This window comes from Phyllostomus hastatus, unplaced genomic scaffold (genome assembly GCF_019186645.2).
Source record: "Phyllostomus hastatus isolate PE091 unplaced genomic scaffold, TTU_PhHast_1.1 phas_contig_159, whole genome shotgun sequence".
NCBI classification, from domain to species: Eukaryota; Metazoa; Chordata; class Mammalia; order Chiroptera; family Phyllostomidae; genus Phyllostomus; species Phyllostomus hastatus.
The window spans coordinates 5,358,174-5,619,515 of NW_025333640.1; the positions used below are offsets into that span (position 1 = coordinate 5,358,174).

A 261,342-nucleotide genomic window follows, 5' to 3' on the forward strand; every position below is an offset into this window, starting at 1 on the left:
GTACTGTGATTGTCCACAAGGAGAGGCTAAGCGGGGAAAAAGTGGGAGAGACTGTTCTAGTACTTTCTGTACCTTTGGAATTGACTGCCATGTGAATAGATTATCTAATCAAACAATACAAAAAAAATCCGAGACAGGATCTTGCTTGTCTTTTTGTGTGTGTTGCTGGTCTGTACACATAACTCTGAACCCTATTTTCCTCGATTACAACATAACCATGTTCCCATGTCATTGAAATTTTTCATAAACATAATTTTCATGTACACATCCTTGTTAAAAATCTCAAGAAATCTGGGTACTTCCAATACAGTTAACTTAGATTTCTCAATTGCCTTTGGGATTCTTCATTAATGTGAATCATAACATCAACATTCAGAACCTCCCACTTTCCAAAGAATTAGCCAACATGTAGAAAGTCTATGTTTAGGTACATGGCATTTGCACCAAAAAATTACCTCATTTTAATCCCCCAACAGCCTGAGGTAGAAATCATAATCCTCAGTTTAGATGAGAGAGCAGAGGTTCAAAAAGTATAGGCAGCTCGTAAATAATACAGTTGGTATTTGGGACCAGGAATCCGGATTTCAGGTTCTGATGCTGCCAGTCCTGTGGGATTGTCAGGGACAGCTTCCTGACCCCCAGCACACACACTCACTTACCACAGGGCTGCAGAAACCAACCTTCATGAAGCAACATATTTCGTCGTCCTTATGTAAGAGAGATAGAAAAACAAGAACAGCTTTCAAGCGACTGAATAACTGATGCTGACGGCGTTTGCAAGTGATTTTTTATAGACGCCACGCTACTTATGTCTGAAAGCAAACCTGGCAGGTGGTTAGATGTACACGATTGAGAGCAAAAACAAGATATAGAAAACCACGACGCCTGAGGTTTGGTCATGGCGCCAGAATCTGGAAGCATAAACGGCAAGCGCAAAGCGCAGAAGGCAGGGAAGGTCTAAATACCTGATGTTCAAAACGACAAAACACAATCAAATGAGTATTTTCCATCATTTCATGATCACACAACTCCATTTGAGAATCATGAGAAAGCAACAGAGAGGGCTACAAAGACTACCCTCCTCCAACATCTGGCATTGAAGCGCAGCGCTATGGAGCTTGCGAGGCCCAATAAGGTCCCGCGATTCCTCACCGCTCCTGCAAGCGCCAACACGCAGATAAAAAGCGAATAGCATAATATGTATCGGGGACTTGGTAGACGTGTCCTTGTTTCGAGGAATGAACTCCAGGGCATAAAAGTGAGAAGAGTGGCTACAGGTGAAGCAATATAACTATAGGATACAGATATTTGAACTGCAAAATATTATTAAAAATCCCACACAGATGCTTGTGCTTAAAGTACAAGATAGTTAAATTAAACTGAGTGAGATGGAGGGAAAGATGAGGCTAAACACCTTCCTGGCACATTTCAAATACCCAAGACAGAACACGCTTCAAACAGTAGACTGAGGTGAGTACCGCTTATTATAATAGTAATAAACCTGTGAAGCAAAAACAGAGAGTTTGGGAGAGAGGGAAGGTTTGGTAAGGTCTTTGTTAACAGTTATGAGGAGACAGATGGGGAGAAACAGATGAGCACACACATAAGCAACAACCTGTCCTCCGCCACCCTATCCAAACGCTGCCTCTGTTTGTTTCTTACTCATCACCGCAACAGCAGCAATGAAAGAAATGTACAAGAGGGTCTGAATATATAAACAGCAGAAGAAAAAGTAAACAAACTAGGCATCGTCAAAATTTAAAACTTTTGTGCTTCAAAGGGCATCGTTGAGAAAGAGAAAAGACAACACACAGACTAACAGAAAATTTTTGTAAATCGTGTATCTGATACGGGACTTGTATCTAGAATGTATAAAGAACTTGTACAACTCGATAACTAAAAATACAAATAACCTAATTAAAATGGGTAAAGGATCTGGAGTCATTTCTCCTGAAAAGGCATGCAAGTGGCAAACAGGCCCATGAAAAGATGCCGAGTATCATTAGGCATCAGGGAAATGCAAATTGAAACCACAATGAGATTACAGTCCCCTCCCCCACCAGCACGGCTAAGTTGAAAGACATGCAATAACAAGTGTTAACAAGGATACTGGCGCAGTGAAATCCTCATACAAGGCTGGTAAGAATATAAAGTGGGGCGGCCACGTTGGAAAACAGACCGGCAGTCCCTCCAACAGTTAAACAGTCACCACACAATCCAGCCAATCTATTCCTAGGTATATGCCCAAGAGAATGGAAAACATGTCCACACCTAAGTTCAGAGCAGCGTTTTCATAATGGCCAAAAAAGTGGGAACAATCCACATGCCCACCAACCGAATGGATAAATACAAACTAGTCTATGCACACAACAGAATATTACCCAGTAATAAAAAGGAATAAAGCTGAATACATGCTACAACATGAACTTTTGCTTACGAGAACACTAAAAGGGAAATGTAAAAAAAAAAGGTGGGTTTTATCCCAAATATTTTTATTTTTTTGTAAAAAGGGGTCTAGGCTATGCAAATTATTCTGTAAAAAAAAAACAACCTCTTCCAACATCTAAGGTGGAAATATAAAACACTTTAAGAAGTTCATTGTAACTAACAAAATAACTTCTGGTCAAGATAACTATGTAAGAATTACATTAGAAGGGCTAGATAAGTACTTGATTTGAGAGCGTGCCCACCGGCCACGGGCGGGTTTGGTATCAAAGTGTGCTGAGCTGTTCTGAGTGCCTGTCAAGGGGCCCACTCACCAACATCCTCCCACTGCCGACCTGGTTGCCTCCACTCAGTGGCATGTCCTACCAAGTCCCTCCGGGGCCCCTACCAAAGTATGCACCATGTTTATAACCAATTTACAGTTTTTAAAAAATCATTTGTTTAAAATGTTCGTTTCTGTGAACCGGGGGTACAGGCAGGAGAAAGGACTTGAATCCTTGGTCAGGATCGTGCCTCCCCCAACGAGAATGTTGCTACTATAGAAAAATATCTCCTTTTACAACGCCGTCCCCAGGACACGGGGATTCGAGCATTAAAAACCACCTGGAGGTGTGCGTGAGGTAAAAAGGTAGAGGTCCAACTCTGGCGGGCATGGCCGAGGGAGAAGAAATTGGGATAAAAACGCAAAAGGCAGCAGAGCACGCATAAGCAGCCGGAGGCTGGCTAAGACCCACCTCCCTCGCTTCTCATGCCCCGCCCCCAACAATACCCTCTTCCCTCCCTTCCCAGGCCTGTGTGACAGAGCCCGGGGGTGGAGGGGGGGGGATGGGGGGGTTTCCTCCAGAGCAGCTACAGAAGCGCATCGCCTTCCAGTCCTGCTGTGTCACTTACAGATGAAGAAACTGAGGACCAGACAGGAAACCAGTCTAAACCATGGTTTTAAAATTGTGTTTTTTAAGCACTCTGAAACCCTCTGTTCAGAGGAAATCACCCAAAAAGTGTCGAGAGATAAATCAGAGTTGATCTGATGGGCAGCCTTGCCTTGAGCGACCCCAGGGAAGCTCTGTGAGGCAGCTTTAAAATACTGGTAAAAAGCGACAGATAAGCCAGGCCCTGGTCCTGCCCCTCAGCCACAGCCGCGGCCCTGCGCTAACTGTACTCCCGTTTTCTGTATTCTCGATACTGAAACGCGGAGCTCACCGGTCACGGGGCTGCCCCTCCCGGTGCTGGCTGAACTATCCGGTCCTATACCTGTCCACCCTGTACGTGCCTCACCTGCTCCTTCCTCTGAAAACCACAGCAGTCCCCCGCCTGTGCTCTCCCCTCACCCGCTCTGCCTCCCAGGAGACCTGGTGCTTCCCTGTGTGTGCCCCCCACTCCCATCCCCAAATCGCAGGGCCCCTCTTGGGAACTCTAAGTAACACACTCTTTTCAACAGCAGTGTTCTCCTGGTCTGTTGGCCTCACCACAGCTGAATAATAATAAAACCTACATTTAAAAATTTTAAAACAGGTCTACTCTAGAGGCAAACATCACCCCAGAAATAGGGATGTCAAGGTTCAGAAAATTCACATCTCGCCACGACTCTGGGGAGAGCCTGGCCAGCAAGCCGTGGAGGATAAAGACCAAGAATGAGGAGGGAGACGTGGGGCCCGGAGCCATGGAGAGGGATCCGAGGCAGGAGCAAGATCCCGGCAAGAAAGCAGGAGGTAACGGTGCCCAAGCGAGGGGCTGTAGGAAGAGGGGCCGAAAGAAAGCAGGACCGCGGCATACACCTGGGCAGCCTCTGGCGGGCTCAGCCATCCAGCTCCTCCTTGACGGTGATGCGCAGGGGGCAGATGCGCATAGGTTTGGGGGGCCCGTCCCCCCGTGTGCCCCCCAGGTAGAAGTAGGGCCGCACCTCCCCAAAGCGGGCATGGAAGGTGTAGAGGTGGTTGTGGCGCTCAGCATCGTAGAAGGACAGCTCGCCCTCCTCACACTCCAGCTCCACACGCAGGCGACGCGGGATGGAGGGGACCAGCGGTGACGTGGTCGGGTCTGAGGTCACGCAGTGGTCACCCTCCACCCCCTGCGTGCGGCACAAGTACCAGAAGCCGGAGCGAGTGTCCTGGTAGCAGCTGTGGGAGTGGCCCCCGGTGCCGGTATCCTGGCGCATGCGCGCCACGCCCACCCGCCAGCTGGGCAGCGTCCCCAGGTCCACCTCCCAGGCGTGGGAGCCCTGGGAGAAGGTGCGTGAACCCAGCAGGCAGGGTGCTGAGGAGAAGCGCTCCGGGTTCTCCACCTGCACTCGGTAGCCGTGGTTGGTGACACTGGTGAGGTCATCGGACACGGACAGCCAGCCGGCCGCGGTGTTGGGATCAAAGCTGAAGGGCACTGAGAGTAGAGAGGAAGAGCAGGGTGAAATCAGAGAACCTCCCCTCCGGCCCTTCTGCCCCACCAGCTGAGGCCCGTCCCCCGGACTGACCAATGGTGTCCCACGTGGCCCCAGTCCAGGGAGGGAGCTGCCTTGGGCTGAGGGGCAGTGCTATGGTTTGAAATGTGCTTCGCCAAGAAAGGTATTTGGGAGCCCTAACCCCCAGTACCTCCGATGGCCTTATTTGTTTCAGATGTCATTAGACTGGAACAGAGTGGGGCCGTAAAGCAAAGGCTTGTCCTTACAGAAAGAGAAGCAACACAGTGAGGGGAGAAGGCCACGCAGCCACAGAGGTGGAGCCACCAGGGCTGCAGCCCGAACCACAGATGGTCTGTGGACACCAGGAGTTAGGAAGAGACAAAGAAGGATCTTCCCCTGCAGCATTCAGAGGGTGCACGGCCCCGCTGACACCTGGATTTTGGACTTCCAGCTTCTGGCAGTGTGAGAATCAATTTCTGTCATTCTGAGGCATCTGGTTTGCAGTCTTTGGTTATGACAGCCAGAGGAAGCTAGCAGAGTTAGGGAGCCTGATGCTCACACAACTCCTGTGCCCTCTCAGAAACGCATGTGACATTCCCCGGGTCACTGACATTTCCCCCAGTGAAATCATGAGTCTGTCAGTTTGGGCAGCTACAAAAAGAGTACCACAGGATGGGTGGCCTAAACAACAGTTTATTTCTCCCAGTTCTGGAGGCTGAAGTCCAAGATCAGAGTACCCCCACGGCCAGGTGCTGGTGAGGGTCCTCTTTATGGTTTACAGATGGCTACTTTTTTGCTGTGTCCTCACAAAATGGAGAGAGAGGAAGCCAGCTCTCATGTCTCTTTTCACGAGTTTGAACTCTCATCAGAGGGCCCCACCCTTATGATCTCATCTGATCTGAATCACTTCCCAAAGGCCCTGCCTCCAAACACCATCGCTCTGAAGGTTAGGACTTCAACACAAGAATTTGGTGGTGGTTGAGGGGAGACAAATGTTCAGCCCACTGCACCCGGCACAGTGATCCGTGGGCTGGAGCCCCCTCGAGGGAGGCAGTCCTGAACTGAGGAGGTCTCTCACTGTGGACACGATACCGTTGTGAACAGAGAGGACGGTGGGTTTCTTTTTCTGAAGCAGTGGCTAAGTGTCAGGACTCAAAGAGGAAGGAGTTCTGCTGGGAGGGGTCTGAGCAGCGGGGCAAGGAGTAGAGGAGGGGCAGGGCACTGGGGCCTCTCTGAACGAGGCTGGTTCTCTGTCCTGCATGAAGTGCCCCCCCCCACCCCGCATGACCTGTGTCACCTGCCCACACCCCCACTCACCAGATTCAACAGACATAACCATCTTCCTCCAGACGCGGTACTGTAGGGAGTCCAGGTACTTGCAGATGTCGATGAGCATGCCGGGCTGTATGGGTTCTGGCTCCATGGTGCAGAAGAGGCTGGGGAAGGAGAACTGGGCCTAGTGGGCAGGGCCAGGGCCATGCATCCTGGGCCTACCCAGATCAACTGAATTGAACAAACAATAGGACTGCTTCACGTGTCACAGGCCTAACTTCCCCACCACCCACCCAGGACAAACCCAGACAGGGCTCTGATGGAGGATGAGCCAGGAGACAATGGGCAGCTCATACCGCTTCAGGATTCAGTCCGAGGGCTCCCCCTGCCCAAGCTGAGATACATATACGTAGGACTTTCTCAGGGATGAATCCTCAAGGATGGGTCCCATCCTTGCGGGTAGAGATCACACTTACACATCTGCTCATAGGATGTCTGAGTTGAAAGGGACCTTTAAAGGTCCTCTAGCCCTGGCTGGTATAGCTCAGTGGATTGAGTGCGGGCCTGCAAACTAAAGGGTTGCTGGTTCAATTCCCAATCAGGGCACATGCCTGGGTTGCAGGCCAGTTCCCCAGTTGGGGGCACGTGAGAGGCAACCATACATTGATGTTTCTCTCCCTCTCTTTCTCCTTCCCTTTCCCTCTCTCTAAAAAATAAATAAAATCTTAAAAAAAAAAATAAAGGTCCTCTAGTCCAACAGTATGAAGATGACATTGGCCTTTGCTTGCACACCTACAGTGACAGGGAACTCACTATTGCCCAAAGCACTCTCTTCCATCTTTGTACAGCTCTGACTGCGACACAGGTCTTCCTTACCCATCCCTGTGTACAACCATCAACACAAACCAGCATGTGTCCCAAGGCTCTAAGAAGGTGGGGATGACCAAGAAACAAGCTTACATGTTGGGGTGACCTGCTGGGAACTGTGAGCCACATGCAGGATGGCTCTCTCTCTCCCCACCCTCAGGGAAGATGGGAACACCCCACGCTCAGGAAAACACTGTACCAGTGGGATACCTGGAAAGAGGACCTCTCTGCATCGGCCAGTCCCCACTGCTCCCTCTGTATTACACCCAGCTGGCTTTTTACCTGCCTGGCCCTGGAGCCACTGGACTTTGCACCCCTGGTATTTCTGCCTGCTCTTTCCCTCCCCTACATCAGCCTTGGCAACTTACCGGCGTTTTCGGCTCTTGTGTTTCTGAAAGAGAAAAAATCAGACAAAAAAGACACAGAGAAAACGTGTAAGTTTCTGACCTCAGAAGGAGCCACACAGCCCGTGTGAAGATGGCTGTGCCCCCCCCTCCATTAACCACAGATTCAATGCAATTTCTGTCAAAATTCCAGCTGGACTGCTTGGAGAAACTGCTAAGCTTATCCTAAAATTCATCTGTAAGTTCAAGGGCTCCAGAATAGCCAAAACAATCTTGGAAAAGAACAAAGTTGGTGGCTCACCATCCTCCCTATTTTAAAGATTATTAAAAGCAACAGTAAACAAGTCAGCACGGTACTAGCATTAAAGACAGACGTAGGGGTCAGAGGACGTGCAGAGTCTAGAAGCAAACCCGCACGTTTACTGGCGATCGGTTATTATGAAGGTGCCGAGACTGCTGGGTAGAAGGAGAACGGTCTGTAACAACGGCGCTGGGGCAATTGGGCGCCCACATGTGAAGGCACCAGGGTGGGTTCCTACCTTGCACCACATACAAAAACTAACTCCGAAAGGGTCAAAGACTTCCATGTAGAGAGAAAACTCTAAGACTCACGCCCTGAATTAGGCTATGGTTTCTTAGATACGACACCAAAAGGACACACAAGCAGCAAACATAGGTAAGTAGCACTTCGTCAAAATGAAAAACATTTGTGCTTCAAAGGATGCCATCAAGAAACCGAAAAAATGACTCAGAAAGGAAGAAGATATTTATAAATCACTTAGCTAATCAAGGTCTAGTATCCATAATATATAAAAAAATCTTACCATTCAACAAAAAAGGACAGGCAGCCCAATTTTTAATACGGCTAAAGGACTTGAATGTACATTTCTCCAAAGAAGTTACACAAACAGCCAACAACTACATAAAAAAAGATGCTCAGCATCACCAGCCATCAGGGAAATGCAAATCAAAACCCTAAGAGATACAATTTCACACCCGTTATGATGGCTATAATCAAAAAGACGTAAGTGTTGGCAAGGATGAGGAGACTCTGCGATCCTCACACACTGCTAGTGGGAACGCGAAATGCTGCAGTCTCCTGGAAGACAGCCTGGTAGTTCCTAAGGAACTCTGCTCTGATTAAAATCTTTTCAACCTCTTGACCCAAGCAGAAGATGTGGTCTGTGAGCTCCTCCAACCCAGTATCTGGAAGCTGCAGAAAGACTGGGTTGCTTGGGGCTGCTGGTCTCTGGCTGCCCACTGGTTCCTGAATGTCCAGCCTCGGTCACTGAATGAAGATAACGAGCTCCTCACCATGAGAAAAGAAACATCATCTTCCTTCATTTCCATCTGCAGCCGCTCGGTCTCGTGCATCAGAGTCTTTGTGTTTTCCCTGAGCTGCTTCATCTTCTCCTCTGCCAGAAGCTGCTTCTGCCTGGTCTCCTCGGCGACGGCATCCAGGATGGCCTGCTCCTCCACTCTTAAGAACTCTCGAAGCTTATCGAACTCCTGCCGGATCCGCTTTTCTAGCCAGGCAGACTTCTCCTGCAGCAGAGTGGGAAGGAGGCGCAGAGGGTCAGGCATGGAGGGAATCTCAGCCATCGCCTACCCCAGTGGCTCTCAGGTTTTTAGCAAAGGAGCTCTACTTTCAAAAGAAATCAGTTGTAGAACCCAAATGGATAAAATAAAATGCAGCTTTGTTAGCACAATTTACCAGTTTAAATTTCAAAATCAGTCAAACAGCATAATGAAGTTGTTTCGATTTTTTAAAAGTTGAAATTGCTGCTTATACATGACCAATCTAGCCTTGTAGCCTCCTCCACATACAATATTCTGTATCCTGTTTACGCTGCATGACAGCAAAAGAAATCCTGAATCACGAAAAGAATCATTGCAAACAGTGACTATTTTTAAAAAATTATCTGCCTTCCAATCTTAGGACTTAAAATTTGTTTGATCAAGAGGCTTACCAAAAGAGGAGTAGGAGTATTTATTTTAAAACAGAATCATTAATAACATGCATACTCTTAATCCTAGCTACAAAAAGCTTTAAAAAAGTTAAAACTATAAATATACTAAAAGAAAAAGCAGAAAAATATCTCTCCTCTTGCAATGAGAAAGACCTTTCTTACTATGCGATTGAGAAGCCTCAAAGAAAGAACTGAAGTAACTGAATACATATAAAAATAAGAAGTTTTGTATGGCAGGAGACCACTAATACAGGTAAATACATATTTATGGAAATATACAAATTGTATATTTCATGATGACTATCGGAAAAACACCTCGAAATGTGTGCTCCAGTAATGGCAGGTTAGGAACACACACCTCTGGACTGAAAATTCAATGTATGTTTATGGCGCTGACAATATGATGATAAAATGATTCACTGACCAAGTGAAAATGCCTAAAAAAGTGAAAATGATTCACTGAAAAAGAAATGACAAAACTAGGAAGAATATCTCCGACATACATATATATGTGAATATATATAAGAACATATTTTTCTTAATATGCAAGGTGCTCTTATGGTGCACAAGGAGAAAAGATAAATATACCAAGAACAAATGACTGAATTGGCATTCCCGGAAGAAACGTAAATGGTTATTACACTTGTGAAAGGCTGTTCAAACTTACTAATAATCTGAGAAATGCAAATGAGCAGAGATGGCACTGTTGAAATATCAAGCTAAAAAGATTGATATTTGTAGGGTGGGAGGGAGAGTGAAATCTGGGGTGATTCTTGTCACCCAGGAAGATAGAAAACAGCAGGCAGGAAAAACCAGCCAGAAGACTTAGCTCGCTGAAGGGACAGAAAGGCCAGTGTGGCCGAAACAGAGAGTGCAGCCCAGCCTGGGAGGAGATGAAGGTGAGGGTGGGCAGGGGTTGGGTGAGGGCCTCGGAGGCCATGGTGAGGGATCGGGATTGCATTGTGTCTCATGGGAGTCGCCGGACAGTTTTAAGCAGAGAAGTGACATAATGGATGCATTTTTCTAGAAGAGCAGTCTACTCCGTGGAGACAGGGTTGCAGAATGAGGAAGCACGGGGAGGAAGCACGGGGCCCAGGTAGCAGGGCAGGTGAGAAGAGATAGTGACCTGGGGACGAGACTGCTGATGGAGTGGACATGGGGAGTGAGCGGGAAAGAGGAATAACTAATGACCCCCGGTCATCACTGGCTTGAGCACTCAGGTAGATGGAGAAGTGTGGCACTTAAGTTAGTCTGAAACCATAGTGCAGATGGTGAAGGTGGTTTTTTAAAAACATCCTCACTCAAGGATACGTTCATTGATTTTAGAGGGTGGGGGGAAAGAGAGACAAACATCAATCGGTTGCTTCCCCCATGTGCCCGGGCCGGGACCAAACCCCCAGCCTAGGTACATATGCACTCTGACTGGGATAAAACCCACAACCTTTAGGTGAACAGGACAATGTTCTAACCAACTGAGCCACCCGGCCAGGGTGCAGGTGGCTTTTAAAGCCACTTTTGTGGCTGCTGGCATGACCATGCCCAGGTATTCAAAGAAGCCCTGGCATGACAGCCACAATCAGTGTTCAAGAGCATGGCTATGCCAGACCCTCAGACTGGGGAAGGCTGACTCTGCATCCATAGCCTCGGCCAGGGCCAACCCACCCTCACCTACCCTCCAGATGGCCCTATGTGGCCCTGGTCTTCAGCCCAGCCTGAGCACTCACTTACCTGATTGTGCTTGGCAATGGCCTGGTAGGAGTGCTGTATGACCAAGGAAGCCTTGGCTTTCTCCCGAAGCGAGTGCTCCATGTTCCTGCACTTGGCCTGATGGGAGGAATGAGAGGGAGGCAAGAAGGCAGGTGAGGGGTGGAGGCCAGGCAGGGAGGACAACACATTTACAACTGGAGTTCCACTTCCACAAGGAAGTTCCACTCAAGCACAATTACTGAGCCCAGTCCATTCACAGACAGCAAGGAACAGCAGGAAGTATAGCCCTGACTTTGAACCTGACCTCTACAGCATAAAGGGCCCTCAGATATCCTCTAACCCAACACTGTCGTTTTATTCCCACTACAGACAGGGAGAGAGGGCTGAGGAGGTCCAGGGGCCTAGTCCCTCTCAAGCTGGTCACAGTGCAGAAAAGAGGGACTGCACCCCGCTCAGGCCTAAAGCCGGTCCAGGCTCGGCCATGCATCCTGAACCGTGCATAGAACTGTAAAGACGATGTGCCCACAGGCTCCCTTGCAGCCTTCTAACCTGGACTGGCCTGCAATCACTAACCAACAGGACTGACCACAGGGTTCACCCACTTATTCCCATGCGCCCTTATCTAAACCACACGTCTCCCCGCATCCTGACATTCTCATTTTGCTTGGATCATGTGAAATACTTTAGTCAGCAAATTCAAATACCTTTTTGTTTAACAGTTTTTGTTTTTTAAACTTTAACCACTGCTCTAATCTCTTTGGACTCCTTGAAGAACTGGGACTAGTTTTTTTTTTTTTAAGATTTTATTTATTTACTTTTAGACAGGGAGCAAGGGAGGGAGAAAGTGAGGGAGAGAAACATCAGTGTGTGAGAGATACATCAATCTGTTGCCTCTCACACATCCCCAACACCCCACAAGGGAACCTGGCCCACAACCTATGTGCCCTGACTGGGAATAGAACTGGCAACTTTTTGGTTCACAGGGCAGCACTCAATCCACTGAGCCATACCAGCCAGGGCAGGACTAGTTTTATATCGAATTCCCACCTTTTGTATCTAAGGCCTAGCATTTTCTCTGTCTTTACCTATTTCTCACTACATTCTGAGAAAGCTTTTCGAGTGCTTTTCTTTGGAAAAATAATTAAAAAATCACAATTCTAATAACAATAATTACAAATGACTACCATTTATTGAGCTTTTATTATTTGCCAGGGACTGCACTAATTACTTTACAGATTATATCACTTAATCATCACATTATCCCTATTAGGTCAAGAAATATTATTAGCCTCATTTTACAGATGAAAACAACTGAAGCACAGAAGCGGGAAGTGACAAGCCCAAGGGCACATAGCTACTATGTGGCAGAATAAGAACCTGGTAGGCAGCCTCTAAGACAGCCCCCTGTGATCCCTCACTCCTGTGAGACAAGGTCGTCGTTTTAAGCTGCCCCTTACTTTATTTATAGCTACTGGCACTCTAGGCATTGGGAGGTTGAGAAAGTGATCCAGAAAGAGCCAGATGTCCAGGGCCAGAAGCCTCCCCGTAGCTACACAACACACGGGCCAGCTGGGGAAGCCGGTGACTACATGGGGGATCTCAAGGCTCCGTACCACGGCCAGGCCTTGGGCTCCTGCATCTCTAACCTGAGTGTGCCGAGCTCCAGGTTTCCTGAGTTTCCTCCACACGTGTGCTTCTCAAAGAGGCAAGGGCCACACCCTACTGGCAGAAAGGGTGCGTGGCCTAAGAAGTGGGTGGGGCTATCTTGAGAACCTCGCGTAAACTCGGTTTGTACACTGTGTACATTCTCTGTTCTCCCATCTCAGGCCCCCTGGGAGGTTTTGATGACAAAGGTAGCCTCCATAGGTTACAGAATCATCCAGGTGGGGGCCCCGAGGCGACACCATCAAGCTGGCCGCAGGAAGAAGGGAGGGACTGAGCGTACTCAGCTCTGGCACGTTGGAGTGGCAGGAATAGCGGGCTCAAGGGTGCTGGGTTCCAGTGCTGACTCGGCCACCACGTGCGCGCTGGACTACCTCCCTCACACATTCGCGCTTACCCGAAAATCTTGGGCAGTGTCCTTCACTGTCTGCACGCGGTGTCCCTGGTGCCGGGGGTCGGCCTGGCACGAGCAGCACAGTAGCTCCTTGTCATCGATGCAGAATAGGTTGAACTGGCCGCGGTGTAGGCGGCAGAGGCGTGGGAAGCGGTGGCCCTTCCAGCGCGGGCCTTCGGCCTCTTCGCGCAGCAGCTTTTCCACCAGGTTGTTGAGGGTGTGGTTGGTGCGCAGGTCGGCGGAGGCCGCGCGGTCCTTGCATACGGGGCAGGAAGGCGACACCTGAGCCTCCCAGCAGCTGGTCACGCACTCGCGGCAGAAGTTGTGGCCGCATCGCAGAGTCACAGCATCGCGGAACGGGTCGTAGCAGACCGCGCACAGCAGTTCCTCCTTGAAGGAGCGGAAAGGCCCGGGGGACACGGCAGGGCCCGGCTCCATGGCAACTACAGACCGCAACTTTCGCTTTCCCCACTTCCACCCACCTCGGGTCTCCACAGACCCCTGGGTGAGCTGCACTCAGCCCCTTTCCCTCGGAGATCTGAACGACAGCGGCGCTGACCAATCGTGTGGAGCGTGCTTCAGGCTCCGCCTCACTTCCGGTCTGCGCGGGGGGAAAACCCCGGAAGAGCGAGGCTGTGCTGGTCGGCTCTTCTGTCCCCGCCCACCTGACGGGCTGTCTGGATTTAGGGAGGAAGAAACTCTACTGCCAAACCGTAGGGCTTCCGTGTCACTGGAAAGGTACTTCCGATTTGAAATGGGAAATGAAGACTAGGGCCCCCTTCCTTAACCAATCCCCTAAATGTCAGGCCCGCGAGGTAGGAAAAGCGAGAGCTCCCCACTTCTTGGGTCCGAAATAGAGTGAGTCTGAAAGCGCGGTTCGTGTTTTCACCACTTAGGATTTATAGTGCCCTTTCAAAGATCTGTGGCCACTCTTGCATTAGTTGTTTACTTAATTTTGGCCAGTCTTATCCTCTGGGGTAGGGAGGAAACAGGTGAAGGAAGACGCCATTCTTGTTTCCTGATTCAGTATGTGGGCAAGTCACAACCTTTCAAAATCTATTTCCGTGTGTATAAAGGGACGCTATTATCTCGTCTCTCCATGAGTCGTGAGGATTAAAGTGAAATAAGTATGGAAAGTGCTCATGACATTAGGCAGGCGCTCATTAAAACAGAGTCGGGACTTCTCCAAAGTTAGCCCTGGGAACTAGGATCCATTCTTGTACTGCAGGCCCGAACCTCCCCAACTCCCTATTTCTGCCCCCTTGATTTCTGATCACTTTACAGCCTTCAGAGGTAGGAGTCCTTTCTCCTGATTTGGTATGAAACGCTTGCATTCCTGGTTTCCGTTGGAAGACGATTTCCACACGTCTCATGTTTCTGTATGGAGTGGAGACATCCAGTACCTTTTCTGGGCTGTCTTTCCAAGGCCGTTTCTATGGTAAATAGCCTTGGAAGGCAAAAATAATGTCTCCAGAAAAAAGTCTGGCGATCTCACAACTATGAAATACCAGGTTCCTTCAGCTTCAGGCCTTTTGAGTCCTCCTGTAGTGCAACCTCCTGTGGCCTTCATCTCATGGGCTTGTGGGAATTAAGGCGCAGGAAACTGGCCCAAATGATGATCTGACTACTGCTGTTGCTGTTGGGAATAAACTGTCCTTTGTCTCTGGCCTTGGAGTCTCATCTGCCAGAACTCATAAAACTGGCAGGCTAATTCAGTTTGCAAGTAGGCTGAAATGTCCTACCTTTTATAGTTCTTGACAATTTTCTTCCAAACTTTTCCTCAGAATAATCCTTTCTCCACAATGCTGAGGGGATGAATACCATTAATTTTTTTTGCCTTCTGCAGTGTTTCTTAACATGATTCATGGCTCCCCTGCTTGGAGCTTAACCATTGGGGTTCCTGAGAGATTCCATATGAATTTTAGGATGGATTTTTTTTCTATTTATGCATTAAATACTGTTGGGGTTGCATTAAATCTGTAGATCATTTTGGGTAGTCCTGACATCTTAACAATATTGTCTTCTAATTCATGAACACAGGATAGCTTTCCATTTATTTGCATCCTATTAACTTCTTTCAGTAATGTTTTATAGTTTTCAGTCTACAAGTCTTACATGTCTTTGGTTAAGTGCATTCCTAAGTATTTTATTATTTTTTGATACTACTGTAAATGCAGTTCCTAATTGCCTTTTTGGATAGTCATCTACTTTTTCTTAAAAAAAAAGAGAGAAAGGAAGGAAGGAAGAAAGAAAGGCCTGGTCACATTGTTATATTAAGCTTCCCCTCCTGCATGCCAGGAGACTTTGGAGCTGAAGAGCAGTTGCTTCCTGTAGGCGGGATGTCTGTTTTCCAGTCTCTGTACCGCTAGCCTTCCTCACATTCCCTGCTTTGCTTCTGCAGGCACGTGGGTTTTGGACCCCTTGTTCCGATGTCCCCAGTGAGGGCCACACACTGCTGCGATTCATTGAGAAGCTAGGGTGGTAAGATACTCTGGTACAGACAAGGCAACTTAGCAACTTGAAAAAAGTGAAATCGAAGCTGATTTCCCATGTTCCTGAAATTTATCTAGAACCACCCAATTATTTTATTGCAAACATCTGAATAAAGTTTTCCTGAAATGTGTGCTTTTTTTCTCTCTCTAAAATACAGGATGCGGAACATAATTTAAAGTTTTCTTCACGGTGTTCAAAACAGGCAGTGATTACTGTGCTGCGCTGAGTGATAAAGGGGTATGCTCGGGAGGGAGTGAAGCATGGAGGACTGTCTGTTCCGTGTGTATAGATACCTGCAGATGCCTGAGATTGGAGGGTTCTTGCATTTGCTAGGGCATTTTTTTGTTTCTTTTTAGGAGTTTCCTCTTGTACTCACAATGATGCCTGTAGCAATTTACTCTCACTTCCTAGCTGATGCTTTCAGCACAGTGTGGTCTGGGAGCAGAGAGCCACATTAGTTAGAATTGCATAGTTCAACAATGGCAAGAAAAGGTTCACACAGTCAATCCATTGCTTTAGAGCTTAGTCACAGGCTGCAGGAACCCGGTGAGCTCACTCAGGTGGGAGTAAGGGACTGAAAGCCAGGAAGGCTGTAGTCGCAGCAGCGTGGAGCTGACTCGGAATGGGCAAGGCAGCAGGGCAGGCCCTGTGTCCGTGGAGGCAGCCCACGGGAGCGCGCTGCAGGCCTGACAGCAGAGTCCGGGGCTGTAGAGACGCCTGGCTTCAGGGGCGCGGAGGCTCTGCCGGTGGTGCTGTAGTGGAAAAATAAAAACATTCTTTGGCCTTCTCCATCTGTCCTCCCCCTTGAGTACCCAAATTAATTTCTCAAAAGATTGAATACAATTTTATTTTTCCCAAGAAAATTCACTTTGGATTATGTCTAGGAATTATTTTTTTCTCTCTGGAAAGATTTTCTTTGTCGTAACTTTTTTTTTCTCCCTCTATGAACAGTTTTAAAGACAGTATTGGAGACACAGTGTAATTAACCTCCATATACCTATCATTCAGCTCACATCAGTTATCAGCTTTGCTATTTTTGTTTCAGTGCTCCTCTCCACATGGGCTGGGGGTCGTGGAGTATTTTAAAATAGTGATTATTTTTATTTCCGGGATGCATTTTTTTACAATAAAATAATAGGATAGAATACCTTCCATCTTTTATCAGCCATGAGCCATAGCACCAGCAAGGAAATTTAGAAGTATTATTTCCAGTCCTTCCAACAACCCTGTAAGGTAAATTATTCCCATTTTATAGATGAGGAAATTGAGGTTCTGTCTTAATTTGTGTATGAAAGAAAACGGGCCAGATGGTGGCACATTAGTTAGGGTGCGTGCAGTCTAGGCTATGGTAACAAAAAAGGCCAAAATACAATAGCCCGAATAACCTAAGCATGTCTTTTTCATGTACAGGTTCACCCAGGTCCAGACTGTTTCAAGGACAGGCTCGGTGGTTTGGTGGCAACAGAAACCTGGACTTCGTCTCACCATGTTCAGCTCTTCTCAGCAGCACAGATCATGATGGCTGCTCCGGTCCCCGCCATCAGCTGGCGTGGAACAGGGAACAGCAGAGTGTGTGCCTGTTCCCCTGAAGGGCACCATCCTGAAGTTGCACAAGCCACTTCTCACCAACTGTTGCCCAGAACTTAACCACATGGTTACACCCGTAAGGAACACTGGGAAATGTAGTCTTTATTTTGGGCAGCCTAAGCCCAACAAAAAACCAGGGATTCTATTACAAGGGAAGGAAGGGGGACAACCAGGAGTGCTTTCATAGATGGAATAAAGGGTTTTTTGAAGTCAAGTGTATGGTTTTGAGTGCTTCATTTTGACTTCAACTGTGGTCCATTTAGTAAACCTAGTAGTACCTGATTAAATTAGACATGGATATCCTTTGGTGATGAAGGACTTCAATTATTTAGTTCTGTGCTCATAAGATTGTTTTTAGTTCCTTTGTTGTATTTAGAACACTTATAACCATACTATTCTTTAAAAATGAAATTTACTTTAATAGTAAATTTATATTATGTGATTTAATTCTATTATCCAGAATGGAAAGACCCCAATTATATACCATCACAGCACTGCCAATGATGGTTTTAGATTCAGCTCTACTCTTTAACACCTAGCTGGGCTGCAGATAAATTATTTACCTTCTTCAAGTCTCCTTTTCCTTTCTACAAAACAGAAAAACTCTTACAACCTCAGTTGTGCAGACTAACTAGATGCTAGATGGAAGTTCTTGGCTCACAGTGAACACTCAACAAATGATGTCCATGTAACAGATACATATGTGGTGTCTCCTCACAGTCCTGTTCTACTTAATTCCTATGATTTCTAAAAGTAATAATTACAGCATTTTCATACCCATCACTTACCCTAGTGATAGATCTCACTTGTACCCTGTGAAATACCTAGAGCCACTAATACTTATGCTTCTACTTTTCCTGCTTAGGAAATACAAACTCAGAGCGATGGATTTGCTTGGCCAAGGTCATGTCTTCTCTCTTAATTGGATCCTGCTAGTGCATTTAACCTGCTCCACTAGCTACCATGTTAAACCAATGACAAAACAGCCCTCTTTTGGCCCACAATGCCCTCCTCCACCACCTATTTCTTGATTCCCCTTTCAGCTAAACTTTTCAACAGTAGTTGGCACATACTGCCTCTACGTCTTCACTTCCGTTTTGCTCATCAACCCACCCGATTTGACTTAGGCCTCTTCATTGAATTCGCTTCTGGCAAGAGCCTGACCTTCAGGTCTCTGCTTCCTCTTACTCCGGCCCCAGACAATCTCATCCATTCCTGTGGTTTCAGATGCCCTCCCAAAAGTTCATCACCCAGTCAGGCCAGTTTTCTGAGCTCCAGTCCTAATTACTCTTGAAGTGAAAGTGGAGGACAGGGTAGCAGAGCCCTTTTCACAAGAGTCTGGTTGTAAGACAAAGTGAACCAGAGAGGCTACAGGGTGAGAGAATGGCGAGTAGGAAAGGTGCTGGGAAGGATCCCCAGGGCTTGGGAGTGAATGGCTATGAGGTAATGAAGGAGGAGAGACAGTCAAAGGTGACTCTAAGATTTTAGCGTTTGGCGTTTGGGGGTGATGTTGACACTCTCAGGGAAGACTGGGATCTAGCAGTACTGTGGACAGTCAAAGACCTGAATGAGGGGTAAAGGTGAAGCATTTAAATGGAAAAGTCAGTATTTTTTCCTACTGTTTCCTCTGCCTGCTGAATCACCCACACATTTCCCTCCACCTCCAGCCAGGCCTGCACAGAAGCACCGTCTCTGCTTGGACACAGCCAGAAGCAGACTGAAAGAAAATAGTTTCGCTTCTCCACTGGGGTATAGCACTATCCCAACCCACAATGAGCCATCGATAGAAAATTTTTAGAGCACCTACGTGGATTTCTAGGCTCCTGTAGGCATTTCTAACAACTAAACCTATGATTCTACTAGCCTAGGAGCTAAGTTTTGGAGCTTCAAAAAATCTCTGAAGAATTCAACAACCTCTGAAAATTTTGAATTATTTGATAACTTTTCTTTCTGGAATCGGGGCCTAACGAGGTTGTAGTTCATGGACTTGGCCACATGGAGGCAGTACACACACACACCTTTTCTTAAGCCAGTATGGCTTCATTGTGCACTTAGTTCCAACCATCACCACCCTAGCATAGACCCTGCACACTTCACGTAGGTGTCTAACCCTCACACCACTAGCACTTCCTCACCTCATTCCATGCACAGGAATACAAAGGGGACACTCACTTTCTGAAGCCATCTGACAACTTCCTTGCAGTGTGGTCAGTTAGCCACCTGTCCCACACTTTCCCTGCTTTCTCCAGTTTACTCTGACTTGCCCTGTCTCACCAAGCCCTGGCCAAGATCCTCCTGGACACCCACTTGGCCACCTTCTGAATGCTGTGTGGTCACCAGCATTACTCCCAAGGTTCCAAGTGAGTGCTGGGACCACGATGGATGGGTGAAAAAGGACAGTTGTGGCCATGAGCTCCCATCAGATGGTTTGTAAGTTACCTCTTTGGGACAGGTAGGCCCCAGGCTCAGTGACGCTGATTTTCAGTAGACCTGGGGTGGCCCCTAGGTATCTGCGCTTTAAAAGCTACAGGAATTCCACTGATCATACTTTGGGAAACATAGACTTTCTGGCTTGGTGGCCAGATGTATTAGCTAAGTCTCCATTTTCTTTGCGGAAAATGGGGAGAATTAAATAAAATTGTGTAATCTGGGTGCTTCCTTAGAACAGTGGTTGGCATTTAGACATTCTCACCAAATACTGATGTTTCCTGCTGTTCTTCTGGGGGAGCTGTGCAGCTGGGCTTGGAGATGGGGGTCAGGACGTGTCACGGGGTCAGGACGTGTCATGGGGGCAGTTGTGTATTGCTGGGCTGTCACATGTGGCTGCGCCACTGCAGGAGTTGCCGTCCTCAGGGCCGGCCTTCCGAAGAGCGTCCTCCAGCCGTGTGAGGTCCCAGTCCTTCACAGGACACAGAGTGAAGACGTTTGGGTGGGGACCCTGGAGAGGAGCTTTAAGGATGTGGGGCACACTGAGCACACACTGAGTTTTTGACCTTACACTAAGCCCAGGTCACCTCTTTCTATTCGGGACAAAGTCTGGAATCTTGTTAGCAACACGGGGAAGAGGTCGCTCAGTGCCCTTGGGTGACTGCCTTGAATCTTACTGCCCTACTGGCCTGAGTCAAGAGTTGAAGCAGCTTCTTCACTTGGGCAATGAAAAGGGAAAGGCTGGTAGCTTCTGTGAGCATTCTGGTGCCACCCTCTGGTCCTGCCCTACCACAGTACAGGGACCTGGCCTGAGTTCTGCTAAGCCCCTGGTAATAGTCACCTGATAACCGGTGCCCTGAAAAGGGGCTAGCACTTTAGGACATGGAGAAACAGGTGCTGAGAGTATAGGAGGCAGGTACAGTCTCTGGCTCTGACACATGTCTGGAGGCTAGAGAGGAAATGGCAACCTCTGAGTGTGCCCTGCAAAAGTCTGCAGGTGGAGTGGAAGGAGGAGGGAGGAGTGGTAGGGATATGGGGGCACATGCCCCGAGAGGGCACATGGCAGCAGACGGCGTCTGAGGTGGGTGAGCACGTGCAGCTCAGGGAATGAAGGCGGCGTCTATTTCAGAGTTTATGGTAAGAGGCTGGAGCAGGCACACTCAGCACCACAGACAACACACCCCACCCTTTAAGGAAGTGGGGAGGAGAGCAGTAGGGGTGTGGTTAACTAGGAGGAGGAGAGGGGAAAACACAAACCTCTTACTCAGCGGAGGCCTCCGGAGCCTCCGGAGCCCCATACCTGCCACAGCCCTGACGGACTCACCTGCACCTCCTCAGCCCCGCCTCACCTGGCCGCGCAGAGAGCCACCGCTGGAGCCGGCGCTTCCCTCCGCGTGAGTCCTCTGCCGCGATTGGGGCTGAGCACCAGCGAGAAGTTGGCTGGACAGGTGGAAGGGGTGGAGGTGGGTGCTTTGGAAATGTGAGTACCTAGACGGGACCGAGTTCCTGGTAAAGCAGCCTGGGACCCAGCAGGCGGAGCTGCGAGTACGCTGTCCTCCGGGCTTGCTAATCTTCCGCAGGGGGAGAAGGAGTCTTTTTCGGAGTTAATTTGAGACTAAAAGGTGTTTCTCCCTCATTTTCATCTTAACATACTCGGAGGGGGGACTGGGGGCCAGGACGAGAAGGCACGGAAAGGCGATCAGCCTCTAAAGGTGAGGTCAGAGAGCCTCACGCAGGGCTTTTCAGAATCCTGCCTTTGAGCAGCTCCCTGCGCCCGCCTTCTCCCCTTTCCCCATGCCCTCGGACCCCCACCCTGGTCAGGCTCCCATGCGCACCTCGCTGCACTTGTATCCACTTCTTCCTCTCTGAGAGGGCATCTTCCCAATCAAGCCCACACTGGGAGCAAGCAGGAGTCTGCAAGGGGGAAGAGGCAGAGCTCCGGGGTGTGTGTGTGTGTGTGTGTGTGTGTGTGTGTGTGTGTGTTTTGTGGGGGCTAAAGTTACCACCAACCACCGCGCTGGTTCTTTGTGAAACTACCTCCTGGATGCCACTAAAGGGTTAAGTTCTGTGCTGCCTTCTCCTGTCAGGCTGTGCGTGGGCAAAGCCTCGGGTGGGTGAGCAGGGAACATATGGGTGATGTTCTGAGCCCACCGAGCCCCACCACCTGCCCTAACCCTCCGCCATCTGACACTGGCATCTCCTCACACCAACTTGGAGCTCAATCCAGTTAGACTCTTCTCAAAGGGTCAGGGGGCAAGGAGAGCAGAAGTTGGGACACGGTGGGGGCATTTACAGGAGGGTTTGTAACTCAGAGGAGGAAGAGCTGAGCTTTCTGCTGACCTGCAGCGGGACTTGAGCCAACAGGGGCAGTTGGTTGGCCTGATCAGCTAGGGGACATGAGGAGGCCCCTCTGTGCCACCGTGGCTGTCCTCACCTGAGTCCTGGCCAAGAAATGCTGCTGTGGACCTAAGCCTAGCCTTTCACAGTCCCTCTAGGGGAGGGAGAAGAGCAGGCAGAAATGAAAAAGTAAGACAAGATGGAAGGGAGGAAGGAAGTAGTCGCATTTAAGAGACTAAGCTCTGGCAGGACGTTCTGCCTGCATTCATTCATTCATTCATTCATTCGATAAGCATTTACCGACTTCCTACTTGAGGCCAGGCTGGGTGGGGAGAGACAGCAATGCAGGTGACCCAGCCCCTGCTCCCTAGAGCAATGTAGTAGATGCCGAGGGTCTGGATAGGAAGGGGCAGGGTGCTAACTAACCCAGTGCTGGAGGATTGTGGGGGCAGAGGGTCAGGGATGCACCCCAGGAAGGCTTCCTGGCAAAAAGTGATGCTAAGTGGAGACCTAAAGGATCCATAGGAATTAGCCAGGGAGGGGGAAGAGGGGAGGAGAGCGGGCATGGAGCACAGCGAATGCTGAGACAGTAGGCCAGAAGCAGCATGACGCATCAGAGGAAACTGAAAGCAGCTCAGAGTGTTCAGCACATGGAGGGTGCAGGGGCGAGGTGAAGCAGGAGAGGTAAGTGGAGACAGCTCCAGAACGGCCTGCTCAGGCTGCCATGGCAACTCGGCTTGGAGCAACACTTGGGACCTGGAGCCAGGCCTGAGACTTCCCAGAATGCCTCCCACTCTAGGGTGGGCTGCCAGATTTAGCAAATAAAAATACAGGATACTCAGATTTGAATTTCTGGTAAGCAATGAATATTTTTCAGCTATAAGTATGTCCCATGCAGTATTTGGGGGTATACTTATATTTAGCTATCATTCATTGTTTATCTGACACTCAAGTTGAACTGGGTGACGGGTGTTTTATCAGGTGACTCTTCTCTAGAAGAACGATGGGAAGGGAAGGGTGGGTGGTGCCCAGGGGCCAGTAGAAGAGTTTCAGGAGAGATTCACCTTGTAATCAGTGTTCCTGGATTCCAGGCTGGGACTTCACTGACTGACAACGTTATTTCTTAAAAACAAAAACAAACAAACAAGAAATAATATAATAATTCCTCGGTCAGCTCGTTTATCTCCACAGCTGAAGGAGGATGGTACCCTCAGAAAGAAATTGGGCTTTGGGTTGGACCTGGGCTCGAATCCCAGCCTGGCCACTTGCCTGCTGTGAGGCTTCACAGAAGCCACTTAGCTTCTCTGAGCCCAGAATCTTGTCTCTGAAATGAGGACAAGACTCCTTGTCTGTTGGGTTTGTTGGGAGGATCGGTGATAATGTATGTAAATTGCCTAGTGAGTACAAAAGAAAGAGTTGTGATATTAATTTCTGTAACACCTTCTCGAGGCCACCAGAGTAGCAACCGCGAAGTGCTCAGGGCTCATGTATTTCCATTTCCATTTATGGAGCACTCAGAGGTCCCAGGGGGAACAGGTGAAGGGGGGTCTTGCTTCCCTTGAGAGAGCAGGTTAGCTCCTGTGCAGAGAGGGAGAGTCAGAATCATTTTTTCAGCTTTGCTCTTCCCTTCCCAGAGGACCGACAGGCTTCATGGGGAGGAGATGTCCAGCCCTCCCGCTGGAGGGCAGTGGGTGGGGGGAGAGGAAGTAGCTTGAAGGAGAATTAACTGAAGGGAAATGTGAATGAATGAACTGAAAGAGAGAACCCACAGAAAAACCAAGCCTGCCACAGAAAACACAGTGCATGACACAGATGAATGCTCCTTAAAGTTTGGCTGGCATCCTTCCATTTTTATAATGAGTGCTTTATTAGAAGAATAGACTCAGGGGTCTGTAAGTGAAGCAGGGTGCCCTGGGAACCATGGTTGGACGTCAGTTGGGGGCATTTCTAGAACCACAGTTGGGGCTTCCTGAAAGGGAACCAGAAGGGAGTTAAGAATTGGTAAGAGAAAGAGGAAGTGGAAAGTGTGTTTCTCTTGTGGGAACTGCTGGGTTAGAAATGGTCCCTCTTTCCAGTGGCTAAATCTTCCCATCCCCCTGCCCAGTGATAAGCCCTTTGTCACCCGTTCTTGAGAGCAGCATTTGCCAAATGGTGTTCGGTAGAAGCTCTGTGCCATGAGGTAGTTCTTGTGCTCCATTGGTGAAATGTCCGGATGCGCCCTCTGGGAGATTTGTCATCTGTGTTTGCACTGTCAAGGTCATGGCAAGTCCTGCAGAAAAGATGCCTGTATCACTGGGCTTACTGGTGTTCCCTAAATCTGACTGTACAGCCCGTGCAGGGGCATGAGGGGGACACCTGGTCTGTACTAAGGACAATAGTGTTCCCTGCACAGTGACTGTCGGGCAGTTCTGGGACCAAGCCTGTCTTTCAGGGGTCATCACTCATCCTGTCCTTCTAGCCAGAATGGACCCAGACCTGGCGGGGTCCCACTTACAGAAGATCCTGAGAGACTGAGCACTTGAGTGCCAGGGTGCCAGCCTCACACCTGCCCCACGAACACAGACTCCTCCCCCGTCAGCCTTAATCTTCCTACTGCAACTTACACCCCTTCCCATTAGTCAGAAGACCCAGGAAAAGATGCCCCTTGGCCCATAGCCCTCCTTGGTGGGGGCAGTAGCTCCGTGTGTCCTGAATTCTGCTGAGGCAAGGATGGTTGATAGAAGCAGAGGAAGAGGCATACCTGGGGTGGACCCCAAGTCACAGGCCTCTGCCTCTAGTGTTCCCCTGCCTAGGGGTTGTGGGCTGATGAATGGTGCTCTGAGGGGGCCACCCAGGGGTGGCTGGAGCACAGTTATGTACCTGCTGGTGTGCTCATGGCTGAAAGGATGGGAACAAAGAGGAGTTCTTTTTTTTAAAGATATTATTTATTTATTTGTAGAGAGAGGGGAAGGGAGGGAGAAAGAGAGGGAGAGAAACATCAATGTGCAAGAGATACTGTACATTGATCGGTTGCCTCTCACATGCCCCCACCTGGGCACCCAGCCTGCAACCCAGGCATGTGCCCCAGCTGGGAATCGAACCGGAAATTGAACTTTGGTTTGCAGGCCGGTGCTCAGTCTACTGAGCCACACCAGCCAGGGCTGAAGAGGAGTTCTTGTTGGCCTGGTGACCGAGAGTTTCCCTGAGGCCCTGCCTCAGTTCTGCGGTAAAGGGGGAGAGCAAGGAGAGGGGCAGCCGTCTCTGCAGCACGAACATGGCTGGTGGTTGGGTGGTCAAGTCATCTGGGTTCCAACTCCAGCTCTGCACTCAGTGTGCGACCCTAGGCAAGTCCCTGAGCCCTGTCTTCCTTGACTGCAAGACAAAGATGATAACAGGGCTTCATGCGAGGGTACAGTGGGACTGTACGCCGGGAGTCAGATGTAAAATATGAGTAGCCTCAAAAGCATGGGCAGGCACTTCACAGAACCAACAGGAGCCATCGCTCTGGGTGGGGTCAGCGAGACCCCCGGGTCGGGGCATGGGGGCTGGAGGAGTCAGGCAGCCAGGGGCTGGGTGGCAGACATGTACCCCCCCTGTAGCCTATTTCAGTATTTGAACCTCCCAGATTGCCACATGCACCAGCTTAAAAATAGCCTCGTCTGTACCTAAAACATCCAGTCCTCTAACAGGCAGCACACAGTAGGCCTTCATTCTGTTTTTAACTCATGGTTAGTCTGAGCTGATGGGGAAACACTGCCCCCCCCACCCCCCCCCAGGACAGAGGCCGGTTTCCGAGGGGCAGGTGTCCTGAGAGTGCCGTCTGGTGGACATGTGTTGCGTGGACAACAGTCTTTGTTTCTTGCTCCCTCCCTGCCCCTCAGTTCACTGTGTTTGCTGAGCAGCCGGCCTGCTCAGCTCTCAGCTCTTCAGCCAGCACAGAGACTTCTCCGGCTGCCCATCAGACACGGGACTCCAAGTGGTCGTGTGAGGCGCGGAGGGAGCGATGGGCAGGAGAAAATGGTGGCTTCCCCCTCCAGGGTTCTCAGCAGAGCTGAGCTGTGCGAGGGGGTGGGGGCAGCTTTTTGAGTCACTCTGCTATTTCTCAAGGCATAAATTATTACTCACGATGACAGTTTGATTAAGAGAGTGCACTGGAAACTGTGTGTTCCCATGCACTTTTTACCTAGACTCGTGGTTGGAGAGCTAGGATTGCAGGGTTTTATCTTCGAGGGCCCCGCAGGCACACTGTGAGCAGGCTGCAGGCTGCAGGAGGGGATGGTCCCCTGGTGTTCCGGGTCTCCCCCAGTTCCCACCTTCTCCCAGCGCTAAGGCTCCCGCTGCTCTTACGAGGCAGCCAGTCAACGTGATTGGAACTAAGACCAGCGACGGCCACGACCCATGGAAGGGTGAGCCTTCCCCTTTTCTGTCTTGGCTACAGTTCACTAACATTTTCCTCCTCGCCAATCCCCTGCTTCCCTTTTATGTTCTGAAATCCCTGGAGAGGGGATTCAGAGGGGTGCACCTGGCCCGGGATTTAGAACTTGGGGCTGGCTTCAGTTCTTGTCTTATGCACTAGTCTTCCTTTCAGTGGGGGCACTTCTCCCAGCAGCTCTTGAGGGTGGGCACCAGGACCGCTGTCCTGCTTCTTCCAGCCCCTTCTTTCTCTGAGGGTCTTGCACCAGACTCCCAGACTCGCCCAGCTGTTGCGATCCCACCGTGTCGCAGGTAGGCCCCTGAGGCTCCTCGAAGACCTGCTGGGAATTCTGCCCTGAGTTTGGGCTTTGCTCTTCTGGGTGGTTCCCTTTTCCAGCCGATCCTTCCTCTGGTCCTGGCCACTGGAAACATCACCTCTTTTCCTGGTTTCTAAATTAATGCAGTTTGTCCCTCCCTAACCTCAGGCGTGTCTCTTTGTTCTCCCGGAGCGTTTGGAGCCAGGGCCTGGCTGCTCTCCCTGCAGCTCAAGTTCACACTCTCCCCACCCCCAGTTCCTGCTCTAAGCAGGTTGCAGATGATCCACAGGTACAGCTAAAAGTGCTCCTACCAGTCATGGTCCCGGTCCCCGGCCCCCAGCGCAAGGCAGGCAGCATCCCTGCTTGCTCAGGCGGTGGTCAGCCTGGGCGGTGGGGGGCGATCTGGAGTCGGGGGATAGGCCCCTCGGTTACAGTCTGCCCTTTGCTGGCTGGGTGCCTTTGGGTGAGTCTCTTCACTCTCCCACGCCTCACTTTTCTCACTTGAAAATAAAGAAATGGTGCGGCATCCCTCAAAGGGGCACTGAGAGACATTTTGCCTCGTGTGAAAATGCCCTGTAAACTCCCACCGGGCATGGTCCCTGGAGAGAGAAGGCATTTGGGGCCAGAAAGGGGTGGGTCCGAGTCTTTGCTCTCACTCTCTACCACGGTGGCATTACCAAGTCGTGTGATTCATCTGAGTCGTGATTCTCCTCTTTGTAGCTTGTGCTGGGCATTTGTTTACTAGTTCTTCGCCTCTTCACCCCCGTCATGCTCTTATTTCCCCACATTTGAAGGACTGTATCTGTCCTCAATGAGTTTATAGTCTGGTAGGGGAGGTCATACGTAAAGATGAATAGCTGTCAGACAAGACGGAGACTTATGATGACATAAGAGAGGTACTTATAAAGTGCAATGAGGTGTGAGGGTGGAGAGATTACTTCTGTCTGGGTAATCTAGGAGTGCTTCCTGCAGGAAGTGACATTTGGAAGAGCTCTGGAAGGTTGGGTAGGGTATGGCCATAGAAATTTGGGATGGTGGTTGTGTCAAAGAAGAGTGTAAATAATAATAGAAGCATGTGAGTGGGAAGTCCTTGTTCCCATGACTCATTTTGGGTGGGGCCAAGGGTACTGAAGGACAATGAAGATAAGGTGTAAGGGCAGAAAGGAAGATAAAGCTTGACTGTGGCAGCTGAAGAGTTTTGACATCACTCCGCAGGCCAAGGGGAGCTGTTGAACTTCACTGAGAAGACTTCAGGGAGCTGTCAAGATACTGTCTTGGGTGAGGAGAACTTGACTGGATTTGGGCAGCAGTGTGTAAAGTAGATCAGAATGAAGAGAGCTTGCAAGGGAAGCAGGTAGGCCATTATCATGAACAGTTTAGGTCTTAGGAGGCTGAATGAATTGTGGAATTCAGGATCATTTGGAGGTCCTGGAGAGGATCTGCCGGTCACTCGGAGCCTCTACGTCCTCTGGGTTGAAGTCGGTCCTTAGATGAATGTAAAAGACGTAGGGTATGAGAGCATCACGTTGTCTAGGCTATGTGCGTAATTTTCCATTCTCCTTCCTTTCGTGTTCTGGAATCACAGATAAGTCTTTTCCCTCAGACCTCGTCCTGCTGGGTACATGCTAAGTGTCAGCCTGTGTAGAGGGCTAATGGAGGTCTCTTCCAGAATCGAGGAGGAACACGCACTTGGATCGGCCCCCACCCACCCTCATCAGTTCAGACCACTCCTGGGCTCCACCTCTAGCCTCACCCTCCTCCCTTGCTGCAGCCTTCCACTTGCAAGAGTCTGCAAGACACTGCCACTCAAGTAACCCATCTGAAACACAGCGTGTCGGGAACTGAATTCATCATTTTCTCACACCAAACCATCTTTTCCTTTTGGAGTTCTTCCCTGTGTTCATGCCTTCGCTGTTCTCTTAGGTCCTCGGGTCAAAAACCTTGGAGTCGTCTTCCCCTTCTCTTCTTCTCTGCTTTTCTCCATTCCTGTCTTCCCCCTCACTGATGGGTCCTACAGATTCTACGTGCCTCTCATTCCTTCCTTCCCTTTTCCCTGGCCAAGCCTGTTACCTAATACCACCCAACATTACCCAAGAGCCCCTCCCCTTCCCAGCTCTAGCTCCCACAGTACCTCTGGGCGAACACAAACCCCTTAGGTTTACTGCCTGGTGCCCTCCCTAATGCAGCCTTGTCTCCCCTGCTCACCTGATTTCTCCCCATACTCTCCCCATCTGCTCTCTGGTCCCCATGAAACCTTTGCTCAAGTCCCGTGTCCTGCCCAGAACGCCTGCCCCAGCCTGACGCCCTTGGCTCAGCTCCAGACCTGGGAAACCTCCTGCAGTCTCTGGGCTTGGGCTTTGGGGTGTGAAATTCCTCAGGGCAAGGAGGTGCTTTTCCCTTGAATCTCCTTCCACACTCCCTCAGATTCCAAGAATAGGAGTTCCATCTCCCTCTTTGTCTACACACTCATGCCTGATTCGCCTGCACCGGATGTGATCTTCGTCACTGCCGGTGCTGGGTGACACGACAGCCAGTGACCAGCATAGGGACCACACTCTCCCTCGAGATCGGGATGCATTCCCTGCGGCTCCGGAAGGTGGAGGTTTCCCAGAGCCCCGAGAGGGAGGCAGTGTGTAGAGCGGGGGCTTGATGATCCCTCTGCTAAACTCCTCCGTGTCTCTCTAACCCATCACACCCCTGCCTTCCCTTCTCCCTCATCCTCCAGCTTATCGAGCCCGTCTAGGCCAGGATAAATGACAAAACAAAGAAAAGAGTAGGAAAAAAGACAGGGCGCCTTTGTAGAGGGTGAACTCGCTGTCGAGGTCCCAGAGAGAGATGTGCCGGGCAGAAGCTGGCAGTTTCAGTAATCTGGACTTTGACCTTTAGGAATTGCATGTGGAGCTTTCTGGGTTTTGTGTTCCGAAGCTCTGAAGATACTTAGTCCACATTGACTCTTTCGTCTCCAGCGGGTGGTCCTCTGTTGTCCCCAGAGTGCCTCTTTGTTTACTTGTCTGTGCAGAAAAATCCTTCCCACACCTGTTTGTCCAACACTTAGCCACCCACCTGTGTTCACTCCCAGAAAAAGGTGTGAGGGACAGAGAGGGCACTGCCCTGCAACAGGGAGTCCTGGGGAGTCCTGGGGATCCCTGGGTCTGGTCGCCGGAGGCTCTGTCACTGTCCCACCACATGACCTTGACTGAGTCACCCGGGTAAGCCTGGTCAAGCCTCAGGGTTTTCCTTTGCACATACGGCAAGGGGGGAGGGGAGATGGACTTGTGAACAAGTGGAGAGTTTTCTTCCAAAAGGATGTTGGGGGAAAGCCCAGTAAATAAACCGGGTCACAGAAGGTCCTCCCAGGGTTGGTGTGGGCAGGGCAGTGCCTGCCAGACACTGGAACCTTGCCTGTGGCAGTCCCTGGGCCCCCATCATCCTGGCTCTTTCTCAGGTCTCCAGTCATGAGGTCGTCATTGCTTATGTGTGACAGGGGCTCGAGGGTGGGTCAGGATTCAAGTGAGTTCAGCAAAGAATGATCTCAGGGGAGGAATCCCGCCTGGGCCACGGCAGGTGCATGTACTGGGGCCAGGGGCGGTGCACACATGCACGCTCGGAGAAGAGATGCCCAGCGTGCACCTGGCAGCCGGTGCAGGTGTCCCTGGGAGGGAAGTCCAGGGCGGCTTCCTCCTCTGAGCGCCACACATGCAGAACGACGCACGAGGCTTTACCATTTTTACACACTTTTCATAGTAGTCGCCCCAGGCTCGTCTCATTCCCATTCAGAAGCACTAGAACTCGGTGGTGCAAGCTCCACCGAGGCCAGAACCCTCTCGGCACTGGGGGTCAAGGTCATGACTCCAGGCCGCAGCCAGCACCCAGCACACAGTAGGCATGCGATGAGCACAGCCAGTGCCTCCCGGGAGGAGGGTTGTTGAAAAAAGTGACTGTGTGAATGTTTCACGGTGATGTTTAACACTTTGTTTTGGTGACACACGTTTTAAATAACAGACTATATAAAATGATACATCAAATTAAAAATTACGGCGTTCTCCAACCCTCCCCGTGGGTACAACGTCCAGACGCTTCTCTCACGCCTCTGACGTCACTGTCCTCCGCCTCCCAGAGCCTCTCTTTGACTCGGCCGCCTGCGTTCTGCCCACGTCCTTGTCCCGAGCAGAGCTGGCTGTTTCTCGTTAGGCCAGAAGGTGCTCGTTCAGTTAATGAATGAATGAATTAAAGTGTAGTCAGCATACACTCTTACATCGATTATGTTCATTTCAGGTGTACAATATAGCGATTCAGCATTTTTATACCTTACAATGGGATCACCCCACCAATGTTTTTTTAATAATGGCTTTTTTTGAGATATAATTCACATACTATAAAATTCATCCTTAAAAATGTACAGTTTGGTGAATTCACAGAGTTGTGCAACCATCACCGCTGTGTCTTTGAAGAACGTTTCATCACCCCCGGGAGAAACCATTAGCGGTCACTCCTCACTCTCCCCTCCCCTCGGTTCCTGGCAACCACTGATCTACTTTAAATAGGATTTGCCTATTCGGGACATTTCGTATTAACGGAATTGTGCAACGTCGTGACCTTTTGTGACTAGTTTCTTTCACTTTGCATAATGTTTTCAAGGTTCACTCATGCCGTAGCCTGTATTAGCCTATCATTCCTTTTTTATTGCCAAATAATATTCCATCGTGTGGCTGTGTAACATGTTGTTTATCCATTTATTTGTTGATGACGATTTGAGTTGTTTCTACTTTTTGACCATCATAAATAATGTTGCTGTGAGCACTGGTGTACAGGTTTTGGTGTGGACATATGTTTTCATTCCTCTTAGTTTTATACCTTGGAGTAGAATTGTGGGGCCGTGTGATAACTCCATGTTTCATGTTCTGAGTAATTGCTGAGCTGCTTTCCACAGCAGCGGAGCCATGCTACACTCCCGCTACCAACGCGTGGCGGTTCCAGTTTCTCCCCGTTCTCACCGACACCTTGTCATTGTCTGTAATTTTGATTATGGCCATTCTAGTGGGCACGGAGTGGTATCTCATTGTGGTTTTAACTTGCATGTCCCTTATGACTGATGACGTTGAGCATGTTCCCATGTACTTACTGGCCACTTGTATGTCTGCCGTGGAGAAATGTCTAATCAAATCCTTTAGAAGGTATTTCTTTTAGATATCCACAGTATACCACTTAGTATATTGCTTTTTTTAAAAAAGATTTTAGTTATTTATTTTTAGAGAGGGAAGGGAGAGAGAAAGAGAGAGAGAGAGAGAGAAACATCAATGTGCGGTTGCTGGGGGCTGTGGCCTGCAACCCAGGCATGTGGCCTGACCTGCGACACTTTGGTTCGCAGCCCGTGCTCAATCCACTGAGCTATGCCAGCCAGGGCTAGTATATTGCTTTTAAATGATCTTTTAAATATTTGTTTATAATGAAATTCAGTACTTGTACCTTTGAGGCTAGACCCCCAAGGGAAGTCACTAACCCTGCATTAGAGCCCCGTGCTGAACACCCGACCGCTCCACCCCGTGACCTTTGTCGGCATCCGAGACTTGCATTGACCGAGGTGGTGTCAGGTTAATTAGTATTTTTCCACAAACAGTGCATTTTGGTTCAAAACAGAGAAATTGAGAAAGAATTCTGTCAGGGCTAGAGTATAAACTTCCTCTTTACTGACAGATAATTTGGGGGAGGCGGAGAGCTTTACCTTACATTTAAACATGTATGGTACTTAGAGATGGGTGGTGGATGGACAGATGGACAGACGACTTTCGGCGTGAATGGATGAGCGGAGGAAGGAGGGAATGCAAGCCGGCAAGCCAGCCCACCAGGCAACCACACGAACCCGACTCTCCTTATTCCCTCTCGATTCCTACCCGGAAAACCAGCATTGGTCTTTGGCTTACACTCTACGGAATCGTATTTAAAATTGTGTAGAAAACAGGTTTGCAGTCACAAGTTAGAAACGAAACACTGTATTTTCTGTTGTCTGGAATATCTTCATCATCTTCTTTTGAAAGGGGAGACCCTGCGTCGGCCCAGTTTCCTGCAGGTGACCAGAACGCCCGATGACCGAGTAGCAGGACTGCAGGACTGACTCAGGGGTCCCGTTGCTGGAGCAGGGCCTTCAGGGCTGTGACATGATGCCAGGATTCTCTTAGGGTTCGCCTTGTTCAGGCCCCGGGTCCACTGCTGCCCTTCCACCGGCCGGAGGGCGTCAGGGCTGCTGGTGCCTCCCTCCACGGCCTTTACCTTCTCCCTCCTCTGCGGCGGGGCCGTCTCATCCTTCTCCAAACCACGCTCACTTGCGGTTCACCAGCGAGTCCCACACACTGCCCCGTCCAGCCTCCCCCTTCGGTCTTCTCTTCAGAAGACACATGCAACCTGGAGAATAGGACTCTGGATTCTGGGGTAGAGTGAGGAAAGAAGAGAGAAAGAACAGCAAGTAAAGGGGCAAAAACGGAAGCTGTGGCCAGACATATGAAGTGACAGGGACCTGGGTGAAAGCTGCAGGCACAGACTCTGGAGGGGGAATATGTGACAGTTGCTATTGCTCTCTGGAGAGACCTCCATGGCAGCGACAGAAGGACAGGCCCCTGTGGCACTTACTCTGCAGTGTGTGTGGTTGGAACTGAGGGCAGGGGGCAAGGGGCAGGGGAAGCACATGGGGACACGGCCGGGACCCCTTCCTTTACCAACGGTGGCCTGTGCAGAAATCAGGGGTTCAGGTCTGTGTGTGCCAGACAAGCCTCTGGGTCTGTTCCACAGGCTTTGGGTCCGTTCCTAGATGGGATCCCAGGGGTGGGGACTGCTAGCCTTTCCTTCTGGGCCACAGCAAGACTGAGTCTAAACTGTCCCCCCAAATGGGGGTTTCCCTTGGTTTTCACACCTCTGCCAGGACGGAGAGTGCCCAGTCTTCCTCCTTGCAGTCCTGCTTCTTTTTTTGAGGACGTGGGCTCAGTGGCTCTGATGTGGTGAGCCCGAGACCCCTCCCAGGTCCCTGTTCCTCAGCACCTGCTGTGGGCCAGGTGCGTGCCAGGCTCGGGGAGACACATGTGAACGAGAGACCGTCCTGTTCGAAGTCCTGAGCAGCGCGAGCAGTCCCAGGGGAACCAGCCGTGTTGTGGGAGGGTGGGCACATGCCACAGGCAGGGCGGCACCCTCACCTGGGGGAGGCTCCAAGGGCTTGACAAACGAGGTGCTCCCGGGAAGGGTTTTGAAGAATGGATAGGAGTGCACCAGGAGGATAAAGGGCAGGAGATGCTCTTCCAAGGGCAGAGCACAGCGTGTTTAAAGATAAGGAGAGCATGGCCTGTTTGGGAAGCTGTGAACCGCTCAGGGAGCTGAATCCCGCAGGACCGAGGAGTCGCCCTTGGTCATGGTCTCTCGGCCTTGGACGTTATTTTCTAACAACAGGAACCTATAGGACGTATAAGATAATCACATACATAGGCTATATCGCTATGGGAGTTTTTAACAAGGTAGAGAGTCAGATTTGTATTTTGGAAAAGAAGACTCTGGCCCCAGGTCCGAGCAGCTCTGGGGCCAAACACAGAGAAGGCTCTGGACTGGAGACTCGGAGACAGGTATTTCTGGGGCTCGGACAAAGGCTGCCATGTCTGTGGCCTGGAGTTCTGCTGTCGGCTTGGGTGTCTCCGCTACCCACGCTGCTGGCTGGCCAGAGAGGACGGCGGCAAGGGCTGGCCCACAGGGCTGGCTCGGGAGAGGAACCAGCTTGCTGCCTTCTTCCCCTTCGCGTCTGTGAGCAGAGGGGAGTGGGGCAGAGAGAACAGAGCCGGGCTTGTCCAGATGAGCCCGGATCCAGTGGGGAAGTGCCGCGGGTGGGATGGTACAGCCTCTACAGGAACTGGGAATCTGCGAAGACGTCACCTGCTGCAGAGCGAGGGGTGGACAGATAGTGAATGTTTGCCCAACACTAGGGATAGAGTGTTCTGCCGGAGCTGCGGAGCACATGGGATGCCCGGGACCGGAAGGCTCTGGTGGAGGGAAAGGGACGGGGCGTGGGACAGAGGCTACCGTGCCGCCTTCCACACCATTCCTGCCAGGGCTCTCGGCTGTACCAGCTGTTTGGGCCAGGCACACGCTGCCTGGAGATGAAATTATTTTTCACAAGTGCATGCCTTGGTAAACAGAGCGGCGGAAGGCAGGGACCTTGTCTCGTGCCCCTTTGCCTCCCAGACGTTTTCTAGCAAATGTCAGGATGTGAACCTTGTACTCAGCCAACATTTGTTGGGATCTGAGCTTTTAGGGAAACGAGCTGAGGAGGAAGTGCAATTTAGCGCTGGTCTCGGACACCTGTGGAAGTGAGGGGTGTCAGAGGGACTTACAGGAAAACGAGACACACACAGTTTCATCAGCTGCTAAAAAAGACCTGGGAGCAGGGGGCTTCCCAGTCTCAGGACGAGCGCACTTGGGGGACATTCTGAGTGGGAGCAGCCTGGGCCTTCCAGTGTAGCACAGAGTGGAGCTTCTCGAAGGTCAATGCCATCAGTCACTGGGAGGGCATTTGACAGCACAGACTGCCAGCTCCAACTGTAGGGTCTCTGCTGCATTTTGTCTGGGCGGGGGCCTGGGAACCTACATTTCTGGCAGTCCTGCAGGTGAGGTGAATTCTGCTGGCCCGGAGCCACATGCTGAGAACCACTGGTGCGGAGCCAGCTCTGTCACTCAGGGGCAAGTGCTTAGAACACCCTGGACGCACCCCCACTTCTGCAGTCAGACCCAGGCAACCACGTCTTCCTTTTTTGGTTTTGCTTTTCTTTCTTTCTTTCTTTCTTTCTTTCTTTCTTTCTTTCTTTCTTTCTTTCTTTCTTTCTTTCTTTCTTTCTTTCTTTCTTTCTTCCTTCCTTCCTTCCTTCCTTTCTTTCTTTCTTTTTAGAGAGAGGGTTAGGGAGGGAGAAAGAGAGTGAGAGGGAGAGAAACACTGATGTGTGAGAGATACATCAATTGGTTGCCTCTTGCACACTCCCAACTGGGGACCTAGCCCACAACCCAGGCACATGCCCTGACTGGGAATTGAACCGGCGCCCTTTCAGTTCACTCACTCCACTGAGCCATACCAACCAGGGGTGCTTTGTTTTGTTCCTAACACTCCAAACATGGTTTTGATGCCCACCCTGGTTGGAACACACAGCTAGCTCCATGGACTCTGCCATTGAGCCCCACCTTTCATCTGCCCAAGGCTCCTGAGGGCTTGGTGGACCTTCCCTGCTCTGGCCTTTGTCCGTGGTCTTCTGTCCACCAGGAATGCCTCTCCGGGGCTTCCTGAGTTCCCACCTCTCAGGCCCCTCCAGGCCTGAGCCTTAGCGCCAACTTCGCGTGCCCTCAGTCTCTCTTCCTCCCTCATCCTCTCTGTTTCTTCAACCCCCTTCCTGGCCCTGACAGGACTTTCCCTCTGCCTTATGTTATTGCTGCTCATATGTGTGCCTCTGTCTTAGTCTGTGTGGGCTGCCATAACAAAACACCATCGAGCACGTGGTTAAACAAAAGACATTGATTTCTTGCAGCTTGGCAGCTGGAAGTCAGACCAGGGCGCAGCACGGTCAGTCTCTGGTGCAGGCTGTCTTCTCAGCTCATGGGCCTTGGCCTTCTTGCTGCGTCCTCTCCTGACCTTTCCTCGGTGTGCGCGCCAAGTCGAGAGAGAGAGAGAGAGAGAGAGAGAGAGAGAGAGAGAGAGAGAATGCGAGAGAATGCTCTGGTCATTCTTCCTTTTCTTACAGGGACACTCAATCTATCGGGTCAGGGCCCACACCACCTCCAGGTACAGTCATGGTGGTTAGGGCTGCAACATTTGGGTCTTGGAGGGATAAAAATGTTCCGTCCAGAGTGCTGTCCCTCCCAGTGAGACTGTGACTCTTGGTGGTCACCGTCATGGTGCCTGTGTCTGCCCTCAGTGGCTATGGTGGGAGTTGGTCCATCAGTGTCTGCTTAATCACTGAGAAGGTTTGAAAAACAGATCAAAACAAGCCAAGGCCTGTTTGTTTACTTTGGCCCTTACTGGCCCTTAGTTCTCGAAATGTATCCGCAAAGGCCAAGGAGATGCACAAGAAGGGGCTGGCTGTGCTCCGTCTGTGAGGTGGCGTGGCTGCGTGCCAGAGCTGTCAGTGGGCTCGTCAGCTTTGAATATACTGTGATTACTAATCTGTATCAGTCAGGGAACTACCACCCCCAGATCTGTATTAAGAATGTTTTCCTCAGGCAAAAAGCGAGGCCGTTGGCATCCAAGTCCGCCTCGGGAATCTCATTTTATGACAGATCCTTCTCTTTTTTTGCTCCTTCCTGCACTTCCCCCAGATCTGTACCTTCTGATTCTCAGTCTCTCCAGATAGCCAAGCCCTCGTTCTGCCCTCTTCAACACTTGAATAACTTCCAAACTTGGTGCCTTTCCTGAAGACTGTCTTTTAGTTCTTACTGTTTTGCCTTGTTCCTCTCCAATGAAACCTCCGAGGTTCCCCAGGCTCGTGGTATCCTCTGGCCTGAGGACCCTCACGAATGCTAGAAGCCCAAGAGGCCCAGACACATTTTTGGGAACTACTGCCCTTTGCTGCCTATTTACAATGGTTTAATGACAAGGTCACCCTGGGGGAGACTCACAGAATGTGCCTTGAACTGGTCATAGCTTATTTTCTCCACCAGTCTCTACCTTATTCATGAACCTTGTCCCTTGCCTTCTGGCCTTTTCCCTATTTTTTCTTTTTCTCCTATTTGTCCAAGTCTCCTGGCTAAAGGAAAAAGAATAGAAACATGCCCTATGTTTGGAAAAAAGACCCCGAGACTAAGTTCTTGACCCCCTCCTTAATTCCTTAGGCAAATGGCAAGCTTACTTCTTGGTATGCGTCCCCCCACTCCATACCCTCCCTCTCCCGCCCCGCCCCTCCCAGCACAAGCTTGGGCCTGATATTATTGATCCTTTAAACATGGAGCAATCCCATCTCCCAGTGGAGTCAAGGGAACATCTGCCTTCAAGCAAACAACTCACAATCCATCAGCAGGTAGCGTTCATAACGGTTGGGAGCAAGCCCTCACACTCAAGGTGTGGCTCCTCGCTTCCTGGAGATGTGGCTTCAAGTGCATTCTTAACCACCCCCCCGCCCCCCGCCAGCCCTCAGCTTTCCTACAGCCAAATGGCGATAACAGTAGTGCTTTCCTTAGAGAGATAGTGCAAAGATTAAAAAGAGGTTATATATTTATGCGCATAAAGCACTTAGCATTGGTACATTGCACATAAGTACTCAATACATTTAACAATTATTTTAATCAATGGCACACACTGTTAGAACATAGTCACTGATATGTCCCCTGCCCCCTGCCCCTTGTCTGTCACACTTGGCAGACACCTCGGCCCCGCAGGCTGTGGCAGCCCAAGGTCTTGCCCCAGGCTCTCGCCAGTTCTAGACTCACTTCCTTGTGCCCTGGCCACCTCTGTGCTATGAGATATTGTTTGGTCTCATCACCCCAAGGCACAGAACTCAGACCATTCACCCGTGACCCAAGAAGTCCAAACCCACAAGACGTGTGATGTTGTGGTTTCACTGAAGAACTGGAGGGAGGAGGAAGAGTGTCATCGAGAGGTTCAGGTCCGGCGGCTTTCATCTCTTTTTCTGCCCCCCTTCCCCTCCTCCTTCCTTTGCTTCTCCTGAGCAATGAACACGGGATACCTGCCCGGCCTCCCTGAGCCTCATCTAACTGCTGTGATTTAGCGGAGCGTTATCTTAGGCATCTGGGCTGCTATCACCAAACACTGAGGCCTGGGTAGCTGATAAACAACCTTTCTTTTTCACAGCTGTGGAGGCTGGACGGTCCAAGATCGAGGCCCTGGCAGACTCCTTGTCTGGGGGGACCTGCTTTCTGGTCCATAGACAGTCTTCTCACTGTGTCCTCGCCCGGTGGAAAGGGGGAGGAGTCTCTCTGGAGCCTCCTTTAGAAGCACACAAGTCCTATCACAGGGCTCCCCCTCATGACCTAGCCACCTCCCAAAGGCCTTACCTCCTAATACCATCCAGGTGGGGGTTAGGATTTCCACATGGGAATTCGAGGGGAATCCAGCTATTCAATCCATAGCAGGTATGTGTCTGAACACATACAGTTTTCTTCCTTCAGGAATTCTGTTACCCTCTCCTAAGGAAATAGAAACATCACCATCTTTTATTCATGTTTAAACAAAGATGCTACGCCCTTGGGGCAGGACAGCCTATGTGGACGCCGGGGCGAGCCCGAGTGGCGAGCGGGGAGGTGGAGGTGAGGGCTCGGAGGACACTGCCTGTGGGAGCGGACGCCCGCCCCCCAGCAGAGGCGCGCCTAGCCAGGGCTGGGTTCTGTACAGCTTGGGGAGGAAGCGGTTGCCTTCCCCAGACTGCAGATCTGACTTTCTGGCAATGGGACTTTGTAACCCATCAAAACTGTAAGAAGTAGACAAATTATATTACACAGGGTTGATTCAGGCATGAAAAATAAATAAGACCTATGACAGGGTCGACACGTACGGGAAGATGACTCAGGGGAAAATGTACATGCGCTGCCACGGAGGAGACCAGGAGCTCATCGCCCTGGGGGCCATGGTGAGGCTCTGGGCTGTGGCAGAAGTTTGGGGAGCAGGAGAGGAGGCTCATGCCACCGGCTGCAAGCGACTGGCCTTTTGGACCTGTCGTTCCCAAAGGTGTCCGCACTCCTCGTTTCTCGAAATGGTGTTCACGTCTCACACCTTTGTCAGAAGAGCTGTTTCTTCTACCCAAGTGCTCCTCAATGTCTCTGGCTTCCTCATTCTTTCTATTCTCCCCTTGAAACCCTCCTCAGCTTTTGGCTGCACCTCTGCCTTCCTGATCTCCTCTGGCCTGTAGTCAGAATGACTGGCCCTGTTCTTACTGTGTTCGCAGCACGTGGCCTTAGGTGGCAATGGACACTTTCTCCTTTGGACTCTCGGGAGCTGTGTAAGGCCGTCTCACCTACCCTCAAATCCACTCCCAGCCCTATCTGGTGGCTTAGGCAGTGTCTGGCATACAATAAATTCTCCACGTATCATTTTTTAAATCTTTGCCAGAGGACATGCTTATTGGAGAGAAAGTGGGGGGGGAGAGAGAGAGAGAGGGAGAGAGAGAGAGAGAGAGAGAGAGGGAGAGAGAGAGAGAGAGGGAGACATCAATGTGAGACAGAGACTTTGATTGCTTGCCTCTCATACATGCCCCCAACGGGATCGAACCTGCAACCTTTTGGTGTGTGGGATGATGCTCCAACCAACTGAGTCACTGGCCAGGGCTCCACGTATCTTTTAAAAATCCATTCACTGTGATTCCGAAGTTATGGAGAACCTCATTCACCTACAAGTCTGGTCACTCCAGACAATGGTATTTATTACAGGCAGTTGCCCCCTTGGAATTTCCATTTTCCCCTAGTGGATGAGGAAGAAAAAGCTCAAGAAAGGGGTTCTGTGAATCCTTACTTGTACTCTGTTCTCATAGAACTACTTGCTTTCTGCTCGCCATGCTGCTGTGACTAATGGGGAAAGTGATGGAGAATTTTCTTCAATCACAGAAAAGTGGAGCATCTTAAAGGGCCAGAAATGCTCCCCCCAGCCCCAGAACAAGAATTATTGGGGGAAGGAGTGAATAGACTGCAAAGTCAGCCAGTCTAAACTCCATCCCTTGGAGAAAGGTCTTCTTTCTTTTGAGCACCTGTGGAAAATGCCTCTCCAGAGAGCTCATCATTGTGGGAAAAGTCTTATTGCTGGGAGGTTCTTATTTCCACAGGGCTGAACCCTCTAAAACACACCTGCTGGAGCAGGAATGGCCCTCTGCGGCAGCCCGGAATGCTGGCCGGTCCTCTGGATGACAGCCCTCAAAGAGAGGGGCCACCCTCCATTAATCTCTGATCCAGACCTAACATGAAGAGTGATCTCCCACCCCTTCCTTATGTGATGTGGTTTTTGGATGCCCTGCCTTTCTGGCCCTCCACTTCTGCATACATCATTTGTCACCATCTTAAAATGTCACGGCCAGCAATGCACATAACACTCCACAAGAAACGAGACCTCTTAGCTGGTGGTTCCCAGACCGCATCACTGGGGGCTTCAGTCTTTCCCCTCTCCAATGGGCCTTCTGTTTGGAAATACTCTGCTAATTAATCTTGCTAAGTAAAACCCATCTCCAAATCCCATTGTGCTGGAATTCTTCAGCTGGGCTTTCACAGCCCCGGGTTCCTCTGCAGTTGGTGTCTGGTTTGCTCTTCCAGCCTCGTTCCTTATCATTCTTGTGTTGGTCAGCACAGGCTGCTGTAACAAATAGCACCAACTGGGTGGCTTAAACCAAAGACATCTTTTCCTCATGATTCTGGAGACTGGAAGTCCAAGGTTAGGGTGTCAGCAAGGTCGGTTTCTTCTGAGGCCTGTGTCTCTGGCTTGTAGATGGCTGACTTCTCCCTGTGTCTTCACATGGTCTCCCATCTGTTCATGTCCTTGTCCTGGACCACATTTTCTCTTCTTATAGGGATATTGGTCGTATTAGATTAGGGACCACCCTAATAACCTTATTCTACCTTAGTTATCTCATTCAAGTTCCTATCTCCAAACACAGTCACATTCTGCAGTACTGGAGGTTAGGACTTTAACACAGGAATTTGGGAGGACACAATTCTGCCCGTAACATTCTCTACCTTACCTTTGTCCAGTTAAGCTGATTTTACCTTGTCTTCTTAGAACATAGCCTTTATTTTTAGTTCCTTTGCCTCTGTTTCTCTGCCTCTTGCCCTGCTGCACCTACTTCTCCTTCTAGGCCAGTCTTCCAAGAAGCTTTCATGCCAAGTGGTTGTCCAGCCTGTTTAGACCCACAAAGATGGAGAATTCCCTTCCCCCTGAACCAGCCCATTCTGCTGGCTCAGACAGCATTCCATTCTAGCAACATAGACCCAGAAAGGCCTCGCGTTTCACAAACCAAAGGTGCTCTTCTTTCCAATTCAGATAAAATGATCTCTCAATTAAAAAAAAATCTCCAGATAAAATGAGAGCTGAGCAGCATGGGGGAAATAAATCTGAAATATCCCAGAAATTGAAAACTAGTGAAGCTAGATGCCTGGAACCTGTTTATTCTGAGATACTGTTCTTGGCGGGCAGTCTTGCCCAGAACCTGGTCCTCTTTCTATGTTGTGAGCACCCAAACGTTTCTTAATTGGTTCTCTGCACTTCAGGAGTATTGCCATCCACATTCCCTCTGCAGGACAGGGCTCTCCTAAACTTGACCTGCCAAGATCCCTCAGTCAAAACAAAAGCAACGAAGCCTACTTTTCTCTCTACTCAACTCTGCAGTTCCACCCCAGCATGCATGCACTCCAACACACACACACACACACCCCTCTTAGAGCTTCAGCCTTGTATATCATCTTAATGCTGTTGCTTAGCAACCAGTAAGGGAAGTGTGATAGCACCTCCTAGCACTGTCCATGGAACACAGCAGACAATACAAACAGTTCCCTGGCTTCTCTCTGCAACTAGAGGGAGGTAGCTGTCAGAGGTGGCCAGCATTATGCTCCAGAGATACTGGCTCATCATCCAGGGGGCCCAAATTGGTTGTTGCTTTGCTTTTACTTGGCATTGGGTAATGTCTTTGTGGGGGTGGCTGGGTAGGTGGTTCTTGAAGGACCGGATCTCTCTTCTTGCACTTGTTCTCAGGATGCCTGTGATGCAGAAGGGCAGCTTGCAGAATCCTCTCTGCTCCCACGCAGCCTTGCCCTGCACCAAGCCCGTGTCCCACCAGCCACTGCGTTTCCTGCAGTCTTTTCCATTTGGAGGTTGTACCGCAATGCTCTGGCACCGCTCTGCCCTAGCCCCCTTCTTGCAGCCCTCTGTGCTTCGGTCCCTGGTTCCTCTGTCTTTGGATGCTTCTCCACACTGCCGAACATCCCCCAGCTCCTCAGACCACCCATGTCCCCCCCCCCATCTCTGTCCCTTACATTCCTTACATCCCAGCCTCAGACCACCGGGCTGGATGCCACACAGGTGGCATCTGAGGCCCACCTGCTCTCTGTTGGTGTCCCGATGAGGGAATTCCCAGATGTTGTCTAGCATGAAACAGTCGAGAAGACTAGAGAGTCTAGAATCTGAAAACATATATTTCAATTTTAGGTTCCTTTTTTTCTTTTGTCTTGACTATATGATTTAGGTCAAGTTTTTCTAACTTCTCTAAATCTTTGTTTTCAAAGGGGATGGGAGTATTTACCTCACTAAGCTATTATGACAATTATATAAACTAACAAATAGAAAGAACCCAGCAAAACACACAGCACACAGCTGGAGATCTCCAGTCCCTTTCTGTCCTTCCACCTCTACTTCCTTATTCTTCCTTTGGCACCTGCCCTTCCTTAAGCAAAAACTAGTCTTCTGGTTGGCAGAGGCAGTGACATGTCATGACAAGACACTGGGCCGGGAGGCAGAGGGTCAGCTCGAGGTCTACCCTTTAGTACCTCTGGCCTTGGGTCCTGCACTCAACAGCCCCGAGGTTCCTTTTGCTCACCTGTGAAATGGGACTAAGAACGCCTGACTTGTCTAAGGCACAGAGTTGCTGTAAGGCTCAAAAAAGATAATAATGTCTGTTAATGTCTTTTACACATGTCAAGGTCTTTTACAAATTTAGAGATAAGAGTTCTCTTGGACAAACCGGGTCCCATCCCCCCACTTGTAAAATGAGAGAATGGGAGGCGCACGTGTCTCGAGCGCCCGGAAGCTCTCTCACTGCAGCACACTGAGAGGCGACAGCCACCAGCCCTCCAGAGGCCTCGGCGGACAGAACTGAATCCTCCTTCAGAGACACAGCATTTGTCTTGTGGCTGTGAGAATCATTTGCATCGATCTCTCCACTCCCTAACTCCTCGGGTCCTGTGAGCAAGATGGCTGGTTATCACACAGTCAAAACCGCACCCAGAAACGTTCTGGAGGCTTCTTATAGTTCTGGCTTGGGAATGCACATGGCCCTGTCCTTTCAATGAGGAAGATGAGTGAGTCCGAACATGCCCACGGGGTGACAGAGGTACCAGGGAAGCAACCACTGGTGTAGGTGTGTGAAGTTTGTGTCTCGGTCCTTCCTCGGTGGTGATGTGCTTAGTAGTGGCCTGAAAAAGAGCTGAATTTGCAAATACTTGAAACAAGAGATGGTAACATATATAACATCAGTGGTTTACAGTAATTAAGTAAAGTAGGACCAACAAATAGAATTTGGATATTATTGAAGTCTTGAAGATGGGGAGGCTGGCCAAGGATGAACAAACATTCCAGAGACATTTGCATTCTCTTCGGTGAGATTTCCTCCAGGCAGTTGTAGAGTCTCTTCATAAAGAGGACCCCAGCAGGAAAGACCGGTGATGCCAGCCGTCCTTGAAGCTCTGGCTTGGTTTAGAAGGAGGGCGCAGCTTCCCTCAGGGGCGGTGCTGCCACCCACCCTCTAGTCCCATGACGTCAGGGGGAAGCTGAAAAGAGCCTTCTGTTAAAAAGTTGGGAACTCCTGCTGTACAGTAAGGTTGTAAGAGGTCAGATATAATACAAGTGTCAATGGTTAACCACGGTACCACTAACTCCTTAGAAATATGGTTGTTTGGTGAGGGAGCAGTGGAGAGACAGATGTGGTCTATGCTATGACTGGGTCCATGGAATAATGATCAGAATTAGAGAAAGTTAAATTGGAAAGGTCCTTGGAGATCACCAAGTCCAACCCTTTTTGTAACAAATAAAAAAATGATTGCCAATGTGTTAACAGTGGCCAGTTGGGAGTTTTGGAAATGTGGGTGATTGTTATTTTGTAGGTCGTTTCTTTTACTTTTTAAATAAAAATACAAAAGTGAGAAAACAGGGAAGTGACTTGCCTAAGGCCCTGTAGCAACGTGGGGGCAGCACCTGGCCCCCAAATCTGCTGACTCTTATTCATGGTCTCAAGGGGAAGGGGGTAGGGGGGTCTGTCTGAGACTAGAACGGCCCTTCTAAGAAGATCTTTTACCATAAGACTGTAATCATGCTGTCCATTAGTCTTCCCCGTTTAAAATTTAACTGTAAATTATCCATATCTTAAAATTTCCGGGATAATTTTTATAAACCTTTTCTTCTGAATAAAACACAGGCTTATTTTACAGGAAAAGTTAAAAATAAAACATCAGTTGTAAGCAAATCTCTCAGCCCACACCTGGTTCTGAGGGTTAGAACCGCCCGCCGAGGGATGATGTGGAAATGGAACCCGTGTTTGGTTTCCTTATCCCACATCCCACGTGGCCCATCACTTCAGGAAAGAGGAACATGGCTAACGGGGCGGGCGGAATGCCGTGAGTGCCGTCCCCCGCACAGCTCCTGTCTACAGCTTTTGTTCTGTGGTCTTGTCCATAAATATGACTCAGTCTGCTGTTTGGGCTCCGCCTTCCCTGTGCTCTGCTGTGCCCACCACAGGCGACGCAGGGGGCCCACGGGTCGAGCTGCCTTGCAGCTCCCCAGCTGACCAGACTCCCTTCTGCTGGTCTGAGCCCTGAGATCCTGCACCCTTCCCCGCTTTCAAAGCACCGGTTAATATAGGATGGTGTCACCCCCACCATCCCATTTAAAAAAAAAGTGCTGTGCACTTATCTTGACAAACTGCCAAAGTGCTTTTGTCACCCACCTACTCACCTATAAAATTTGTAGTCTTCAGCATATGCTCGATAGCCAGAAGGCCAAGTAAAGGTCAAAATGTGTTCCTGTGCACAAGGCAAACAAAAGACAGGAAAGCCTCCCAATCACCTCTCTTCTTGTAAATGCCTGTTAGAGCAAGAACATGATATGCTCAGTGTGGCTAGAGGATGGGTCACCTGGGCCAGCCCACACTTGTGAACTTGTTGTGGCTGGAAGCGTCAAGGTAGGAATTTCAATTGATTTGCAGGCACTTTATTTTGAACTTAGGGGAACAGTAAAATGTCTCAGCATTTTCTATAACAAAAATAACAAAAAGCATTCAATAAGAAGCATGGGGTCTCCTTTTCCTAAGCCACTGAGGCCACAGTCACTTCAAGGAGAGAGAGGTCGCGCCCTGCCTGTGCCTGGGGTTGCTGATCTAGGCTCAGGATTAAAGGGGATTTAATGCCAAAATATTTCTGTAGCAGCCACTGTGCAAGAGGCCCAGAAGGTCTACAGCACACATTTGCCGTGAGCATGAATGGGGCCGTGCTCTATCCGATGCCTGAGAAAAAGGCAGAGGGGTTACTGTGTCAAGCTCAGGGAGTCACCCTGAGTTTGGGGGATGCCGTGCTCTGTCTAAGAAGGTTCTGCTGTTTGCCAGGACATCTTGGGTGGAGTGGCCATTGCTTGCCCATCTGTGGTAGGATTTCTCTCCTTCCTTCCACTTTCTTCTCATGGGATAGGAAGGGCCCATCTTGGCCTAATTTTACTCGGTGACTTCTGAGTATGAGGAAGCAAAGTCCCTGATGCATTTGTTCACAGGTGAGTTCTCTCTCTCTCTCTCTCTCACACACACACACACACACTCACACTTTGGACACCACAACACACCCCCATCCTACCCTTAGTGGCAGATCATACTAAGACCAGCTTTGAAACCAATGAGGCACATTAGTGGTTGGGTTGTTCTAGGCAGATGCTGCTTTGGGGGTGTGCTCTCCCACGGTCCAGCTGCTCCAGGAGGAGTAGCCTGGGAATGCCAACTCATTTAGCTTGTCAGTCACTGCGATCTGACCAAGGGTGACTTTGGAAGACTTTCCCCAAGAACAGGAGAAATACAACATCAGCAGATACAAGCCTGCTCCTGAGGATGAAGTGAGAAAAGGAAGGCACCACACCCCTGTTACTGTCATAGTCAGTACTCTTAGAGTTGCAGGTGACAGGAACCCCAAAGAGGGGGTTTGCTGGCTACAAACTCAAACTAAAGGAAGATTCGGGAAGCAGCTGAACTCAGGGATCCCTGCAGCTAGAAGCTTAGACTCGGCCAAGTGTCTCTGTGTGTAATCCCTTTGCCTCTTTGGTCCTCTCTGCATGTTGGCTTCATTCTTTTAGGACAGCTTTTGTAAAAGGTGGGAGGCATAGCTGCTAATGGCATTCAGGCTCTCATCCACAGCCTTCTCAACCACAGGAAAGAGCTTTCCCGTAAGCTAAAGTTTTAAAATGCCAAAAAAGAACTGTGATTGGTTTAGCTAAGATCATGTGTCCAGGTTGGACCAATCCTCCTGGCCAGGAGGGTGGGGAGCCATGTTTGCCCTAGTTTGAGTAATGCCTCACATCCTGTGGTCCAGACTACAGGGAAGAGGTAGGAGAGAGGGTCTACCTTGATGGCAGCCTCCTTGAGAACTAGCCAGTTGCCATGGGAGGAGGAATACTTCCCTGCAAAGACTGTGAGTGAAATTTCTGTGAAGGGGGAAGACGTGTTGCAGGCAGACAAAACAACTGTGGTCCCCAGCAATAAATTTGCAAGCTTTGGCAATGTAGCAGTTTGTGATCTGTGGTGAGCAGATATGTGAATCTGCTGGGAGGGCAGTTAAATTTGAGAAACGGTAACATCTAAAGTGCTTGGGAATTGGTGATGTATAATTGTGTTATGGCTAGAACCTAAATGAAACTTTGCAGAAAGAACAGGCAGCAAGCTCATGATTTATATGTCAATAAATCATTTACATACTGCTAGACGGTTTGACAATATATAAAAGAGATAACTGAGCTTGCCTTCCTGGTCGGGTTGGCCTATTTATAAGATTTAACAGACCAAGTCACATGTTTACAGGTTGTTCTTTCTTTCCTGGGCTTGAACGCAATGTCAATATTAGGGACAGTCTTCCCACAGCATCATCCCTGGTTTTTTATTGTACTGTATGTATCTGAAATTGAAAAACGACCTTGCCCTTCCATCTTGAGTGACTGGTGTTCTTAGAGTAAATGGCTATTTTTCATTCTGCCTCTTAACTCTTCAGACTGTACTTTACTCTTGTTCAAAGGGAGTCTTAATGTTTTAATACGGGTGGGTACAGAATAATGGCCTTCCACAGAAATCTGTGTCTCATCCAAAAACCTGTGAATATGTTAATTTATATGGCAAAAGAGACTTTGCAGGTGTGATTAAATTAAGAAAATTTGGAATTGGGGAGATTATCCTGGATTATTGGGGTGGACCTAATGTTATCACAAGGTCCTTGTAAGAATGAGACAGGAGGGTCAGAGCAGGTGAGGGCAGAAGGAAATGTGACAATGGAAGCAGAAGTTAGACAGAAAGAACCAGTTGAAGATGTTACTCTGTTGTATTTGAAGATGGGGGAAGGGACCATGAGCCAAGGAATACAGTTTCTAGAGGGCTGAAAAAAGCAAAGAAAAAGATTCTCCCCTAGAGCCTCCAGAAAGAACATGACCTTGATGGCACCTTAATTTTGGGACTTCTGACCCCCCAAACTGTAAGACAAATTTGCATTGTTTTAAGCTGTGAAGTTTGTGGTAATTTGGTACAGCAACAGTAGAAAACTAATACAACTACCTTTCTGGAAAGCAACTTGGCAACATATTCTATAAGATGTAAGAGTTTATGCTTCCAACTCAGTCATTCTACTTCTTGGACTCTCTCCCAATGAAACAATCAGATATGCAGAAATGTACCTCTTATCTATTAAGAGATTCATGACAATATTATTTATAATAACAAAACCCTGGAACCACCTGAAGACCCTACCGGTGGTCTTATCTTTATTTCAGGCACAACATTGTTCAAGTAAGAAAACATGGCCCACTGGATCATGGCCATCCTCCTTTAAGATGTTGCTTCGAGGGTGTGTTGTAATCATACGTGGGGATGGCCTGTGCTAGAAAATGACCATGATGACAGTATTGCTGTTAATCTACTGATTCGACAAATACTGAGACCTGTGCTGGTGGGGGGTGGTATACAGGGACCATGGACACACGAGATTATGGGAGCTGTAGGATCCTGGCCAGAGGGATGGTTATCAACAGAAAGTCTACTCAGGAAAGGTGACATTCCCCTTAAAACCTGAAGGATCAGCAGGAATGAGCTGCAAGGGAAAAGCCAGCTCATAGACTGCAGTCATTTCCCCATGCTATGCATGCACAGCACCTGAAAGTGTACTGCTCATCAGGAATTCAGAAGGTTCTGCAGTGTGAAGCAGAGCTAGTTTCCTTTTTGTTAAAGAGCTACAGAAAAAAGCTGGGAACAACCTAGATAACTTTCAGTGTGTGACTGGTATAGCCATGATATGAAATACTACTCAGCAATAAAAAAGAATGGACTATTGATACATGCAGTAACCTGGATAGATCTCAAGGGCATTATGTGTTGTGAAAACAAGTCAATCTCAAAAGGTTTCATACTGTATGATTCCATTTCTGTAACATTCTTAAAAGGAAAAAACTACAGAGATAGAGAATAAATTAGTATAGCCATGCATTGCTTAACAATGGGATATGTTCTAAGAACTGTGTTGTTAGGAAGTTTTGTTGTACGAACATCATAGAATGCACTTAAAAAAAAACACGTGGGTGGCATAGCCTACTACACACCTAGGCTATATGGTATAGCCTATTGCTCTTAGGTTACAAGCCTATATAGCATGTTAGTATACAAAACAACATAAGATTAAATCAAGCACAAGATAAATTGGTGCAACCAACAGTAAACATGAGATGTATGAGGCTGCTGCAGGTGTAATACTGTTATAAAACTCATTTTTATAAGTAGAAAGAGTATACTCTGACTTCCAGTCAAGATGGAGGCATAGGTAGATATGCTTCCCCTCTTTGCACAACACAAAAAGGAATTACAGCTAAATCTCAAAACAAATAACACCCAGACTGTCAGAAAATTGAACTGTATGGAAGTCTGACAACCAAGGATTTAAAGAAGTCACATTCATCTAGATGGGTAGGAGGGGCAGAGATGGAGACAAGGTGGAGAGGCAAGGAGGTGTGGCGTGGGGTGGTGAGGCAACGGTGGCAGTGGAACGTGCATGGGGAGTCCCTCATTCACATGTGGTGGATAAAAATCTGGCAGGATACCTTGGGAGTGAGTGATCCCAGCCCCAGGCCAGACTGCATAGTCCAGTATTCCAGTACCAGGAAAATGAATCTCCATAATTCTGGCTGTAAAAATCAGTGGGGGTTGGAGCAGTGGGAAAACACTGCCAGATTTTCAGAAAACTTCACTTAAAGGGCCCACATAGTCTTAAAACATACGCATACCCACCTATTCTGGGATTTAACACCAGGGCAACAGCTGGAAGGGTGCCAGTCACATACGGGGAGTGGGTGAAGTGGCTGGAAATGGGGTGAGTGCCAGGCAAACCCCAGAAGCCAGGCAGTAGCACAGTCCCCTCTCCGAGTCCTCCCCACACACAGAGCCACAAAGCCATGAAGTGGGTTGCCCTACCCTGGTGATTACCTAACGCTCCACCCCACATGGTTTACTGGTGCCTTTTACAGGGAGCCAAAGCAACTCTACCTAATACACAGAAACAAACACAGGGAGGCTGCCAAATTAAGGAGACAGAGAAATATGGCCCAAATGACAGAACAGGACAAAAACCCAGAAAAAGAACTAAATGAAACAGAGATAGCCAACCTATCAGATGCAGAGTTCAAAACATTGGTGATCAGGATACTGAAAGAACTCATGGAGTATGGCAACAACATGAAGGAAGAGATGAAGGTTAACACTGAGTGAAATAAAGAAAAATCTACAGGGTACCAAGAGTGAAGGCAAGGAATCCAGGATTCAAAACAACGATTTGGAACATAAGGAAGAAATAAACATTCAACCAGAACAGAAAGAAGAAATAAGAATTCAAAAAAATAAGGATAGTATGAGAAGACACTGGGACATCTCCAAATGTACCAACATCCAAATCATAGGGATGCCACAAGGGGAAGAGCAAGAGCCAGAAATTGAAAACTTATTTGAAAAAGCAATGAAAAAAATTTGGCAAAGGAAATAGACATACAAATCCAGAAAGCACAGAGAGTCCCAAATAAATTGGATCCAAAAAGGACCACACCAAGACATATCATAATAAAAATGCCAAAGGTTAAAGATAAAAAGAGGATTTTTAAAAAAGATTTTATTTGTGTATTTTTTAGAGAGGGGGGGAAGGGAAGGAGAAAGAGAGGAAGAGAAACATCAGTGTGTGGTTGCTCCTCATGTGCCCCCAACTGGAGACCTGGCCTGCAACCCTGGCATGTGTCCTGACTGGGAATTGAACTGGCAACCCTTTGGTTTGTAGGCCTGTGCTCAATCCACTGAGCTACATCAGCCAGGGCGATAAAGAGAGAATCTAAAAAACAGCAAGAGAAAAGCAGAGAGTTACATATAAAGGAGTTCCCATAAGACTACTGCTGATTTCTCAAAAGAAACTTCGCAGGCAAGAAGGGACTGGGAAAAAGTATTCAAGGTGATGAAAAGCAAGGACCTCAGCCTAGATTACTGTATCCAGCAAAGCTTTCATTTAGAATGGAAGGGCAGATGAAATGCTTCCCAGACAAAGCAAAGATAAAGGTGTTCATCATCACGAAGACATTATCACATGAAATGTTAAAGGGACTTATTTAAGAAAAAGAAGAAGATCAAAACTATGAACATTAAAAGGACAACAAATTCACAACTATCAACAACTGAATCTAAAAAAACAAACTAAGCAGAACAGGAACAGAATCACAGAAATGGAGATCACATGGAGGGTTATCAGCTGGGAGGGGTAGGGGAAAGAATGGGGAGAAAGGTGCAGGGATTAAGAAGCATAATTGGGAGGTAGAAAATAGACAGGGGCATGTTAAGAACAGTATAGGAAATAGGGAAGCCAAAGAACTTATAAGCATGACTCATAGACATGAACTAAGGGGTGGGGGGATTGCTGGAGAGAAGGAGGGTACTGAGTGGACGGGGGCTAAGGGAGTAAATTGGGATAAATGTAATAGCATAATCCATAAAATATATAAAAAACCATAATTGGCAGGTACAAAATAGACAGGGGGATGTTGAGAATAGTATAGGAAACGGAGAAGCCAAAAAACGTACATGGATCACCCATGGACGTGAGCTAAGGTGGGGATTGCTGGAGAGAAGCGGGTACTGGGCAGAGAAGAGCGAAGGGGATAAACTGAGACAACTGTAATAACATAATCAATAAAATATACTTAAAAAAGGAAAGAATACACTTTGAAATAAGAATAAAAATAGTACAGTAAACACATAAACCTGTGATATAGTCATTAGTCATCCTTATCAAATATTAGGCACTGTACATAATCGTGTGTGCTACCCTTTCATACAGTCGTAGAAAAGGGCAGAGTAGTAGGTGTTTTACACCAGCATTGCCATAAACAGGTGAGGAATGCGTCGCTCTACGCTGCTAGAAGGCTATGCCATCCCTACGTGGTAGAGCCTTTTTAGCCCCACTGTAGTCTTATGGGATCACTACCACATGTGTGGTCCGTCGTTGACTGGACCATTGTTATGTGGCTTGGGGCTATAGTTGCAGAAAAGGGGGAGGCAAGTGTGGCTGTAAAGAGGTAACACAGGGCAGTTCTTTCATGGTGGTAGAGCAGTTCTGTATCTTGACTCTGAAGTAGTTACGAAATCATGTAGATGGGATAAAATTGCATTGAAACACACACAAGTTCATGTTAAAAATTGTGAAAATGGAATTAGAACTGTTGTCTCATCACAGTATTGTATCAATGTCAGTTTCCTGGGTTTGCTATTAAACTACAAGATGTCACTGTTTAGGGGGGAGGTGGGTCAGGGTACACAAGACTCTCTGTCCTAGTTTTGCAATTTCCTGTGAATCTATAATGATTTCAAAATAAGCTTTCTGGTTTTTGAAATTTGAACTCCGAACTCTGAAACCACTGGTGGTGGGTTCAGTCACCGACAGCACAAGTTCATTGAATCGATCCAAGGATTGGATTATCTCAAGAGCCCTGGTCTCAGGAGAAGTTTAAACTTTTATACTGGGCCAGTGGTTCATGTAAAACACAAAACAAAAAAAAATTTTTAATCCCAAGAATTAACTAACACCCAAAGTGCTGCCTTGACTCATGAGACCCATCAGCTCTTGACGTCATCCAGACTCGCATCTGGAGCTCCACTGTGGAGTCTTTCTGGACATGTGTTAGGTTTCGTGAAAACTTTGTTTAAATGTAAACCTCACACCACGCTGTCAGTTTTTGTCCTGATAAAACTATAGAGATTCATGAAAAACTAAATAGCCGCAGACTAAAATTTCTCTGCTTGGTGACACTTCTTCTGTCCCCAAGAATTTCTGCACCTGTCAGATAGTTCCAGGTCCATCTCAATTGGTGTTGACATACCTCATGGTCCCCCCATCATTTCCAGGCTCTGCTCATGGCCACATGAGACAGAAAGGGAATGCCAGCAACTGACAGCAGAGGATTCCTTCCCAAATCTGTGGGGCACTAGGCGCCCTCGTGCCTGCCCTCCCCTCAACAGCCATCGGGAGCACCGTGTCCCAGCCACCCACCTGTGAGGAGGTGGGCTGTGTTTGTGAGACATCCTGGACGTGCTGTGAGAGCCCCGCTTTCTTCTCCCTCCTTGACCAACGCTGGATGAGGGACCGGAAATAGCCTGTAAACGGGCTACAGGGAGGACCAGCCTTTGTTGAAGGGGAGATTTGAGTGAAGTGAAGAGACAGAGAGCGAGGAGGTGCTCTGGCATAATGGCAAACACACAGGCTTGAAGTATTATCTGAATTCGTTCATTTATTCAAGCAGGTGCCTTTCTTTAGGCTGCTGCTGCAGAAAAACTATAGACTGGGCAGCTTAAACAACAGTTCTGGAGGCTGGGAAGTCCAAGACGAAGACACTGGGAGGTTTGGTGTCTGATAAGGACCCGCATCCTGGTTCATAGACAGTTTTCTTTTTTCTGTGTCCTCGCTTGGTGGAAGGGGCTCAGGGTGGTTAAACCCAGTGGTGGGGGTGGCAGTGGCAGGATTTCCCCCGGCATGATGCCCTAAAATGCTGCGAACTGCCCCCAAATAATGCCATGTATGCTATAAAAAAAAGGATGTGAGAAACTTGTCTATAGAACATTGCACCTGGTATATTTTGACTAGCAGGATGGAGAAAAAAACAAGCCAGAACTGTATTTCTTTTGCCTTCTGGGTCTAGAGTTGGGGATTTCTTCTCCTTCCAGATGATAACCAGGAAAAAGAGCCCTCAATTATTTTCTAAATAAAATGTTTTGGTCATTCAAATAGCTGGCGGGGTGATGAAGGGAAGGGTGGGGAAGATTTGGTTTCTTAAAGGAAAGACCCCTGGGCAGGGAGAGCCACGGCCCAGCTCTCCCTCCGACTCCCTGGTGGGAGCATGGGTCAGGGGCACATGGGAGCCAGGCCCCTTCTATGTAAAATTAGGAGGACCCTTCTTCCTCTGGTAGCCCAGATGGTCTCCAGGGGAGACGGGGTACAGCTGAGGCCCCAGCCGCCCTGCATTTCCAGGGTTCCCAATGAGCAGCGGTTCCTTGGGCCTCAAGACCCAGGTTCTCTGGGCTTTAGAGCAGCTTTCCTGCCCACCTCCCCACCCCCACTTCCCGTCACTGATAACCTGGGGGATCCAACATGCTCTATCAGGAACGTTTCTCATCCTCAAATCCATCTGAGCAGACAGCTCTGCCCAGTTGTGCCAAGAACACACAACCTCTGTGTCCCGGAGCGGTGAGCTGAGTGTGTGCCTCCTTGGTGTTTACTAACCTGCCTGGGCTGGGCCGGTGGGAAGGGAAGGCCCAGGTCTCCCTTTGGAACTTCCTTTTATGGACACAGACTGCTGACCAATCGCTGGCAGGTCTGCTCTAATCCAGGTCTGGCCTAGAGCCTCCCATCGTTTTGCTGACCCAGTCTGTGACCCTGGAGGCAGGGCCAATAGAGTTGTAAAGTCGGTGAAAAGTTAGCGCCTGTGGCACTGCCAGGAGCCAGCATTGCCCAGGGCCTGGGCCCTCCTCCCCTTTCCCCACCCTTTTCTGGGACGATGTGTTCTCTCTTTTTCACTTCCTGGGCGTGACTCACCCAGGGGCTCCCTCTCAGCATGGCAGGTATGTGTCATTTCCTTGTGCTGGTGAGACGAGACTTTCAGTCTTTCAGTGTTCCTCCTTCCCGGGACCGACTCGGTCTGGTGGAAAGGGATGAAGGGGTTGGCCCCGGAGGCCACAGCATAACAGGTCCTGGTGAAGATTTATTATTGGGGTGAATTCATCCCCTGTGGGAGGCTTTCTGTGTGTTCCCGGAGGGGTGTTTGGGAGACACAGGAGGCTGGGACAGCCTGTCTCATCCTGTTTCCTGCCACCCCTGTCTCTGTCCCCAGCCCCACTGCCATCCCCCGAACTGCTCCACTTTCCCCTTACCTATGCTCCACCCCAACTCTTCCGGGGTCCTTTGGCTTTGCGGGAAGCCCCTTGGTAGTGCTCCCAGACAGAGGCCTGGCCCTGAGAGGGCCCGTCTTTCCAGGTCCAGTCGCTAGTGTGTGGGTTCTCAACTTCGCATAGGAAAGATTTCACTACACCAGGCCAGGTGACTGTGAGGGTACATGTATTTATGTACTTATTTTAAGATTTCATTTCTTGATTTTTAGAGAGAAGGGAAGGGAGGGAGAAACAGAGGACGAGAACAAACCGTTGATGTGTGAGAGATACATGGACTGACTGCCTCTTACACACCCCCAACCGGGGACCTGGCCCACAACACAGGCATGTGCCCTGACTGGGAGTCAAACCAGGAACCTTTTGGTGCACAGGCCAGGGCAAGGTGCATTTATTAAAGCGGGGACGGTAAAACAAGGAAGGGCGTAGCATGGAGGAAGCAACGGGAGAGCCCGGGCTGGGCCGCCTCAGCTCACTGGGCGGTCAGAGAGGAGAGGGTCTTGGGGACAGGTTCAGGGGATCAACCTGGGACGAGCTGCCAGCCGCCCACTGCCTTAGAGTTTAGGAGACACATGTGCTCCTGGGGGAAGAAGTGGGGGAAGAAGAAGTGAAAGGAAATGCATCTGGCTGCTCCCCAGAGGGCTGGGGAGGGCTGATTGTGGCTGGGTCCTTTGTCTCGAGGCTTTTCTCTCCCCCTTGCAGGTGGTAATCTTAGGGGAAGTCTTGGGGAGGGTTCCAGTAGAACATTCATTAGTTTTCCAGAAGTGATCTGTTAGGGTCACAGTATCCACTGATTGGTCAGTGGCAGGGCAGGGAGTCTCTGGTCATGGCAGTTGGTCTTGGCTGGCCTGCCTTGTTTTGCTGCTTTTCTGGGCCTGGAGCTGAAGTACACCTGAGGCCTAGATGGTCTCTGCATGGAGGAAAGGCCAGGGGAGGAGAGGTTACCCTGGGGGTGAGGTCCTCATTTTCCTAGCCTTACCCCCTGCCAGGCACTGGGCCCTCTGCCCCGGCGACCATCTGCCCCTGGCTGTGGATTGCTCTGCCATGGTGTTCAGCTACCTTATCAGTTTCCTTATTTCACTTCCCAAGGAATTTCCTAGCTTCTCTCTATCCTGTCTCAGTAGCATCCTGACCCTCACTGGCGAGGCTAGTGGGGGTGATACTGAGTCCTGTGATTGGGCAGGAGGGACCCAGCATCACAAGTCCATCACTAGCCATGTCCATCCCAGGCTGACCTGGTTAGTGCTTCTCTGTCAGACCGGGATGAGAGAGAATCAGCGTGCAGGCAAAGAACCATTCCCATGTGAAATTGATAACCACTGGGTGGAAATGAGGTTCATTTAGTAAGAGCTGGTATTGTCAAAACTGCTTTGCCAGCATTGTCTCGGAGAGACCCGCGTGGCCCGAGTCGGCTGGGAATTCTTACGATACTGGCGCCTGAGTCAGGGCTTCTGAGGACAGCAGCCATCGCGCTCCCCTCACGGTGGGAAAAGGGAAAAAGCGCAGGTGTCCCACGGGGCCTGGGAAAACCTCCCTGTCGGGGCAGGGACTAGAGAAGAGCCAGCACATCCTGTTGGTACTCCTCTGGTCCCGGGCCTGGTTCTGAGGGCCCCGATTTGAGCTTGTGGGAAAGAGCTTCCTGGGAGTGTTCCTCTGGGGAGGTGAAGGATCTGAAGAATGAGTTTTGTGAGGCTGTTTGAAGGACACAAGGCAGTTTAGACTGGAGAAGCTGGAGGAGCAGGTGAGCTGTTTTCTGTACAGAAACGTTGTTAGGTGGACGTGAAATGAGTTCTGCGCTGTGTATGGCAGACCCAGGAAGTGACAGAAAAGTGTAATCGGGCTGAATATAAATATAACAAGGCTTTCTTATCCTTAGAGGTCTGAGCAATGGAACAGGCTGCTAACATTTTGAGGTAGTGAGGCCCTTATCATGAGAAGGATCCAAGCAGCAGGTGGCCAGGAGGGAACTCCTGCACCAGGCTGGAGTTTGGACTGCACGAACTCTTACATCTCTTCCCACTCTAAGCCTCTGTGAGGAGTCTCTGATTCGGCTCCAGCGCTGCCCTTCCCTCCCACTCCACAAGGCTCCCGCAGCCTATCTCCGCCTCTCTCGTTGCAGGCCTCCTTCCTTGAGCAAGCCAGAGACACCCGGTCTGGCCTCTGCCAGTGCCTGGGCTGGGGCTCTGTGACGGCTCTTGGCAGAAGTCCCAGGAGGGTCTGCCACATGCAGAGCTGGTACAGTCCCTAAGCGTTTCTGGGGCATGTTTCTGTGAATTCTTACTGGTCATCTCAGCCACCCCAGTCCTGTGGGTCAAGATTACTCTGCCAAGTGCTGCAGATGAGGAAGTAAGGAAATACCCAGGCCACTGCGGGGCTAAGATTAGACCCGGACTCTGCCCTCCAGTTCCCGGCGCCGTTTGTGGAGTGCCTGGGGGTGTGTCTGTGCGCTCTGTGTACAGCCTCGAGCGGAATCCTAGTGCAGCTCTGAAACAGCTGTACTATTGCCCCATTTTACAGAGGAGGAGACCAAGGCTCCGAGGCATTGGAACTATGCCTGGGACACCGTTAGTAAGGGATGCAGCTATGCTGTTAGCTCCTCCACTGGAGCTGCAAGGGACAGTTCCGAACACGCAGGAAGGGGGGCCTGGGCAGCTGCAGAATGTACACCAGGGGACTGACTGGCCGTGGCCATTGAATTTCATACTCCCAGGTGAGTGGTGGCCTGCTTCATATGTTCCAGGTCCTGTGCTAAGTGCAACTGGGGAACAACGTGTGTAAAGTACTGTTCCTAGCTTGCGAGAATCCTGTAGTCCAAACCACTGAGCCTAACATGTTTACAATAAACATGATGTGCCTAATACAGAGCAAGAGTTGATCTTATTAAAGGATGGGAAGGAAAGCTTTATGATAGAGAGGGGAACTAGAAGTGGACTTTGTAAAAAGCCTTAGACAGGCAGACATACAGGGGCATGGGGCTGGGAGACATCATGTTCAGTTCAGGGGACCAAATGGAATTGGGCCCCTGAATTCTTGAGTTATTATCAGGCAAGCCTGCTTGGCTCTCCCACTTTCCTCTACCCATCCATGGATGGCCCCAGTCCCAAACACGACTTTCCAGCCCACCTTCTCATCCTCTGACTTAATGAATGGCCTCACCGTGGTCCCACATGCTGGAGAAGGTTGTAGATGACTTGGGCTCCTCCTCCAACTGGGTACAAATTCCTGAGGATTCTAGAAACCTTCCTGTATCCGTCCCTTATTGCTGCCCCCATTTGGGGTGAGACTAATTCTTCTTGCTTAAATGAATGCATTGACCACGAAATTGCTGCCCCAAATCAACAGTATCTTAGGCATGGCTGTTGGGTAGAGCCACCTTCATAAAGAAGCCTTGGCACTTTGAATCTGAAACCAGAAAAGACACTGGAGCTCATGCTACCTGTCACTTGCCAAAGCCAGTAAACAGAGATGGGGATTGAATCTTTACAGGCACTTTATTCAGATGGCCGGTTATCTGAGAAGACTGCAGGTTCACACCCTAAAACAAACCATCTTACATTTTCTTTCCGGGCCAATGTTTTTATAGCAGGGAATAAGCAAGGTGTGGTGAGGCATTTTGAAATTCAGGGAAAATTAGATTTAAAAACTGCTGTATTCTCGCCCTGGGCAGTTAGCTGTTCCCAGGGGCGGGTGGTCATCTGTCTCTCCCTGGAACACAACCAGCCTCCACTTGCCCCTAGGCGTATCTTTAGCAGGGCCCCAGGGGGTCGGCTGTCTCTGCCAGGAGCCAGGATGGGCCTTATCTGTAGGTTCTGAAACAAAAGGTTTAACATATGCATTACTTACTAAGCTTATAACTATTTACCTTAAACTGAAAATGTTCAACTCTTGAGCCCCCTACCAAATCCTTATCACGCCTTCGCTTTTCTGCTGTCTTGTCCACATTCATTCTGAGCTTTGCTGACAACTTTCCACATCCACCTCCTTTGTTTACAGTCCTACTACCCTTGAAGGCCCAGCCTGGAGGCTGCCCTGCCCAATCAGGTGACGTCAACCCCTTTCTGTTTGGTTGCTTCCCGGGTACAATTTGATTTGTGGACACATCTGTCTGCCCAGCTTGGTTTTAAGTTCCTGCATCACACGTTGCCTCCTTGGTATTCTCTCTCCTGTCCGCCCACTTGGTGGGGGCTTAGTGACCTTGTTGAGTTGATTCTAATCGTAGCCCCGGGCTGAGGGAGGGCAGGAGGGACCCTGGGGAAGCTGCTGCACAGACACAGAACTTACCGGTGGCACAAAGCAGTGCAGCGTGTGCTTTCTGTGGGAAAAGAAACAATGTAGCAAGACCAGGGGCCTGCCAAAGCCCTGGTGTCTCTCCTCCAACTCCTGACCTCTCTGCTTTACCGATAAGTTTTCTCTCCTTGACCAAATTTTACTGAGGCTCCCCTGAGCCCTCTTCTCGACCAGGCCTCACCCTTTGCCTGCCATCCTTGGTCTGACAAGCTCAGTTCAGCAAGAATCCCCTTACCCTTGACACCTAGCCTAGTTCCTCCTAGTGATTTCCAACCACTGATTCCCTCGCCTTGCCCATGGGCTATAAACTCCCAGCTGCCCCTGCTGTGCCTGGAAACGCCTTCAAGACTCTCCCTTATTGCAGTAGTTTTGGATACAGTCTGCTTTGCGCATTGAACTCCATCTCGCACCATTTTCCTTTGTGCCTGTGTGTGCACACACACACATTCTTAACACAGCACGATTAACAAACTCCCTGGGTTCTCTTGGGCTGTCTTATGCTCTCTCCTGTGCTCAGAAAAGCTTCGGGGAAAGGATATTCAGGTATGGGAAGGAGAAAGCCGTCTGTCACACCTGTCCACGCCACCCCTGCCAGCGAGGGGCTGGTCGCTCGCGCCAGGGCCTGTGCGTGCCTGCAGGCCGTGCCCTGCTCTGCAGCCTTTCAGCTCTGTGTCCACAAGGCTGTGGAAAGAACCACTTGGGCTGTGGGCTGGGAGGTGGGGGGAGGAGGGGAGCCAGCAGGGTGGGAGTGGAAAGAGCACCCAAGGGTGTCTCCCTTCCAGGCTCTTCTCTGCTCCCATCCCTTGGAAAGGCCTGTTCTAACCTTGGTTCCCACAGATTTCTCTGTCATTAGAGGCGGTTCTCGGCATATCTATTTTGGAGCTGCAGCTGGTTGCTTCTCAGAATAAACAGAGCTGTGATATTGGGATAAAAGAAGAAAGACATATTATCTCCTCTCCATGCCCTCCCTCTTCCCAATGTTTTCCAACCTCCATGTCTCTCTTTTTAAGGGCCTTGCCCTTGGACCCCTTCCACCTCACCCCTGCCTTGTAGCTTTTCTTCTACCCTCTTATAATCAGTCCCAGGCTCCCCTCCCAGGCGTGAGGGCCCTGCGATGGCCAGGCCCTTGCTAGGCGTGGGGCTCCAGGGCTTGTGTAGAACTCAACGTCTAGTTATACAGGAGTTCATATATTCAAGGTTTAAGCCAAAGGATCTAAGAGCTGGTCCAGCCCTTCACGCTTAGATGAAGCAGCTGAGGTCCCCACTGGGGGCGTGCGGTACTCAGGGTCTCAGAGCTCCTGGGGGTTAAGGTAGGAGCAGTGACACCCTGACCATGAAGTTGTCCTCATACTTTTCTGTGTCGTTATCAGAACAGCTGTGTGTTCCTGAGATTGAAATGGGAGCTTGCCGCTGCAGGGACAGGAAGGGAAGTCTGACTGTTGTTTGGGACACCACAGATGTGAGGGCACTCTGTGAATTTGTGGACTGACATGGCTTCCATGAGGGACGAAGGCCGTCGGGATACTTTCTAGAGGTTGGAGGGTCTGGTCAGCAAGGAGAGAAGGAAGAGGCTTGTGTGTGTGGCCACACTCAAGACCAAGTTTCTCATCGCCCCCCATCGTGCATTCCACCTGAAGTGGGTCTGACGGCGCACCCCTGGCTGTACAAGCCTCTTACTACCTGCTCTGGTCTAGCGGGAGCCCTTCCTTCACTGCCTTTGTCCTTTCCCTCTCCTGCCTCTTCCCTGTGCTTGCTGCATTTTCCCTTTCGCGAGCTCTCCTTGACTCCCCACACCGCCAGCCCCGTATCTGCAGCCTGCAGCGCAGCCTGGCCCACATGGGGTCACAGAGACAGAAGAGAAAAGGGGGCAAGCCAAGGCCGCTGCAGTGGGTTTCCTTTCTTGCTTTTGTTTCATTTTTAAAAGATGAAACTGTGGTTAAGCTCTCATATTAGTCCTGGGAAACTTCAGTGGACCACCAGTAGTGGAGCTTCTGCTGAGCCGGGCTGAGCTGTGAAGGGCCTGCACCCGGAGCACCCCCACTGGCTGAGAGAGTTGTAGGTGTGAATGTCAAGGTCAGGCACTGGAGACAGCCTGGCTCTTCCACGCACCCTGGGAGGGGGCAGAGGGTCAGGAATGTGGGTTTTGAATTCAAATGAACTTGAGATTGTGTCTCAGCTCTATTATTTCTTAGCCCCGTGACCTTGGGCTGGTTATTTAAGTGTATTTGGGATTCTATTTCCTCATCTGTAATAGGGAAGTATTAACAGTATCTATTTTGAAGAACAGTCCATTCTTTAATTCTATGCATAATTAATTGAGCATTTTCTCCTAACCAAGCCCTGGCCCAGGTGTGACCCCACATGGTGGCGGGAAGGCCCAGCCAGTGCCTGTCCTTATGACACTCCTGTGTTCTGACAAGGGAACAGAACCCTGACTTAACGCCATGATGATGCACAAAAGTGCTTGATAAGTTGTAATTGTCATTATGTTCAACATCAAAAATGTGGTATAAATAGTCAGGTGGAGCACCAGAACATGTGCTTCCACTCTATAAAATGTTTAGTTTCTTCTTTAGATTTATAGCTCCTTTTCGGTTAAAGAGAGCATATTTGTCAAGGTTTCCCAGAGAAACAGAACCAATAGGATATAGATGCATATGTCTTATGCATATGCATATAAATATGCATATACAGCCTAAATATATGATACATATATATGATGCATATATATATATATGTGTATATGTACAAGGACATTTATTATAAGGAGTTGGCTCACATGGTAATGGAGGCTGGCGGTTCCCAGGATCGGCGGTAGGCCAGCCGGAGACCCAGAGGAGGTGAGGGCATGGTTCCCGGATGAAGGCTGGCAGGCTTGGGACTCGAGCTTGACAGGCAGGACAAAGCCAGTGTCTTACTTCAAAGGCCATTGGTCAGGAAGAATTCTTTCTTATTCCAGAGAAGGCCCTCCTTTTTGTTCTATTGGGCCTTCACCTGATTGGATGAGGCCCACCCACATGGGGAAAGGCAATCTGCTTCACTCAGTCTACCCATTCAAACCAAAACACCTTTACGGAAACACCTTTACCCCAAAACACCTTACGGAAACACCCAGAAGAAGCTCTGACTGACTATCTGGGCACCCTGTGGTCCAGGCAAGTTGGCATGTACACTTAACGAGCACAGGGCCCGGCAGTTGGAGGATGCTGTGGCTGAGAAAGCCCTGGGGGAAGAGCTGAGTGCCCATCCTGCCCTGAAGGGGAGGGGACCCCTGGCTGAGGTCAGGACGAGGTTCAGCCTAGCAGTCCTGGGGCTCAGTCCAATCCAAAGATTTGTTTTCATTAGTTTACATTGTTTTATAAGTTTGTGCCAACACTTAAAAATCTAAGAGTTCACACTAAAATCTGAATTTCTCACTTCTCATGAAAAATCTGAAGCAGTGGTCACGTGGAGGTCAGGAGCCAGGCTGGCTGTCCTGTTGGCTTAGCCTGCAGCACCCGAGCCCGACGCACCGCACTCCTGCTCGGTGCCACTCCCCTGCTTCTGGAGAGCAGACCTGAGCATCAGGCCCCCCCGCCCCCCGTCCCAGGGGGGAGTGTGTCCACTGCAAGCTGTGTTTCTCTGGCGAGAGTGGGGTGGGGGCAGTGTGAGGCTGTGTTCAAAGCACACACCCATGATCTTGCCCCTGGGACACTACAAGCTTCTCTGACAAGTTTCTGCTAACGTACCCCCCAGGATCGCAGACCTTCTGGGGCTCTTTGACGGGGAGGGGCTTTAAGCAGGGGTGAAGAGCTCTGTCTCCTCCACCTAAGGAACAGCCAAGCCATCCAGCAGACTTAGTCTTGCACAAGTGGCTGGGGGAGGACCAGCAGCTTCTCTCTGCTTATTGTGTTCTGTACGTTTGTGCCAACATTTAAAAATGAGAGGCTTCACATTCAAAATCTCATGAAATACTAGAAGCGGTTGCATGGAGACCAGGCATCTTTCCAGGTCAGGGTGCCTTTTCTTTTCTTTCAGTCTTGACCTTCAGACATGAGTGTTGAGATGGAAACTTCTGGAACCACAGAATCATGAAAATCACGATGTACAGTGAGGCACAGTGAAGGAAGTGGGGGTGTTTAGACAGGAGAAGAAACACCTCTTGGGGCACCAAGAGCTGCAGGTTTGAACCCATTGTGAAAGTCCCCAGTGGGCAGGAGTCCAACGGGGGACTAGTAGCTGTGAAAAGGCAGGTCTCTGGCGAGCATGATGCAGACTTTTCCAGCAATGCCAGTGCCTCAGAAATAGAAAGGCCTGGTGCATAAGTCAGTAGGGCCCCATGGCTGGGAGGCAGTGGGGGCTAGAGAGGGGGTTTGAAGATTGGGTGGAAGGTAGGCTGGATCAGGAGTTCCAAACCTTTGTCATGTGAGGTACACACAGACAACGAAAATACAGGTAGGCTGGAGGGGATCTGAACCCCCAAAGGGGTTGCCCACAGTTCCAGAGGTTCAGGCCTTGGCAGGCCTGTGTGAGGGGGCCCAGAATGTATCTTAAGCAGATATGGTAAGACATGCAGACTCGGAGATGACTCTCATGAAGGAAGCAGTTTGTGCTCACAGGTCCCTGGAAACAGGAGGCACAGGACACTATGCGGGGCCCTGTGGGGACACACCTGGTCAGTCAGGAGGCAGAGGGAGCGAGGGAGGAATGTGGGCAAGAGTCTTTAGTGTGGTTTTCTTGGGAAGGAACTGGTGAGGCAGGGTTCACAGGTTTAGGATAGACTAGTTGGGATCATTTTGGTGGGTCAGGGGGCACAGGGTCTGTCCCCAGTTGTCTGGTACCTGGTGGCCTTGGGGTGATCAGGCAGGAGAATGGTGGCCTCCAAGTGTAAGAGCAGGTAAAGGAGGTGGGGTGGGAGTGAGGGTGGGGGTGTGAGCTCTGGATTGGCTGGTTCTTACATGAAAGGCACCCTCTCAACAACTGGCTAGCCCTGGGAGGAATAGTCCAGAGTCAGCATGGCTCCAGAGGCCAAAGAAGCAAGTACAGAAGAAATTAGAAAACATGGTTATTACAAGGTCCTGCCCACATGCCTGAGGGTTGAGATCTGTTTCTCCACACGCTACACCCAGCATTGTCTACACCTCCTTCTGGCCCTGAGGTGCTGTAACCAGATAGCACATTCAAGCCGGAAGTGGCCCGAGGGTCCAGACTCACTCCCTCTTTGTCAGAGAGGAAGCTGGCCCCAGAGAGGTGAACTGACTGGGTCAATAGCTCAGAGTAAGGTTCAGAGCAGGACCTGGAACCCAGCGCGCTCTCGGTCATTTGTGCAGTTGGAAGGGACTGGAGGTAGCGTGCATGGGGTCTTCATCCATGCGAGTTCACTGTAGGGTTACCTGACCTAGGAAAGGCCTCTACCTGCTGCCTCCAGGGTTCCCAGGACAGTAGGAAGACTGGGGTTAAAAGTGCTGTCCCTGCCAGAACATCTCTCCCGGCTCCCCCTGCTCTGCTCTACACATGCAAGGGAGACTTAGAGCCCAGGTCTTAGAGCTCCACGCAGCCTGGGACGAGAAGACCTGATGCAGGGCCCAGCTCTGCCCAGCACCGCCCAGCACCATGTGTCTGGCTCGGACAGCCCATTTCCCTCCCTGGCATCAGCCTTGCCAGCTGAGACCCAGTCTTCCCCAACTTGCCGTATGTCATCCTTCCTATTAAAACAACCATTCCTGTCCCTTTGCCCCACCTGCTCATTCTGATCAACAGTCTCAGGGTAGGCCGGCCACCCATCCCGGCCTTCGCCTGAGGGGTCTCCACAAGACTGGAAACCACCAGAGCGGATCACCTGGGAAACCCACTTCGAGACTAAACACACATTGTTCAGGTCCTCTGGGCTGGTCCACCTGGGTAATTCATTAGCACCTCACTGCCGAGGCCGTGGAGGAAGGACTAGAGAGCCAAAATGACTAACTTCTTAAGGTGACAGCTACTGGGGAGGGAATGGGTGGAGACCAGAACCCCGTACCCCTGCCCGTGGCAGTCTGGCCGCAGATTGGGGGGCTGGAACAGCGGACATTTATGTCTCACTGTTTTAGAGGCTGGAAGTCAAAGACCAAGGTGTCAGCAGGGGTGGCTTCTTCTGAGGCCTCTTTTTGCCTCCAGAGGGCTGCCTTCTTGTTATCCTCACGTGATCTTTTCTCTGCTTGCAGCTGCTGTCCTGGGGTGTCCAAGTAGCCTCTTCTCATGAAGACACCAGTCAGATTGGGTCAGGACCCACCCTAACGGCCTCATTTTACCTTTAATCACCACTTTAAAGGCCGGTCTCTAGATGCAGTCCCATTATGAGGTGCTGGGGGTCAGGGCGTCAGCACTGGCAGTCTGCAACCCTGCCTCCTGGGCTGTGTTCCTCCCTCTGCTCTGCCTGCCTCTTCCGTGGTTGCCTCTCCCTCCCCCAGTTATGCACTTAGCGCTGCTCCGACCTGAGTGAGCCCAGGGCACATACTAAGTGTATCATGTCCATCCACGTCTGGCTCAGCATTTGTTCCTATGGCCGGTTTGTTCCCAGAAGGGCTGTGGGCTGCCGCGGAAAGCAGGGAAGCCTGTGTTCCGGATTCTTTATTCCCCTGACCTGGCGCACAGCCATGCTCAGTTAGGCTCTTGACAAATGATGGCGATGTGATGGCGATGTTGACAGCCCAGAATAGAACCCGTGAGTGGGAGGTTAGTCTGCTCAGCTGGTGCTGTGGGACCAAGGGGGTTGTGGTTGCCACCTCAGCTCAAGGATGAGCAGGGACCACAGTTTGGACTGAGCACTGAGCAGGAGCCAACACTGTGACTACAAGGCCATGGGAGAAGGTCCAGGGGTGTGAGACCTTCAGGGTCCACATGCAGCTCTAAAATCCTAAGAACCGAAGTCTAGACCCAGAGAACTGAGAACTTCAGGCCAGGCTCTGGTCAGACAAGCCGGGCAGGCCCTAGAGGCTTGACCGCCAGCCACGCCCCCACCCCCAGTCTGCTGCTGGGAGGCTGCATGGCCCCTGGAGGTGTCTGCATCACTGATGTCTGGGTAGCTCATCCAAAATGATTTCTATGGGCTTCTTGAGTTGACGTTAAAGTGTGTAGGAGTGGCTGGTGGTCCTGGCATGGAATGATCTGTGCATTTCTGAGCCAGTGTCCCCTCCCCTATAAAGGGCCAGCGACGCCTCCAGAGAGAGGAGGAAGGAGAAGGGACCAGCACTTTGGGAGCTTGCTGCTTGTTACAGCATGCGTAGTAGGAGAGTGTGTCTGCTTTAGACCCCTGTCACCACGTGGGCTCCACTTCTGGGAAGGTGAGCACAGTGGCTCAGGCTGGGGGATGCCTCTCCCAATAGGCCAGTTCCCGGTGTGCAGGGGGAGGTAAAGACCAGGGAGGTGTTGGATGCAGGTGCAGAAGGTTCCAGAAGACAGAGGACTCCTCTGTTTGACTCTGTAGCTGGCTGGCATCACAGTTAGTCCATACAGGTCACGGGGACGCCAGCATGTACTGGGGGATTTGCTCTGGGCCAGCCAGGCCTCCTGACGAGGATTCAGGTCCTTTAGCTCTGTGGTTACGCGCCATCAAAGGGGCCGCTCTCTCTGTTCCCCACAGTGAAGATGTCTGCTTTGATGACTCTGACCCCGGTGTTCTCATCCGTAAAACAAAGGAAGTAAAAACAGATAATTTATAAGTCCCCTCACCTCCGGTTCTCACCACCTGTATCTTAGCTGTTATATTTTCTCACTTGTCAATATGCTACATCCTTTTTGTTTCCTTCCTATCTACTTCCTGTCCTCTTTTTTTTTCTCTCGCAGCCCTCACATCTCGCTCAAGGACCCAGGGTCTCTCATTGGGGCTTATGATTTTAGCTCCCAGAATTTTAAATCCAAGAGGGCACTTTGAGAAGCATCTACCCTGGTCCAGTGGCTTAAATCTGAAATTTAGGGTCACTGAAAGGTGTTCTGGGGGGTTCTGCAAACCCTGAAGCTTTTTCAGCCAAACATGAAGAATTAAACCACCCCAGGAAGCAGGCGATCACTTTGAACAGCTGGGAGGGAATATCCATGCTTAAGACTTTGTTGCACACCCATTCCTCTCACCTAATTCCTTACTTTTTCCACGAGAAAACTGAGGTCTGGACAGGTGAGGTGGCGTGGCCCAGTTAGCTGAGTATCTTTCTGGCATTGAATTTGGATGTGCTTCAAAAGCAAATTCTCAGTCCATGGAAGGAGAGGAGCCGTCGACCCGGTTCCTCTGGGGGCTCTCGGAGACCTGGACGTGGGGGCAGCCCCCCTCGCCGCCCTCTCACCCGCTTCTGCTGGCCCGGCCCGCTCACCCCATGTGGCTGCTCTGCTGCGGCAGCGGGCATTCTGGGTTCTGCTGTGCTCTCTCCCCCTCGGGCCTGTCTGCGGTGAAGCTGTGGAGAAATGGGTTGCTGTTAGTTTTTTTCAGACTTCCTGTGTGCTTCAGAAACCTCAATGAAAGAAGAGCTCAAGTAAAAAGGGCCAAGGACCATTATGCCAAACATAGACTTCTGTCCGACATGGGGGAAGCTGAATTCATGATTTTTATAGAACTAAAGCCCAGGGCTCTGATACCACGCCCCCGCCCCTCCCCCCCACCCCAGTCTGGCTCCTGGGGAATATAATGCTTGGGGTTGGAAGTAGGTAGCGGGGGTCTGGTCATTCTCAGACTTGGGTCGAATGTACCTATAGAGATGGCCAAAGTGGTTCTTGAGAAGTATTTATCGTTGAAACCAAACCCATGAAAAGGAAAACTTAATTGCCTCTCTACTACAACTGTTAGAATGTTCTGTGCCTCTTCTGCATATGACCCAGTTGTAACCATGGGAGCATATTTGTGTAGCAAAATGTATGTAATCTTTAGAGTTTTTATATGACTTTAATTGCATGTGCCTAAGTAGTCTCCTTATCGATTACCTTTTAGGACTGACAGGAATTAATTATTGGGGGAGTTTTTTACCTGGGTGAGAAGGACAGAATTATGCAGAAACATTATGCTTCTTTTCCTCTCTCCCTCCCTCCCTCCTTTCCTTCCTGCCATTTTCTTTCTTTCTTTTTTTTTTTTGCATGCACATTGCTGAGCTGTCTGCCCACAACCTCTCATTCTTGGGGCCTCCTACTCAAACTGGGGCCCCTAAGGATGAGTCTTTTCCTGGCCTAGTCTGGCCGCCTGGCCCTGAGTTTGTGTGCCTGACCTTGGGTCCGTGAGACCTTTCTCTTCCATAGCCCTTTTCAAAGAATAACTAATTTTGCTACTTTCTGGGCTCTGGAAATTTTGGGTTGGGTTTTCTCAATTGTATTGGTTTTTGTTTTTCTGACCAGGGAAGCTTGAGTAGTGGTTGGGAAAGTTGAGGGAGAAGGGCCCTGAGCGGGGGACTTTCTCGACACTGCACCCGGGGTTGCCCGACCTCGGAACTACCTTGGCTGGTGTTGTAAACAACCAGAGTTCCCCCCAATTTTCTGATTTTCCCTCTGAAAAACTGAAACCACCTGTTTCTTCTCTATTTCCCCATAATGGGCTTGGGTAACATCAGCAAATGAAAACAGAAACCACGACTGTGCTATGAAGTCAGAGATTCAAAGATACCCAGGAAGGTCCTGACTTTAAAAATGGAAATTCACGGACAAAGGTCACTCCGCCAAGTGTTTGTCAGTCACCACGCTGGGGGTGGGGGGCCTGGGTTCCCGCTCAGAGTCCTCACACTTCGGTGCCTCTGAAGCCCAGTACTCCCCAGTGAGACGACGGCTCACCCAGCTGTTCTCCGCCGTCCCTGCGTGTGTGTCAGAATTGCCTGGCTGTTATTTAAAAATACAGATGGCTGCGCCTCCACTCCTGAGGTCTCCATTCATGAGGGCGGGACTAAGGCTTGAGATATGGCCACATACATATGTATGTAGTGTTAAAAAATTATTCAGACACGTTAAAACAAAACAAAACAGTAAAGCAGATGTTATTGGCAGGACTACCACAAGGGGGTTTTTCAGTAGGGCAGGGATGCCGGACTCATTTTCACCGGGGGCCACAGCAGCTTCGCGGTTGCCTTCAAAGGGCCGAATGTAATTTCAGTTCCTTAACAGTTAAGGAGTGGTTACATTTATACAGTCCTAAAATTATTTCGGCCCTTTGAAGGCAACCTCGAGGCTGATGTGGGCCCCAGTGAAAATGAGTCTGGTACCCCTGCTAGGGGAAAGAAATAGAACTAAAACAGGGAAAGTGGGGGTTTACAGCCACGGAGCAGGGTGGGGTGAGTGGATGAAAAATTACTGAGACAGTAGGGTGATCCTTTGCAAAATTGGCCTAACCAGATTCTTGCTGAAGGCAGGCCAAAGTGATCAAATATTCCCTGGGGATGGGGCTGGTGTGTGTGTGTGTGTGTGTGTGTGTGTGTGTGTGTGTGGGAAGTTTGCTCAGATAGCGCGTGTACTTAGCCATAGAAAGTGGGGAATTCTGGCTGCACCCACTGAGCAGGATTCTTCCTGATCGGGACTCTACAAGGACGGAGATGGAAACTGAGATTTGGGGCTAGTCCAGCAGAGAATTCAGAGAAGTCTGAAATTTGGTCAAGGAGAGAATCTTTGTCAGTATCTCTGTGGACACGTGTGTGCCGCCAGGGTGTGCAAGCCACAGGACCAAGTGCTATTGGAGGAGATGTTCCAGGTCCAGCAGTCCGCTCTTCTCTCCATGAGAATCCAGAGCCCAGGGGCCATTACCCTGGGGTGTCTATGGGCCAAGGCTGCCTTTCTCGGGCAGTCCCAGGCTCCAGATTACTGCAGGGTGTAGCGGTCAAGACCACACCTGGAGCCCCTTTGACTTTGTTTGAATCATGGGTCTGCTCTCTACTTGCTGTGTGACCTGTGGGAAGTCTCTTTACTCGGCCTCAGCTGTCGCATCGGTGAGGTGGGTGGTAACAGTACCTACCTGGGAGGTTTGTTACTAGAATTAAATGGGCCCATTGTGCATGAGAAGTGCTGACCCGGGACTGCACTTCTGGGGCTGGGCTGGGGAAGAGCTCTGTGTTAAATGCTGTGAGCTCTCAGAGGTGAGCCCTCAGACAGGCATGCAGGGTGAGAGGAAGGAGGGGGACAAGTGCTCAGGGTCTCAGAGATAGAGTGGGAGTCAAGTTGCAGTGGGGCAAAGGCCCCGCCCCCCCGCAAGTACTGCCAGTCCATCCGTTCTCTGGGAAGAGGGTCTAGAGTCGGGATAGCGTTCTGTAGTCCCAGGGTTCTCTTGGCAGATTCCACTGCGATGTCTTTCTGTCCTATTCACTATAATCCTGATTTTGGGTAGGATTCAGAAATCAAAGTTTCAGGATCATATTGGCTCTCTAGTCTGGCTTTGGGGTAAGAAAACTGGCTAGTCTCTGGGCTACGTGGAGAACCCAGAAAGTAAGACTATGTCTGAGGAGGAGCTGGAGGGAGACAACAGAAAGAGAGCAGGCTTCTATCCTTGTGAAAACCACTTATTTTTAAAATGTATACAAGAATAACTGATAATAGTAAGAGAACTTAAGATCTCTTAATTGCATGTAATTCTAAATATAGAAGCATTTTTACATAGTTATAATGACTATGTTAACTCCATTCTCCTTTAACATTTTTATATAACATTTTCATGTATTATCACTACTCATATTGTTATCAGAGTTTATTGTCATCGATATTGCTTAGTATGGTTCCTGAGCGTTTTGTTTTCATTTCACTATTTAATTTTAAATAATACAGCTGTGAACATCTCTGTGCCCCACCCATGCCCACCCGTTTAGATAGGTGGGGGTGTCTCCCAAAGTGGGGTGACCTGGTCAACACATGTGAGTTGTCATATATTTGAGAAGCTTGGTCTTCGGAGAGCCGGTTCTGACTCAACTGGCCATTGTACCGGTTTCATTTCAAGCCCATAAACAAAAAATTTTATTACTTTTATCTCAGCCTCTTGGCTTGTTTCATAGGTTTGTACCGCTACCTCAAAGTGGTTTCCCGTAGCATTTTTAATTGCTGAGGATCTTTCCACCTATTTTTAATTTTTCCCATCTTTTTACACACAGGTGACACCCTGTTTGCTCGATGGGGCGTCTAAAGTGCTGTTTTATCCAATTCACATGAAAACGAAACTGATTGCTGCAGTGTGCAGATGGGGACATCACCATGTTTAACGGTTTCAATGTCTGTTTACATAAAGCAAATTCGTAGTATGTGCTGGCTTTGCAAAGAGCAGCAGATTGGGGTTTGGCAGGTGGAGACGCTTGTTCTTGAGGAGACGCTTGTTTAGTTGTTCTCGGGGTGGTAGCAGACGAGGGGGCCACAGCTGCACGTCAGTCGTGGGTTTGTACTTTCTGGCTGAAAAAAAATCTACTTGAGTACATTTTTTATTCCCATTTCCCATGTTTATTAAGTGCATCATAAAAGATAACTAAAATTCTATGTTGCCATCATTCTTATGCATAGTAATCAATCAGAAGGCCAGTGCTCCTTTCAGCGCTGCAGGGCTGGAAGCTGCTGAGCTTATTACGTGTAAGTTTCTGTTCCAGCGGACTGCGGGGGGCCACGGCAGGAAAGCCGTGTTCCGAGCATCCCTGCTTGGCACAGAAATAACCTCGACGTGTGAACTCAAAGCCCAGGGTGCTTGGGGGCTCGCTGGTAGACTGGCTCTGCTGGGCTCCGAGGGGAAATCTGAGATCTTGACCTGCCTCCGCCACTTAACAAAGGTGACCCTAGGCAAGCTGCTCGGTCACTTTTCCTTATCCTCCGAATGGGACTATGTCTGCCTTGAAGACATCAGCAAGGCAGCAAGTGGGCCAACGTTCCAGAAAGAGAGGCAGAGCGTGCAGTCTGCAAGCATAGAGACCCTCTCCCCTCCCGTCTGTTGCACTTCTTTTAAACTTTGATTTGGACGAAGAGGTTGGGTCCATCTTTTGCGTGGCAGCCCTACGACCTTTTACGGCCGGTGTGGTCACATCTGTGCAGAGCCCCTCGGGAAAGCACCGTCCTCATTTTGAAGATGTGCTGGCAACCCTGACACTGCATGAACTTCGGTGGCCATATCACGGGACGAACTCTGAGTTCACAGTTAGCCTAAGCCCCGTTGTTTTAAAATGCCCGTGTCATTGCTAAGCCACATCTTCCTCATCCCAGTCTGGGGAAGAATTTTTGTTTTAATCTATATGAAGAACTTCACATTTATCCTACTTCACAAGCTGGGTTTCGTAACACTCGGCTTGTCTCGCCAGCCTGTGTGGACTTAGGGAGTTCTTTGTGGTCTGCAGTGAAAGTCACAGTCCCTCCTAATCCTGCGCTCAGCTTGGCGCTTCTTGTCTGATAACCACAAACTCCTTAATGCCTAATTAAAAGGTGTGAACAAGGGCCAATTAAAACAACAGCCAGTCCTCGGCCAACTATGGACATTTGATCAGCGGCCATGGGGAGAAACCATTTGACCAGTTGTGAATTCACCTCCTTGTCATCTGGCTTCTCACTAACCTCTTAGGAAAATGGGGAAGAACCCTGTCAAATGCCCAAATGAAGCGTTGATTCATCATGATGCCAATTTCCCTGCTCGCCAGCCGGCTCTGTAATTCACACAGAGAAGGGAGTGAGACTCACCGGTGTTGAAGGCTAGGGGAGAAAGAAAAGTTTGAGACCATGACTCCAAGTGAAGAGGTTGGAGAACGGTTCAGTTTGGGGTTAAAGATGACAAACCGTGTGGTTTTAGACCACGACTTCAAGTGGAGAAGTTGGAGAATGATTTAGTTTGGGGTTAAAGATGACATAGAGTGTGGTTTTGAGAATGACAACCATTCGGAGATTGGAGAGTAACAGAAGATCCTCGGAGGGAGGCACATGTCTTCGATTCTCTAGTGCACCTTGTATCTCGCGGCCTTCAAGTGCTGAGTGGTGCTGCTGCTGCGGGGACCAGGTGACATCGAGGTCAGAGGCAGGCTTGAGGCAAGCGACTCTGACGTCTGTCCCCTGCCCCAGGGTCTCTCACTGTTCAGGCAGTGGTATGCTGGAACCAGCTCCCACAGACCCGGCTGCGCCCATTTCTGCCCGAGCCTCTTGCAGTGAGGTCAACTTGAAATTAGCGATCACGGAAGCACTTACTGCAGAGCTATTGGCAAATGCTACAAACCAGGTCACAGTTGCTCTGGGTTGTCGTGGGACACATCCTGGCCTCCCTAGAATTGCTCCTGCTGCCTCCTCGCTCGGGCTTGTGCTTCTGCCTATGGCCAGAATTGTGTGTGTGTGTGTTTTTTTTAAGTGAAAAGCTGCTTCTCCACAGGGTAAAGTTCAAATTCTTTAGCATGTTGTTCCCATCTCGTCTCATTTCCCAACAGCCCTGTACTACCCTTGTCGGCAGCCTTACATCAAGTCATGTGGTTTCCCCATCTCGCTGGGTTGCCTGTTCCTGGGTTCCCAGGGCTCCTGCAAGTTCCCTTCTGAGCTCCTTTGGCACCGAGCTTAGATCCCTATCAGCCCATGTTGTATTCAGGCTGTTTTGTTTTCCTCTTCTTCCTCTTTACTGGGTCATGGGCCTCTGGTGGGCAGGGACCCTCTTCTGTTTATCTCCGTATGGTCGGAGTCCGGCATGTCCCCCACCACCCAGACATAGAGGGCAGGGCGAGGGGGGCATGGAGGAAAGCGGGAAGGTGGAAAGAGGGGAAGAGGAGAAGAAAAGCAAGAAAAGAGGGAAGAAAGGAGAGAAGGAGGGAGGGAGGATGGAGAGGGGGAAAGAGGAAGGAGGAAGGGAAGGGAGGGGGAGTGACTGAGGGAGGGAGAAAGAAGAAAGGGAAAGAACAGACCAGCCAAAGTCTCTCTGGAACTGGCAAATAAGGAGGAAGGTAAGCGACTGTTCTGGAGGATTGGAGCGATGGTGGAGACCAGAGGTCACACAGGATGTAAGAAAAGTCTGCCCAACTGCGGGGATGACATTTCTTGAACTAGTGAGGAGAACCGAGGCTCCGGGAACAAAGGTGGATGAGTGATGCATCCCCATTTCTCCCCTCCGGCCCCGGGAAGCCAGCCCAGGTCAGCTGACCTCTGGGCTGGCAGGTGCTGGCGAGAGAACGATCCCGAGTGGGCAATGCCTGAGAGGGGTGGTGGGCTGCTCGAGCCTCACTAAATGTTTTAGAATGACATTGAATTATAGTTGGTAATAATTGCCATTTTCCTGGTTCCTTCCTTTGGAAGGTAATGGGGAGGGGTGCTTGGAAAGGATGGGAGGGATTAGCCAAATGATAAATTGGGCGGGTCAGGAACAGGGAGGATGCTAGTCTGGTGGGAACTGAGGACCAAAAGGCCTTGGGCTGGGGAAGGCATGCTGTGTAGAGCCATTAGGGCTCAGCTTGCCCAGAAATGCAGGCCTGGCTCCCTGAGACTGCAAGGTCACTGCCAAGGAGTTAAGTGGCTGTTCTCAGCAGGCCTTTGCAGAGGAAAGGCAAGTGTTCCCCATTTTGTTGATGTGGAAACAGCAAGAGGAAGTGACTCAGAAATGGAGTGGAAATAAAGTGTGTCTTGTGACATTCTGGCTTCTGTGAGATCCAGAGGGCTGGTGTTCTGAAGGTGCTGTGAGGCTTCCTTCCACACATCTGTGGTGTGCTCGGGGCAGACAACGGCCCGAGATGTGGGCAGCGAGGAGGAGGCAGAGGTGGGCAGGTGGATGGGGGGGCGGGCGTTGTTGGAGAGGCAGCTTCAGAGAACTCGAGACAGAAGGGGCTGCCGCGACCACCCGATCCTGGGCTTGCCAGGCTAGTTTAATTTTTTACAAGTGAGAACTAGTGTGGGTCTCTGATGCTTTCTTCTGCCAAGTTACAGGCATTTAAAAAATACACGTGCCAGGGAGTTGCCATAAGTAATCTTTGATTCTCCAGAAATTTCTGTAGAATGGATAATGTTAGCCTCAGACCTCAAGAGAGGAAACCCAGACCTTGGGAGGTGACCTGGTCCAGAGGACATAACCAGTAAGTGGCAGGACGTTCACTCCTGGAAACAATGCGTTTTTAGCCTCAGCTCCCAGTGTCTGCTTTCATGTCTGGTTCCCCAAGAGGCCACGCTTCGCCGCCAATTTCCGTAGACTATTGTTGTCATTTCATTGGTGAACGAACATTGGAAGCACCTCAAAATGTGGAAGACATAATGTCAGAATGAAAGACTGCCCTGAAGCTGGAATACATTGAGCTTTATGGTAAATTCTCAACAATGTGCTTATTTTCTCCATTTTGCCATGGGCATGGATAACGTCATCCAAGGCCATCACCCACCTACCTGCTGCTGTTTGGGAACTCTGACACCTCTGGCCTCATGTCTCAAGGCACCAGAGCCAGTCAGTGGCAGAGCTGGGCACTAACTCCAAAGCACGGTGGCAGGATAGCCATGGCACCAGCCGTCTGGTCTTTGGCAGTTAACAAAGACTCTTGGGAAACCTGATGTGGGAGCAGATGCTGAGAGTCCCGAGGATAAAATACATTGTCTTGAGGATTGAAAGTTATGCCCTAAGCCCTGGCTGACATAGCTCAGTGGATTGAGCACGGGCTGGGAACCAAAGTGTCCCAGGTTCGATTCCCAGCCAGGGTACATTCCTGGGTTGCAGGCCAGAAACCCCAGCAACCGCACATTGATGTTTCTCTCTCTCTCTCTCTCCCTTCCTTTCCCTCCCTTCCCTCTCTAAAAATAAATAAATAAAATCTTTAAAAAAAAAAAAAGAAAGTTATGCCCTAGATTTAAGGGAGAATGAGAAGGGTACAGTTAGTCATGGAGGTGGCGCGATGTCATGGGAGAAGGTGCACGCACATCTGACTCATCGGACCTGGGTTTGAAACTTGTGTCCTCAGGGCTGCGGTGCCATACCAGGCTGGAGCGTTACTTAGGAAGGACCTCAGAGTTGGTGGTGTGATTGGGACAGCCACCTTGCTAGGCCTCAGTGTCCTCTCTTCCAGTCTGAGGCTGACATTCTCAACCCTACAGAACTTCCTTAGAGACCGAGAGATTGCTCACATACACTCCTGGGCACGAAGAATGCGTTCAGTGAGATGTAATGTGACCCCACAATGTCTTCAAGGGCAAGGTTGTGCTTTTCTGGGATATTGACCCCTGTAACCCTGATAGGACATCTTCCCACGCCAGGAACACAGCCCCGGGTACGGTGACAAACCAGAGACTCTGAAGGGGCTTAAATTCTGCTTCAGTTCCCCCTCCTTCAGGCAGGTGATTGTCTTACCGTTCAGGAAGAGTGTCATTTAATTTTCTTCCTGAAAACTTTGGAGATTGTGCAGCCTTTCTTAGTATGCATTGCAGATTTGGGCCAAGATGTTCTCATGGCCAATCAAAACTTTTCCTGTTTTAATTTGCGCCCATTTCCTTGTGTTTGTTATTCTTTGACTTGGACTTAGGCAGATCTGGGGGCTGGGAGGCAAGCTGGGGCCCACGGTGGCTCAGAGCCAGGGTTCTTGCTGCTGCGGCGGACGCACTCTCTGGCACCGTTCACGGGGTCCAGGACAGGCCAGGACGCAGGGAGCAGGGATTGCCGGGCTGGGGGTCCAGGTCTGGCCTGGAGAAAGGGGCTGGGCTTTTGGCTCACAGCTTGAGAGTCAGAGGATTTGTGATCACATGACTAAGTCCTTGCTTGGGAAGGGGTTATGCTCTCTAAGCCAGGAGGACTTCAGGATTCTTCACGGGCTGGGAATACTCAGTGCCGGGACCAGACCAATTTCTTTCTTCCTTTGTGCCGGTCTCAGTGGTATCAAGAGATGCTGCTTTCTTCAAAGAAAGATAGGAAAGTGGGAAAAACTTTGAATTTGGATTCAAATCTGCTTTGGGATCCAAGTTTGCTATTCAAGAAGTGAGAATCCTGGACCAGATGGCCTAAACTTTCTCGAGTATGTTTTCTCATCCGTACATGGGCATAATCATCCCCCCCATCTCCCAGGATTGTGGTGCAAAAAAACGTGTGTTTGTTTTAAGGCTTTAAAATCGTAATTATTTTGGAAATAAATAGCTCAAGGTGACTGTTGCACGGAACTGAAGGCAGAGAGAGGAGCTTGCATCAGGCTGCAGGTGAAGGTAGATTTGGGGGGACAGAAATGACTTGGCTAAAATATTTCAGGGGGGCCCTGGTGACCACCGTGAACGATGGTGCCCGGAGCAAGGGTCAGGGCACACTGATGAGTGTGAGAAAGCAGCGTCCTTCCGGCACGTCGGCGAAGGCCAGCATGCGTCACTCGGGGCGGGCCGTGCTCGGCCCGATGTACAACATGAGCATTTCTCCTCGGTCAGGAGGGGTCGGGGCTGACTCCTGAGTGGGCCGTACACTGTGCGGGCTGAGCAGGGGTCAACTCTCATGCTGTGGTTTCTCAGCATTACATTTTTTTTCTCAATAATTTTTTTAAAGAATAGTTGTAGGGTCACAACAAAATTGAAAGGAAGGTCCAGAGATTTCCTACATACCCCTTGCCCCCTCACCCCGCACAGCGTCCCCCACTGTTGACATCCCCCACCAGAGCGGGACATTTGTTACACCATGTTGACACACCACAGCCACCTGAAGTCCATTGTTTAGAGTTGTACTCTCGGTGTCATGCATTTATTTGTCCAAACTCACAGGACGTACAACCCTAATATAAACTATGGACTTGGGGTGATTTTGACGTGTCAGAGTAGGTAGGTCCACGGTGTAACAAATGTTCCACTCTGGTGGGGGATGTCAGCAGTATCATTCAGACTACGTTCATTGCCCCCCAAACCTCTGTGCTTCCCCTAGTCGTTCCTCCTCCCTCCAAACCCTGGCAACCACCTGGCCTTTTTATTGTCTCTGAAGTTTTGCCTTTTCCAGAATGTCGTGTGGTTAGAATCAGAGAGTACCTCGCCTTTCAGATTGGCTTCTTTTACTTAGTGATACACATTTAAGGTTCTTCCACATCTTTTCATGGCTTACCAGAGCATATTTCTTAGCAATGAGTGCTATTCCATTGTCTGGCTGCACCACAGTTTATTTATCTACCCACCTACTGAAGGGCATCTCGGTTGCCTCTAAGTTTTGGCAATTGTTATGAATAAAGCTGCTGTAATGTCCATCTGCAGATTTCTGTGTAGACACAAGTATTCCACTCCTCTGGGTAAATACCAAGAAGCATGACTGCTGGGCTGTATGCTAAGAACATCTTTAGTTTTGTAGGAAACCGCACTGCTGTCTTTCAGAGTTGGCACCAGCAATGAATGAGAGTTCCCGTTGCTCCGCATCCTTATTACACATGTGTATTTGTCTTCCTGGTCCCTCAAGTTGAGAAAAGGGCTGCATTTCACTGCACCATTGGCTGTAGCTGCACAGGTTTAAAAACACTGTGGGAGTCTAATCCCTTTCTACCCCCTCCCTACCTGAGACTCTGCCCTGGCCTCTGTCCCACATCACGGGTTCTTTCTGATCTCCTGCTCTACCTCCGCTCCTGCACTCTGCCTTTCCGAAAGGGTTCATCTCCCTCACTCTTGTTTTCAGGAAATGATGCACATGATGTGTGCAAACAGGGCTTCTTAGACAACACCAGCCAGATCTCTTGAATTTTACTGACGTCTTATTTCTATGCAACTATTCTCCTTCACACTCTTCCCTGGTGTCTCAGGGAGTCCCTGGAGGGGTCTCCCATTGGCTCATTGCATTAGCACTGTTTGGTTGAAAAGATTACCTGGGCTAGGAGGACATATCCCAGATGGCAGCCCCCCACCGCCTTCATTCTGAATGCCCAGAAGCTGTGTGGTATAACCTGCAGACGCGAATATAATGTTCTTCTTTCCAGCTCTGAGTTCGAGTTCCCGCCAGCCAATATGGCAGCCCTAACTCTGCCCCGGTTTCCACATGGCCTTTGGAGTGCAGGCCCTCTGGCTTCCCTTAGTAGGAATTGGTCCCTGGGCATAGACACCGTCTGCCACTTCATTTTCTTCCTCCCCCAGATACCTGTTTTGCAAAACTGTTTCATGAAGGCCCTTCCTGGAAACTAGTCTGTACAAACAGAAGCTGGGATGGTGGGGCCCCTGGCTCAGCAGATTCAGCAAATCCCGAATCTGTGTGTGTTGGTTACTTCTTTGTGTGTCTACTGTGCCGGGTTATCCCTATAAAGATAAACCGTGGAGCGAGGAGTGCACACTCTTCAGGGGCAGGACGCCTTTCCCTCATTTTCACATCAGGTAGCAGATCTGTCACTGTTCCCCCTGGCAGCCCCTCGGGCCTGGTCATTTCTGTATCTTCCCGTTTTCTTCTCCGCGCTCGCATCTGCGTCTTCGTGCCTGAGGACGTTCTCTGGCTCCCGAGTCTACTCTGTCCTTGTGCAGAACTGGCCAAAAGGCTGGGGACGATGGCTGTGAGAAATGGAATAGAAATGCCCAGGCCCCTTCCTCCCTGGGGGGAGTGGCTCGCCCTGTGGAATTACCGCGCAGTTGCCCAGGTGCCGATAACTGAATCAGTAACTCTCCTTTGGCCGTTGTCCCCTCCCTGTCACACACCCCCTACTCCTGCAGTGGCTTTCCTCTCAGGCCACTTCCCCTTGAGTCCCGTTGAGGGTCTGGGGAAGTGTAAGTACATGTCTTTTACATGGCGGAGTACTGGCACACAGGACATGTGTTGAGAAAGACATTTGTTGAGAAATGATGGATACTTCTACAGTGTTCATATTAGTCTCCAAAACAAAACAGACTGGAGGTTCTTTTCTCCATTTGTCTTGTCCCAAATTTTGGCTGCCCTGTGGACTAAGGCCGCTGTTTGGCCCAGTGTCTGGCTGTCCCCAATGGAAGGGACATGCCCTACTCCTTTCCTCATCCTCATGGCCCCCTTTTTGTGTCTCCTAATACACATGGCTTTTCCCCCCTGAAGGAACGACCCTTCGAAGCTAGTGACTGAGTGTGTGTGCATCTTCCGTTCTCGCACCCAGCAAAGTGTGAATGAACGAACACAGACTTTGCTTCTGCTTCTAAAGTATTTGACTCTGCATTTGTATTTTAACAATCCTAACTGTCTTTTTGCCCCTAACGTCTGGTCTAGGGATATCCCCTTAAGTGTCCCCCAGGCTTTTGTTAGAAGGGAGATATCTTTCTGTAAGTATGGGTTCAGAATGGGAGCGAAGCTTGGTCTAGAGCAGTGGTTCCCAGCCCAGGCTTATGTTAGAAAAATCCTTGGAAATTTAAAAATGCCAATGCCAGGCCTCCCTGCAGACCAACTCAGTGGTGATCTCTGAGCACAGGGCCTGGATCCAGGCTTTTTTAAAACCCACCCAGGGGATCTTAATGCAGAGCTGAGGTCGACATCATCGGGAACCATCATCGGACTGGGGAACTATCGCTTCCTTCGGGCCCTCCTGCTGGGGATGCGGGTGGGTGGAGGGAGTACACTCAGCAGTGTCATGTTGGATCGCAAGGACCAGTTTTGCTGAGATTCAGGGTGAACTAAATATTCCTAGGGGGTCTTATCATCCGTATAAGCGTCAACCAAACTGTCATCAGGCCTGGGTGGGTGGGTCTTCTAGGGGCCCTGCCCAGCCCCCTTCGTCCCAGCAGAAAAGCTTCCCAAACTGGGCAGCTAGAGTGATGTTCCTCTTGAATTCTCCTGCATGCAGTGAATGATGTGCTGTGTGATGAGTTTCCGTGGACGGAGGCGTCCTGCCTGGAAGCTTTGGGTTGGCGGCTTCGGGTGGGGGCTTACACAGCCAGCAGCTATGATAGCCTGGCCCCTTCTCCCCCAACTTGGGCCCTTTCCTGCCTTCTCCCTCCAGGCCACCCTGTTTTCAGTTCTGTTTCTTCTTGGTTTTTCCTCTGTGTCCCTGCTTCTCTCCTGCTATTTTCCACTGTCCTGTTTGCTTTTTCTGCTCAGCTGTGCCTTGGAAGCATGCTGTGGCCGCCTCCTCTCACAGCTTCGTTTGCAGAGTGTGGGCCCCTTGCCTGGGAGCCAGTGTGGGAGGAGAAAAGGAATGGAGAGAGGGGACTTGTGGAGGAGAGCGCTTACAGCCTGGGAGTTGGAGGTCTGGGTTTCATACCTGGATGTTTATGCAAACTGATCCTTTGTGCTTCAGCTTCCGCTAGTCAAAAAATCCCAGTGCCTTTAAGAGAGGTTTCTGGGAATGGGAGAATGTGTTGTCTGCGTGGGTCTCAGCTCGGTGCGTGCTGTCCCAGGGGGAGGGGGTGAGGCATGTGGGCTTTCACGGACTCGCGTCAGGGCTGTCCCTCTGCTGTCTCTGCAGGACTGCGATGCGCTGGCCCTAGCTGCCGTCTGAGAGGATGTCTGGGGTGTCCGAGCCCCTGAGCCGAGTGAAGGTGGGCACGTTAGGTCGGCCGGAAGGCCCCCCTGAGCCCATGGTGGTGCCAGTAGACGTGGAAAAGGAAGACGTGCGGATCCTCAAGGTCTGCTTCTATGGCAACAGCTTCAACCCTGGGAAGAACTTCAAACTGGTTAAATGCACTGTGCAGACCGAGATCCGGGTGAGTGTGGCAGGTGGTGCCTGCTCCGTGTGTCTGTCTGTTTCTCCCTCTCCTTCCTGGGCGGCCGAGTGGCTCTCCTTCAGCCTAGCAGGCTCCCCTGGAGCCACCCCTGGGCCGGGGGCACTAATGGAGAAGTTCTCAGCTTGCAGAGCCAGGCCTACTCTCAAAGAGTCTGCAACCCACTTCGCTAGTGGCCTGGGGGACAGATTGTATAGCTTTCGTTAGAACCCCAGACCATTTGCTTGGTCTTTGATTCAACTCATTTCCACTTCTTAAATATATGTGACATTTAAGTCTCTGTAAGAGTTGTAAGAGCTCCCACTCTCAAAGAGTTTACACCCTGGTGGCATTGGAATTAGAGAGCTACACAAGTGATGAAATTGAAAATGGAGCAAAAATGGTATAAGACACGTGCTGGGTGCGCAGACATGGGAGTTGGTGGGGGTGTTTAGAGGATGGTAATGCACTAGAGACACCCTAGAGCAGGCGCATGGTTGGCAGGCCCTTTCCGAGGGCCCAATACATCAATACATTGGCTCATTCCTACCCAGGGTCATAGAATCTGTTTTGCAAGTCCAGGTACCCACCACCGTCAGGATACCTATGCACCAGGAAGCCAGTTCAGCTTAGCCAAATATATAAGACCTTGTCATCAGAAATAGAGTTACAATGCAGTGATTGACTTAAGTGCCTATGTTTATTGAGCAATTACTGTGTACAGCCCGGATCAATTCCTCTAGATACATTATCTCACTGCATTTTCCCAGCAGGCCCATGAGGTTAGGTAACCGTGACCACGTCCCCTTTTACTGCCCTTTCTATTCCTTTGTAATGACGCAAATGAAAGCCAAACTGGTTCTCAAAATGTTGCGTGGGGATGGTAATTTGGACAGCAGAAAAGCAGGGGACTTTTGGGAATACTAACCGGGTCTGAGAAAGCTGGGTGAAGTAGTGCCAGTCCTCTCATTACCACTCCTCCCCATCCTAAAAGTCAGTATCGCCCAAACTCAGTGAGTGTCTCTCCTGGTCGGTGCTGGCAGCACCCTCTGCACATCTGTCTTCCTGTCTGCCTTCCATCCATTACAGCACGCACTATGCTTCAGCACACCGGAGTAATTGATTAGGTCACTGCCTGGAGAGTTATCACAATTGATTATGGTTTGGTTACTCCCTCTGTTTCCTGTAACTGATTTGATTGGGGCCTTATTTGCTCATCTCATGGTCCCGGAAATGTAGGTACAATCGTGTACTTAGACTAAGCCCCGGGTACCTTCTTCCAGGAGGGTCTTTTCATCTCTTTAACCCTCTGCTTCTGGAGTCTTCCTTTGGGTGTATCATCTTTACAGATAGCTGATGCCATCCATTGTGGGTTTAGCTGGTGTAACTTTCAGAGGTTAACCTGACTTCCAAGTTTGGGGGCACCTCCCTGCCTTTTTGCTGAAAACCAGAGAGCGCCTGGATGGCCTGGATCAGGGTGTGTTCTGTGGAGTCAGTGAAAAGGGACCTGGAGGACAGGCCAATCTGAAGCAGCCACTCTGAGGGGAGCAGAGGGCTTTCCATGCGGAGGGGCAGCGAGAACAAAGGCAGGGAGGCTGCTCAGCGGTGAGTGGTTTGGTTGGGCTGCAGTGTGGCTTACATTAGAAAAGTGCCTACAGTAGAGATCAGAAGGGGAAGGTGACAGCAGGTAAGGGAGGGCCCAGAACACCAGGCTGAGGAGTTTGGACCTGTTCAGGTGTATGGTTTGTAAGCCGGGGAGAGGCTTTCCTGGAGCTGTCTGATGTCTTGCTGGGTGTTTAAGGGGAACAAACACAACAGGCTCCAGCAAGGGCAATGAGGCCCAAGTCTAAGAAGAATGGCCAGCACCCAAGGTGTTATCTGGAGGGGTATGAGAACAGAGATGGAGAACGAAGAAAGATGTGATGGCCTTCTAGGAATTTATGTCCAAGCCTTCTGGGTTTTCCTGTTTCTAATCCTTCAGGCAAAGATCACCTGTTTATTGCCAATAGCCATGGTTTTAAAGCCAACTAGACCTTGAGCCAAATACTGCTTTCTACCTGTAGGTTATATGGCCTTATAGACCTAATACCTAACCATCCTGGCTTCAGCCTCCTCATTGGGTATCATGCCCATAGGTAGCCTATTGTAAGGATTAGAGATGATAGATGAGAAGTGGCTACATATAGCAGGAGCTCAATCTTTGGAAGCTATTGATTGTATAGGTATTAGATTGTTACCCCGCTCAGGAATCTCCACGGTTTTCTAATTACTCATAGAATAAAGTTCAAATTGTCTTTTCTTAATGTTTACCCATGCATTCATCATATTTTCAAATAGAGAAGTAAGATGATCAGATTTGTGTTTTGAAGCAGTACATAGTATCCTGCAAGATGTTAAGAGGTGTTTCATGGAGAAGGGGTTTTATGGTCAAGAAGTTTGAGAAATGCCTGGGTAGTTGATTCCGAACAGATTTCTTTGCAACAGGACTTATCAGAACCTTCAATGTGCGGCTATACATTGCGGGTCACTAAGAGCAGGGCCCCAAAGGGGATGTTTTCTTACACAATCCACTTCTTAATTGCCTAAGAAACCCTTCTTTGAAAGTTGGACTACTAGTTCTATGGAAAATCATTTAGGGATCCCTAAACTCTGACAGCAGTGCAAAAAGGGAAGGAGAGAGGAAAGGCTAGCAAGTGGGAGATGGATGAGGAAGCTGTGGCCGAAATGCTGGTGGGAAATGATGAGGACCTGAACTAAGGGAGCAAAGACAAGTCGTCAATAGATCTGAATGCATCCGAGGAGGCAGAATCAACAGAATTGATGATTAACTAGATACGGGGAGGGAGAGAGGTAGGGGACAGGATGACTCAAACTTTTGCTTGGACAGTTGAATGGGTGTTGATACCATTCATTAACCTAACACCAGAGAAAGAAGGGGACTTCTGAGATTTCAGCTGTCCACATATCGTGTTTATGAAACAGCCCCGTGGAGGGAAGTGGGCCTGGAGTTCAGGAGGGAGAAGGGACCCAGACCTGAGGATTTTGGAGTCATTGTGCAATGCACACCATGTGAACGGATAGAATCATCCACAGAGAATGAGTGGAGCCAGTGAAAAGAATTAGGAAATCTTGGGAAACCAACTTCTGAGGGGCTGGTAGAGAAAGAAGAACAAATGAAGGAAAAAGATGAATCATCCAGAGAAAGATCAAAAGAAACAAAAGAACAGGCAGAGGAGACAATGGAAGAAGATACTTTGAGGAAAGAGAGGTAGCAGTGTCACAAAGATCAAGTCAGATAAGGCTAAAGATAGATTTACTGGTTTCAGCCACAGGTAACATGATGACTCTTTGATGGAAAGTCTCAGTGGGGAGACGGGGGTAAAGGCACCCTGCAGGTGGTCAGAGAGTGGGGCCAGTGAGCACGGGCAGCATTTCAGAGAGATTACGATCAGGGGGGCAGGGAAGAGAAGGCGAGAGAAACGGTGTCACCAGCAGAAGGAAAAGCATATGAGAAGGTCGTGAAGTGGAAATGCACAGGACAGGTTTGAGGCTAACGAATGGCCAAGGGTAGCTATTTAGACCACATTAACAATTTTGGATATTACCTGCTCTCTTGTGGGAAGTTACTGATTTAGTTGAAGCACAGCAATGACCTGAGATTGGAGGAAATAGACTGGGGACAGGGTGACTCAAACTTTGAGGAAGGCAAGAATGAGTGTGGGGAGGTGTTAGGTGGCTATTGAAGTAATCCAGAAGACAGGTGATGGTATCTTAGATTAGGGTTGTAGTCATGGTGATGATAGTGTTGACGGTAATGATGGTGGTAGTGATAATGACATTTGTGATGGTGCTGATGGTGATGGTGGTGATAATGAAGGTGGTGGGAATGGTGATGGTGCTGATGGTGATGGTGGTGGTGATGATGACAGTGATGATGGTGGGGATGGAGGCTGCTGCTGCTGATGATAGTGATGAGGATGGTGGTGACGATGATGGTGATGCTGCTGCTGCTGAAGGCCAAGGTGGTAGGCTGATGATAGCAGCTAGCACTTTTGAAAGCACAGCATATGCATTATCCTACTGACTTCTCAAAAGAACCCTATGAAGCACATAGTGTTACCGTCTCCACTCTGTGTATAAGGAAGTAAGGTCTAGAGGAGTTAAGCAAATTGCTAGTAAGTGGCAGAGCCTATTTGCAAACCCAGTCAATCCACCTCCGGAGCCTGCACTCTTAACCACCATGGTGTGTGGAGAGAAGTAATTATAACGCGAAGAATTTAGGAGATGGAAATGAAAGGTTCTGCTGAAGGACGGGAGGTGCAGGAGCAGGGAAGAAGGAGGTGTCGAGACCGGCAGCCCTGCCTCAGGTGGACAGGGTCCCACTCCCTAAAATGGAGAACACATGAGGAGAAGCTAACTGGGGAGTGTGGAGGTCGCAGTCCAGTTTTGAGCCTGTCAAGGGCAATTGAGAGGTTCTGACGTTTTCATGTGAAAATGCTGGGTAGACTGTTTGAGACACGGTTCTAGAGGAGAGACCTGGGCTGGACACAGATGTTTGAGTGCTGTTGGCCTCCGAGTGGCAGTGGGAGCTGTGGCAGTGGGAGCCGTGGCAGTGGGTGAGATCATTAATGAAAGAGCCCCGAATGGGTTCATCATCTACTCCACAAATGTTTGTTGCGTGCTCCAGGTACCTGCACCGTGCTTGCTGTGGCCTGGGAAATACCATCACACCTCAAAACTCAGACGTCCTCCCTGCGTTCATGGAGCTTCCAGGCCAAGGGTGAACCTGGCACTGACTCACACTAATGAATGAAACTTTACAAGTGGAGGCAGGTACCCTGGCAGGAAGAAAGAGGTTCTGTGAGAGTACAGTACAAAAGATCTTGGCTCAAACATCGAGAAACAGCTTTGCTATTCAGGGCCTGTTTGTGGACGCTGCATCCAGCCTCGTCGGTCCAGACCGAGTGTCCCTGCCTGAGACCCTCCTGGAGTGGCCCCTCCCACCCTCTGCTTCCCGACCTCTTCTTGCACTTTCCTGCCCTAGCTGGGTTTTGTCCTTTGATGGGTTTTTCTACTTTCAGCTCCATAGTTTCTTTCACCATCCTTCCCCGTGCCCAAAATGCTGCCAGCCCTTTCAAACTTGCCAAGCTCTTGTCCTTCCCTAGAAACACTCCTCAAGTCCCAGCACCCCCGTCTAGCTGCGTCTGGTCAAACAGACACAATCCAGAACCACCTTGGCGCAGTCCATTGCTGGCACATTTCCAAATCATAGTCAATCCATGCGTACTTGATGAATTCATGTGTTTCTTTTTATTCTCCACTTCTTTCTGTGTGAATACAATAGCCTCATGATGCTTTCTCTGTGTTGTTAAGAGCTGTGTGAATAAGAGCAGGCCCTTGGGCGTAGGGCCCAGCAGACATTAGGTAGGTGTTGAAGAGAACTGAGCAACAAGCTGAGTTTTGCTCCCCCTGATTTTCCGTTTCCCTTTTGTTTGACATTTGTTGGAAATTGTGTTTGTTTAGGAGCTCTGAATCTCTGCAGCAAGTGGAGGCTTATATCATTGTATATTTCTCTAACATGCTAATTTGCTTGTCTGGGAAAGGGGTTAAGATAACACTTTGTAAACACCCAGCACAGTGCCACCCAGACGTGCCCACACAGGGCATCTCTCTGACTCTTACAGCCTCTCTTTCATATTCTCTCCCTCTCCCTCGCTCTCTCTTTCTGCCCCCCTGCTCACTCCTCCCCACCCCCTCTCCTTTCTCCTTCTCCTTTTTGCGCACTAGGGTACGTTGGATATGTTGACTGTATGCCCTGGTCTGCCTCACACCATCCCAGTCTGCCCACTGTGCCCAGGGGTGACAGGCGACACTGTCCCTGCCAATCTCAAGAACATCGTGATTCTTGGGATAAGTCATCTGTCTGGTCGCCTACTGCTAAGTGCCATATTTGTTCCTCTCTCTGCCACACACTGACTTGCTGAAAGTGTGTTTTCTCTCTCTGGCTAATCCCAGATGACACGCTCTCTGCCTGGGCCCATCTCTGTCCACCATTGGGCCATCCGTATCTCAAAGGCGGACCTTAAGCAGAAGAGCAGGCACTTGTCAGTGATGTGGTGTGGTTCCCAGGGTGCAGAGAGGGCCCCCACTTCCAAGCGCCTCTCCCTCAGCCAGCCTCTGCGACGCTGAAAAGCCATGTTCAAGATTCACGCTTGTTTTTTTCTCAGAGCATCACCCCGCTTCGAATCCACATCTGCATCCCCGGGAGGCACAGAGGCAGAGCCATCCTGTGCCCTTCCCACCAGGTCCAGGTGTGTCCCCTCCCCTCAGAACAAGGCTCTCAGGCTGCAGGGTGGCCCGTGGGTGCCACTTGTCTGATGTGTGAGGAGGGCGGAGTCCAGTCCCATACAGCCTGCTCCCCACATGCTGGTGCTCACTGTCTTCCCCAGCGAGTCCAGTGGCCACACAGCTCACCCCAGAGTGTTCCCAGAGAAGCAGACTTCGGATATCGTGGTCCATTCTGCTCTTTCCTAATCAGAAGAGCATCCCAGTTAGTTCGGAGTTTCTACCTACACTGAACCGGACGCAGGGTGTTATGGGCTGCGTGTCTCCCACCCCCGAATTCCTGTGCCCAAGCCCTGACCCCCAAAGGGGAGGTGTTAGGAGGTGAAGCCTCTGGGAAGTCTCGAGGTTTAGATGAGGTCACGAGGGCTCCCGTGATGGGATTCGTGTCCTTGTCAGAAGGTGGAGAGACCCGAGCTCTCTCCCTGCTATGTGGGGACACGGCGAGAAGGTGGCCATCTGCAAAAGAGGAAGAGGGCTCTCACCCCAAAGCCAAACGAACTATGAGAAGTCAATGTCTGTCGTCGAGGCCACCCAGCGGCTGGTGTTCTGTTTCAGCAGCCGGCTGCTCCGTGTGAGCAGAGGAGGAGCCTCCAGCCCACGGTTCATCCGCTCAGGTTCTTTGTTTCCAGAACAATCCCCGCTGCCTGCCTTCAGGTGCCTCTAGGGGGAAGAGCACAAGGTTGAGGCGCAAGAAGGGCAGAAGGCAGGGTTGCCTGTCCTGGGAAGTTGCTGTTTCTAACAGAAAGGTTACCCTACAGAGAGTGAGCAAAGCCGGACAAGGCCCACTGACCCCCACCACCCCCCGTATGTGAGAACAGTCCCTGGAAACCTGAGAGGAAAGGGTTCAGCCAGGAAACCACAAACTGTTACCACAGAGACACTCACAGCGACGAAAAAAGAGGTACATTCACAAGGACCTTCTCCTTTCTGCACCCCCCTCACTTCCTGCGTGTGCGCACCAGGCCAGCCGCCCCTACCACAGCCGTCTGCAGGTGGGGGCTCCAGCGCGCAGGGCTCTGGGCCTCTCTTTATTTATCTGTATGACTGCATCCATTATATCGGCAGATTAGCAGTCAGGTGCCTGTGGTTTCATTTCTATTTTTGCTCTGGTGGTTGCATTTCTGAATGTCCCGGTTAGAGAGAGGCTTTTATCACATCAAAATGAATGCATTCAGAGTGGGATGTTATGTTCACTTTTATTATTTTGTTCATCAATCACTTTTTGAAAAAAAATGATCCCTTAGGTGTATTGAGACCTTGGAACTTGTGCAGCTATTGTTCTTGGTTTCTAGGGCTGCTCTAACAAATTACCACAAAACCATCCCCCTCCCCCGAAAAAGGTGGTTTGAAACAAGGGAACCATGTTCTCTCACGCTTCTGTAGGCTGGCGGGGTGGCGCCACCTCTAAAGGCTCGAGGGGAGGAAGCTCCCTTGCCTCCTCCAGCTTCTGGTGGCTCCGGGCTGCCTCGGCTTTATGGCCGCGTGACTCCTGTCTCTGCCTGTCTCCACGTCCCCTTCTCCTCTCCTCTCTGTGTGCCTTTTACAAGGACACGTCATTAGATTTAGGAGCCACTCAGATAGTCCAGAATGATCTCGTCTTGAGATCTTTGACTTAAGCACCTGTGCGAACCCCTTTTTCCCAGTGAGGTTCCAGGGGTCAGGATGTGGTCGTATCTTTTGGGGGCCACCATTCAGCCCACTATGGCCATCAGCTGGGATCACAGTGTCTGTCACTGGTGCCCCCATTCAGCTGCACACACACCCGTGTACACAGTGTGCAGGTGCCCGTGAGCAATTTGCACATACAGGCACACCCACGCTGAGGCTCAGAGCCCAGTCAGGAAGTGGCCACGGAGCGCAGACTGGTGAAAGCCTCTTTTCCTGCTGCCGCCCGGGGTTCTCAGTGGCCAGGCAGCCTGTGGCCGGCCTGCGCCCTGGCACAGTATTTCCCGTGACGTTGTCAGGCTATGTGATGCCACAGGCTGGCCCCTTGTCACTCTTCAGGTGATCTCATCCAGTCACATAGCCTGAAATTCTGATTTTGACCAGCGGTGCCCAAATTTGTAGTGCTGGCTCTGATCTCCTGCCGTGACTCCAGCTCGCTCTCCGCCTGCCTCCTCGCCAGCTCCACGGGGCGTCTAACTGCCACGCAAAGGCCCAGACTTATAATCTGCTCCTGAAAGTCTCCTTCTCTCCCAGCCTTTCCTAGTTCCGTTCATCGCAGCTCCGTTCGCTCAGGTGTGTCAGAGTCATTCTCGGATTCTTTTTTCTCTCACACTCTGTACTTAATCCTCCGGGAAATGCTGCCAACCCTACCGTCAAAACGTATCTGGCCCTGGCCAGGTGGTTCAGCTGGTTGGAGCATCATCCCGTATACCAAAATGTTGGGGGTTCATTCCTAAGTCAGAAAACATACATAGGTTGTGGGTTCGATCCCCAGTCAGGGTATATGGGAGGCAACCAACTGATGTTTCTCTCTCACATCGATGTTTATCTCTCTTTCTCTCTAAAATCAATAATGTGTCCTCGGGTAAGGAGTAAAAAAAAAAGATCTGAATTCTGACCACTTTATTCTCACCATCTGCACTGCCTCTACTCTGGTCCAGGCCATCAGCATCTCTTACCTTTTGCCTCCTAACTGCTTCTGCCCTTATGCCCCTGTGCATTCTACAGGTAGCAGCCATGGTGAATTTTTAAAACGCAGGTCAGTTAGAGGGATATATTTGAGGTATAGCTTAGATCGAAGCCGTAGATCATATCGTTACTCTACTTTAAACTCTCCAGTGGTCCTGTGTCACTCAAAATAAAATCTAAAGTCCTTACCTTGGTCTACAACAAGGATCAGCTAACAATGGCTTGCAGGCCAAAGATGGCCCATGACTTATTGTTGTAAATAAAGTTTTATTGGAACACAGCCACGCTCACTTGTTTACATATTGGCTATGCCTGCCTTTGAGCTACAACAGCAGAGCTGGGTAGTTGTGACAGGAGCCATATCACCCACAAGCCGAAAATATTTACTTCCTGACCCTTTACAAAAAAACAGGCCTGGCCTAGTTTTCTCCCATCACTCCCTTTATGCCCTCTCCTCCCCAGCCCCACCAGCCTCTGCTGAACTGCTCAGATGCACCAAGCACCCTGGGGCCTCCCACATGCCGACCTTGGGGCTTCTGTGCTCGCTGGTCCTTTTCCCTGAAGGACCCTTTCCCCACAAGGCCACCATCTCTCCCTTACTTCCTTTGGGGACCTACGCCAATGCCGCATTATCAGAGAGGACTTTGCTGGCCACCTTGTTAAAATAGCAGCCCCCTGTCATTCTGGGGCCTTGGCCTGCTTTGTGTGACTTCTTAGCACTTGTCAGAACCTGAGATAATGTTATGCATATTTGTTACTGTTTAGCCTCCTTCGCAGTAGAAAATAAACCCATGAGAGGAGGGCTTTGCTTTTATTTCCCAATTTGTGGAATTCATCAATGAGCAATTATTTAATGATGGATGGATGGATGGGTCAATTTTAGTCCTAAAACCAACAGCAGCTGCCTAGAACTCCTATCTCAATTCTGAGTTCCAGAGGAGGAGAAAGAGTTTCTCAGTGACCTGGGGTGTGCAGGGTGGCACCTTGGGTCTGTGGCAGCAAATGCCCAAGAGGGGCTGTGAATAGAGTTTCTGTAACGCTCCATCCGTGCTCCCAGATGAGGCAGGTGGTCTGACCTGTGTTTTGAGGGGAACAGAGGGAGAGAGAGAGGGAGAAACACCATGTTGTGAGAGAGAAATATTGATCAGGTTGCCTCTTGTATGCACCCCCAGTGGGGACCAAACCTGCAACCCAGGCCTGTGCCCTGACCGGAAATCAAACCTCCAACCTTCTGGTTTACGGGATGATGCCCCAACCAACTGAGCCACAACAGCCAGGGCCAGAAAGTTTTTAAAGTACTAGGTTTCCAAGTCCCGTCACAAATTCACTGAATCACAGGCTCCAGAGCACTGGGAGCCATCGCGGCTGCAAAGGCCCCACGCCTGCCTGCAGGATGCCCAGCTGGCTCCCCCGGGCCCGGGAGATAATTATCAGCAATCAGGGGTGGGGGGAGCCCCAGGGAGTGAGGTCATCATTACAGAGTCTGAGAACCCACGGGACACTGAGTCTGAAAGGGTCTGTGACAAGGTGGCCGAGGAGGGCCACATGGAGGGGGAGGGGAGTCCGTAGTGCACGTGGCTGGTCAGAGGGGGTGCCAGGGCTCTTCCGTGTTCGCCCGCCCAGCACTCGTCGGTCTCCACGCAGAGGCCGCCTCCTGGAGGGCAGGGCTCTGCCTTGTTCTCCATTGGATCCCCAGTGCGCACGCAGAGCCCAACACGAAGTAGACACGCAGTGGATGTTTGTAGAATGAATGAATGGACTGACACCTGGAGGGTGCTCATGCGAGGCCAGTCATCTGCTAGATCACTTGATAGGAAGACCGAACAGGAAGCTGCCTGGAGGCAACATTAGCATTTGTAAGTGATAAAGTGTGGGAGGTTAAGAGAGTTTCAGCCGGTTTAAAATAACGTTCCCTGTGTATCCTTGAGCAAGTCCCCGGCCCCCCCTAGGTCTCGGTTTCCTTGTATAAAGACAGAGTCAATTTAAATGATCTCTAAATTTACTTAGGGCTGTAAAATTCCAGTCTTAAGTTTTATGAGCTAAATAAACATTTGAACGTTTGAGTAGCAGTGGAGCTGTAGGTGTCACTTCTGTGGCTCTGCTGGCAAGGTCTGCTCTCACAGCGGAGCTACGAGGCTGAAGAAGGCAAATTATCTGCGCAGCCCAGCCTTCATCAGGACCCGAGTGAATTTTGGCTGTTCTTTTGCTCTGTGGCCCTGTGACATTGACTGCCCGGTCAGCACATTTGTTTTAGAGTTGCATATTTTACAGCGAATTTGGTCACCTCTTAAAAGCTGAGCTTTACCAGTGGGGAGTGAGGTCCCCACTTGGCAGCACATGAGCCAAACACACTGGCGTGAGCTGTGGCGTTTGTCTCATGCTGGAAGGCAAGGTCTGCTTCCGTGATTTTGCTTTGACTATTTTATGTCTAGTCTGCAAAACCAAGCTTGTAATAGCTAAACTTAAGCATTTATTTTAGAAGATATATTTTTAAAAAGTCTTTTATCATAGTTATTTTTTAAAAGATTTTATTTATTTATTTTTAGAGAGGGAAGGGAGGGAGAGAGAGAGAGAGAGAGAGAGAGAGAGAGAAACATCAATGTGCAGTTGCTGGGGGCTGTGGCCTGCAACCCAGGCATGTGCCCTGACTGGGAATTGAACCTGCGATGCTTTGGTTTGCAGCCCGCATTCAATCCACTGAGCTATGCCAGCCAGGGCATAAGAAGAGATATTTTTATAATTATCAAATGAATATATGAATGCTACACCCGAAAGGAAAACTACAGTACTGCTCATGAACACAGACACAAAAATCCTTAACAAAATATTAGCAAGTTGAATTCAACAATATATAAAATGAATACATGTTTATTGAATAATAATGGTACCTTCCTTTAGCGCTGCTATCCACAAAGCCCCATGGTAAGCTCCTTACTCGTATCATCTCATTGAATCATCAAATAAACCCAACAAGAGAAGAATGTTTTTACATTTTACAAATGACCAGTTGGAGAAGTTAATTTACCCAAAGTCATAAAGCACATCAGAGATGAAACAGTTTCGGACTCTGAGGCCATTCTCTTAACTGCAACATTATATACAAAAGTTCAAGCACAGGAAACCTGCAAGAGCAAAAATCTGCATGTATACAATTGCACCAACCCAAGACCAGGCTGTTCCCCTTCAGCCACATTCTATTCTGGATTTGTGTGTTTCTGCTTCTGTCGCTGCAGCACCTTATCATTACACAAACAAGAAGTCGGAGAGTTGAGTGATGTGCGGAAACCCCCTTAGAAGGTGGAGGGGGGCCAGTGCCCCGTGCTTATAATTGAATATCTGCTCTTTTTATTTATACCACATGCTGTCTAATCCCGCCCCTTTTATAGATAAGGAAATGGGGCTTAGGCGCCCAGATCCTTCAGACTCTGAAGACTGCGGTGGGTTAATCACCACACTCCTGATGCTTTGAACATTTTTGATGGTAGGTCGCCATCCTTCATGACCCCAACTTGTTATCCACGGAGCTGGCCACTACTTACGTCCTCCAGGAGTTGAGGACCTTCCCTGTGCCAGGCACTGGGGTTGGGGATGACATTTTATGTAAGGTTTGGCTTCTGACCCTGATTTGCAAGGTTAGGAAGACAAATATGGACAATGGTCTTAGTTCTAATTGGTAAATGTCTATATTAGTTTCTTAGGGGTGCCATAACAAAGGACCACAGATGGGGTGACTCCAAACAACAGAAATTCATTCTCTTGCTGTTCTGGAGGCTGGAAGTCCAAGATCAAGGTGTCGGCAAGGCCATGCTCCCTCTGAAACCTGGAGGGGAAGGGTGCTTCCTTGCCTCTTACCAGCTGCTGGCCATCTTTTGCACTAGCTTGCTGGCGATCTTGAGCATTCCTTGGCTTGTAGATGTGACACTCAGATCCTCCATGCTCACATGACATCCTCCGTGTGTGCACGTCTCCCTCTCTGTTCAGTTTCCCCCTTGTTGTTAGGACATCGGTCATGGGATTGGGGCCACCCCAGTGACTTCATGTAATTTTGTTATTCTATAAAGACCATATTCCCAAATAAGGTCACGTTGTAAGGCACTGGCTGTGAGGATTTCAACTTATCTTTTTTGAGGGACACGATGTTTTTAAAAATTATTTATTATTTATTTTTAGACAGAGGGGAAGGGAAGGAGAAAGAGAGGGAGAGAAACATCAATGTGTGGTTGCTTCTTGCATGTCTCCTGACTGGGAATTGAACTGAGGACACTTTGGTTTGCAGGCTGGTGCTTAATCCAGTGAGTCACCCAGCCACGGCTGAGAGACACAATTTAACCCATAATAGTATCTTGCTGGATGTGTGTTTAAAGATCTTTGGGAATCCAGAGGAGGAAACAAACCCTTCAAGAGGAGTGGCGGTGGGGAAGCTTTCCAGAGGACCTCACAGTGCTGATTGGGCTTAAAGGGTGACCGGAAGCTCCCCTGGACGAGAGGACAGGAGGGAGCAGGGCACCAGGCGTCCTCCAGGCGAGAGGAGCATGCTGTGCTTGGAGAAGAGTGCCTGGGAGGCTGGGGCTTAGAGCGCCGTGAGGATGGGAGTGGGAACTGAGACCGGGGAGAAACACGCAGGAAAACTCCAAAGGGTGTTTCTGCCTCCTGCTACCGAGTCTGGGTCTTATCCCAGCGTGTGGAAAATGAACCAATGAGGATTTTCGGTAGAAAGTCACCTGTTTGAAAATGCCCTCAATCTCAACTTGACACCTTTTTAAATAGAAAACAGGCAAGACTTTTTGGAACGAAGGCTTCGATTTATTAAAAATTTTAAATTCTGTCACGTCTAAAGAGAGGGGCATTTTGACTGCATAGAGCAAAAGGTAAGGAGGGTGAGTTCAATCAAGCCTGCAAGCAGACTGAGGGCCAGCGCCTGCGGCTGGGTCCCAGGAAAGCAGGCTGAGAAGGCGGTCCGCGTGCACAGATCGAGTCCTGGATTCTCTCGTGAGACTCGCCTGGGCGGAGTGAGGGACGCAGGGTGGGCAGAGGGGGAAGGTGGGCTGTGATGCAGTCTCGACCCAGGGGACTCTGAAGCTGGGATGGCCCAGCAGAACTGTCCCAGATTGGGATGAAAGGACAGAGTCTTTACACCCCTGAAGTGACCAGTCACCAGATGCAGGCTGCCCCCAGCAAGAGGCGGGACTTTAGCGAAGGTGAGGCCAATTCTAATGGAAGGGGTGGAGGGCTCTCAGTTATCATGATGCTTCTAAAAACCCAGTCACTAACATGAAATGTTTTTTTAACTCAGGAATTTAAAAAAAGTTTTAGGTGTTTTATTTGTAGAAAAAGGCGGGCCTAAGAAAATCATGAGGCTGCAGAGATTACTACAGAAATTATACAATGTGGCTGAGGTACAGGGACAGACTATCAGATGAAGGGGACCGAGAAAGAGACGAGAAACAGCCTTACACATACGTCACCTAATGTTAGACAGCCTTGCAAAAACAAATCAACTTTAAACCACGTGATACACAAACATCAATTTCCAATGGGGGTTAAAAATGTGACTGAGTCCCGATAAAGGAAGAGAAAGTAGACTGAGTGACTGACTGCTCGGGTGACCTTTTTCTGTTTTGGAAAGAATTTACCGTGGGCACAGAGATAAGCATCCAGTCCTTTGTTTCTGACCTGTAAGAGGAAATGCCAGAGGAGAGGGACAGCGGCAGCGGCCGGCCGTCAGGGGCTTCACACTGTTGGATAAAGAGAGTAAATCAGTCAGCCGCGCCGGAAGAAAAGCCGTAGCAACCCCACCGTTCGCAGGGAAGCACGGAAAATCAGGCCCTCCGGTTGTCCGTGGCTCTCCTGTGAGCAGAAGTGAAGTTTCTCCTGCAGCAAAAAAGAATCCTGGTCTTATCAAAACAGTGACTGATAAAACTAAGACAGCTCTTTTTTTCCCTACCATGTTATTGATAGGAACGTAGTGAGTAAGTAGACATCTTATACTGGTGTTTTTAAAAAGTGATTTGTTAATAGAGAAAGAAATACTGACTCCTTAATGACGACCGGTGAGCCGTGGGCAGAGGGCTGGGTTTGCTGCTCCCATCCGTGGCCTGGGGAGCCGTGTGAAGGTTTGGGGAGCGGCATTAAAGGGTGAGGGAGGCAGGGCCAACCCAAAAGCCTCCACCGTGAGATCATGTCAAACCTCAAATGTTTTCTTTGTTTAAACTGATCCCTTACCCCACTCTGGGAGCCCCTCAATTTAAGCTGCTTTCTCCTGAGCATTCGCTAATAGAAGCTCCTTGCAGTGAGGGCTCCGTGTGCCCTGGGGCCCCTGGGGGTGCTCTGCGCGGTGAGTCTGTCATAGACCGTCGCCGATGGTTTGAGTGAAGGAAACGCCTCAGCTTCACGTGACAGGGGTGGAGGCCGGGGTTCAGGGAGCGAGTCATCCTGCTGGAGGTTCGAGTCGGAACTGGGGCCAGACTCTGGGACCATGTGACTCCTAAGCGAGTGCTCCTTCTGTGGTTGTCTGTGGTGGTCGATCTCGCTGCTCCCCACTGTGAAGCCCACCGGAAGGACTGGTGCGCCTGGCGGTGCAGCTCTGGAGCCAGCACAGGCTTCCCGGGTTGAGCGCACGGTGCCCTGACAGACACCCCTGCCGGGACCCCAGTCTCAAACTCCAGGGTTCCCAGGCCACCCACAAGTCTGCCTAATTGGCTACAAACTTAAGGGTTCTCGGGTCTAGGACCACACACTGCACTTGGTTGTCCTATCTCTTCGGTCTCCTGCAGTCTGACAGAGTTCACGAGTCTGAAAGAGGGCAGGCTTTTATTCTCTCCATCTCTGAGAAGACCCCTCGCCCTGGCGGTCATGAACTTTTGGCAGAAATATCTCAGAAATGGTGCTGTGTTCTTCTTGGTGGATCCAGGTGAGAGACACACTCTGTTTATCTGTCCTCCTGGTGACGATGATGTTAGCGTGGGTGACCTGGTCATTTGCGTCTGCCAGGTCTTCCTGGGCGTATGATTAGTGTCTGAGGGAAGACCTGCTGAGACCACGTCACTCTCCCATGTATCATCAGAGCCCCACCCTCCAGCTTTATCACCCGCTGATGAATCACGCCCGGGCCAGCCGTTGCTGGGTGGCAGGCCGCTGTGAGGAAGAGCGTTCCCTTTCCCTCCTTTCTTTATCTGTCCATCTCAGATTCTGTTTTATTCAGTGGGGTGTGATCTATCCCTCGCTTGTATATTTTAATACTCAGGTTGTCCCAGATGTGGCCAGTGCCAGCCCTTTTGAGTTGATCTATTTCCTTGATGTATAGCCCCAACATTCTCTGAACTCTCCCTTTTTCCCCCAGCACAAAAAGATATTCCAGGCTCATCTTGTACTTTATTTGCCCCATCCCTGGAACCAGCCCTTTCTTCCAGGAGCCCTGGACCCTTGTAGTGCGGAAGGATATTTGGAAACTAAGACTCAGTGTCTGGTGTGCAAATGACAATCAGGGTATCATTGATTCTGGCTCCTTCAATAAGCAAAGTGCTGCGGTGGTCTCTCTCTTTCTCTCTCCCTGTGAGTTCTCGCCAGTACTTCCAATTCCAATCCCTCACCAAGGGTTCTCTCTGTCCTTCCCCTCTGCATATTTCAAGTGCTTTCTCCAATGGCAAGAAACCTATTTCCCACCGTCTTCAATACATTCACTCCTTTGCTCAGTCTCCCTGTATGTAACCAATCGCTTGACCACTCCAGCCACCTCCGCCCAGTCCCATCTCCTACTTTGCTCCGATTCTGGCTTTACAGCCACCCCTCAGCCTCGCTACTGTGACCTGTGGCCACCCCATCATCCCCAAGAGAAGAAAAAAAAAGATTAAGAAGGTGAAGAAGAAGAAAGCAGACTTTTGTTTCTTTTTTTTTTTCACTCTGTTTTTGCAAAAGCACCAGAATTGCCACCGGATTGCTGTGATAAAATAATGCTAGCATTTTTTTCCCAATATTTACCTCATGCTGGGTTTTGTCCTAAGGAGTTTTGCCTAATTTAATCTTCATAAAATCATTTAAAATAGGTGCTGTTATTTTCTCCGTGTTATAAATGGTCGTGTGTAGGCTTGGGGACAGACACATTGCAAAGATACTCCACAGATACTCCACAGTGCCTGAGAGTTTCAAAATCTATCTTCGAGGGTCCTCTCTGCCCCACCAGGAGCAGGCTCGGTTCACCAGTTACGTGTGGAACCACATGAGAAACCTGAGTTACACTGGAACCCGTGTGATTCGGGACCAGGCATGGCCTTCTACATGGGCTTCCAGGCGGCTGCCTGCCTACCCTCCTCTTCATTTGGCTCCGGCTCCAGCTCCGGCTCCAGGCCAGGGAGCTATGGCATCAGGATGTCGGGCAGGCCGACTTCTGGTCAAGAAAGCAGGAGTAAGGAGGGCACCTAGTTTCCGATGAGTACTCTATGTCCCGTGGTCATGCTTCTTGTGTGGGGACTGTGCCGCTTAATCCCTTAATGCAAGTCCTGTCCTTCTGTCTTGCCCAGCCCCACCATCCCACAGAGCAGCTTGGTCTAGTCGAAACCCTCAGAGTCCAGTGGACCAGGGTTGAAAATCCCAGCTCAATTCCATGAGCTGTGTGGCCTCTATCAGTTTTCTTCCCATGCAAATGGGTATGTAGCACCTGCTTCTCTGTGTTGTATGGATTTAATGAAAGAGTGAATGCCAAGTGCCTAGAGTACTTCCTGCAGACCCTGAGTAATACTGGCTAAACTGGAAACCATTCAGCGGTGCTTTTTGCATAGTGGGTGCTTGATAACTATTAGCTGGTCTAGTTGGACTGAAATGCAGAAGCACGGAATTCATGCTCTTTGCATCACTGCATTTTCCCCTTTGCTTGTGCTCTCTTCTCTCAGTTCCTCCGTCTCTACCTCATTTTGCCAGGTTGTTCATCCATCAGACAGAACCCACTGTGTACAGGGCCTTGCACTGAGAGCTAGAGAATCGCAGATGAATAAAACACTAAGACGAAAGCTCACCCTGGAGAGTTACTCTTCCGGGGCTGCATGAGGATGGTGGGAGTCTGGAAGGAGGCACCTCTGAGTCGTGTCCCTGTCTTCTCCTCTGCAGGAGGTCATTGCCTCCATCCTGCTGAGCGGGCGGATCGGGCCCAACATCCAGCTGGCTGAGTGCTATGGGCTGAGGCTGAAGCACATGAAGTCGGACGAGATCCACTGGCTGCACCCGCAGATGACAGTGGGCGAGGTGCAGGACAAGTACGCGTGTCTGCACATGGAAGCCGAGTGGAGGTAGGAGAGGGGCCCTGGGCTCTCAGATGGGGGCAGATGAGTGTGGGGTGGGGAGGACCTGGGAGCACTTCCCACCCTCTGAGAATCTTCTAGAACATCTAAGTGACCTTTTAGGCTTAGTCCTCCTGTAGTGTCTAATGCACGCATTTGCCAAGGCCTAACACGGGCTCCCAGCACATCCCCTGCCAGGGCACTGGTGCGATGGAGGGGGAACAGAAGTGCCGGGAGGAAGGTGAGCCAGGCCAGTGGCTGGTCCAAGGCAAACCGTTGCCAGGGAGAGCAAGTGTGGGAAGTCAGCTCTAGAGCTGACCACCACCTGCTGGCCACCCCTCTGCCCTCTGTGGTCCTCCACCCAAAAGTCCTAACAGAGTGGCCAGGAACTGTACGAGTAGCCCCTTGCGTGTGATGGATGAGGTTGCTTCTTCCCTTGCCTGGTCCCACTCATTTAAATACAAGAGAGTCTCAATTTCCTGTCCCAGGTATGACCTTCAAATCCGCTACTTGCCAGAAGACTTCATGGAGAGTCTGAAAAAAGACAGGACTACACTGCTTTATTTTTACCAACAGGTAAAAGAGAATTCTTATGCCCGGGGTTGTATTGCACTGTAAATGCACGTATTACCCATGCTCTCCTAGGAGATGGAAGGACAAAGCCCTGAAGGTCCCAGTCAAGGAAACTTCACTTGGGGACGGTCCTTAGCCCCTGGTTAGTTGTCCAGCTCTGCCTCCCTCACAGCTAGTTAAGTGCAGCGAACCCTGCTCCACGTGCTCACGGCTCCTCCTGGAACTTTCCTCCTGGTGGCTGTTTACTGCCCAGGAGACCTGGCTGGGGAACCAGGCGGAGCAGGTCCAGGAAGAAGGCTGTCGTTTTAGACACACAGGCTCTGCTGCCTGAGTCACCTGCTTTCTGGTCCAGCTCTGCCACTTACTAACCCAGTGCCCTCGGGGACTCCACCTGCCTGAAGCTGTTTCTTCTTGAATAACATGTGGATGATAATAGTAATAACAACACCTACTTTATGGGGTTGTTGTGAGGACCAGATGATATCATTAGCGATGCTGCGCTGGCAAGCCAGCTCCCTGAAGCAACAATACCTGATTTGTAGAACTTCCAATTCCCATGGTGTAAATAGGCCTGTTTTAAGCTACTGATGTGTTATCAGCCAGCTTGCAACATTTCAAAAAATTTAATAACCAGCTCTCATGAGCTGTTTGGAGCTTCTCCAACACACTGATGCAGTACATGTGAGGTGCCTCACGCAGGACTTGGCACTGAGTGAATGACGTCACTCTGTTCTGCTGACCTTCGCTCCCTCCCGTGTCTCTCCTGGTTTGCTGGAGACCAAGCTGGACTTTTTTTGTACAGTGGATGACACCTGTTACTACTTACCAACAAGGCTTTGGATAAATTACTGACCCCTCCCCCAGATCCCAGTTTTCGTATCTCCAAAATAAGGAGTGGGGGAGGGGACTCTGAATTTCCTGCCTCATGGAGCTCACGGTAACATGTCCAAAGCACTTCAACGACCTGAAGGCCCCATCCTGTGGAGGCTTGGTCAGCCCTGCCGGGGTTCTGGAGGGAGGCTGAGGCAGAGCAGAGGGTGGGTGGCCCCTTTCTGCTCTTCATCTCCTGTTGTGCATTTGTGCATGGCGGGTGTGTGAGAGAGACAGCCCAGGGGGACGGGACTGTGTTCAAGGCACCCACCAGCTCCTGGGGCCTCTGCTCAGGAAAACAGGGAACGAGGGCGAAAGTCTCAACCTTGGCCTTTCTCCCCACTCCCAGCTCCGGATTGACTACATGCAACGCTATGCCAGCAAGGTCAGCGAGGGCATGGCCCTGCAGCTGGGCTGTCTGGAGCTCAGGTAGGTGGCCTTGTGGCCTCTCCAGGGAAGATGCCTGTGTCTCCCCTCCTGTACTGGGCTCCCGGCCAGCTCGGCTGTCCTCCAGGGTGGGAAGCAAGAGTGGATATGTGAGCCGGGAGGGGACAAGCGGTGGCTGACAGGGCTTTGGCCCTGGGTGCTTGCCGTCTGGACCCTGGGATAGAAGTAAGTGCCAAGTCCTCTCGGGCTGGTGTCCCCGTCTTCCTTTGGCTGCCACAGCACTTGCCTCCTGGATGCCTGCTTCTTCCCTCTGGCTGCCATCCAAGTGATTCAGTAAACGTTTCTCTGAGCCTTAGGTGAGAATCTGGGAGGTATTCAAATGTTGGGAATCCCATCTGTGTCGCTCTCTGCCATGTCCCCAGCTCCCACAGGCACTGCTAAGTATGTACGAAATTAGAGAATCATCCAGACAGGTCCTTAAACTTACGGTGTTTAGGAAGTGACAGGTGTGTCTGCAATTGATCATAACACAAGGCAGGATGAAATACATGCCAGCCAGATGTACATACAGGAGCCATTAATGCTGCCTTAGGGCACCAGGAGGAGGAGATTGGAACTGCTCCGGGAAGGAAGAGAGAGCCTCCTATCAGGAGACACTGGGGCAGGCGGGGGCAGGGGAGTGTGCATGCTGGACTCAGTGACTGGTGGGAGGACAAGGCCAGACTGGAGGACAGAGGCAGATGAGTTGTGGGAGGTGGGCTGGGGCTGATGGTGGAAGACTCTGAATGACAGTCTAAGAAGTAGGTCTTACTCTTGGCTGTTGGGCCAAGGAGGGGGATGTGGTTAAACCTGTGTTCTAGTACATTCTTGCCCAAAGCAACACCACTGAGTTCACCACCCGTCATCATCCATCTGCCCCTTCTACACTCCCACTGCTTTTTCTGTAACCCCCTTATCTGTCTTACAACAGTGGTTCTGGAATCTGGTTGCAAATCATAATCACCTGGGAGCTTATTAAAGTAGAATAACCCTAACCCAACCCTTGGAAACCCTGGTTTAGTAGAGTTGGGTGGGACTTTAGGGTATGCATTTTTGACAACTTCCCCTGTCCCCGCCCCACCCCTGAGATGACTTGAACATGGTTAGCCTCTTGAGTGGATGGAGGGACTTCCAAGACCATTGCCAGGGAAACCTTTGGCAAAGGGTGACTTTTGGTGACCTCAAAATGTGGTTGTAGGAAGAGTCCTGACCCTGTCTGTGACATTGAAGTTACAGAGAATGTGACCCTGCTGCTTCTTCTGGGGGCCATGCAGGAATTCGGGCTCCCATCCTGGGTCTCAGAGAGGGTGCTGAGCTGTCCCCTAGGGAGGGCCATGGGATGGAAAGGGGAGGACCCCACTTTTGTCTCTGCATCTGAGACTGTTGGCGTTTGTGCCAGAATAGGCCAAGGAGAGCCTTGGAGGGCTCCTCATTGGTTTCCCACTTGGTGACTCTGTCTCGACAAGCCGGGGGACACAAGGGTCCTCTGTGCAGAGGAAGTCTGCAGCCTGTGGTGCTAATCGGAGGACAGACCACCTGGCCACAGCTGGCGGTGGCCCTGGGGGTCCTCTGTTGGTGGGTCGGGAGTTGTCTGTGAAGTTTACTTTATTATGTGTGCCCTTTTATACCTTCCGAAACCATGACAGCTCCTATAACCTGCATTCAGCTTACACAGTCTTATCTCCTCCGAAATTAGATGCCTGAGAAAAGCTTACCTTTCCCTTTTCATCTGTGGCGCTCACACCAGGACCCTGCATTCAGTTTGAGACGTCAATCCTTTAAGTCACCTCTCCAAATATCATCGCTTAGGCGTAACGTAACAGTGATGAGAAGACCCTTTAGTATTCTATTTTATTCTTGTTTTGTTGTTATTTCCTTGACTCATTCCCAAATTATTATTGGTAATAGTAATAATAATAGCTATTATATAATACTATTAACAACAACAATAATAATAATAGCTATTATTATTGTCTAGCGCCAGGCACTGAACCAGACGCACTGGAGCACACAGTGAGCTCTCGTCAGGTTTCGCAGTGTCTGCTGCCTTAGCAACTCAGGCTCATTCTGTGTTTGTTGAATGACAGCAGCACACTGTGTCCTGTCTCCCGGGTCTGAGGACAGAGTCAGAGAGATGTTCCTATTCCTACAGGTTGATCTTTGAGTTACAGGTTACAGGATATTCGGAAGAGAATGGGGAAAATGCCTACTTTTGTAAGTTTAATAGAAGATTTAAAAACCTATGATTTTTAAAGTTGAATACAAAGCTACAGCTTACCATATACCATATATCATATGGTCTATATGATTTTACCATATAAAATCAAGTTTTAGCTATTCCTCACCAAGAGAAATGGATACATTTCTGAAAACTGGGCCATAAGGCAGAATTTTCCAGGGCTGGGATTTTTCCCCTGCAAAGGTTCCAGCATGCGGTCTACCCACAGACCACAGGCAGCTCTTTCCTTGTCCTATTAACATCGTTGATGGTATCACCTAGGGAAAAAAAGTATGTGTCTCCAGAAAAAATTTCTTTCCTGGCTTACAAAAGGAGTATGATATACGCACAAGATAAGAGGTTAGCAAGATGAATCCTCCGTGGATTCAGTTCACATCAAGGAGCGACTGGGCATAATGAGGACGACCCCAGGGGCTGGAGCTGGGCTGCCCGGGAGGTCCTGGGTCTTCTGTTTCCTGGGCGAGTCGCTTCAGCTGTTTGTGCCTCAGTTCTTCCATCTGCAAAATGAGAATGATAGTTATAGTAGCAACCATATAGGATTGTTCTGAGGAATAAATGAATTTGTGCATTTAAAGTACTTAGAACAATGATAGGGACCAAAATACCCAATAATTACTTATTATTTGTACTAATTATTTTTCTCTTTACCCTTATTCATTATTTTAAAACTTATTTTAATAGACTTTATTTCATAGAGCAGTATTAGGTTCACAGCAAAATTAAGGGGCAGGTACAGAGATTTCCTGTATGCCCCCTCCCCACACAGGCCCCTCCTCCCCTCTTACCAGCACGCCCACCAGAGCGCTACAGTTGTTACTGTCTCCGAACCCACACCGAGACACCCTTATCACCCGAAGTCCATAGTTTACATCCAGGCTCACTGTTGATGTTGTAGATTCTATGGGTCTTAACAAGTGTATACTGACATGTGGCCACCATCATAATATCATCCAAAATAATCTCACTGTCCTAAAAATCCATGTTCCACCTATGTATTCCTCCTTCCCTCCACCCCCTGGCAGCCAATGATGTTGTCACTGACTTCACAGTTTTGCTTTTTCCAGAATTTCATATTGTTGAAATCATCCCTAATCAATTTTATGAATTTATTGGAGGTGCTTTATAAATGCCAAATGTGTTATTTTATCTACATGCCCCCCATACGTTAAAATGTGAAATTCATGGCCCACATGCCATGAATCAGTACCTGCCCAGTGTGAGGAGCCAGATGGCTTCCCCTTCACCTGAGACGTCAGGACAGCTGCCAGCCCCCGGCAGAGCTCCAGACACTGACCTGAAAGCTCGGAGTGAACGTAGAGCCCCAATAATAGTTAGCTTGTAACTAATAGTAAGTAAAGATCAGACAAAGACCACTCAGCTGGCTTCAAAAGGCATTTTGTTCCATAGTTAGCAAATGTTTGTGATGAATCAATATTTCTATCGCTTTTTAGAAGGAAAACATAACCCACTGGATTTTCAAAGATGTTTCTTTACTTTCTGCTGTCATCACCTGGGGAAAAGTCATGGACTTGTGCCTGCCCTTGGGCCCCCTGGCCCTCTGGTGTGTTGGCCTGTCACAATGGCAGCCCTGGGCTGGGGAGACCCAGCCGGGCACTAGAGGGCGCTCCCAGCAGGCACACCCTCATTCAGAGAAGGCAGCTGAGGCAGGTCAGGGATCACTGGGTGCTGCTCACTGACAGCAGCTGAGATGGGGCTCAGTCCAGACGACTGTGGAGCTCAATCTCTGGAAAAAGCAACACGTCTGATTAGCAGTGGCGACGGGCTCTCTCAGACACCCCAGTGATGTCCAACTGTCCAAATGTTCGAAACACACAGATCACGGCACACCTGAGTGACTGGGGGCCGTGGTCAAGAAAAAATAAACACAAGAGCTGATCTTCGGTGCATGGGAGAGGGGCCATCAGTGATGTAGGGAGTGTGCTGATTTCAACAGATCGGGGTAACTTCGGTATGTTACTGAGTTACCTTTCCCTAATTAAACATTTTTCCATTCACCACCCCCTTAATCACTTTAAAATTGCTATCATTTTCATATGTTTTAATTCCTCAGTGTTCACTTCAAACTTTGTTTACCCTTCCACTTAACCAACCCCAGCTTTTGTTTTGCTAAGGCTTATTTAAATATTCTAGTCCTCAAAATTCTTTTATCCACCCCTAGTCTCAATTCTCATTCATCCATTCAACAATTATCATAAACCAGGAATGACATTAAGGGACCCGGTGTCAGGGACTAGGAAGCTACTCTCACCCCCTTAGTGAGTAATGCACCCCCTCTGTCTGGCATACTCTTCTCATTCCCCTTTTCAGCCTGGTAAATTATTCTTCGTTTTGGAAGCTTTAGAAAATTTACTAAGCCAGTATTGCCTGCGTGCTCTCTGCATTCATAGGAAACCTCAGGGCATACCTGTGAGGTGTCGATAATAAGCAATTTGGTGGCCACAGGCTCTTCCTGCAAAGCCAGCTCAGGGATTTCTCCATCTTGAAGCCTCTCCTCACCCTGCCCACCCCACCTGCCTGCCCGAAGCACCGGTTGGCTCCTGTGCACTAGACTGTGAAATCTTGTCAGATCCTTGAGGTCAGGGTTGGCATTCCCTTCACCTAGCACCCAATGAGGGCACAGTCCATATTTGAATGAATGGATAACCCTGAAAGATCTAAATTCCTCTTCCCTGGTGCACATTTGCCAACATTCATTAAATAATTGCGTACGGCAAGCCAATTTGTTCAGTCTCCTAAGAGTTCATTTTGTAGCTCACTCAGCCAGTGGGAATCGTGGATGGTCACCTGGTGCTTGGAATCGGCGCCTTACAGGAGTGCTCTGAGGTTTTCTGTGAAAGTGGAGGGCAGGTGACACTGACTCAGAATACTTTCTAAATCTGTCATCATTGGCTGTGTGGAAATTTGGGATCTTAACCACAAGCACCTCAGGTAGAAGTATGATGACATGATTTTCCTCCCAGGGGAAATCCTGGATAAGGTTCATGTTTTTTTTTAAATTGCAGTTGACACACGATCTTGTCTCAGACAACCCCATAATTAGACATTCGTGTAACTCGTGAAGTGACTGCCCTGATAAATCCAGTGCCCATCTGATACCACGCACAGTCTTTACAATATTACTGATGTACCCCCTGTGCTGTACTTTGCACCCCCATGACTAGTCTGTAACTACCACTTTGTACTCCTAAATCCCTTCACCTTTTTCACCCTGCCCCCAGCTGCTCTCCCATCTGGCAACTGTCAAAATGGTCTCTGTGTCTATGAGTCTGTTTCTACTCTGCTTGTTCATTTATTTTGTTTTGTTTTGTTTTGTTTTAGATTCCATATATAAGTGAAATCATCTGGCATTTGTCTTTCCCTGTCTGACTTATTTCACTCAGCAGAATACCCTGTAGGTCCACCCATGTTGTTGCAGGTGGCAAGATTTCATTTTTTTAATGGCTGGATCATATTCCATTGTATATATGCACCACTTCTTCTTTACCCACTCACCTACTGGTGGACACTTAGGTGGCTTCCATAGCCTGGCTATTGTAAATAATGCTGCAATAAACATATGGATTTATAGCATTTTTATGTTCTGTAACTGATTGTCTTCCCTGTTACCTGTTGTCTGGTTTCCAAGAATCAGACTTGCCCCAATCAGCTGGAATACTTCACTAGCCTCTGCTATCTTGTTCTGTCAGATACCTGGTAGAGAGAAGTGTTGGAGAAGAGCCACACTTCCCAGTTCCCTAAGTCCTTGCATTGAATCAAGCTGCTGGGGCTTCTCAGCCTCAGCAGTCGGGGCATTTTGAGCTGTGTAGCTCTTTGTCATAGAGGCCATCCTGTGCTTTTTAGGACACTTAGCAGCCTCCCTGGCCTCTACACACTGGCTGCTGGTAGTGAAACAACCAGGTGTGACAATTGTAAAGATCCCCTACATTGCCAAATGTCTCCAGGCTGGGGAGGAGGTCACCGCTGCCTCTGGTTGAGAACCACTGAGTTAGACCGTTGGAAGTCCATATACTTGCACTACTGAACGTTAGACCCACCAGCCCCCACATTGATGGAACTGGGCTTTCATGTTATATCATTGCGGTTTACCAAAATTGCAACAGGAGAAAAAGGGATATATATTGCCTTCTCATTTTGGGTGGTAAAATAAATATTGAGAATATTAATTTTCTTTCAATAAACAGTTTTTCAAACTTTTTATTTTAAGCAATGCAATCTCTATTTCATGGTAAATGTTTTCTTTTGGGGAATTATACACTTAATGAGGTCTTCTATCCAATATCCTGGCTTCCTGGACAAGTGAACCCCAAACCACAAGTTTGCCATATTCTTTGGCTCATTTATCTCATTGCCTGGTTTCTTTCTAGGCCTGCTTTGTTTAAATATGTAAACTGTGTGTCCTTGCATCTTTCCTTGGAGAGATATAGGCTAGAAATGCATCTCAGTATTGTAAGATATTATTTAGCAATATTCACTGAGCCATCATTAAATAATTATTCTTTAATGCTCATTTGACTGTCCCCATTTTGGGTTCTATAAGATGAATTTTATATCAAAGACTATAGCTTTTGCTTTCCCTTCATTCCAGCTACTGGCGTTGGACACAACTCGACCTGCCCCAGCTAGAAAGAGCCCCTAGCATTACTGGGCCCTGCTCGCCACACAGACCTTCCCCTCTTCCTCATTTGCATCCCCCTGTCTGTTCTCCTCCGGGTGAGGCAGTCGAAGGAGCTGAGGACGGTGACCCGGTGTGTGCGTGTGTCAGGGGCTGGGAAGAGAGAGGGGACCATAATGAGAACAGAGATCAGGATAAAATAACTGCTTTGAAACCTATGGCACCTAAGAAGGGAATTAGATTTAACACTTGTAGCTCCAGGGGCCCAGAGAGGGGCAGGGAAAGGAACACAGCACTTTCTGCAGAGTAGACGCGGAGCTCCGGAGGGGCTGCCTCCGCAGGTAGCGGGCCCAGACTGCTTGCATCATGACGGGCTGAACAACCTCGCCGCCTTAATTTCTTCAAGTAAAGGGAGTAATACTCGTTCAATATGGAATATTTGGAGCATGTAGGAAAGGAAGAAAAAATTGACTAAAGTCACCTGCAATTTCATTAACCAGAGCTAATTTCCATTAACAAGGTCGATCCAGTCTGATGGTTTCCAGTGCATTTTTTTCTAAAATTGAAACCATATTTATTAAAACATAGTTACTTAACATGCTCGACAATATATTCAAACCCACCATTTATTAAGGTGAAGGGATTAAGCAGTTCACGTTGGTGGCTGCACAGAGATGTGGATTGCAGCGTGGGGAGCGCGGTCGACACCGCGAGGTGGTGTGGCGCCGGTCGGCGGAGCGCTTGGGGCAGTGCGGGGCGGGGCGAGAGTGCAGGGGCTTCCCGCGCTGTGACTGGGATGCAATGGTATTGAGTGTAAAAGGTCACTGAAAAGTAAAACTTTTTACTTTTATATCAAAGACTATAGCTTTTGCTTTCCCTTCATTCCAGCTACTGGCGTTGGACACAACTCGACCTGCCCCAGCTAGAAAGAGCCCCTAGCGTTACTGGGCCCTGCTCCCCACACAGACCTTCCCCTCTTCCTCATTTGCACCCCCTGTCTGTTCTCCTCCGGGTGAGGCAGTCGAAGGAGCTGAGGACGGTGACCCGGTGTGTGCGTGTGCCAGGGGCTGGGAAGAGAGAGCAGTTAAATTAAGTTTTAAAAACACCAATTATTATTATTGCTTTTTGGCCTTTTGGCTAAGATCAAATGTAGTATCTGTTTTTATCCGTTTAAAAACACCAATTATTAAAAATTACGAAATAAATACACACACAGACACATATACAATGAACTATTATGCAGCAATGAAAAAGAATGAAACCTTGCCATTTGGAACAACACGGAGGACCTAAAGGGTATTATGCTCAGTGGAATGAGTCAGACAGGGAGAGACAAATGCAGTGTGGTCCCACTGATGTGCGGAACCTAAAAACAAAACAGACAAGTAAAACAAAACAGACTCCTAGAGACAGAGACCCAAGGGATGGTTACCAGAGGGAAGGGTGGAGGGGATGGGTGAGAAGGTTAATATTATTAACTAAATATAGTTAATAATATCGTGATAAGTTTACAAGATGGCCGATGATCGGTAGAGTTAGTGGGGTGATCACACTGTAAAGTATAAAAATGTCAAATCACTATGTTGTACCCCTGAAGCTAATATAACCAATAGAGGATAGTATACAAACTATAATTAAATTAAAAAGAAATTAAAAACAAGACAAAAACATGCCATTTATTAAGAATTGTTAAAGATACAACATTACATGTTTTAACTGGGGATTTCTTCTATGATTTCATGCTTTCAATGTTCTTTCCAATCCCATGACTGGGGAGTATTTTCCTAGATTTTCTTGTAGTTTGATGACAATTTTATTGTTACATTTACCCCTTTAGCCCATCTAGAATAAATGTTTAAAATAAAGTGTGAGATGAAGATCTAATCTTAACATTTTCTAGCCATAGTTAGTTGTCTAGATTCACGTCTTTGGGGTCAGAAGTTACCGCCTCTGCCTGCTTATAGTTTCGCAGCCAGCCGTCCTCAGCTGCGTGTGCAGACGGCGGGGCCGAAGGAGCAGAGCCACTCTCGTGTCAGATTACAGTGTGACAGTGTCAGCACCAGTCGAAGAAGTTTCTAGACCTGGTGGTGCAGGCGGAGCAGGGTGGAGACACAAGTGGGGACAGTGGCCGTTTGATCTTGACTTAAACAACAATTGCTATGCATAAATAATACATAAAAATCCCCATCAAGACATACACTTAATGGGGCTTAAAGACTACATATATTTAAAAATTAATAAATGTCACCCCTGGCCCTAGGATTCTTTTTCTTTTTTTTCCTTCTTCTATTCCATAAGTTCTAAAATTTTCCTATGTACTGCATTTAATAATTATTTAAGTGGACACACCAACACACACACACACATACACACAATATTTCAGGGAGAGCCGAAGAGGGAGAAGGAAACTGCCCAGGGCAGCGCGCCCCTGCAGGTGGAGGCAGGCGGAGGCAGGCTGGTGTCCCTGAACCCACAGCTGCGGTGCTGGTGGCCCCGGGCCATTCGTGTTCGTCCTCTGCCCGCAGCGGGGCAGTCCCCGAACGGAGCTGTAGGGCTGCTCTGTTTTTGGGTTTTCCTGGTTTTCTAGGTATCAAACTTTTTGACTCTCCTAACTTGCTCCCTCCCAGTGGTTCCCACACGTGGCAGGGGAGGGGGGCTTCTAGGCCGACGTGTAGGGCATCAGGCGACCTGGCTGTGGTGGCTCTGTGCTCTGGCCATCAGACTCTCCATGGCTTCTCTCTCTCCAGGCGGTTCTTCAAGGACATGCCCCACAATGCACTTGACAAAAAGTCCAACTTCGAGCTCCTGGAGTAAGTGCCTAGATGGGCCGGCCTCCCCTCCCTTCTCGCTGCTCTGCTTTTCCTGCTCATCCCCTACTCCTCTCACCCCCAGACCAGAGACAGGAAGCAAGCCCCACCCACCCCATCCTTGAGCCCTCTCACCTCTGCCTGATAGGCCAGAAGTCCTGGGCTGGGGGACAGGGGGTGTCAAATGATGCTTTTCTTTTTCTTCTTTCAGGAAGGAAGTGGGGCTTGATCTGTTTTTCCCAAAGCAGATGCAGGAGAACTTAAAGGTCAGTAGGCAAGGGGCCCAGAAAGACCCCTTTGTCAGGGGTCTGACGCTGGTTGCCAGGACTAGAGCTAAAGATATTGGGCTGGGGAATACCAGGGACACATCCAGGATACCTGTGTCATTTGGGGCCACCTGGACATAGGACAACAAAATGCATCCAGTGGGCCCTTTCCACGGCAGGGGGTCAGGAAAACTGGCTCTATTTCCACATCCGAGGCCAATTAGCTGTGCCCCTGAGCACTGGCCTCCCCTGCCTCCCTTCCAGGGCTGTGGTGAGCCCCGCTGGAGACAACAGGTGTGTGCTCTAGGTAAGAGACCACCAGGGTTCTCGTGGCAGAGGCCGGGGGACCGTCTTAGTGCAGCAGGCAGGCTCTAGGCGAGACCCTGAGGGGAGGAACCAGAGCCGGGAGGGGCCTGCTCACCCTGCCCTTCCCCCCCCCAGCCCAAGCAGTTCCGGAAGATGATCCAGCAGACGTTCCAGCAGTATGCCTCGCTCAGGGAGGAGGAGTGCATCATGAAGTTCTTCAACACCCTCGCCGGCTTTGCCAGCATTGACCAGGAGACCTATCGCTGTGAACTCATTGTAATTCTCTCTTCCACCTGAATTCTGGGCCTCTCGGGAGAGGGAGCCAGGTGGCCATCAAGGGGGGCCGGGGGCAGGAAGGGGCTTTGCTTGCTTGTACTGACCTGCCCTAAAATGCATCAAATGTTAATCTACTTGCCTTGGGAAAGGAACTGAAATCTTGGCTCCAACTCTGGGAGATGGGCAGGGTTTGTGGAGGGGACAATCTCTGTAGCAGGAGTTTAAGAGTGGAAGGAGCTGGAGGGCCCAGGAGACAGTAGCCTGTGTCTAGTGTAATGGGTCCCCCCCACCCCCGCCCAAGTTTCTGCAATAGGAGGGCAGGGCTTGGGTAACCATTCTTTCCCTTTATTCCAGCAAGGATGGAACATTACTGTGGACCTGGTCATCGGCCCTAAAGGCATCCGCCAGCTTACCAGTCAAGATGCAAAGGTAGAAAGACACCGGGGCCAGGCCCCATCCCACCCTGGGCTGAGCTGCCCCCCCCCCGCCCCCCCCCCACCCCCCACTCTGCTGCCTCCTACCCTGGCCTGCCCCATCCATTCTTCCTGCCCATGGGCATGAGCAGCGGTAGTGAGTGTTTGGCATAACAGCATAGGGCTGATGGTTCTTTGTTGCCCTGTAACTATCCTCTGTACAGAGGCTAGAGGGGGGTGCAGGGAGGGCTTGAGGGTATGGAGCAGAGGGAAGGACGCTATTTTGGCTCTTCTGGCTCAGATAGGAGAGTTGCTCTTTCCGTGGCCAGATGGGGCCCTCCCTCCCCTGGGAGTCAGAAGGCCTGGGTCCAGTCCTGGCTCTCCCGCCGACTTGGCATATGACCTTGGGCAAGTCCTAGCTTTCTCCAAGACTCATTCTCATTTTCAAAGCCAGGGGCTTGGACTAGATGATCCTTCCAGCATTAATGGTCTTTGATCCTCTCTTCACCCCAATGAGAGACTCCCAAATCCCACTTTTTCCTTGTGACCCCCATACTGACCAGTTTCCATGGCCCAATCCCAGCAGCGGGGTGGTCTGATGGCCCCTCCCTTCCTCCCCCACAGCCCACCTGCCTGGCTGAGTTCAAGCAGATCAGGTCCATCAGGTGCCTCCTGCTGGAGGACGGCCAGGCGGCGCTGCAGCTGGGCATTGAGGGTGCCCCCCAGGTGAGCGTCTCTGGGAATCGGGAAGCTCCAAAATATGGGAGTACAACGGCAAGTTGGGTGTTCTTGCACAGGTAGTCAGGAAGCTGGGGATTCTCCAGCTTCTGAGATCCTGCTGAAAAAACCTGGACCTAGTTCTCAGACAAAGTACCAGTACGATGATACATTATACGGAAGATAGCTCAGGATCCACGCTGTTGTCAAAAGTGTCAAAAAAAAAAAAAAGCTGGGGAGTTTTCCGGGCCAGGGATGAGGGTGGGGGGAGTAAAGGTGACCAGAAATCTGGCACCAATCAGACGCCTCACTTTACGCAAGTGAACAGTGACTCAGAATTAAGACTCAAAGACCCAGGCTTTTGCGTGGGTGTGAGAATCAGAGACCTCAGAGGAAAACAGATTTCTATCTCTCCTTTCATTCATGTATCCCCTGCCCCCTCGTTCCTTCTTCCCTTTTTTGTTTGTGCTGTTGGGTATTTTGTACCTACCATTGAGAGACTAAGATAAACCGGACCTGGAACTGGCCTTCCTAGTTTAAGGCAGTCAGTTGGGAGAGATGGCAAGAGCGCCCCCTGGTGGCTCCCGGGGAAATGCAAGCTAAGCCGCAGGAGGGGCGCGGATGGATTTTGGCTGGGGGTGGATGGCAGGAATATGCAATTTCTTCTCTTTCCTGTCGGATAGACTGCAGCCTAGGCTCTGGGGTCTCATACTTGGCTGGTCTCTTCTCTGCAGTCCTTGTCCATCAAAACCTCCTCTCTGGCAGAGGCCGAGAACATGGCTGACCTCATAGACGGTTACTGCCGGCTGCAGGGGGAGCATAAAGCCTCTCTCATCATTCATCCCAAGAAAGGTGCGTTTCCACTCACAGGCAGACTGGCCCAGTGAGCATCTGGTGGCACGGCGGAGCCAGGCCGCCTCCCTCAGCCCCACCCCACCCCTGGGAGAAAGCAGGGGAAGCTAAGCCATTGACTAACGTGTGAAAGAAGTGGCTGTGGTGGTGTGTGGAGGTGCTTACCTGGCCCCTGTGGTCCCACCTGAGTCCCAAGCAGCAGACCCCGGCCCCACTGGTCAGTGGCAGCCTAGAGGCCAACTTCTGGAGGAAAAGTCATGGTAGCCCTAGAAAGACCAAGGCTGTAGCTAGAACCTGGCCGGTTTCTCTTGTGTGGGTGCCCCTGCTTTGGGATGGGATCAGGAAGCAGGGTCCTGGGCTGGAGGAAGCCCAATAATTTCTTCTATGAAGAGGGTTCCAATTCAGGACCAAGGCCGCCCAGCTTCTACTCACGCTTTCAGAGGGCACGGAATGGCGAGGAGGGTCTCCCTTCTGCCGGCTCGTAGCAGCTGTGCGGTCAGCTGGCCAGCAGGACCTGTGTCCCTGGCTCCATCTCCTTTCCTTCCTCCCCTCTTCCCAGATGGTGAGAAGCGGAACAGCCTGCCCCAGATCCCTGAGCTGTGAGTACAGCCAGACGGCAGGGAATGGGCCCTGCCCTCAGCCTGTCTCCCCGGGAGAAGGCAGAACAAACAGGGAGCCTCCAGCCCCGTGGTTTCCGGTCCCCAGGGGAGAACGCTGGAACCCCAGCATGTCATGAGTGGCAATATTTTTGTCAGTAAATTTCTCCCAGTAAATTCTTATGGGGATAATCATGTATTCTAATGCCACCTGGCATTTAATCCAAGGGAATGTTGTCCCTTCCCTGCTGTCCCCAGGTTAGAATAACCTGGACATGCTCCCAGGTTACAGGCTGTGGACACAGTGTTGCTGGCCTTCCAGGTGGGATGGTGGGACAGGGTGGGCCACAGCTGCCCTGGGGGAGCATTGCTAGGCTCTGAGCTCACTTGGCTCCTGCCCCCTCATCTCCTCCTGCAGAAACCTGGAGGCTCAGCGGCCCTGCCTCTCAGAGAGCTGCAGCATCGGTAAGCTTGCCCACCCGCTGCCCACCTGCTGCCCACTGCCTGCACCCAGAGCCTCTCTTCTGCTTGCTCCTGTGAGATTGTCAAGGATCCCCTCAGAATTACACAAGCACGAACTTTCCCTAGGACGTCTCAGTGATGGCGTAAAACGTTCATCCGTCACAATAGCAAACCTGTTTTGAATAGTTAGTATGTGAAACCATGTCTGTCTCAGCTCAGGCCACCATAATGAAACACTGCAGACTGGGCGGCTCACACAGCAGACATTTATTTCTCACAGCCCCGGAGGCTGGGCGTGTAAGAGCCACGTCCGGCATGGTCAGGTCCTGGTGAGCACGTTCTCCCTGGTTTGCAGACAGCTGCCTTCTCTGTGTCCTCACGTGATGGGCAGATGGAGAGCTCTGGACTCTTCCTCTTCTGATAAGGGTGCTCTTCCCATCACGGGAGCTCCCCCTCGTGACCTCATGTAACCCTACCCACCCCCAAAGGCCCCACCCCCAAGTATGATCGCACTGGGGCTCAGGGCTTCCACATGTGAATTTGGCGAGGGGCATCACAAATGTTCAATCTCTAATAGCATTAAATACATTGGAGATGTTATTTTACCTGACCTTTGGGACATTCCCCAGAAACATTCATTTTACAGAAAAGGAAGCTGAGATTAGGGGAGACTAACCAACTTGCCCTAAATAAGGCAAGCGGGCAGCAGCGAGCAGGGACTCCAGCTAGGCGCCCTGGGCTCCGTGGCCACTGGAAACCTGTGCCCGAGCCCTGGTTGTCACCTTACCACCCCCCACCCCCCAGTGTGGTCAGCCTTGGTTCCCCCGGCCTGATATGGGAGCCACACCCCTGGGTCCTAGAGGTGCCGTCGGAGTGGGGGCATCATGCCCATGGGGTGTCCTTTCCTGTCATTGCAGAGTCTGACATCTATGCCGAGATTCCTGACGAGACTCTGCGAAGGCCAGGAGGTAGGTCCTTGACCCCACGGTGTAGGCCACAGCTGGGGCCCTGTGCGGGGACTCATGTGACACCAAAGGGGGATTTTCTTTCTTTCTCTATCCTCTCCCACGTGGGATTCAGACAGGGACAGCCTGAGCAAGGCACCCTTGATCTGGGGCTCCTCAGAGTATGGTCATGCAGCTGCTTTCAGAGGGAGTGGGGCAATGGCTCTCCCCCGGGTCTGAGACAACAGAACATTCTAGTACCCCTTTACCAGCCCCGCCCCTGGTTCTTGGCTGCGGTGTTGCAAGGGGTCTGGGCATGCCTGAGCAGAAGGGGAGCAGAGCCTGGCGTTACAGCCTGTGGACACGCAGATTTCTGGGTGTCAGCTGGTTTCTGAGCTCTGGGTCTCCGCTCTGTCCCTGTGTGCAGGCCCACAGTATGGCATCGCCCGGGAAGATGTGATTCTGAATCGAATTCTTGGGGAAGGCTTTTTTGGAGAGGTCTACGAAGGTGTCTACACAAATCACGTGAGTTCCAACTCTTCCCCAACGCCCGGCTTCCAGTGTGTGTTGGGTGGGGGAGGGGCTCGAACCTTGCAGGGCTGGAGGCGGCAGTCGTGCTGCGTAGGTCTCCGTGCACTTGGCAACTGCAGTATTTATGAAGTTCCCAGGGCATGACGGAAACAAGAGTCATTTCCAAGGATAGTGATGCCAGGTTCAAAACAGGGGCAGCTCCGGGAGAGGGGTGACTGACCCTTGGTGGGGGAATGCGAGCGGGGAGGCACGATACCACGCAGTTCTGAGGAAGGGCCGGGGGATCTGAGCAGGCGTTAGTGCTGAGGCCGCCAGTGGGGTGGGGCATCATTTGTGGTTGTGCTCCCACCAGGCCTGGGGGACGGGCAGAGCTGAAGGAAAGGGGCAGAGAAATGCAAAAACTAACAATAAGGGGAGAAATACACCTGCAGGCCGGGTCTGATGGTGGTGGCCTCACACCTGCTCCACAGATGCCCGCTAACCTGGGGCAGGGCCCTTGGCCCCTCTGCCTCCGTTTCCCCATCTGCACAGCCAGGGACTTGAGGAACCAGGCCTTCAAAGTCACTCTAGTTGTTGTGCACCCTGTGCAGGAAGAAAGAGTAGGGAGGAGAGGACAGGCGGAGAAGAGAGGAGCAGGGACGAGACGAGGAAGCAAGGGCAGGAATGCGCTGTGCAGAGACCCAGAGGCCAGAGGTCACCGGCCTTCCCGTGGCAGGCTGTGAAGCCTGTGGGGAGATGATGGTGGCACCTGGAAGGGACACTTTCTTTTGGGCTTTGGGCTGGACCGAGGGGCCCTGAACTCATTCTCATTGCAGAAAGGGGAGAAGGTCAATGTAGCTGTGAAGACTTGCAAGAAAGACTGCACTCTGGACAACAAAGAGAAGTTCATGAGTGAGGCAGGTAGGTGTCCCCTGAGGAGGGACACGGCACCGAGAGCTGGAGAAGACCCCGAGGTGACACAGGCCCCCCACACGAGAGGGGGGCCCCGGAATTCGGGAAGGGAGTGGTGTGAGCAGTGCTGGGACCCACATGGGAGGAGGGGCGTCCCTCCCTGTTTCTCCCGGTTGGGACAGCAAAGCATGTTTCTCACCGTGGACCTTAGAGCCACTTCCATCCGTCCCTCTCACCCCCGATTTCAGTGATAATGAAGAATCTGGACCACCCGCACATTGTGAAGTTGATAGGCATCATCGAAGAGGAGCCCACCTGGATCATAATGGAACTGTATTCCTACGGGGAGGTGAGTGGGAGGTGGCAGTAGGGGAGCCCTGTGGTGGCAGCTGTGCCGCAGTGGAGCCGGGTGGCATGAGGTTAGAAGGAGGGGCCCTTAACTCCCAGCTTCCTACCTTCTGTATTCAGCTGAGACCACCCAGAGACCATTTGTAGACGAAATCCCTGGGACCTTCTGCAGCCTGGGTCGGCCCTTCCCCCCACCACCCCTGCCTGCACCCTTTGACCTGGCTCCCTGGCTCAGGCCAAGGTCCATGCCCACTCTTGATGGCACCTTTCCCCTTCTGGCAGCTGGGCCACTACCTGGAGCGAAACAAGAACTCCCTGAAGGTGCTCACTCTCGTCCTGTACTCGCTACAGATTTGTAAGGCCATGGCCTACCTGGAGAGCATCAACTGTGTCCACAGGTGCGGCTGGGGTGGGAGCTGGGCCCCTCGATCTGATCCCGCAGAGCTCAGGGTAGAGCAGGGCCTTGGTGTCACACAGACCGTGTCAGAACCCCAGCTCCAAGGTGACACCTTGAGCACCTTTTGTGAACCTGTTTCCTTCTCTGATAAGTGGAAGTAGGAATATGTACCTCACAGGGCTGCTATTAAGGACGAAAATAAAGTAAGTCCTAGGTGCCTGATGGCAGCTGGGTGCATCCTAGTCTGCTTCCCTGTGGGTTCCAGGAAATCGCTTCCCACTTGCTGTCCTCCCTGTAGCCCATTGGGTGACACAGAACCCAGGCAGGAGGGACAGGGCTAGGGCAGCGCTAGGAAGATCCTGGGGTCTGGGCCCTTCCCGCCAGAGTGGCTAGCGCTGCCCGGCACCCACGGAATACCAAGTCCAGTCCTCCCTGTCTGTGCCACCAGCCCCTTCTCCTGGCATTGCTCCCTCCCTAAAAGGAGGCCCCCACCACGGGGGACATGATCCCCCAGAGGAAGGAGAAGGGTGCTCCCAGAGCACTAAGGTATACGGGTGACTTCTTCAGTCCCGCACCATGGGTGTCAGCTATGTGGCCTTGTGAGTGATGTTATGCAAAACAATGTTGGGGGCTATAAACATTCACTCATTCATTCACTCATCACTCATTCATTCATTCATTCACTCATTCAACAATACTCTGGAACTCTCACCCTGTGCCTCCTGGTGCTGTCCTGGGCTTTGGGTGAAAGTCATAATCAAAACAGAAAAAAAAAATCCCTTTCTTGTGGAGCTTACCTTCTAGCACGAGACTAAAATGAGACAGAAAGAGTCGTGGGGTGAAGATGGTGGGATAATAGATTTGGTTCCTCTGTTTGTGTGACATCTTTTCAATAATAAAGACAAATGGCCGGGAGGGAGCCTGCCTGTGAGAAGCAAGCTGACCAGCCAGTCTGGGGCCAGACGTGATGCAGGAACACGGGGTAAACCGTGTCAGCAAGTACAGCCCTGTGAGGGTGAGGCGGCCTCCTTTGCTGCCAGCACCCCACTGGGCCAGCTCCTCCTCTGCTGTGGGTGCAGGGGTCTCCCTGTCAGCACGAGCTGCCGCTGCTCTCAGCCATGCGTAGTCCTCTGCAAGCATGAGGACAGAACAACTGTGCCTGGTCGCATGGTCGGGGTTCCTGGCTGGAGATCAGCACGGCGACAGCACCCCTGGCAGAGGGACAATGCAGGCAGCAGGGCATAGGAGGTGTAGGGAGCAAGTCCTGAGAGCCCGAAACGGGCTTCGTGGTGGAGACACAGGAGAAGTGGTGATGGGAGTGGAGGCTCAATGGTGAGGTGAAAGGGGGTGACGAAGGGCCCGTTGTGTGGCGGGGATGGGGTGGGCTCCAGTAAGATGACTCAGTGGGCCAGGGAAGGGCTGACCCGTGGGAGCTGCCAGACTCTGCCCTGAGGCCAGGTCCCCAGCACTCTCCTTTGTCTCTCTGTTCATCCATCTGTCTGTCTGTCTGAAGCATTCTGAACCACCTTACCCTCGTCTTTATATCCCTTTTCCAGGGACATCGCTGTCCGGAACATCCTGGTGGCCTCCCCGGAGTGTGTGAAGCTGGGGGACTTCGGCCTGTCCCGCTACATCGAGGATGAGGACTACTACAAAGGTGAGGGGCGCTCGGCCTCTGCTTCCCCCCAACCCCACGGGCTGCGGAAGCCAGAGTCCCAGGAGAGAAGCTATGGTCAGCGGTCTGTGGGTCCTGGGCCTCCAGGGAATAGGCTGTATTTTTTGATAATTCTGGATCTTTCTTCCCTAAACGCTGCCTGTAAACCTCTCTGCCACTCCAAGCCTCTGTGACGCGTCTGCCCATCAAATGGATGTCACCCGAGTCCATTAACTTCCGCCGCTTCACCACGGCCAGTGACGTCTGGATGTTTGGTGAGCTGCATCTCGGAAGGGTTTCGACCCCCCTCCCCCCATGAGCAAGCTAAGGGGAGGTGCAGGAGCGGGGCTCTGGCTCTGGCCCCCTGCTGGGTGGCAGGGCTCTGGTTTGCTGCGGCCAGCCGCTGGGAAGCGTCAGAAGTGAGAGGCCAGTGGTGGGGGGGTGACAGGGGCTCAGGGCCAGCCGGGGCAGTGTGGGCCAGTCGTCCTGGAAATGGCTCTCGAGGTGGGCGTGTGCACCACCAGCCAGCCCCAGGCACCAGTGTGGGACACCAGGGAGGGATCCTCCAAGGTAAACAGAGGTTTTTTCCGAGAAGGAGGTTCAGGGAGAGGTGAGGACAAGCCCAGGTGAGGACAGACAGACAGGCCGCCCCTACAGAGCACATGGCCTCGTAGATTACCCCTCTCAGCAGTCCACGGCCCACCAGTGAAGTCTCGTCGTTAGTATTCCCAGTCTCCAGATACAGAAGCCGAGCCTCAGGCAGGCCAGGGGCTTCCCCTCGATCACAGAGGCGCACGTATTGGCTCCAAACCCTGCCTTTCTGATGGAGGCCGCACTCCTTCCTAAGGGAAGGTGCCCGTGGTCCCAACGACGTGCCCACCCCACCCCACCCCACAGAACCGTGATAGCTGCATGTGGAGGGGACGCAGAGAGGGGGCCTTATTCATTTACAGATGCAGTGACTGGGCCCTCCGTGACCACTCTGGTGAACACGACCCTGGGGATGCCCAAGGGGGAGGCGAGGGAACACGGAAGCTCCTCCCCACAGGGACCGAGAGCCAATGACTGTGGCTGCGCCTGGAGGGGGCGCACTGACCCCCCCAGGCGAGTCCTGGCGCCGGCATGGGTCCTGAGCCGCCTCCTCCTGCTCGCAGCCGTGTGCCTGTGGGAGATCCTGAGCTTCGGCAAGCAGCCCTTCTTCTGGCTGGAGAACAAGGATGTCATCGGGGTGCTCGAGAAGGGCGACCGGCTGCCCAAGCCCGACCTCTGTCCGCCCGTCCTCTACACCCTCATGACCCGATGCTGGGACTACGACCCCAGTGAGCGGCCCCGCTTCACCGAGCTTGCGTGCAGCCTCAGGTGAGCGGACAGACAGCCCCTACAGAGGGGTGGGGGCTGCGGGCACAGGGCCCCGAGGGAGCCAGGCCTCTCTGCAGCAGCGCCTGCGGGTTTACAGTGTGCTTCCCTAAACCAGACCCACGGTGTCCTTGTCCTGTGGGTCAGAGAGGTTCACTGCTGGTGACTCGCCTAAGGCAGTGACAGGCAGGCTGGGACGAGTGCCAGGACCGCCCCTCTGACCTACTCAGACCTCCGTGTCCAGGTGGAATTAGCTGATCCCCCAGCAGAAGTGCGGACCCTTCGTTTGTTCCTCCCAGATTACAGGGAGGAGGGTCAGTGTGGGCTGTGAAGACAGTGACCGAGGGGTCACCTCTCCCCTCTGAATGGAGCAGTGGTGGCCTGGGGTCTGATCCTTATCAGGTGCCCGGGGCTGTCACCCCTGGGAGGTGCCTGGTGAAGGGTGCTGTTGGAGCATATTTAAGGGGGGTCCCTGTTTCCTTGGGGGCCTCTCTGACATCAGTTCCTCCTTGGGTGATCTCACTTCTTTTGGCGCCTTTGAAGGCGAACCTCTCCTGTAAAGGGCTGGATAGCAAATACTTCGGGCTTTATGGCCACATGGTCTCTGCTGAAACTACTCAGCTCTGCCTCTGAGTCTTAGAGCAGCCGTGGACAGCAGGCAATGCGTGGGTGTAGCTGGGTTTCAACAAGACTGCATTTGTGGACACCGAAATGCGAATTTCATGTCATTTTCCCTTGTCCTGAAATACTTTTTTTCCAGTCATTAAAACATTTAAAAACCATCCTTAGTTTGGGGCCATACAAAAATAGGCGGTGCCAGAGCTGGCCTGTGGGTGGTGTGTGCTGACCCCGCTTTAGGGCGTCTGGTGCTTAGTTCACGTTAAATAGTGCGCCCTACACCCTGTAGCCACCATGATGGCATGTTTCCGGGGCAAGAAAATAGCCCCTGGAAACCGCTGCAGGAGGCCCCCTGGGCAGGATGCTGGGAAGGCCCAGGCTGGGGCACTGGGGGTGATGCTGTGTTTGTGTGTAGGGGCAGGGGTGGCAACGCAGTGTGGGAGACCCCCGGCTTTGAAGGCCGCTCTGCTCCTGTCTCCCCCCTCAGTGACACCCCTGGTTAATTCCAGACTCATTTCTTGGTCCCTTAGAAAGGAGATTTGGGCAACTGAAGGATTCTAAGAGAAAAGTATTTGAAAGATGTAGCCCAAGAGAGCAAAAGCTCTGGGGTGATGAGGTGGCAGTGGGGTCTTACTTCATCCTGGGGCTTGAGGACCAAGGGGGGCAGTGGCTGGGTGCCCCTCCCTGGGCCGAGGCGCCGGGCTGGCCCCCGGTGTGGGTGGAGTAAGGAGGTGGCCTCTTTTGCTGTGATCGGAAGGGCACCCAAAGGCCCCAGTGACCCAGGCTGCCTCCCCTAAGCCGCAGCTTGGCAGTCCTCCGTTAGAGCTAAAAAAGGATGTGATGAGTGTTTCCCAATCTTTTGGGGGTAAGAAGGGCCCTTTTAATATCAAATTTTGAGAATTCCTCCATGTGATGTCAGTTATACTTTTAGAATCTGTTGATTGACAAAATGTAGTAAGCTGTATGATGCATTCTTTATTTCACACAATATAATGCATATAAATCTGAAAACACAGTATCAGCTATGTTATATTCAGTAGTACCGGTATTGAAAGTGATTAAAGAAGACAGTTTAGGTGCTATAAAGTTTATTTAACACTCTGTGAAGCATGCAGCCTCCATTCCCAAAGGGTCAGAGAATTGTAAAATGGAGAAGAAAATAGAAGCTTTAGTGTGATAAGGAACAAGGAACGAGGGAGAGGAAAGCAGGAAATGAACTGGGAACGAGGAAGTACGTATGCATCCCAGCGCTGTCTGGGCGTTTGGGGATGGGCCGGCTGGAGGGGTTGCATTTCTGGTCAAGCAAAGCATCTAGAGGGACACAAAAGCTGTCTTAAGTTTTGGCTTGCTCATGTGGCACCCCTGAGTGACTCTATCTTGGGCCTAGAAAATCATTTTCTTTCTTTTAAATAAAGACTTTATTTATTTTTAGAGAGAGGGGAAGGGAGGAGAAAGAGAAAGAGAAACATCGATGTGAGAGAGAAACTTTGGTCAGTTACTTCTCATATGTGCCCTGACCCGGGACCGAACCCGCAACCCAGGTGTGTGCCCTGGGTTACTGGTCACGGAACCCGTGCCCTCTCGCTTTTGAGAATGATGCCACTCCAGTCAGGGCCAGAAATTTATTTCAATCATATGTAATACTTGGTCTGCAGACAATATATAGTACACCTGTGAGCATGTGGATTTACAGACCCCTGCAATTATTCTAGAATCCTTGGGGGTTTTCGATCCCCAGGTTGGAAACCACTGGATGGGGTGAGAGAGCTGGAAGCATGCACATGGCTGGTATGGCAGTGACCCACACACCAGCAGTGTGCTGATGGGACATTCAGTGAGAAACAGGAGATACGGAAGCCGGGCCGTGGTCCTGACATTGACTGGGACGCCAGAAACCTACATAGGGCATCAGGGCCAACAGCAGGCACAGGAAGGCAAGAGGCACGGGGAAGTGGGCTAGATATTGTCTCTCCAAGGGGGTTTCCCCTCTGTGGATCTGTTTCTGAAATCCTCCCAGCCTTGGTGTGGAAGCGACCTTGGACCCGTGTCCCAGCCTGTCTTGGAGGGATCTCCCTAGCACGCTCTGCAGAGGAGATAAAAGTGGGCCCCGGTGGTCGTCCTTGGGCCTCTCTGGGCTGCAGAGTGCAGAGAGGAGCCCATGGGAGCATTTTTGACCTTGTTTCTCTCTCCCTATCTGACCTGACCCCTTGGCAGTGACATTTATCAGATGGAGAAGGACATTGCTATAGAGCAGGAGAGGAACGCTCGCTACCGACCTCCCAAAATCTTGGAGCCCCCAGCCTTCCAGGAGCCGCCACCCAAGGTAAGCCAAGCCCTGGCCTCACTGGTCCCCTGAGTCACAGCAGGACTGGGTCCCCATCTGGCCTACTGCTGGCCCGACTGCATGGCCCTCACAGCACAGACGGAGTGTGCCCCTACAGTTCTCCCAGCCCCTAGAGGCAACCCTCCATCAGCACTGAGCTCAGTCCCTGCCCCCTCGGTGCCCTGGCAGCGAGACAGCATCGGAGACAGCAAGACGGCACCTGCCCATGGGGCAGCTGGGGCAGGGAGTCACCTGGAAACACTCTCCTTGAGAAGCTTGAGCACTTTCTTTCTGGTGTTTTCTAAGGACAATTAGATCCCCACGAGGGCACGTGAATGAGGAGTGTGTCTGGGCCCCTTAGGTCCAGCCTTCGTGTCCACATGCTCCATGACGCCTCTGGGCTCAGGGTCTAGTGCCCCATGCCCTGTCTGTGGGTGTGTGGGTTGTGAGTGACAGCGCCTGCACTAGGCAGCTCGGGCTGCTGTAACCAAATGTCATAGACCGGCTGGCTTGAACAGCAGATGTTCATGGGGGCTGGGAAGTCCAAGATCAAGGTTCTAGCAGACCCAGTGTCTGGTGAGGACTCTGCCTGTCTTGCAGACGGCCACCTTCTCACTGTGCCCTCACAGGGCCGAGAGAGTGGGCGCTCCGGGTTCTCTCCTTAGTGCTATAAGGATGCAGATCCACATTGGGGCCTGCCCTCACATCTTGATCCAACCCGTACCTCCCAAGGCCCTGCCTTCAAAGGCTGTCACACTGCGGGGATGGGTGGCCGGGCTTCACCATACAGCTCTGGTGGGGACACAGACGTTTGTCCACAACAAAGCCCTGTCTGGAGCAGGGCCTTTTCTCAGTGTCCCTCTGGCCCGGGGTGCCTCCCCGCTTCCCTGAGTCAGGGTTCAGCTCAGTTTTCACCTCCCACGTGAAGCTGCTGTAAGAGCAGGAGCCCCATGACCTCCTGCCTGAGGATGTCTGTGGCTCTCGGCTGCCGCTTGACAGGTGCTCCCCCACCCAAAGAAGCTGCATACCCAGGGCCCAGTGCCCCCTCACCTAGCGACGGCCCCCAGCAGGACAGAGAGCCTGGCTCTGTGTACCCGCCCATCACTCAGCATGTAATGGGTGCTCAGGAGGTAAATGCAATGGAAACTGTGTCCCTCATCTTCTCCATTCTGAGCAAGCTGGACCTGTCCCTGACCTGATTCCCCTCTAGTGCTCACGCAGGGAGGGACACCAGGCTGACTGCTCTCTGTGCTCTCTCTGCAGCCCAGCCGACCCAAGTACAGGCCCCCGCCACAAACCAACCTTCTGGCTCCCAAGCTGCAGTTCCAGGTAAGCATAACCAGGGGCTGGGAAGTTCAGGGCCGTCTTGGTCCCTCCTGAAATTCCATTCTCATGCCTTGTGGAGCGGCAGCCCACTGCTCAGGTAACAGAGAGGGCCTGCTTTGGCACCCAGAAAAGAATTTGAACTCAGAGTCCCAGAGGTCAAAAGAAACCCAATGCAGTCCCACCGGGCTGTCCTCAGCGAAGGCACACTTTATACGCCCGGCCCGTCTGTCCACGGCATCTGCTGCTGCTGCGGGTGCCTGCCCACAGCTGCCCGTCCGTGTCCAAAGCCTCCCTGAGCAGAGCCTTCTGAGGAGGGCTCCAAGGAAGTTGGGGACAGTTGATGTTCCCCAGAAAATGGAGTTGCTTCCTGGGGCTCCCTCTGGGGCTCCCCGAAGAGGTGGCCAGTGAAGAGAGAGAAGCGTTTCATCTGAGCTCTGTCCCGCCTTCGTCATCACCAACCACGGGGTCTCCCCGCCCGAGCCTGGGCCTCTGCCCTGCGTCTGTCTCTCGCATCTTGGTCAGAGGGAGCCCCGGTCCCCCTCGTCTGTTCCCTTACACCCCTCGGCTCAGAGTCCTGCCCAGTGCCCAGCCAAGCCCACCCAAGAGCTAACATAAATCCTCTTCGTTTGAAGAAAAAAACTTGATGAAGAAGATAGAAGCAATGCCACTAAAACCAAACATGGCTTTTGGGATGCTGAACTCAGCGATCAAACACACACACATCTGTGTGTTAATTATATCTGACTACGGAACAGAACTCTCTTCTGAAGAGTCCCGAGGGAGGGGACGCGCGCTCGGCCGGTCAGTCGCACGTGTGGGCCCGTCGTTGGCAGGGCATGGAGGGCCGCTGGCCGCGGGGGCAGTGCCCAGTCCTAGCCAAGAGCTGTCTGTGTATGCTGCTCCGCCATGTCTTCCCAACAGGGCCCATGAAATGCTGATATTATATTCTTTATTGGCTCCTAGAGACCAAGTCCTGTTTCTCCCGTCGTGCTCATGTATCGTTTCTTTGTGCTAAGTTTGTAGCAGCTAATTGTCTACCTTCTCGCCTTGTCCCTGTGCGTGGTGCTTCTTTGCTTCTCCTGAATAGGTCCCCGAGGGTCTGTGTGCCAGCTCGCCTACGCTCACCAGCCCTATGGAGTACCCATCTCCCGTAAACTCGCTGCACACCCCGCCTCTCCACCGGCACAATGTCTTCAAGCGCCACAGCATGCGGGTAAGAGGACTCTGCATGCTGGGTCCCAGCCCGGACTGAGGAGGCTAATGGAGGGGAGGTGCCTGGGACACCGGGAACCCCACCACCTCAGGCTCAGGAGGTGCCCTCCATGCGTCCATGTGCTAGTCCGGCCACTGAGGGGCTCTGTGACTCCCTCCTTTGCGAACATATCAGAGGCTGACGGCCAAGCCAGGCTTTGCTCCCAAGGACACCAGCTGGACCCGGACCTGCCCTGTCCACACTCTGGTGCTGTGGCGAGTGATGCGCAATGTCCCCCTTTCGTGAGCTCTGGGTGTAGTGAGGAGTCTTGTGGGGAGAGGCAACTAAGCCTGTCGGTGCTGGAGAACAAAGGCCCTGGAGGTTCTGCTCTGCCCTGCCCTTCCTGCCTGGTTGCTTTGGGTGTCCAGTCTCTCTCCAGTCAGGGGAAGGCTTCTTTGTGGCTTCCGTTCCTGCTGCTTTTGTAAAAGTTGCTGCTGTTTGGGAAGGAGCTGGGGGGCTACAGCCTCTCCAGTCACCTCTTTGTCGTAACTGCCAATATGAGGCCCTGAGTACTTCATGGATTTAGCATCTGGTTGTCATGGCTTATAAAATAAATAAATAAACAGCCTTGGCCAGGTGGCTCGGTTGGTTGGAGCATCGTCCTATAACTGAAAGGTTGTGGGTTCCATCCCCGGTCACAGCACAAACCAAGATTGTGGGTTTGATCCCCAGTCAGGCACATGTAAGAGGCAGCCGATGGATGTTTCTCGCTCACTTTGATGTTTCTCCCTCTCCCTCCCCTCTGTCTCTAAAACCAATCACCGAGTCTTTGAGTGATAATCAAAAAATAATGAAATAAATAAAAGCACCTTTGCTTGCCCACTTGTCATTTGTCAGCACCCATTTCTCCTTCAGGACAAATAGCTCCTGTGGTTGCCATGAATATTTAATATATTTTACTAAACTGAGCCTTGCCATGTGACAAAACAGACTGAAGCCCTTATTGTTTTAGCTTTAACTCCATATACATGCATGATATTTCATGTTCAGTGTACATGCCTCTAAAATTTTTTGGAAAAACTACATGATTATTCCAGGAGATTTAGAAGATGTAGGAAAGTACATTGGTTGATATATTCTGTGCCCTTGTTCTTAACTTAGTAAAATTTTAAAATGAGTAATATAACTTAGAATTCTAAGCATCGAGATCTATTGTGTAATAAATTTCCCCATTTATCATTTAAACAATTTATATCTTAGCATATACTTAACAATAACAAAGCTGCATTTTGAAGCCTGCACTATAATTTAGGCAGTATTCAGTTCCTCCACCCTCCTGCCCTTGACTCTTTATTCGTAATTAATTGAGTTTTAGTGAGTTTTGCTTTACAATGTGACCTTTCAGATGGAAGCTGTTTTGCATGTGTGGGGGGTGGCATCGCCTTTGTCTAATCCCTGCTTCCCGTGAGGACTTTGTTCAGCTCCATAGAGACGGGCTGTGCTGCAGGGAAAAAAGACCTTTTGTGTCCGGGGTTTAGAAGTACCTTCCGAAAGGAAAGTCTGCCTAAAAGAACATAATGAACATTTCTTAAAATAAATCAAAAAAGGTTAAAAATAAAACTCCACTTTGTGGTGTACATCAGAAATGTGGATAAAGCCTTTTCCAGGTAGAATGCTGAAAAGGCCTAGGCTCCCTGCAAAGCGTTGAACACAAATCGGAGATGTTTTTCCCATAAAAACACCCTTGTTAGTGACTGACTCCGGTATTGCCTGGCTCATTTGGGCATCTGTGGGATGCCACACCAGACTCGTAAGGCAGCAATCTCACAACTGAGGCTTAAAATAAATTCAGTACATTTTGCAGGAGTGCTTTGCTGGGAGCTGTCCTAGGTGCTGACGGGAGGCCCAGGTGATTCTGCCTTCAGTGCGCTTACAGTTGGCCTGGAGAGACAGGCAAGATGCACACCTACCTGTAATGCAAGCCAGAAAGCCGTGAGTGGCACACACATTTCAGCAAAATACAGCAAAAGTGCAGTGAGAGTGCAGAGAGAACAACTCCTTCCAGCTTTCTTTTCGTCAGCTGGGCTGGGAAGGATGGGTAAGATTTGGACAGGAAGGAACTGGGTTGAGGGGGGTGAAAGGGGCAGAGGCATGAGTGCTGGGAAACCACAGGAGCTGTTTGGCTGGAATGAGGAAGAGTGCGTGTAAGGACAGATGTGAGGACGGGAGGGGAGGAGCAGGGAGCAAAAACTCTGGAATGGTCACAGCTTGTGGGTCACTTACAGCACCACAAAGACCTGATCCCTGCTAAGAGTGACCAGCCAGGTAAGAATTTATTACCTGATAAGAATATCAGAGGTACTTTTCAGACCAGGAAGCCTGAAAGTGATTCAATTTTTTAAAAATCTCACTTTCTCCTTGGATTTGATTATGAAATTGGAAGATGTAGGAACAAATCTGTGAATGCATCTTAAAATACTTTGTGAGATGCTGATCAGACCTGGGGCGTACTAGACATTTGAGTGGTAGGAACCTTTTTTTAGCACTTACAAGTTACGTAGTGTTTACTTGACTCTGGTGACTCCTCCTCCCAGTACCACCTCCAGTCTTCTGCAGTCCACATGCTTTCCTTATGCCTGGAGGTTCCTAACTCTGTATCCAAAGTGTTTGACCCTTGGCTCCTGTTGGCCACTGTCTGCCGGGAGCCTGGGGCAGCCCCACCATTGTGTTTGCAGGTGCAGACGTGTAAGTGGGGCTGTCTCTAACCTTAAAATTCCCTCATGTTGGAGCATTGTCCTCTGTGAAATAATCTTATTTATTTTTATGATTCTACAATTACAAAATACTCTTTATGTTCTGAAATCTGTCTTCTTAAAATAAGGTCTAACTCAGTAACTCTCAACTGAGGCTGATTTTGCGCCATTTGGAGATTTTGCCCCATTTGGTGATTTTGCCTGGGGGCATGTTATTTCAGCTGGGGAGGTGCTGAGGCATCTGGAGGGCAGAGTTGCAGCTAAGCGTCCTGCAAGGTCAGGGCATCTTCCGCCAGCAGAGAATTATCTGGTCCCAAGTGTCCATGGTGCTGAGGCTGCGACGCCTGGTCTGGCTGTTGCTCACACAGCCCCATGTAAACAGGGACATTGCACTTGACACCATCGCTGCCCTCCCTGCACCCACCCCTGTGCCTGCCACACAGCAGTGGCTTAATATATGGTCGTTGAATAAAATAATGAACAAAGAATAGTTCACTGAGAAATCTGAGAAGTGGGAAAAAGTATTGTTAGAAATTGAGAGCAGTAACTGAAACTGAATGAGCACTAGGAAAAAAGCTCAATATTTAACTGTCTTGTTATAGTCAAGTGTGTTTAGGGAGTTTAGTGGGGAAAATAGCTTCAGAGGATTGGCGAAGATTATGGCTTGCTGAAGTGGATAGAAAATGATTTTTGGCATTTTAGACAAGTGGCTTGTATGGAAACTGGCCACTTCAAAGGAAGCAATTGGAGGGGCCTGCTGGCCTGGGTGCCACAGGGAGGTCTTGCCCCTGGCAAAGGCTGTCCTTGGCTTTATGCAGTCCAAAAAATGCCAGTAACACTCCTGGAGTGTTAGTGCAGGTCCAGGAGTCCAGGTGCAAAGTTGGGCAGCAGAAAAGAATGCAAAAACAGTTTGAAGGGACTGAGCAGATAATTATACAAATGAGTCCTTGAGAAGCCTGAGGGGAAATCAGGTGGTAAGAAAACATGCAACGCCTTCTTTCTGGGAAATAGCTGGTAAAGCGATGAGTAGGTTCCAAGTCCCCCAAATGAGTTAAAACAAGGGTTGGATTCATAAAGCTGGGAGAGGAAGCATGTATTGCATGTCTACACATCTGTATTTCTTTAAATTTTGTTCTTCACTTTGTTTCTTAGCTCATGCATTTCTTTTGGTTAAACAACCCCAGCTACCATCTTGATAAAGAGCTTGTTTCAGTAAAAAGGCATGATCCATGGGTGCCCGCTGTTGCTCCTTCTCTCAGGCCTCACCCCACTGTGGGGCTGCAGGCAGCACCGCGGCCCCTTGAAGCTTGCAGACCTGTGCAGTGGTGCTGGGCTGGAAGACAGTGCCCAAGGCTTTTCTAGGGGGTTGGCTTTGCACTTCTAAATTGATTAAGGGACAGCAACCATGACAGATAATCAACTGAGAAAATAACATTAGGGCAGTAATTCGAAAATTAAATTGTCTGACAGATCATGTAATCATTTGAATACAATGCAGGTTAAACACCGCGTTCTGAGCTTGGCATTCCATTGCAACACAGGCATGTGTGTAGGGCTGACGGGCCCAATTGTAACTGTCTGCATGTGTGACTGTGGATTTAAGAGCAGCGTCATGAGGCCAAGTCTTGTGGCCGTCATGAGGCCAAGTCTTGTGGCCGCCACGAGGCTCTTCAGAGGACTGTCCCTCCTCTGAGTCTGGGGACTAGGCTCACTGTGTCCTCCCCTCTCTCCCCGCTGTCCTCCCAGGAGGAGGACTTCATCCAGCCCAGCAGCCGAGAAGAGGCCCAGCAGCTCTGGGAGGCTGAGAGGGCCAAGATGCGGCAGATCCTGGACAAGCAGCAGAAGCAGATGGTGGAAGATTACCAGTGGCTGAGGCAGGAGGAGAAATCCCTGGTGAGCAGCCGTGGAGCCGTGGGTGGGATGGGACACTGTTCTCAGAAGCCTGGTGAGGACACTCTGATAAATGTGCTTGCATGGGAGAGACGTCCACGCCATCACGTCACGTTGGTGTGTCCTCCTCTGCCCCCCACAGCTGACCACAGTGCACATTCTCTGTGCGTTCTTGAGGTTCCTAGTTCTGGAATTCTAAGTCCTCTGCTTTGGTTTTCTCCTCTGCAGGACCCCATGGTTCACATGAATGACAAGTCCCCAATGGTAAGTCTCTGGGAAAGGCCTCTGCCTTAGAGTGAAGGCTGGGACGTCCTCACAGACAGCAGGACCCTAGCTGTGGCCCCGGGCCTGCCTGTCTCTTCCCTCCTGCCTCTCTCTCACCTTGGCAGCGAGTCTCTTCTCTCTCCTCTGACCTCTGAGAGGCCCTTTTCCTGAGCTCTCACTTGATCTATACCCACAGCACTGCTTCTTCTGCCCCAGCCCCCTCTGCTTTTTAGAAAAGAGGGATGTGCCTCCTGCTCGCTTTTTGTCAGGAACCCCCAGACTCTATGCCCCCATGCCCGTGATCTCTAACCCTCTAAACACCATGTTGAGGGGGTGGACAACAGGTCAGAGGGCACGTGGGTTGTCCCCAGAGCTACATCAGTGATGTGTTCTTTTTCCTTCCTTCCAGACCCCAGAGAAGGAGGCCGGCTACAGTAAGTGTCCACGCCCTTCCTCTCAGTGGGAGTTTGCACTTGACCTCTGGTGTTGAGCCACTGCCCTTGCTCCCTGCCCGCTGGAGAGAGCTGTAGAGTGTACTTGCAGTTTTAAGAAACGTCTGCCTTGTTTTCCCTCAGAGTGTGCAGAGGGGCTCTGTCTTGGAGTTGGTGTCTGCCCTTCCACCCCGTCTGCCACCCCACACTCTCCCGGTCCAGTGCCTTTTCCCATCTCTCTCTCTCTCTCTCTCTTTCTCTCTCAGTCCTGGGGTCCTGAGTCCTCTTCCCAGTTTATCCCCTCTTTGCATTTATTTGGAGGAGGGCTTGACTCTCCCTTCCTACCCCCCACTCATTCTTTTGGAGGCTCCTCATGGAGGAAAATAGGTGGTTCCCCTGGCCTCTCCTCGCTGATGCTCATCTTCCCTGGGCCTGGGGGACGGAAGGGAGAAAGGGGGTGGCCGAGCCCTCAGAGTCTCTCCAAAGGCCCCTGCTGCAGTGAGGGGAGGAGCCAGCAGCACACTGGGTGCATATTTATCCTCCTGGAAGGGTGGGGCTGATGATGGTGAGGATGACAGTGACAGTTGTGATGATGACACCATCCCAGAGAACTTGACACAAGCCACACACAGGCCCAAGTCACTTACAGATGTCAACTGGTTTCATCTCGAGGCAACTCTGTGACATAAGACAATTTGTTATGGCACCCACTTTACAAAGGTCATGAAAGCAAGGCACGGGAAGGGTGACTTATCCAAAGTCACCCAGCTGGTAACTGGCAGAGCTCAGCTTTGAGCCCAGGCAGCCTGGCTCCCGGGACCCTTCTGAGCAGCCCCCTTATCTGACTGATGAAAATCAAGGCCCAGGGAGCATAAGTTGAGCTGCCCTGTCTGTGTCACATGGCCCTTTGGTGGAGGAGCTGAGAGTAGAATTGGGCCTTGTGACTTCCGCTCTGAGTGGGCTCTTCCCGCAGCCCACGGGCCGAGTGCGCATTTGCTTATCAAAGTGGGGCAAGAGGAGTGCGGTTCTGCTGCTGCTCCACTTTCTCAACTCCCCCAGTGCTCAGAGCGGACCCCTGGGGAACACACACAAACCCACCCTGCTAGCCGCAGGGTCACGGGGCTGGGGACTGACACCACAGCCACCTCCTCACCGCCTTCACAGAGTGAAGCTTGTTCCTGGGGACTGTCAAGGCCAGAGGGTGTGCTGTCCCTCAGGGCTGGACACACGGGCTTTCGGGGGCTGGTTCACCTCTGCAGTCCCTCCAGCGCTGCTATAACTTTGGCTTTATCCTTCCAAGAGGTGGACTACAGGACTGTCCCTGGCTCCGGGAGGGCCAGGGAGGTCACTTTCTTTCTCTGCCACCTGGAATTAGGGTTTCATTTCCTGTGTCTCCTGGTAGCAGAGAGGGGATTGGCTTGGTTATCAGCAGACGCACAGGGAAGGGCCAGGGTGCTGAGAACTGCCCCCCTCACTCTCCCTCCTTTTGCAGCAGAGTTCACAGGCCCCCCACAGAAACCGCCTCGGCTGGGTGCACAGGTATGTGTTGGCTCTGCCGAAGCTGGTAATGAATTTGAACCAGGGCTGCCCAAGACTGAAGACCATGGGCTGTGAAGAGTTCACAGGCCTTCGGAAATAACCTCGTCCAGCCCCCTCATGCTGTAGCTGAGGCCCAGAGAAGGGCAGCGCCCTGTCTAAGGCCACACAGCTGAGCCCCGAAAAAGCAAGGGGACGGCCGGCCTCCTCTCTCCCCAACCTGAAGGAAAGCTCATTGGTCCTGCCCTGGGAGCAGGAGTTGGGGCCCCCTCCTCTCTTGGGTGCACCCCCTTGGGTGTCAGCACCCACCTCGTTCTTGCGGTAGCCTGGGATGGGCGCCAGTTTTCCTCACTCTGAAACAGTGTTCTCAGCCTTGGCTGCCCATTAGAATTGCTCGAGGTGCTTTTGGAAACCCCTGGCCTCCGTGCCAGGGTGATGGTTGAGTTGGTCTGGTGTGAAGCTGGCCACCAGTCTGCTCGAAGGCCCCCAGCAGATTCCAGTGTGAGAACCACTGCCCCAGATGCAGAAGGGAGGGGTGCACCCCCAACGCAGGGCACTGTTATCTTGGAGACCTTTTCAAATCGGGCTGGGGGCTGAGTTGGCACCAGTAGTGCCTCCCAGGAAAGAATCGCAGCATCCCCCTGACTTGAGACCCCCAACCCCTACCAGTCCATCCAGCCCACAGCCAACCTGGATCGGACCGACGACATGGTGTACCTCAATGTCATGGAGCTGGTGCGGGCTGTGCTGGACCTCAAGAATGAGCTCTGTCAGCTGCCCCCTGAGGCCTACGTGGTGGTGGTGAAGGTGAGCGCCAGGGCCAGAACCAGGACGGGGAGGTGGAGGCCGCTCATCCCAGCCCTGCAAGCACATGGGGTGGGGCTGGGCTTCCTGGTCAGCCCCACATGCCTGGTGTCTTTCCTGGGAAGACCCCATTACAGCAAGGTGGCAGAGGATATTTAGTCCCAAGTAGGCTCAGAAAGCAGATGCCAACCAGGAGCGCTCCTTCTGAGGGAAGCATGGCTTTCTCAGAGAGCGGAAGGTGCAGTCGCCCCGCCCTTTCTCTGCAGAATGTGGGCCTGACCCTGCGGAAGCTCATCGGGAGCGTAGACAACATCCTGCCTTCCTTGCCGTCGTCGTCGCGGACAGAGGTGAGCGTCCTGGCCTCAGACAGTGCCACCAGCTCCCCTTCCCCTGCACCTGCCCAGCTGTGTTCCACGCGGGGGCTCAGCGGGGCCACCTGGGCAGTCTCATTTCTGCCCGCCGAGCCTGCTGCAGGTGGCCCTGCATAGCGCGTCTGTGCAGGTGCTGCAAGGGGGCTGAGCTGGCACCTGGGGACCTGGCCAGCCTCCTAGGGCTGGTTTCCTAGTTTCCGTCTCAGGTAGTTGCAGAGATGCCTTACTGTGTGCAGACATGCCAGGGAGGACACCCCTTCCCTTCTGGCCCTCCTGTGACCCCTCGTCTAGTCTCCCTCCACACTAAAGGCAAGCTGTTACGGACATAGCAGTTAAGGTGCCTCTTGTGGACCATTTAATCTAATTTTCTTTATTTGAGTGAGAAACAACTACTGAACACTAACACAGGAGTCTCGGTGCTCCGTGTTCACGTGGGAGCCTGTGGCGGGCAGGACAGCTCCTCAGAGAGGGCCTCGTGCCAACCCCCAGCGCCTGTCGCTGTGTTGCCTTGCGTGGCAAAGGGGTCTCAGCAGATGTGGTTAAGTTGAGGATCTTGCTGTGGGGAGAGGACACTGGATCATCCACGGCGGTCTGATGTAGTCACAAGAGGGAGGCAGAAGCACAGCTCTCATAAGAGTCAGAGAGGGGGTGTGATGACAGAAGCAGAGGCTGAGATTATTTCGGCCTGGGCTGGAAGGCTCCGCAAGCCAAGGAAGGCCGCAGCCTTTCGGAGCGGGAGAAGGCAGCGGACAGATTCTCCCCTAGAGCCTGCAGCAGGAGCTCGGCCCCGCCGTCTCCCTGACTTAGCCCCGTTGGCCCACTCCAGACTTCCGACCTCCAGAACTATAAGAGGATCTGTGTGTTGTTTTAAGTCACTGCAGCAACAGGCAACTTGTACAGTGCCTCTGTGCATTTGTTGCCTCTCTGTCTGGGAACCCCACAGCCCTGGCCAGGCTGCTGTTTGATGTGGCATCTGCCGTGGTCAGTGACGTGGCACAGGTGACCACCGAATCCTCACTGTCTGTGACTGCTCAAGAAAAGACAGTGCGGGGGTGGGGGGTTCCCAGCATCCCTCTCTGTGGCAGCAGTGGTAGCCCGCAGAGGAGCCCCAGGCCGGGCTGTCCTGTCTGACGTGAGAGCATCTTGCCCTGGGCATGATGGCCCAGCCATTCGTTTCACCTGCTCAGTGCTCTTGAGTGCTGAGTGCGTGCTCAGAAGTGTGCTCAGCTCTGGGCCTATGGCAGTAAACAAAACCCTACAGCTCAAACCACAGCCCCAGAGCTCTTGATTTCATGGCAGACAGCTAATGAATGAGTAAATGCACTTGACCTCGGACCATCCACTCGAACATGGGGCCAGCACAAGAAGATGATATGTGATAAAGGGAGGGCCAGTGGGGGTGGATCAGACTGGGCTGGCATGGGGTGCGCTGGGGCCGGGACGTCTGCGGTGTCTGTCCTTGGTGGCTGGGCTCCAGCCTGTTCAGGGCCTCAGACTCAGCCCTGGCCTGGGTCTGACTTGCCCCCCAGAGAAATTCTGACTACCTCGGCCAACACCAAAGTGGACACTTGTGTGGCACGGGTTCCAACCTCCCCTGTTCACTCTTCCTCCAGATTGAAGGGACCCAAAAACTGCTCAACAAGGACCTGGCAGAGCTCATCAATAAGATGCGACTGGCCCAGCAAAACGCCGTGACCTCCCTGAGCGAGGAGTGCAAGCGGCAGATGCTCACAGCCTCCCACACCCTGGCCGTGGATGCCAAGAACCTGCTTGATGCCGTGGACCAGGCCAAGGTTCTGGCCAACCTGGCTCACCCGCCTGCAGAGTGACAGAGGGTGGGAGTCACCTGTCCGCGTCTTCCACCCCCGCCTGTCGTGTACCTTCCTTGCCTCCGGCCCCTGCCTTGCCTTCGGTCATGTGGGTCTTCTCAGGGGGAAGGCCGAGGGGAGTTCTTCCCTTGCCACTTTGCACGACCCCCTCCCCCCACCTCGGCCCCCAGACGGTGCTGTTCAGGCTACAGCTGGACAGAGGGGACTCAGGGCTGTAGATTCCAGGGGGTGACAAGGAGGGCTCAGAGGGAGCACAGCTGCCACTGGCCATTCCCTCCTCACACCTGCCTGGCCTGTTGGGGGTCACGCCAATGCCCCCAGTGGCCACGATGGCTTTCTGCATGGACATAGCAGGCCACGGGGAAACCAAGCTATTCCTTCTTGCTCTTCTGCCCACGGATGCAGAGGGGTCGGAGAGCAGCTTCCTTTCACAAGGTGGACAGTTGGTGAGATGAGGGGTGGACCTGGCTTTCTTGTACAGTGTATATTGGAATTTATTTAATGTGAGTTTGGTCTGGACTGACAGCCATGGGCCCCCTGGAGGGGGAACCTGGGCCACGGTCCAGCAACACGTTATTGGGAGACTGGGCGCGGGACACTGTGTTGTCAACACGCCAAGTGTCGAGGAGAAGGGGAGTCGAGGCCAAATGGGACTTAGGTCGCAGTACCCTTCCTTCCTCACTCCCACCTTTCCCCCCCTACTTTGCCCCCTCTTCCTTTCTTCCTCTTTTCTTGCTCCTCTCCCTTTCTCTCCCCCTTTCTCATCGGTTCCTGCCCTCCTTCTCTCTCGTGTTTGTGCAGAACACTCTTTCCCTTCTTTCTATTTGACTTGTGGATGAATTAAAATTGTACTATTTGCTTTATGGTTTGATCACTTCATTTGCTTGAACTGCCATTGGGGGGAAACTTTGGCTTCTAGTCACATCTCTAGAAGAAACTGATTTCACTCAGCTGGGCGCAGACCAAGGGCTGATGCTCGGCTCAGCCCAGGGGGGCCTGGTGACACCCATGCAGTGGGGTCAGCTATGAGCCTCAGCCCCTTCACTCCGCACCTGACCAAGGGGGCGTTTTCCAGTGGGGACCCAGGGCAGCCCCCGACGTGGCCATGGGAGGGATGTCAGCAGAATGGCACTCCCCGCTGACACCCAAACAACCAGGGCTCTGGGGGAGACTCTGGTGGTCCTGGGGATGCCGCAGAGGGTTGCACAGCTAGATGAATGGCGGCCTCGATTTTATTTGATTTCTCTACAAACTTGCAAGATAGAGGGGAGACGGACTGACATAAGGGGGCATCAGTGCACCAGGAGACCCGGGCTGGTCGGTCCAGGAGGGAGGAGGGAGGCTGGGGACCACGTGCACAGAAACAGGGAGGGGCCAGAAACCAGAATGGGCCACTGAGTCGGGGGTCTTGGGAGAGAACCAAGGAGCAGAGGCTGGGCCTGGGAGTTTGGAAGGAGAGGACCCCAAAGATCGAAGGGGAATTGGAAGCTTGTCCTGATCAGCGTCCTGTCTGGGGTCCCCACGCTGACCCAAGAACCCAGTGTCCACATCTTTTAGCTGCTGGGGTTCCACCCTGAGGAAGCGGGACTAGCTGGGGCAGGGGTGAGGCCTGATTCCCTGGCTGGAACTCCTCTGGGCTCCCGCTGCAACTGACGGCCATCGATGGCTGCATTCCAAGGTTCGAACACAGACCGCACGGGCAGCTCAGGCACACCATGGGGCCTTGGGAAGGACAGGCCGGGCAGGCTGGGAAGGGGAGTGGTCCTGGGTCCTGCAGTGTTGGCACCTACACAGCAGTCTTGAGGTCCAAAGTGGACCACTCACTCCCGAGTGCCAACCACCACTAGTCCCGGGAAGGGAGGCGGGGAGGGAGCACGCTGGATCAAGAGTGGCTCAGGCTGACCTTCTGGTTTGTCCACAGGAGTTGAAGGGCAGAGGGTATGCCCGTAGCAGGGACGCTCAATGCTGCCAGGCCTCTGCGGGTAGGCTGCTGCTGAGCCAGTTTGCAGCGGGGGGCAAGAGGTGCTAACCCTCCTCCTTCTGCCTGAGGGTCTGCCCTGCAGTTCTGCCCCACCCGTAGCCTGCCTCCCCCTCCTCCCCTCCCCGAAAGCCTTTCCCACTCTGCCCTTAGATTCGTGGTCTCAGACTCTGAACTTCTTTCTCCACCTCATTCAAAGACACCCCACCTGCCAGCCAGTGCTCCCCGCACCAGAGCTCCACCTTGGCCTGGCTGTTCTAACACTTCGGGCTCATTCCTGAATCCAAAACATCACTCATAGTCCTCCTGCCCCTTGTGGCACCCTCTCCCCTCTCCCCCACACCCTTTCTTTGAGGCCGGTGTTGTGTTCCCCTTCACCTGGCCTCGCCCCTGCCTTCTGCTCCCCCGAGTGACACTCCTGTCACCCAGTGTCTGTATATCTCCTTCAGGAGCATCTCATATGCTCCACAGTGTCACCACCTCATCGTAACCTTCTGCAGAGCAAGTTCCTCCCTTTCCTGCTCCTCAGCACCCAAAGCCGGGCTCTGCGCCCAGTGCAGGCTCAGCGAGAGCACAGCACTGCTAAGTGAGCGGGGTCAGGAAGTCTGCGAGGACCGGGCCAGTGTAGGGACTCCAGGGTGGGGCACCTGCGGTCACATGGTACTGACCCCAAAGGTGGGATGTGGAGGCAGCAGCAAGGATGATCAGCAGTGCCACCTTTGGGCCAAAGCCAGGGCTGTGAAATCAGATCATTCCGGCCAGGAACGGGGGAAGGAAGAGTCCCACGGTCCCCAGGAAGCAGACGATGATAAACAGCCAGAGGAATATCCTGTCAATCACCATGGCCACATACTTCCAGTCTTCCTTCACCTGCAGGTGCAAGAGGGCTCACAGTGACAGGGGGCAGGGCTTGGGAAAGGGGAGGGGCCCCACCATGTCATGGGGGCAAGGGGACCCCATTGAGACCTTGAGAAGCACAAGCAGGGGTCGGGGGGTAAGGGGTTGTCTCAAAACTCAAACAATGCTTTCCTACGTGATTCCCATCCTGTTCTACCCCTGACACAGCCTAAGGCCTTTCCCAAGGCCCTCAAGTTCCAGATAAGAGAGGCTAGAGGGACACAAGAAGGTTCTAGAACACCCAGGGACCCACAGTGGTTTAAACACACTACCCAGTACTTATAAACCGGTGAAGACTTTGCTGCCCCCATGTTGCCTCCCAACCCCCATTCACCCATCACCGCTCTAGGAGATGGAGAGGGTGTAGGTGAGGGCAGGCACGGCCCTGGGAAGGCTGGGGGGTTGCAGGGGGGACTTGGTGGGATTTGGGCTCACAGTCCAGGCAAGTGGGTCGGAACTCCTAGCTGTGCCCAGATTAGATAATGAGAATGTTTTGTATCTACTCATCAGGGTCACCCGGTAATAACCTCCCTGCCCTTCACGCTTTCCTCAGTTGTTAAGAAGGATTCCGAGATGCTGAGCAGTGGCCCGCTCACCTGATAATGCCAGACATGGCCGAGGCCAAGGAGGGGCATCCACCCGGTACAACCAAGCTTCCTCAGGGTTTGTGTGCGAACAGCGAAGTTCACAAAATACCCAGGACTCGCAAATGAGGAGGAGGAGGGGGAGACCATCAGGGCAAAGGAGGAAGGCCGACACCACAGCAGCCTGACGTATGGTCTCTCCTGATGACACTCCCCCCACCTCCCTTCATCCCTTCCCCGGCCAACAGGCAATTGGGAGAAATGGTGGTGAGGATGGCGTGCGAAGCTCTGTCTTGCTGTCTTCCAGTTAGGCTTAGCTAGGGCATTCTCTCTCTCTTTTTTAATTGTTTAATTTTTTAGGACCCTCACCTGAGGACATGCTTATTGATTTTAGAGAGAGGAAAAGGGAGGAGAGAGGGAGGGAGAGACACATCGATGTGAGAGAGAGACATCGATCAGCTGCCTCTCGCATGCGCCCTGACTGGGGACAGAACCCGCGGCCCAGGCAGGTGTCCTGACTGGGGGTCAAATCCATGACCCTTCAGTTTATAGGATGGTGCTCCAACCAACCGAGCCACATGGCCAGGGCAGCCAGGGCGTTCCTGATTGCTGGTCTGCCACCTGCCCCTTCATGTCTTCAGATTTGCCAGCTGGACGATCTCCACCACTATTTATTCCAGACTCCCAAGGGCCACCATGACTGAGGGAGATGGGTTCTCACGTGAAAGAGACTGGGTTGGCCCAACCAAACACCCTGGGGTAAGGAGGTTCCCTGCTAGGCTGATAGAGTCACGTAGGGGAGGAGCCCAGCCCCAGCTCACCGAAGAGTCGGCATCCTCAGACCGCAGGTGATCAGCGATATAGTGCACGCCGTCCAGTGCCTTCTGCATGCGAAGCGACAGCAGGAGCCCTCCCTTCTGCAGCCGGGCCTCCCCCTGGGGGCCCAAGGCCCCTTGGTGCAGATCAGCGTGGCCATGGAGGACACGCATGGAGGGGGATGACACCCACCTCTCTTCCTCTTCCTCCTCTTCCTCCTCCCTCTCTTGCACATCCAGGTTGGTCTCTAGCCAGTGATGGGAGGGGCTGAGCTGCAGATCTGGGGGGCCGTGGAGATCCAAGGGCAGCAGAGGCCGTTTCATCAGAAGCCACCGTGGCACGCAGCTGAGAAAGGCCACCCGCACCCAGGAGGGCATGTTGTGGGTGCTGGGGGAGCGGTGGTGGACATTGAGGACGAAGACCGTGATGACAATGGACAGAGTGACGAAGATCATGGTGAAGAGCAGGTACTCTCCGATGAGCGGGATGACCAGGGAGGTGGACGGGATGATCTCGGTGATGAGCAGGAGGAAGACGGTGAGCGAGAGCAGCACGGAAATGCACAGGGTGATCTTCTCCCCGCAGTCGGAGGGCAGGTAGAAGACGAGCACGGTCAGGCAGGAGATGAGCAGGCAGGGGATGATGAGGTTGATGGTGTAGAAGAGGGGCAGGCGCCGGATGACAAAGTAGTAGGTGACGTCAGGGTAGATCTCCGCGCAGCAGTCATACTTCTTGCTGTTGTAGGTGCCCGTGGCGTTGACAATGGCCCACTCGCCACTCTCCCAGTAGTCCTTCAGGTCCACCGTCTGCTCCATCGGCTCCAGGTCGAACTTCGTCTTGTCGTACGTCCAGGAGCCGAACTTCATCTTGCAGTTCTGCTGGTCAAAGGGGAAGAAGGTGACGTCGATGCTGCAGGAGCTCTTGTAGATGGCCGGGGGCACCCAGTGCACGGTGCCCGTGGAGAAGACGAGGGCCTTGGTCATGTGGTTCACCACGAACTCCCCATCTGCACTGGGGAGAGGAGAGGGGTTGGAGGGCCCGCACGCCACCCCCCTGCGCACGCCGGGCTGCTCCAGATGACCGGCAGCAGGGACCCCAGTACCAAAGCCAGACCCGGCCGGGTGGCTGGGGGCCACGCCAGTGCAAGAGACTCTCCCAGCACATGGGCATCGACGGCTACTGGTGCTGTCTTTTCAAGCTCATCTTTTTTAATTACAGAAGTAGGAATTTTGAAGAATATAAAAATATCCAAGAATGTCAAATCAAAAACAGCCACTATTAACATTCTGACATATGTATGTCATGTATATTTGATGTCCTATAAATCACATACATATCTGTGATTATTTGATAGTTTAGAGTGATTATTTATGAGTGTATTTTCTGTCCCCAGCAAATGGTGAATCAGGCCCTCACCTGGGGGTCAGGTCTTTCCACCTGGGACCTCCATCAGTGTCTTGTTGAGAAGAGACCCAAAATTTTTGCTAATAAAGACTGATAATCCCTTGATGCACCCATTCCCCGTGCGTTTCTGAGCCAGACTCACCCTCCAGAGCCTACATGGGGGCTGTGACCCGGCCTGCCCCTGCGGAGGAAGGAGGAAGCAGGGGGAAGCAGGGGGAAGGGAAAGGCAGCCCCAGACACCTGCCACGTGGGGGAGGCAGTTCCACAGCAGCGCTCTGAGGGCCCACCGCGCTCCTCCACAGAGATGGAGGGAAACTCCCTCCTGGCTGGAGTGACTGGGTCCCGTGAAAGTTGCCATTTGAGTGTCGCCTTGACTGATGGCAGGGTTTGGCGGAGAGAAGGGGTGGGGAGAGCGTCCTCCAGAACGAGGGACAGAGGAGGGGAAGGACAAAGTTCACAGGGCGTGCCTAGATTAGAGGGGCAGGTCCGGTCTCCTCACGGAGCCACTAAGCATCTGAGGGCTTACAAGGGCTTCCTTGAGGGCTTCTAGGGACACTGAAGTAGGGGTGACCCGTCAGGCTTCCCGGGAGCCCGAGCCCCTGATTTGCCCTGGGAGTGTGACCTGGGGGGCGACGCAGAGTGTTCCCCACCTGAGTCTTTAACAAGCTGTCCCTCCCTCTCCAGTTCTCAAGGTCAATTCTAAAGGCCCGAGAACCAGAAGAATACCAGGAAGAGACTTATTTCCCATGGAGCGGTTCCAGGCTAGAGGCTGGAAAACGGGAATCTTTTAAAGAAAAGGTCGGGAATGGGAACTTGGAAGGAGAGGAACAGATCAGGGCGGAAGTTTGCAGAAGGCATTTTTGTCAGCACACACAATCACCGCTAGATGGCAAGATGTGCCCTGTTGTGAGGAAGGAACGTGCGATTCCTTTGATCTTCCTGTAAACCTGGCACGGAGTGTTTGGGTGGAAGGAGACCCTTCTTTAAAGGCAAGAATTTGGCTTGAACTGTCTATAAGAATTACCTATTACATTCAAGTAACACTGGCTGGAGCCTTACTGGTCACCCTAAAACTCCAGGTCTTACCTGATGCTAAGGAAGGACTTTGCTTCTGACTTCTGCCAGATGCGCAGGAACCAGAAACTAGGTGGTGTTTGGGTACTGGCTCAGGGGAATAGACACAGGGGCCAGGTGGCAGTGATTCTGGTGGCAGCAGCCAACACCAGGCACCTGCGGGTTGGACCTTCCAGGTAACCCCTGCTGACTGTGCATATAGAAACGGCTCCAATGATTCAAAACCCTATAGTTCTAAAAGGAAAATACACGGGAAGATCCTCCAGCAAATACATTTAAATCACACTTCCAGTGATTCAGTGAACCATAACACTTCATAGGAAAGAAGAAAGGGCTCCAATGACAGGCAACCATTGTCATTCCCCTCTGACCTGGTTGGAGGCACCCAGACTCCAAAAGTGGACCTTTCCCCTTTGTTTGTTTGTTTGTTTGTTTTAATGGCTTCTCCAAAGCTGGATCTAAAGGCTTGGGAAATGCTGGGCTGAATGGGTTTCTTGGCTGCACAACTTCCAACACCGCTGGAATGCTGCCGCGTTCTGACGGCTTCTGAAGGCAGGCCCGGGGGGCGGGGCGGGGGGTGTCGCGTGCAGCGCCACCCAGGATCATTTGACCTCAGGGCCGTTTTCCACGTCCATTCACATCTCTAAGAATTCCTTAGAGCCCCACTTTAGAACATATTTTAGATGAACATAGTCTCAAATATCTTTTAATTGTAAGCACTTCTGAATGAAGAACTACCCGCTACCAAACATCATACATAAAATTATAGATCTCTATTTCTTCTATCAACCCACCTCCCCGCCCCACCTCCCTGCCCCGCTGGGCTCTCTTTAGACTCCTCTGCCTTTACTGGCTTCTGGTCGTTATGCTCAAAGACTGGTCCTTTCTGGTCTTGAAGACAAGGCAATGACAAGTAATATGGTTTTATAAACACCCTCACCAGGTGAGCTTGCTCCCTGCTCCAGCCGCACCACCACCTTGCTGCAAAACTCCAGCCCGCAGACATTGTTTCCACAGCCTGCACCAGCCGCGTTTTGAAATAATAGCGTTGGCAAATCTGTGTCCCATTAGCACGGCCCCAGGCACCAACACATAGGGGGTGCTCAATAAATTTCCGTGTATGCATAAGAGAACAAAATGAAAGAAATAAAGGAATCAATACAAAAGCTCGGGGTAGGGTGGGTGGTAGCAGAGCAGGACTTGGGGAGCAACGAGGGTGAGACATAAGGGGGCGCGCTTCCCAAATCCAACCCGGAAACCTCTCCCAAGTTGCCTCCCAGAGGCCTCCCCAGGACCCCAGCGGCTCCCTACTTGTTGTAGAGGACAATGTCGGGGATCCAGATCATCTCTGAAGGGACTCGGAGGGATGTGATGTTGCCAAACTCGGAGGGGTTCCAGCGCAGCTTGTGGTCACTCCACTCCTGTGCGTGGGGAGGGGAGTCCGGTCACCTGGTGCTGCCTGGGGAGGGGTCTCGGGGCCAACAGGCAGCCTGGGGATGCCCCAGCAGCCGGGTTCACGATCACCACGGAGCTCATCCAGCCCCACGGAGGGAGAGGGCTCTGGACTGGGAATCAGAGGTCTGGTCTGACATGGCCAACCCCCTGGCTTTGCCTCGGGTCTAGTACTTAGAGCCCTGGACACACTTAGTCCTTGTCACCCTAGTCCCGACTCTAGGCCTCATCCTGCCACTCCCCAGCTGGACGGCTCTGGGGAGCCACCTCACCCGTGTGTAATAATATATTTTTAAAAAGGGTGTATTTAGTTATTTTTAGAAGGGAAGGGAGGAAGAAAAGAAAGAGAGAAATATCGATATGCAAGAGGTATACATCAGTTGGTTGTCTCTCACATGCCCCCTACTGGGGCTTTGGCCCGCAACCCAGGCATATGTCCTGACTGGGGATTGAACCAGGGACCTTTAGGTTCTCAGGCTGGCTCTAAATCTACTGCCAGGTTTAACTTTTTTTTTCTGCCACACCAGCCAGGGTTAACTTTTTTTTCTAATGCATCACAATTTACAAAGTTATTTGCACCCTTAATGGGAAAGCCAGACAGAGAATGCCATGCGGGTGCAAATATTTCTCCACTTAACAGATAAGGAACTGAGAACCAGAGAGGTAAAAGCCTTCCAGAATATACAGCTGAGAAAGGGGAGTGAACCAGTGACTTTCAAACTGTGCTTCAGAGCACCCCCTAGGAGTGCCACCAGGGCTCACACCAGCAGGTCCACGTGATTTATTGTTTTCTCCCCCAAACCAGGTTAGAATTGTTCAGTCCCTGAAGTTTCCTCTATGGCATTATCACAAATGGTGATTACACGCAGATGTGCACAGTGGCTGATGTAATGCGTCTGTAAAGCCTGTGAGGCTGAGGACAGCACCTGCACGGCTGGCACCAGGCCCCTGGTGGATGCTCAGAAAATGAGTGTCCCAGCAACAAGAAAACTCCAGAGTTGTACGGTCACATTTCCAGGATGGTTTCCCCTGTCCCTTTTAGACCTAACTACCCCCCACAGAGAATGACTGGTGTTGGCACCCAAGCCTGTCCTTTGCCCTGTAGGGACCTATAATCGTTAAAACAGTAACCACCACCATTGGTGGTAGTGCCCTTTGGATTCTTTATTCTAATCTTCACAGCAATCCAATGAGTTAGGGTGAGGAAGCCGAAGCAGGGTATGGCCAGTAAGTGGCAGCACTGGGGCTTGGACCCTGCCTCCCCAACTCTAGGCCTGCCCTAGGTCCAAGGGCCATTTTGCTTTTATGCATTCGCACTAAAATGGTGCCTCTTCCCCTCCAGGAATAGTCGGGTAACGTTTACACAAATGCATCAGCCTGGGTGGGGATCCCGGGGGTGGGGAGAAGCAGGCACGTAAGAGCAAACGCATTGCCGCCACTCCTGCCTTACTTGGGGGGGAGGTGCTCACCTGCTTTAGCCAGACATTGGTGGTCATCATTTGGTTCTTCTCGTCCTGGCCAGCAGGCAGCGGGAGAGAGGGTAACAGTAGTCAGAGTGAGGGAACCAGCCCCAGAAGACAGGGGGACATGGGACAGGCTGGCTCAAGGCCCTCACTCAGCAGAAGACCCTCTTATATGATACAGCAAACCCGGCCCAGCCAACACCCCTCCTGACACTGTACCCCTTGCTCAGATTTTTAGGGTCACACAGGCCACTGGGGTCCTCTGGGCCCGTGTCCAGTGGAACAAGCAAAGCATCTAGAAGCCCCCCTGCTAAATCAGGGTCCCCCTAGGAGGGCCTCCAGGGCTGGGAGGGAGCGGGGAGGGAGCGGGGAGGGAGCTCGATCGAGGTGGGCTGGGGTGGGGGGGTCCGAAAGGAGAAGGACTGGGGCTGGGGAGGGAGGAGGGACCCTGGGAAAAGGGCTGGTGCCTGGGGCTGATCCCATGGGCTCAGAGGGTGGTGGGACAGGCCTACCACGTCGATGAGCTGGGCGATGGACAGCCCGAAGCGCACGATGACCACATCTGAGGTGTTGGGCACCGGTCGTGCCCAGCGGTTGTAGCCCCTGAAGAGGTGTTTGAAGAGGCGATCCTCGGCTTGGGCGTGGGGGGCTCGCCGTGCCAGCACTGGGGGACAGGAAGGAAGAATGGGGTCTCCAGGAACCCAGGGTGGTGGGTGTTCAACTCCCTCTCCCAGCAAAGCCACTCAAACTCGCTGAGCCTCAGTTTCCTTGTCTGTAAAGTGGGGACACTATCCAGGACCTATCTCACAACACTGGTGAGGAGTAAACAGAATAGCGTGTGTGAGAACCTAACAAAGCAACCAGCACGTGGTCGGAGCTCAGGACATGTCCGTTGCCCTGGCACCATTCGCTAAGTTGGCGAGGGAGTAAGTGTGGGGAGGCTGCCGAGGCAGAGGAGTGGGGAAGAAGTGAGACCTAGAGACGAGTTTCAGCCTAGGACACTTTTCCTAAAAAGTGTCCCACAACTGTCTGAGGGAACCGCTTACGTCTGTTCTGCAAACATCATCGTCACCTCCTAGGGCTCTGGGGCTTGGGCAGGTGGGCACTGCTGGTCTGACACCCAGAAAGGCACATCGGTAGCAACAGCTGGTGTGCACGGAGCACCTACTGTATTCCAGGTGCTGGTCACACACTCTCCTGTCATGTGATCCTCACAATAGACCTGGGAGGTTCAGCACACAATCGGCATTCACAGACGAGGAACACCGAAGCTAGGGCAGGTTCAAGGTGGCGCTGCTGCCCATGTCAGAGCTGCAAGTGCCCTGCCCCCATCTCACTGTGGGATGAGCTACTCGGAGTACCCTGCAGCTTTGGCGGTCGCCATGAGCTCAGCTGCAGGAGTTTCCTCCACCACATGTGAGCTTACGGGTGTGACATGTTGTCCTGGTGATGTCATTCACTCACCTGCTGGGATCAGAAGGAGCCACAACAGGCCAAGCTTTGTCATGGGCTGGAGCGCAGGGTGGGCGAGGCCCATGGCTTCAGAGGTGGGCCTGGCTGCTGATGGGGAAGTGGCTGGGCCAGGGCTTTGCTGTGGGTTGAACTGCAACTGCCTACCCAGCAGGGCCGCACGTTGCTGACACGGCAGAGCTCCGGCTGGATTCCGCACAGGCCCCCTCGGCGCTGCACCTGGGCAAGGCCGGTAGAGGGTCTCAGGGGCGTGTATCCTTGACTCGGATGTGCCTTTGTCCTCGCACTGCACACAGGTGCTCCAGTGAGCCACTCTGCCCTAAGAGGATCCCTGACCCGGTGGACAGAGGAGGGCACCGATGATACCGAAACGCCCATCTTTCTGGCCTCAGTGTTGCATGTGTAAAATGAGGATAAACACAATGAGAAGGGTGGCCAGAAGAAGAATTTGGGCACTGTTTATGATAGCCAAAAGGTGAGGGCACCCTCATTCACCAAGGACCAAGGTTCTAGGAGGTTTTTCTGTGTGCAAATTTACTCCCCCTCTTTCCAACCAATGTCATGGCCACAGATCTGAAGGTTATGATTTGTTTCACCTTTCAGCCAAGTGCACTCTATAAAAGATTTTCCCCCCATTTGTGAAAATAAAGGGGAAAAATAGAAATCCAGGCATGCTAAAATTGCATCATATAAAATATCCAAGGAGAGGAATCTGAGACCCTCCGGAAGAATGTGCAAAAAGAATTCAATTGATTCTGGAGGACATATCCCTGCAAAGTGCCTCCAATTTGCAACCCTTGTAATTAGTCCACTGTAATAATTTCACTAATTTGTCACTGGAAACCAAAGGAGAAATTGTTCCAGGTAATTGACAGTAACCAGGGTAACCTTCTACCTCTCATTAGAAAGACATTAAAAGAGAAAGAGCCCTAGACCCCTTGACTCTGGAAGTGGCTGGATGGGCAGGCCTGGGGGGAGGTGGCTGTGGGGTGAGGTCCCGGTTTGTAAAGCGGGTCCAGGTGACTGGGGTGCAAGAGAAACCAACACAGAAACGTGGTACACGTGAAGGGCTCTGATGCCAACGTCCCTATCGGGCTTGTGTCGCTGCTGATGAACAAGGGTGCCCGGACCATCCCCCACTCCCACTCCAACTCATGGCAGCCTCCCTCCCCCACCTCTTGAATCCTGGCCCCACTGAAGTGAAGGTTTTCTGGGTTGCTTCTTTGTCCACCTCCCTAAGCTGGTTTTCAACTTCTCACCCACCAGGCCACATTCGATTCTTTCCCCGAGCACAGACTTCTCCGGAAAGCCTGCTCAGATCCCACCAGCCACCCCTTGCTATCGGCATCCCCACTGCCCTCCAGTGCGGGAGTCCCAGCTCTCCCACAGCCGTCAATACCCCAAAGAAAGCCCCTTGGTTAAAGGAAATGATACTGTTTCTTCTTCCAAATCATTTCACTAAAGGTGCTCAGGGAAGAGAGAACATATCCATAGCTTTGATATCTGCTCTGCCCAAGAAATCGATCAGTTGCAGAAGCTTAACATCTCAAGGTTGCGTGAATCTCAAAGGTCATCTGGATCACCACACCAGCTGATCTAGGAATCCCCTTGACAAATGCCAGCCTCAGAAAAACCCCAGCGATGAAGAGCTTGCCACCTTCCGAGTCAGAGAACATCACTGATGTCTGTTAGCTGTTATTGAAGGAGACAGAGTATCTACTGAATGGACCAATAAATGACAAGAGAAGGAGGATAAAACAATAATGACGTTGAAGCAGATTCAATACAGTGAAGCGATAACCCCTGACACTAAGCTGCCCTTACCAGTGGGAAGGGCTGACGGCCACCGTGCCCTGAACAGCCCTGGCAGGGACACCCAGGAGACTAACATTTTTCTAGGAGCAGGCAGCATCTCCCATTCAGACACACCCCCTCCTAAGTACCCTTTGACCTCACTCTCACAACGTCCTCACCCCCACAGTGTCCCCACATCCACAATGTCCCCAACTCAAGTCTGGGGAGGCACCCTTCTTACCTGCGACCACAGAAGAAGACAGGCCATTCAAAGAATGCCGAACACCAGCCTAGCTAGTAGACGCTGGTTTGCTGACAAAAGTCTCCCCCGAAACAGAGAGACAGGTGCAGAGCAGAGCCGGGCGACTGCATTTCATTGCCAAAAAGAGGCCAGGGAAGGACACACCTTGGCAGATGAGGAAGACCTGATTCTGAGAGTCCAGTCGGCGTCCTGGGGAGGGCTGGACAAGTTCTGCAGACACGTCGGTTTGCTTGGGGCTCCCCACTCTGGCTGCTTGCGAAGCTTCGTGCAGGTGTTGCTGAGGAGGGTGTCACAAAGGTCTGTGCAGGTAAGAGGCCAGCCAGTCCACAGGAGGGGCCACTAGCTTGGCAAGCACAGGCTCGCCCTCTCATCCTCCCTCTCTCTCCCCCTCTCCCTCCCTCTCCCTCCCTCTCTCCTTCTCCCTCCCTCTCTCTCTCCCTCTCCCTCCCTCTCCCTCCCTCTCTCTCTCTCTCTCTCTCACACACACACACACACTCTCTCTCTCTCTCTCTCTCTCTCTCTGGAGGGGCGGGGGAGGAGCCTGTGACTATGCAGTCTGTGTCCAGTGGGGACAGACAACAGATTTGGTTCCCAGTTACTAGGATGCTTTGCTCTTTGCTCTGAAGGACCCCATGCTCCTGGGTCACTGTCTGGGACCCTGACCCACCCACAGGTGGAGAATCTCCTGGGTCCTGGGTCCTGGGCCCTGTTCTGTCAACAGAACAGTAGAGTTCCGAGTAACAGAAGACAGAGGACAGAGTCACGGGACAGCCAGCCTCCAGTTCTCTCCTTGCCCCTCTCCCCTGGAGGAGCACCCATCTGCCCCCTGCCAGCCTCCTGTGGGAACACCAGGCCACCGTTGCCGCCACCTGGCTCGGCTGCAGCTTGCCGGCTGCCTCTCAGCCTCCCTGCTGGCGAGCTTGCCGTCCATTGCCCAGAGAAGCAAGGTCACCCTCCACCGCACCATAAACAGACCCCTCTCTGCCTTCCTCAGTAAAAACCGGGAGCCCTGTTTCTGGTCCCAGGCAGGGCCGAGTTAGCGCCTGGGATCTGCCTAGTGGCCCCGCCAGTAAATGTCCCCAGGCCTTCTCGCCTCTTCTTCTCCCTCTCCGCTGGTTTCTTCCCCTCAGCGCGTAATTAAGTTCATCCTCCGCCCCGAAAATACTGTGGCTTCCGCCTCCCCCTTAAACTACTTGCCTTTTCATCCCTTATTTTGGCGAAAGCAAGGGGGAGCCCTGGACACGGCTGCCAGGGGCTGGTCTCTGGCTCTGCCCCCGAAGAGCCGTGTGATCTGGGGCGCCCCCGTCCCCTCTCCACGTCCCCGTTTTCTCACCGGTAACGGGAGGACGTAAACAATGGTTCCCGCTTCACGGGCTTGCTACGAGGGGTAAATGGTTGGTATAAATAAAAGGCTCAGAATAGTGGAAGAGTACTATGTATACATTTACACATGTGTGATGGCTAATATTAGCTTTTGAGGAAATTAAAATACTTGAAATACAAAAATTCATAAAATATCCATATTCTCACTACCCATAGTTAACGACTGTTACTATTTCACCATATTTACTTTCACTTGATACGTATGTATGTGTGTGTACATGCATATACATCGCTCTTTCTATGTGTGTGTTTATTTAAAATCGTGCAACTATTAAATGCATACATTCCCCAAAGAAGAAGGCAGAGGAGCGTCACGCCCGCGCCCCTCCGCACCCTCAGGCCCCGCGCGCCGACCCCACGTCGCTTTGCCAGGACAGACTCTGCGCAGGTCAGTTCTCCGCGCTGCCCCTGGCTCGCGGGACCCCGGGACCTTGGTTATTACCCAGCCCCTCCCACGTCCTCCGCAGGGCAGCGAGTTGGGTATAAATGGCAGGGCAGGGACCTCCGCGCCCCACACCACCCATGGCAGCCCATTCGGGACCTTCAGCCACTTGTTCTGCTCTGGTGCGCGCGCCGGGGCGGTCGGACGGACTTGGCTCCCGCGGAGCCCGCGAGCTGATGCAGTCCTGGGCTCTGCTGCCTCCTGGACCGCTGTCCTCACTCCCGGCACCCCCGCCCTGTGCCCGGGGACTGCGCAGCCCCTGAGGTGTCCCATTGGTCCGAGATCTAGAGACTCAGGCTGCCAGCCTCAGCCCCCTGCCTGGCGCCCTCTCCTGCCTCCCACTTAACACCCTCCAGACCTCACCACAACCACCAGGGGAGGGGGCTGGCCTGCCCCCTTGGGGTCTAAAGTAGTTTGGGCCATAGCGGGGCGGGGAGCAGTAGAGGGAGGGAGGGGGTCGGAACCCCCGGGGAGAAGAAAGGGGACCACCCGGGCGTGTGGTTGGGCGTGGGGCTGCTCACAGCAGCCGTGGGTCAAAGCTCCGGGGCTCCCCAAGCCGAGGAAGCCTGCGACCCACCCCTGGGCGTGTGCGCAGGAGAGTGGGTTGCTCAGGGCTGCTTCCTGTGCCCAGTTTTGGTAAGAAAGTGTTAAACGCATAAAGCAACAGCCAGGTGGAAAGCTGAGGAAAAGCCCCGTCTTCCCCGACATTGTCTGTTTCTGCCACTTCTCAGCACTTGGTGGGGCTGGGGGAGGGGAACCCTGGAGGGCCAAAGCCTGCGTGTTCTCTGCCGGGAAGGGCCCTCAGGGTCCCAGGGCCGCCGCAGGTGGGCGGGTCTCCCTGGGAGACGGGAGTTGGCTCCCACCCCAGTGAAGGCGACCCAACTGTTGGAGAGCCCACTGCGCCCCAGACCCTTTCCAACACCCTACATGCCTCATACTGTTTACAAACGGGGGCAAGTGAGGCTTAGAGAAATTGACCAAGTAGTTAAGAAGTTAATCAAGTAGGAACCAGGATTTGAATCCAGACTCTAAACCCTACAACCTCAGCCTCCTACTTCCCACTCTAACGCCCAGGAGATGAGCTGAAACCTGATTCCTCCTACAGGTCCTTCCAGGGCTCAGTCCTGCCTCCTGCCACCCCCCAGACCTGCCCTTTTCAAATCTCCCGTCCTCCCCACCTGTGTGGTCCCCACCCCACCCACTCTACCCCATATCCCCGCCTTGCCCCTCTGCCTCCTTTTTCCTTCAGAGCTCTGTGTCTCCGGATTCCCTAAGCAGAAGAGGCCCCTGGAGCGACACAACCTTGGGTGTCTATGTCTATGGCCCCACCTGTAAAACGGGGACCAAGCCTCTCCAGTGTGGCTGCTATTGTAGGGGACGCAACTGAATTGGTACCAGAACAAAATTTAACAGCCTTGTTTTTTGTGCTGAGAATACAGCAGTGGAGGAAGCACACAAATGCCCTGTTCCCGGAGTAGACATTCAGACATTAGCATAACAAATTTTCAGGCTCTGAAACTCACATCTTAGAGCTGGAATCAAACAATTCATGAGGAAAGGGATTAAAATGCAGTAACAGCCCTGGCCGGGAGGCTCCGGAGAATGGAGCCAGGAGGCTGTGTGCCCAGGCTGCCGTGGGGCCCGTGGTGGCGTGTGCCAATCAAACAGTGAGTGCATGGGTAGGTGGGGCCGCAGATGGATGTTTCTCTCTCTCTCTCTCAAATCAATAAATGAGTTTTAAAAAATGCAGTAATGCATATAAAATTGATCAGTCAGTATTTGGTCCTCACTCATAGACAGGGTGACCTAGCTGTGTGACCTGGAATGAGTTCTATTCCCTGTCTCCTCCTTTAGGCTGAGGAGGTCAATGACTAGTCCCCATCAGGTGGTGGGGTCTCGATGAGTGCATGCCAAGCGTTAGTTGGTGCTTGTGTTTAAGAGACTATTGGCTGTCGTCAGCTCTAATCTCGGCAGAAAATGCAGCGCTGAGACTGGGTGTATGGTTCTGTCACTGCCCCTGAGCCCCGGAAACCCATCGCCCACTTTCGTCCAGGCTCTGCTCGTTCCCTGATGGGCTGCGCCATAGGGTGGCCTGGACCCTCCTTGCTCACACTCAGATGCCTGCTGTCCTGAACACAGCCTTGTCCAGGAGCCTGGACTCCATGTTGGGAACGGACCTGAGGCTGCTATGTCCGCAGAGCTTGTCCCCTCTGCCCGTTCTTGGGCCCTGACGTGTCCCAGCTTGGAAATGGGGGAACCCAGATGCAAGTCCTACCTGTTCTATGGCTTATATACCCAACATTGCCTGCAAGCTAGATGTAGTCCGAACTTTACAGTTGAAGAAGCAGGTCTTGGAAAGGAGAAACAGCGTGTCCAAGGACACACACACACTGGCAGGGGAGCTGGGGCTGGGTGGAGCCTGGGTGTCTAGATTTCCAAGCCTAGTGATCTCTATGTTGTACCCACCTCTGTGGATCAGGCCTCTTAACCCAGGGGCAGGACCCAGCGGCATAGCCTGGAGTTCTCACCTTGAAATAGAAACTGGAGTTATTAATACAAACTCCAGAGCTCAACGAGAACCTTGCCGGGAGAGGGAGCAAGCTGGGCTGAGAACCAGCGCTCAGAAATAGCCACGTGACCATGGGAATGCTGACCTGCGAGGTTTGTCCTGCTGGCTCTGACACCAGAGCTGCCCCAGGGTGAGCTCGGCTGCCCCTCCGAGGTCTCCGTTGGTATCATCTCCCCACCGATGACACCAGCTCACAGATGGCTTGTTAGTGATTGGGAGCAGGACTGGTCAGTGTCCCGATTGATGTCTCAGGTCCTTAGTCAGGTGTGGGTTCCCCCAACATCACACCTCGGCCCAGTCTTTTTGTCCATTTTTTTCCACAGATGTATCCTCAGTGCCAAACCTTAATTTCTTTAATAACAATAATAGCAAGGCCCTACATAGAATAACAAATCTGTATGTACCATGCCTCTGGGTGCACAATACTTAATCCATAATTGGTGAGGGAATGACTACTTGTACACCACACCTTGAGGCTGGTTTCCAGGAAGGGAAACCGACCTATGGCCTCACCCCTGTCTGGGGCAGCTCTGGCACTGCCCCGAAGCATGGGCTAGCACCCCTGCAGGTGGGAAAGGAATATGACATCCCTGAGGGAGATACTGCTGTGATCTCTAGTGCACAGAGCCAGAAACAGGGCTCAGTGTGGTTAAGTAATGGGCTCAGGGTTGCAGAGCTGGTGGGTGGTGGAGTCTGGATTTGGACCCAGAGCCTGAAGTCTTTTCCCTCTGCCTCCCAGTCTGCTGAGCAGACTAGTTTTGGCTCTGATGAGGGAGGATGTGTCTGTCTTGGGGATGTATGGTCCAGAGAGCTAGGCCTGGCTCCACACAATTGTAATTTCTTTAATTAATAGTAAGAGCTGTTACTCACTGACTCTCTGTATATGGCCTGATAAGTAAGTGTTTTCTGTACCCTTGTTTATTTGGTCCTCGTAACCTCTCACAGGGTAGGTACTTGAATTGCTGTTTTTACAAAGGAATAGAGGCACAGAGAGGGGATAGGACTTGCCCAAGGTCATGCAGCTCATAAGCGGTGGATCTGAACCTGGGCAGCCTGGCTTCAGAGTGTAGGTCTATAATCACTTAGAAAAATCTCTGCAGGCCAGATATGTAAACTCTTCTTGAACCTGATGGTTTTCTGGAGCCAGACTCAGGGAGGGGATATGAGGCAGGAATTGAGTATGTGGCACTTCCTGGCCCCCTGAGCTGAGAAGTGCGGAGTTCATCTGTCCCCTGTGAGCCTCGATCCCTGGGATAAGCGGGAGTTGGAGGTGGGAGTGAGTGCAGCAGGGCAGCCCTTGTGTCTCCAGGACCAGGGTCGGGGGGAGGCCAGAGCAGTTGGCCTGGCTGAAGCTGCTGCTAGCTCAGCAACCTCTGGCCTTGGGCCTGGCTCTCCTGGGTTTCTGTCTCAGGCTCCCGTGTCTTCCCGGGGTGGGAAATCTCAAAGTGCTGGCTTGTGTGGACAGTTTTGCTCTGAAATGTCCTCCTTCAATATCCAAATCCCTGGGCTGGCCTCACTTCCTCTTCGCAGAGGAATGGATATTTTCCTGCTGGGTAGCTACATGATTTGAATAATCAAATGTTTTCCAACTGGCCCCTGGCCTAGCAGAGCTGGCTGTGTGAGGCCTCCCTCTGAGGCTCCAAGGTAGCCGGCCAACCTCCTCATTCCATCAGCGAGAACTAAGTATGGGGGGAAATCACTGTCCTGTTGGCTTTGCCAGGCCAGGACCCAGATGACTCCTGTGACAAAGGCAGTGCTAGCCTTGGGCTTTGTCCCTTCACTGGCCAGTAGTAGTTCCTGGTGGGAGAAGAAAGGGGCCGCCCCTGTTCTAGGAAGTTCCTGCCACAGTGGCCTTTCTTTTCAGCCCACTCAGGTGCTGGTTTCTTGGCATCTGTCAAGGCGGAAAAGGAGAAAGCAGAGTCAGGAAGGGGGAGAGGTGCAGAAGCACGCTCATTCATTCAACAAACATTTTCTTAGCCTGACTGCCTGCCAGGCCCAGGGCTAGTTGCTAGAATACACAGATGAATCTGGTCTAGTTTTTGCTTTCATAGAGCATCCAGTGTGTGGGGTGATGGTTGTGTTAACAGATAGACATACACAGGGTCCCAGCTGGTGTAGCGTGAAGGCAAATGCAAGGGCTGTGGGAGCGGAGGAGGCTACCTACCCATGCCTTGGGCAGCATGACTGTGAAGAATTTCTGGAGAAGGTGGCATTCAATCCTGTTTTTTTCTCCACCAACAAATATTTATTGAGCATCTTCTATAGCAGGCGTGGGTCCAGGTGCTGGGGAAACAGCAGTGAACCGCACAAGGTCTTGCCTCCTGGAGCTCAGTTGTAGGGAAGAGCTAGACCATAGAGTCTTTAAGTTAATTTCAGACAGTGATGAGCACTGTGAAGAAAATAAACAGGTTGTGAAACAGTGAGGGAGTAGGGGGTGGGGAGGCTTCTTCACCTGCTGAGGGCTGTGAGGGACTCAGAGAACGTAGCCTTGGAACTGAAAAACCAGAGGGAGTGAGCCAAGCAAGTGCTCGCAGCGAGAGCACAGCCGGTGCAGAGATCCCGAGGGAAGAGAGCAGAGCACAGAAGTTCAGAGGGAGGGGCGGCCGTGAGGAGATGACATCAGAAGACAGGCAGGACCCCCAGCTTGTGGACATCCAGTCAACTCTGGAAGGATGAGCAGGGCCCGCCAGGTGAAGTAAGGGGTCGGCTGACCTCCCATTGTTGGACGGGCCCTTAAAAACAGTTTGAATGGGAACAGCCTCTGGGGCTGGGCACTCCAGGCTTCTCCAGGTACGGATCGGATGGCTGAGGCCCAGAGAGGAAAGTGGCCCCTTCCTGAGGTCACAATGGGATGTGGTGGGACTGGTCTCCTATTCCCCACCAGTTTCTCGCCAGTATGCCCCCACAGCCCCTCTGAATGAGGGTGGATATTTATTAATCATTACTGTTTGCTAAGAAAGTTACATTCCTTGCTTAGTTTGACAGGTGCAGGGTGAGACTCAAGGACCTGGTTAAGGGTTATTCAGATCTGGATTCTTTATGATTGACCCTGGCTGAGTGACCACACCTTAGGTTACCCATAAAACAGGGCTAATACTACAGTAGTTCTCCCTTTATTCACAGGCAAATGTGCCAAGACCCCCAGTGCATACCTGAGACTCTAGACAGTGCCAAACACCTGTGGATAAAGCTGAATTTATAAATTGGGCCCAGTAAGAGATTAATAACAATACCTAATAACAAAATAGAACAATTGTAACAACAACAACAACAAAACCAGGAAGATGAGGGAAGGAAGGAAGGAAGGAAGCAAGGAAGGAAGGAAGGAAGGAAGGGAGGGAGGGAAATAAGGAAAGAAAGAGAATAATCATAGATCGTATTAATCAGAGTTCTTGGTTACAAGCAAATAAAAACCTATTGATTAACTTTAAGCAGCACGTGATTTTATCCAAGGACAATGGGGAGTTCACAGAAGCATTTAGAAAGCTGGAGAGCCCACTAGGAGCACAGGTGAGAACGGGGAAACAGCCATACTGGAGCCAAAATCCCAAGCCATCACCTGCATGGTGGCACCTGCCACTGCAGAGTTGGCTGCAAAGCCTTGTACTGTCACTGGTGCTGCCATAACTGCTGCGCCTGGACACTAGCCGTTCGTGCTGCTGCCACTGCTGCCAGAATTAATTCTCCTCTGTCCCTGCTTCTGTCACCAGCCCCCAATACAACGGTCAGGACAGACGTATGTGATTAGTCATGTGCCCATGAACTAGACAGAAGGAAGGCTGAGAAAGCAAGATCTGATGTTTGAGCTTCTATGTGGAAAGTGGTTGTGCCACCTTCGAGGTGGGGATGTTCCCAAGATATTTAAAAGAAGTTTAAACACACTCAACTTTCCATAATTACACTTTGCAAAAATTGCTTACACATCGCTGCTCTAAAAATCTGTACCCAGAATTCCAAAGATGGCAGCCGATTTGGAAGCTGAGCTCACTTGCTCCTGCCCCTAACTGTGATTTTTAGCTGATCTTCTGACAACCAACCTGAACAATCAATGAAATCTTAGTAGATATGAAGCTCTGAAGCCAAGGAGTACAGAACGTGCTTTGTACCATCTGATAGGGGGATCTCATAAGTGGAAGCAGAACTGCTGTGCACGGCTGCTGTTGCAGCTGAGAGACCAGACAGAATTCACAGCTTTGGAGCTCCCTCCTTCCTCAGAGCAAGGGGTCTTAGTTCCACACAGGGGTCCCCAGTCCTAATTGGGGGTAACTTGGGAGGATCCACTGAGCCTTCGAGACCCAGGCTACACAGACCACACAGCAAGCAGTGCTCGCATAGCTGAGGTACCAACATAGAGAGCTCCAGACAGGGGCTCAGACTACTGAGGTGACCAGCTTGCTGCAGCTGGTTGTGTCAGAGGCACCTAGAGGCTGCAGCCAGCCACGACTGCGAGAGACATCCCATTTTTTGCAGAGGTTGTATGTGCGGAGATTCAGACACTGACTCAGTACTGCGCTATGGGTAGAGCGTAGAGACTTTTTAAAAGGAACTGAAACGTGACAGACAAGGATCCCATGTGCAGCTGCCCTGCCAGCAGAGACCAGGTTGAAATCGCAGCAGTGGGGCTCCTTCCCCTTTGAACTGCATGCTGTAAGGATACTTGTAGCAATAGAGAGGGGAGGGGAGGCTGTTGGGTCTCTGGCAGTGGGATATGGTGAAGTTCTACCACACCTGTGAAAATCAGAGGTTGCAATTCAGCGTGAAGTGCTTCTGTGGTTTGGACATCAGACTGAAGCGTTCACTATATGAGTTCAGACTAAGAGAAGAACCTAGTGGAATGGGAAAATTTGCTTTTTGGATCTGTTCTGAACTTTTCTCAGTTGTGCCAAGCCATGTTGGATCTCTGGGTCCTTTCCCACTGAGTTCAGCTAGGAAGGGGGATCAGGAATTTGCACAATGAGGGGTTTGCTGGGCCCCATCCAGCTTGGCTTGCAAGCAAGCTGGTGGATGCACAGATCAAAGAGTTCTGGACTGTGTCTCCTGCAAAGGCTGTGGGCTAGGAACGAGATGGGTGAGAGTTGAGCACCTCGGATTCTTTGCAGCCAGGCAAACTCCTAGCAGAGCACAATCCTCTGGGAAGGGAAAGGTGTGCCCATCCCCCTCCTGCAGGGTTGCAGGCACCACCTCCAAGGGGGAAACTCTGCAGAGCAGTCCTGCCAGGTCCAGGATCCCCTCACTGGGTGCATTCCAAAGGGGGAAGAAAGAAGCTCCAAACAGGGCCATTCTGAACTTTCCTCAGCTGTGTCAAGCCACGCTGGTTCTTCAGGTCCTATCCCATTGAAACCAGCTGGGCAGAGAGATCAGAAATTTGCACAAGGGGTTTTCTGGGCTCTGTCCAGCTCAGCTTACAAGCAAACCAGGTGCTGTGTGGAACAGAGAGTTCTGGACTGTGTCTCCTGCAAAGGCTGTGGGCTGAGAATTAGATGGGCAAGAGTTGAGCACCTGAGATCCTTGGCAGTGATGCAAACCTCCCGCATGGAATACAGCCCTCTGGGAAGGGAAAGGTGTACCCATCCTTCTGCAGGGTTGCAGGCACCACCTGCAGGGTTGCAGGCACCACCTCCAAGGGTGAAACTCTGCAGAACAGCACTGCCAGATCCAAGATTCTCCTAAAGGGTGCATTTCCAAAGGAGAAATAAAAATAAACTTCAAATGGGGACTCTCAAAGTGTGCGAATTTTGGAGGACATCACCTGGGAGTAGGACAGAGAGCTTAGCATCCTACTGGGATTGAGAAAGAAAGTTTAGATCCCATCCACGGTCTGGTCTTGCCCTAACCCCCTTGGAAGGCTCTTTTGATCTATCCCCTGAAGTCTAGAGCTGCTGAGCTCACTCCTACAAAGAGGAAAGTTGAATGTGCCCATCCTCACCCAACAGTGAGCTCTACTGAGGAAGCAAGAGCCTGAATCTCTGGCAAAGACTGAAGGGGTTGACTCTGAGTACAGGCTACTCTCCCCTCACTGAGTGCCCTACAGTCTGCAATTCCAACAAAGTGGAAATCTGCCAGCCCTATTTCAACAGACCTGGTTTCAGCTTACAGACCCTCATCAAAAAGCTCTGGAGAGAAACCAGGTGGCCACAGGGAAGGGTGAAGAGGCTGAAGGAGGGAGGCCAACCCCAGGGAAACTTGGTTCTTACATAGAGCTACTATCAGCTCCAAGCAGGAAAGAGCTGACCCTTTTACACAGATTGGTCACTCACATATAATGGACTGCTAACTCTTTAGAAACTGCTCACTACTGGAAATAATCTGGGACAGACAAGACATGTGGCACAGGGTCAGGGGAACACACCCACCATCTTCCTTGAAGTCTGAACAGATCCTCCCAACGTAGATCCAGGGGTCCCATCATCCCGATTGTACCAGAAGACCTCTCGGAAACAGATGGGTCGGTGGCTAGGCTAAAACTAATGGCAGGACTGCAGATAGAGGCTGGTGGAGAAGTACCTGTGTTGCTTTTGGTTGTTAATTGGCCCACCCCTGAGACTTGTGCTGATAAAAATCCAGTAGTAGAGAGCAGTGATGACCATCCTGGATGCAGCCAAGCCTTAAGAAGACAGCCACAGACTATGGATCACTTGTAGCTTCGAACAGGCTGCCTAGAGCTACATGGGGACAGAGTCTGACCCTGGCTTTCATCAGTCTCAGGCAACTCCAAAGTAGTATCCAGAAGGAGAACCCAGCAGGTAAGCACTAAACTCTGCTGGGACAGATTCCACTCTGTTCTTTTTCATTATTTACATTATTTTTCTTTCACATAGCTTTTTAACATTTTTCTGTTTCTTTAATTTTGTTCTTATTTTTTCACTATTTTTATTTCAAATCTCATATTTTACTTTTTCCTTTTTTACTCTATTTTGCCTTCTCCTTCCCTTTCTTATTTTTCATTTTAAAATTTTATTTTTTCCCTTTCTTTCACCTTTTGTGGTGATACCTTGTTTCTATTCCTTATTCTTATTATTTCTCCTCCATTTATCCTCTTAACAATCGTTTTTCTTTCCTTTTGTCATCTCATATTCTTTTTTTCTTTCTTGCAATCTTATTCTCTTTCCATCTTTATTAATCTTTGCTCATTTGTCATTGATATTGCTGTTGTGGTTGGCAGGTATTTTTGCTTGTGTGGGTTTTGTTTTCTGTGTTGTTTTGTTCTGTTCTGTTGGCACCTGTACAACAGAATACGAGATGTGGTGGGGGTTGAGCCTCGCAGTCAGCCAGCTGTAGAGGAGAACCCATCAATGAATGGGCCACCAATAATCAAAACCCAAATACGACAGCAGATCCCACATACACTGCGTAAAGGGTATCCCTAGAGCACCCCCCTCAGGAGATCAGGGAGACTGCACCACTAAGCCTCACAGACCTCCTACCACAGAAGGCCACCACATGAAGACAGGGGGTCAAAGCAGATTGATCTAATATGCTAATATGTAGAAACAAGCTAAAAGAGTCAGCTAAAATGGGGAGACAAAGAAAGAACCCCCAATCGAAAGGCAAGGAGAAATCCCCAGAAAAAGAGCTAAAAAATTGAGGCAAGTGATTTATCAGACATAGAGTTCAAAGTAATGCTTACAAGAATGCTCAAGGAACTGAATGAGAACTATAAGGAACTTACTGGGAACTACATGAGCATGAAAAAGGACATAGAAACTGTGAATAAGAACCAGGTGGCAATGAAGACTACAATATCTTCAATGAAGAATACACTAAAAGGAATTCAAAGCAGGCTAGATGAAGCAGAGGATCAAGTTAGCGAGTTGGAAAGCAAGGTAGAAAAAAATACCTAGTAAAAGCAACAAAATGAAAAAAGACTTAAAAATAATGAGGATAGTTTAAAAGAGCTTTGGAACAACATGAAACCTAACAATATTTGTGTTGGGAACTGCCCTGCCTGGTTTCAGAAACTGTCCCATGGCTAAGGCTGAGAAAGCGACCTTTGGACTGTAAGCCACTAAGGAGACAAGGCTTATCTCCCTGGCAGGGGCACCACTTGTGCTTTTTCTCTATCCATAACTGGCCCCCAATGCTTGACCTGTTAGCCAGTGATGGGTAAGATTCCCCAAGGGAGGGATGACCTAAGACAGGCACAATCACGTGGAGGCCCCAAGGAAGGACTTGGGGGGCTGCAGCAAAAGGGGATGATGGACCCTCTCCCCTTGGCTATGACATGGCCTGAGTCTTCATTCTGCCTGCAAGAAGTCTCCTAATCTTTTGGCTGCCTTACTTTCCCTGCCTGACTTAAGCCTGAGACAATGCCTTAAGCCTGAAACAATGCTGGTGGTGGGTACCGCCCTGTGTTGGAAAGGGTGGGTTCCCTAGGGCAATCAGGCCTAAGAAAGAATATGTAAAATCCTGTAAAACCTGCTTTGTTGAGAATGCTCTAAATTAAATAAGAGTCCAAGCAAGAAGTGAGTTTATTCCTCAAAGTTTTATAGCTCTTTAGTCATCTGAACCTGACTCAAAATAGGCCCTCAGAGTTCTTTGTTTTATCTATTGTTTGATCCTTACTGCCTGACAATGATTAATGAGCTTTACCTGTATTCTTGTGCAAACGAACCTAATAAAAGCCCATTGAGGAAAAGGCTCCTGGCCCTTCTCCTTTGAGAGATCAGCCACCTTTCCTCCCCAAGCAGAGCATGTCTTGGTAGACTTATTCTCATCCATGGCAGATGAGGGGCTCTGCAGGCAAAGCTCTCCCACATATTTGCATCATAGGGATACCAGAAGCAGAAGAAAGGGAGCAAAGGATATGAAAAAATGACAGAAAACTTCCCTAAATTGGTGATGGAAAAAGCCATGCAAGTTCAGGAAGCACAGACAGTCCCAAGCAAGATGAACCCAAAGAGGCCCACTCCAAGACACATCACAATTAAAATGGCAAAATTTAAAGATAAAGAGAGAATCTTAAAGGCAATAAGGGAGAAACAGCTAGTAACAAACAAGAGCTCTCTGATAAGGCTATCAGTTGATTTCTTAACAGAAACACTACAAGCCAGAAGGGATTGGCACAAAATACTCCAAGTAATGAAAAACAAGGACCTACAACCAAGACTACTCTATCCAGTAAGGATCTCACTTAAAATGGAAGATGAAGTAAAATAAAAGAGCTTCCCAGATTAAAAAAAAAAAAAAAGGCCAAGGGAGTACATCTCCAACAAACTGACATTGCAAGAGATGCTAAAGGGACTGCTTTAAGGAGAAGAAATAGAGAGGGGAACACAGGTACAAAGGGGAAAATGGCAACCAATAAGTATGTGCCTATTAATAATGACCTTAAATGTAAATAGATTAAATGCTCCAATCAAAAGATTTGGGGTAGCTGAATGGATAAGAAAACATGACCTGCACATATGCTGTCTACAAAAGGCCCACCTCAGAAAAAAAGATTTACACAGGCTGAGAGTGAAAGGATGGAAAAAAGTATTCCATGCAAATGGACACACAAAAAAAGCTGGGGTAGCAATACTTATATCAGACAAAGTAGACTTCAAAACAAAGGCCATAACAAGAGACAAAGAAGGTCACTACATAATACTTAAGAGGGTAGTCCAACAAGAGGCTATAACCCTTGTAGACATAATCACACCCAATATAGGAGCACCTAAATATATAAAGAAAATCTTGGAGGACTTTAAGAAAGAGATTGACAGTGATTTTCTGTCCTTGGTCTAGTACCTCAAGAATCCATTTCTATGCATGTTTACCAGATTGTGGACAAAAATGAGCAGAATCTTGAAGTTTGGGATGTGTTTGTGTCTCCTCTCAAGTTTGTCCCTGGAAGCTGCTTACTGGGGCATGTGGGGACCTGACCCTGGTTCAAGTCCAGAGGCAGGGAGAGGTGGTTAGGATGGGGAGTGAAGAAAGGTAGCTACCTGGTGTGTGATAAATCCTGCAGGTGAGGGTGCTGTGATTAGTGGGGTTGTGGTCTTAAGGATGGATTCCTCGTGATGGGATTAGTGCTTTTACAAGAAGACACACCAGAGTTTGCTCTCTTGCCTGTGTGTACACAAAGAAGAGGTCACATGAGCACACAGTCCTACAAGCCAAGAGAAAAGGCCTCAGGATGAAACCTCCCTGGCCTGCACCTTAATCTTGGACTCCCCAGACTCCAGAACTGTGAGAAATAAATTTAAACCAGCCAATCTGCGGCCCTATCTCCAAATACCATCACAATGGGGATTAGGGCTTCAGTGCAGGAAGGGGAGGCTCAAACATTCAGTCCATTACAGGTGGTATGTGAATGGGATGACTGAGTAGAGTAGATAAGTGATGATAGGGGAGGAGAGATTGTTCCCGTGCCTACCTAGTGCCTTACAAGAAGGGTACCACACCTAGTGCCTTACAAAAAGAGTTGGCCTTAGGCTGGAAGAGATGCAGCTGATCAGTGTAGCTAGAGAAAAGGTGGAGTAGAAATGGCCACAGGTACAAGTAGGGGTGAGAGTTTGTGGAAGTTTATTGGTTGCTTCAATGTTCTCAGTAAAACAAAAAGCCAAGATACTGGCTGAGAGTGACAATGGGGGGAAAGTACTGGAAACTGAGGAAAGAAATACATTTAGTGTACAGTCTTCTGAGAGATTAGGAGAGAGAGCAGACTAGAGAAGTGTAATGGAGTCGTTAGGTGGAGAGCAGTGCAGTCTGGTGAAGCAAGATTAATGTTATGAATGTTCAGGGAGCATCTGGCAGTGGTGAAGTCTCCAAGGGACATCTATCCCTTTCCCTGCCCAGTGGTACAAGGGCAGGAGGGGAGAACAGCAGAAGCAGGTGCCCCAGGGTAGAACCAGATTTCAGACAGAGCAAGAAAGGAAAGAGAATAGAAAGAGATTTTACTGATGATAAACCGAAGTTCCAGAGGGCATTGGTGAGTTCCAGAATGTCCAGCAGGGCACAATAAAGGGTTTCAGGAATTGGGAAGGAGTAAGAGGTGGCTACTCTGGCTGAATTAAGCAGATAATATATTTAATGACAGCACATTAACAAGGCCCTCTGGGAGGCTGGAGAACCAAGTTGGGAAAACAAGCATAGAGAAGACCAACACCAAAACTGTAGCACAGAACCAGACTAGTGAGGACACAGCTGCTGCCTCTGCCGCCAACTCAGGCTGCTGAGGGCCACAAGGCCTGCACCATCTTCCTTCCTTTCTTCCTTTCTCCCTTTCTCCCTCTCTCTCTCTCTCTCTTTTCTTTCTTTCTTTCTTTCTTTCTTTCTTTCTTTCTTTCTTTCTTTCTTTCTTTCTTTCTTTCTTTCTCTCTTTCCTCTCTTCCTTTCTCTCTCTTCCTTTCTCTCTTTCTCTCTCCCTCCCCCTCCCTCCCTCTCTCCCTCTCTTTCCCTCCTTCCCTCTCTCCCTTTCTTTCTTTCTTTCTTTCTTTGGTCACCACTGAATCCTAACAAAGTGCCTGGCAAATAGCAGGTACTTAATATATATTTGTTGAATAATTTAAGGACATTTATTTGCTGCACTAAAGAAAGAAAAAGCTTAGTTGGAATGTGGGTTCAAAAAACAGACAACTTTAGTTTAAGGTTGATTCAAACACTGACAGCAGGAAAAGAAGCAGCGTGAAATCCTCTCTCAACCATTAGGAATTAAACAGTTTTAAACTAGGGTTGGAATAATCAAGGTCTTGCAGGAGGTGGGGACGCGGTGGTAGAGGCAGGACATCCCAGACCAAACCTCATGAGTTCACCGTACGTTCTCCCAAATCTTATGACTGACATCTCAGTTTTCACTACTACATTAGCCTGTTTTATGATTTTATGCTCTCACCTAAAATGGTGATCTTCAATCTTTTTCATCTCATGGCACACATAAACTAATTACTAAAATTCTGCAGCACAGCAAAAATATATTTTTGCCAATCTGATAGAACAATAGGTATAATTTCGATTAATTCACACCAGATGGCAATTGTGATGGCGGTTGTGATTTTTTAATTTGACAGTCTAAGGGAAGAGTGGCCAGTGCCCCTGAACTAAATAAATAGTCAGGTACTGCTGTGGCACACTGATTGAAAATTGCTGACCTAAAATATGTTTGATAAATATTAAAATTAGCAGACGTAAGCATTAGGATTTACATTTCAAAAAGATATCCAGTTTCCCCAGCCCAGCTGAGTGAGCTCCTACCTTCCTGCACCTCGGGTGGCAGCAAACACAGAACTGTGAGCCATGAGGGAGCACAGAGCACAGAATGCAACTGAAACCCCGGATCCTTCATCTAGCAATTCAGCCAAGAAGCTCTGTAACTCACAAGGTATTTATTGTAAAATATTCCAGACTAGATCAATCTATTGATTTACGACTCCTGAATAAACAAAAGTCCATGCGACGGTTTTATACTTTCTTCTTCCCCAAAGATAATTCCCATCTTAACATAAAGTCTCATCATCTAAGTTTCTTATTTTCCTTCTCAAAAAGAGGATCTATAAAACCCAGTTCTGTAGATGTGTCTTCCTTCCTCTTTGCTTTGCTACTTTTACAAGCATGTGTATGTATTCATAAACAGTTCTGTACCAGTCAGGCAACAGAAATCACTCTAGTTATTTTAAATAGAGATTTAATGCAGGAAATTAGGAGCTTACAAAACCTTTGAAAGGGATGGAGGAGTGGGCTCCAGGTGTGGCCTTTCAGAAAGACTCTCAGAGAACACCTCAGAAATTAGGAAACATTAGCAAATTAGAAAACATTTTCTGTTCTCAGAAAACATTAATAACTGTCTTGGGTAAGATTCTAGAAGAGGTTATGAAGCAAGGGAAGTAAGCATGAACACGGTTTGTCAGAACAAAATACCCGGCAATAGATTCATATCTCTTGTTAATCAGACTGATGACTGGTAAGAATGTTGTAGATCAAGTAAGTACCTGTTGATTTCAGTAAGGTACTTAACAACCTCTCACACACATTTAAGTAGGGGAGAGTCTCATATAAATTCACGGATGACACATTCAAGAGGGAGGTCTCCAGCGTCCGTGGCCTGAGCCCAGCTCTCAGTAAGGTGGAACACTGGGCTGAAGCGTATTTTAATTCATGGAGCTGCACTGCAAAGGTGTGGGGGTGCTAACAGCCCCTATGAAAGCGCCACTCAGGCACTCCTAAGCAAAGCTTTAGGTTTTCCAGAAACACAAATGAGCCAATAGTGTGAACGCTGTGATTTAAAACAAAGACCACACATTTTTAGGTGGCATTAGTACAAGTGAAATGTACCAAAAAAGTCATAAATAGTCCAGAAGCGATGGAAACGGAGTCCGTGCAAGCGCAGGGGACACAAAAGAAGCTCGGGAGGGGGCGTGACTCGAGCAAAACCAGGGCAGCTACTTGGGCAGAGGCCGCCTAGGGTCAAGGAAGAGGCTGACGGGGCGTGACCAAGTCAGAAGGGGCGAGGCAGGAACTTATCAGAAAAGGGGGCCGGACTCAGGCAGAGGCCAGTGGGCGTGACCAGTCCCAGGACAGGGGGCGGGGCGGAGGCTGAGGTTTAGGCAGCTCAGCAGGAGCAAGGAGGGACTGGATCTGGGAGTGCTCCTTCGGCAGCCCCAGTCCAGCCTCAGAGCGCTTGTGCCCTGAGGTTTGGCGGAGGCTCAGGCCACCATGGCGTTGCGTGCGGTCGTGTTCGACTTGGATGGGGTCCTGGCGCTGCCATCGGTCGCCGGAGCCCTTGACCGCACCGAGGAAGAGTTGGCACTGCCCAGGTAAGGGGAACCGGGGCCCGGCCTGGGCGGGTGCGTCAGTGCGGTACAGGGTGGGATTCCTGCCTAGAAGTTGCCTTTCAGCCCAGGTTTCAGATTGCCTTTGTTTGAGAGCCTTACGAAAGGTTAAAATAATTACCTGGCCATAAAACACCAGCCTGCGTAAGTAGATACAGTGTCTCTCAAAATCTTAAGTGATTAAACCTCTCCAAGAAGTCCAAAATTGCCCTCTATAGGGAAAGCTTTTCCTCAAATGAGAGGAATTGTTCTCTGAGCTAGCTACTGCCCGCCTAATTCTGTGTAATGGAAAGAATTTTATTTTATTTATGTAGATTTTTAATCCTTACTCGGGGCCACTTTTTCCATAGACAGAGAGAGGAAGGAAGAAAGAGAGGGAAACATCCATATAAGAGAAACATCGATATAAGAGGCAACATGGTTGCCTCCCATCTTCACCTGAAATGAAACCTGGGTATACGTTCTAACCAGAAATTGAACCAACAGTCCACACCTCAGCCCACACTCCAACCAACAGAGCTACACCAGCCAGGGCTGGAATGGATTTTAAAGACTGTTTTGAGATTTTTGAAGAGAAAAAAAGTTCTGTGTCTTGCAGATATACTTCTTGTAACAGCAAACTAGAGAAAGAACTTCAAACTAGATACACATCAAGTGGTTGCCTTCCTGTAGGTACCCTGACCAGGACTCAAACCCACAACCTGGGTATGTGCCCTGACAGGGAATTGAACCTGCAACCCTTTGGTCTATGGGATGACACTCCAACCAACTGAGCCACACTGGTCAGGGCGCAAATGTAGGGTATTTAAAAGAGCATGGGTTTCTGAGTCAAACCCAGATTAAAAATCTCAGTTCTTAACATCTACCATCTAAAACCATAGTCTTCATATTAAAATAAGAAAATACCTTCCCCTAGACATTTTTGTGAGGGTAAAATTAAATAACATGCAAGTTGGATGCACAGCTGTGTTCCTAGTACACTTATTTACAAAAATCTCATGTATATCCAAGGTGATCGTTGGGCCATCTACCATTTACCTAGTGTTGCACTGACTCACACACTCCTTCTGACCGTGGTTAGGGTTGTTCCCAACAGCAAAAATAAATAAACAAACACCCAGTCCCCTGCCCCAAAGAAAAAAAAAAGCAGGTCATAGCAAAACTAACTCCAGGAGATCAGAGCCCCTGGCCTTGATCTTGGCCTGTGGAGTCTGTGTAGGAACCATGAAGACATTAATTCAGAGGGTGACCCTGAAGGGCCTATTTCAACATGCTTGGCATAAAATATGAAAGCTCAAACATCCACAGATTGCCCAAGTTCAAGATGAAGGCAGTGCGATAAGAGGCACAACAAAGTTCTTAGGTGTTTCAAGGAAGGGAGAGATTAGCTCTGACCTGGAGAATCAAGAAAGCCTGAATGGAGTCAGACCTTGAGAAGACTGATAGGAGGTTGATGGGGAGAGATGTGAAGGGAGAGCTTCCCAGGTGAGGGAACAGCATGAGCAAAGGCTGGAAGGTGACTGCATAATAACATTCAATACTCAAATGTAGCCAGAGGAGGGGAGTCACAAAAGAGAAGTGAGGGTGTTGACTGGGCCTGCATTGAAATGTGACATGAAAGTCAGGCTAAGCATGTACCTGCTTTGATAGCTGGTGACTGAGGGGTTTTGAGATGGGGTGAAAAGGAGTAAAATAATCAATGTTCTAACTCAAGGTAGCTGATGTTGGGGTGATGGATCAAGTGCATTGGTAAGGAGAAAGAGATGCCACTTACAGTAAGCCTGATGGAGGTTGGAATTAAAGTGAACAAGACCTTGAGCTAGGAGTTTGTAGGGTCACTGGCATGGAAGATGAAAAGCCTGGGCTACCGGGCCTGGAGGAGGGCAAAGGAATCTTGTGAGCCTGGTGTTGAAACTGTGAGGGGTGGAAGGGATGAAGGTCCTGGACATCTGTAAATACCTGCTCAGGGACAAAGTGACAGGAGCCCAAGTGGCCATTGGGAAGTCCAGAAGTGGAGATTGTTGAATACCCAGGGGGGACCGGGAAGATGCAACTTCTGATGCCATAGATCGAAGGACGGAGGGGCAAACTCCACTCTCGGTGTGGTCATCCAGAACAGGGTCCTCTGAGGGTTAGGCTGCTAGAGAGGGTGGTCACCTCAGCAAGTAGGCTGATGTGATCTGAAGGAGCAGGGATGGGTCCCTGAGACCCAGAGGTGATGTGTATGCTCCATTTATTACCTTCCGGCACAGCTTCATCGTGGAAGGTCTGCCCCCTGCCACTGGACTGAACACCAGGGAAGGAGCAAGTGTCACTTTCTTAAGTCACTCAGAGAAAGACAAATGCCATATGATGTCACTTATATGTGGAATCTAAAGAACAATGTAACTGACCAAACAGGTTTATAGATACAGAGAACAGACTGATGGTTGCCAGAAGGGTGCAGGGTTGGGAAGCTGGGTGAAAAAGGTGAAGGGATTAAGAGGTACAGATTGGTAGTTACAAAATTGTTACAGGGATCTAAACTACAACATAGGGAATATAGTCAACAACATTGTAATAGCTGTGTGGGTGCCAAGTGGGTAGTGGACATATTGAGGGAGCACTTTGTGAAGTGTGGGGTAGTCTGTCCATTGTGCTGCCACTTGAAACTAATACAAAATAATATTGAATGTAAACTGCAATTGAAAAACAAAAAAAATTTGAAAGAAAATAGTGTCAATTTCTTTCAAAACTGTATACTTTAGAATCTGAGGTACTTTCAATATGCAATGCTGAGTAAACATTTTGTTTGAGTAAATAAACAAGGGATCAGCAAACAAAGAGAATTTGAGGACTAGAACTTCTTGCTCTTCATGTCCTGTGTACATACAGGAAACATGTATTCAATACTTCCAGGAGCTCCTAGGGCAGTTTCTGGATTGCAGTTGCTGTTTGGCACTTCTGAGCTCTTCTGTACTCTTTAAAGTATCTTTCCTATATTTTTTAAAAATTTTCATGTGGGTCTTAATCACACAACTAATACATAAGCATATTCTTACCATGAAAATATTCAAATGAACAGAATTATGTAAAGAGAAAATGTAAGTTCCTACTAACCTTTCTCTCTTCTAAGCTCTTTTTATGAGACTACTATTATCCTAATTTCAAGAGCAGATAAAGACACTATAAAGAAAGAAAATTATAAGCCAATATCTCCGATGAACATAGATGCTAAAATAGCAAACTGGATCCAGCAATACATAAAAAAGATTATACACCATGATCAAGTGGGTTATATTCCAGGAATGCAGGGCTGGTATAATATTTGCAAATCAATAAACATGATATATCACATAAACAAAATAAAGAATAAAAATCACATAATCATATCAATAGATGCAGAAAATGCATTTGGTAAAATCCAGCACCCATTTATGATAAAAACACTCAGCAAAGTGGGAATAGAGGGAGCATACTTGAACATAATAAAGGCCATAAATAACAAACCTGCAGCCAAAGTCATATTCAAAGGGCAAAAACTAAAAGCAATTCCCTAAAAATCAGGAACAAGACAAGGTGTCCGCTTTCACCACACTTATTCATCAGACTACTGGAAGTCAAAGCCACAGCAATTAGACAAGAAGAGATAAAAGGCATCCGACTTGGAAAGGAGGAAGTAAAACTGTCATTATTCACAGACAACATGATAGTGTACATAGAAAACCCTATATGCTCCACCAAAAACTACTCCATCTAATAAGGGAATTGGGCAAAGTAATGGGATAAAACTCAATATTAAAAAATTGGTGGCATTTTTATGTATCAATAATGAACTATCAGAAAGAGAAATTTAAAAAAACAATCCCATTTACTATTGCAACAACAACAACAAAAATAAGATACCTAGGAATAAACTTAACCAAGAAGGTTAAAAATCTGTACTTGGAAAAATATAGGACATTGAAGAAAGAAACTGAAGAAGATACAAATAAGTGGAAATATATACTGTATTTATGGATTGGAAGAATTAACATACTACCCAAAACAATCTGTAGATTCAACTCAATTCCTATTAAAATACCAACAGCATATTTCACAGATCTAAAACAAATATTCCAGAAATTTATATGGAACCAAAAAAGACCCCAAATAACTTCAACTATCTTGAGAAAGAAGAATAAGGTTGGAGGGCTCACAATACCTGATAACAAATTATACCGCAAGGCCACTGTCATCAAAATGGTACTGGCATAAGAACAGGCACATAGGTCAATTAAATGGAACAGAGAGCCCAGAAATAAACCCATACCTTTATAGTCAATATTTGACAAAGGAGACAAAGGCATACAATGAAGTAAAGACAGTCTGTTCAATAAATGATGTTGGAAAAACTGGACAGGTACATGCAAAAAAATGAAACTAGACCACCAACTTACACCACACACTAGAATAAACTCAAAATAGATAAGAAGACTTAAATGTGAGTCATGAAACCATAAAAATCCTAGAAAACATAGATGGTAAAAGTTCAGACATCTCTTGAAATAATATCTTTGCCATTGTATCTTCTAGGGCAAGGGAAACAAAGGGGAAAATAAACAAATGTGACTACATCAAACTAAAAAGCTTTTACACAGTGAAAGAAATCATCAACAAAATGGAAAGGGGACCCACTGAATGGGAGAACATATTTGCTAATGATACATCTGGTAAGAATTTAATTTCCAAGATATATGAAGAACTCATACAACTCAATGCCAGGAAGGCAAACAATCCAATTTAAAAATGGGCGGAGGACCTGAATAGACATTTCTCCAAAAAGGGCATACAGATGGCCGATACACAAATGAAAAAAAGCTTAATATCACTAATGATCAGAGAGGCGAATTAAAACCACCATGAGATACCACCTCCCATCTCTCCGAATGGCTGCCTTCTGCCATCAATACATCAACAAAAACAAGTGCTGGCTGCTAATAAAGTCAGATTGTTTTCTAACTGTCAGACAACAGTTTGATGCTTTCTATCAAATTAAATATCTTAGTGAATAGGACCAGATTTCATTTCTTTCCTGTCTCCTCTACAGTTCTTATTAAAGTGTTGTGGGCATGAGGAGCATTTGGTGGTTGGTATTGGGAAGGATTTTTTTCCTACCTCAAAGAAAACACCAGTTCATCATACAGCACAATTTAACTCCAATAACACAATTTACAGAATCACTAACTTTTAAAATTATATTAAATGGTATCCATACTAACAGATATTTAAAATGTTAGGCTTATTCTGACATCACTCAAAATACAGTCCAATTTTTAAATGTTGGCATGAGATAGAAGGAACTCAGAAAAGGAAGTCGTCTTCAGAATACTCAGCTCCATTCCGTCCGTGGCAGAATGCCTTCTAAAAGCAGTTTGTCCGTGGACATATTGATAAAGAGAAAATGGCACCAGGTGTTTTATTGGGAGAGTCAGACCAGACCTTGGTCAACAACCTTGGTACTTGAGTTTTGGCTAAGAAAGAATTCAGAGCCAAGACTCAAACTATAGGGGAGAACTTATTTAGGAAGTCACAAAAGCAGAAGATATGGGCTCAGGAAACAAGTTACAGAGGCAAAAGGGGTCCTTTGGAACTTAGGAGATAGAAGGTAAATGTAACACGTGGGAGTGGGTTGGAGGGGAGAGTGAGAAAGTTGCAGGTGTGCTACCGAGAGGGTCCTCCATCCTAAGTAAGGGCTTTTAAGGGTGGAGATTTTAGGGGAGTTCTAGGGGAGGATCTCATAGAATATTCATCAGCTTTTGCAGGGGCTCCTTTTAGGGTCATGGTCTCCACTGATTGGTCAGCATCAGGGTTAGTAGTCATTGCAGCTGGTCCTGAGGTCAGCCATGACATCGCTTGTCTGGTTTTGTTGCTTTTCTGGGTCTGGAGCTGAAACACAACTGAGGGGTAGCTGTGAGGGACAGTGGTTGTCCCTGGGGGTTAATGCTGAAGGGAGTGGTTGTGCAAGGGCTTATATGGAGGTCATATGAAGCTATTCTCCTGCCCCTTGTTCCTCCTCTATGGGGGTCTACTGCATGACTAGCGACATGCCAGGGGAGGAAAGACCAGGGGAAGGTCCGAGCCCCATGACCAGTGATATGGAAGGTAAGGGGCGGGGCCAAACTAGAGTGGTCCCTCGCTATATGGCGCTTCACTTATTGCGGCTTCACTGTATCGCGGGTTTTTAAAAAAATATATTTAATTCTATATTGTGGAGTTTTCGCTATATTGCAGGATTTTGCGGTATAAAATTTTATATGTTGTTAAAATTACATAGGTTTAAGAGTGTAGAAAGTGTTTAAGAGCATATGAAGTGTTTATAAGAGTGTGGGAAAGGTTAACAAGAGAGTGGGAAGGGTTTATAGGAGTGTGGGAAGGGTTTATAGGAGTGTGGGAAGGGTTTATAAAGCCTTAAAATATATATAAATAATAAAATAACTATAACACTACTTCGCGGATTCTCACCTATTGCAGGGGTCTCTGGAACGTAACTCCTGCGATAGGTGAGGGACCACTGTACATGGCCAGTGATAGGGGAGGGAAGGTTACCCTGGGTGCTTGAGGTTCATGTTTTCCCCATTTTTGCCTCTTGCTAGCACCCAAGGCTTTCCACCCTGGTGATCTTCATTCTATACCCAGCCTATTGTCCTTGTTCTGCTCATGTCTGTCTAACCACCTACCATCGATAGTGTCTGTCCCCATATGCCGCTGTGATGAAGTCTTTGGAATGTTCATGACATTGTGTCTTCCAGAGGCTTTCTGAATGGAGTTTTCCAGAAAGGAGAGTCGGATGGTTCCATTGACCGTGTCATGAGGGGAGAGATCACATTTTCCCAGGTGAGGGGACACCTTGTCGACTCCCTTGAGAAGACATCTCTTGCACTGACCATTGCCTGGTGAGGGCAGGGCTGTGTCTGCTTTACCCACTTCCCCTTTACAGCATTTAACTCACAGGACGGGCTGGTGACCCAGAGAGACATCTTGGACTGGTTTGTTGTCTTTTTGGGACAAGCAGAGGGACATACCCCAATGACTAGGAAATTTTCAAACCTTTGAAGATCTAGGCCAGGGAGTTACAATAGCCAGAGTAGTGTTTTTTTTTTTTTAATTTAAATTATGGTAAAATACACATTGCATAAAACTTACCAACTTTGTTGTTAAGTATACAATTCAGTGGTGTTAAGTATATTCACACTGCACATCATCCATCTCCAGAACTCTTTTCTTCTTGCAAAGCTGAAATTCTATACTTATTAAACAATAACTTCCTGTTCACCTCTCCCACCCAATCACCGATTTGCACTTTCTGTCTCTACCGAGACTTTCTGTCTCTGTGCTCTAGGTAACTGCTCTTATGTAAGAGGGATTGTGCAATATTTGTGGAACTGCTTATTTCACTTAGCATTATGTCTTCAGGGTTCATCCAGGGTGTAGCATATGACAGGATGTCCTTCCTCAGAGGAATGAAATTACACTGTGATAAATGCTACTTGGATTCCATTTGTCTATGAATGTATATACCGCCTTTGGTTTATCCATTCATCCATTGATGGACACTTGGGTTACTTCTAGCTTTGGTTATTGTGAATAATGCTGTTAAGAATATGGGTGTAAATATCTGAGACTTTGCTTTCAGTTCTTCTGGGCATATACACCAAAGTGAAACTGCTGGGTCATATGATAGTTCTAGTTTTAATTTTTTGAGGAACCTCCATACTGTGTTCTATAGCTGCTGCGCCATTTTATATTTCCCCAGCAGTGTCCAAGGGTTCCCCTTTTTTCACGTTTTTATTGGAATAGCTATTTTTAGACAGGGCCACTGGGGAGGAGGGGTGTTAAGTTTCAGTTTTGCCATCTATCAAATGAGAGTGATAATAGTATCCATTTCATAGGTTGTTATAAAGCTGGAAAAGTGCTTATTACGGTGCCTGGCACATAGTAAGTGCTTGAAAAGTAATAGTTATTATTTTTACTATAACCTCAGTTACTTTCTAACAAAGTAATCAGGATTGAAAACCATTTGAATTCTCTTTAGTGCCTCAAGGAAGAAAGACTATTGAGAATGTACTCTGTAAGTACACAGAGAAACCCATCTATACATTTAAAATTTTTTATGAATGACAGTCACCTGTAGGTCAGCCAGAGAGTTTGACGACTGCTGTAGTGGGAATCAAGAGCCCACTTTTCCTGAGAAGGCAAGTTGGGGCTTAGTGTGGGAGGTGTAATTAATTGTAGTCACTTTAAAACTCTCTCTCTCGTGCACACACAGGTGAATAAAAATTGGAATGATATTATTGGGAATAAATGTTAGTAAGCTTGAATCAATAAAAAATCTGCAGTAATATTGTTGGAAGATAATGAAAGAAGGAAATACTATACAGGATCCGGCACAAATAACGCCTTTGTTAATGACAAAATCTTTTACTGGAAAATCATAAGCATGTAATTCTGTAACATAACAATAGCACACTCAAGCATACCGTGTGACATTTTAGGTGAAATGTTCAAATTAAAACTGTAAATTATTACACCCATATTATTACCCTACCAACCACACTCAAGCAGGCCTTACTTCTGCTGGACCCTGTATATTTTCAATGAACATAGGAATGATAGAGAGAATTTTCAGTACTTGCTATGAAAATCCTGTACCCATTCAGACTTCTTTAGCCTTTGTGTAGCTTCTGTGAAACTCTAATAGGTTAGAGGAAGAGGTCTGAAAAACCTAATTATACTATGATAAAGGCTACTTGGGTTCCTTAGTCTTTTAAAGAGTTACACCTTAGGAATGAATTCATCTTTTAACTTTCATATATACTGTATGAATAAAAAGAAACAAAGTGTATAGCTTGATGAATTTTCAAACTGAAGACACCTTATCACCAGCACCTTGATCAAGAAGTAAAACATTATCGGAACCACAGTCACCTCTGATGCCCCTTCCGCACGCTAGCCCGCCAAGAGCGACCACCGTTCCGACTCCCACCTTTTTTAGATCGCTCCTGCCGACTTTGCTCTTCATGGAAGTGTTCATGCAGACACGCTCTTTTGTATCTGGTTTCTTTTCCTCAACATTATATTTAGGAGAATTATAGATGTTATCATGTGAAGTTGTAGATAGTTTTATTTTTTTGCTCTGTGGTCTTTTATTATGTGGATATACTACAATCTCTTTTTCCATTCTGTTTCTTTTTCTTTTTTTTTTCATCCTGAGTGAGATGGAAAGGCATTGGGAGATTTTTGAGCAGCAAAGTGATGTTATCTGACTTACATTTTTCAAACCTCACTCTGGCTGCTGTGTGATAAGACTAAGAAGGCAAGGACAGTCGTACAGAGACTAGTTAAGACAGCTATTGGAAAGTCCAGGAGAGAGAGGATGGCGGCTTACACTAAGGTAATATTGGTAGGAGTAGTAAAAAGTGATCACGTTCTGGGACTATTTTGATGGCTGGTTCAATAGGTTTTCCTGACGGATTGAGTGAGAGGCAGGAGAGAGAAGTTAAGGATGACTCAGGCTTCTGGCCAAAGCAAACAGGAAGTAGGTGTTGCTCTTAAATGAAACAGGCATGACGGCTGCAGGGTTTGGGAAGTCAGGTACTCAGATTGGGATATTTTAATCTGACATGCTTAGTGATATCCAAGTAGAGTGTGGAATAGGCAGCTGGATATACAAACCCAGAGTTCAAGGAAGAGGTCAAGGGTGGATTAATGTATATATATTTTCAGCAGGTAAATGGTATTTTTTAACACCATTGGACTCAATATGATCATGGAGAAAGGGAATGTAAATGGAGAAGAGAAGGGGTCAGAGTCCTGGGTACTCTGATGTTAAAGGTCAGGTTGGTGAGGAGGACCCAGCTTTCAGAGACAGGGAATGTGTAAGAGGAAGACCAAGACAGAGTGCAGTCCTGAAAGCCACAAGGTGATCAAGCTTTAGATGAAGAGTATGATCAACTGTGTTAGATGCAGCTGATAGTCGAGTAAAATGAAGACTGGTGAGTGCCCGTCAGACACAGCAACACAATGAGAACATCACTGGTAACCCTGACGAGAGAAGTCTCTGGAATGCGGAGATGGAAGTTTGATAGAGTGTGTTCAAGACAGAATGGGAGCAAAGGGTTAGAAGACTATGTATAGCATAGCTCTGGAGGCTGATAGCCCAAGATGAAGACGTCCACAGGGTTGGCCTCTTCTGAGCCCTCTCTCCTGGGCATGCAGATGTCCATCTTCTCTCTGTGTCCTCACAAGGTCTCCCCTCTGCCAGGGTCTGTGTCCTAGTCTCTGTTTTTCTGAGGACACCAGTCAGATTGGATTAGGGCCAAACCATTTACCTCGTTTTACCCTCATCACTTCTTAAAGACCTTGTCTGTAACGATAGTCAAGTTCTGAGGTCCTGGGGGTTAGGACTTCTTCACCAGGAATTGGGGGGCGTGGCACAATTCAGCCCATACGAGGGACACTTGAGTACTTTCCTGCATGGGGCTCTAAGGAATAATGCTGCTGTGAACATTTTTGTGCATGTAGCAGTGAACATTTGTAGACATTTCCATTGGGTATGTGTCCAGGAGTAAAATTACTGGATCACGCGGAATGCATATGTTCAGATTTTAGTAAATGCTGCCAAAAGCTTTTCCAAGCGATTGTACCAATTGACGGTCCCTTGGCAATTTCCTTCTACAGTGGATATCACTCATAGAAGAAGACTGCAGGAGACACTCTGAGGATTCCGGAATTGCCCTCCCTGAGAATTTCTCCATGAATCAAGTCTTTTGCAAGGCGATTTCAGAAAGGAAGATCAACCGCCCCATGTTCCAGGCAGCCCTCACTCTCAGGAAGAAGGGTAAGGATCCGGTCCTGGCTGTCTTCTGAGCCAGCCACACCAGGACCTCTGGCAGGAGTAGGTCAGAATACATCTAAATGTGTTTTGAGATCACAAATCTTCCAGACCTTGATGGAAAGCTGTTCTTAAAACATAGCCCCAGAGTTAGTTATACCCAATGGCAAAAAGCAACACCCTCAGAATGGCTGGGAAAATGAAAGCGTTTTACATAACCAAGCGATTTATGCCAGAGCCTGCCTTGTGAGCAAACTTCTGTCCCTCTGATGACACTAGTAATGACCCAAGTGACCCAACATCTTGCCACAATAATTTAAAAATAAGGTGTTTTCAGCAATTATGATTTTTCCAACCTCTGGTTGGCACAGTGATGAGCTCTGAGTTGGCTGACCTGGACTGAGATGGTGTCAAATGGTCTGACTTGAGCTCATGCTCGTTCAACAGCCATTCATTTGGTGTCAGAGCCCAGCTCTTCTCCACAGGCGTATCTGGAGTCATTCCCATCCACTTATCAGTAGACTTCCCTGACTGTGGCTGAGCCATCCATGTCCATATTTGTCACTCATATTACATGGGAAGTGTCACACCCTTGACTTAGCTGTCTCGTTGCCATTATCTCCTGGGTCTTGCTCTCCCTGTTTAGACAGAGAAAGCCTGAGGGGACTGCTATGTCTAGTTACATTTCTCTAGTTTTGACATGGGAATGCAGTCCCTGAAAGCCAAAGCAGGTGGTTTGAAACACAGGCGCAGAGTCCGCAATAGCGTAGACCAGGAGGTGCAGTGGAGTGGCACCCTGAAGGCAGGATTCGGGTCCCGTGTGGTGCTGCCTTCCCCATGTGAGTGGCACAGCTTGTCAACTCTCCAAGCTTCTGGCTTGCTCATCAGTAGAAGTAGGATGGTGAGATCTGACCTGCCCACTGCAAATGGGGTGAGGATCGAATGAACTGACAAATGTCACAACCACTTGCTCTACAACTGCAAGGAAGTAAGGCATGCAGCGTCTCCATCTTGGCTTCTGAAAGCCCTAGTGAACACAATGGGCTCGCTCTCATGCCTCTGTTCAGGAGGTGCTTAAGGGTAAAGATGATTCTTTTCCAGTTTGTCAATTTAGGTGTCAAGCATCAGGAAACTGATATAAGTGAGCAGAACCCTACTTGGCTCCATCCAGAGCTTCTTAGAGCAAAGTTCTGTGGCTGGTCTGTTCACGGGTTACTTCTCACTCAGGATTGACAACCTGCATCCTCACCAACAACTGGCTGGATGACAGCACCCAGAGAAGCTGCTGGGCCCAGCTGACGTGTGAACTGAAGCCACACTTTGACCTGCTGATAGAGTCATGTCGGATCGGAATGGCCAAGCCTGATCCTCAGATCTATAAGTTTGTGCTGGACACCTTGAAGGCCAGCCCCAATGAGGTGCGTAGTAGATGCTGTCTTGCAGTGGAGAACGCTGTTCTAGAGATATGGTAATCAAGAAAAATCTAGGAGGAGTAAGCAAGTGGGGGATATCTGGGGCCTGGCAGATGGCTCTAGGTCCAGTGGCAGGTTCCACTTCTCTCAGGCCAGGACTTCTGTAGACTTTTACCCATCCCTTCTAGAAAGTTCTACCAGAGGTGGGCATCTGACTGCTCTCTGTGGCTCTTACAGGACCTTGATCAAAACAGGTATTGTTGAAAGCTTTTAGACCAGCTGCCTCAGTTTGCCTGTAAAAACACTGCAACTCAGAGATTTTCCCAAGACCACAAGGCTAGTTGGGATCGCCACTCCAAAGGGTGAGCAGGAATGGGCTGCAATATCACAGCGGTCTTCTAGCACTCCAGCACCCCTACATTCTGTCTCCATACTGTCTCTAGATGGCCTATTCTAAAGCACTTGTTTCATTGTGTTCCCTTCCTGTCATCTTCAAAAGGGCAATTGGAACCAAGATTAAATTCCTTCCCCTGCCGTTTCTAACCCTTTCACTGGCCCTACCGCACCCACACCTGATCAGATGGAATCCTGAGCCCCGTCATTGGGAATCCTTGCCAGGCTCCATACTCCCAGGACCCTTGCCTTCTCCTCTAGAACTTTGCTTCTGCTCTCCTCGACACCCAGGTTAAGCACTGTAACAACACTCTCAACTTTAGTATGCATATAAATGAATGTCTTTTCACAGAGGGCTTTTGGGTTGGATGAGCTGCTTTAGAAGTCTAGGCCTGCCCTAATCCAAGACTGTAAATAAAAACACCATGTTTTCTTTTACACCTTTAAGAACCTTTTATTTTTATTGAAATTTAAACCTTTGATCCATTCAAAATTTTTTTGGAAGTAAGATATGAAGGATCCACTTTTTCCCTCAAATTGATAAAATAAATAATCTTTTTAATAATCTTTTCCCTCATTGATTAGACATGACACCTTTATTAGAAACTAAACTATAATTTGTATTTGGGTCTATTTCTTGACTCTCTTCTATCTCATTGATATGTCTTTTTTGTCTATTTCTTTTTTTAGTACCAAACATTTTTTTTTACCTTTTGTGGCTTTATGCAGTTTTCTTTTTCTTTTTTAATATATTTTATTGATTGTGCCATTGCAGTTGTCCCATTTTCCCCCTTTCACTCCCCTCCACCCTGCACACCCCTCCCACCCACATTCCCCACCTTTAGTTCATGTCCATGTGTCATACATATAAGTTCTTTGGCTTCTACTCTTCCCATACTATTCTTACCCTCACCCTGTCTATTTTCTACCTATCATCTATGCTACTTATTCTCCATACCTTTTCCTCCTCTCTCCCCCTCCCACTCCCTTATCGATAACCCTCCATGTGATCTCCATTTCTGTGGTTCTGTTCCTGTTCTAGTTGTTTGCTTAGTTTGTTTTTGTTTTTGTTTTAGGTGTGGTTGTTAATAATTATGAGTTTGCTGTCATTTTACTGTACATATTTTTTATCTTCTTTTTCTTAGATAAATCCCTTTAACATTTCATATAATAAAGGCTTGGTGATGATGAACTCCTTTAATTTGACCTTATTGGAAAAGCACTTTATCTGCCCTTCCACTCTAAATGAAAGCTTTACTGGATAGAGCAATCTAGGATGTAGGTCTTGCCTTTCATGACTTAGAATACTTCTTTCCAGCCCCTTCTTGCCTGTAAGTTCTCTTGGGAAATCAGCTGACAGTCTGATGGGAACTCCTTTGTAGGTAACTGCCTCCTTGTCTCTTGCTGCTTCTAGGATTCTCTCCTTATCTTTAATCTTGACTAATGTAATTATGATGTGTCTTGGTGTGTTCCTCCTTGGGTCCAAGTTCTTTGGGACTCTCTGAGCTTCCTGGACTTCCTGGAAGTCTATTTCCTTTGCTAGATCGGGGAAGTTCTCCTTCATTATTTGTTCAAATAACTTTTCCACCTGTTGCTCTTCTTCTCCTTCTGGTACCCCTATAATTCAGATGTTGGAACATTTAAAGATATCCTGGAGGTTCCTAAGCCTCTCCTCATTTTTTTGAATTCTTGTTTCTTCATTCTTTTCTGATTGGATGTTTCTTTCTTCCTTCTGGTCCACACTGTTGATTTGAGTCCCAGTTTTCTTCCCATCATCATTGATTCCCTGTACATTTTTCTTTATTTCACTTAGCATAGGCTTCATTTTCTCATCTAATTTGTGACCAAATTCAACAGTTCTGTGAGCATCTTGATCACCAGTGTTTTGAACTGTGCATCTGATGGGTTGGCTACCTCTTCATTGCTTAGTTGTATTTTTTCTGGAGTTTTGATCTGTTCTTTCATTTGGACCATTTTTTTTTTGTCTTGACATGCCTGTTACATATGGAGGGCGGAGCCTTAGGTGTGCACCAGGGCGGGGCAACCCACGTTGCTGGGTTGTGATACTGTATGTAAGGAAGGGGTGGAAAGGGAACAATGGCGCTTGCTCTGCTCTCTGCTGAGTTTTAGTCACTTCTCCCACTTCCCACAAGCAAATTGGGCCCTTCTGGTGCTGGTTCCTGGGGGGTGGGCTTGTGTACATTCTAGGACTCTATGGGTCTCTCCAACGAGCTCTCCTGTGAGGCTGGGGGTTTCTCCTGGCACCTCAACCCCCACAGGTGTTTTCAGTTGGTGTTTTGATGCTTTATTTCTCTGCACTGGGACCCTGGGTTGTGCAGTCCATCCAGTTCCCCAGTTGTTTCTCCTGGTTTATCTGTGCTCAAATGTGGGACCGCTTGGTCTGCCAGCCACTGGCTTGTGCTCCCCGTTCCATAATCTGCCACCTCACTGGGTCCTCCAGCCACCACCTTGCCATGAGTCCTCTCTGCCTGGCTCCCCGTCTCTGCCCCTCCTATGGTCTGAATGAGTGTGTCATCTTTAACTCCTTGGTTGTTGGACTTCCATACAGTTCAATTTCCTGTCAGTTCTGGTTGTTTTTGTTTTTAAATTGTTGTCCTTCTTTTGGTTGTGTGAGGAGGCACAATGTGTCTACCTACGCCCCCATCTTGGCCGGAAGTCCTTTATGCAGTTTTCTTATCTGTGTTTATTATGGTTCTTTTCCAGACGTGTTTTTTGTCAATTCATAAATGTTGATTTTTCTAGATAAATTTTAATGTCATTTTGGTAATTTATACTCTTTCTTAATCTCACAGTTTCAGAATTCAGGCTGAAACCAATAGGTATATGTAGGAACATGGATATCTGTGTGTCTATGTGATACTTACATAATTAAATGTTTTTAATTTTAAGAATAAACAGTTCCATGAAAATAAAGATCATTTTTAATTTCATCTCATAAAATAGCCACTATTCACATTTTTTAATCCTCACCCGTGGACATGTTTATTGGTGTTAGAGAGGGGAAGGGGGGAGAGAGAGAAATATCTATCGGTTGTCTCTCGCATGTGCCTAAGTGGGACCAAACCCGAAACCCAGGCATGTGCCCTGAACAGGAATCAAACCTGCAACCTTTTGGTTTACTGAACGATGCTCCAGTCGACTGAGCCGCATTGGCCAGGGCACCTCTATTCATATTTTAATGTGTTTCTTTCTGGTGTTGTCCTTGGCACATGAGGTTTGCTTTGGTCGAAGTAATGCTAGTGTCCATGCTATTTGGATTCAGGTTGTTTTCTTGGATGACATGGGGACTAATCTGAAGCCAGCCCGTAATTTAGGAATGGTCACCATCCTCGTTCGAGACAGCCACGTCGCCCTGCAAGAGCTGGAGAAAGTAACAGGGATGCAGGTAACTGTGTGTGTATGTGCTGAGCCAGACTTCCTGCCACTCGTCTGTGTGCAGGCACCCAAGATGAAAGAAGAGGAGACTCTGGCGCTCAAGCAGTTCATTGCTCCAGGCGTGGTGCTCAGGCGCAGATCTCTCGGGTGGGAGTTCATTACCTGTTGTGCCGTCATCATGGTGTCCTTGACGAACACCTGGTTCCTTTTTCTGCAGTCAATGAACAGAGAAACAATGCTCTGGGAGTGAGAATCTATACTAGTCAGAGTCAGGCTCTCCGAGCCAACCAGTCCTTTTCAGAGTGAATGTTCAGAGTGTAGCTGCTAGGTCTACCCCAGTGGGGAGCCCAGTCCTCACCTGGTGTGCCTGGTCATGCCGCTGGCACTCAGGTGTGGCTGTTAGGCTTCTCCTGGTGCACACCCCTTGTGCCAGCCTGCAGGAAGGCTTTTGAGTAAAAACTGTTCCTCTTATTAAGAATGGGATTTCCTTAATGATACTCCTGGGGGTGCTGCGTGGGAATTAGCCTGCTCTGCCAAAGCCAAGGCACCTTTTGTTCTTTTGAGCTTACCTGAGATCACCCATCCCACTGAGTCCAGGGGTGACAGTTACAGACATTTTGCAGTGATGCCGTGCTTTGCTCAGGGCTGTCAGTGTGATGGGATAGGAGAGAGCAGGGAATCCATACACTTGATTGAGCTAGATGGATTGCAAAGGTGTCAACCATTTTCTCAGAGGGAATGCTATCATTTCCTAGGGCTGCCATAACATAGCACAGACCGGGTGTCTGAGACAACAGCCTCACCAGGAGGCTAGGAACCCAAGCTTAGGGTGTTGGCAGCATACGAGGCATCTCTCCTGGGCTTGTAGATGGCTACCTTCTCCCTGGGTCTTCACATGGTCTACCCCTGTGTGGCTCCTAATCTCTACTTATAAGGATGCAGTCAAATTAGATTCTGACTCCCATCATCCACCCCAGTGATCTCTTTTACCCTAATCCCCTGTTTAAAGACCTCATTGTCAAATGTAGTTGCATTCTGAGGTCCTGAGGGTTAAGATTTCAACAGAAGGAGGTACAGTTTTGCTCAGAATAACTGACTTTTTGTCTTTAACAAATAAATAAAAATGTGTATCTAATGACTTCATAACCTTAAAGAACCTTGCCCAAGTATTACTGAGCAAACATGGAATTGGCTGCCCACCACCAAACACAGGTATATTCCAAAGAGAAAGGGTGGTGGGGAAGGAAAAGGGTCTTTATTAAAATGTGGCACAATTTGGGGGACCAGAGAATTCCCTGGCTCTCCCAAAGACTCACACCCAAAACCATACCCAGAAGTCTTGCTCCATCCTTTCTGTTCTTTGGAGCACAGGCTGCCGGGTGGATTGCCCTCAGTCTCCCTGGAGTCTGCACACAGGGCACATATCACCATGCTATGCCACAGCTTTTTACTCCAGGAGCCTGTCACCTGCCCACTGGCCATGTGGCTTCCAGGGCCCGCCTGTCTGCAAGTGCTCTGGCCCACCTGTTTGTGCTGAGCAACTCAGAGGAAAAGAGGAGCATTGTCTGGGACCATCCATGCAGCTTTGGAAGATGACGCTGTGTCCCGCAGGTCACCGCTGGGGCATGTGTCCTCTGGGGTGTTGCCCAATGTGCACAGCTCCACCTGGGCATGAGCAAGCCCCAACAGGGCCAAGGAGGGGAAGAAGGGGCATGTTTCTGCCTGTCCCTCTGTTTAAATCTCCTGGCTCCAAATTCCGCACACTCCAGAAGGGTCCAACTCCCCAGCCAATCCTATCTTTTTCCCAGGCTAGACTGACAGGTCAACACCTCCTATAGGTCACACCAGACACTCAGCTGGAAAGTAGGGAAAAGAGAATGGAGAGGATTGGGTGGGGATCTCCATGGGCCAAGATGACAGGCCATACTCTTCTGTCTGCATGTCACTGGTCAGAACCCAGAGGCCTCTGAGGAACTGACAGGAAAAAGGTGAGATGAAGTCCAGCGGGGTTCTAATCCAACAGAACCATTCTGAATCCTGGCATTTACCAAGATGGCAAGTGTAGGTACAATTTTTACCACTCTGAATCTCAGCATCCACAACTTTATCATGAGATCGATACTACAGGAGAGGATGGTGGGTTGGTGAGTCACCGAAAGGACTCAGGAGGCCATGGCAGAGGGCATCTGTGAGCTCACCTCTGGTGCCAGCACGCTGGAGTTCTGGAAACTCTGAGAACCCCTCATGGAAGGAAGCTGCAGGTACCTCCCTCGGTGTACCTCTCACTGTGTCTTCCACTTGCAGCTTCTCGAAGCAGTGGCCCCTCCCCCAGCCCTGTGCCACCCAAGCGATGTGAGCCACGGGTACGTGCCGATAAAGGTAAGTGAGCTCTTTCTCGGTCAGCCGAGTGCTCTCTAACCAGATCACTAAAGTAACTCACAGAGACATTTGTTAAATATCAAAGATAGTCAAATAGTCACTATTTATAAGGAAATCGCATTTCCCACGAGTATCATTTCTCAAAAATCAAAAGACACAGACCATGCCTTGGGATATGCAAAAGGGTGTGGCCGATACTGTGAGAGCTCAGGAAACAACGGGCTACTTATGCACACAGTTCAAGCCTGTGTGGTTCAAGGGTCAATTGTCCTTCCCTCAATGTTCTTGTAAAAGCTAATCAAAATACCACAGGCAGACCACAGGCATGGTAGCGGATGAAGAGGGGCGCTGGCCTGATCTGAACAGGTGTGCAGATCATGTGAGACCTGCTGTCCCGAAGGAGATCCCTGCAGATTTTCATTGAGCATTTGCTATGGGCTGGGCATGGGGAGAAATGCCGAGGTGAGCGGAGGGTCTTCCATCGCCTGAGGAACTTTACAGTCCACTGAGAGAAACATTCGAAGCCCTGCGGTTACGTCAGAGGATGAGGTCTGGGCCTGACAGCCCGGTGCACTGAGAACGGGCTCTGTGAGGGGCACACAGCACCCTGAATGCCAGTGGATGGCTCAGCCGGCATGGCAAAGTGGGCATCAACGGATGAGCGGGAGTGTAAGAAAGTGGTAGTAGAAGCTACAGGTCAGCATCAGTGCAGCCCCTCCTATAACTCTGGGTGGTCCTAAACTGGCGGTGGGTGGGGGGTGAGCATTTCATAACCCTTCAGACCTCACCTCTATATTGATGAAGAGTGAGGGGCTCTTGGCGTGGGCCTGGGATCTGGGCTGTAACCTGGTGTTTTCCATCCCATGGACAGGGTTATTCTTGTCATCCTCTCCATGTTTGCATATCCAGCCAATTTCAATAGATTCCTCATTTGACTTGGAAGGAAGGTGGTCAGAGCTGCTTGCTACCCCCCTGCCACCACTCCAAATTCAGCAGCTGGGGCAGTGACCTCTGGGGAAGCCCAGCAGAGACCAAGCTTGGGGGTGCTCGTGCATTTATCTCCACTGGCAGCTAATGCAACCCAAACTGGGTTGTAATAGATCTTTCTTATTTTCCAGCTTTATGGCAATTTTATTAACATACTTAAGGGGGGGAAGCACATGTATTTGCTGAGTTACTCAGCTGGTTCAAATATGAAGCAGCAGAACGATGCTTTAATTAGGATCCACTTAGAACAGAGGTGGATGAGATCATTGAATTGGACCTTGGCAGTGTAACATTTTCAATATAAAGAGTATGACATTTAAAGTTAAATTCCCTCCCTTTACCAAATACTAAAGGGAAGATTGTGGAACATATTCTGATAAAAAAGATTATAGTCCGTGAAAGGGTTTGTGAAAGGTCAGCCTGACATTTCCCTGGGCAAAACAGCTTGTTGGGAGTCCTGATTGAGTGAGACGTCCAGTTTGGGACACCAGCTTGGTGAAGTCTGAGATGCAGTGAAACAGAATTGTTTCAAGTGAATTTCCGTAATGGGAAACTCATTTTTCTCCTTCATTTCCACTAGAAAGCTGGAGGTGGGTGCATGTGGGGAAAGTAGTCTGTATTGTGACCACATGTAGCTTCGGTTGGTTCGCTTAGACCCCACTGTGGTCAGAGGAGGCTCAGTGCCCTCACGACCAACCCCAGCTTTCGGTGGCTTAACACCGAGTCTGTTTCTTGGACAGCTGGACAGTAGGCCCTCTCCACGTGAGCATTCAGGCACCCAGGCTCCTTCTTTCTGCTGATTCCCTCTTTCTCAAGGCTCAATCCATTCCGATACAGATGGAAAAAGAGAGGGAGGGCCAGTGCAGAGGCCCTGGAGACAGCACACACTTCCTCCACTCACATGCCATTGGCCAGAACTCAGTCATGTGGCCACATCCACTGCCGGGAAGTGGGGGGGGGGGAGGTCTGGAAAATGCCGCCATGTTCCAGGGAGAAGAGAGGAACACGGATGTTGAGCTCTAGCAGTCTCTGCCATACCCCTGTAGCCCAGAAAGTACTAGAAATATAGCAAACTTGAAAAAATTCATATTCAAAGAGATAAACAGCTTTTCAATAAAATAATTAGGTATTCTGCATGTCAGCATGAATATTATGCTCTGCACAAAATTAATCCCAAGTTTTAATATGGAAAATATGACAAACCACGCCAGAAACTCTGATAGTATAAGGGCCTTTTAGGGAGGAGACAAAATTGTTTTGTTTTGGGTTTTTTCTCCCAACATTATACTCTTTTCAAGCTTCTTAAATAAGTTACAATAAAAACCGCATTTTTATTGCACAGCTTGGCTAGTTGTCTCTTTTTAGACATCTTCTAGCAATGGGGTCTTAGGCTGAGAAATGTGGGTTGTGCAAGATCTGGAGATACACTGAGGCGGCCCGGACCGTGGCAGAAGAGGGGCCTGTTCTGCCCAGCCTGGCGCAGCGGCCCCTTCCTGCTCACCTCTCTCCCCTGCAGCCCGGGGTGCATCTGCACTTCGTGGAGATGGGCTCCGGCCCTGCCGTGTGCCTCTGCCATGGATTTCCTGAGAGCTGGTTCTCTTGGAAGTACCAGGTAAGGAAAACTGGGTGAAGGCATGCCCCAGTCAGGGTGAGGCAAGGAGCCTGTCGAGATGGTGTGCCCCAGCCTGAATGTCATTAAGAAACCCAAACCAAAGTCTGGCTGTGATACCTCAGAAATGTTGGGTGTGGAGATTTCTTGAGACCTCAGAGCTGTGCTAGCCCATACGCTACCTTTGCAGATTAAAAAAAGGCAGACTCCTTCACTCTGTGCCACCTGCCGGAAGTCTTTGTAATGATTGTAGAAATCTGCAAGGTCTTTGTTAAGAAAGGTACTCTTAGATGCAGCATTAGATGCAGTGCACAGACCCTACCACTGTCCATGGCAGCCCTATCCAGGTGGGCTCGTTCCACTCCCATGGAGAAGATACCAGGTAATGTCACGTGGCACTTGGGATGGAGCCATTTACAAAGAGGAGGGGGAGAGAGGAAACACAGAGGGAGTGTCAGTCAAACAGTTATAAGACTGCACTGAATGCACTTGAATTGTTTGTTTTCTAGATTCCTGCTCTGGCCCAGGCAGGTTTCCGGGTACTGGCTGTGGACCTGAAAGGCTATGGAGAGTCGTCTGCTCCTCCTGGTGGGTTGGCTGGCTTACTGCTGTTCTCTGTTGGTCATGCTTTCGGACTGTCCGAGCTCTCCAGCTGCACTGCCTTCCCCTGGTCCCAGGTCAGAGCAGGCAGTCCTTCAAGGGGGTCTGAGTCTGCATCTCCTCCCTCCTGCAGTGTCCTCTGTCTATGCAGTTTGGGTCCCAGATGCCTCTGCTCCTCATACTCTGAATGAGGCCCAATGGTCTGTGCCCTGAGTGTGTCTCCTGCTGGTTGATGGGGCTGTAGAGTGTGGGACGTACCGTCCAGCTCCAGAACATAATTCATCCTGCAGAGCTGAAACTGTACCCATTAAACAATAACTTTTCATTTCCTTTCCCTCCAGTTCCTAGCAACTACCCTTCTGTTTTCTGCCTCTATGAATTTGACTATACTAGGGACCTCACATAAGTGGATCAAACAGTATTTATCCTTTTGTGACTGGTTTATTTCAGTTAGCATAATGTCTTCGAGGTTCATTCATGTTGCATCATGATTTCCTTCTTTTTTTAAGGCTGAATAATATTTCATTGAATGGATATACCACATTTATCTGTTGACCCATTGATGGACACTTGGGTTGTCTCCACCTTTTGACTATTGTGAATAATGCTGCTGTGGACATGGGTGCACAAATATCTGAGGCCCTCTTTTCATTTATTTAGGTTATATAACCAGAAGTCAAACTGTTAGATCATAAGGTAATTTATAGGCCGGATCTTTAACCCAGTGTCCATGGACCCCAGTGGGAGTCTATCCATGAATGGGTATCAGGGGGCCTATGAACCCCCGAGGCCACATGTGGGTTTATGAGCATGTTTTCATTGTTTTGATCAGTTTCAGAGGGGTCCTCAGCCCAAAACTATTTAAGAATCCCAGGTATGGAGGCGGCAACATGAAGCAGCAGCCAGGCATGCAGCAAACCCCTGGTGCCTTCAGGTGTCAGCGATGCTGTTAGCATTGCTCAGTGAGTGTGGGCCCAGTGAGCCAGCCGGCTGCTCAGCACCCCTTTTCTGAGCTGCTTCCCCCATGTTCACATTCGGCCTGTTGTGTTGAGTCTAAAGCCAGCAGCAGTGGACTGAGGCCCTGGGTCACTCAGGTGACCCACCGACCAGGCCCCTCAGATTGTCGTAGCAGGAGAGCGCCTCCGTGATTTTCCCCTGAGTGTTGAGGTGTTGATTCAGCAGCTGCTTATGATGTTGAATGATGCGGAAGCATTTTAGACAGAAGGACATCCTTCAGTTCAAAAACCTGGGAAAGGTGTCCAAGGTTTTTAAACAAATTTAATCATTAAAATGTCTTTTTATTCATCTATACTGCAATGTTCCCTGATTCCCCTAGGCATAACTTAGTAACACAGATTTTCACTCAAACCCAAACACTATTAAAGGTAAAAAGGGGCACTGTTACTAATAGCACATTGACACTGGAACCGGAACTTACGGTCATACCCTAATTTTAACTTTTAAGGAAACCATAATTTACACGTTAACTATCATTGAAGTTTTTATATACTATGAATTCTAAAGCCAAGCATGATTTGGAATACATACACATCCAGTTCAGATCATTTGGGTATGAGTTTCAAACCATTTGTTAATAGGTTTTAAATAACAAATTATTTTTTCTAAAATTTTGAAGACCTTGTCTCACTATCTTCTAGTTTTCCTTGTCGCTACTAAGAAATCCCATGCCATTCTGATCCACAAACCTGTCTATGTGACCATTTGTTTTTTCCTTTCTTACCCTTGACACTAGGGTCTTTTCTTTATTTGTTGTATTCTAAAATTTTATGATCTTGTGCTGTGACATAGGTCTTTTTTCATCGACTTTGCTGGATACATTTATCTTTTGGTTCTTGGAAATTTTCTTGAATTACTTCTGTGGTAATTCTGTTTTTTTCTTTTTCTTTCTGGAATTGCATTTATTGTTAAAGTATTCATACTACTCAAAACAATCTACAGAGTTAATGCAACCTTGATTAAAATCCCAGTAGCATTTTTTTACAGAAAAAGAAGACACAATTCTATAATTCATATGAATCTACAATAGACCATAGTCAAATCAATCTGGAGAAAGAACAAAGCTGGAGGACTCACACATTCTGATTTCAAAATATTTTACAAAGCCACAGTAATCAAAACAGTATGGCACTGGCATAAAGACAGAATATGGAGCCCAGAAATAAATTCACACATATTCTACACGCATATGGTCAACTGACCCTTTGGCAAGGGTGCCAAGAACACGCAATAAGGAAAACACTGAGAAAATGAGCTATTCACATAAAAAGAATGAAATTGGACCATTATCTTACAAAAAATTAACTCAAAAATAGATTAAAGACTTAAATGTAAGACCTGAAACTAAAAATGCCATAAGAAAAATAGGGGAAAAGCCTTGTGACCTTGGTCTTGGCAATGATTTCATGGGTCCGACACCAAAAGCACAGGCAACAAAAGCGGAAACAAGTGGGCTGCATCAATCTGAGGGTTGAACATGAACTTCTGTTTTGGTAAAAGGGTCCTCTCAGCTGTTGCTAAATTTTAGCCCTGCATATTGAATGCATTTCTTTTCTTTTTAATTGCAGAAATAGAAGAATATTCCTTGGAAGTGTTATGCAAGGTAAGAAGGATCTTTGGGAAACATCTGTTAACATCTTTTTCATCTTGGTGTTTTTACCAATATAGGACAGAAGTGTGGGTGTTCACTTCAATCTCAGGAAAATATCATTTCACAACATTTAGGTTTAATTCTTACTGAAAGTTTGCTGTGTCTCAAGTACTGCTCTCAGCATTTGATGGGAGAGGAAACTGAGTCTCAGGTGATCACCTGAGGGTAATTGCCTGAGGGGAACAGCCAGTAGAGCCAGGTCTGAACCCTACGTTAGCTCCCACAGTTCTCCCCTTAGCCGCTCCCCCATATTGTCTTTTCATCCTGGGAGCTTTAAAAACCACTATATTTTGGTACAGATGTTGGTGGCCAGACCTAAGAGTTAGTGTGTGGGTCAGTGACTATTCTAAGACAGGCATAAGCACCGTCGCAGAGGGGGACCCTCATCTCAGAGCTTAAGGGGGAGGATGGGGCAAAGGTGAGGAGAGTCTGCGATCCAAACCTCCTTAGAACAAAAGCAAAGGCTGGAGGGGTCAAGAGGGGGGACAGAAAACTAGCAACACTGCTGCTTACACTAAAATTACAAAGAGCCTCCATCTCAGTGTCACAGCTCTGGAGCACCCCCCCCCCACCAGCCCCCCACGCAGCCTCTGCATCTTATAAGGGCAGCGCAGGTAGAAGCCTGGTTTCCAGTCGGGTCTGTGTCTCCTCCCTTGGTTTCCAAGCCTTTGCCTCTTCCACTCTGCCGCTCCCGAGAGCATGCTGGAAAGGGAAGGGAGAGAACTCCAAAGCTAGTGGAATGCGTGAACGTTGTGTCGGTGTGCTTGGGCTGCCATGACAGAGTACCCCTGACTCGGTGGCTACAGCAACAGGTTTATTCTCTTGCCATTCTGGAGGCTAGAGGTCTGGGATTAAGGTGCTAGCAGGTTTTTGTCTGAGGCTTCCAGGCGAGGCTCGGAGATAGCCATCTTCTCCCTGCGTCTTCATGCGCCCAGATCTCCTCTCCTTATACAGACACCTGCCGGATTGGATGAGGGCCCGCCCTGATGACCTCATTTTAACTTTGTCATCTCTTTAGTGACCCTGTCTTCTCAAATACAGTCACCTTTGGAGGCACTGAGGGTTAGGGCGTCACCTGTGAGTTTTAGGGAGACAAAATTTAGTCGATAACAAAGGCAACACAGTCATTCTCATCTTGAAGTGGCTGAGGTGGGTGGATATAGTTCCTGATTTTTGTGTGTGTTTTCTTTCTTAGGATATGGTAACCTTCCTGGATAAGTTGGTAAGTAATAATTTTGAACCGAACTTTTTGGAGAATTCTGTTTGGGCAGTTAAAGACAATATGGTGCCTTCAAGGTGTCGGCTGAGGAGCTCTCCAGGGGCCCAGAAAGGCCCACTCGGGGACAGTGGGATGCGGGGGTGGGGGTGGGGGGAGCAGAAGGGATTATAAAGACAGAGATGGCAGAGATGTTGGAGAACCGTGTAGAGATAGTTTGGTTTTTTGTTTGTTTCATGAAAAGCATCTTTCAGGGAATAGGATACCTTTGTGGGCTTGAGTCAAGAAGTTTGGAAAATATGCTATAGGCTAATATTTCACAACTTTTAAAATATCTTTTGAAATATCTAAAATCGAATGCCTTCATTTAACTTCATTTGGAATGTCAAACTCGAAACCACTCAAGGAGGATCTGTGAATACGCTTTCGCAGAGCCCCGTGCCACTCCTGAGGCTGCGGCTCAGTGGCGCGCTGCCCCCCTCTCAGCTGGTCCTGGTGCGGAGTGGAAGCACTGGCAGGGGAGGGATGGCTACGGGAGCCTCAGAGTGGTGGGATGGGTCACCTGTGAGTGGCTGTGATTGCCAAGGGAGGAATCTGACATGACTCAGGGGTCCCAGAACGACAGCCAGGCACGGTGCCAGGCACTAGTGAAGGAGGCGAAAACGTCCCGGTCCCTGACCTCTGAGGATTCTCAGTCCCGTGGAATTGGCCTTGGAACTTTGAGTATGCTGGGGACATCTGAGAGGGCATGGCCTGGTGTGGCTGCCCCGTCCTGATGCTGTAATGACCTTGTTGCCACACGGCCCATGGAGGAGTCCCTGGGAAGTGAACGGGAAGACTGCGTCTCAGGGCTGGGCCTAAGGAGAACTCGGGGCCTGGGGGTCTCGGCGCCTCAGCCCAGAAGCCCGCCCACATTCGCCTGCCTTCTTTCCCCTTCGCTAGGGTATCCTTCAGGCGGTGTTCATCGGCCACGACTGGGGAGGCATGCTGGTGTGGAGCATGGCTCTCTTCTACCCTGAGAGAGTGAGGTAATCAGGCCGAGAGCAGTGAGGGTTTGGGTAAGATGGGGGCTGCATTCCCATCAAATCCTTCCTCGGGTCTTGAACCCGAAACTTCTTGAAGACAAACAGGTTATCTGGGAAGGTACCCCCTTAAGTCCTCAGTGCCTGTTGGCACACCAACAAGGAAGACCTAGTGAGCTAATGTCTTAGACAGCGAGGCCTGCCCCTGTTACTGGTAGCACAATTAATTCAGGGACTGAGTATTCAGTGGGCATGCAGGGGAATCACGGCAGACATGGAGGGGAGTGGGGAAGCAGCAGGGGTGCTGGGTTTATAGAACTGAGCACAAGGAGAGACTAGTCCCGGACGGAGAGTCAGGACTGGAAAGTGTGGCTTCCAGTTTTGCCCTGAACGAGCACTTTTAGGCCTTGGTTTCCTCAACCACAAAGTGGTGCCGCGAACTCCTTCCTACCCGACTACATACCCTGCACGCGGCTGTACAGGTGTCAGGTTGGCACGCATTTCACGATCACCCTCACGTCAGGCACAACCGCTCTTAGAAGGGCATTTTGGAGCACCGGCAGGGGCTGCAGGTGGCGGGTCTGGAGCCCAGAGAGTCAGGTGTATTTTTGCAGCCACACTCCGTTGGCACTGGCAACCCAAGCTAGAACTTGTCTGACCTCCCATTTCGGCCTGGGGTCTTAGCAAAGTTAAATAAACATTGCCTTTAGCAGCCATCTGTGTTTCCCTGACTGCTGGAGTTACTTTTTATTTGGCTAAGTTTATAACAATGGAAACACTGGAGAACTTGGTTCAACTCCACCACAGCTCAAGTGGTAGAATGGTATCAAACACTAACAAGAATCAAACATTTTCTAAAATATCTTAAGATTTGTTCATGCTCTTATTCTGATCTCTTTAGCTTTTATCCCTGTCTTCTCTCTCATTCAAAAGCAAAATAAGAGCTCAGTTCTTAATAACTGGCTTCCCCAAAAGGCTACTCTACTTGCTGTATTAGATGCCAAGTTCAAGTTTCCATCAGGGTTTCCATGAAGCCCAAACCCAGAAACATCTTATCTTCTTGAACGCCCATGGTATTCTGTGCTATTCTTATGGCCTTCCTTATTAAATTGTGAGAAGCTTCTTGAGGGTTGACTTTCTATTTCCTCTCCCCTTGTGTATAGTGTAGAATTATACTCAGCACAGAAGAGACACAGTAATGAAGGAAGGAAGGAATAAATGAATGCTAAAAACCAGGGAGGGATTGTATGTACTGTTCACATACCCTAATCAAAGTTGACACACTGCAAGTGGAGTGTGTGTGTGTGGTCAGGGGTTGTCTGTCTGTCTTCATCTAAGGCGAGTGGGAAATACTGCAGTTTGATGAGGGAAAAGACCACTGGGCTGGGCGTGAGAAGGTCTGAGTGTGGATCCCTTCCTACCGCACGCTGCTGGGCGAGAGCCTGTGCACATCACGTGCCCGCCTCCGGCCTTGGTTGGACATGCAAGGTCCTGCCTGGTTCTTGCAGACTGTCTTCAGGGTCTGTGTCTTGGTGCCTCTTCCTTCCATAGGGCCGTGGCAAGTTTGAATACTCCTTTCATGCCGGCAGACCCCAATGTGCACATGATGGAGAAAATCAAAGCCAACCCTGTTTTTGAGTACCAGCTCTATTTCCAAGAACCGGTAAGTTCGGGGCCCAGCAAGGTATGGCTCTCCTTTCCCCATTCTCTCTCCTTCTCGCTGACTCGATGCATCTCTGTCCCCTGGCGTGACTCAGAAATGACTTTACAGACGGGCTCGGGTGAGACTGACTCTGGAGCTCAGCTGTCCTTTCTGGGTGACGACGCATTTCTCTGTGTGTGTATTTGGGGTGGTGAGGGGAACGGGAGTGGGGGCGATGGCACACCGGCTTCTCCTGCTCCCCCAAACTGTGGAGTGGGGGCTGAGTGCTAGTTTGGAGCTGCCCCCTCTTAGTTCTCTGATTGGGAGGGTGGTAGAACCCATCCCTTGCTGGTGACAGCTCCTGGCCTCTTGCCCGGGACCTGACTTCTTGAGAAGGAAGGTTTATGATCACAGGGAGTGGCAGAGCCTAAAAGCCCTGCAGGGACCTCTGGTGTGCTTTGGAGACGTGGGGTGTTTCTAGGCGTCACCCGATGTGCCATAAAACCCAAGATGCCCCTTGGAGCTCAGGTGACGTGTGTGCTGGGGTATAACTGCCACACGTCACTGGGATTCACCGGGAGCGGCATCAGGAGTCAGAGTCACTGGCCTGCCCCGAGGCTGACCTTAGCTGTGGTGCACCTGCTACTCATTCATTTGTGGGCTCTGGACCCCAATGTCCAGCTACATCTGGGTAATTCAGAAAGGATAAAAGCTTTCATTAACACTCTGAAGAGAGAAGAGTGGATTAAATTAATTAATGAAGAGCACAAGAGCATTGCTTGAAGGTGGCACATTTCCAGCGAGGGTCACAACCACCCCAGTTCTGATTGGGCAAGTAACTTTTCTCTAAGAACGACCTTATTAGATAAGATGGTGCCTCAAAAGAGGAAGTTTTTGATTCCAGCAATAACCTGACTCACTCAGAAAGACACCAGAAGCCTCCAACAACAAACATCGTGAAAAGATACTCAGTGGATCACATCCTTTGCAGCCCGTGCCCGTCCAGGCCCCAGCCCAGAGTGTGGGAAGAGTGAGCGTCCTTTAGCTTGAATTAAATCAAAATGGCTTGAATTAGTTTGAAGCAGTCTTGGTCTTGAAGGATGGATATGATTAAACGGTATGTTAGTCAGTTAGGGCCGCCGTAACGAAGTACCACGGACTGGGGCTTAAATAACGACGTGGATTATCTCGCAGTTCTGGAGACCGGAAGTCAGAGATCAAGGTGTCTGCATGGCTAGTTCTAAAGTCTGCTTTGTTTGTAGATGGTCCCCTCTTTGAACTGTCCTCACATGGCACTTCCTCATGCCTGTGTGTCCATATTTCCTCTTCTTTAAAAACTTTTTTTTCTTTCCATTCTCTGTCTTTCTTTTAACAGATTTTATTTATTTATTTTTAGAGAGAGGAAGGGAGAGAGAAAGAGAGGGAGAGAAACATCTATGTGTGGTTGCCTCTTGTATGCTCCCCCACTGGGGACCTGGCCCACAACCCAGGCATGTGCCCTGACTGGGAACCGAACCAGTGACCCTTTGGTTTGCAGGCCAGTGCTCAATCCACTGAGCCACACCAGCAACGGCAGATTTCCTCTTCCCAGCGAAGTAGGACCCACCCTAAAGACTTCATTTTAATGACCTCTTTAAAGATCCTACCTCCCAATACCATTACACTCTGGGCTACTAGGGATCAGAACTTCATAGGCATTTCTGGGAGACAGGGTTCGGCCCACAACAGATGGGTAAAAGAAAAAAGGGACAGTGTCCCTTGTGAAAGAAACAGGAGGATGATAACAGGAGGCGGGCAGTGAGGGTGAAGAGTGGGGACTGTGAGAGGCTGGCATATTGGGAATGAGATCTGGGCGAGTGGGACCGGAAGGACCTAGGGACCCTTGTGCAAAGGCTGGAAAGTAAGCCCCCAGTCGCAGCTGGTGTCAGCAGTGGTGGAAAACCGTTATAGGTTAGTCACCCCATCAGAGATGGCTGCGTGAAAATCCTTTCAGCCGGACTAGAAATCAGAAGCCCAGTCTCAGGTGTGATGCTCCACCTGCCACCCTTTCCCAGGTGTTTGCCCCACCCGGGCATAGCTCACGCTGGAGAAGTATCTGGTGAGAGGGCGAGAAGCAAAGTGCTGGTTCTGGGTTCTTGAGTGGCAGCTCCTTGGCCTTTGGGAACTGAGGAGGGAGCAGAGTCCCCCACAAAATTAGGAAGCTGAGGTTTGGGTCCCTCTCACCTCTTATCTGACCTCATTCTCAAGCTCTGGCTCTGCTTGGCCCCACCCCAAGTGTCCAACCCCTTCCCACTGCCCTCTGTGTGCCCAGAGCTCCCCTCCCAGAGGGCGCCGCCCCACAGGTCTCTTCCATCACCCCAAATGCCTCGAGCATCTCAGTCACTTCTCACCCCTCTCCCCCAGCGCAGCCCCCATGCCCTGTGGGTCGGTTCCAACAGGTCCCCGACACCTGGCCCCACCGCTGGGTGCCCCGTGTGGGTGATCCAGAGGGAGAGGGTGGGCATGGGGTGTCGTGCCTACTGTTTTTTCTTCCACCTCCTTTTTCCTTTTTCTCTTTTTCATCCTTTTGAATTGAATATTTGTAAGAAGACTCCATCTGCTGCGAAGCAAAGGTGCCCTGTAACGTGTATGAGGGATCGAGCGTTACAGACCACGTTCAAATGTCGAAACGTTTTGACGAGTTTTACCTGTGAAGAATTAATGTTCATTATTTCATCTAGCAAATACTTATGCATTTTCTATTATGCAACAATTTCAGGAGTGGGTCTAGACATGAGTAGCAACCTCTGAGGGCTTCAACAATTCCTGGGAGGACAGGCAGGGGACGAGGGCCAGGAGGACGAGGTAGCATAAATCACTGTAATGAGGTACAGCCTGTTCTGGGAGTCCGTAAGAAAACAGTCAATTTTTACTCATTTAAAGGAGAGAGCATTGGAACCTGGCCCGGGACGATGAGTAAGATTTGGAACGGTGGATGTGAGTGAGAAGGATATTCTAGTCTGAGGGACACATGGCTGAATTTGCATGTAGAAGTTGTTTAACCCAGGATAAATATCACGGGAGATGAGAGTTTCTAATGAAATTGTCAGTGATCCTTAAGGTGAGTTTTGTAAGGTCTGCAGCATCTTGAAATTGCCCACAGAATTTAATGTATTCCCACATGTTTCCAGGGAAAGAAAGAGTCCCTGACTTTCATCAGAACCTTAATAACTCTGTAAAGGCTAAGAGCTGCTGGACAGGATGGGCTTGGTGCTTCAGGTGAGGAGCAGGGAGCAGCAGCCCCAGCATCACCTGGGAGCTTGCTGGAAATCCAGACTCACAGGCCCTCTGCCATCTCCCCAGTGAGAAGCTGCGCTTTAACGAGGACCTCCAAGTGACTCATTTGCTCCTTGACTGCCGGAGGAGGTCCTCCCAGCTTCTACTGCTCATGGTCTCTAGCCCAATGATTCTCAGATGTCACCAGAGTGGGAGGCTAGATTCCTGGACCCCAGCCCCAGAGCCCTGATAGAGTAGGTTTTGTCGGGGCCAAAGGATTCACATTTCTAACAGGCTCTTGGGTGAGGCTGATACTTCTGGTCCCGCAAGCAAGGTTTGAGAACCAGGCTGTAGCCCCAAGGGAGGAGCTAATCCAGCCATTCCCCAGGCAATGTTGGGCTGATAGCCATCCTTCTCTGAGGGGAGAGAGGGGGCATGGTGGGGGGGGGGGCGGGGATTAGAGACCTCTGAGCCGCTGGTTCCAGTAAGGACTGCTGGAGCGGACCACGGGGAGGGGCTGGGGGGTGGGCCTTGGCTGTCGCGTGCACTAGGGTGCCTTTAACTGCAATGATTCTCAGGTTTCTAGGTTCAGGTTCCCTTGCACTCTTAAAAGACACTAAGGACTTCAGGGTTTTAGTTCATGTGGATTATATCTCTATGGATATTTACCCTAGTAGAAATTGAAAGTTAAAAATATTAATTCATTTAAAAATAACGCTCCCACGTTAGTGTACAGAACATTTTTATTTTTAAACAAACTTTCCTTAAACAATTTAGTGAGTGAGTAGCATTGTTTTACATCTTTCAGATCCCTTTTGTGTTTGGCCTAAGGGACTCAGCTGGTTGTCTGCACTGCTTCTGCAGCCAGCTGTGCAAGAGCACACACGGAACCTTCGGGACCCGCACAGCTGCCTCCGAGAGCACGAGAGAGAGAGACAGAGAGAGAGAGAGAGAGAGAGAGAGAGAGAGAGAGAGAGAGAGGGACAGGCGGCACGCTGCTCTCAGGGCTCCCCAGGTTTCCTCCAGACAGACCTTTGAAAAATGCTGCTTCTTTAAAAAGTTGCATTAATGTAATGATAGGAGCTAGAAAAAGGGAACAGTAGTTTCACTATATATTGTGTTTTGATCAAATTTCAGTAGTTAGAGTATTTATCAATGGGATTTAACTCATTTAAATTATTTCCTTCATTTGTTTTTAAATTGTGAAATGCACACGATGTAAATTTACCCTTTCCGGCGTGCAGTGCGATGGCGTTAAGGGCACTCCCACTGCTGTGCGGCCGCCCCACCGTCCAGCTCCAGAACTCTTTTTATCTTGCAGAACGGAAACTCTATCCCCACTAAACACTAACTACCCTCTCACTGCTCCCCCAGACCCTGGCAACCCCTGTTCTGCTTCCTGTCTCTACGAAATTGACTTCTCTAAGAGGAATCTTTTTTTTTAAAGATTTTTATTTACTTATTTTTAGAGAGGGAAGGGAGGGAGAAAGAGAGAGAGAGAGAAACATCAATGTGTGGTTGCTGGGGGCCGTGGCCTGCAATCCAGGCATGTACCCTGACTGGGAATTGAACCTGTGACCCTTTGGTTTGCAGCCTGCGCTCAATCCACTGAGCTACGCCATCCAGGGCTCCTTCCTCTTTAAGGCTGAATAATATCCTACTGTATGTGTAGACGACATTTTGTTTCTTCGGTCATCTGTCGATGGGCAGTTGGGCTGCAACTATTGCTGTGTTTGAGTGCGGTATGCCAGTTAGCTCTGTTCGCAACTGCACTCTGGCATCCATCCTGCCCTCTCAGCTGAGCAAGCAGGGACTCTGCGACAGGCTCCCTAACTGGCCCGACACTGGGTTCATGCCTGTGTGGGGGTGTTGACCTGGTGTTGTTTGACTTCAAAGTCCGTGTGCCTCCCCTTAGGCCACACTGGGAGGGAGCTTGGGGTTGGTTATGTCTTGCACGTCTCAGCAGAAAGGGGAGAAGCAAACCAGGCTGAGCTCAAAGTCCTGATTGAAAAAGCGGCCCCAGGGGAAAGATGAGAGCTTATTGCAGTCCCAGTGGGACAAAGGTTTTGGTTTCAAAGGTTGGCATCATCCTTGCAAAAACAGTGCCTCTGCTGTTCTGCTGCGACAGCTCGTTTTAAGTACTGGATGGAGAGTGGGGGATGGTTTTGTTCTCAAGCAAAGCCTCTTGTCAGGGAAAAGTTAGATATTCAAATTAGCGATCTGGCCACCGAAGGAACCCAGGAGCCCTGATGGGGTGACAGGGTGGTCTGGGTAGGCACACAGCCGGGTCTCACGGAGAAGCCATTTGCCTGGGTTCTGCCAGTGTGTCTGTTACCTACTCAGTAGCAGGACAAGTCCCTTCCTATCTCTGGCCTTTGGGTTTCCTCTTCTGATAAAGGATGGCCTCACTGGATGGTTTTCAAGCAGATTGTAGCTGCAAACCTATTCTGGCCAATAAGTAAAACATAAAGTGTACAGCAACTCTTTGCTTTCAGGGATGGGTGTTGATAGCCAGCCCTTACTTTCTGCCTCTTTTCCCCCAACCCAGTCCCCACTGCTCCAGCCTGGAGGAGTCATCCTTGAGGACTCAAGGTCACTCCTGACTCATCTGGCCTCAGGAAGGCTCCAGTCTGTGCAGGCTTCCAGCCCGCCCACCTCTTGCTCCTATTTGCAGAGCACGCTGCAGGGTGCGGCTTAGACAAATTCCAGGTTTAGATCCAATGCCCCACCCCCAGCCCTTTGAACCCTTAGCCCATGTGTTCACTGTCTTGTCCTGGGAATTTGCCAAATCTGGTGGGAACCACTATTAAAAGGTGTCTTTTTGCGCCCTGGCTGGCGTAGCTCAGTGGATTGAGCACAGGCTTGCGAACCAAAGTGCCGCAGGTTTGATTCCCAGCCAGGGTACATTCCTGGGTTGCAGGCCATAACCCCCAGCAACCGCACATTGATGTCTCTCTCTCTCTCTCTATCTCTCTCCCTTCCCTCTCCAAACACAAATAAATAAAATCTTAAAAAAAAAAAAAGGTGTCTTTTTCTTTGCTTCCCAGAGAAGGGATAATAGGCTTTGCATTTGTATTAGTAAGAAAGGAAGGACAAGGAGGCAGCTCTGGGCAGCAAAGACTAAGAATCAGCTGAGTAATTTTAGTAGGACCTGTTCCAGTTTTTTAAATCTTAAGATTCTTCATGTCTTGCTTAGCTGGGGACATCTCAGAGCCTCTTTGTCCCGCCCCAAATCAGAACGTGTCTAGTGTGTCCTATTAATTCTGCCCTCTCCCATCTCCCAGTGCTGGTTCATCTTCGTTTCTTCCTAGATAGGAAGTGCCCCCTAGATGGGAAGAAGTACAGGTGCATTTTTATTTGGGTTGTGTGGTGTATGGTACCCACATGTGCGTGTTCACGTACCCATGCACACATGTGTATGGAACCATAAAACAAACTATAGTCAGATTTCAAGCACCAAAACTTACTTTTAGGTATTTAACCAGCTGAGAAACTAGGGAATAGAGAGAAAATGTAGGGAAAGGAAATTTTAGGTCTTGGTCATGGCAGAGGGTTTTGCCTGGCTGAAGGGTACTTCCACAAATGATCTTTCTCCCTCACAGCCTCAAGTCCTCCTTAATCCCTGGAGCACCCTAACTCCCTCCCTCAGGCTACAGGGACAGCTGGTGATTTGTTACATCCTGTATTTTTTAGGCAATTTATGCTTGCTACTTTAAAGAAAACACTTAGTCATGTAAAATAAAAAGTTAAATCCCCCTTCACTCATCTAGAACTAGCTACTATAAATAATTTGGTACTTCCCATTTTTAAAGAATATTTCAGTGCACATGTACATGAGGGTATACATAACTTTTGATATAATTTGAGTCATTCTGCTTTTTCATTTGATAGATCTTAGACTTTCCTGCAGTACATAGAGATTTACCTCATTCCTGTTTTTTTAAAAGATGTTATTTATTTATTTTTAGAGAGAGGGGAAGAGAGGGAGAGAGGGAAACACCAATGTGTGGTTGCGTCTCACACGCCCCCACTGGGGACCTGGCCCATAACCCAGGCATGTGCCCTGACTGGGAATTGAACTGGTGACCCTTTGGTTCTCAGGCTGGGACTCAATCCACTGAGCCACACCAGCCAGGGCAAGATTTACTCCATCCCTTTTAATGGCTGCTTGGTGCTTCATAATCAAGATGGACCGTAATCATTCACGTAACCAACCTTCCATTGAGGAATACGACTTTGATGGAATCACACACTGGGAAAGAACGTGCCACCGTGAGCTGCCCCCCTCACCAGTCTTTGTCATGGTTTTGTTTTGGTGCCTTCCCTGGGAGGAACTGTTGGCATTTCGTTTTTGTTTTCTGATGTGGGTTGTATTATGTTCTAGTGGGAAGAACCATATACTGATGGGCCTCACACTGGAGTCCTCACTTCCAGCCTAACCATTTGTAACCCACCTCCGAACAAGATCACACCCCAGCCTGCGGGCTCTCTCTCCTCAGGATGGCCTTCCCGACCCGGTGCCATCGTGACGAGCAGAAGGGGCCTCCCAGGGGAGGCGGCGTCACAGTGTCTCAGGCCTTTTCACAGCCCCTCTGAGACCTGACCCCCCCACCCCCTGCCCCGCCAAGCTGCAGAGAGTAATAATAAACAGTTTCCACTTTTTGCCCGGGTGTCAGACGCCTCCACCCACTGGCATCCTCAGCCCCAGGGACAGCCACCCAGCCATGTTTTCTGGCCTGTTTTGAGAGAACTCTGCCCCGAGTTTCAGAGGAATTCAAGTAATTATCGGGGTAGCCAGAGCCCGAGTCAGATTGGCTGGCCCCAGCCCACCAGCTCCAGGGACCCGCCCATCTCTGCCCTGAGTTGGTGTCTTGTGGTCTCAGCCGTAGAGCTGCACCAGCTGCCTGGGCTCCCGCTTGGCATGAGCTGCCATTAGATTTAAGTGGCCGTCCCTACTGTCTTAGCCGTGAAACAATAGGCCCAATTAAGGGCATCTTCTGCAGCAGGCCTAGTCTGCGTCCTGGAAAGAACACAAGGGAAGGTGAAAGGGAAGTCCCCCTGGGCTGGTGAAGAGGGAGGAGGTGCCTGTCGGAATCTGAGCTGGAGAAGGCGGCCCGCTGTGTCCTCCCGGCTGCAGGAACCTCCCTGATAGATAAGGCAGTCAAGACCTCTGTCCCTGCCAGCACTCGGGTGAAAAGTCCAAACGAACTTGGGCTTATCATACTCTAGTTTTCTGGGGCTCCTCTGACAGTGAGTTGAGTATATGCATGGGAATAAAGACGGGGTGTAAGGAGAAGTCTGGGTGCTTTGGCTCCTGGGAACCCCTGCCTCCTCCACCCTGTGGTCAGCACCCGTGTCTTCCGGCTGCTCAGTGGGCCCCAGGGGACTCAGAGGCTCTGCAGACCTTCAGCCTTGTCCTTCCTTCCCTACCCCTCACATCAAGAGACCCCTCGAAGTGGTAGATCAGTTTTCCGAGGCTGCCGTAACACACGGCCAGAACTTCAAACAACAGAAATGTGTTCACTCACAGTGCTGGTGGATGAAAGTCCGAATTTAGGCCTCAGCAGGTTTGGTTCCTTCAGGGGGCTCTGGGGGAGAATTCTGTCCATGCCTCTCTCCCACCCTCTGCTGACTGCCAGAAACCCTCACTGCTCCTGGACTTGGCCGTCCACCCCTCATCCTGAGATCCTAACTTAACTACATCCACCAAGACCCCATTTCCAAGTAAGGTCGGGTTCACAGGTCCTGGGCGTTTGGTCTTGGCCTATCCTTTGGGGTCACTCTTCAAACCAGTAGGGTGACGTGTGATGACACTGGGGTATGCATGAAAAATGTATTTCACCAAGTGCTGCGTTTTCTTTATTGGTTTTTAATGTTCATTGTAATGATCACGTTGAAGAGTGAGGCATGATATCCCCATGGACATGTGGAAATGTGTCTCAGGAGTAAGGGCAAAGCTGGAGGTGCTGGTCTGGAAGCCACAGAAACCAAGGAGGACAGAATTAGATGTTTCCTTGTCACTGGGAGTGTCTGTGATGTCAAGTGTAAAATAAAGAAGCAGGGAGAGAAGTGGATGTGGTTAGTAAGAACGGCTAAGAGATTCTGATGAATTCTCTAAGGTGGATTTCTTCTTCTTCAAGTCATTCACACCATTTCTAAGTTGCCTAGCAGGAAATCTTTATTCTTAAACACCCTCAGAGTACTCTGAGACAGCTCCAGGATTCATGGAATTCCAAAGGCTTTCTTTCTAAGGAGTTTCTTTTAGGACCTAGAACTTTCTTCAGCTTCCCTGCCCCAGGTGGTAGCCTTTGGGCGATGGTAGATCAAACGCCTTTATGTGGTGTTGTTCTGGGGGTCGGTGCTCAGCTCCACCTCAGAGCTGGAGGTGAATTACCTTGTTTGGTGAATATGGGTGTGCAGTGGAGTGCAGAAAAATGAAGCCACAACTCACGTGGTCATTTAGAAGATACTCCCTCCCAAGTCTTCATTGCACATTCCTTCCCTTTTGTCCTCCCTTCTCCCCTCTCTCCTTCCCACCCATCTAGCCTTGGTTGGCTACTTCCTCTTACCATGCTATGGTGGCGGGAATGAGAATGTGAAGAAGGTACACTGTGTTGTCCCTAAGAAATTAGCAGGCCAGCGAGGGATCCAGGACCAAAAGTAGACAATTCTGATGCAATTCGGTAACTTTAGTGATGGAGATAATAATTATGATGACAATGATAACCACTTATTGGCATTCCTCTTATATGTCAGGCATTATAGGAAATAAAACTCCCATTGTATAGATGAGGAAACTGAGGCTCTGGAAGATTAAGTCACCCAGTTAATAACTCTCAGAACTGGGGCTTGAAGCCATGTTTGTAGAATTCTAAAGTCTTTTGTTTAAGTCCTATGCTTGGTGGCACAGAGGGAGGTTCCCCATCCTGCTGCCTTGACATTGTTCTGTAAAACTTGAAAAAGAATTTTTGTAAGTTACAGAGAGCTGACGCCATTAGTGGGGCACGCAGCCAGAGCACAAACATTACTGGCTTCTCCCTTTCTGCCCTGACCTGAGTCTTCATGCTCTGCCCACCGGACGCACTCTCCTGTGGGTGCGCAGACTTAGTTACCTTTGGCCCCCTTTGATTTTTTTACTGATTCTTTTGGCATCTGTTTGCTCTTTCAAGGACCCTTTGAGGGCCAAAGCCCTGTCCAGACCTCTGGACCTACGGAGAGGCCTGCACACACTGAGATGCGCCCTGAGCTCATGAACCGCCGTGGTTCTGGGATGGATGGGGGCTGCTCTCTGTAAATCAGAGTGATGACCACGGCGACGTGCTGGGCGGACTGCGGCTGCCATCGACCTCTTAAAACGTGCTTCCTTCCGTAGCTATTTTTTGCCTCTGCATTCATCTCGTAGCAGAAGGTCGTGATTGATTCTCCATCATAATTGAATCTTACACGTATGAGGGGATTGTAATTAACACACCAACATCAATTTCCTCAGCAAGTCTCAGACTGCAGTCCCAGCACTGCCTGATGACAGATGCATCCCGTGCTGGCAGCTCGTAGATCCAGTGCTCTCGTGCTTTGCAATGTGCAGAACAAATGAAGTGCAGTGGAGGGGGACCTCTTAGAGCATGCAGGGACAGAGGGCCGCCGGTCACTATAACGCTTTATTGACCTCACTTCTAGGATCCTTCTCTCCGGGAACATTACTAGGGGGAGAGAAACAAACATAATGTCAGCCTCTACTCTGCCAGTCACAGATAATCTTGGGGATAAGATGAGTGGATACTTCCTGCTCTCCGGGTGCTCAGGGGGGAGCACATGAAAGGTCCCCTGGGGTCCAAGGAGAGCAGAGGGATTTTACAGTGATAGGGGAAGGCAGGACTTCAGGGAGAAGGCAGCATTTGGGACAGGTGCAGAAGGCTTCTTGAAGGCAGTCTGAAGGATGCGAGTGTTCTTGGTGGATGTTACAATATAGTAAGTAAGAGAGGTGGGGAAGCAGGGCATCCTTTCAGAAAACATTCTGCAATCCAGTTTAGTTGTTCCCAGGTACGTTCGGGCGAGCAGCAGAAAGGAGGAGAAGAATAGATCGACAAGTTACTGTTGATCTATTGTAGACCGAATGTTTGTGTTTACCCCTCCCTACCACCAACCTGCAAATTCATATGTTGAAATGGTAACCCCGATGTGGTGTTAATAGGGGGTGGGTCCTTTGGGAGATGATCAAGTCTTGGGGGTGGAGCCCTCGTAAATGGAATTAATGCCCTTATAACAGAGACCCCAGAGAGCCCCCTTCCCCCTTCCACCATGTGAGGACACAGCAAGAAGATATCATCTGTGACTCAGGAAGTGGGCTCTCGCTGGTGCCTTGACCTTGGAGTCCCAGCCTGCAGAGTGTGAGAAATACATGTCTGTGTTTATAAGCTACACAACTTACAGTTCTCTTCCAGCAGCCTGAATGGACTAAGACACCACCGTACTCTTACCCAGTTTCTTCCCATAACACTGATCCCCTCGGGGACTGTCCAGGAAGGATCTCTTGTTTCTGAGCAGCTGCCCCAGCGGATCTGTGCCTCAGGGACAGCTGACTTTCTTTACACTGATTCTGTGACAGCTCTCAGGTCCAAGGGCTTTCAATTCCTGGAAAATACAGATTGTGTTAACATTTTCTTTTTCTGCCCTAAAAATCTTGGAGCCAGGAGACCTGAGCCAGTAGGTTACGATCCACTGATGGATCTTAAAGCCCCATGCCACCTGCCCCCCTGCTCTTTGTGTCTGGAAATGCTCCTGGACAGGGAATTGAGTGAGAAGGAGAGGTGGTGGGAAGATGAATCCAGACCCTTCATTTCCAGCAAGAATCTCTTCCCCAGCCCCAGAACTAGGGCACTTTCCTTCGGTCCTCGTCTAGCCATCACCCCACCCTTAGGACCTCAGTTTTGTCTGTCTGCACCCCTTAGCCTGTTTTCCTGGAAATGGCCAAACAACCAGGTGTAGATAAGGCAATTAAATGTAAGGAGGCTCCTGTGAGGCTGGAAGACCTGGGAATTTGCCAGCACGAAGGGTCTGTGTCCCAGCTCTTTAACAAGGAACCTTGCTGCCCTCAGGGAGGCAATCCATGGGCGTCTGATGGGCCATAAAAATTTACGCCCAAATCGAAGGAGTCGGATTTGAAGTTATTGCAGCAAAAAGAGATGCGTGATCGGAACAGTGTTTGGCTTTTCCACTTGGCTCCTCAGAGTCCTTGGAATCCTCTTCTCTTCTCACCACCCTTCGGTCCCCCACCTCCTCCTGTGCCAGCTCCCCGCCCCCCACCCCCTGTTCCCTTAAAGGGGTTATTACAAGCAATACTTCTCGTGGTAGGGATTTTGGAAAACAAAAGAAAGCCACACCTATAAACCCACCTCCCAGGGGAGGAGCCGCCGTTAGCATCTTGTTATTTAATTTGAACCTTTTTAAAAAAATGTGTTTCAGTATGAAAATCACGATGAATGCGCTTCTAATGGAACGTGGGCTGGAGGGGATGGACTGTGGGGCGTCCTGCTTTCAGTCAGACTGGGGAGGGGTGCAGTGGCCAAGATTTCTGTGGAGTCCGTCATTTTGCTTTCTTGATTATTTTAGGGAGTGGCTGAGGCTGAACTGGAAGAGAACCTGGATCGGACTTTCAAAAGCATATTAAGAGCACATGATGAGGTGAGGGGCACCAGGCGGAGGGTCGGAGTGGGCTGGGCAGCGGGGCGGGGGCTGCGGTGGTGCGAGGTCGCTGGGTGGCCTCCCTACGAGGATGGGGGAGGGGCTCAAGTGTCCGGGCACCAGCCCTCTGGCCTTCTGTCCTCTGACTGCTGCAGTCGGCAGGGTTGGGACTCGCACTCTACCAGTCGAGTTAAGGAGGAAAGGTCACGAAAGCTTTGAAACTGAAATGAAAGAACTATTACATAATAGTGGCGCTTGAGAAATTAGACCATTTTTACCTTGCCATTTCAGCATGCATAATTGTTTATCAAAGCTCAAAATTAAGTTCTATCCCTAAATCTTTTCGTGCACAAACAAAGTGGCTCATCATGGTTTGTCTCCGTGACCACCGCCCCCCTCCGGTCTCAGGCGCTAGAGGTCAGCCGACTGCCTCGTCTCACGGGGCAGCGCCTGCCCGGCCTTCCGCGTGTCTGCCGCTGTCTCTGCGCCTCCCTCACTTCGAGCGGCTCACTGTTTCCTACGGGGTTCACTTGCTTCTTCCCGAAGGGCCTTCTTCTGCGGTTCTGCCGGCAGTCGGGCAGTCGTGAACTCATAGCTATTCAGTCTTGAAGAATGGTTTGAGTATGGAACTCGAGGTTGACATTTTTTTTTTTTCTTTTAGAGACTCCTGTTACTGCTTGGGAGAACCTGGCCTTGGGTCTGCCCCATTATTGGTCTTTTAGGGGCGTCTAATCTGCAGTTTAACCCATCTCTGAAGTCTTCTTTTTTAATTTCAAGGAAACTTTTTTTAATTGATGAAAATTGTATTTGTTTTTTTCCCCCAATCATTTGGATCTCTTGTTCTGTTCTTGTTTTTCAGGTTCTTTCCTGTGTCTAATACTTTTAAGCATACTATGTTTTCATTCTCTTCCCCCTTCCCTCTCTTGCAAGGTCTGTTATTTGATGCTCTTGGGAAGTCTTATTTCACGGTTTGATGTCTGCTGTCCCTTGCGGTGGGATTCTGGGGTGTGCATGTGCAGGAGAGAGGAGAGGGGAGAGAAGTGTGGTAACTTTGGTTGTGAACTCAGCCTCAGCAGCACCGAGTGTGCACCGGTGTGCTTAGTCAGCGTTGAAGAAGCGACCCTACTGTGCTGTAGCTCCTGCTGCTGCTGTAAGGCGTCCTGGGGGTGCCGCCAGCCCAGCCTCACTTTGTGGTTGCTTTTGTTGTTGACTTTGCACCTTGGAGGTTTTGAAATCATAGAGACAGTGTAATTCCAAACTTGTGAAGGCAGCTGCTATGAATTTCTTGGTGAACACTTTTGGGTTTCCTCTTAGTACCAAACCGAATGGACCAAGTCCTCTGACATCTCTCTGTCATGACGGGTGGGTTTTTTTTTTCCCCAGCCCACCCTTCAGCCAAGGACCACAGACTTACTAGGTTTCCGGTGGAAGGCTGGGGAGGGTCCCGTTTTTGACTTCCCGTCTGCCACAGACCTGAGGCCTATCTCTTGCTCCCAGGGGCTGGGGAACCCGAGTCCTCTCACATCACCAAGATCTGCGCACGCTCGGCGGGGCAGCCTCGGCCCAGAGCTTGGGTTGCTGGCTGCTTCTGCTTTGGCCCCGGAGGGCTTGCCTGTCTCTCTTGGGAGTTTGGCACGTTTGTAACAGCCTCCTGGCACTCGTAGGTCTTCGGCGTGACAGGGTTTTCAGATGACCTGCCTCAGTCTGTTTTCTTTACTTCACCCGTAACATAATTTCTCACTCTTCTCCCTGCAGGCTCTTTCCATCATGTACAACATCCGTAAAGTCGGTAAGAGATGCTCTCAGGTTCTGAGGGAAGGGAGACAGGAGGCCGTGGCAGGGGCCCGCTGGGCGTTAAATGAGGGTTTCTCCATCTACCTCCTCTGAGCAGCGATAGCCAGCCGCCGGCTCTGAACTGTGACTTGTGCGACGTAGGGTCCCCGCAGGGGAACACCGCCCGCCTGAGCCCTGGGCTGACCGCGGGGCCTCGGGTTCCTTTCCTTCAGGGAACTTGGGAGTCAAGATCTTGTGAAAATTCCAAGGCTCTCAGTGGAGACATCTGAAGAGGGGCGTAATTCATTAAGCTGTGTAGAAAAGGCTTCGTCTAGGCGAAGAGGGGAGCTGGGGGGCTGGCAGGGCTGGGAGACAGGGGAAGACAGGTGTCATCCCGGAACTGGGTTGCATGTTTCCGCAGGACAGGAGGGGGACGCTCAGTCCTAGAGCGTTTCCTGGAAGTTGAGGCCCGCGCGCGCGTGTGTGTGTGTGTGTGTGATATTGTTGCATTCCAGAATGACAGAGACGGCACAGACTTGGAGCCTGAGAGGAGATGGGCTTATCGTGGTTAAGAGAGAATGAATGAAGGAGCACCAGGGCACATGAGAGACAATTAGGAGCTTCTCAACCTCAGTGCAGAAGGCCAGAGTTTGTTGCTGGGACGCCTGGCCCAGGGATGGGATTGAAAAGAAGTATCTTTTTGCAGGAGGACTCTTACGCAAAGCCCCCAAAGAGCCCAGCCTCAGCAAGCTCCTGTCTGAGGAGGACATTCAGTACTATGTGCAGCAGTTCAAGAAGTCTGGTTTCAGGTAAACAGAAGGGTACCCAAAACACAGAAGAGAGATTGTCCCCAAAGAGGGGCTGCTGTGCTCTCAGGGTGCAGGGTAAGGCCCAGTTCCCCTTTACCACAGCCCCATGAATGCCTGTCCTGCCTCTGCATACATGTCTCCAGTGTTCGAAGGCTCACTACCTTACAATGCTCTGCCCGCTCTAGTTTGGAATAGATCACCTGGTTTTGCTTTATGCTTAGGGGCCCCTTCAGAGCAGATGTCTTTACCTGTTTTCAGTCATGACCCCTGTGAGAACCCAACAACAGCTCTGAGTTCTTTCTCCAGGAAAACACAGAGACTCAAAAATTGCTTAAGTTTTTAGGGGTGTTGTAGACCTCCCTCTCTCTCTCTCTCTCTCTCTCTCTCTCTCTCAACAGCTTTAGCGAGCTTTGTCTCACCACAAAACTCACTCTCTGAAACTCAGTGGTCTTTAGTCTAGTCACAAAGCTGTGCAGCCGTCCCCATGTTCCATTTTAGGACGTTTTCATTACCCCCAAAAGAAACTCCATTTCCTTTGCAGCCAACCCGCCCCCACTTCCCCTCTACCCTCCCAACCCGCAGTGCCATCCCCCCCGCCCCCGCCCCAGTCCTTGAAGGTGATCACCAGTCTTCCTTCTGTCTCCATGGGTTTGCCTGTACTGATACTGCATGTAAATGGAGTGTCTTACGTGGTTCTCTGTGGTTCTCCGGCTTCTCTCACTTAGCTGGTGTTCTCAGGGTTCACCCGTGTTGCAGCAGGTGCAGCTACTCCATGCCTTTCTCTCAGATCTGTTTTTATGCCGAAGTTCAGGGCCCTGCTCTGGAACCACAAAGAATTGCTCCAACAGCCCCTTTTTTGCATAGCTCCTCAAATATTTAAATATCGCAAATCCTCGAAGCTCATGGTTTCTTCAAGGACACTGCAGTTCACCACATTTCCATCCTTCCTCTCTCCCTTATGCCTCTCTCTTGACACTTCCATCCTTCACTCAAACCCAAGGACGCAGAAAGAGCCAAACCATGGTCACTCACTCACGGCCTGGTCAGCCCCGCCCCGGAAGCCCGGGACACTGCAGCCTTGCCCGTGAACGCCTGTGGCTGCAGCCCTTTAGCCCCCAGCTTCTCCTGTACCACCGCCACCTACAGCTCTTCCCTAAGGCTCTTTTTTTTTTCTTTTCCTTCTCCTCCTCCTCTTCCTCCTCCTTCTTCTTCAAGCAGAGACCATTTGAGAGTCAGATTTGGGGACAGATTTGCTCTGAAAGGGAGCACAGAGATACTCTGGTCTGACCTCCTCCTTGTTTAGGAGGAAAAGGTAAAAGTCCCTAAAGGGCATGTGGCTTGTGCACAGTATTCCCAGGGTCTGGGGCCACAGGGGGAGCCGGGAGGGCCTGAGGGCACCAACCCTGACCTTGCCTGAGGACCGGGAGAGTGTTCTAGGTCCAGCCCTACGGCCAGCCTTACCTGTCCTGGAGGAGACCCCTCTGCACCACCCACTGATGTCCCTTTTCAGTGGGTTTCCCAGGGAAGGGGAGTGGCCTCTGGACGGAGAGGGGCTGAGCCAAGATCCGCGCCCTGTTACATGACAGCCCCGAGCTAACGTGGGGAATGCTGTGGGCTGGCTCCTGCATGGCAGCTGCCCCGTGAGCTCTGTGCTCACTAGGCCTTGCTCTGTGTAACGCTCTTGTGCAGGGCAAGAGACCTGGCTCCTGGGCTCTGTTCTCTTTCCCCTGTGGAAACTTTGCTCCTCCTGAGAAGATCGTCTCTCTGTGAAGCTGGTTCCAGGTGGGGTCTATAGCATAGTCATTGACTAAAAGCTTTCCTGTTTTTATTCCCTGATCTGCCCCCCAGGGGTCCCCTGAACTGGTATCGAAACATAGACAGGAACTGGAAGTGGGGCTGCAAAGGCAGGGGAAGGAAGGTGAGTGCTGGTGCAGCGTGGCTCCCCTGCCCCCTTCCCACTGACCAACTGATATGCCCTTGGGTCAGAGCTGGGCGTGGACAGACTGACCTGCCAGCTTCCTCCCTTCTGTCCTTTTCCTCTGGGCTTCCCGAAGTGCCTCCAATCAAGAGTCTCCCCTAGGACCTCTTGCTGAGGCTTCTCTTGAAACGGCAGAAGGTGGTGCTACAGCCAGAGCAGGGGTCTGCCTGGGTGACCACAGCATCAGTCTGCAAGGCCCGGGTCTCCTGATGCTGCCCCAGCTCCAGGAAGCAGATGGTCTAGGGCGACTCCCAAATGTGGCCGAGGTCGTGGAGCTCCTGGTTCGCAGTAGGAGCACTGGGTGTTCTCAGAGAGATGGGGCCTTGCCTCTGGCTGCATCACATGACCAAGTCAGTCTGAGTCTCAGTTTCCTTGTTTGTCGAGCAGAAGGTGGTTTCCAATCTCTGGGTCTGCAATAGGAGTCCTGGGGTCCCAGCTTACATGAAAAGCTTATGGAAAATTGCTTTTTCACAGTCCCCAGCTCACATGGGAGCCCTGGTTATCTTGTGGACCTGCTCAAATGTGAACACCCTCTCTCTATGTGTCAGGCACTGTGCTGGGCCGTGGAGGTACCAGGTGCATAAAACAGATGAGGTCTCAGCCTCATGGATTAGGTCCGGAGGCAGTGTGGTTAAGGGCGGGCTGGATGGCAATTCAGCCTGGGATCTGATCCCTGTGTGACCTTGGCTGAGACAGTTAACTACCCTGTAAGAATGGTGCCCACCTTATAGAGCTGTGTAAGGATGTCAGGGGTGAATGCACATAAAATGCTTAGAACAGTACCCAGCACATAGTAGTAGTTGAATTAATGGTCATTATCCTTATCGTCACTCTAATCTTAGATGGACAAAAATGGCAGAACTGCAGTTTGATGGGCAAATTCTGAGCGTGGAGGGACATAATGACACAGTCTTTGGGGAGGTGAACCCTGAGGGCATCTAAGTTGGGAACTCCCCCTTTTTTGCAGTTTTCTTTTGGGTGCTCTTCCTCCCCCACTCCCTCCCATACACCCACCACCAGGTTGCATTTTGACCTGGAACATTCTAGAGTTTACACAACAGCAGCCTCAGGGTGAGTTTCAGCAGCAAAGGCACTTTGGAACGTGCTCTGGTCCTTCATTATTTGGAGGACCGGGTGCAGTGAGAAGCACGTGGTTCTGCATGTAGGCAAAAAAAATAAAATAAAATAGTGCAAATTCCCTCGTCAGGGAGAAATTGAAGCTGTTTGAAAATTATAACGGTGGAGTGAGCACAGAGGCTGCGTGGAGGCTGCGTGGCCTCTCTGTGCCCCAGGCGTCGGTAGATAAAAGGAAAGTCATGTTCGCTGCCTCTGGTGTCAGGCTGACGACAGTTGTGGCTGACCAGCCACTCACGAGGGTCTTGGCTGTCTGTTGGAAGCGTTCATCTAATTCAAAGAAAAGGAGTATCGATCTCCATTCCAGGGTATCTCTTTTCCTTTCTGGGGCCACCCGTTCAGTTCCATGGCACAGAGCGCACCAGCCCGTGCATTCTTACTTAAACATGCGTGTGCACGCTCACCCAGGCTGGTCACGGCGCTAAGTTCATCTGCGTTGGAAAATCCCAGTCTTTTCCTCCTCCACTTTCACACGAAACACTTTGTTTCTGACACTCCTGGTCACGAAATGTGTGAGGGCTTTTCCCCCACCAAGCAGTTCCTGCAACATCAGCGGGTGTCCTATGATTTAACTCAGTTCTAACGCTATCCACCTGAAGACAGCGTCAGATCCCACGCGTTAAGGACTCAGTCCTATGAGGCTGCCCACCTCCTGGCACCACACAATTCAGACACCGGTAGCAAGTCTGGTTGTCACCTGTGCTTCCAACCCTCCTCTGGCTACAGATCTGAGGCCCCCACAACCCTCTCCTGGGGTCTGATCAGTCTTTGCTAGAGTGGCTCACAGAACTCAGGGAAACCCTTCCTCGCGCTTACCAACTGCGCAAAAAGTGTGATCCAGGACACCGGTGAGGAGCCACGTGGAGAAATATACAGGACGAGGTCTGGGAAGGTCCCGAGAGCAGGAGCTTCTGTCCCTGTGGAGCTGAGGGCGTCACCCTCCCGGGCACATGGGCGTGTGGACACGCTCCGAACCCCGTAGTACTAGGATTTTTATGGAGCTTCCTCACGGGGCCGTGATCAATTGTTAACTCCATTTCCAGGCCCTCTCCCCTCTCTAGAGAAGTGGGGGGTGGGCTGAAAATTTCGCGCCCCTGATCATGGCTTGGTTTTTCGGGGGACCAGCCCCGCCCAGGAAACACCGAGTTGCCTCCTTAGACCGGAAGGTGCTCCCAGAGCTCTTGTCACTTAGGAGTGTCCAGGGGTTTCGGGGGCTCTGTGCCAGGACCCGGATGCAGGGACCGACGTGTGCATTTTCTACTATCTCCCTGCACCCTTCCGGACCTGCAGCAAGGGTGATGCCACCTTCTTGCAGTGCATGCCAGACACAAGGCCAGGGCCACGGTGGAGCTGCTGGGGGTCCTTTGAGGGAGTAGTGGTGAAGGGAGCCACATAGCATGGAAACGAAGCCCGTCTCCTTGCCCCAGGGGAGGGGAGACCTAAGCTGTGGAGGGCACAAGAGAAGACATTCCTTCCCTCTGTGGCTGCACCTGTTCCCTGTCACCCCTCCCCAGATCCTGATTCCAGCCCTGATGGTGACGGCAGAAAAGGACTTTGTGCTCACTCCTGCGATGTCTAAGCACATGGAGGACTGGGTAAGGGCGGTGCTGCACTGGGGCCGTCGGTGCTTCTGGGAGGAGGCAGGGGTCCCAGAGGGCAGACGGCAGCTGAGGACAGAGTGGGATCTTCAGGTGAGCCACTTGCTTGACAAGGGGCTTCATCAGGAGCATCACTGTCACCTCTTGGGAGCCAGAAACATGACTGATGCTTCCTCCTCCTCGTACTGATGGAGTCTGCCCTTCATTCACTCACTCATTCATTTATTCATTTCGTGGGCTTTTACTGTGCACTTAAATGTGTTGGGACTGTGCTAGGTACCGAGAAGGTTAAGATGAGTAAGACACAGACCCCGCCCTCCAGGAGCTGCCTGCCCTGCAGTTACTCCCGCACTCAACGCAGGCAGAGAGAGAACACGGGAGCAGACAGGGTGTTGAGAAGCGAGGAGCATGCATGCTTGGAGAGCGGCGGAGCTCGATGAGGCCGCAGAGTCTTGCTGAAAACTCTGGCCAGGCTGGGCTGTGCGGGCCCACAGCCGTGAGAGCCACTGAAGGGGGTGACGGGCAGCAAACCCCCTTCAGTGGCTGGAAGCTCACTCTGTTCCAAGTGTAGAAGTTGGTGGTGAGTGGGGAGCTCTCAGGAGGGGTGACCGTGGGCTCGCTAGCTGCCCACAGCAGCTCATCCGCCTTGGGCTTGGGCTTCGTTAGCACCGCCAGGCACGGCGGGGAGGATGTGCTTTGGGATGCTGCCACAGTGCCCCTTGCGGGCTCTGGATCCAGCCGAGGAAGGGGCTCCAGAGAGCTCTGAGCCCACGGGCCTTGTCTCTCTGGTCTAGACCCTCGAGGGTTTCTGCAGAAATTCAGGTTCTTCAGCTGGTCCTTTCCAGCCCCTTGTAACTGACTGCTAACCTCACTGAGGCTTACCATGCTTGGGAGTGGCAGCCTCTGCCTCCCCCCAGCCTTTTCCACATCCTGTCAAGGTTCAAGGCGGTGCAGGAAGAAACGCACGTATGCTAAGCTGCTGCACTGCTGCTCCCTCTAGGTCCGCAGTCCTCAGCGCCTGTGGCTGTGACCCACTGTGAGAGTTCAGGTTCCAGAGGGGAAGCCAAACAGCCCTGAATGCAGACCACCAGCCGGGAAGCCTGAGAAGGGAATGCAGCTGCGACTGCATGGCGAGAGCCAAACAGCTACTGAGCAGTTTCCAAGGAGCAAAGGGGCTGAGAGTGAATGATTCTGAAGGGAGATGGTTGTGATGAGTATAGGTCGGCCCTGAATGCAAATCTCAGCTCAGCCGCTCTGGCCTTGGGCAGCTTACCTAACCTCTCTGGGCTTTCCGATTACCCACAGGATTGTGGGTAAGGTTAAATAGGCAATGCATGCAGAGCACATAGCACATAGTAGTTGCTCAGTAAATGGTCGTTCCTCCCCTAAATAATGCAGAGCTTTTCAGAAAGGAGGGTGGCCTGTGAGTTGCCGAGAGGAAGGCGCCTCGTCACAGGGCTCCGTGTGACACTCTGCACCAACCTGAAACCAGGCCCGTTTGCGTTCTGTCATTTACTTTTCTGGGTTGTGTTTTCTTCCAGATCCCCCACCTGAAAAGGGGACACATTAAGGATTGTGGACACTTCACACAGATAGAGAAGTAAGGAGCTGGGGGTCTCTGGGTGGGGGACATTGGGACTTCCCGCTCACCTTCAGTAAAGCTTTTCCCGGGTGAGCGGTTCACTTAGTGCGGGCCGAGTGGGTGCAGACGGGGTGAGCAGCCTGGCGTTTCCTTTCCAGGCCCGCCGAGGTGAATCGGATCCTTGTCCAGTGGCTGGAAACCGACGCCAGGGACCTGCCAGTGGCCGCGAAGCTTTAGGGTGTGACATGTGCCCTTCGGGCTGCTGCTCTCAGCGCCAAGATGGGACCCTACCATGCCTCTCAGAACCGGCGGCCTTGTTCTGAAGGGTGATTTTCTTTAAGTGCAGTGATTCGAATCCGACCTAGTTTTTAGATACGGGAGGAATCGTGTGTGACTAATTCTCTGGATATCAGTGCATCGCTTTGTGTCTAAGGATGATTAGTGTCCCGTGGGGGGACAGAGTGGGACGGCCAGGGGCTGATTTCTTTTTGACTAATCAATTCGTAGCTTTCGCAGCAAAATTGACAGTTAATTTTGAAGCATTTCCAGAGATTGGAACTCTTGTTCAATAAAGCTAAGACTGCTGTGAGGTGCTGTTCGTGTCCTGGGGAGGAGGGCCGCGTGGCTGTTCTAGGAACTTCCCTCCAGCCTCGCCCAGAAGCTGTGCCTGCGGGTATGTCGCCTGGTGGCGTCGCCCGCCCGCCCACCATGCTTCGAGTCCTCCTCCTCCCCTACGCGGAGTGCTGCTGAGCCAGCCTCCCGACCGGCCGGCCGCCTGCACCAGGTCTGGTCTGAACGTGGCAGGGCCTCCTGCTGGCCCCCCAGAAAGCCCATGCACTGCCTGGCCCCTCCCCCAGCCTGACCCCCATCACTCCCTGACTCCTGGTTGCCCTCCAGTGTCGCTGATCTTGAGTCTCTGCCGCACCACACTGACTCTCCTTGTTGTTCACCTCAGCTAACGGGTCCTTTTGCCTGTAGTGTTCCCACCTTCTGTCTCCTGCACCAAGTCCCCAGGTGGGGTCCTGTGCCCTGGCCCCTGCCCCTCAGCTTGGGATACTTCCAAACGGGTGCACCCTCCCTTGCTGTACTTTCCACAGGGAAAGCTTGAGCTGTGAATTATGATGAGTATGGATTAACCAGGCACAAGGACACGTGTGTCCCGTGTGCGTAGAAAACAAAGGGAAGGTTAGAGCTGTCTGCAGCTGTCACTGAGTGCCCCTGTGTGCCTGGGACCTTACTTACACGATCTCTACCCTCCTGTTAACAGATGGGGAAGTTAAGGTGCACAGGACTCGGCCAAGGTCACTTGGCTCGTGAGAGACAGAGCCTGGATTCAGACACAGGCTGTCTGGTTGCAAAGGCTGAGCCCCTCCTATCGAAAGTCTCTAAGTCCGGAGTCAGACTGTCTAAATCAGGCTCCCGGCCTGCCACTTACTACTGTAAGGGTTACCTGAGGAAGGGTTTCCTGTGCCTCAGGCCCCTCACCTGTGGAAGGGGACATTGATTGCGCCAAACTCATAGCTGGTCGTGAGTGTCAAATGAGTCCCTGCAGGCGGGGCCCTAGACACGTGCCTGGCCCGGAGGGGGCGCTGCGGAAGTGCAGCCCTGACGTCCTCTCAGGACGAGGCCTGCCATGCTGTCTGTGTCCAGCCACACTGCCACCACCTCGCTCCTGTGCATTGGAGGATGGAAGCGCCCGTTTCAAAGGCAGATATGTGACCTGGGCAATGGCTACACAAGCCAGATGATGTTATTTTACTAACATTTGAAAAAATAGTATGTCCAGGCTGGTTTGTAAGGGAGCAGTTGAAGGAGAGGAAAGAGAAATCTTAGAACACCCTTCCTTGGGAGAAGCACAAATAAGCAAACGCCTTTGCCCTACCTCAGCGCCAAATATTCTCTCCAGGTATCCCCATAAACCATCAAAAATGCCTCGGAAATTCCACTCTTTGGGCAAATAAGGGCCAAATGCATCAAGTCCACAGCACTGCAACAAAAATACCACCAGGCTTGCAGGGTGTGGGCCCGTAAAGAGGCTGGACTGCACGAGGGCTTCGGCGTAGTCAAGAAAACACCGGGAGTGTCCGGAGCTGTGCTTCCCCGCCTGCTGGGGCCGCTCCAGGCTGCACGCCACAGCTGCAGTTGTGGTGGCCAAGGGGACGGGGACGGTTTTCAGATGCCAGTTTCAGTACAGCTTGCTGAGAGTGTTCAAATGGATTCACTTATAAAATGTTCCTCTTTTTCACGACCACAAAAGTCGTAAACAGCAAATGTATCCACCTCTGCTGAGGGAAATAGCCTTTTTGAACAGAGGCATGGCAGACCCACGATCTCTCTCATGCACGCACACACCAGAGGGAGCCGACATCGCCCACAGGTTCTGTGCCCACACTTAGTGGCTGTCAGCCAGCAGCCCAAGGTTTCCAGGAGAAACACCTTTTCAAAGCGAGTCTGTTAGAATAGTTCTTCCCTTTCTCGGGATGTAACGGTTTCAGGCTTGAAGTGCCTCACACTTTTCACATCAATATCGCCAACCCAGCCCTGCCCGGCATTCCGCAGATGCTCACCAGCTACCTGCCGACTAAATCCGAGAACGGAAGCATACACAAATGAACGGAAAAATGTGTTTGTTCTCATTCTTGACTTCGATGTCCTGCTGGGGGAGCTGGATGGATGGCCCAGTGTGTGACTTTGTCACTATTCCAAGCCTTGGTGGATCTCTCCTGGAGACCTCGGGCCTGTCTGCTGCCAGGCGTTCGGAAGAACGTGGCGCCCAGGCTCCAGACATCCGTGAGTCCCCGGGGGGTTCCTGGGGCCGACTGCCGCGCGCGCTCGTGGGTTTGTGCTGCGGGGCCGCCGCTGCGATAGTTATTGTAGTGACACGGCCGAAGTGTTTCCAGCTACTGTGGCTCACAGCTGCCGTGTTATCGGTGGAGTCACTCTGTCCGTTTGCCTAAATACACGGTGTCCTATTCACACGTGAGGGTCCCGAGGCTCTTCAGCTGCTTTGGGAAGAGTGCCGGCGATGTTCCTACTCCGGTCAGCGCGCCTCCTTTTCCTTGTGGCACAAGATACATGACATAAGTGTTACCACCTGAACAGTTGTTAAGTGTACAGCTCAGTGGTGTTATTCGCAGTGCTGTGCAACCACCTCCACCATCTCCCAAACCTCCCCGCCCCCCAGACAGCGACTCCGCCTCCTCCATCCCGTCCCGCCCTTGGGAAGCCCCCTCCTACGTCCGCCTGTCTGAGTCTGACCGCCGTTGCCGCGTCACGCACGTGGAGTCATACAGTAGTTGTCTTTCCAGAACCGGCTCATTTCACTTAGTATAAGGTCCTCAAGGCCCCTCGTGTTGGAGCGTGCGTCGGAACTTCTTGTGAAAACTCAGCGACATTCCAGCATGTGGACAGGCCCCATCGGTTTGCAGTCATCCGTGGGTGGACACTCGGGTTGCTTCCGTCCTTCGGCTGTTGTGAGTAATGCTGCCGCGAATGTGGGTGCGCGAATCTCTCTCTGGGTCTCTGGTTTTAGTTCCTCTGGGAAATACCCCAAAATGGAATTGCTGGATCATGTGGGAATCCTGTGTTTAATCTTCTGAGGAACCACCCACGGTTTTCGTAGCAGCTGCACCGTTTACACCCCCACCAGCCATGCAGAGGGCTCCGCCTCCTCGTCCTCGCCAGCACTGGTTGTTCCGTCTTCGAGTTTTGAGAAGGGCCATCCTAATGGGTGCAAGTGGCATCTCCTTGTAGTTTGGATTTTCATTTCCCCAATACTTTGCAACGTTGAGCATCGTTTCGTGGACTTATTGGCCATTTCCACATCTTCTTTGGAGAAATGTCTGTGCAAGTCCCTTGTCCATGTATAAATCAGGTTGTTTTTTCCTTGTTGAGTTGTAGGACTTCTTTATATAATGTGGATATTAATCTCTCCCAAGGCATATGATCTGCAAATATTTTCCCCTGGTCTGCATGTTGTAAGCTCACTTCTTAGTCAATGGACAACTCACTTCCATGGTCAGAAGGTCCTGGGTTCGGACCTAACCCCTGTTTCCCATGCGTTTGTCGCTGTTTTCCGTGATGTGGGTGCCAGGACAGGGGCAGAATGTGTCGGCCTCGGGGACCCTGTGTGGCTCCCTGGCTTGTGTCAGAATTTGGGAGGCAGAAACAATTCTTTGTTTGTGCAACCTGAAGTAAGACAATTCCAGAGGAAGCCCCAGACCGTGGTGTTTGCTGCCCCTTGAATGGGGTGAGGGGCGGACATTTGGTCATCGCCTCCGCCCGTTTTCCTGGAGTCACGTGCGGAAACAGCCATGAGAGACTGGGGGGTACTTCAGACAGTGCCGTGGGGGAGTAGGGGAGGGGGACGCTTTCCTCGACTCTGGGCTCCTGTGGCTGGCCCAGTACTCAAATGGACACGAGACAGGTTAGCAGGAGAAAATAACCAGGTTGAATACAAACATATAATGTGTGTGGGAGCCCCACATATGTGAGAGAGTCGGAGACCCCACATGCTCGAGAGGACCCAGGGCGGAAGGGGAACGTGGGTGTGTAAGACATTCCCGAGCAAAGGGCCACCTGGGGGCGTCAGAGGGAGGAAGGTCCTTGAAGGACGATCAATTCAGCAGTCAGGTTTGCTCTGCCACAGGGACAGGTCGTAAAACACTGTCTCTGATAATCTCTCATTCCAGGCAAGGCCCCCAGTTCAAGTTCTTCTAGGTGGTTAAGAGAGTAGCGGCAGGAGTTTCTCTTGAGCTCTCAGGGCTCAAAACCACCCACCTACCACAGAGCCGTGTCTTTGGGTGACTCGTCCTGCACTCCTGCAGTGCCGTCTCACTTCAGGTCGGGGGCTGAGTGAACCTTATGCCCTGCGTCGTATTTTAAAGGGAATGAGTCGGCCGAGCGGGACGAGGACGTAAGACCTGCAGATCAGAAATCCTTAAGCACTCTCCCAAATGTCCCCCGTGTTTCAAAGAAATAAGAGTTGCGTTACCACGTACAAATTGTGCACGAAAATGCTCCTTCTCACTGATTCACAAGTACAGAAGGGAAGAGATCAAAACAAGCTTCCGTGGCCGTGAGAATGGCAACATTGATCTCCCTTGCCAACAACTGCGTGGAAAAAGTTAAGACTCAGCAATTACTGAACAGCCGAGTCCTTCGGACAAGAAGAAATAAGCAGTAAATTATCAACCTCAGCCACGGGAGGATAGCAACGCAGATTGAATGAACTGATACACATTGTTTTTTTGCTGATTTGTAAATTTCTTTTCATGTAATTGACTTTCAGTAAAGGCAATTTATAAAACTGATGTGACTGACTTGGGGTTGGGGGAGGAAGCATGCCGTCCGAGGGCAACAGTTCAGGGTGAAGAGACAGGAAACCCGGTGTGTGGCTCCAGACGCTGGGAACTCTCAGCAGGGAGGGCAGGGGGCCCCTCCCCGGCCCACCCACACCCACGGATCCGGCCTCCAAACTGTCCCAGGGCGGAGTGCCTTCACCAAACGGAGAACCCTGGGGTCTGACTATCACTGAAAACGGCCTTGGCGGGCAGGAGGACATACTCTCCCCGGAGTTGTAGGGACAGGGCTTGAGGGGGAGCGGAAAACGAGTTATTTGGGACGGCCCGGGCTGCCCCTCAGTACTCCCCCGCCCCCGCCATGGGCCTCTCCCATCCCCTGGACCCGATGCTCTCCCGCCTGTTGGCCAAGCTCCTGGACCCGCTTCTAGGGCTTTGGGCCGGGCGAGTGTGGAGAAGGAACAGCAGCCAGCCCGATGGGTGCTTTCTGCGTCCCTCCGCCCCGAGGCCTCCCTGCGCCAAGCCCCGCCCCTCCCAGGCGGAAGGCCCGCGGTTCTGTGGGGAGCGCTCTTCCCTTGGGCGCTGGGGCTGGCGGCCCTGGGGTGCACGGACCCTGCCTCCTGCACTAGGCTCAGCCCAAAGGAAGCAGGCGCAGAGGCAAGAGGGCCAGCCTCGCTCTTCTCTCTCGCAGAGGCCTCACTGGAGACCCCAGCCCAGGGCTTGCAGACACGGGGTGTTACTCAGCAGAGGTATCCAGGACAAAGTGCCCAGAGATTTAATTTCTCACAGTTCTGGGGGCTGGAAGGCCAAGATCAAGGTGTTGGCAGGGTCGGCTTCACCCAAGGCCTCCATCCTTGGCTTGTAAATGGCTGTGTCCCCTGCATCCTCACACGGCCTTTCCTCTGTGAGTGTCTGTGTCCGAATCTCTCGTTTGACACCAGTCCTGTTGGGTCAGGACCCATCCCAATGCCCTCATTTTAACTGAATTACCTCTTTCAAGGCCCTAATGCTAAATGTGGTCACATTTGAGGAATTTGGGGGCGCCCAGTTCAGGGAACACAGCTCTTCCACCCAGGCTGGCTCTGTCCTGTGATCAGGGGCTCCACAGACCCCTCACCTGTCTCTGGGACGCCCCTCTCTGGGACCGAGCTGCCTCAGCAATCCTGTCCACTCGCCGGGATTCCCTGTAGGGGGCGTGTGGCCGCCATCTGCACGTCACTGCTAGCACATTTGCGTTGCGGGTGCATTTCTGTGCTCACACAAACACACAAACACACTTGGCAGCTCAGCAGAAATCCTTGGGGATTTGTGGTTTGGGGACTTGGGGTTTGGGGACCCAGGTGTGGCTCTGATCTCCTCCCCCCCGACCTTGTCCCACGACTTCCCATGTGCATGTCCGGCCCCAGCCCCGCTTCTCCAGCCCCGCCTTTCTTCTCCCCAGACTCCAGGGCTGTTGCTCCCATTCCCACCAGACAAACGCCAGGTCTCGGCCTGGAGAGATCTGCTAAGCCAATCTGTCGCACAAGCGTGCTTCGGGCGCTGGCTCTGAGTCAGGCACTGAGCTGAGGGACAGTGACACAGCAGTAGTGTCCCGGGATCCTGCCCAGTAAGCTTGCAGCTGGGGGCCCTGCGAGAGCCTGCTGCCATTCCAGGCTCCAGTCGTGTCCCTATGCTGTGCACATGCCTTCTGCAGCCACCAGGGGCGCCACAGGCTGCATGCCGCTCAGGATGGCTGCGATTGCATCCCAACACAAAGTCGTAAATGTACTTAAAACATGAGATTTTTTTGTGATTACACTTTGCAATGTACTTAATGTGTGGCCCAAGACAACTCTTCTTCTTCCAGTGTGGCCCAGGGATGCCAGATGGTTGGACACCCCTGCTACTGACCCAGAGGCGTAGGCCAAAATGCCCCACCTTCCTGAAGGTTTGTGGACGAAAGAAGGGTTCTGTAGAAAGTAGCCTCACAGGGCGATCTGATTGCAAACCCCTCACTGTCAGGTCAGGGTGGGCAGCCACATCCCAGGGACACGACTTCTTTAGGGAAAAGCTCATGTTCGCCCGAAGCAAGTCCTGTCCCTTGCCTGTGCGCACCTGGTCCACACACCTGTGAGATCACCACCCCCAAGAGAGCACAGAATCTTGGTAACTACCCTGTAATTCAGTTCCCACTGTGCTGCCCCCCACCTCCTTGCCCTTCCTCCCAAATTTTAATGCGTAAAAGAAACTGCAAAACTGTTATTCTTGGGAGCATTTGAGATCTTGCTCCCTGGCGTATGTCATCAGTTTGGCTCAAGTAGACTCCTATGCATTCTCTGCAGGTTTGGGCATTTCTTCCATGGACAGGTTCACAGAGGCAGTCAGCAGAGCACGGGGGCAGAGCCTAGAGTCCTTCACCCTCGGTGCCACCGCCCCTGGTACCCTGTTCTCTCAACTGCGGCGGTGGCAGTCTGGCATTGTGGGGGGAAGAGAAATAATTTTTCTTCTACCCTTCTAAGTTTTTCTGTCTGGACTCAAAGTCAACCAACATGAAATAGGTTCATAGGAGAAGGTGACATATTTACATACACATTTTCGAAAACAATTTTACCAAAAAAGATTTACACATTTATTCCGTATACCTGCAGGGGTTCCATAAAAATAGGAGCCCCAGGGACATACCGGGTAGTCAAGGTGCCTGTGCCATCTCGAGCTGAGGAGGAGGGGTGAGTGGACGTTTGGGACTTGGACTTGTTATTTATTTATTTTTCTATTTTTTATTGTTGTTCAAGTACATTTGTCTCCATTTCCGCCCCCCACTCCCCACACTCCAGCCATCCCCACCTCCCACCCTCGATCCCACCCCCTTTGGCTTTGTCCATGTGTTGGACTTGGACTTGAACAGACAGGAAGGCCATTCACGTGCAGATGGAAAAGCAGATGTTCAGTAAATACCGGCTTGCTGCTCCACCTTTACCAGCGGGGGCGAAAGAGGACTTTGACTAAAATGGCCTTGCTAGGTCCCACTGTGGGTCGCACCTAGTTCTCCATGATGGGAGCCCCCTTCCTGGGGCAGATCCTCTGTCTAAATCTTTTTCGGCAGTTAGGGGCAAGGTCAAGGCTTTTTCCTGAGTCTCCCTTCTCTTAAAAGCAACTTAATAAAACAGCTTAAAATAGGCACTATCCCAAAAGGCGTATTTTGGAGTGACAAATGTGGGCTGGGATACTGTCCTTGCAATTCAGCCAGCCCTCGGGGACCGCCAGAGGCCTGCCCGGGAGTCCGGGAGCCGGACAGGAATGTCCCCGAGACTCCTGTTCTCACCTGACAGCTCCCCTGAGCAGTAATTTTTGCCAGATAACCTACCTCCTCTCCACCCTGCCCTGCTCCAGAGGTGCTGAGTTCCTCCCTACTATTGCCTTATTTGCCCAGGCTGACAGTTTGCACCTCATACAAAATGTTCCAGTCAAGATGTCCGTCACGGCAGTAATTAACTCTGATTGCTAATTAGTGAGGCTGGGCTCCGGCAGTTGATTTTGCCAAGCTTTGTCCTCGGGGTCCGTGGAACAAGCTTGTTCTCTGGAGTCACGCAGGTGTGGACCCTCACCTCAGTTCCCTTCTGACCTTGATGTGACCTTGAGCAAGTGGCTTACGTCCCCGAGCTTCGTCTCCTCCCTGTGGAAAAGAGGGAGACTCTTCTTCCCTCCCGGGGCTGCCATGAGAATCTGGGGACATGGCACCTTTCTGGCCCGTGGCAAGGAGCTAAACAGGCATTGCTTCTCCTCGCCCTCCCTGTCCAGCTGTCGTCTTGGCCTAAGTCCCCCCAAGGTGAGAGTAAGTGAGAATTTAAACTCTGTCTAGCAAAGCCAAGCCCCACCCAGGAGTAGGCCCTCCCTGGTGGGTGAGACTCCCCGCAGTTACACAAGGAACCCCACCTTCATAGTCTGGTGGGGGGGAGCACAGAGGTGGCAGTTAGGAGCCCTGAACACTAGTCCCAGCTCTGCCAGTGACCACGAGCAAATCCCTTCTCTTCCCTGCTCCTCTCTTTCTGCTGTGGAAAAAAAAAGAGGTTGCACAGAATATTCCTGAAGCCCCAGGTCTTCCCACAGCCCCTTTGGCTGCTGGCAGTCGGAGGTGGCTTGACCTGACTGCAGACGGGGACAGACAGGCTCAAACTCACAAGGAACCTGGCCACGGTTTATTTCTTTGAACATTGTCGCAAGCATGCTTCTGTATTGTTCTTTCATCTTTTTTAAAGATTTTATTTATTTATTTTTAGAGAGAGGGGAAGACAAGGAGAAAGAGAGGGAGAAAAACATTAACGTGTGGTTGCTTCTTGCACGCCCCCTATTGGGGACCTGGCCTGCAACCCAGGCCTGTGCCCTGACTGGGAATCACACTGGTGACCCTTTGGTTTGCAGGCCAGCACTCAGTCCACTGAGCCATGCCAGCCAGGGCTGTTTGTTTACCTTAATAAACTTACAGAGAAGAGCAGATAGATTGCAGTTGGACCAACCACCTGCTTTGTGGCATTCAGGCTGATCTCGGTTTTTCACTGTTAAACATGATTCCGTGTTGACCATCTCTGAGCTGTGCCTCTCCGCCTTCCCCTGGGGCGGGTTGTCTACAAACCTCTTCTAACATTCTGGTCTTTCCAGAGGCGGCAGGATCACCAGGTAGTCCAGTGAAGGGGGACAGAGACCACAGCAGACACAGGGTGGGGCAGGGGCAGGGAAGGCTGGAAAAGGCTCTGGTTCCTTCCGCCCTCTTCCTGTCCTGCCAGGACAGCCCCCGGGAAAACCTGCTCGCCTCTGTGGGAGACTGAGGCTAGACTCATACTCACCGTCCACTCGCACTGAAAGCAGAGCAGAGCTACTGGGTCTATGGGTCTATGCTACTGGGTCTGTGCTACTGCAGCCTGTGTCTTTGGGGGCCAAGGCGCCTCGGGGCCCCCTCCGTGCTGAGGGTCAGGGCCCTGTCAAGTCCCTGCCCCCATGCCAAGCCCATTTCTATACATGAAACCCCTGTGTACCAGGTAAGGCTCCAGCTACCTTGGCACCCAGTAGACCCTGGGTAAGTATTGGTGTCCTTCCCCTTTAAGCTGGTGCTGGGGTGCCTCAGAGAGAGCTCCTGAGAAGCAGGCCTCTTACACCTCTGACCTGCTCTTTTTCCGTGGCCCCAGAATCTGGGCACATCTTCCTAATTCCTGCCCCCAAGGTGCACACCTCTGGAGGGTGTGCGCTCTGGAGGGGGGGTGCTGGGAACTGCCCCCCTTTGGGAATCTGGCCCTCTTGTGCACATAGAATCTTCTATGCACTCCAGGGCCTGCATCGCTGAGCTGTGGAAGGTGGGCTCTGTTCTGGAGTGCTGGGAGCCCTGAAGGGTCTGAGCAGGGGGCTGACTTGGTCTCCCCCTCTTTCCCCAAGGCTCAGGGAGGCTACACCTCCTCACCTGCCTGGGGCCTCTGTGTGCACCATTTGAATGGGCCCCCCGGACTTCCCAGGCCTCAACAGGCTGGGCTGGAGAAGTCTTAGCAGGAGTACCTGGGCCTTGGTTTGCTGGAGAAGACACCGTGGAGAGATGGAGGACAGAGGAAGAGAAGGTTCTAGGCTGTGGACACCCCAGAGCCAGGCAGGCCTCCCCTCAGGGCTGAACCGTGCCCCTGCCAGCTCTTCAGACAGGCCGCTGAGGTGAGGAAACTGAGACTCAGAGAGGAAGGAGAAGGACCGCCCACCAGACAAGCTCAGTCATGGGAAGCGGGGGACGGGAACCCAGGCGGGTGTAAATGTACTGTTCTGCTCTGAGGGGCCTCACCCCACCACCTGAGGGTGCATTGTCCCCGAGAAGCCTCACTGGTCCCTTGGGTTTCTCTCCTCCCTCTGACTGAGCCCGGCCTGGGAGCTGTGTCGGACACACCTGCAGCTGGTGTCATTGGGTGCGGGACGCACAGCATGGGGGGCAAGCACGGCATCCTGGCCACTCGGGTGAGTCCACGGGCTTCTCTGCACTCCACTGACTCCTAGGAAGTCACATGGTCCTCACTCGCGCGTGTCTGCTCAGCTCGGTGTGGGCCTCAGAGCCCCCCGCCCCATCTCTCCCTCTGGTGGAGACTTGGCGGGTGCCCTCCAGGAACAGCATCTCCTCCAAACCTGGTCTGTCCCTGACACACACAGGGACGAAGGAGCCCTCGTGCTCGGTGATGCACCTCTGCCCCTCAGGAGCCTCCTGGCCATCCTGTGGAAAAGGTCCAGAAGGGCAAGCGGTTCTCTCGCCATCGAAACCTGCAGTCAGGCAGGACAAGGGGCCTTTCCAGGGTAGCAAGTCATGAAAGGGCCAGGACAGAAGCCAGAGCCACTTGGGGCGGAGCCCAGCACCTAAGGGCTTGGGACCCACACCTGACCTTCATAGAAAGGCATGTCTTAAACTTCTCAGGAGTCCATTTTGGGGGACTGGTTACAAGCACAGATTCTAGACTTAGACCTGAGTTCAAAACCTGCCTCCAACAGGCACTGGGAGTGTGCGCGGGGGTAGGAGGGCTGGCTGAGGGCCTTGTGTTACTCAGCGCCCCCTATAGGTAAGAGCTGGTGCAGCCGAAGCAGATAGATTTTGTGGGGTCTGATCCTAGGGACTCAGAGCCCCAGACGGACATGTCATCACTCCCTCCTGGGCAGTGAGAGCTGCCCTCACTACCCAGGAGGGTCCACTGGTGACCGTGAATGACAGACGACACGACAGCACTGCCCTCCCCCAAGATTTGGTCCTGGTCCTAGTCGACCTTCTAGGGTTGATAGCACACTGATTGCCTCAGTTTCTCAAAAGGATCAGCAGAGTACGAAAATTATTCTGGGTGGCCACAGAACAAAATACGCATGAGAGCTACCGGCCCCTTCTCTTGGAATGCCTGGCTGAGCAGGACCAGCCTGTGGACAGAGGCGGGAGACCCCAATGTTGTGTTTTAGACACCAGGCCACACGGCGGGGAGCGGGGGGCGGGGGGGCTGCTGTCTCTGATGCCCACTGTACACCAGGCCGGATGCTTCACACACTCTGAGAGAGTTACCCTCATTTTACAGGTGAGGGAACAGAGAGGTTAGGTAACACGGCCAAGGTCACACAGCTAGTAAATCGGGGCCCAACCTGTATTCGTTGCTGGGGTCTGCTGGAGTGTTCCACCGGCCAGCTCTCGTTCACTGCTCTGGGTCTCACACAAAATCTGGTTTCACTAAAGTCCTTCTGACGCCCTCACTGCCATCCTGTCCTGTTTCTGCCAGTTTCTCCTCTCTGGTCTCGGTCACCGTAAATCAGAATTAGTTCAGCGTTATCCGTTCTCTCACCCAGAGCACCCAGCCACCCACTACACATGTCAGAAGCAATTTGCATCCACATTAGCAGGCGGCGGGCTATGGAGAAGTGCTTCCACGGGCGATGAAAGAGGAGTTCTCTGCAAATGAGGGCAAAGGGGGAGGATTCTAGAGCTAATCATCTGTTTCCAGTGAGTGCCCTATTCTTTGTAGAAACCCAGAGGTTTCAGCGGGGTGCAGCTGAGTAGGAGAGTCTGGTTCCCGGGAAGTGTGGGCCCCCAGTGAGAGGACAGACTCAGCCTGGCAGAGACGGTGCCCAGGGGGAGCCACAGCAGAAGACACTTCAGGGGACCCCGGTGCCGGGCTGCATGCTGGGACAGCAGAGCTGGCCCCACCCCAGACACACACACCCCCCCAAGGCAGCCCACCCAGGACCTCATGCTTGTTGGGGCTCCTTAGGCCTCCCCCAGGCAAGAGACAAGCTTGCCGCCTCCCAGCTGCGATGCCCACGGAAGGACCAGGCAGCAAGGAAGGACGAGCCCGGGGTCCCACAGGACCTCACGTGATGGATGGGCCCCCTCCCTACTGAGAGCGATGCCACCGAGACTCAGCCTCCCTCTGCCCTTTTCCCCTCCCTCCCTCCCCCGAGACCGAGACTGTCTTCAGGCTGTGACTCTAGACCCGGACGGCAAAGCCCCCTTTCGCCAGATGACAGTGATCTCGCGGGAACAGGTGATACCTGGCCTCACTTCCAAGGACAAACAGGAAAGGGAGGGCTTTGCCCAACGTGTATGGTGAAGTGCCCACCAGGATTCTGAAGCGTGGCCCTGCCCCCAGTGCCAGGTGGCGGCGCTGACCTGCCGATGGCCTACGGGACTGTTCTGGAATGCTCTGCATAGGGCAACGTGGAGGCATCCCAGGCCCTGTGGGCGCACCTGGGCTGCCTGGGGGTCGTCCTCACCGTCACCCTGCAGGGTATGCCCCAGTTCCCCTTGCAGGGCAACTCCTTCCCCTCCGCCCTGAGAGAGGCGCTGGACCCTTGCTTGCTGCCACCCAGCCTCAGAAAACAAATGGAGAACACCGGCCGGCGGGCCATGCGCCACTGCGAGCCCCCTGAATGGAGGAGTGTGCTGACCTCACCAGCCCCTCCTGGGCCCTAGGAATGCTGTGGCCAGAACCCTCTCTGAGCAGGTCAGTGAAGCTCAGAGGAATTGTTGGGGGCTGGGTAGGGGAGGGCAGGAAAGGAGGTTGGGTAGAGGCTGGCCACGAGAGGTATGGTGCTGGCCGAGCTGACTGCTCCTTGGAAGGCGTTGACCCTCAACTGCGCTGAGCCACAGGGTACATCCAGGGTTTCCTTTACAGTGGCTTCTGACAGCTGGTGGGTGGGGCAACTCTCGGGCTCGCTGTGTGCCTGAGGACTTGGATCTAGGAGTTGGTGGAAGAAGCAGAAAGGTTGGCTTCTGATCGATAGCAGTGTTTTTAGAATGAATAAAAACCCATGTCAGCTGGATGGATGGATGGATGGAAGGATGGTGGATGGATGGAAGGATGGATGGAAGGATGGATGGATAGCGTCCAGCAGTCCTGAAATGCCTGGCGGGCCTGGATCTATCCCTGGTAACCCCTAGGCTATAGGACTCGAATTTATGTTTCCAAGTTCCTTGGAGTTGGAGCTCCTCCCCGTCACCTGGTCATTCAGAATGAGCAGACCCCCTGCACAGCTGAAGTTGGCAGTGACGTGACCACCACTGACCCAACATGCGTAAGGTGGGCTTCGGGGTCATACTTTCTTTGCCTTAGACGCTGGCTTTGCCTCGCACCAGTCAGTTGCCCTGGCTGACACGTAGTTTCCCCATTTATAAAAGAGAGTTGATAATGTCTGTTTTAAAGTATCGAATATGAGGATTAAATCAGACACACACAAAGTGTCTAGTTCAGTACTAAAATATGGCCCCCACGACACATAGTCAGTCATAAAGGGAAAGTTTGTTACCTAGAACCTGGTCTACAATCCCTACCATTAGAGCGTCTGACACATTAAACCACAAGGCCCAGGCCTGAGGCCCGGAAGGGCCCTGCGCAGAGGAGCGGTGCTTGGAGGAAACTCCCCGGCGCTCACAGCTGGAGCCTGGCAGAGCGGAGCCGCGGCTCCAGGGCATTTGGCACTGATTCTGCAGGACCAATGCCAGGCCTGCCCGGGCCTGTACTGGCAAAGGAGCTGCCTGATGCTGCGGCCAAGCATGTAGGATACGTTCAGGACAAGGACGTATGGTGGAGCTGTTTGGCAGTGACAAGGTGTGGCTAAGCCAGGGGGCCCCGTGGGGGCGGGGTGGGACCCCCACCAGCCACAAGCCCCAGACAGAGCTGAGGGGCTGATCGAGGCCCCGTTCACTCTGAGCAGGGTCCCAAAAGCCTTCCGCCTTCTGCCTGGTGCGGGGTACGCGGACCGCGCCGTGCTGCGGGCGCTCCCCCAGATCATGGAATGATGCTCTGAGTGCCCGCGGTGAAGACCGATGTCCTTCTGCCCGCAGGCCTCTGCTGTTCTGGGCCCTTCTCTTCTCTGCTTCTGGGAGAGGCTCCTCTGGGGCCCAGACTCCTTCGACAGTGCTCCTGGGAACACGAGTCAGGTCCACCGACACTCACGACCCTAGAGACTATCCTTCCCAGAGTGGACTCTCTGCGGGTCCCCGGGAGAGTTTGGTTCACGATGGAACGAGACCCGGGTGGTTCCCTCATTCAGTGGCGGCTCCGTGCCGAGTTGGGAGCTGGAGGGTACAGAGCCAGATCAGGGTGGTTCGTGCCTCCAGAAGCTTACAGTTCAGCATGGCGGTGGGGGGCGGGGGGCAGGGGGCATGCTTTGTCCTGTGATGCAGGGGGCACAAGAAAGGATAGATGGCAGGAGGGAGGCCCAGCCCATGATCCTGGAGGTGACTGGCGGCGCCCCACTCTGGGTGGGAAGCTGGTCGTGCATCAGGCTGGTCGAGACCAGGGCGGAGGACAGGTGCTTTACATTACACTTTACAGTCACTGCCAGGATTCCGGGCGACGCAGTGGGCTGGCCCGGGGCCCACACATGAGGAGATGCGTGCGTCCTGCTCCCCAGTGTCCCGGCCCCACCCTGCAGGCCGAGCCACCGGGCTGCGTCCCCTGTCTCCCAAGGGGAAAATCAGCCGCACCCCGAGGCTCCCCACGCGAGAGCCCCGTGGCCACAGCTCACCACGCTGTCCGGATGGGAGTGGGAGCAGCGAGGGGAGTGACGGGACTGCATCTTAACGTGTACTTTTTGAATTTTTAAGAATTCTGACTTACACTTTTTCTGTTAGTGAGTCTGACTTGGCTGGTGGGCTGGGCGGTGACTGACCGACTAGGGGATGCAGCCATGGTCTCTGCACATCGAATGCGGTGAGGCCGAAATTCCTGGGCTTTGTCGGAATGCTATCTATGGTGATATATGTATTTTTTATAATATATATATAATATATAATATAATAATATATGTTGCAAAAGAAAGACACACCTCTTACCCAGGCTGAACCTTATATGGTATATGTCTTCAGCATATAAAAACCCCCAAGTTTATAAGATTCCCAAGAGACCCTTCAGGAGTGCACTGTTCTGGAGGGAAATCCTGGAATCCAGAAAAAAATCCAAAAGTTACAATTATAAATATGTAATATATACTTATGAATATACAATTACATAATATATACTGTGTGTATCTGTACACACAGTTCTTTGAAATTACTTAAACTCACGATACCTTTCTGATCTCAATGGAAGAATGTGGAGAGGATGCAAACCCTTTCCAAATCCTTCCGGGCTGAGCGGCGAGCAAAGACCCTCAAGTTGCTGGGTCACGGCCATCAGTGTCCTGCGGGCAAAGCCAGGTCTTCACTAACCTCCATGTCACCCGCCAAGTTCCGGTGTAGCTCAGGGAAGGTGCCAGGTAACCGGGGCGGTTTGAGCAGGGAAAGGGCCTCATTTCCTTCTGCCCCGACCCCAGGTCCTTAGGCAAGGCCGTGCAGTGCCAGGACTAACGGCTGGTCTATGAGGACGTCATGAAGAAGGGTGTGAGCCGGCCCCACTGGGCCAAGGCAGGACACGCCAGTCAGAACATCCGGGGGTGTCTGCCGGGGAGCGGCTGTGAGTGCGGAGTTCCACCAGAGGGCGCTCTCCTCTCTGTTCCTCTGTTCCTCTGTTCCTCGGCCTGCCCAAGGCTGGGGTGCTGGGGAAAGGTGCAGAGCAGGTCAGGAGCAGGAGGGCTCCACCACCGCGCCCGTGTCCAGGTTCCCTCCGCGCTCATGTTCCAGCAGCGCGGGACTCTAATTCCCTCTGAGCTGTCGGAGAAATTCCTTCTCTTTCCCTTTATTTGATTCTTACAGAAACCCTGTGATCAGGGTAAGGCAGGGAGGGGTCAGGGAATCCATGTAACAGAGAAGAAACTGAGGGTCTGTCAGAGGTGATGGGACTTACTAATTAGCAATAAAATTGGGGTCAGAGGCCTCTCCACTGCCACACTGCCTGATGGTAACGTGAATGGAGACTTTGGTAATACATTTTTTGAAAAGATTTTATTCATTTATTTACTTTTAGACAGAGGGGAAGGGAGGGAGAGAGAGAGACAGAAACATCCATGTGCGGTTACCTCGTGCGCACGCCCAGCTGGGGACCTGGCCGCAGGTGTCACACAGCAAGTAGGAAAGGCAGTGCCTCCCCATTGTCAACCAGAGAATGCCCCACAGCCCCGTATGTTTGATAGCTGAAATTTAACTTCCAAAATCTATTAATTTGAGGTTCTGTTCCATTATGTAATGGGGTTCTAAACTTCTGAGTGGTGTTTTGTTTTCAAAACCTTTGAATGGCACGTCCGCTCTAGGAAGGAGTGCCCTGCTTGTTCAGTGGTCCCCGCACCTCCCATCCGCCCTGGGGCGAAGGACAGGCATTGAGGGGCGCACCGCCACAACTGAAGTCTGGAGCCCTGACGTTCAGTACAGCTTCAGTGCCTGGAATGCTGGGGCAGAAGGATGTTCTGGAATCAGACTTTCTAATCATCGCAGAACCCAGGGGCCCTTTCCGGTCCAGGGTTTTGATGAAGGTAACTTACCCTTCCTTTGATGTGGGGTCCTTGGATGCATGAAGGTCACCACTTCCCAAAAGTTCTCACTGCAGAATCTTTTTGATGCTGAGTGGTGTGTGCTGAGCCCATAAAGTGGGATCCCTTTTTCTCTCCTGCCTCGTCGCTGCCTTCTTGCTACTTCTGTCCCGGGTTCCCCCTGGTGGGCGTCTCTTCCCTGCCAGCACCGCCCTAATGTCCAAGCCTCAGGGTGCATGGCCCAGCTGTGCCCCCCCTTCCACCCCCTCAGACAAACAGCCTCCTCACCTCAGGAGACCCGGAGAGTCGTGGTGGCGGGCCTGGAGCCTGCAGCCCTCGGACTGGACTTCTAACAGTGGGCAGTCGCCTCTAAGAAGAAATGAGGTGGAAGGAGGAGGAGCGGTGTCCAGTGGGACGCTAATCAGAGCGCGGCATCGGGGCTGCGGTGCTATGAGCGCCTCTCGAAGTTGAATTTGGGGTGAGAAATCACACACCGAAGGGAGATGTGAAGTGTTCAGCAAGGAGAGAAGGTGAACCGTGGGCAGCTTCTCCACTCAGCGTGGCCCCGGGCACCTACACTCCACAGGTGCGTGGTGGAAAGGGAGGCCTTCCAAAATGCAAGGATTTGGGACGTTCAACTTGAGACAGATGTCTTCTCACTTCACGGGCAAATCCCAGTGGAGAGAATGTATAACCAATCCCAAATTGTCCGAGTCAGCCTGGCCCCCTTCCCGGGCTGGGCCCAGGGGCTAGATGAAGGGAGGCGTGTACTCGGAGTGAAGGCAGCACCACAGTCAGCCCCAGAAGTGGGGCTCGAGGCGCCCCCTGGTGGCAGCTGGGCCGACGCAGCTGAAGGACACAGGCAGAAACAGGGGCCCACTGCGTGTGTGTAGCTGCTAGTCCCAAACTGCCAAGTGGGCAGGACACCACGGAGAAGGCGGCAAATCCCGAAGGGGGTGCTACAGCGAGCTGCTGGAAGGAAAGAGACCTCTATGCCTCAGTACGTTTCTAATTTAGCAGGGATGAGTCTGGGTCCCCTGCAAGGAAGATCTTACCTGTAGGTCTCCAGCTTCTGAAGTGAAGCCAATAGCAGGAGCTGTTCCAAGGACGGAGGAGTGCAAACCAGGAAAATAGCTGCAAGGACCTCAGTCCCAAAGGGTCCTTGAGGAACCCGTGCGCCAAAGGGAAACATGCTAGGCAGTGTCTGCGCAAAGTTGCTCTAAATACATGACCTTGGCTGATCTTGGTTTACCCTGGCCTTTTCTCCAGTGTGGTAGGGCTTCTCAGAGGTCAAGAAAGTCCCAGACATTTCCAGAAAATTCCCAAATAGAATGATCAAAATGTTAGTTTGTTTTAATTGTTTGACATCCACAAAAGAATGCCCTCACACACAGGGTGAGATAATGTTATGCTGTGCTCCGGATAAGTGCAGGGTGTTGTTTTACAGACGAATACCATGTTTACTGAAGGCAGGTGATGGGACACAGGTATGAATTTGGAGAACGAGCATCTTCCTTCGATGCTGCCAGTGCATCTCCATGATCTTGTATACGTGAACATGAACATGAACGCGAACAGACTGAAGGCAACTGTTGACCATGAGTGAGCCGTCTGTGGTGGGGACGGGCAGGAGGGGCGGGGCGAGCTCCACCGCTGCCCACCCCGCAGTGCACAATGGCATCAGCCAGGAGGGTTACGACTGAAGGGTTGAGAATATTTCAGGGGCAAACAGAAAGTTCATTATTAACCTTGTAAATTTGTTCCATGCACTCTGGCATCTACTGTCATCATATGGGTCGATCTGGGAATCATCAGTGCTGTTAATAAGACCTGCAGACCCAAGTCCTTTTCACGTGTCTTTAGAATGAAATATTTAATATGCCCTGGGTTCGCCAAGCTATTCTGTTACAGCTAGAATATACCAGGCAAATGCTGGGTTTAGATAAGATAATGAGGTGGGACCAAGGGCCCCGTGGGGCCCGGAATCAGGCCTGGGTTGAATCCCAACTTCACCACTTACCAGCTGCCTGCCCACACAGTCCCTGCTGTTTCTACAACCTCACTCTCAGTTCCCTCTCCTGGTACACTTTACATCTAAACTTCATGCCCAATTGTGAATAACAGTTCCTGAATCTGTTTATTGGGCAATTTCAGCTCTTTTAGAGGTACAAACTTGAACCCATTTTAGTCATTCTGACCACCGTTCCCATCACTTGATAACACCTTCAGCAGACTGTTTTGCTCCTGAAAGCAGTCAGCAAACAACCAGCTTCCCTTAGGCCATCCATCCATCTCATATCCAGAGCTCTTCCCCTCCTGCATCCGAGGAGGAAGGGTCGGGGTGAGTGGCATCAACTCTACCCTCGCACTCCCCTCCTGTTCTGAGGCCCCCAGAGCGGAGCAGCAAAGGGGCCTGGGTCAACTCTGGACCAGGGGGTGACAGGGTCTCTCCTGGAGGTCCCTCCTGGCCTCCCCTCCCTCTGGTTGAGGTTATCTGAGGCGAGGGGTGTCTTGCTCGGCCTGGTGACTGGGATTGCTATGCCAGGCAGCCTTCTCCAGACAGGAGGACGGTTTCCCTGGACAGGCCTTGAACTTCACTCGGGCGCCCTCAAGAGAGCGGCACCTGTGTGCTCCTTAGGTGCCACAGCCCCAGCTCCAGACCCCTCTGGGCAGGACAAAGGCATGGTTATATAGTGAGCATTTTCTTTTTTTTTTTTAATGGAGACCATTTTAACTTATTACACTTAATAACCACAAATGATACAATGCATAGCTTTTTAACATTTTACACATTAAGACCGTCCTCTGAAACATTTTACCTGACACATTTATTATTTAAACAGAAATACTGAGGGGTAAAGAGGTGTTTGCACTTGGAAATTTCATGTTTTTGAAGTTTTGCTTGGAAAGTCCTCTTTTCAAATGTACATGTGACTGTCTTCTGAAAACTGGTGTTGGCCTCCGAGTGTTTTACAACATATTCACCCAAATTAGAGCTCCCAGACGGGGCTGCATTTCGGAGGTGAAAGCCCCGGATGTGGCAAACACTACATTTGTCGGTCGGTTCGCTTGATTGTTTCATCCTCAGCAGTCCTCTCCCCTCATTTTTATTTTTAAAATTTTATTTTTCAAGTACAGTTTGCATTCACTATTATTCTGCCTTAGTTTCAGGTGTGCCGCACAGTGGCGAGATGACCACATGCTTTACAAAGTGACCCCCACCCCGCGATGTTTCCGGCCCCGCCTGGCCCACACAGAGTTACACTCTGTCACCGACTGTGCTCCCCACACGGCACTGTGCATCCCCAGGACGCTGTGAGCATTTTCCTCGATCCTGTGAGTTTGCCTCCCTGCTCTCGGTCTAATCCCAGTGGACAGAATGTCACAAGCCTAATGGGAGGCTCTTGGGGAGCGTGAAGTCTGAGACAAAGAGCCCTCGGACCATCCCCAACCCTATCCCCCACGGTGAGTGCTGCTCCGTGCACGCATGCGCAGCTTCCTTGGTCCCCCTCCCTCCCCGCCCCCCATTCCCCGCTGTTTCACGGTGTAGGACCGGCAACCAGAGGTTTCTTTCACGGGAACTAGGGTTGGGTGTTTTCCCATCCAGGCCACCCTGCTCTAGTGAAGGCTACTCCTGGAGCCTTTGTAACACGAGGTAAGTGCCCCCTTCCTGGAGGACACCCGTGGGGACCTACAGGGATTACAGGAAGCAATTAGCCCAGGTGTTAGAGCGCTCCGGCTGGTCAAGGCTGCTGGTGGCAATTACGCAAACTGCGCACTGCACAACCCCGGTGCCATGTCCCCTTTCAGTCGTCAGAGGTGGTATGTGACCGCAATCGTCTGGCAGAGGACAATCAAGTGTCAACACAGGCGCTCACAGCCGGGCTGGAGCCGCCGGGCAGGCGCCAAGCCCTCTCTTCCCTGCACCCACTCTGCCGCCAGCATCCAGAAGCCGGGAACCAAGGGCTCTGTATTCACGATCCCACCTTGGATACGATCCGCCAGGAGCATCCACCGCGTGTCCCCTTTCCCTGGTGACCTCATGGTCCTGCCTCAGCCTCTCTAGCACCTCGGGCTGGAGCTTCTGTCAGGGCTGGAGGAGCATCCAAAGGTCCTCAAACCAAGACCTCAAACCAGGCCACTGAGCAACAGAGGGAAAAGGGTGGGGAGAGGGTCCCGGGGAACCTTGGGGTCTGCTTGGTCTTTTCAGATGTTAGTCAGGGATAGTTTAAAGGAGGTTCAGAGAAAGAAGGAACAAGTGCGTATGTAGTGGCTGGCAGAACCTAGCAACACAGTGAAAAACAGAAAACAACTTCTGAAACATAATGTGTGACATTAATGTAACATATAATTTACAATCATGGTCTTTTAAAAAAATGCCTTCTGAACACATAATCCTAATGTATGTATGTCATTAAGTAATTGTATTAACTTTACTCTGAATTTCCATGTTAGAAATGCTAAAATACTAGTGTCTTTGAACATGCATATGGCAAACCCCTGAGGTTTAGAGTTTGGTGCCTGTGTGGTAGAGGTGCCTGTAACCTAACGGAGAGACACAAGGGGTGGCAACCTAAATTTGTTATAGCTGTCAATCTACAGGTGGTGGCCTTGGCAACGAAACTGAGAAAATTGAGATGCAGCCAGACTGATTTCCACTTGAAGTATATTTGATGAACAGGATTCTCTAATTAGAGAATTCAGTTCATCCTTGAATGATGTGGGGGTCAGGAGCCCAAACCCTCCTGAAGTCAAAGATCACAAATTCCTAAATGGAAAAGCTTGCTGATTAGATTTTGAGATCAACTCCATGGGTCATCAGGGCCACCTGCTGGCTACATGGGGTACTGCAGCTCAGCTATATTTCAGAAAGTGGTGCATTTGTCATTTGGGGAAAAACCCTAGCAGAGCAGAAATTCCTGTGGTTGAGGGAAAGATATAAAGGTTGCTGGGACTGACAGTGGACAAACAACACCACAGTCAAAAAGATGCCGCAGGGATTCCAACCTCTTAGAACCACAATACAAACTGCCTCATGTCTCCTTTTGGGGACTACAGTGTCCACAAGGAGAACACCGATTGTGCATTGAAGTACTCAGTATGTGTTACCATCACCCCTTCTTCACAGTAATTTTCACTCTATTCCTCCCGGAGATTCCCCTCACCCCAGGAGAACACAGCGGCAGTTCTATAATGGCATGGAAAAGGCTCCCTTTTCGGAAATTTACTTTAGTGGGCTGTTGGAACATATCTCTTTCTGGAAAAAGGAAATGCTTGAATTGGGCCAGCTTAATCATCACACTCCTTTTCTTCTCAACGCCATGACACCCTATACCATTTTAGTGGCTGCTGCTTCCTCTGTAACAAAACAAAGGTGTATGGGAGGCGGGAAAACCCAGCCGAAGAAGAGGACACTGCAGAGCACACAGGCAGCTTTATTGAATTAGTGGCGTGTGGGGGAGGTCCGTCCCGTGATCAGCAAGAGTGGGCGTTAGAGCGCAGGGTCCAGAGGGAGGAGAGGCTGGGTGGGGTCCAGAGGGCCTGGAGGCCAGGGCCTGGTCACTGGGTGACATGCAGAGCTCTTGCTGGGGCGGCGGGGAGGCACTGGATTCAGACACCCCCATTCTTGGAAAAGCAAGGTTCACTCCTCCCTGACCTCCTCCCTGAAAAAAAATAGTGGAGGTGGGGAGAAGGTGAGGGTTCCATATTCACTGAGATGCCACAACCGACACTCAAATTCTTATCAACCAAGAAAAAACATCCTCCAAAGGGAAATTAAAAGCCCCAGCAGTTTCCGGGCTTTGTGTCTGGGCTCTGGCGGTCACTCCCAGGCTGGCTACTCAGCCCTTTTCCCCCTCCCAGGGACCTGCTGGGCCTGGGGGGACCGCACACTCACTGGTACTTTTGGCGATATTCCCGCAGAGCTTTCTCTGCCACCGTCTCCATAAACTTAGGATTGTTCCTGGAGACTTCTTCTGGGACAGTCACCATGATGGGGTCGGAATCAAAGAGCTTCAAGACCACCTTTGTGAAGCCAGAGGGAACGCTGGAGTCGGAACTGTGGGTAGCCACCTGGAAGCAGCAAAGGTAAGAGAAGGGCTGAACCACTGGACTCACTGGGAAACAAAAGTCAGGCTTCAACCTGGGCCGTTGACCCCTTGGCTTTTACTGATCTCGACATGTGGACAACTCGCTGAAAAGAAATGCCCGAATGCAGGGACACTTGGTCAGTGTAAATGTCACCACAAGTGACCAGCCCCAGGGGGAGCCCCGTGGAACAGAAAGTGGGTTCCTAGCTACCGTGTTTTCTTTGGGCAGCCACTGGCCTGGCTGCAACGCAAAGGAATCGGGGAAAGAAAACACAAAGAGAGAAGCTTCTTTATCGCTGGCAGAGAAGGATGCACTAATTCTGAGCCACCCCACACAGTTACAGGGCAGCAAGGCAGCTTGTGGAGACAGCACAGGGTCCGCAGGCAGGCAAACGGGTTCCAACGCCTAGTCATTCGACCTCGGGCAAGTGTTGAACCTCTCTCACTCTCCTCACCCATAGCATGGGGTCATGACATTGCACCCGAGGGTGGTGAGGCTTCCGTGCAACGGTGCAGGTGGAAGTCTCATGCTTCCTGCCGCAGGACAAATGCTCCACGAACAACACAAGTGCCCCCTTTGTATCTTCATCCTATTTCGCCCCCAGATTGCACGTTGGGGCCCCAGCTTTAGGACAAGACTCACCGTGGTGACCTGGAGAGAGAAGTCTTCTTCATTCTGAGTGAGATTAGCCAGCTGGGAAACCCAGTTGAACTGCTCGTTGAGCTGCTTCAGCAGAGCGGAGGTGTTGAGCATCGTTTGCTGGTAGGACTGCAGCAGCTCGTCGTACTTCTTGGTGAACATCTCCGCCAGCTGCAGGGAGTTGTTCAGCTCCTGCCGCAGCAGGGTCTGGGCAGGGTCGCTGGATGAACAGTCTGCCCGGGCACGGTAAAAAGAAAAGAGACCGGGATGCAAATCAGTTCCCACAGCCATGACCTAACACAGGGCCAGTGTTGGGGCCCAGACTGTTTGCCATCAGGGCATGAACGTCACTCAACACATGGCTTCCTTCTTGGAGAAAGTCTCGTTCTGGAAAACAGCGTCAGCTGAACTGAACAGCGTGCTTCGTGACCGCGTGGGAGAGTGGTGGTGCACAGTGCCGACCACACTTGGGGCAGCGTGAGTCTCAGCGCTCTGTGTGCCCAGAGCAGCAGCCGCTCCAGCTGTCCCAGCCCCCTGGTGAGTCATTTCCAAAGATGGGGAAGTGACCCACAGCTACTGTTCGTGTGGCACCTGCAATGGACCAGCTGCCACACAAGTGCTTTGGATACCCATTACCTGTAATAATCAGATATGTTCTAAGAACCCCCAATAATGATTTTTTTTCTACCAGTGATGAAACTGAGGCCCACAATAGTAAATCACAAGCCTAAAGTCATAAACAGTTCACAGGCCTGGGACTGAATCTAGGGCTTTAACTTCTAAACTTAGACTGTTCCTATCCACCGTCTGTGGGTCTGGAAAGTTCTCCAAGCTTGTCTTGTGGGCATAGCTGCAGAGTTGGAAATTCTGGCCCCCAGGGTTCATTCTGCACGAGAGCTGGCCAGGACCCTCAGGTCACAAAGCACAGCAGCCTGGTGGCTGTGGGTCCTGGTGTCCTATCGACCCACCACGGCTGGTCACCAAGCTCACCAGGAGGGCAGGGAGACAGGGTTCATTCCCTGTGGTCCCTGAATGCCCACTGTGGGCTGTCAGATTGATAAGAGCTGGAAACTACCCACTATCTCTAAAAACTACGGTTTTTTTTCTCCCCTTAAATTTTTCAAAAATCTTCCAAGGAGGGCACGTCAAGCCCAAACAACTCAGGGGAAAGCAGATCTTTTCACACCAAAGAATGATAATCATTTCTATTAAATGGTTACATGTAATCATTTGTACTCAGTGACTCTATTAAATGCAATCATTTGTATTAAAATAAATTTTAGGAGGGGCAAGAAATAGAATTACTAGCAAGAAGCCAGGATGGAAAAAAACAGATAATGAATAACCTTAAATTTTTTTTTACCAGGAAATAACCTAAAAAACGAGCAGTCATTGAGAACAGAGACTCAGTCTGGGGGCATCTCCAGGGCAGGGGGTGCTGCCCCCAGGGGGTATGTGGCCGGGTCCGCACACATTTTGGGTTGTCACACCTGAGAGGGGCAGCTTACTGGCACTGGGTGGGCGGAGGCCAGGAAGGCTGCCAGACACCCTACAGGGCACAAGACAGCCCCTAATGACAAAGGGCGATCTGGCCCAAAATGTCCACAGTGAGGAAGCTGGGAAATTCCAGTCTGGAGTTCCAGGGCAGGGCCCATTATATGGCCGCAGGAACCTTAAATAAGGGGCTGTGAGTGTCCCTCAATGTCGACAGCGAAGGTCAGCTGTGACCAGAGACCATTCGGGGCAGGGCCAGGGGTGCCGGTCTGAGCCCAGGCAGCTGTATGTCTCCCCTTCCGGCCTTCACGGCTTTGCTGTGGTGAGACACTACACACCCATGCCCGTCTAACCGAGCCATTTTATGGAAACAGCCCAAGGGGCCTGGCTGGGTGCTCATCTGCTTTCTCGCCCATCAGCCTCCTGTACTATGACCCTTGGATTTACTTTTAAGTGGCTCCTGACGTTATAGAAATGAGGCTAGAATATGTGACCAGACCCCGAAGACCTGCCCTGGCAAACCCAAACATATTAAATAGAGCAAAGCCATGAGTTTGATTCTTAATTTATGAGGGAAACAAGGAACTCTTTCTGACCATAGACTGTTGTGGGCCAGGGAGTGTTCTAGATGTGTTTAGAGCTGCTGTCTCAGAATTGGAAGAAACTAGCCAATGTCCAGATCGGATTAAGTTCAGAGGAAGTGTTTCCTTGGCCTTGGGGACTAACCGACCAAAGGCCGTATTGCTGGGAGGGTAAGGGACCACTGTCAGTGACCGTGCGTGCCGGGGACAGAACACCTGGGTGCCTGTGCGGGTGTCCTGTAATCTCGGGGAGTCGCTTCACCTTCCCTTGACTGAGTTTCTAGCTCTGTAAGAAAAGGACAGTAATTGTTCCCAACTCAGGGTCATTCTGAGGAAATAAGTAGCTGTTTGCAAAGTATTCAGAATGGTGCCTGGCCCATGGTAAGTGTTTGCTAAACAGAAAACACACTGTTTAGGATGTCATCGCCTGCAGGAAGAAATGAAGATGCTTACTCTGCTTGGCCCTTGGGAAAGAATAACAAGGAACTCAAAGATGGTGGCTGTTTGAAACAGCACAGCAGCCCCTCCCACGACTTCCTGTGGACCGTGTGCTGGGGGACTGGGCAGGTACCTTACACACTGTTTCCTGACTTCAGGGAAAGCCCTGCCTCCGAAGCCTTGTCCGCAGATAAGGGGCCCCGGCAGAAGGAGGCAGAGGGCCTGCTCCGGTGCCACCGCTAGAGAGCAGCAGAGGTGGAACTGGAATGCCCATCTGTCTGACCGTAAGGCAGCCCCGCTGAGGCACCAGGACCCACGGCTCCCAGACTCACCCACTGACAAGATCTCCTGGCACTTGGCACACTGGTCCTTCATCCGCAGGCATCCCGTGGAGTTGTGACGGATCTCCTTGCACACGGTGCGGTTATCGTTGCCTTATGGAGACACAGGGGAAGAGGGTCATGCGGAGCGACCATAAGAAGCGATGCAGTGACGGGCCGGTCTCCCCGATCTCCCCAACCCCTTCGCACCACTGTCTGGCCTTTGGAGGTGGCTCTGCAGGCAGAGTAGGTCCGACCGGCCCACAGACCCAGGCCTCTGATCAGGGCTCCCTGCAGAGGCGCTATGCGGTGGTTCCTGGGGTTCCCGCAGCTGGTTCGCGCAGCTGGGTGTGACCTCCCCTCCCACCATCTTCCCTCCCACCATCTCCCCCCATGATGAGCCCTGTCCTGCCTCTCCCCTAACTATTTGCACCTGTCTTTGGCATCGCTACCCATTTTGCTCTGCGTTTTACCTGACTCATTTCTCTCCCCCTAGCCAGTCAACAAGCCCCTTGAAGGCAGGAATGGGGTCCTCCTTACAGCCTCCTTGTAACCCAGGGCTCCCGCATTATGGATATGCAGCGGATGCTGGTTCAGTTCAACACCCTCCTCTGTTTCCAGTCCATCTGAGGCCAAACCCCGGGGCCAGTCAAACTAGAGCATTTAGGAGGTGGTGTTGGCCAGCCAATGTCTGTCTACTGGTTCCGTAAAGGAAATCACTTCTGAAGGGATTGGCTGTTCATGTTCATATTAGACCTCATTCATTCAAGAAATATACATTGTGTGTCCACTCCCTACCAGGCTGTAAGGTTACCACCATGAACAGCTTTCTTGAGATTATATAATTTGTTGCCAATATACACACAACGTCCACAGAAAACCAGCTGAGTTCCAAGTGAGAGGGTTCTGGTTCTCTAGAGGGAGGGCCCATGTGATGCCCACCAGCTGCTGCAAGGGGCGTGGGAAACTAACTCCAAATCCTTCGAGGCTAGACTTGACTGGTTCCAACTATCAGCTGCAAAACCTTGGATGCGCTCCTTTAGCTCTCCGCCACTGTTTTCCCTCCCTAAATGGGGCTGATGCCGCCCTCACAGGGCTGCTGGGGGAAGTCAAGATGGCACAAGCCGAGTCCCACGATAGGTCTTAGCGTCGAATGGGTTTCTCGGCAAATCTTTAGTCCCATCCCTTCTTAGGAGGGCGAGACACCGTCCTCACCTGCTGTGAGTTCCTCCATCGGGAACTGGAAGAGAGGTCTGTGGATGTGGACGTCCATGGCCTCCTGAGCCTGGTGTATCATGTCGAAGAAGGGCTGGAACATGTCCTGGAAGCTCGGGGGCCCAAACATGGGGAAACGCATTATGTTTCGGGCAAAGCGGGACTTGGAGTTGATGTACAGAGGCCTGCCCGGGGATGAGCCGAAGCGTGACGGGTGGTAGGAATCCAGGGGGTCCCGGGTGAAGAATCTGTTGTGGAAAAGCTCATCCATGATTCGGCTGGCCCGGCTGAACCTGTCCTCCATGGTGTCCAGGATGTGGGTCTGCTGCCGGTCGTTCTCCAGCAGGGAGTCGATGCGGTCGCCGTTCATCCAGAAGTAGAAAGGAGAGCTCTGGTTCAGGAACTCCTCCAGCTGTGACGGGCAGAGTGGGGAACAGGTAGCAGAGGCTTACTCGAGCCCTGACCTCCTGCACCTGTCCCCTGCTAGGACGGGACGGGCCCGGCTCCTTGCTGCCCTTCGGTCTCCTCAGAGTCACACGGTGTGAGAGCTCTTGACCGAGGCCCCCCCCACTGCCGGGCTGGCTCCCTGGTCTCTGCACTGCTGGGCCGTGCCCTGCCAGTCTATCCATCCCAACAGGGAACAGTTTAGGAAGACCCACGAGGCCCTGAGAGTCACAAGGCCCCTCCCTAGTTTGCTGTCTTCTTTGGCCACCAGTGAGTGGTCCCCACTCCTGCTCAGCCAAGGCTCAAGTGATATGTCTTCAGTGAGCAGCAAAATTCATGAGCCCCAATTACCAAGACCCACGGGGAAGGATGGGATCCATACTAATGCACTAAAAATTCTCAATTCCTTCCACCATACCATGAAGCAGTTTACATAATCCAGCAAGGAACTGCTGGATACGTCTTCTAAGAGGTGGCAAATACCCGGCACAGGTGTTTTTCATGACGCCCCCCCCCGCCCCCGTTTTTGCACTTGCAGCAGACATCACCAGTTGATACTGGCACTCTGGGCCCAAATGCAGCCAGAACTAATCAACTGCATCTGTGAAATGAAGCTGCAATATTGTGATTTATGATACTCATAAGAAATATATATTTGGTCTTTGACCCTTTCTAATAAAGAGCTCCTAAAATCCCGTGAATTTCCTGTGATGAGAACAATAAAGGTGTCTTTGATGATATTAATGAGGTGACTTCTGGAAAACACTGAAGGATGGAGTCTGGTTGTTAGGGAAACCAACCATGAATAGAGGGTTGGAACTTTTAGTTCCATACCCTGATTTCCTAGGAGGGGAGAGGAGCTGGAGGTTGAATCCATCTCCAATGACCAATGATTTCATCAATCATGCTTGTGTTAATGAAGCCTCCATAAAACCCCCCAAAAACAGGGTTCGGAGAGTTTGTGGGGTTGGTGAGCATGGGGAGACTTGGGGAGAGAGGTGCACCTGGAGAGAGTGTGGGAGCTACCTGCCCTTCCCCGTACTTTGCCCTATGTGTCTCTTCCATCTGGCTGTTCCTTTTATAATATACACAAGCAAAGTGTTTCTCTAAGTTCAGTGAGTGGCTTTAGCCAATTAATTGAGGAGAGCGTTGTTGGAACTGCTGATCTATAGCCTAACAGTCAGAACACAGGTGACAACCTGGGCTTGTGATGGCATGTAAAGGGGGTGTGGGGCAGTCTTGTGGGACTGGGCCCTTCACCTGTGGGATCTGACATTATCTCCAGAGAGGCGGTGTCAGAATTGGGTTGAAGTGCAGGACACCCAGCTGGTGCCCGAGAACTCCCACACACTGGAACTGGGTGCAGAATAGCAGAAGCGCACTTCATCCGGGTCTCCTCACTCCCACTCAGAGCCTAGGCTGCCCTCGAGCCACATTTCTGCTTCTCACCTGGTGGCCAACCATCCCCGAGCCGCTTCTGCAGACGCGCGCGTAGAACTTCATGCAGGTCTGTTTCAGGCAGGGCTTGCACTCCTCCCAGAGGGCCATCATGGTGTCGTTGCACACCTCCTGGGACGCCTTCAGCTTCATTTCAGTGTCCTTCGTGTTGGTCAGGGCGTCCTACAGCAGGGCACGAGGCGGGGTTAGCCCCAGAGAAGTCACAGGCTCTACCCTTCCCCAGCACACACAGTGCACCGGGCCCCCTGCCGCCCAGGCAGACCTTCCCACGTCCGGCCACACAGTGTGCCAGTGTCCACCTCCGCCCTGGCTCGTGTGTTCCCTCTGCTGCCCACGTGGAACTCCCTGCCCACTTAGCTCTCAACATCCTTTCATCCTCAAGACCCAACTGTTCCTAGTCCCCAGCCCCGAGCCCACACGGACATCCCCTTCTCTCACACGCCTCAACAGTTACCTCTCATCTAGACCTCACTTCCTATGCTCAGCTCCTGGTGTTCAGGGGTCGTCTCCCAAAGCTGCTTCTGCAGCTCCCTGAATCTCATGTTTCTATTGGAACATGGTCCCTGGCACACACCAGGAATAGGCAAGCTTTCAAAATCAAAGTCACCAAAACCACCCAAGCTTTCTGACGTGCCCATGTCGTCTGAACCAATAATTCTATAAGAATCTATGCCAAGAAATTCCTGCAACAAAGGACAAATCCTTATGCCTGAAGATATTTGTTCCCCTATGCGTGTACGGCAACAACAACAACAACAACAAAACACTAGAATTAATTCAGGTGCTCAAAACTAGGGGACCAGTTAAGCAGATTGTGGCACACACAAAGGATTACAAAGGATAGTTTTAATAAGTTTCACTATTATAGTAAGCATTTTTATGTTAAAAATTCATGATTTGTCAAAATCAGGAAAAAAAGTTGTAAGAAATATATCTCACGTGAACAGTGAATTGTCCTTAAGTTATAAGGATGATGGAAAACCTTCCACCTCCACTTTTGTGTATTAAAATCTTGATGCATGGGTACATTCCTCTTCAGAGAAGAATGAGGTGGACCACGAAGACACCGTGAAGATCCGACCAGGAGGAGTTCAGGTCAGGCGATCTTCGCCTGGCGCTCCGTGCCCTGCTCTGTGCCAGGGAAGGGCCACCTACAGAGCCCGCGCACCAGTGCCCACGCCAGGGCCAGCTCCTTCCTTTCAGGTTCTCGGAGGCCTCAGCTAAGAAGTAAGTGGAGTCTTTTTCCAACCTTGATGAGCTTTGTTGTAAAATCTGGATTGTCAAATACCAGACTCCAACCTTCGCCACACACACGGGAGGACGAGAGCTACCTGCGGGTTCTCACAGAGTGGGAAGCACTAACATCGACACCCAGGGGGGACAGAAAGTCTCAAAGACAGTTAGCGCTGCGCCCAGGCCAGCATTTCCTTAAGTGGCTTCCGGGAAACTGCGCTAGAAGCTATAAGGAAACACAGAAATGGTTCCCTGGTCATTTTGATTCGGAAAACACGGGGCTAAATGAGGTTGCCCAGGTGTCTTTGCTGCAGGACTTCTCAGGGTCTGTAACAGGTTTGACTGTGCGTCACGGGCCCTGAAGGAGGCAGGTGGCCCCGCCTTAGCATCTCCTTCATTAGGGGGAGGGGTGCAACGGGAGTAGGTTTTGAGGATACCCTTAAAATAACTGTTCACTTTTTTAAATAAATTGTTAATGGAATTATAGTGTTTTCGATTTCCTGAATCATTAAGCACAGCCTGGAGCCACCATGCTCTCTCTTGGACTTGGGTGTCTCTTTATGAAGTTGACCAGACCCCTAGAAAGACATGGGACAGTGTGTGCTTGCCCTAAACCAAGGGTATCACCCCTGCTAGATGAGCTTTCTGAAAGTAGGGCGTGCACACACACTGGGTGGGATAGGGTGTCCCACCCAGGGCAGACCCTATCCAACGCCTACCTTGGAACTTGCCCATAGCCACAGTTTGAAAAAATCTATTGAAGTGAACCTGGGTATCAGGCCCTGGGCCAGGCTAACAGAAGCAAGTCTAAGATCTCACCCTTTGAAACTTTCAAAAGCAAATACACTCTCCCTGTTTCTTAACTGTAGCCCCAGGGTCAGGTGACACAGCCCTGGAAAGACAGAGGGTCAACGTGGCAACCCAGCAGGACACCGCAGGAGGAGCCAGGACCGCTCCCTCCCCGCCCTGCAGCAGGGAGGGTCACAGCAGGCCGTGGCTGGGCGCCCGGCTCTCCTCACCTCTTTCTTCTTCTTGGCTTCCTCTAAGCTGATGAGCAGTGATTTGCGCTCATCGTTCGTATGTTCTATGAGGCTCTTTATCTGTTTCACTCCCTTGAAGGCATTTTTAATTTCCTTGTTAATGTACTTAGTCCCCTCAGTGGACATTTCTGCAAGAGAAGGGCAGGGAGGTGGAACACGGTGAGAGGAAGGGATGGCGCTGGCAGCGTGACCCTGGAACCAGTTGGGATGGTCAGAAAGGCAGTGGTCCAGGGGCCATCAAGGCTGGGAACCCCCTGGCAGGCAGCCTCGGGGCCCCGGCGATGCCCTGACACAGGTTCCTGTCACAGGGCTCATTGTGGGCCCAGAGTCCAAGAATCGACTGCACCAGCTGCTCAGAAAGGCAAACCCCAGAAGAGGGACAGCGGCACTACGCCCCTACCGGCTGGATGCCAGGCCTGCCCAGCCCCAGAAGAAAATTTTCGAGGGGAAAACCATCCTGGAAGAGTCAGCACTTAAGCATCAAAATAGGAAGTGTTATTCTTTTGGATACAAGTCTTTCTGGGATTCAGTGTAACCAAACATCTGAACTTCTTTTCTTCCTTCCATTCACAGTGATGGAGACACAAAAATGAGGTAATAGCACGGCTCCCCAAGAACGCTGTGACCAGGACACACACCATGTGACAGATGCAGCCGATGCTTCTCAGGGCCCAGCGCGGAGCCAGACACCTCACGTGCACTTTCCTTCACACTCCTGGCACCACCATCGTCCCCACTGTGCAAAGGGGGATGAAGGAGCACAGACAGGTCAAGACACTCACCCAGGGTCACACAGTGGGACAGTGGCAGGGCCAGACTCGTACCCAGGTCTGATCTCAAAGTTGGGTTTCTAAGTCCCACCCGGAGGGTGGGTCAGCTAGTAGGGTGAGAGTGGCTCGGAGGGAGGATGGGTTTTAGGCCCAGCCCGGCAGAAGAGGGGACCACCAGCTGGGCTCTGAAGGATGCCAAGCCTCATACTGAAAGGTATTTCTCCTGTCCCCATGAGCAGAGGAGACGGAGCATGGTTTCCTGGGTGGGAAGGTGGGGATGCAGATTTTAAATGCTATGGGAACTCAAAAAAAAGGGGAGCTCCATAAAGGCTCCACCGGTCCAGGCTTCATGCACCTTCATGGGGGAGGTGTGGGCATCAGGCTGCAGGGGCTGGAAGGGAAGCAGTAGGTGAGACACAGCAGCCAGCAGAGGCTTTGATGCCCCCGGAAATGCCTGGCAGCCAAACTGGCCACAGGAGCCTCGGAGAAGAGGCTCAGAGAGGGGCACGGCGGGGCCAACATGACTTCACACACAGGTTCACGTGGCCTCTAGTCCTCGGGGCCTGACATGGAGGAAGTGTGGGCAGAGGGGTGCTCTTGTCTACTTACCCTGGAGCTCTCTGTCTGAGACTGCCTTGTCGCCCAGCACCTGCCCATCCTCCCAGGTCATCAGCAGCCCCACCACCAGCAGTAGCGTCTTCATTTTGTGTCCTGTGATTCTGGAGTCCTCGCACGCTTCTGTTTGTAGAGAGCAGGATGCTGTCATGGTAACAGCTGGACAGCCTGCTGGTTCCCCGCCCAGCCTGCCTGCCTGCAGTAGCTGCCCAGGAGCCCTGCGGAGCCCTTGCTACCCCCTCTCCGCTGGCATCACGGCCTTTTTATCCCCGTGGAAGTTGGGAGAAAATATCAGACTTGACAGTAGACACTTTCGAAAGAAAGTAGAGGCAGTGGGTACAGGGAAGGACCACAGGACAGCAGCCTAATGCAAAAGAAACAAGAGTTCTGGAGTCAGAGCGCTGGGCTCAGGTCCAAGCCTTCCTCCCCCCGCACTCCCACAACAGCTCGATGTGCCTGAGCAAGGTGCACGCACTTTCCGCCTCCAGAAAGGGATCTACCTGATCACACCTGCTCATATCAGACAAACCCTGGAGACACCTCTCTTGGATCACTCGCCTGGCCCTCTCCTGCCCCTCCGTCAGGGGGGACTGCACCCCAGAGCTCACCCCTACCCCACACGCATCACTGACCCCGCCCACCGCTGTGCCCTGAATCAGTCAGGCACTTCTCCCCATGGGCCTCAGCACCACCGGAAACTGGTTCCGAGGGTCTGAGCACGGCAGCCAACCCTTGGGGCTGGCACAGGAAAATAAACCCCTTTGTCAGCCCCCATGTGGGACTTGCACCAGGCTGCATGGATTAGGGGTAGACATAGAGAGCAGAGCCAGAGGAAAAGACGTTTGTCTTCAGGAAGCAGAAAGGGAGGGGCCAAGTCAAAAGGTTGACATTGGGAGCAAGGGGCACTTGGGCTACGGTGCCTCCCTAGGAGCCGTCCCTCCCGGAGGACACGGGCCTGCCAGGTCCCTCTCACATGGCCGACTCCCTCCACATCCACAGCAGGGTGCCCTGCCAAGGTGTTCCTGCCACCACTCTGGGCTGCCTGCCCTGCGCCTGGGGACAGCCTGGTCTTACACAACAGACCCTTTCCCAGAAGCCAGAGTTGTTACATAAAACAGAAACCCCTCCCACTGTAGCCCACCCCTCCCCCACCCCAACTGCGTATCTGAAGTCACCCATTTCCCATGACAGAACAGGGAGCGGGGTGCCCCCTTCCTGAAGTTGTGCACATCCGAAAACTGCTCTCAGCTCAGCAGGCCCATCTGGATGCTTGATAGAACCTTAATAAGCAAGCCTCTCTGTGAAAGTAATCAGCAAGGCAGCCCAATTGTGTGGTTCCCGCACCAACTGCACAGAGCAGATTAGCAGCTTGGAAGAAAGAGCAGATCATCGCCTTCCCCAAAGACTGGGTGGGCAGCTGAGCCCAGGCACTATTTCAGACTGGTCAGAAGGTCCCGGTCTAGAAAGTTCTGCCCCAGCTGCTCACTGAGGCCTGGAACACCTCAAACTCGAACAGAGCCTTTGTCACGCCAGAGAGAAAGCCAGCAAAATATACCATTCTGGATGAGGTCCCTCGTAGCACTGACCTCAGAGATATTCAGAAGACAGGGTATTTGGCCCCAAGGAAAGGGGAGGGAGGGCAGCTGAAGGCGAGAGCACTAGCTGAGGAGCCTGGAAGCCCAGCAGCCAGCACAGGGTCTCTCACCAAGAACCTGGGTTCATGGGGAGCCATTGACCTCAGAGCCAGAAGAAAGACCAGTCTTCTGCTCAGTCCCTCCACTCCAGAGGGGTGCAGAATCCAGACACAGGGTGGGGCTCCCCAAGGCTCATGGCAACTCCAGGGTGACAACCCAGCTCTCCCAATCTCCTTGTCCAGGGTTTTTCCTCGACACCAAGTCACTTAAGGCTCTGAGCCTCAGTTTCTTCATCTGTGAAATAGATGTGACATAGACCTCGAGACGTGGGTGTGTTCTGTAAACGCAGGGTCATGGTGACTTCTGACTACTTCACAATTTGATGTAGGACCAAGCGTGGGCATTGGCAGTATCCCTCGGGGAAGTGGGAGCAGGTGGCAGGTGTGGGGAGGGGCAGAGGGACAGAAGCAGGCACACAGAGGCCACCTGTGGTCCCTCCCTGACCAGGTGGCTCTGTCTTAGTGAACTGACCGGCTACTGTGAAGCGCCTATGAATCACTGGGTGGAGGGGGTGGGGTGCGGGAGGGAATGGGTTTCGTGAAAATGCTGATTCTGATCCAGAACCTGCTTTCCTAACCAGCTTGCAGGTGACATTGACACCGCCAGTCCCAGGGCAGCACTAGCACAGCAGCTTTGCACTGATTTGTCTCCCCTCCCAGCCGCTGGCCTGGGTGCCCGGCTGGCAGCTGCCCTGATTAGAGCAGCCAAGCCAAGGCCCTCCCCTTCCGACCATCGCTGGGCAGCCTTTCCCCCCAGGAGGGCTTCCACTGCGCAGAGGGAGCCTGGGGAGGACTCGGGAACCTGAACAAGCCGTCACACAGCTTATAAACTGCAGGGTTTAAAGCTCCTTCCCTGCTTCCTCCTCAGATGTAGAAAACTAAACCATGAAGAAAACAATTCACCTGTAACTCACACCATCTAGAGGCAAATATTACCACTGTGGTATATTTCCTTCTATTTCCTGTGCATTTGTATACAACCAGATTCCTCGTATCCACTCTATCAACCATTCTTTAAAAGCACATTTGTAATAATATGGTCCATTTTCTGATATATGCTATTTTGCTATCCCACAGGGCTAGACATCTAAATCGTAAGTTCCCACTATCATAATGAACATTGTCATGAGCATCCTTTTAAGATTCCTTTCTCTTTTAATAACAATAATCAGCTTCTTTTTTTTTTTATTATTAGGTCCAGAAATTCTGGAAGGTCCAGAGGCTCTGGTTCTAATCTCGTGTCTGACACCTACTTGCTGTTTATATTTGGAGACGTCCTCTGCAGGCCTCAGATGCTCATCTGGGAACTGAGACGGGTGAGGCAGACGCCTGACGCCTGGTGCCTGATGGAGGCGGTGTGACTTCCCTCTGATGTGCCCCGGTGCAGCAGGAGGCAGAAAGAGTAGGATTAAGTGTTTGCAACATATATTTAAAACATCTGTAAACACACTATCCAGAGAACTAGAAAATTCTGAGGCAAACAAAATGACTCACGCACGCAAGCTGACAACCACCACTGGGGAGGTGGTGCCTTGACAAGGAAGATGCTGCAGAAGGGCCCTACGTGCTGGCGGACTCGGCCACTCATTAACCTGGGCCTCTGGCAACAGACGCCAGTTTTCTACGTCTCGGTTTCCCCAGTCTTTGCAGAAAGAGGATCGTTACATCTGTCCTATTTACCCACAGAAGTGTGGTTGCAGCTGATGAGCGGAGTCGCAGCCTGAGCACCGCCCCCCCCCCACTCCGCGATCTGGCCCTCTGCTCCGCTGCCTGGTGATCGGGCTACCTACCTTCCCAGGCTCCCCCCCCCCACTCCATCCTGGCGCGCCCCTGACAGCCCTACGATTACTAGCGATCGACCTCTCTTGCCTGCCTGTCACCCGCCCGCCCATCGGTCCTGGCGAGGATCTGCGCTGGGGTAGGAAAGGTGGGGACCTCTCACCGGTCAGTGATGCCCGTGGGCTCCTCCTGGCGACGCGGCGTGGTGAGCGTGTGGCGCCCGTATTTATAGCGCTCTGCCTCGTATACACCCCCTTTAGGGCTGGCTGCAAACCTGCATGACTCACGCCCAAAGAATGCTGGGGAATAGACCCGGAGCTTTCTGGAAGCTGGCGCGGGAGGGGGTGCGGGGATCCGGTGCAGCGCCGGGCGGGGGGCACGGGGAGGCGCAGCTGCACCGCGAAAGGCCGCGCTATCGTCGGAGAAGGCAAGCCCTGGGGTGCGCCGCGCACCGCTCCCCCGGGGCTCACAGATGGGGGACGGCGACCCTGGAGGGGGGCGAGCCTGAGTTCCTCAGGGTTCACGGGGTCCACTGCGCTCCTTGCCCTCTCAGTCCAAATTAAACTTCACAGTTCCGCAGCCCTATTGAACACATGCCACTCCTGTTTCATTTAAGTAGAAAAATAATGAGAGTGGGATGGGGAGGGAGGGTGTTGCTCTAGAGAAGAAAACATGAAGTGACTTCCCAAATCCTCCCAGTGACCGAGAGGAGACAGAAATATGTTTATGAGGATGATCGTAGCACGTATTTGTGGAACCAGGCCTTCCGGGCTCCTTGATTCCGGACCTTAAGTGAGTGTCGTCCCCATCCACTGGGGCCCAGCCAAGCAGGGTGCGCTTGGCGGGCGCGGACTCCGCAGCCCCGCGCCCGGTGTGGTGCGCGGTTGTTGCAGCCTTGAAACGGAGCAGTTCGTGAGTCAGGGCTCCACATTCCCACTGTGCACCACACCTGGAACAGGATGCTACCCGCCCTGCAGCATGAAAGGGGCTCACTTGGTCCCAAGTTCCCTCTGCATCCCGGGAGGAAGCTTTTCCTGGATTCCTTTTGTCCAGGAGCTTGGACGTGATCCAGGGATGGGAGCCATCACAGCGGCGCCCCCTGGCAGGGAGGGGACCAACCCAGAAGCTCCTCAGGTCTATCTACTTCACGGGGAAGCAGAGCCACACACTGCGGACCACCAGGATGCTGAAGTACCGGGAGAAGGGACAAGAGCCTGGAAGGTTGTTATCTCGCGGGGCTGGGGGCGCTGGGGACGCTGGGCAGGTGTGGGCAGCCTAGTTGGGGTAGGGGGCGGCTTTGAAAACCACGCGAGGTGAAAGGGTTGAGAGGAACTATGGGCCCTGGCTATTTTCCTGTTCACTAGTTTCAAGGTACAGCTTGAGGCCCAGGCCCTGGTTGATGGAAGTTCAGAAGCAACTAGGACTGGGTCCTCTTCCAGAGGGGGTCTGGGGAAAGCTTCCAGGCCTGCGAAGGAAGCACCCAGAGCTGAGTGCCTGGGATTCTGACCACAGCCTCGGGGCTGCACGGAGGAGCTGGGTAACCTTGGGGCAGTCGCTCTGTCCTCTGGATTTCTTCCAGACAGTAAGGACTCTGTTTTGTATCATCTCTAAGGTCCTCCCTGCACCCTAACTTGAGACAATGCCAAGTGTAAGAAAATCCTCAGCCCGGAAAATAACAAAAATCTAGTGAAATTTGGAGCAGTATTTCTCCCCAGAGGCTTTTTCTTTAAAAAAAAAAGTTTAATTATCAGTAACAGCTACATTTTTTATGGAAACTGCCTCCTCTCACCTCCTCCTTAGTGTACGAATACTGGAGGAAAAGCAGAAGAATTGTTTCTGAGCATGCTTCTGTAACTTTTCTGTTCTATGGCTCCCCCAGCATCTGGCACGGGACGCGTACATCTGTGATAATTATATTTTAAAAAATCGAACTTTGGAGGACAGGCAAGATCTGCCTTCGTCAGCTGAAGCAGGGGAGGGAGGAGGGGAAGTGGGGACTGGGAGAAAGTAACCTGATCCCAGCCAAGGCTGTGGTTCCCTGGGCACCATGGCTTGATTACTCCAGGGGAGACATGTGGATTTTGAAAGCACCGTAAATGCGTCGCTGGATTGTGACTATTCTAAGTAAGGCCCAGAGGTCACTGGGTCAACCCTCACACAATACTTGATTCCTAACCTCCCCACCTTCATTGCTTGCCCTTTGGCCTTTTGGACCTTGCCTCCTTGAAGCCTTGGGCTCAGTCCTGGCCTGCTCGAGCCAGAGAGGACTGACCGCAGCACAGGGCAGGACCACCAGCCCTCACCCACTCTCTCCGGATTAGCTCTTCTGAGCTGCTGAGTCACTTGGCTGATTCATTAGAATCCGTCTTTTTGGCAATGCTGCTTTTAAATCACTCTCCTCCGTGTGCAGTCAGGCAACAAGTTTGGGGTTCTTAGCTTGATCTCTTTTCTTTGAGGGGGTTGGGGGAGGGTAGGGGAGTGGTTCTCAATCGGGCAGAGGGGAGGGGAAAGTAAGGAGCTTTACACTGATCCGTCTCTCTGCTTGGCCTTGTTAGTGTCCCCCTCCCCACCAATGTCAGGCTCAGTGCCACCAGCGTGACAGCTTAACCATCGCCGATATAACTGGAACAAGTAGAAGTGGCTGAGAGCAGCACTCAGTGGCCTATAATTAAGAATCTGTCTCCAGGCTCTAATTATTCAATGGGTGTATTCAGTCAATTACAGGGTCATGCCAAAAAGCACAGAGAATAAAAGCATACACAGTAAAATCAGCCCACAGCTGGTGCAGAGGAATCCCAAGTGCTTTTCGAGGGGATGCTGAAGTCCACAAACTGTCACTTCATCCGTGTGTTTCCCTTGTCTTCCCAGCTGGGGTCTGCCTGGGAAAACGGGCGAGGCGAGGCCCTCCTGCGCTGCTTAGCACGGACCCGTACGGAGACAAGTGTCACCAAACAGCCTTCACTGTTAATCACGCTCTTGACCTCTCAGCTCTAACCTTTGCTCCAATTCATAGATTAATGGGCATTTTTTTTAATTGGCCCCCAGATCTGCCTGAGGTTAAATCCACTTTTTTTCACACCCACTGGGAATGCAACTACTAATTATTTTGGATCAGTGGTTCTCAGGGGAACTATTCAGTGGAATTACTTGAGAAGAGCTTTAGAAATGACCAGTGCCTGAGTCCCACCTCCAGAGGCTGCGACGGAAGCCAAATAGCGCATCAGGATTTTTTCAACTCTCCAAGTAAGTTGTTTTGATGGGTGTTTTTCCAAGTAATTTTAATACGCAGCCAGAGTTAAGAACCACTGCTTTCCAGCTGACACGTTGCTGGCTTACAGTTTGCCCATTTGATCCTAATGCATCTCTATGTTCTTGTTAAAAGTATGTAGTATTCTCATTTTATACAAGAGGAAACTGGGGGTCAAGGGACTCTCAGTTAGCAGGTTTCTGCTTACACTGAGCTGAAATCGGCCTCGGTATACCTTCATCTCTTTCCTCTACCGCACTTCTGCGGCACTGTGTGTTACATTGTTCCCTCTTCACAGCACAGCCCTTCAAACATCGAAAAGCAAATAATTCCATCTCAGATGTGTATCTTTTTACGGGTCCTCTGCCCTCCTCTCACAGAGTGAGGTTGGCAGATTCCTCACTGAGCTCATGCCTGACCCCAGGGTCCTCCCTTTTGTCCTTGTCCCTCTTGTGTGGCTTTAGGAGCAAATACCAGCTTGGGCCCCCCCCTCCGGTGAGACGGTGGTGGGACTCTGCGTGTGATTTGATATGAAGCCTCTGCACCCACAAGGCACCGTCTGCTGAATTTTACACATTGCTCCCCAAACGGGTCTATGCCGACCCTGAGGCAGGTGGTGGCGCACTAGGAGTCCACGAAGACAGAAGCAGCCAGCTGCAGTTCCACTCAAAGATTTAGGGAGAGAAGTTCATATTTAATGAGAAATCAGTCTTCCTTCTCTCTTCCTTTCATCTTTTTTCAAATCCTCACTAAATCTCATGCTTCTAATGGGTGTTTATTTATACATACATTTATATTTAGAATGTAGGCATATAATATGTATATGCATAATATATATTACATATATAAATCTATAAGAGATTTTGCCTTTGTCTTTTCTCTTTAAAAATAAATATAAAATCATATTATATATATTGCTTTGCAATTTGTTCTTTTCCACTAAATAAAATGTTATAAACATCCCTCTCGGTCAACATGTAGACCTAGCCTATACTTTTTTAGTCGTTACATATTTTATTAAGTCATTCTCCTATTTCAGCTTCCTCTGTGGTGTGGTGGTGCCTTTACTTATAAGGTAGAGTCTCAAGTTGAGATTGCTGGACATTGTTGCCCTGTTGAATTTTTGCCAATCTAGTGGGTAAAGTATTTTGCTTCCTTCTTAATCTCTTCATCTGATTACTGTTTTCAACTATTCATCTTTAAATAAAGCTTCCCCTTGTTGTGTATTGATTTTTTTTAAATCCTCACCGAAGACCTGCTTACTGGTTTTGGAGAGGGGGAAGGAAGGGAGAGGAACACGGATGTGAGAGAAACATCTGTTGATTGCCTTTCCATGCTCGAAACCCAGGCGTGTTCCCTGCCTGACCAGGAATCAAACGCATGACCTTTCAGTTTACCGGACTGGGCGATGTTCTGACCAACTGAGACACACCTGCTGTGACTTGTTGTGTGTTGATTTGACAGGATTTCAAATCCACTTACCGTATTTTGCCATGTATAATGCACACCCACATTTTTGGCCCAAAGTTTCAGAAAAAAATCTTTGACTTTAATGTTTTAATTCAATTTTTATTTATTTGTATTTAAATATTTATTATTTTGTATTATAAAGGAATTTGAACATTTATTTCTGAACATATTATGGTACAAGAAATTTTATGTGACAAAACAAAAAATGATTACAAAACATAAGAACAGATATAAGGTATTTCAGGCGCTACCCATGTATAATGTGTGTCCTTATTTTTCCCTCAAAAATTTGGGGAAAATAGTGCACATTGTACACGGCAAAATATGGTATTTGTGATGTGGGTGCAGTTGCTTTGATCTATTTGTTTGTGACCTAAGTAACCCAGTTCACAAGGAGGCTGTGTCTGGATATTGTCATGACGGTCAGTTGTCACCAAGAAGCATTCAGTAGCTCAGCTGATGAGGGGCACAGATGGGGGCTTATCAATAAAACACGTGGAAAAGCAGCGACATCAAGGGGACATTTAGACTTCAAGTATCAAGAGTTTGTGAGGCCTCCCTGAGGGCATTCAGTCCGGGCACGGCTATGCGTGCTGATCTAAACAGCTCTCTGAAGACATCCGGGGCACTAACTGCTGCCTGGACAAGGGCCACCCTTACCCGCAGTGGTGGAAACCGTCCAGTGGACCCATGAAAGAGATCAGCTTGCCTGTCAACACTGCAGCCCTCGTTGCCTAGCAGGTGCTCTAGCAACAAGGGACTTTTGCTTTGGTGCTGGCAGCTGAGCGCCAGCTCTCCATCAGCTAAGCCATCTCTCCCAAGTACCAAGTCATATAAAGGCATACCGCAACTAAATTCGGAGCTCATTCCTTCATCTCCCCTTGCCTGGAACAATACTGTGATTAATCCACTAGTGCTTTGGAATATGTTACTTCTTTATT

The 261,342-nt window shown here is 50.7% G+C and overlaps 5 protein-coding genes and 1 pseudogene across 17 annotated transcripts; 3 read left to right on the forward strand and 3 right to left on the reverse strand.

Annotated features, from left to right (window-relative positions):
* Positions 1 to 1,823: 1,823 nt before the first annotated feature.
* On the reverse strand, positions 1,824 to 13,600 carry TRIM35 (tripartite motif containing 35). Its single transcript, XM_045831383.1, has 6 exons — positions 13,057 to 13,600; positions 11,019 to 11,114; positions 8,635 to 8,865; positions 7,345 to 7,367; positions 6,155 to 6,273; positions 1,824 to 4,818 (listed from the first exon to the last, which is right to left on the reverse strand). Exons 1-6 carry the CDS (start codon positions 13,489 to 13,491, stop codon positions 4,241 to 4,243), a joined length of 1,482 nt encoding a protein of 493 aa, XP_045687339.1. The 5' UTR covers positions 13,492 to 13,600; the 3' UTR covers positions 1,824 to 4,240.
* A 7,193-nt stretch (positions 13,601 to 20,793) lies between these two features.
* On the forward strand, positions 20,794 to 137,747 carry PTK2B (protein tyrosine kinase 2 beta). 8 transcript variants are annotated; one of them, XM_045831539.1, is made up of 31 exons: positions 20,794 to 20,954; positions 81,508 to 81,745; positions 99,821 to 99,999; positions 100,479 to 100,566; positions 101,783 to 101,862; positions 111,479 to 111,541; positions 111,750 to 111,804; positions 112,246 to 112,386; positions 112,741 to 112,815; positions 113,424 to 113,525; positions 114,251 to 114,368; positions 114,928 to 114,967; positions 115,383 to 115,429; positions 116,344 to 116,394; positions 116,798 to 116,895; positions 117,717 to 117,801; positions 118,041 to 118,141; positions 118,423 to 118,538; positions 120,094 to 120,194; positions 120,377 to 120,466; positions 121,346 to 121,550; positions 124,380 to 124,488; positions 125,752 to 125,817; positions 126,902 to 127,027; positions 131,506 to 131,652; positions 131,878 to 131,913; positions 132,323 to 132,347; positions 133,840 to 133,883; positions 134,550 to 134,687; positions 134,951 to 135,031; positions 136,669 to 137,747. In XM_045831539.1, the coding sequence occupies exons 2-31, from the start codon at positions 81,545 to 81,547 to the stop codon at positions 136,882 to 136,884; spliced, it is 3,024 nt and encodes a 1,007-aa protein (XP_045687495.1). In that variant the 5' UTR covers positions 20,794 to 20,954; positions 81,508 to 81,544; the 3' UTR covers positions 136,885 to 137,747. The 8 variants fall into 8 exon arrangements, with proteins under 8 accessions (XP_045687495.1, XP_045687489.1, XP_045687488.1 ...); XM_045831533.1 differs by having other exon boundaries at positions 20,795 to 21,040; positions 133,837 to 133,883; XM_045831532.1 differs by having other exon boundaries at positions 20,795 to 20,954; positions 133,837 to 133,883.
* Positions 109,849 to 109,954, forward strand: LOC123814222 (annotated as a pseudogene).
* A 351-nt stretch (positions 137,748 to 138,098) lies between the features above and the next one.
* Positions 138,099 to 150,466, reverse strand: CHRNA2 (cholinergic receptor nicotinic alpha 2 subunit). Of its 5 annotated transcripts, none has more exons than XM_045831542.1 (7): positions 150,223 to 150,466; positions 148,017 to 148,241; positions 147,065 to 147,216; positions 146,559 to 146,603; positions 144,949 to 145,058; positions 141,165 to 142,170; positions 138,099 to 139,732 (listed from the first exon to the last, which is right to left on the reverse strand). In XM_045831542.1, exons 2-7 carry the CDS (start codon positions 148,087 to 148,089, stop codon positions 139,607 to 139,609), a joined length of 1,512 nt encoding a protein of 503 aa, XP_045687498.1. In that variant the 5' UTR covers positions 148,090 to 148,241; positions 150,223 to 150,466; the 3' UTR covers positions 138,099 to 139,606. The 5 variants fall into 5 exon arrangements, with proteins under 5 accessions (XP_045687498.1, XP_045687497.1, XP_045687501.1 ...); XM_045831541.1 differs by having other exon boundaries at positions 150,058 to 150,466; XM_045831543.1 differs by having other exon boundaries at positions 139,594 to 139,732; positions 141,352 to 142,170; positions 150,058 to 150,466.
* Positions 150,467 to 167,975: 17,509 nt separating this feature from the next.
* On the forward strand, positions 167,976 to 218,795 carry EPHX2 (epoxide hydrolase 2). Of its 2 annotated transcripts, XM_045830962.1 has the most exons (19): positions 167,976 to 168,205; positions 174,991 to 175,075; positions 178,919 to 179,078; positions 180,300 to 180,490; positions 184,161 to 184,283; positions 186,578 to 186,652; positions 189,156 to 189,251; positions 189,758 to 189,836; positions 192,434 to 192,468; positions 193,712 to 193,738; positions 194,675 to 194,760; positions 196,306 to 196,417; positions 209,261 to 209,332; positions 211,088 to 211,121; positions 211,812 to 211,914; positions 213,763 to 213,832; positions 216,541 to 216,621; positions 218,166 to 218,224; positions 218,365 to 218,795. In XM_045830962.1, the coding sequence occupies exons 1-19, from the start codon at positions 168,105 to 168,107 to the stop codon at positions 218,441 to 218,443; spliced, it is 1,668 nt and encodes a 555-aa protein (XP_045686918.1). In that variant the 5' UTR covers positions 167,976 to 168,104; the 3' UTR covers positions 218,444 to 218,795. The 2 variants fall into 2 exon arrangements, with proteins under 2 accessions (XP_045686918.1, XP_045686919.1); XM_045830963.1 differs by lacking the exon at positions 174,991 to 175,075 and having other exon boundaries at positions 168,058 to 168,205.
* A 22,495-nt stretch (positions 218,796 to 241,290) lies between these two features.
* Positions 241,291 to 256,002, reverse strand: CLU (clusterin). Its single transcript, XM_045831127.1, has 10 exons — positions 255,848 to 256,002; positions 255,159 to 255,273; positions 252,207 to 252,335; positions 250,807 to 250,955; positions 248,546 to 248,716; positions 246,653 to 247,064; positions 245,450 to 245,551; positions 242,608 to 242,837; positions 241,772 to 241,947; positions 241,291 to 241,538 (listed from the first exon to the last, which is right to left on the reverse strand). The coding sequence occupies exons 3-10, from the start codon at positions 252,298 to 252,300 to the stop codon at positions 241,517 to 241,519; spliced, it is 1,356 nt and encodes a 451-aa protein (XP_045687083.1). The 5' UTR covers positions 252,301 to 252,335; positions 255,159 to 255,273; positions 255,848 to 256,002; the 3' UTR covers positions 241,291 to 241,516.
* Between the last annotated feature and the right edge of the window lie 5,340 nt (positions 256,003 to 261,342).

What these genes read in the sequence shown, in the direction of transcription:
- TRIM35 (XM_045831383.1), bottom strand. Translation starts at nt 13,491, where the DNA reads ATGGAGCCGGGCCCTGCCGTGTCCCCCGGGCCTTTCCGCTCCTTCAAG. An exon ending in ATGATGTTTCTTTTCTCATG is followed by an intron (nt 7,368 to 8,634) that starts GTGAGGAGCTCG and finishes TTTCTCTTTCAG; the next exon opens with AAACACAAGAGCCGAAAACG. An exon ending in GGTTATGTCTGTTGAATCTG is followed by an intron (nt 4,819 to 6,154) that starts GTGAGTGGGGGT and finishes CTCTACTCTCAG; the next exon opens with TGCCCTTCAGCTTTGATCCC.
- EPHX2 (XM_045830962.1), top strand. Translation starts at nt 168,105, where the DNA reads ATGGCGTTGCGTGCGGTCGTGTTCGACTTGGATGGGGTCCTGGCGCTG. An exon ending in GAAGAGTTGGCACTGCCCAG is followed by an intron (nt 168,206 to 174,990) that starts GTAAGGGGAACC and finishes TGTGTCTTCCAG; the next exon opens with AGGCTTTCTGAATGGAGTTT. An exon ending in CCTTGGAAGTGTTATGCAAG is followed by an intron (nt 192,469 to 193,711) that starts GTAAGAAGGATC and finishes TTTCTTTCTTAG; the next exon opens with GATATGGTAACCTTCCTGGA.
- CLU (XM_045831127.1), bottom strand. Translation starts at nt 252,300, where the DNA reads ATGAAGACGCTACTGCTGGTGGTGGGGCTGCTGATGACCTGGGAGGAT. An exon ending in GATGGAGGAACTCACAGCAG is followed by an intron (nt 245,552 to 246,652) that starts GTGAGGACGGTG and finishes TGTCTCCATAAG; the next exon opens with GCAACGATAACCGCACCGTG. An exon ending in TCTCTCTCCAGGTCACCACG is followed by an intron (nt 241,948 to 242,607) that starts GTGAGTCTTGTC and finishes TGCTGCTTCCAG; the next exon opens with GTGGCTACCCACAGTTCCGA.
- PTK2B (XM_045831533.1), top strand. Translation starts at nt 81,545, where the DNA reads ATGTCTGGGGTGTCCGAGCCCCTGAGCCGAGTGAAGGTGGGCACGTTA. An exon ending in AGATGCAGGAGAACTTAAAG is followed by an intron (nt 111,805 to 112,245) that starts GTCAGTAGGCAA and finishes TCCCCCCCCCAG; the next exon opens with CCCAAGCAGTTCCGGAAGAT. An exon ending in AGAGAAGGAGGCCGGCTACA is followed by an intron (nt 132,348 to 133,836) that starts GTAAGTGTCCAC and finishes CTCCTTTTGCAG; the next exon opens with CAGAGTTCACAGGCCCCCCA.
- CHRNA2 (XM_045831542.1), bottom strand. Translation starts at nt 148,089, where the DNA reads ATGGGCCTCGCCCACCCTGCGCTCCAGCCCATGACAAAGCTTGGCCTG. An exon ending in GCTCCTTCTGATCCCAGCAG is followed by an intron (nt 147,217 to 148,016) that starts GTGAGTGAATGA and finishes CCTGTCCCCCAG; the next exon opens with TGCTGGCACGGCGAGCCCCC. An exon ending in CCAATGTCTGGCTAAAGCAG is followed by an intron (nt 145,059 to 146,558) that starts GTGAGCACCTCC and finishes CCCCACGCACAG; the next exon opens with GAGTGGAGTGACCACAAGCT.